General features: G+C 41.8%; 5 protein-coding genes across 9 annotated transcripts; 1 reads left to right on the top strand and 4 right to left on the bottom strand.

Annotated features, from left to right (window-relative positions):
• Positions 1-140165: 140165 nt before the first annotated feature.
• On the top strand, positions 140166-145464 carry LOC109988995 (nucleoside diphosphate kinase A2). Its single transcript, XM_020640597.3, has 5 exons — positions 140166-140313; positions 142255-142387; positions 143888-143989; positions 144767-144879; positions 144996-145464. The coding sequence occupies exons 2-5, from the start codon at positions 142259-142261 to the stop codon at positions 145108-145110; spliced, it is 459 nt and encodes a 152-aa protein (XP_020496253.1). The 5' UTR covers positions 140166-140313; positions 142255-142258; the 3' UTR covers positions 145111-145464.
• Positions 145465-147930: 2466 nt separating this feature from the next.
• Positions 147931-169463, bottom strand: mbtd1 (mbt domain containing 1). 3 transcript variants are annotated; one of them, XM_020638945.3, is made up of 18 exons: positions 169289-169459; positions 168727-168825; positions 165835-166039; positions 165599-165732; positions 165395-165509; positions 165233-165315; positions 165024-165141; positions 164075-164209; positions 163882-163970; positions 162768-163002; positions 162398-162453; positions 161263-161367; positions 161022-161169; positions 160481-160563; positions 159792-160026; positions 158397-158468; positions 156856-157011; positions 147931-155566 (listed from the first exon to the last, which is right to left on the bottom strand). In XM_020638945.3, exons 3-18 carry the CDS (start codon positions 165989-165991, stop codon positions 155448-155450), a joined length of 2040 nt encoding a protein of 679 aa, XP_020494601.1. In that variant the 5' UTR covers positions 165992-166039; positions 168727-168825; positions 169289-169459; the 3' UTR covers positions 147931-155447. The 3 variants fall into 3 exon arrangements, with proteins under 3 accessions (XP_020494601.1, XP_020494593.1, XP_020494609.1); XM_020638937.3 differs by lacking the exon at positions 168727-168825 and having other exon boundaries at positions 169289-169460; XM_020638953.3 differs by lacking the exons at positions 156856-157011; positions 168727-168825 and having other exon boundaries at positions 169289-169463.
• Positions 169464-170209: 746 nt separating this feature from the next.
• tdrkh (tudor and KH domain containing) lies at positions 170210-183247 on the bottom strand. Of its 2 annotated transcripts, XM_065949844.1 has the most exons (14): positions 182000-182062; positions 181730-181871; positions 179313-179476; positions 179093-179184; positions 178766-178967; positions 178287-178426; positions 177887-178205; positions 177274-177440; positions 176811-176986; positions 175873-175937; positions 175630-175781; positions 175410-175520; positions 173730-173784; positions 170210-172432 (listed from the first exon to the last, which is right to left on the bottom strand). In XM_065949844.1, the coding sequence occupies exons 2-14, from the start codon at positions 181792-181794 to the stop codon at positions 172377-172379; spliced, it is 1764 nt and encodes a 587-aa protein (XP_065805916.1). In that variant the 5' UTR covers positions 181795-181871; positions 182000-182062; the 3' UTR covers positions 170210-172376. The 2 variants fall into 2 exon arrangements, with proteins under 2 accessions (XP_065805916.1, XP_065805917.1); XM_065949845.1 differs by lacking the exons at positions 181730-181871; positions 182000-182062 and adding an exon at positions 183184-183247.
• Positions 183248-184263: 1016 nt separating this feature from the next.
• tmem94 (transmembrane protein 94) lies at positions 184264-227600 on the bottom strand. Of its 2 annotated transcripts, XM_065949511.1 has the most exons (32): positions 227483-227600; positions 220905-221313; positions 214632-214751; positions 213463-213590; positions 210846-210982; positions 210083-210288; positions 207670-207821; positions 206451-206553; positions 206279-206365; positions 206038-206154; positions 203933-203989; positions 200628-200732; positions 199891-200064; positions 199502-199723; positions 199100-199412; positions 197854-198027; positions 197571-197673; positions 197258-197466; positions 196393-196574; positions 196051-196183; positions 195311-195426; positions 195051-195150; positions 194761-194869; positions 193819-194008; positions 193632-193709; positions 193459-193544; positions 192550-192631; positions 191599-191762; positions 190472-190566; positions 190289-190382; positions 189990-190160; positions 184264-189674 (listed from the first exon to the last, which is right to left on the bottom strand). In XM_065949511.1, the coding sequence occupies exons 2-32, from the start codon at positions 220926-220928 to the stop codon at positions 189602-189604; spliced, it is 4104 nt and encodes a 1367-aa protein (XP_065805583.1). In that variant the 5' UTR covers positions 220929-221313; positions 227483-227600; the 3' UTR covers positions 184264-189601. The 2 variants fall into 2 exon arrangements, with proteins under 2 accessions (XP_065805583.1, XP_065805584.1); XM_065949512.1 differs by lacking the exon at positions 203933-203989.
• A 6063-nt stretch (positions 227601-233663) lies between these two features.
• Positions 233664-283675, bottom strand: myo15b (myosin XVB). The gene is made up of 67 exons (XM_065949662.1): positions 282761-283675; positions 280687-280863; positions 278662-278726; positions 278513-278576; positions 276766-276875; positions 276568-276642; positions 275202-275295; positions 274953-275056; positions 274779-274842; positions 274096-274209; positions 273838-273999; positions 273650-273763; positions 273501-273559; positions 272504-272627; positions 272332-272427; positions 271329-271460; positions 270153-270278; positions 269981-270058; positions 267951-268099; positions 267284-267329; positions 267062-267186; positions 266040-266154; positions 265793-265968; positions 265087-265184; positions 264463-264476; positions 259339-259386; positions 259195-259252; positions 258971-259095; positions 257779-257874; positions 257454-257689; positions 256670-256839; positions 256511-256583; positions 256193-256375; positions 255746-255855; positions 253628-253695; positions 253287-253371; positions 252837-252869; positions 252617-252682; positions 251071-251174; positions 250733-250954; positions 248758-248830; positions 247963-248091; positions 247705-247867; positions 246700-246790; positions 246341-246611; positions 246100-246212; positions 245620-245679; positions 245335-245410; positions 244525-244643; positions 243588-243703; positions 242634-242775; positions 242426-242537; positions 241441-241741; positions 241271-241334; positions 239828-239900; positions 239651-239727; positions 239465-239541; positions 238646-238776; positions 238434-238528; positions 238254-238331; positions 238054-238150; positions 237785-237933; positions 237565-237695; positions 236172-236305; positions 235951-236084; positions 234859-234999; positions 233664-234191 (listed from the first exon to the last, which is right to left on the bottom strand). The coding sequence occupies exons 1-67, from the start codon at positions 283658-283660 to the stop codon at positions 234102-234104; spliced, it is 8295 nt and encodes a 2764-aa protein (XP_065805734.1). The 5' UTR covers positions 283661-283675; the 3' UTR covers positions 233664-234101.
• Positions 283676-288358: the final 4683 nt, after the last annotated feature.

Below are 288358 nucleotides of genomic sequence, written 5' to 3'. Positions count from 1 at the left end.
CAAACCAAAGAAAAACTGAGACACCTGATGGTAGAGAATAACAGTCCCTCTAATCATGAGATACTCAGCTTGTCCTTGATGGTAGCAGGGAACTGCCATCTATCCAGCCATCCATTTTCTTCTGCTTATCCGAGGTCGGTTCGCGGTGGCAGCAAGTGCAGTAAGCCAGCCCAGACTTCCCTCTCCCCAGCAAAGTTTTCCAGCTCCTCCTGGGGGATCCCGAGGCATTCCCAGACTATTATTTGCATATTCTGGGTCTGCCCGAGGGTCTCCTCCCAGTTGGGCGTGCCCCGGAAAAACTTCTTAAGGGTGGCGTCCAGGAGGCATCCTTAACAGATGCCCAAACCACCTCAACTGGTGCCAATGCCTGAAAATCAAAGCCAAAGAGGTAAATGGAGAAAAGTAGGGAACACTGTGGTCTTTTGCTGAGTGGCTATCGTAGAGAAAAAGAAAAAGGGGATGTAGCCACCACGACAGATGTAGACTACCTTTTGAAGACTCATCCTTGGATGATTTGGCCATTTATTTGGAAACAGAAGTGCACTGCTCGTGGGCGTGAGGGAAGACAAGCTCGCACAGGAAAAGCTCTGCTCTGTTGAAACCTTCTCGCTCGATTCAACCTGACTTTTGACACATTGGATGAAACTGGCACATGTATGATTGGTCACTTTCAACACCATCTTTAAGGCCCACATAATCGGCCTTCTTCAACGCTTATCGACAGCTTTGGTTACATGAGGCCCGCTGTTGGGCCTAATAGTTTTATTTGTAATCATCAATACTTTAATGACAAGAGAGAGTGAGGAAGATGAGGAAACAAGTCCGGCGGGGACGAAGGGGCTATAATTGGCGCTTCTATCGGGGGAAGCCTAGGGATGCCTGGAGCTAGCTGCAAGGCTAACAGAGCTCAACTGCAAACACAACCTCTGACACTATTTCAGATCGCTGCACGGCCATCGTTGCTCTTATTTAAGGAAATGCCACCAAGAAAACATGAAAACGATTTAAAGGATTCATGTTCTAGCATCAGCAGCAGCTCTACACCTGGAAACTGTTGAGGGCGTTTCAGAGCTCAGGACGGTGCTGAACTACATTAATTTTGTTTTGATAACAGACGCTGCCAGCGCAATACAGGCCCTGACCTAATGATAACAGCATTTGAATTTCCTACCACAAACAGGAATTCTGTGTGAAAATGGTTAACTGGCTTCACATTGGAACCAAGACACTTCATCCTCTTGTTAGATACACTGTATAATTTCTATCCAATTCTCAGAGGATAATCATCATCCATCACACAGACAGGCACACTGAAAACAGTCTGTGGAGACATCTCCAACAGGAACATATGGCACGACACTGTTTAGACGAAGCCACCTGACAAACATTGAAGGATTTGTATGTGCATCAACATGCAGCATCACGTTCACACTTCTCTCAGGCTGCCTCACACACACACATCCACAAGGCTGCAGTGGTCAGGCCCTCACAGCTTGCTTCAAAGCCTGAGCCCAAAGCCTCCTGAAAGCACGCCTAGGGCTACTCTGGCTGCAGAAATCCATCCTCATCCCCCGCAGGAAGAAAAAAGCAGACCCACGTTAGCTCTGGAGGAGAGCTGGACTGGCCTGAGATACTCTTAAGATGTGATCCATATCGACCCACTTCGTGGGGGGATGAGGATAAGGTTTCTGTCTGCATCTTAGTGGAAAATTGAATGTCCCACTCCTGAATGGTGAGGACTGAATGATTAATAGGTTAAAACATGATTAATGTAGCATTAATAAATACATGTAGTCTGCTGATATGAAGTTAATGCTAGGGGGGCTTATTAAATAAGGATCTCCAAAATTTCTGATGTTTAAAAATTCAGACAACACTGCATGAACACTGATAATAAAAATCTTTAAAAAGTGTCTTATTTTGTCAACACATTAGTGTTTTTGGAAATATGAGTCTGGTGCTCAGAAAAGAGCACTGTAACAATGTTCCTGTTTTTAAAAAGACATAATCGCTCACTCGTAGTTTCCACAGGATTAGTGTGCGCCATGGTCCATCAGCACCGCAGGGCGGCTGTGGCTCAGTTGGTAGATTCGGTCGTCTCTCAACTGGAAGGTCGAGAGTTCAATCCTCAGCTCCTGCACTAGCATGTCCGATGTGTCCATGGGCAAGACTCTTAACCCCAAATTGCTCCCACTGCTTTGTCTGCGGCGGTGTATGAATGTGTGTGAATGGTGGTTTGTTTACATGACATTAGTGTGATGGCAGACGTAACCAAACTAGTGCTGCTGTTAACGTCACTAACTGGACTTTCTACATGCTTACACTTACACACACACAGATACTCTCACACTATGTTGATGAGGAGAGACGCCTGATTGGACTACGGAGGTCACTGCTGCTTCATACAACTCTCCGACCAAACAATCCTCGCCAGCCACCTCGACAGTTTTGGATGAGACCCGGTCGGACTTGGGGTTGGTGGGACAACTTTGAAAATGAAACGGTCATTGCAGAGGAATGGGGAGAAATGTAGGACATCGTAGTTTACTTGGCGTGCTCATGATAGCCTTAACAGTCTGTTTTTGCGTTTTCATGTGTGCAAAGATGTTTTTGAGAACTGAGCGTGTGTGGACGAGATTCTTTTTTAAACAGAGGAGGAAAACTTCCGGTTTAAAAATGATCCCCGTCTACGTGTGGACTAGGCCGTACAACTCCCACTTCTTCACCCGTCGTGTAGATATTTCAAGAGTTTTGTTTTTGTTTTGTTTTTGTGGACAAATGGAGATTTTATTTTCTGTTTATGACAGAGTTTCGTTTTTTGTGCCTCAGAGACCTTGAAGACTGTTTTCTGCTGCTACCTGTTTAGCTGTAGTTGGTTTGTCTTTGCTGAAGATCTAAAGGTATAACAATGAAAAATAATCAGCACAGTGTCCTTGTTGTTTTCATTCATCTTCAGTGGCTTTTGGTAAAAACTCGGATTTGCTTCTCCAGCACTCCCAATATATTTTTTAAAGGTCACAAAAACTTTTCATTAAAGAGCTTGATTTTCCTGTCAAAAACCATGAGCAGAAACTTAATAAAAAATAACACTATTTAGAATCCCTTTGTCTGACACATGCTGACACAAAGATCGGCACACAATGGACTCAGAGGGAGCGCTCAAACGCAAAGTAGTTTATTGATAAATGGACTTGAGCTTGTATAGTGCTTTTCTAGTCTTCTTACTATTCAAAGCGTTTTACACTGCAGGTCACTCCTACACATCCACACACTGATGGTAGAGGTTATTATGCTAAGTGACCATCAGGACCATTCATACACAGCCAAAGTGTTTTGCCCAAGGACACATCAGCCATGTGGCTGCAGGAGCTGGGGATCAAACCCCTTACCTTCCAGACTGGAGGCGACCGACTCTACCAACTGGGCCACAGCCGACTTATAATGCAGTCCAAGGTTCAGTACACAGTAAGCTAACCAATAGACAAAAATCTAAAGGCAAGGTCAAAAAACAGGCAGAGGTCATACGCACGATGGCTATAAAGAAAACTGATAGGACGAGCAACATGAGGGAAAACACACTAAGAAACTTGATGCTGGAAATTTAAATAAACACAATATACTTGTGCCCTAATATAGGATAAGCGCTCAGTGAGGACACCCCTTGCTCCAGTCATGCACCTATATCATACTGAAAAGTTACATAACCTACCCTATGGCCATTAGTTGCCCAGGCAACCAAACAAGCCACCTTCAACAGACCCAGGCTCTGTACACGCAAGCTCCAGGTAGTAACTAACTACCCCACCACATGGCCCCTCTTAGCCCCCACAAGTCAACTGTGTAGACTGATGGGGAGCAAGAACCAGGACATGTGGGAACCGTCCTTCACCAGTGTTTTGACCATTTAGTCCCCACCTCGTGAAGGCTGGCCAGTTAACTCTATAGCGTCCCAGAGCCACTACCCTCAATTCTAACTCTCACCGCTCACCTCAGCGACACCCAAAGCTTCTAAATCTTACCTACTTCACCACATGGAAAAGCTAGAAAGGCCTCCACACACTGAGGTGTCTTGCAGGAGGAAGGAGCGTCAACTTGCAAACCTGAGAGTGTGCTTTTTAATTTTCAAAGTGTTGACAACTGTTGACAGCTGTCTTACCAGCTAACACAGGAGGCCGTGGCTAACTGTGAGCACAAGAAAGGGAGGGTTTAAATCTGGAGGCCCCTGAAGCCACTGAGCACACCAAGTTTGCAGAAAGCTTCATGGAATATTTGGTTGTTTCCATAAATAATAAATCCATTACTGACGGAGAAAACAGAAGTTGTTTTCCATCTTCTCTATACAATACATTTGGTCTCAGCACATACACAGAGAGGCTCATCATGTCGTAAACCCCTGTAGTTTTTGAAATGCATCTCCGAAGCACAGACGTTTAGATGTTTGCATGTCGTCTCAGCGTGCACAGCTGTCATCACTCTTTCTTAATCATGAACTGGTTTGTTTTCATGTCAGTGTCTAAATGTTAATGCAGCAGACGGCCGACAGAGAGGACATGAATGACGAAGACGGTGCTGTCGAGACACATCTTCAATGAATAAGTCATAATCAGAGAGAATAAACATTGACTGACCCATTACTGTTTAATTGTAAGAGTTCTGAGTCACTGCAGATTGATTTGATTATCTAAGCTCTGACAGATATCTCAAACTGTTATTTCAAAAATGAAAAAATAAAAATCCATGCTGAAAGAAGGATCCATCCATTTTTTAGTTGGATGGTTTTTAGAGTTGTGTACCGAGCTCCACAGGACACCAAGCTGTGGTTGACTTAGGGCGCACTCACACTTATACTGTGTGGCTGTGGCTCTGATGGTAGAGTCTTCTTCTCTTAACCAGAAGGTCGAGGGTTCAATCCCCAGCTCCTGCAGCAGCATGTCCGATGTGTCCTTGGGCAAGACACATAACCCCAAATTGCTCCCACTGCTCATCATCGACGTATGATTGTGTGTGAATGGGATTAGTTACTTCTTAATGGACTCTTTACACAGCAGCCTCTACCATCAGGGTGTTAATGTGTAGGTGTGACCTGCGGTGTAAAAGTGCTTTGAGTAGTCAGAAGACTAGAAAAGTGCTATACAGTGCTATCCATTTACCATTTACTAGGAAAGTTGAACTGACATGTTTATCATTGGTTACTTTCAACACCATCACACCCAGATAACCGGCCTCCTTCAACCTGTATCGACAGCTCTGGTTACACGAGGCCTGCTGTTGAACAGTTTATTCAGTTAATAGTTACATTTAGTTTTTATCATCACTACTTTATTGACCAATGAGAGTGAGGAGGATGAGGACACAAGTCTGGCCTGGACTCCAAGGGACGAGAGAGCTCAGCGGCAATTCTTCCAAATTTAAGTGTTGCCAAAACAAATAATGATCTTTGGAGCCAGCCTCAAGTTTTTGTAACTTCGACCCCCAGAGTTTAACATTTACTCAGCTCGCACATGTTGAATAAGGTGAATTTGAAAAGTTTGCTATGCTGACACACAGCTATCTTATACATTCACAGAGTTGCTTTTTTTTTCTTATTGAATTTGACTTCAGGAGTAATACGACCTACATCAATCACACTTAGTCCACAGTGCTTGCCTATGTAAGGCCTGTTGTTGCTCCTGCTCCCTCTGTGATGGAATCAGATAAAGTCGCCTGAAGATAAATGCTGCATACTGAGACAAAAAAAAAAACTCATATAGAACCCATCTGCTCAAAATCTGTGAGGCCCTGCTCTGGCTTCTCCACAGCTCTGGCAATCGCAGAACCGACTTTGGAAAGGCGAGTGAGCAAAATATCACAGAAAACTCTCTGATGACTCTTTCACCTTACAGATATTTTGGATTCGCTGTGAAACTCGGCTAAACTCTTTAAAATGAATAGAAAGTGACTCAATAGCGATCAGATGCATTAGGGTTCACCTTATTGCAGGCTCAGTAGTGTGAGGTAAGCGTCCAAAACGATCAGTCAACATTAGCATAGAGCAGAGATGTTGACAGATTCTTATTAAACATCTCAGAGTATTTGTCCTGCTGATGTTCCCATAATAAGTTGACTTAGAGGTTTTTTAAAATGAGTCTCTCAGACTCTAGACCGCAGCACCCCTAGGCTTGAGTCCCCAATTATTTCAATTCAATCTGCCCGTATGAAGCAATCAGCAATAAGCTCCACAGCGGCAGCTTGTGTGTGTTTGTCCAGTTTAATTTACTCAGATATCACACGGCTTTAGTCAATAAAAATGTTCTCCGTCCTCACCGCTTCTCCAGGGTTCTTTTTTTATGACAGGATTAAATTGTCCAAGCCACAATTAGGAGAAAGTAATTTCCCTGGTGTGCGTCTCTTTTCACTTCTTCTCCAGCCTACCCCTCAGCCTACACGAGCTAATTCACTCCTTCCACACCCCGTTCACCCGCTAACCGGGGCAAGTGCTAGAAAAAATGACTGTCTTTTTCTATTCCAAAGAGATAAATCTCATTTTGTTGTGCCAGCTGCAACATCCCATCTACTTTGGCCACACAAAGGATAATAGACTCGCGTTTCACGCTCTCTGTGCCAGCCGGCCTTAATGCAGTCGAAGTGATACAAACATCTCAATTGCATGCTTGTACGTTTCAGTTACAGTTTACATTCATTCAGCAGGGTTCACACTCGGGTCTGTGTTTCTCACAGCTGCTGGGTTAAGTTCAGCCGTGCTCATTTTACGCTACATGTGTTTCTCAGAGTAATCCAGCTCTGCACTGCGCTGCAGATCTCTGCCGCCACTCGTCACACCGAGATGTCAGGAGATACAGAAGAGAGATAGAGAACAGTGGACGGACAAGGCCAGCATCCCGTCCTCTGTTTCAGGTCTAACCTGCTCAAGTGAAAGGCCGATGTTTTATTATGTTTGTTTGTTTTTATATCGGGACAGACTTTCTGGGTTCGGCTGTGTGCTGCTGCTAGTGTTTTGGTTCACACAGGAAACTGAACCCTTATATTCAGCTGGTTACAAGACCTGGAACTGGACTAAGAGTTCACCAGGACTCAACTGGAGTAAAGCAAAGCAACGACATGAACCACAGAAAGAACTGTGAAGATGATTTATCTTGTTTGTTTAATTTATTTTTGTTAAAATAAAGGACATTTATACAAGCGGTGCAAGCATTGGCACTAGGGGTGTAACGATTCATCCACTACATCGACGCATCGATTTAAATTCCTACGATCAATAGGTGCTCGGCAGGTTGCCCTTCACGGGGGACAAAGATTCATCTGAAATCTTTGGGGGGGGTTAAGAATCTATTGTATGGATACTGAGACTTTATATATTGTATATAATGAGTGTGGCAAACTTTATATAGATGTATTTTTTCGCACTTTAAGTAAATAAAGTTTAACGTTACTCACATTCACTCTCCTGAAAAAATAAATTAAGTTATCACTGCAATAAAGTTCTTTGTTCATTCATGGTGACTGGCCGATGGTTGTGTCAGATGAATTTAAAAAACATACTCAAGTCTAATCTATTGATTCTGTTTAGTTTGGTAAGCCTATGAGGACATGGTTACCACTTGTAATGTAATGTAAACTTAATTTAACAATGCAAAGAGTAATTTAGTAATGCTGTGCAATACTTTTGTTCTTTTAACAGCATCAGCGTCAGACCCATGGTTCCAAGAACTGCCCTACCTTGGAAAAAGACGACGGGGAAAAACATGTTCTCGAGGCAACAGTGTCCCAACTCTCCTGTCCTGTTCTTTCTCTTCACATTTGTCCTCTCCTCTTAATTTGTGTGCCGTATTAACCGTTCACATGTTTTTTTATCCATAGATGCCATCATGGGGAAATCAGGAGGAAGAAGAGGGAAGCTGTCAGGACCACAGGAAGAGACCACAGGTTGTTATGTCTACAGTTTATTATAGTTTCTTTCTTCAGTTATTCTCATGTTTTATGTCTTATGTTTCCTCTTTACTTTGATGCTTACCCTGTGTCTCGTTTCAGATCCTTCGCTTCCTGCCCTCCCGTCTGTGTCTCCAGCGTCTGGGATCACTTGATGTCTCTCACCTGTGTCTTATTGTCTTCCCTCCCCTTGAGCATTTAGTCTCCATGTTCCCCTCCTTCTTTGTCAGTTCGTCTTTTTCTTTAGTGACTGTGTTCCAGCATTCTTGTGTGTTTTCCTAGTTAGTTTTTACGACCAGTTCCTGAATTTCGACCTGCCTTAGCCTGACGTTTTATATTATATATATTTTGGATTATTGTGTACCGACCTCCTTCTGAATAAACAGACTTTGTATCTGCTCAAGTGTTTGTGGAGTCGTGCATTTTGGGTTCTAAAGATAAAGAGATAAAAGATAAAGATAAACTTTATTGATCCCCGTGGGGGAAATTTGTGCATTACAGCAGCTCCAGAAAACAGGGGACGGGAATATACTTATTAAAAATAAACATAGAAGTTAAAAACAGATCAAACATATTTACATCATTTAAATAAAATTTAAAAAATACAATAATGTAAAATTACACAGTAACTTGTTCTTAAAAAAACACACACAGTGTGTAGCATGAGGTGGTGATGGTTTATGATCCAGTCTGACACAGGTGTGATATTAACAGAAGGTTGTTCTTTTGTTTTACAAAAAAATGAGAAACATGACTATATTTTGAAATGCATTTCTTGTCATATTGCATCTCCAAATGAGTCCAAAAGAAGAAAGCCTTAGATGCATTGTTTGGCAATTTCTTCACCCAAAGGGAAAGAAACGAGAAGAAGTGATGAGATATCGGGCAAAAGATGAGTTGCCTTTGACCGAAAATCCTATGAAGTGGCCCGGCCAAACCTGTGCAGCACCAACACCAACTGGTACTAAATACAGAGCTTGTAAACGTCACTATTGTGGAATTAAATGACTTGAACCGATAACTGATTCGTTTTTAAAAGAACTGCGCCTCATATGTGGCCCTCCCGCCAGCAGGCACTGCTGTGGTGTTGTCCCTTCTGTCTGTGTGTGTCTTGTGTCCCTGCAGGTTGCTGCTGGGCAGTCTTCTACAGCACCTGGGCAGACATAGCCTGCTCCCAGGTGCAGGCTATTTTAAGACCGGGCTGATAACCTCACTCACTCTCATCCATCCTCGGTGTCGCACCATTACCACTGCGCTTGTACTGAATTATGTTTGTTGTTTGTGGATTGTTTGGGGGTAATAAACCTACACCCTTTGTTTGAAAACCGTACTTTTTTTCTGTATTTTGTCAGGCCTTAAGAGCCGTGTCGTGACACATATGCAGATCTCCCCTGCATACAATAAATTAGAGAAGTCGTTAAGACAGCAGGAAGGTCCAAAACATGAACCTAAACACTGACACCGTAGCATCACGGAATCAACACACAAACAAAATCTGATCTAAGTAAAACATACTTTCTTAAACTGTTTGTTAGCTTTGTGATAAAGATGCTAATTAAGCATCATTAGCTGTAGTTAGCTGGTCATGCTAACATTTTATTTAAGGCTACAGAAGTCACACCCTGTGTTAACGTTTTGCTTTCCAAACATTTCCTCAGCGGCTACATTTCTGCCTTTAAAACGAGATGTTTGGAGAGAAGCCTGAGAAATCATTGGACGGGGAGCTGTTTGTGAAGAAACAAAACACATCTGAAGGGATTCCGCTGAGGCACAATTGGAATATTTCAGGCCTTGTAAATGGAGTAAGGAAAAAAAACAATGGATTTCCATTCTCTTAAGTGCTTCTGAATGGTTTGTTGGAGAGGTGGAATTATGGGAAGGCTAAGACAATACTGAAGCTAACATAGATGCCCGGATTACTGAGCCGCTGATTAGTCCCTCAGAGATTTTGCAGGGAGATGGAGAGCACGGAGGAGCTTCTAGATTCCTCCCTGTAAACTCACTAATAATGTTAAGACATGAGAGATGGCCTGAGGCGAAAAGTGCAAGAGTTTTAGTTCAGGGGAGAGCGGGCTAAAGCAGAGAATCTGTTTTCTGGTTTGTTTATATGTGCATATACTCACTGAAATCCATAATTTATTTTAAGAATGAATCCATGGCCGCCTTGGGTAGATTTTAAGATTTGAGTAATGAATAAAAATGTATCATGACTACATCATTAGGTCTTGCTGAGCTGATTTCCAAAAAGGTTGATTCACTTGATCGTTTATGTATATAGAAATTACCATATCTGTTAGAATTGGACTTTAATTATGATGTGAAATCAAATTTGTTAAAATAATAATCTATTAAGGAAAAACAGAGATGTGGTGGAGAAAAGTTAGACAATGGGATGTGGAGGACCACAGTAACAACACAACATGCATGTCTCACAATGTTTAGTTTTAAATAGAAATATTAACAAAGAAGGAAGGGGGGGGGGCAGAACGCTGCAGGGCTGCCAGGTGAGGACTGCTCTCCAGTGTTGGGAAAAGAGAGTCTATGTAAGAGATTTCACAGGCGAACGTAGAGGCTTGAAGCCTTCTCGTGAAATTCTTGGTTTCATATCGGGGAACTATCACAAGGTTTGCAGAACAAGCCATTTAGCGCCCTCTGCAGACTTAACCTGGAATTACTCCAACATGCGTTTACCTCATGATCTGAAACGTTGCCCATGTTTAGTTTGGGCATCCAGCATTGTAACACTATATGTGAGTTTTAAAATGGGGATCAGCAGAATACATCAACTTTAGGACCTGTGTCTTTGAGTGGACTGGTTCCAGAAAGACGTATCACTTGGGATTGAAAATCAAAGTTGAATTATTTAACTGACAAAAGTTACATCATGTCACAAAAAGTTTTCATTTTCTGGCCATGTTGACGGCCCTTGTCGACAAAACGATACGTCTTCTTGCATGTTTATTCCTGCCTTGAGGCTGCATGTGTGGTAATCTTTAAATAAAAAAATATTCCTTATCACTTACTGTCTTACTGACTTCTCATAATGATAAACTCTGCAGGGGAGAAATGCAAACAAAGGCAACAAAGGCTCTTACGTCTGCATCCTGTTTATTGCTTTGAGTCCATAACAGGTGTTTAAAATAACCATCAAGAAATAATCAGTCTCCTCACAGGTAGTTGGCCTACGTATATCATGAAGAGGCATCAGTACAAAAGCAGAAGGCTCAGAATCAGTTTAGTTACCTTCCATCTTTTATAGTTTCCCTCTTGACCAGTTCTTAATCACAGACAACTTTGATCTTATCAAGTAAGTTTGGTGCCGAAACATAACCAAACTTCAAACTTGGTTTAAGCATAGTTACCTGGTAAGGCCAAGGGAACATTACAATATCTACGTCATATAACTTTTTAGTTGCACTTGAAGGTAGCAGCAGTCTTCAAGGTCAAAGAAAAAAGAGCTACCCACTAGTAAACCTTAAAATATGCCATGCAACCACAACAAACATGGTTGTGCAGCCTCCAAATATGCTTCCCATTGTGTCCATGTATTCTGCTATATATGGTATATTTTCACGATTCTTCTACTAAGTCTCTGTAAGGGGATAATTTGATCTCCACAAGATACGAAAGTAACACCTCAGAACCAAGAGCGACCAGTTGGCTAACCAGGACTCTTTATAAGCCGGTGTGAGCTTCACAGGGTAATGATTATATAAGCGATGGGGTTATCTGCTGAGAGCTGTCACACACTTGATGGATGTCTTTTATTTACATCTGAGTGATGAAGAAAAATAGAGACAAGGGTCTTTTCCCTCGACGTGATTGAGCGAGCCAGAAAACCGTAACCTTGGCGCTCCCTCTTTTTTTTTGGTATGGATGTCTATATTCAGCGAGGGTGATGAATTTGCCAGAGCTGCGTAACTCCGGCAGTGAGTGAGATCGTTCATCTGCTGCCATGTAAAATTGCATTGAACCAGGGCAATCCCTCAGTCGAGGCCTGGTACAGAACTTTAATCAAGTTTACTGCCGGGTAGAGTGAGCCGAGCGCGAGGAATTTACATAGTGAGATCGGCTAGGCTCGACAGACAGGACGGTGGTGAACGAGCCTCATAAACATTTTAATCTAGCAGCAGCCATGTTGATTCTGTCACACTTTAGAGCTTGCTTTGAGTGATCCTCACACTATTGAAATGGTTATTGGTTGTGGAGATGCATTACTTCATACGGGCTAAAAAGGCTATTGAGAAGAACCCACACCAGATTGTTACATGTATCACTGTTCCCATATTGAGAGATTGCTGCTCAGAGTTAAGACTCAGAGGCCGACATTATGACGTCCTGCAGTATTTTCAATCACAACGCAACCTCAGATCTAAATTATGATATATGGGGATGTTGAAATTAACTAATACATACGAGACATCCAAATTGGAGAGTCACCAATAAGGCCGGAGATACACTGGCCATGTCATGAACACATTTGTATTTAATGAGTGTGGTGTAAACTACAAACATGGCGACACTCGAGGAGGTAACTGTGGTTAATTCTGAGGTTGGCACTTACATAATATTGACATCAATAATCAATGAAAACATCAGGTCAGCTCGGGTGACTGATGACTCGTAGACAGAACACAACATCAGCACCATCCGAACTCCTTTGTCAAACATTTTCCTCCTTACATGGCTGTAATGGTGCTGGTGTTTCAGATTAACCAGTGATTCTGTCAACCAGCTACTTTAAGCAGAATGTGCTGGTAGATGTTTTTCCAAATGCCTCTTTTTTTCAAAATGAACTCAGATATGTAGTTGTTGAAAATCTAAACAAATGCAATCAACACAGCACGGACACATTTGGTTGAAGGTTACCAGTCTACAGGGTCACTACTTGAACCAAAACACCTCGTTTCATTTGTTTTTCTCGTTGACTTCTCATGTGTTCCAGCTGTGTTGACAGGCATGTTGGTCGCTGTGCAGCGACAACACTTTGTACAGATGTGGATGATTGCACACTTTGGTTTATCTGTCTCCAAAACGTTCTGCTATTATTGTCCCTGCTGCTCATGAGACTCGTCACGTCCCTTCTGTCTCTACGCTGCCCCCTGCTGTCATGTGCATACTACATCTTGCATCGGCACTGCTTTAATTTATGAGGACGTGCACAGCTGACTGTGTGGCAGCCATCAAGCGTGTGGGTATCCATAGTTAAAAGCAAGTTTATCTCCAAGCGTCATTGGTACATATGTCCATTAACAGCTTAGTTTATGCCTGTAACCATCTTATTGTAAGTGACTATATCGTTAGATTAATCACATAAAGGAAAAGGGAAAAATGGTTAGGACTCATTAAGGTCCCTGAAAACTGGATATGAATTACTTTGTTTCCCCCCTAGGAATACCAGGATGTAAACATGTTGATTTCAGCTGTACAAATTGGCTTTTTAAAATGGGTGTGTATGTGACTTCTAAGCATAGACTGTAAACATTAATGGACGAAGTCTGAGTGACATCATTCATCTGTTCCTGGAGGGGGCACTGGAGTCCCATCGATGGCGGGCTCCATGCTGGAAATGCTGTCTCACACTAACTTTCAGTCAACCTAACGACAGGCTGAGAGCTGGAGCTGAGGCAGTTTTTAAGCCTCCTGACAAACCGTTACATCGCGCCCGCCTGTCAATCATGTCAGCTACACGCCTTATTATGAATAACTCCTGTCCTTCATCAATCAAACTGGATGAGTTAACACAAAAATCACACCTGTACAGTGTGTGCCGATTGAGACATGAGACATATTTCATTTTATGAACCAGGATGTAAACATATAAATTTCTCGGGTGTGTATGTGACTTCTTTTGCTTCTGCAGCCAGCCTCAAGCAGGCCCTGGATTTTGCACTTCCGCGATGGCTTAATTTTTCATCACTGGAGGTTGCCGCTTGGTATGAACGCTCTAACTCATACACCTGAACAACAATCCTAATAATCTGCAATTTATTGCGACTGTTATTCTCTCCAAACCTCACCAATCATCAACACTGTTTTTCTCTGTGTGTAAGAATTGAGCAGCTCCTTCAAAGCACAGCAGCCGAGTGATCACGCTGAGGAGTAAAAAACGGGCAGTTTATCACGTGACTCTCAGCCGACCTGATTTCCCTTTCCTGCTCCTTCTTTATACAGCACATCGTCTCCGCCTGTGCTGGGAGGAAGCTGGTCGGACTGCAGAACGCCAAGGAGCATCTTCCTCCCACACAAAGAAAAGTCAGAGGTCAATTTGAAAGAAACAGAGCGGTGGAAAAGCGGAGCTGGTGGTGATTCAAATCCATTCAATTTTACCGTCAATGAAAACATGGTTTGAAAGGTTTGAACACTTTAATGTTGGCTCGGGCAAAAACAAAATTGTTCAGCTGAAATGTGCAGTAACACACTCTGCAATATTGTTATGTCAAGGAGGCGCTAAAAGGGTCAGCAAGTGCCTGTGAGGATTGTTAATTATTCTTTAAATACACTTTTTCCTTACAAGATGACTTGTAACTTGTGACTTGTAGGCATGACTGTCTACAATGAGTGTGATGCGTGAGTCCCGCGGGCTGTGTTGTCTGATGTGTATTTACGTCATGTTTACATTGACAGGAAGGCCGGCTCCTCCCCTTGTGTATAAAAGCTGTTTAAGTAAGGGACTATAGAAAATAAGAATAACATACTCATTGCTTATTTCGATGTCACATTTGCGTTATTAGTTCACGGCCATTCATTTTGACTGTACATGCAATGTGAAGCTAAGCGCTAACTAAAGAGCGCTAACAGTAGCTTGCTAGCACAGCAATTGCAGCTTGAGCAAAGGACAGTTTTTGCACTTGGTGCTTAATTATGGTGCGTTCTAATTTGATAACTGCTTTGTGCAAACGTGGGGGTAGAGGTGTTGGAGGTGTGTCTCTGGAGGAGAGCGGAGTCTTCAGTATGGAGGAGGTGTGGCCAAACAGCAGTTTGTTTTGGTTTCAATGCTGGTGCTCAAGGGCGACATCTACTGGATCAAAAAGTCGCACAGTCTTCCATTGAATATGTTGCATGTTTTGCTGTGCTTGTGGGGGGGGCTGGGGAGGCTGAACTCTTTGAAGGTAATCCTTTGCACAGTGTTTTTATTGGACTCTGAAGCTTCAGTGAGCGACTAGTGATGCTTCAGTGTTCTACTGAACCACTGAGGAGGTCCTTTGTTCTAGCAGCAGTCCAATATTTTAATGAACATGTTTAGTCATGGCTGTAAATGATGTCTTAACGGTATCAATGGTGTGTGTGTGTGTGTGTGTGTGTGTGTGTGTGTGTGTGTGTATGAAATGACCAGTGGGCAAGTTAGTTTTTTTTTTTAAATACATATTGTGCAGTAATTCTGTTTTGTGTCTTGCTAACAGAACTTTTTTTTAGAGAGGAAAGAAGAAGAGTGATCATTGGTGCTATCATAGGTCACTCTTCTGTCTCGGATACTCAGGTGTCAAAGATCCCTCCTCCGTGTCAGATACTCAGGTCAGGCTGAAAATAGCCTCAGAGCGTGCAGTATCTGTGGCTGTAATATCTGTTATATCAACTTGAGTCAAATTTTTAATTTCCAGCTTTTTTTCTTGGCTTTATTTTTTATTAGATTACATTTTCTGTAGATTTTTTTTTATAAAATCTTGGCAGAATTGGACAAAAAACGAAACAACTGACAGAACTGCAGCGACATTTTCTAACTTTTAACAGAAAGAATGTTGAAATATGGTCAGGTGGGACGAGTTTAAAAGTTTTTCACTAATAGTTTAGAATAAAACACTGAGTTCATGATTTGTTTTCTTGTTAAAAACACGATTGCAGATAAAAACAGTGCATAGTCACAAACCCTTATCAGGGAGAGTGACAACAATGAATTATTTGAATTGCTTGAATATCAGTTTTATGTTAAAAGAAATGGTTAAAAATGCTAAAAGAGTGTTGAATAGATGATTCGATTTATTTACTTCTTGTAAAAATTCATATTTAGTGATGTTCTGTGATCTACTGACTGTTCCGAGTTAGATTATCTGGGATTGATTGCTTTTGTCTCTGCCCACACACTAGGAGAATATGCAGTGTTTCCATGCTCAATGCTCTTTATGATGAAAGATAACAGACTAACCCTCTTGATTATTTCTCATTTTTTAAGGGGTGTAACACATGTTGTATCCTGATGTGCACCGATCACACCAGATGTGTGTTTAAGCCACTTTTACATCTCCCACCTGCCCTTCTCAGTTTCTAATTCCAGCTTCTCTCTCGGAGGCCGCCCACTCTGTCCTGGACCTCCTGCGGTCTCTCACGGCCCGCTGGCTTCTCCACAGGAGGAGGTGGGTGGAGGCACTGACCAGGTTTGTGTCGGTACTTGTGTAGAGTAGGAGGCTCGGGAGATGGATGTGCTCGGGAGGTCTGTCGCCTGTGAAACAATGATTTCAGGTCAGTTACATAACAAAGCCGTTTAAACAGATTTTGGGTGGACGGTTTGGGGGAGGCAGGTAATGTGATGATGCAGCCATGTTCATGCTGTGCAGAATGAAATGACCTCCGCCCACGTGGGACGCTGTGACATCTGCATGCGGAGGAATAAACTCAACAGAGAACTGAATTTCACTGAACCTGAAATAACATTTTCCAAAGAGATGGCCTGATACTGACCTGTGGGTAAAAATCCATTATCCTGAATTCTGAATGCTACCTTATGAAAGATTAAAGTCATAAGAGATTATTGCTTTTATATTACTGGAAGAAAGTCGTTATTTGACAGAGAAAAAACCTGTAATTTTACAATAAAAGGTCTTTGTATTTTTAGAAAAAGTCGTTGAATTTTGAAGGGGACTAAAAGAAGAGCAGCCAGCCGCCTGCGCTAAAATGACACCTGAGAGCAAGTTCTTTTTTACATTTTTACACTTGACATGCATTATTACCCACAATCATCTGACAACACCTCCGTCCAATTGGTGGCCTAAAGGCAGAGTCAGTAGAAATGTTTGTTGCAGCTTGCAAGCACCATATTAAAGTTGGGCCCCTCCTCCTGGGCTCTTCACAACCAGTGCAGGACTTCAGGGTTAATGAGAAAAATGTCCCCTTCATATAAAAAATAAGTTCCTTTATTTATTCCCTATTTGTTCATGTATCTCTTCATATACCACATTATGCTACATTTAAAAAAACAGATAATATTGTTACATCCAAAAATTTGAAATTATATAATTTATTTCTAAACTTTGAAGGTCTAAAAAACATTTGATTAAAACATTAAGCAAGAATTACACAACGACATATTCCTTGATGCTAACAATACGTTGTAGTATGCATACTGTATATACTATAACAGTGTAACTATGGAAACATGCCACACACTGCAGGGAGAAACTGTCAGACATGCAAACAGCACCTGAACAAAATGATAAAAAATGCACTGCCGGCAGCATGAAGCCGTAAATACCATCCTTCAGCCCAATGTGATCAGATTTCAAACCGCCAGCTCAGATGAACCGTGCTGACCTGTGATGAGAGGCATCGTGATGCAGGTGCAGCTGAAGGCTCAACTGTGGAGCAGAAAAAAACAGGTCACACAGTGGAAAGCCCGATCCCACTGCGATCTGCAGGCATCTGCTGCTAAACCAGCACACGCACACACACACACACACGCACACACACACAAACTAGAACAGGGGAACCCACACTTGAAGGGTCAGTGGAATCTGACCTCGCACATACTGCATGAGTAGATATTTTCCCAGCATTCCAGATAACTGATATTTGACTTCTGCTGAGACCCTTTTACATTAGCAGCCACTGAAACGTTGTTAGTGATCTTAACACCTATCGTAAAGCGGTGATGAAAATAATAGACAATGATCAATCCAACTGCATCTTGATAAAAGCAGACGACACAGAGTGTCTGTTTTGAACCTTTAAACCCCAAATCAAAGGTCAGTATCAGCTAAGTGACATATCAGTTTAACCCTGCACTCCACAGCGAGCAGACTGTGGCCACAGGAAGTTTTCAGCCGCTGCCCACTCTCCCTCAGGAGCGAAACAGGAGGAGACAGTAATGCTTTACTTCTCAGAGCTGCACACACCGCGACCGAGCACGATAATGGACCCGGGTTACTGATACTAAACGCTGTTATTGACCCGCACCAGGAGGGACAGGCAGAGACAGTACAGAACAGATATTAATTGTTATCCAACAGCTCTTTTGTTCTTTCTTTCTGCAGAAAGAAAAAAGTTTCCAGTTTGATTTGCTGCTGCTGCCGCAACGTCCCTGGAGTACAGCGGGAAACATTTGCTGCTGTTCAGTCATGGCTGACCCCTCACCCATCTGTAACATTTGAATCTCACGCTCTGCTTCAACCACAGACTTTTCCTTTTTGTTTTCACAGCGCCACCTCTCTCCCATTCTCTCCTACTCTCTGCTCTGTCAGCTCCCATCCTGTGATTGAGATTTCACTCTGGCGTGTTTTGACATGCTCTGCAGCCCAAACACTGATTACAGCGTCCTGCAGGACCGCATTAGCCCTGCATGACCAGACACCCCGCTGTTTTAGTGTGTGTGTGTGTGTGTGTGTGTGAACAGCAAGGTGTGTGCGTTCAGGCTATTGTAACTGTAGCCTCCATGATTGCCACTGCTGCCACCACCACACAGCACCAGACAGCAGCCACGGCGTCTACAGCCCAGCAGAGACCTCCTGAGCTTGGTTACTGGCCCTGAGAATGCCCCCTGTGAGGGAGGTAAGCTCCAGGCTTAGGACCACTGCCAGTAGATAATATGTGAGCTAAACATGTGTGTGTGTGTGTGTGTGTGTGTGTGTGACCTGAGGCTATGTATATCACTCACTGGCTGGCTGTACACAATCCATCTCCCTTCTCTGTCGTGGGGGAAAACTTATGTTGATTCCGTTGTTACAGAAGAAGGTGGCAGATCATGTTTCAAGCCCATTGCCCTCCAAACACACACACACACACACACACACATTTACACAAACACACACACACACACACACACACACACACACACATTTACACAAACACACACACACACACACACACACACACACACATTTACACAAACACACTGTATAGAGGAGTCAAGACCAGTATTAAACGTATTTTTGTGAAAATGTGTTCTTGTGCTAATTAAACACAAAATAAATGTGGGTACATTTAAGATAATAGGCCCCGCCCCCTTCTGGACTGGATTTGATTGACTTGCTTTTGAAGCCAGCCCCAAGTTGCCAACTGAGGTACTGCAGTTTGTGTTACTTCCTTGTAAGTAGGTTTATTTACACCGTACAGAAGTTCATTTGATCACCCAACACATTGAAGATTGTCCTGAAAGTAAAACAGAAGCAGCAAAGGACTTTTCAAACCACACTGGATCTGGTGAAAACTACATAAATCAACAGTCTTAATATCTACAATTATTCTCCGGTGATCAACACATTGCTATAAAAAAAAAGAGGAAGTAGCAGCTCTCTTTTCAGAATCAACGCTTCAAATCAAAACAACACACACAACACAAGAATCAAATCAAAGCTTCAGTCTCTTTTTTCATTCCTCTGTCGTTTCTGCCTCCCTCAGCATTTCTTCATGTGCCACTACCACACCCCCAACTAACCCCCCTCCACCTCCACCCCCTGAAGGACCAGAGAGCTCATTCTCTTTGCGCAGAGTTAATAGCTCCCTGTGGGGATTGTGACAATGCAATCAAGCAAGGCAATATGTCTACAGCACCAAGAAAATACCAAAAGAAAATAAAGAAGAGTTGGCGTTCCTTCCCCTTCCACCCGAGCCCTCTCAATGGTTTATTAACTTTCAGAGCCTGCCACTTTGTGAAACAGAAACAGGCCGAGTGGAAAGTGAAGCAATGTTTTTTTTAAGATTCTCAGACCACACAACAAGAGAAGAGGCAGTTCATCTCTTATCGTGGCAAAAGTTCTCATGTTAATCCCCGTGTCCACCTAAAATGACCAACCTTGCCTTTAAGTTGTGCATCAATAGTTTGAGTTTGTTGGCTTTCTTCATGATATTTTCTTTTTATTCATGGTTTTTTACACTGAAGGGCTCAGTGCAGTATTTGACCTCGACTCTTTTAATAGCAGCTTCTTGGAAAATCCGAGGGTGACATTTTCCTTTTTGAATCCATACCACCCGTTGTCCTCATGACTTCCAGAAAGCGGCCACCAAGACACCCGAGAGTTTCACGTGTAAAGGGGAGAATATCCATTTTCGTTTCCGTCTGTTTTTACACCATGAGAGGTGAATAAATACTTTGTGGTGCCAAGACCGAGCAATAACAGAGCCAGAAGTCGCATGGTATCACAGTGTCAGCAGAAGTGTTATCATTCCCTCTGGGGGCTCCTGTCTCTCTTCAATGGCTCTGGCTGGAAATAGGTTCCACACACGAGGCAGAGAAAGCGGGTCTGGTGCCAGCTTTCCTGATAAAAATGACCAGGAAACATGCAGAATCAATGCTAATATGGCTGCTTTAAGGAAGGAGGGATGTGTGAATGTGTGCATACTGTAAAAGGCATCCCCTGCGGCTATTGATTATCCACATACACACATACACTGTACCCTTGTGTAAAACACGTCTGGATGGTTTTAGATCTCAAAGCAATGTGAGTTGCATGTGCAGGCGTGAAGGACAAGTGCTTATATATGCAGAACCAGCCCTGCTCTATATGTGGAGAGACGCAGAGAGCAACGCATTCAGATGCAAATAGGAGGCATGCAACAGTGGAGATGACTATTTCATAGAAGGCTGGGCGCTCTTTCAAACACACCTGTTGTATGAGCATACATAAAGAACACGCACGCTTCCTAGAACCTGTTCTCATGTGAGGATGACAGCCAATCCTTTTTCTTTACTAACCCTGAAGAGCCCCAAGAGTGTCTACCGATCCACAAAATGTGAAATATACCCATCCAGTCCTTTGTTTGTGGTCTGCATAAGTCTTACAACACAGAGAAAAATGCTCTGTTTCAAATGTGCTCTCCTTATGATGTCACAGTGGGATTCTGGTAAAAAAAAAACTTAAAAAAAACTCTCCTCCTTTGGCATCTCCACCCATGGACTCCACCCCCAGCCTAGAACAAAACTTTTGAGCATTTTTATTCTCACTACAGAGGAGTAATGTCTACTGGGAATACTCAGGGGGAGGTCATTGCATTTAAAGAGACACACACACCAAAACTGAGTGTTCTGAGAGAGCTGGTTTATACAGGGTCACAAACCTCCTCTAGTGCTTGATTCATGTTATATTTTGACCAAAACACAGCACAGATGTTTCATGTAGACCACAGGGGACTGTTTGAAGAGGTGGAAAAGGGGTATAATATGTCTTCTTTAATATGCAACATGATACATTTTACAAGAACTTGAATTCCATTTGGATCATGTTTTATTATCTGCATGAATACAACTTCTGGAAAATCTCTTCAAAGTTGCTAAAAAATGTAATACAGAAAATATCTGTAAAAACTCTCTACTTGGCATGATTAATTTAGCATCCTACAGTCTCTGCTGTGGGATTTTAAGCATGGTTAACTTTTGTTGTTGTTGCTGGTGGTGTGTTTACCCACTTTAAGCACTCTGTAATATTTGGGAAAAATTGACCTTGGCTTAGTTTTGAAAAAGTCAACACTGAAAAAAAGGCAAAACTTAACTACTTCTCATTCCCCGTTTGTATGCACTGTTGTTACATATAACCCATTTCATTTCGAACTAATTTTTATATATTTTAAAGCAAATTGAGACACACACCACCAATTTCCACATACACCCGTAATACGTACATGCTGAGGTCCGTCAGCGCCACGTTTTTACTCCATTGGATGGCGCACACCCTGCCCCACTGGATTTGTTTCTGGAACATGAGCGCAGCCCATGATCAGCTGTACACACATCACAGGAGAACTACAAGATCAGGCGGGAATTAAGAGAAAAACGTGCAAACAGCATCTCTCTGAAAAGGATTTGTTGTCCATTCGGTGCTTGTTTTGACGTCATGTTGATAAAGTGATGAAAGAGTCTATGGTCTCAGGGCCCCAACCATAACGTGTGCTCATGACTCAATTTATTATTTTATTTCACAAATCACGGAAAAGGTTAAATGCACCCTTAACTGCACTGCAGAGCAAAAAGTGTCTCTGTGTTTCAGTGCTGTTTGCGCATATTTAAATGAACAACTAGAAAGTGATTCAGAGGGAAAAATGGACCCCATTTTTAAATTCAAACCAGCCTAGTTGCCTCTTATTCATAAACATAGGCTCTAATAGCCACGCACATATAGAGTGAACAAATGACCACGTGCAGAAAGTTGGTGGTAACTGCGCCGCTGTATTTATAATATATGTTAAAGAGTTCGGAAAGTCGGAATGTTGTAACAACAGCACAAAAAAGTGTGGATTCTACAAAGAAGATTAGTGGAAAGTAACTGTTAAAAGTTATATTTTAGCAAAAAGTTAATGTGCAAAACGTGAATTAATAAAAAGTATGTTAACATTTACAAAACATATTTTTCCCCCATGTGATGACGATTCTGACGTCAAGTCGGGAAGTCGGGCACCTAATTATTTTCCAAGTTTCTGAGTTGTTGTTCCAACTTGAGCAGGTGTTCATGTGCATTTTACAACTCGGAAACTCGTTTTTCCAATGTGTCCGACAACACATGAATGCAGCATTAAGCACCTCAATGCTGCAGCGTGTACCCCAGCTGATGGCTCTGTGTTTCTCTTGTTTCATACAGACCATGTGATGTTTCATGGGTTAATCATTTCAGCTTCACTAGAAAAACATTCCTGCTCTGACTTATAGTAAACTAGTATTTACTGAAATAAGATTAAGACTACTCAGAGCTGATCAGTTTGTAGTACTTCATTCAATGACACTAACTCTTTCCTTTGATTTTACTATCATCATTTATGAGGTCTTTCATAGCCACCTCCTATATGCAGAAACAAATAAAACAAACAAATTGGCACGGCCTCCTGAGTGTACCTGGACCCTCGTCTATGAAGCTGCGACATCACAAGAAGTGTTGACACTTTAAGAAACATCGAGGAATGCTTTGCTTAATTACTATTTTGGGCAACAAGTGATGTCTTCCCGGCGTTACAATGCCATCTGGTGCCGGTTCTGATACATTCTCCAGAGGGAGGAGGAGGGGTGGCGCTACTCGCCTCATTAAAAGTGAAATGGTTTATATGCTATTTGTGCAGTAAACTGGCATAGATTACCTTGAAGGTCAACTGGGAGGCTGTGTTTTCTACTGATCCGGGCTACACATACACTCACACAGCACGACACACACATTCCCACACTATGCAAATATTTCACGCTCAGCCAACTATGATGAATCTCTAATAGCTGCAACCTGACCAGACTTTGTCCATCAGCTCTTTGGCAAAGCGGTAATTAAATAAGGTTATTTGTGAAGTTTCTGATTTTTAACTTTGGTTCATATTTTCCAAAAATCAAAATCATTGACTCAACCTTTTGTGCTGCGAACAGCTGACCTGCTGTGAAAGCCTGCACTGCCTAACAGAAACACCTCTCTGTGAAAAGAACCTGCACCGTCAACAGGCCCTCGTCAACTGAACTCCAAATTGATGTCAAAGTCTATTCGTCAGCTGTCAGCCCTTCTGATGCCCCTCTTTGACTCGGGGGTGCTGATGTGAAGAGAGGCCAACAGAGAGAGGAGGACTGACAGGGGACCATGCAGGCAGAGATGATGCTGTTTACACCAACTACACTGCAGACCAACCCGGACAGAAATGTTGAGCTGCCGTTGTGTTAACATGTATTTTATATATGCGCATTAAATCACAGTGAAGTCACAGTTTTCAACCCATTATGTGCTCTGCCAACTGCAAAAACTCATGTTCTGTCACAACAGTGTGTGCTCGGAGACTGAGCACACACACAGAAACACACAAACAAGTACAGTACACAAATATCACCTGAGCCAAACTGTTGTTCTGGGCTGACGTGTGGGGCTAAAGCTAAACTGAAAATAAGATTGACAGTGGACAGTGTACACAAACCCTACATACACTGGACAAGCACACACACACACACACACACACACACACACACACACACACACACACACACACAAACAAACAGAGAGAGAGAGACTGGGCAACTGAATTAAAGCAGCACTCAGCAGTGCAGATTGGCCGACCTGCAGGTGTGCTCCATCAGCCATCCAACAAAATAAAGAGGGAAAAGGTAGAAGCACGATCGGGCCACAGACGCCTCCCTGTGTGTCCAAACACAAATAAACCCCGGCTGCTTTCTACACAAACTGTTTGTCAGAGCTGTGTGAGCTGGGTGTTACACACATGCACACAGTTTGGCCTACACCACCCGTTCAACAAACGACTTTTTGAGTAATTTCTCTTTCCCAGAAAAATGTCTGAATACGATAATGAGAGATTTAGCAGGAGTTGAAGAGTCTCCTGTCATCACCATCATTTGGTATGAGGTGCTGTTTGACATTTGGATCTGCATGGTGGCGCAGTGGTTAATGCTGTAGCCTCACAGCAATGAGTTTCCTGGTTCAAATCCCCATCAGCCTCTCAGTGTGGAGTTTGCATGTTCTCCCTGTGCATGTGTGGGTTCTTTCCGGGTACTCCAGTTTCCTCCCACAGTCCAAAAACATGCTCGTTAGGTTAACTGGTGACTCTAAACTGCCCGTAGGTGTGAATGTGAGTGTGGCTGGTTGTCTGTCTCTATATGTCAGCCCTGTGATTGGCTCGCCCTCGCCCAATGACAGCTGAGATCGGCTCCAGCCCCCTCCGAATGGGAAAAAGAGGTATGGATAATGGATGGATGGATATACTGTACCATGAAGTGCAACTTTCACTTGTTGTGTTGCTGGTTTCTTTTCTTCTCGAACACACTATCACAAGAACAAAGCGATAAACCATATATAGGTTTATAAGATAAGATTATTTTTTAGATAAACGGACCCATTAAAGTTTGACAATAAACTTAAAACAGAACTAAGAGAGAATATCCTTGTCTTGTGATGAACAGAAAGATAACCTTTATAAATGTTTCCCTGGGATCATCAGCTTCATCATGAAGTTTTTACCCACTCCGGGCACTTTCATGTTGAATCCGCTCAGCAGCTGCAGTTGGGCAATTAATGTGAGAAGCTGAGGCAGTTTGACACGGCCATGTGTCGCATGTCTACTGGCTGAATGGGTTTGAAGTGTGACCTCTCATATTCCTTCTCTGCACCTAATTCATCCTGTCATTCCCCGATCCAAGCCTCTCCCCGTTTTCACTCTTTCAAGCTCTCCGTCCTATTCTTTTGAGTTTTTCTTTCACCTTTTCTGTCTTCTACTTTTCGCCCATCAACCACTGCATGTCCTTCTCTCGTGTCCTTCTATACGTGTTTTCGTTTCGCTCTCCATGGCGACTGCTCGCTCCCACTTTTTGTTTGACTTTGTTAAAACAGTATCAGAATGGGTTTCACTTGTCAAAACCCCAACAGTCTATTTCTGCACTGCTTCTGTTTCTCCTACCTTGAGGTCCCCTCGTGATATCTCATGATTACTCACCATCGGACTCTCAAAAAACAGACAGAAGATGTGTTACTTTGAGTCCTGTGCAGGCTTCCTAAAACATAATTAAATGCAGGGGAGAAACTCAAAAGGATTCATGCTTGATACACCACCTAATGCCTCTTTGGAGAAGCCATTTAATGATATTGTTGTCCACAAAAATAAAGCGCTTGTATTCGACCTGGATGAAACTTTAATGAAACCCGCGGAGACGGTTCATTGCAGCCTGAGAAAAGAGGGCACGGTGCAGCAGTGAGTAACAGCAGGTACACCGTTTAGAAAATGAAGAGAAACAGAACAAATCCGTTAATGACATTGCAGGGGCTGAAATTAATTAATTCGGCTCTGCGTCGCTTCAGCATGTGTATGACCTCACCTCAGGCACTAACACTGTCAGCACCACCGATGATTCTCATCAAAGCCTGCAGACAGTGAAATGAATGTCGGAGCTATTTTGCGGTCGAGAAAGTTGCAAAGGATCCTCGTTGATACTATGAAAATATGTTTTATAATGATTCAATGATTATGTATCATGTGAATATTACTGTCCCTCACAAATATATGAAAAGTGGGTTTGTTAAGGGTAAATGGTGAGCATTCATATCTATATAATATCGAATTGCAAAGATGGAAGAGGACTCAATGTTCTTTGTGTCAGTCAGCCAATCTTAGATATTGTCTTCTCTCATAACAACGGTTTATATATACGCATTCTTCTCCGTCCTCGTCCTCTTCCGGTTTCCGCTTTTTAGGTTGAGGATTACAGACTACCGCCGCCTGCTGGCATGGAGAGTTTTTTTCCTCTCAAACATGAGCAGAACATACATGGTGGGGCGTTGGCTGTAGTCTTTGCAGTGTGTTCAAGTGCAACTTTTTGGCCAAGACAAAAGCGTCATGAGGCGACGTGAGGTGATGCCACTAGTTCTTTGCTGTCCGCTTGGTGTGTCAGGGCCTTTAACTTTCCATCTTCCTGCCTGGTGGGAATGATCTGCGTCGCCTCATGACGCTTTTGTCTTGGCCAAAAAGTTCACCTGAACTGTACAGATTCAAGAGTAAAATCTCTAAGATTGAGTCAGTGGCAGCCAAATTGTTGGCAAACCACAAAAACCTATAAATACTAAAATAGTCTCAACTATTTACCGATAGGACAAGGAAGAGAGAGAGGAGTATCCTGGCAGATCATTCCCATCCTCTCTTATGCTAGCTTGAGCCTCTGACCTCAGTTAGGCTCAAGAGAGTGTTTCTGTGTTACCCCGTGTTCTGTGAGCCGTCAGATTCTGTGACATAAGAGATTTTTCACCTCAACATTACATTTGCAAAAGTTATCATTGTATAGTGATAACTGCAGCCAAAGACTGTGACTCCATAATGTTTGGATACAGTCACATATGTTGACGGACCCAAACCAAAGAACTCAACAGACAACACACTTTTTATTGTCAATGTCTGCAACAGCAACTGATCTGGATCTTTTATTCTGAATGTCCCTGTGTGTATACAGACCAAACTTGAGGTATTTATGCAAATAATGGACCACATTGGTGCATGATTCAGACCAGAGCAAACAAACTACTGATATGAAAAGTCTGCAAGATTCAAATTCTTTGTAAAAGCGCCGTTTTTCAAAAAGACCCTGGGACACTTTTTCCTTTTAAACCCCAAATCTATCATAGCCTGTGTTTTATCACAGTTGGTAGAGTTGGTTATCTCTTGATTGCATGTCCGGGGTTTGATCCCCAGCTCCTGCAGCTACATGTCCGATGTGTCCTTGGGCTTCAAACCGCTTACCTTCTCTGGTCCAAACAAATCCAGAGCATTCAGGAGCAGAATCTAAAGTTAGAAGGAGGACATACTGGCTGCTGCAATGTTGTCAGAGAAGCCAGCACTTCAACATAGCATGTTTCCTTAATGTCTGATCATAGAGTAAGGTCACTTTATCATTTCAGTCACTACACATCTTACAGATTGGGCCTTTACCACCTCTGGCGAAGAAAACCAAATACAAAAAGAAATCCCTGGAAAGGTGATGACTTCTTCTGAATGAGGTTTCAGATTTTCGGAGAACGGGTAAATAAGCTGTTGGCAAAGCGTTGGAACAACAGCCCTGTCTGTTTGCTTGAGGACATGATGCCGTGTAATGATCAGGCAGACAGGTATCACAGCACTGACAGCCACAGGAAACGGCTCTGCTCGCTTTTGTTTTCGTTTCATGGGGGCGATTACTCTCCTAACTGCAGCGGGGCGGAGGGGAAAAATAAAGGAAATGTTCGTCTCACTTCAGACGCACCATTGTGAGCGGAGAACAGAGATAAATCCTGTAAGACCACAGTTTCTATTTTATCAACTGGAGGGTTTATTCAAGGAGAACAGCCTGCGGGCCTTATCAATTTTTATGTTGTGGGTCTATGAAGGCAGCAGGTGTGCTTTGAAGGTGATGCTTATCACTCTTGTCATCAGCGTGTCGAGCTGGAGATTTGGATCTTTATTGATCCGAGGCAGGAGAGTCACTTTGGCCTGTCATTCGCTGAGAACTAGGCGACACATCAGCAGTAGTAACATCGACTGTCAGCTTAGTTTCTCCTTCCTGCCGCCATGAAGTGCTCTGAGTTTTAAGATAGTGGATAAGGCTTTTCCTCAAGCTGAGGGTTAGGGTGTGTTCTGAATATGCAAAGACGTCAGTGTAAAAGAAAAATCTACCTGATTCTATTACACGGCAAGAATGATCATTTAGGAAAGTATGAGGTTATTGTTTTCAAATCTTTTTTAATGTACTTAATCTCCACCAGTGGTTAATTTCCTACATTTCCCAGAGGACCTTTCAAAAGCTCCAGTCAGTGTGTTGACACTTTTAAATAGCTCAGCTCTGTGTGTTTCCTCGTCTGACTTCCTGTCCGGGCTGTTACATTCTGTCCAGCTTGATGCGTGCCTGCAGCGTACTCCGTTGAAAATAGACTATTTGAAAGAGAGCAGAGCGTAGTGGCGCTATGGTGGCACGCTCCGGAGACGTGGCGTTGACGGGCCACAGCGCGCAAGGAGTTTGTGGTAATTGGGCGTAACCGTCAGCCCTTCCACCATGTGACGGAAGACAGACAAGCCCGCTCTCTTGTCGCAGTACAACTAGGGAGACATCCTAAACCGAAAAAAAAAGACTTTGTTTGGCCTAAAGGGACAAAGTGGAAAGGAAGTGGAAAGAGAAAGGGAGGGGGGAGCTGAAGGAGGAAGGAGGTGTGTCTGAAGAGAGCATTGTTTTGATCTGAAAATCTGCTCTGGAAGTCACATAGTAAACCTTAAACTATTTCATGACATCTCTTCTCTGAGTGCAGACTTCCTGTCAGCACATTCTGTGGGTCATAAAACGGGAAACATTCTCACTCCCAACCAGTCAAATGCCGCAGCGCGATGAGTGGACATTTGCTTTGTCAACGTCATATCTGGTGACAGTTTTGCACATATAAGCTGTCATGGTCGAGTTAATAAAAGAAAGAAAGCAATGCCTGTTAAGTCTTAAAAAAAAGAAAGTGACGGTGGAACGTCAAAATAATGCATTCATTTTACTTAATGAATCACAATAAAGCGTCCCAAAATGAATGCTCATTCATTGGACTCCGACATCATTCGTCACTGATCACAACCGTCCAGAGTAACGCTGCAACCTTGATGAACACACACACCAAAAATGTCACGGGCTTTTGATTTGAATTTTTTTCACATGTACAAGAGATCAACAACACACACACCCACACACACAGAAACACACAGATGCTGAACAGCCCGAATGAAGTATCCTGTAAAAAGCATATCCTCCATGTTAAAAGAGATGAGTAACAGTTCAGTAGAAGCTGACAGCATCTTTCTTCCACCCAGTAAATCTGCCTCCACACAGACATCCAACCGCTGCAGCAGCTGGAGACCACAGTCAGCTGTCTGTCAGGAGCTGGATTTGAATGAACCTCATCCTGTACTGCTTGTCGACTGTCATCCATGTGGGGTTGGAAATCTTCCTCTGTGGAGCTGAACTGTCTGGCAGTGGAAGTCCTCTCTTGATGTCGGAAGAATGCCAGAAAACAGCCTTTTGTCTTCCTCAGCAGATGTTGTTTTCACTGACACAACAGAGACACAACTTTCAGAGTGGGCTCCGGTTTGAAAGTTACAGTTTCCCAAATAAGACAGCTTATTATTCGCTGCAGTCTGCAAATGTCATACCAGAGGTTCATGAAGCCAGAGCAGAAATGCAGGAAGTGCTGAGGAAATGCAAGAGCGCCAGTTTGAAAGTTTGACATCTGCGAGGAGGCAAAATGGCTGTTAAGCATTTCACCGTTCTCCTCTGACGTCAGGCTCAGGATGGTAACCACATATTCTATCATAAGCGCATACTGCAGTGTGGGACGTTTATAAAGTCTATGAAAGTGTCAAAACTGATTAATTACGTAATAACTTCACAATTACATAGCAATGACAACGATGAGGAAATGCAGAAATCCAGATAAACGTAGAAATCGATATAATTCAATATAAATTACATTTGATGACTTACAAGCGACTGTTTATCAGCAGCTTATGATGCAGTGGTGGACAAAGCACACAGCTTCATCACTTGAGTTCAAAACTAGGATGGGGTAATGTGATCTTATTCCATTACATAGACCTGTTTTTGTTTTTGTTTTAAACAAGCCAATTTCTAGATTCCCTCCTATCCAGTGACTTTGATTTGTTGGATTACTTTTGAACAACTGAGCACGAACCATTGTTCTTTTTTTCACAAACAACTATCGCTGTTTTCACACATGCACTCCTGAAAATATCTACATAATTGCAGATGGCCTGCTCCTGACCTGCCTGTTAATTTAAGCATCTCACAGCATGAGACTAGGGGGCGAGGGATCTCCTGAGGAAGTGGTGGACTAAGCAAAAGCACTTACATGTAATTACGTGCAGAGAGATCATAGCAGTCCCGGGCATATAGGTTGCACTGTGCACCTGTCACAGGATATAAACGTCACTACCCCTACTACTGGACTCCAGGGGAATTCTCCTGATTATATTCTGCTACGTTCTCGCATCAGCCCACTCGGTCTTGCTGCAATAAAAATACCAGGGGTCTGGCAGGAGAAACTCCGAGTACACTCTGAGTGAAATATCCTGCTGTTTGCGTTCACACGTGCAGTGTGCCAGTTTCTCAGGAAATTTGTACAAGTTTGAAAGTCCTACATGACAGTCACATTTTCATCGACATTATGTAGCTTCTATTGTTTTTGATTTTTCACAGTCGTATTGAAATTTTAATAAAAACATATCCTGCAACCCTATCCTGAAATACATGCCTATAGACGTAGTATATGTACACAAAACTTTTTTTAATTTTAATATTGGTGTGTTTGGAAAAAAAGTTAAATCAAGAGGTAAAGAGGAACATGGAAGTGGAGGCCGGGATAGTCAAAGGTAAAGCCCTCCTGATGGTCTTGCTCTTCTAATCGTGTCAAAGATGACGCCTGTTTTATGAATTTACCACACCTTTTATGGTTTTATTTATCAAATAAAAGTGTCTGAAAATGTGTTGTTTTTCCACAGAAAGTGAGATGATGAATGCGGATCTCATTTTATCCATTCCTCACACTCCACCAAAAGGAAGAGGATGGACAGGTGTTACCATGACGACCTCCTCTCATTGAGAGAACAGAGAAAAAAAGGAGTGGCTGGTGAACAGAAGTGCTATAACAGTCTAAAGAAAATCATGATGGACACCACCCTCTTGAAGGACCTGAGTCATAAGACCCTGTTCAAACACACAGGTAATTACATAATATATATATCAGCACTCAGCGACAGACACAATGTCCCGCTGGGAAATGGAAACGAGGACATTATACAGCCCTACAACGACTGAGGGATCTATACTGAGCTGAGCTCTGATGATCTCTATTGGCTCTCCAGGTCCCTTTACGTTGCTGACCACCAGCTGGATTCTTCAGCATTTGGAAATGGTTTAAGTCCGTTGAAAACACACACCCTTGTTTCTGGGGCACTTTGTTGATCCACTTTGTTCTTATCAAGGCAATATATGACAGCGCTAGACACACTCTGTGATCTGACATAAATCATCAAATGTATATTTGGACATTTGTCAAACCTGTGTCACTGGGATTCATTCTCACTATGCGAGTCATAATATAGAAATCAGAACACATTTTAAAATAAATATAGGTTTAAAGGTCACATATTCTCCTCCTCTTCAACCAGTTTAAATAAGTCTCAGAGCTCCTCAAAACATGTGTGTGAATTTTCTAGTTCTAAATCCACTCGGATCCTGTATTTAATCATGCCTATAAACCCCTCTATTTCAGCCCTGCTCAGAACAGGCTGTTTCTGTAGCTGTACCTTTAAATGTAAATGAGCTGTGTCTGACCACGCCCCCTCTCTGGAAGGGCTTGGGTGTACTCGGGCTTTCTCGCTCCATGCCCTATTGTGAGAAGGCAGACTCAGAGGGCAGAACAAACACCTAGCTGTGGGAGTGTCACCCACCTGAGGGGGGGGGTTACTGCCCTTTGTGATGTCATGAAGGGATAATCTCCAAACGGAGAGGATGGACTTTTCTCATAATTGTGGGGTTTGTAGACAGACTAGAGACACATATTAGTGTCAGAACAGCATCGTTTAGTGTATTAAGCATTAAATATGACCTTTAACAGAATCAAGCAATCTTTGAACTTTTTGTCTGTCTGACTTCTTCACGTAGCCTCAGCCAAATGATTTCAGAATAGAAAGATAAAAGGGCATTTGGATTTCATCAGTGTTCCTTAAATGTCAAAATCCAAACTCTAACCTTAAAGTCTTTGAGTGTTTTTCTTCTCCCCTTTCATTAAAGGGGGCTCATACCAGTTACGTCGTCTGATGGATCCTAAAGCTTGGCAGCACGAGAGCAGATAGTTTTGGAAGAATTACAAAATGACAAAGAGCACGTTAAAGCCGGCGTGTAAATGTTGGAAGATAATCCTTTGAGAGTGCTTTTTTTCCACCTTAAACATGAGGATATAAGTCAGTGCACACCATAAAGTCTACCTCTGTTCCTTCTCCCATTTACCGATCATGGCTGTTAAGCTTAATGTGAGCACTTGAGGAAATAGTAGAGGGATCAGTGTCAATAAGTCAACTTCAGGATAGACCTGGAGTTAGGCTGAATGGGTGATACTCTTCTGTGTCTGTGTCTCTGGGTGCTTCTTGTTTTTCACATTCATTGATTACAATCTTTTTAGTTAGTTCTTCGAGACCCCTTGAAAATTCATTATCTGAGCTGTGACACAGACTGAAAGATGATTGGGCCCAAGTTCCCAGAGTATAACCACCCTTAATGAATTGCCCTCTTTGTATTTTGAAACACACAAATAACAACATGCGGATGAGTATGAGGCATGGAATAGTTCTGACCTTTGATGGCACTCTGAGAATCTGGAGGATCACCTACATTATTAAAGTCATCCTGAATATCTGTTCATGACATTTCACATAAAACCACGAGTGTGAACTTTACAGTGCATGGAAGGAAGTATGTATAAGCCAAAGTTAATGGAATTGCTTTGGGTAGATATCAGTGCAAATGTCCTTATTGTGTCGAGGTGTAGAGACTACTTACAGAGGACTATCCTTCTACATATTTGAAAATGTTTTAAAGACAGGTTAGAAAGTCAACCTTTCCAACAAAATATTTGCAGTGTTTGAACTACTTTCGTTTCTGTACAGGTGACAGCAATCATGCACGTTTTAGGTCTACCCTGACCTACCATGAGTTTGTTTATTTGGAATCAGCAGAGGAGAGATTTTCCTCAATCAGGAGTGACACGTTTCACCACTAACCACAACTGCCAGAGGCTCGTACATTCTGGGAGACAAATCCTGAGAGATTCCTTCAGTCTCCACGCTGGGGGTTTGACTCCAGTGTTAGCATGTTAACCAAAACAGAAACCAGCTTTGCAAGAGGTCGCTGCTCTCACACTTAAAACCATCTCACCTTTTCTTTTGTTTCTTTAATGTTTCCACACCTGTGTATTTATATATTCCAAATTATTTCCTCTCTGTCTTTTTCCTTTTATCCATAAACTCAAGGTGATGATTTAACACAAGAAGAAATTCTGCAAAAGAAAATTAACATTTATGTTTGTTTCCATCCACTATAAGGAGTTAGTTTCCAGTCAGGGGTTGGTTTATCAAAACAGAAGAAGATGGTCCAGCATGCTGAGTATCTAACGTTTGTTTCTGCAGCATTAAAGTTGGGCTAAATGTTCAAATTGACCAACTGGCCATCTTCAGCCCATCAAGCTGCGATTGCATGCAGGTGTGTGGCTGGAACATATAAACAGTGGAAGAGTCTCCTCTTCACCTGTCATCAGCTAATTTAATTGTGGTTGTTGCAAAATATTATAATAGAGCCAGCGGACAAGCAGGACATCATTAATGTATTAATCTGTTGCCGGTAGCAACAGAGAGAAATTCTAGTCCCATGCTGAAAGGAGTCCACTCAATTTTTTTCAGGTCTAGTATTTTTTTTATTTTATTTCCTTACCAAGCTAGTATTAGAGTTCACTGAAAACGAAGAATTTGCTGATTCCATGGACTGAATGAAGCATGGACATACTCACAGTGATTCACCCAATGGTTTCTGAAGAGGCAAAATGAAGCAAAACAATGACGATATCATTGGAAATATAGACTCAACTGTACTTCTGACCCACCTAAATACAGACAAAGAGGCGGAGCTGAGGCTTAAAACTTTTAGCCTTAACATAATCTAAAAGTTCAGCCCTGTACAGTTTAATCAACAAAGAAATGAGCTATAGAGACAGACCTGTTTTTTGTACCAGGCTGCTAACATTACTGCATTGGCTTCATTTTTCAACACTTTTCCAGAGTCACTTATTGTCCAATAAGAGAAATGGAAGAAAGATGGCTGCAAGCTTGATACCAGAATTGAGGATTCAAAGCAGCCGTCTACGACTCAATGAGTAGCGTCCGCTTCAAATAATTTCATTTCAAAGTCAGAAAAGTTAAACTGATTCTCCATAAGCTCAGATAGTCCTTATGAGAATGTTTCGAAAGATGAACAGTTGACTTTATGAGAGACAATAAAGTCAGTTACTCCAGTGCATGTAAGTTAGTTTTCTGATTTCCTGTGCGTACACTCTCCCCTGAACTAACCGTTTTTTGGAGGCTTGTAGTAAACACACTGTATGTTTCCAAATCTGATTCAGCACTTGTAAACCTCAGAGGTTCTTTTCCTCATCTATATGTCAATACATGCAACATTACAATCCCATGAAATCATGAGAAACTTTGGGTTTACAAAGTGTTTAACAAGTAAACACGACACAGTCCATCTACACTATGTATTAAATGTATTAAAACTTTTAGCGTAAAAAAAAAGAAGGAGGCAGATTCACCGAGTGTGGATGAGGAGGCTGCAGCAGTAATATGTTATTCTGTTTCAACTCTGGCAGAGTGATATCTCCGTTCAGCCAGCAGACGCCCTCTAACCTTCTCCTCTGAATCAGTAATAAGACACAGCCAGAAAAAGGGGATTTAATGCAGCCAAATCTGACGCAAGCGGCACACAGACCACAACTAAGAGCTGCTGATCAGTCTTGGTTAAGAGAGGACGAGAGGATTACATGACACAGTGGGTAATGCAATACACGCAGCTCTCTGTCTGAAGATCATATACGCAGGAGTGAAAAGTGCTTTTAAGTGGTGTGAGTGATGCTGGTTTGTTCTTTGTGAGATAACAGCGTTCTGTCATAAAATCTCATGCAGGCTGCAGAGGAGTGAAAATAGCATATGGAGTGCACGTCGGGTCACGTATCATCAGGTGTGGACAGTGAAACTCAAGAGCAGGAGATGACAGTGATGTCGATGATGAATGTTCATACAGGGTTACTCCACTGCAAAGGCAATGACGAATCAAGGGCCTCGTTTTATCTCTCGCCCGTGTAGCCCACCTGAAATCGATGAAACCAGACGATGACAGAAGAAAAGTGAGATATGTATAAAATCTTGCATCCATCACGTTTAAAACATACATGTTGCAGGATCTCTTATTGTTCCAATATTTCAGAGGATGACTGCGTGGTGAAAAGATTTGCCATGTGGTGGACACTGAAGCTTCAGTGTTTAGCCAGCTCTGCATCGGTCTGTAAACCTTTCTGCGTTCTAACCTCTCTCCATTTTTCAAAAGCATCTCCAATATTGATCCTAGTTTGAGCACGTTTCTGCTCGTGGAGCTTATTAGAAACATGCAGAGGCTTTTTAGGTCGGGTACAATCACTTCTATCTGAACCAGTTCTCTCACATACAGAGATGTCTGTTGGCTGTTTTCTCTTTAATGTTGGCTTGATTTTCTAGATGCCTGTGCCTGGGTCATCAGACATTTTATTTAATAAAAATGTGCTTATTCTATTTAAAGTTTTGTAAGACTTAATTTCACATAAATACTCACCTGTCCTGTGCAGTGCTCCTTTCACAAACCGGAGGAAAAGTTTTTACCCTGAAGAAAAAGTTTGTCAAACACAATAAATATATAGGCTATATGTCCTCACCAAACTTCTCCTCTCTCTTGCCTGTCTTTGACTGATTGCTGCATGCTCGAGCTCAAGGTTGAGATAATAATAGATCATCTCTGCTCTCTGTCTTCTTTAAGCAGGACAAAACAAGTTTATTCCCACGGGAGATGACTAACAATCTGTCAACATGGGGAAAGCATGTATATCTGCAGCCCTGATCTAGATCAGCAAACACAACACTGCTGGAGACCTGCAGAGCTGCATGAAGCTAGCTCCAGCCCCTCATTATGTGTCATCATCGGAGAAACTCTCAGCCTGTTTTGACACTCGGTTTGAGCAGTGCTGTCATGATCACACTATAACTCATGACATGAACGTGGAGTCATAGCTGCAGGCTTCCTCTGGACAAAATGTTATCAGTTAACACATCATGCCGTCCCAATTTAGGCTGCTGTTAGCGTGTCAGGGTGAGGAATGGGCCGGCTTTAGCATCCCTGTAGGAGTTATTAAGTGGCCCGGCACAGAGCGTCCCAATGCCTGCTTCCCCGGTGACAGATGGAGACACAAAAACACCTCTCTGATACGCGCTTTAATGATGGTCGTCTAAACCTTCACTGTGAGTATGGCCACTGGACATTCTCAATAAAATTTTAAAGGCGCAGTGTAACTACATTTCAAGTCAGTGCACATTGTCCCCCCCCCCCCCCCCCCCCCAAAAAAAAAAAAAAACTGTGACAGACAGTCCTAATCAAATCTCTACCAAGACATTTTAACAAGATGTAATACAGTGGAACTAGAAGAGTCTTAGCAGCGTGGCTCTTTACATGTCAAACTCTATCTGTTGGTCAGCTGGTCCACCTCTTTGATCAAGACTGAAATGTGCCATGTGGGGATGGGGTGCTTTTTTGCCTTCATTGGAAAGGGCGGCTGATGATAGGATAGATCGGGAGGAGAGAGCGGCGGATGACATGCAGCAAAGAGCCCGAGGTCAAATTCGAACCTGTGACTGCTGCGGTGAGGACTACAGCCTCTCTCATGGGGCGTGCATCATGAGGGCGTGCAGCATGGCCATCGGCACCCCACTGGTCAAACTATTCATCTAATGACAAAGCAAAAAAAAAAAAAAAGGATGATACTGGACTCAAAGGGCAACAGGACTAAGCTAAGGAGTTCTTAATAGCAGGATTTATTTTCCCATTTACCTTTTCAAATGCTGAACTAAACAGAAGAGAGAAAGTTTCTTGAGCCACACGCCGAATCACATTATAGAGGCAAAGATAACCAGACATACAACGTTAAAAATGTTCATTTAAATCCAGTGTTCATAACTGGAATGTCTCAGGATAAACTTTTTGGCCTGAACTAGCGTCTGCTTAACCTGTGCTTATTTTTGTTCGTTACTGTGTTGCTTTTTTATTCGACGCACGATTAGATGGACGAGGAACAAGAGAGGAGGGGGCTCTACAAGGCACTGACACTCGCTTCTCACTCAGCAGGGCTCGTCAGCTTGTTTTACAAAGTGGAGACAACGGTGCATTAATAATATTTACACCCGTGATTGAAATGTTGAGATTTGACTTGTGCAGACACCGTAGAAAAATTGTATCCTGCTCACCGAGAGCCTCTGAGTGTTGTGATATGAGTCAACAGCTCGTCAGTACAAAGAACCCCACTTCTCTGTCCACCTTCAAAATAAAAGTACCAGATGTGAAACTGTGTGCGAGGGGAAACTGAAATTCACAGAGCAGAGAATGAAATATTTAATGGATGCAGTTTTGACAAGGGTGTGATCGAGCAGGATGCAAAGCGACATCCAGCGCTCGTGTGCTGTTAGGACACGGTGTAAGAGTACAACACAGGTCGGCTCTTAAGGGTCCCTTGAAACAGGTACTCGATAAGTTTCCTGTAAAAAAAACAAAAAAACATAGAACTATGGGAAGATATTAATTGGTGGATATTCCTCACCACCCAAAAGGGAAACATTATTTCTTTATATATTTGGGTTTCATGATTTGCTGCCTCTGCATATTCAGATTAGAACATCATCGACATCTTTGTTTTATTAACGTTGAACCAGTGTCTCGTGCATTTAGCAGCTAACCTCTAAAATTATTGAAAATTGAAATCAGAAATGTAAGCAGTTACATTAGAACATCTTGAGAAAAACTACATCTTGTTCACATTTTTAAAAAATACACAAAATGAATTCTTGGTATTTCATTTTCTTTCATTCAACTTAACATTCAATTGACAAATCGTTTCAGAGTAACTTATAATAACCTTTCGGTGGGTTCATTCATGCACGGCCTGCTCCGACCTCCACCTCAGCGGCGAAGAAATGTGGATGACAGGAACGCGAGGAATACAAAGGAGAAATCCTTCCTGCATATTATCCCATATGCTCTTTTTGTAAAGTGTCTCGATGAATTGGCGCTGTACAAATAATGATTGATTGATCGATTCATGACCAAACATAATGATAACTCTGATTTCTCTCTTTGCATCGTTAACCACAGTAATCTAAACTGTCAGATAAACGTTGTGAAATGTGCTGCAGTAGAAGTAGAAAGTGGTGTTAGGACATAACACTCAAGTACCTCACAAGTGCACTTCAGTATAGAACTTAAATACATGATAACACTTAATGCTTCATCAGATTTCACTTTCACTTCACCTCATAGAAACTCTTCACTCTGCTGTCTCAGTACATTTGGACCGTCTTTTTTTGCTGCTCACACAACAAACTGGACAAACCTTCACTTCAGCTGCCCCCTCTCTCCCCGAGGAGGTCACAGTTTCTCTCCACTCAGACATGACAGATCACTGAGGTAACCTCTGTGTGTTTGGGTCTGTCAGACCGTCGCGAAAGTGAACTGTGGCGGCATAATGGCACCATCTCTCCCCCCCTCCTCTTCCTCCATCATCACCTACCGGCAGCAGCCAGGACTTCCTCTGGGAGCCGCAGAGAGCGAGAGAGAGAGAGAGAGAGAGAGAGAGAGAGAGATGACAGAGGAGTGATAATGATGTGAAAAAGCGCCCTGACCTTGGGATGATTGGGATCATCGTTGTGAGGGCCTCGTCTAACGGGGCTGCAGGTGGGCTAAACCTCACATCAGCTTTTTATTCAGAGAACTCGCATCGTGTCAGAGGAGGAACATGCCTCAGTGAGCTCAGAGGCCGCCATTGTTTTCCTACAGAGAGGAACAAGACGTGTAAACTCTGCTGGGTATTTTCATTACCACAGCAGGGCGCCTTTTTTCTCTATTCCTGTCCACTCAAAATAACCGTCTCATGGAGGGTGTTTCATGACAAGAGGAGAGACTCACCTCTCTGATGGAGTCGAAAAGGAAAATAAAATAATGTAACTTTGCCCCGACAGGAATCAGTCAACAAAAGGAATCGGACGATGTGACGTGGCGCAAGGTGGCGCCGACGTAGGGCGCCGTCACAAGAGCTCCCCTGTGTGTGCCGTATTGTTTGTTTATTGTGCTAAATGTATCTCTGTTTGAGAGAATCGCCGCTGTTGGATATACCCGTGAGGATGGCCGGGCCCTTCAGAGAGACCGTAAAGCGACTCGCGGCATCACCGGAGATGCCGGTGAGGTTACTATGCATCCCACACCTCAGCGCTGGATATGAAAGCTCACACCCTGACGCAGTGATTATAGCAGTGGGAGATTTCAATCACTGTCTTCTTAAATCAGTCCTCCCTAGTTACCACCAGCATGTGAAACACCCTACAAGAGGGAAAAAAAAACTTTAGACCACTGTTACAGCAACATGGTAGAATGATTGGCTTCAGCCTGCCATCTCTAGACGAGATTTATAGTGCTATACTCCTGTCATGTGCCCTCAGCATCATCACACAAGTCTTTTTGTTTCTCTTCCCTCAGGCAGACGGTATCGCTCTATTAAATGCACTTCATCCCGTCATGCACATAGTGTCTTCCCTTGCGCTGTGTGCAGCCTGAGCAAACTTGTATGATTCACTGGTATGTTTCTCATGTGGCCTTACTGCCTCTGTTTTTATTTAGTCTTCCTTTTTATTTATATTTATATTCATATTGCCTGTTTTTTAAACTCACTGTCCTGTGTCCGTGTCCAATTGTACTGTCTACATCTTGTAAATGTTTTCCAATGTGGTTTTCATGCTACAAATGGAAATAAACTGAACTGAACTGAACAAAGACAAAGATTGCTCTGAGTAAAGTCAAAAAAGATGCTTAAAGTCAAAAAGGAAGGCTGCATGCGCGGTCAAGATAGAAGAAAAAGGAATGAGCCTGTGTCAACTTTTTACACATCTGACAATATCTGGACTACAGGAAGTTACTGATTATCTATTACTTATGGTTCTTCTAATAAATGTTTTGAGGGAGTATGAATCATGAATGATGCGATGTAAATTGATTTTTATTAATGAAGTACATATTTTTGGGTTATTTATTACATAATGCTCCATATCATGACACAATGTGGGTGTTGTTCAAGCGGAAACCTCTGGAACCACAACCCCTGGTCATGAAAAATGAAGCCAATGCGGAAGTGCAAAATCCTGCAGTTCATCGAGTGTCCACTAGAGGCTGGCTCCAGGAACACCTGAAGTCACATACACACCACATTAAAAAAAGCCTGTTTTTACAGTTTAAATAAACATGTTTACAGTCTGGTACAAAAAACGAAACATGTCTGATTAGTTATTGTCATCATGGGCACGAACTGTACGGGGGGTGTTTTAAAAAAAAAAAAAAAAAAATCCATAGTTAGGCGTGTATTGACAGGTGGGCGTGATGTAACAGTTTGTCAGGAGGTTTGAAACCTGCCTCAGCTCTCGGCCTGTCATTAGGTTGATTGAAAGTTAGTCTGATTTCCAACATGTATCACAGGATCACAGGATTTCCAGCATGTATCACTACATTGTCGAGTTATTACAGTATTTTGTTTTACAAATTTTAACTTATTAGATATGTGCGTGCTCAATATTTTGCTGTAAATGGAGCTTTAGGTCAAATTAAACGACAGACAAAATGACATATTACTTTGATTCCTCGCTAAAAAAGCTTGAAACAAATACAGGATGATCACATATTCCATACTCAAATCATTAGTATTGATTATTTCATACCCTAAATGTTTCCATCCAAAGCCTGTTTCCTTTCTCCGTGCCTTGGAGCTCCACTGTCGTCTAAAATGCTCCTTACAAAAAGACCCTCGTGATTCTTTAACCCCTCCTCACTGCGCCGACACTTCCATTCCCCCTGCACCACCACCACTCCCTTTCTCACCGAGGTAATAAACGGAGGAACTGCGGAGGCCACGGTGAGCTAGCGAGGAGGGGCAGGGGGGGGGCAGCCCCCAAAGGCCCAGCAGGATCACAGGAGTCATTACCCAGTGTCACTATCGATCCGCCTGCTGCTGCTCTCACACATCATTGAGAGGTGTCACAATTTTATTACCCACGCTCTCTGTCATCCTGTCTCTCTGCTGCCTCGTATGTGTTCACAGAATGTGTATAACAGGGCATTAAATAATATATATTCATTGATTTATATATCGACACCCCTTGTCTGTGTCTCCCAGGTGCACAATTAACCTCCAGCAGCAGCCTCGACCTCAGGCTCACAACATGAAGCATGTTGAGGTGATGGAACAGGCGTCACCGAACAACATGTGAGGCTGTTCTTTTATGTAACGTACCTCGTGACCGCTGCACTCAATCACATCACCTGTTCAAATGATCTTCTTTGAAGTGTTTGCTTGCACTGCCTCTGTGCTGTAATGTGCGTTCTGTTTTTATCCTTAAATGCACGAGGCACTGCTTCCCAGTTAGAGAAACAAAGACGTCGATGGTGTCCTAGTCAGAATATGCAGAAGAAGGGCAGCAACATCCTGAAACCCAAATATATTAAGAATGAATGTTTCACCTTTGGGTGCTGAATTTTCTTCTGCTTCTTGAGCGAGTAGACAGGAAGTGATGTGATTTTTGTGCAAAGCATAAAGCTATCATTCTAACTGCAGCGTGAATTGTGGATGGGTTAAGCAGAAGATTAGGATCTAAAGCTCCGGGGTGTCGTAACACTGATCCGCTCATGTAATGGCTGCTGCGGGCTCAGTCCTCTCACTGTTGAACGAGGACACCTGCTGGCACTCAGTTCACCTCCGATATTACTTTACCCTCACATCTCTGCTTCCTCACCTTCCCCCTTAAACCCCCCCATCTCCGTTTTCTTGATGGATGTCTCTTGAACTGCTGTGTTCTCCTCTGAAAGCCGTGTGTCGCAGGAGATTACAGTGACTGGTAGAGAGGATTTAGCGTCAGAGCCCCCATCAGAGCACCTCCCCGTCTCTCTAACTCTCTATTTGAGCCAATGAAAACACATTGATAAGGCTCAGACTGGATGTTTTCAGACCTTTCTCAGGTTCATCCAGGTGGCGTGAGACAACAGAACCCTCCATGGAAATGGCGTCCATACATCCCAATCTATATAAAAACGTGTTTCTCTCTACTCGTCTCCAGCCTTGTCATCACATCTGAGTCAATGTGGTATCTGTTTATATTCTCCTGGGACTGTTAGTAGTCCATCTGTATCTCTCTTTGTCCTATTTGTAGATGTTCCATCTCTATTTGAAGTTGTTGAATATCTGTTATTTTATGTCTGTCTGTAGCTGATCTGTCTATGATGTATTTGTGTTTAAGAGTTTAATCATGATTCTATGAAGATCAGAACTTAATGCATTCCCCTTCTTGTGCTGTTTTGTTCCTATAGGCACACCGTAGCTTAGCCACCTCACAGACAGCAGTGTCTCTCTGTAGTCATGGTGATGGCAAAGAACGACACCACTGCATCCTTAAATGTCTCATTTCACTTTTTTCTTTTAACTCACACTCACGGCTCAGCTGACGAGTCCAAAGTAAACTCCATCTTCCATCAAAACTTTTACTTTTTCACCGTCCTCTTCAGCAGATTTATTTACTTTTAGATCCGTAACAAGTTTATTTTTCCATGTTGCAACCTTCGGTCTACCAGAAGGTCCTTCTTTTCTTTCACAATAAAAGCAGATTTGTATCCACACAGGATATACAGTACCCTTAGCTGAAGACAGAACTGCAAAATAAAAGCATAAAAACAACTTTTTTGAAATGCAAAATAGTGTAGTTTGAAACGTGTTATTAAAATAAAATTTTCTTGATTAACTCTTTAATTTCATTGTTTAATCGCGATTAAAATATTTTATCATTTGACAGCCCGCTTGTAAGTGTTTCTCTTTGTAAACATTCCCTGTCTGTTTGTAGTCCCTCTGTGTCAGTTTGTAGTCCGTCTGTATCAGTTTGTAGTCCGTCTGTATCAGTTTGTAGTCCATCTGTATCAGTTTGTAGTCCCTCTGTGTCAGTTTGTAGTCCGTCTGTATCAGTTTGTAGTCGCTCTGTGTCTGTTTGTAGTCCCTCTGTGTCTGTTTGTAGTCCATCTGTATCAGTTTGTAGTCCCTCTGTGTCAGTTTGTAGTCCGTCTGTATCAGTTTGTAGTCGCTCTGTGTCTGTTTGTAGTCGCTCTGTGTCTGTTTGTAGTCCGTCTGTATCAGTTTGTAGTCCGTCTGTGTCAGTTTGTAGTCCCTCTGTATCAGTTTGTAGTCCCTCTGTGTCAGTTTGTAGTCCGTCTGTATCAGTTTGTAGTCCCTCTGTATCAGTTTGTAGTCCCTCTGTATCAGTTTGTAGTCCCTCTGTATCAGTTTGTAGTCCCTCTGTATCAGTTTGTAGTCCCTCTGTATCAGTTTGTAGTCCCTCTGTGTCAGTAGTCATGTGTGTATTCAGAGTTGTTCTAATGTCTGTTCGTAGCTGAGGTTTTTGTCAATTTTCCTCTGTGTTTGTGTGTGTTGTGTGCAGGTAAACTAATGAGGGAGTATTTCCACTGGCGTTATGGTATGCATTTCTCATCCCTGACAAGGCTCAGAACCGGGTACCATGGTGATGGCAGCTCCAGTGGCAGCAGCCGCTCATTCGTCAGCAATCTGGCTTTTCTCTGTGCCAGTTGGTTCTAAAAGCACCTCCTTCATCACGGGTTATTATTTCCCTTTCACTGCTACTTGAAATGGCAACTCGTTGGTTTGAAAGCCTCAGTGACAGTCCAATCCTTCACAAGGCTCATATCGGTACTTTGCATAATGTTAAAATCAGCACTGTTGAAGCAGTCGTCCTTTATTTCCTCCGGTCAAAACACTCAATTCTTTACTTCTTCCATTTTTTTTTTACTGTTGGCAGACAGTGAGAACGTTTTCATTGAGAGTATGTCAGCATGCTTTGGTCTGCAGTGCACACTGAAGGCTCCCTAATGGGCCATTCATGTCTACACCTAAATCAGTGGTTCTCAAACTTTTTAGACTGCGTACCACCTCCGGAAATATTTGGCTCTCCAAGTACCACCATTATGGTTAAAATACACTGTAGGCCTATTTCTACACACATTTTACGCAGGAGGTTATTTATTATTGACTGTTGGCAGCCACACTATAGGACTACTAAGGGCTACCGCTAGAACTGACACTTTAACGCCACACAACACTGACATTTGCCCAAATCCCCCAAAAAGTGCAGAACAATAAAAATATACCAACAACCTGTTTGAGAATATTTAATCGCCAGTGTTTCCCACTGATAGACGATACCTGGGCCCAAGTATATTTCAAACCTCTTCTTATTTAATTTTTCATTGATTCATAAAATTGCTGCGTGCCTGAGAGAGCAAGAGGGAGCAGGGGAGAGAGAGAGAGAGAGAGTGTGAGAGTGCAGGCGTGCGCTCCGCAGGCTCCGTGCAAACAGAGCCTCTGTATTATAAGTCTCTGCATTCAAAATCCCTCTCGACTCCTGAGGAGTGTCAACACTAGAACCACCAAGACCATGTGACGGATTTTTATTGGGTTTTTATAATACAAATAACTCTTTTTAAATAAAAACTACAAGCCTCTCATTAATGGCAGTTGAAAATTATACATTTCCCTGGATTATTTTTGCGCGTCGTTTTAATTTTTATTAGTTATTGTTTCTATTTATAGACTTCATATATATGCACAGGAATTTAACAAAGAGCGACAGATAGATAGGATATACAGATAGCTAGATAGAGACCGTAGACGGATACATGCTCATTCTTGAGCCGGCAAAGGAACAGAGAGAGGAACACCTGCGTGTCAAGGCCAGTCTGACGTCGGTGCCCACTGAACCACAGCATCCACAAGAGCTGAGAAGGAGGCAGTGTCAGACAAACACGCACTGCAAGAAAAATATGACCATTGTCTCCTGCAAGGGGTGCAGGCGCCCTGTGAGTGGGGAGTGCACAGTAAAGGTTGAACACTTTTGCTGCAGGTTTGTGCATTACGTGCCGCGGCGCTGTCCAAGGTGCCGATTGTTCATTTGTTCATCTGTTTGTTTGTTCGCCGCTACATCTGTTATGAATTTCTGCAGTTTTTTTTTCTAGGCTATATATTTTGTCATGCCCATAGATAGCCGTGTTGTTGTTGTAGTTGTTGTTGTTTTTGGCGTGCGTTTGGTCAATGATTTCCTCTATATCAGGGAAACAAACCCAGTTGCAGACAGGAGGAGGAGCATCAGTGTTTATCTCTTTATTTGCAGTGTTTTTATTAAAATGCATAGCCTAATATATCCAGCAGTATAATAGACTAAAAGTTATGTATGTTGCATTTTTGTAGAACGTGTTTTAGCAACGGGAGACGTGGAGCAGCAGTAAAAAACGGCGCACTAAAAAAGCCGACAGATATTGTAAATTGACATGCGACATTTAAAAGGTAACCAATCCTGCCTTATGCTGATAGTCTATTTGGTTTGTAGATAAAAGTAAGTTGAATTTAACTTCATCAAAAAAAATGCATTATTTGTGTGCTTCTGAGCACAAACTATTTCATTTGCATATGCCGTCTGAAAGACGGCTGCGGCGCTTGGAGGGGAGACTAGAATGTTGGTGGTCCTAGTGTTAAGACAGCAAAATAGAGCAGAATCACATCAGCTTCAGAGCAAGAGAGAGAGAGAGAGAGAGAGAATGAGAGAGGGTGAGCGACTGTCCGTACATGCATCAAAAAGTGAAGCTCCTCCTGGCTCCGTTATGTACAGCTGCTTGCTGCCGATTGTGCTGAACTCCAATAAATAACAGAATATCTGTTAATGTAGACCTACAGCTGCTTGCTGTTGTGTCAGTACTGAACTACAACTTTTCAAAACACAAGGCGTACTCCTGTTGTTGTTTACGTCTGTGCGTGCGCGAGCAAAAATTGAGCAGATTAAAGTCGTTTGTTGCAAAAACTAGATTAATTTAGAGGGGAAAACACATTTGATATAAATACAACCCAGTAGATACAAGACAGATAAAAGAAGAGTATGTCAAACATTTTTTTTTAAAATGTCGTTTTATGCTGAATGTTTTTTTTTTTTTATATTGTGGAGATTTCTTTGCGTACCACCACGGGGACCACCGGTGGTACGCTTACCATAGTTTGAGAACCACTGACCTAAATGATAAACTAACCAACAATCCTTCATGGATGGACGACAATCTGCCTTCGCTTTTGTCCTTTTCATCGGCTTTGTAGAAGAAGAAACCAGGCAATCCTTTCAGGCAGCTGTAAAGGTCAGTTCAGGATACAAAAATCACGACGCAAAATGTATTCTATGCAAAACATATATAAAAAGTATCACTGTATCACTGTATTTGAGTTTTAAAATTGCATCAGAGAAATGGGTCAATTTTTACAATTTAAGGACAAAACTGAGCTGTTACCATCAGTTAAGACAAGTTAGGTAAGTACCTTGCTCACTCTTTGACCTGCGAGTGTGAGAGTAACCACACTGTGATGCCGAACAATTTAAGAGGCGTTTCAGCGTCCTTTTTTTTCATTTGTCTTACACACATCTTTACTTGTTTCTTACCAAACAACCTTTTTTTGATTGCCCATGTAACTGCTCAAATGCAGCCTTCTTCTTTTAATTTAATTCTTGGTCTTAAAAAAGCTACTGAGACGTGTCTCTGAAGCACCAAATGCTCCGCTCTCTGCCTGCTGCTCATTCACTGAAAACAGCTGCCTGCTGCTGCTGCTGCTGCCGGAGAAGATCAATGAGAGCTGTAAGACCGAACCAAAAGAACAGTTTGCAGCCACCCTGTTATCAGCAGGAATGATGACGCTGGATGGCAAGAACAGGATGCAACATGAAATCAATGTGACCAGATTCTAAAACCATATTAATATCAAACAGATCTAAAAGTAAAATTGACAATACATTAAGGAACTTTATAATGATTGTTTCGACTTAGAGAACTGGTTATGTGTTTACTGTGTTGACTGTGAAGTGTTTTATATTTACATGGACTTGCGATAACGTGATTTTATAAACTACCCCCCCTCTCATATTGTGTAGTGATTTTAATAAGTCCGCCTAACAGTATTTATGAAGGCAGCTTATGCATGATGGGAAATTATCTAAAGAAGAATCTAGTTGTAGTCTTTCTGTCTGTCTGACCCTGCAAGATCCCCAGGCTCTGGGAAAACAAAATCAGAGTAAACTCTGTGAGATTCGTCGTGTGCAGACTGCTATGAAAATCATCGGTGTTAACAAAAACAAAACATCTCTCTAACAACATAAATCTGAGCCGACCCACATTCTTCACTCAGAGTTTCAGCTTTAACCCCATGGGAGAAAGGCTGAACCGCTGTAAACATTCATTTGTGTCGGTGTGCATTAATGTGCAGTAATGAGGTAATGTAGGATGTGCCAAGGGGCCATGCAATATGTCTATATTTGACCTCTGCAGGAAGGTGTTCTTATGTGGAATTGATACATGTTTTGTATGATCTCTATTTATGTACTTGTGATAATGAACACAGATGGACCCACAATACAGACACAAAACAGTTCTTGATTAAAGTTAGAAAGTTGTTTATTGTGAGTCTGTTGGATACTGGCTGGAGGGTCCGAGGTATGAGAGCTAGTTTCTGGCGTCTTGTTGTTCAATATATCCGGTCTCAGAGTCACTGATGAAACAGAGATGAGGTCGTGGAGATGGGTGTGGAATTCTGAAGATTGAGGGATGGAAATCTGGACACAGGCAAAGACAAAATTAACAAAGTGAATCTTCAGTTTAAAAAAATATGATAAAAGGGCCCCTAAAAGTTGAGCTACCCCTACCCGAGGTAGTACAAAGCATAACCATATTTTTTCATAACTTGAACATGTCTAGTTTATGAAACAGATGGTTGTATAAAAATATTTGACTGCAAAATAACTTTTTTTTTGGATGTTTTATACATCTTACCAAAAAACAAAAATAGGTAAAATTAGGGCTTCTCTGAAAGGGACAGCTCTAGCCTTATCACATGTATCTCTGGAAATCAGAATCAGAATTTAACCAAATTTGGACACAGATAGTTATTAGTTACAATTAAGCAAAGTTTTTATCAATACCATTTTAAATTTTTGAATTTTTCACACTTAAACATACATGTAGTTTAGGGGGAAATTGAAAATTAAAACAAAAATTCAAAAGGTATGCATATCAAAGTCTGTCATTTTTTAAGTAAGTACATAAAACATTAAAATATGTCATTTTTATCTTCTTTAGACTGTTATCACAACATAAAAGCAAGTTATTTGACTTTTCACTTGACACTATGCTGTCACCAGCCCCTAACAGGAAAGTAGTGCAGTCAGGATTTCAGAGCGACCTGGTACAATGGGGCCCTATGGATGTGTATGTGGGAGGAGGTGGCCAAAAACAATTGGTTAAGACTTAACAACAAGACACAATATAATTGTATTCTGTAATATATATATATAATTAAACATTTTATAGTTATTCCTAATACATTTTGTCTGATATTTTCTGTCTTACATATGATTTATATGATGAGACTCAGAGTTAACTTGCTGCCTTCAGTTATATTGTCACCTATGACATTGTTTCTATTTCATTCTAAAAAATTAAAGCATTGTCTTGCCATCAGTTGTGAAATATTAATAAACTAAAAAACAGTATTGATATATATAACCTTGAGTTCTTAGAAATTAAATATACTTCATATAGTCTATGTGTATATTGGCCATACAGCCTGTTGTAGTTTTTTTTTATGTATTTCAGTCATAAAGATGGCGTGTAGTCACCATATCTCCTGCTTTTAAGATGAACCCTAGTTACTCCAGAGGATACACTGGATGAAGGGATGGTTTTTATAATACCCTAAGTATGATAAAGTGTTAAAAAAAGCTACAATAGCTATTTTTGTTGACAGATTTATCAGGCAACCAATGGAGCTGGGATACAAAACAATGTGTTTACAGACTTGATTGGTGGCAAGGTGTGTGGATCCACACCCAGCTCCAGGTGAACACACACAGGACAAACAAGAAAACACACGCAGGGAGGGGGAAAAAAGAGAAAATAGACTAGGATCCTCACAGTACTTTTAAATTATCTGTAACTGCAGGACAGAGTCCAACACACATTTCCCTTTGGGGACAATGAAGTAAATCCACATTGTCTTTAGATGAGAGAGGGTGTCCGACCTGAGTCTTTTAGAAGACTTCTTAAAGTTTTTTGTTTAGTGGAGGGAAGGCATAAAGTCAATGAAAAATGGACTTGAGCTTGTTTAGTTATTTTCTAGTCTTCTGACTAATCAAAGCACGTTTGCAACGCAGGTCACACCTACACATTCACACACTGATGGTAGAGTCTGCTGTGTAAAGTGTCCATCAGTATGAACATTCATACATATTCATAATCCGTTGATGAAGCAGCGGTAGCAACTTGGGGTTAAGTGTCTTGCCCAAGGACCGACGGGCATGTGGCTGCAGGAGCTGGAGATCGAACCCCCAACTTTCTGGTTTAGAGACGACCAACTCTACAAGCTGAGCCACAGCCACCCACAAAGTGTCTTGACATACACACAAAATTACTGCAACACTTGCCATTTATTTGTATATTTTTTTAGCTTTAAGTTAAAAGGACTCCGACCAAACACCGGATCAGACCCTCCACTGTCCCAAACATTATGTATTCCAAACAAGTATTTGCAACGCTGTATTCCTGGGAGAAGTCATTACTGACTCTCAGAGAGTTAGTGTACTTGCAGTTTCTACGACTGGAGGGTGTTCACATGGCCCCTGGCTTCTCTCATCCCCAGAAAATCCAAAACACAAAACACTCTGGATCAACAGTCTGAGGAGACAAAGCACGCTGGCACTCACAGAGCAGACGGAATGAAACACGCAGCGCTTGAAATGCGTGTTTCCATTTTGGAAGGCAAAAATTGTTAAAGTGCATTTAAGGCAAAGAAAAGACGATGTCACTGAACATCTGTCAGAGGATGTCATGGTCGGAGAATTGTACCGAAACAGAGACGAGGAACTATGGGATACATTTCTGCAGCGAGTATGGAATTAGACTCGAAAGAGCACTTGATTATAATCAGATTTGTCTTCCTTTTCATTCGCTCTCTCTCTGCAGCATGTCGAGGTTCAAGGCCAGAATGAGAGAAAAGACTCCAAGCTGAACGCTCTGTAAACCTCTCTCTCTCTCCTTTCTGTTACATAAGCTTTATTTTCATTTGAAAGAGAGGCATGAAACTGTGCCTTACATTCCACCCTCGCCTCAACCGTCATATCGCTCTTCTTTTTATACGATATACCCGCAGAACGGGCACATAGGCGTCAACAGGAGTATAAAAACTGTCTATCACGGTGAATGTTAGCGCAGTGACAGTGCGTTAATGAGTCCCGATATATCTTCTGTAGAATAATAACATGAGGCTTTAAATAACAGACAGGAGAGCTGATACGTGGTTAATCCAGCAAATCAAAGTCCAGAGAAATCAAAGTGCAAAAAAATCACAAGAACCAAAGGGCTGCAAGATCCTCCTGATCATTTGTTTGAAACACACCTGACACATGCCTCATGAGACTGTCAGCATCGACCATATAGGCTGTCTTACAGCAGTTCTTACAGACGATTTTTATTATAATCGTTGGATGTGGAGCAATTTTCTCATGACGGGAGGAAGCAGGAAGTCATGAGAGGTATAGCATTTGAGCGGTTAAGGATGTCAGTCAACCAATGCAGAACAGCAGAGTAAGTCCTGTGTGAAAGAAAAACTACGACTTAATAAACCAAATGTTTGAAACATCACAACAAAACCTACATGAAGTAACTTACATATAAGAACAGCAAACTTATTATCTGTGCTGCCTCTGACAAGAGCTGCAAAACTGTCTTTCTGTGTTTTTATAGCAGTGACAGTAGAGATGTCTGTAGACAGAGAGGATGAAGAAGTTAGTGTTACTCGAAATCGGTCTTGTTCTCAAGACCAATTTGGAGACTACTTTTGAAGGTCTTGTCTCGGAATCAAACGCATTTTTACTCGGTCTTGTCTCGGCACTCGGACTGGGCGGATTTTAAATCAAGACCGATCAAGACCACCACTGAGAGGCTATTTTTCCACGTCATTACTGTGATTCAAAGGAAAACGCCCCCTTCTAAGAAGAAAAAATAACTTCAATTTATTTGTAGTTTGATTTTTATCCCCTGGTGACGGCCGAAACTTTCCTGAGTGATAAGTGATTGATACGCCCCCCTTGCACACAAGATTTTAAAATGTTTCCAACCTGTAACCAGAGTTTTGATTTATTTTTCATGCTATGTTCCTGCAAACATGTGCACCTGAGAACCTGTTGTCCATTTAGACTAAGATAATCCATATTGAAGAAACTCAAACTCAAATAAAAACAGGTTGTCAGTAAAAACCAGGGTGTCTTCATCGACACACACTGATAAAGATCTATTTCTTTTAGAAAACTGCAGCTTGACTTCAGTATGCGGTTATATTTTCCTAACACAGAGGTTTCTCTTTTGCGCTCTGGTGCTTCAACAGGGAACGATGCATGTTATTCCAAACATTTTTTCACCACTTTTTTTCAGACAAAAACCCCAGCGTGTCTGCAGAAAGTCATCAAAGTTTTTGAACTGAGATACTCCTGCTGCAATGAAAACACAAACCTACCTCGCTTCTATCCAGCAGCGGCAGACTCTAACACATCGCTACGGTGTATCTGTGGGAACCTGCAGAAGAACACGTCCTAGTGAACGTTCTTAATTTGTCCTCTGCTAATGTGTGATCTACCGACTGGCATTGTCAGCTCAATCAAGCAGCTATAATCCACACAAACTCGTCACCTGCAGGGAGGGCGGGCGCTGCCAGGTTCCTTGAGACTGTGTCATACAACAGCCTGATAGGTGTGTGTGCAGCTGGGCTGAGAGAAGTGTGCCTGCTGTTCTATTAACAAACTCATTTACATAATGTGGTGAAAACAGGAAAACAACAGTTAATTGTCACAAAGTGAGGCAGGGTGTGAGTGTATTTACAAATGGACAGCAGGGAAACAACATTCCTAATGAAATGGTAACAGCACTTATTCTGAGCAACGCTTAAACCTGTTGCACTATTTCAATTTGTTTAAGTGCATGTGTGTGTGTTCATTTTGTATTTTAGTTTCGGTGGCAACTAAGTCAAACTTTCTGCCTATCCTTGTGGATTTATCACAAGCCCAGCTCCTTTTTGATCAGCAGAAAAACAGCCCACAGCCTGACAGCAGGGGGGACCAAACCGAGCAAACTCCGCTCAGAGGCAACATGTGCAAAGATCTGCACCAGCCCTTCAGGCCTATGTGCAATCTTAAAGGAATAGTTCAGATTTTTTTGAAGTATAGGCTCATATGAGACACTTTGATTGTGAGTATATCAATAATGAGTAGACTGTGTACAGTTAACACAGTCCCTGTTGTGAAAAATCTGGCTAAAAAACCAAAGCAGAAGCTAGTCTATGAAGTGCTGTGAGTGAACTTTTCCATCTAGTAATACAATTACCTCAGGGACAATGGTGAATATATGCATTCCCTCGTCTGACTTCCTGACACGGTTGATCTTCTCTCTTCAGCTTGACGAATGCTTGGGCTCAGTTGAAAATAAACTCTGAATCCCTGAAAACAGAGATCATCCCTGCATCTGACTCTTATCCTAAATGTTGAATGTTGAAACTTTCGCCCCATAAACTCGTATTTTGTTTTCTAAAGTCAATGTTTTGTAAATCTCTAATCTCCACATAGTCCGTCAGCGCCCCTGTTTTGCTTCTTCTGACAGTGTGCACCCCGCCCCACTGCGTCCCTTTCCGGGGCATTAGCGCAGCCACGAGCAGCTGCACACATGGGTTCACTATCACAGGAGAACTACCAGATCACAAGGGAATAGAGAACATGCAAACATCATCACCTCAACAGGTTCTCCCAGACTGACATCATTCATGATGAAAGTGAGCTAACTTGAAGAGAACATCAGGAAGGTTTTATTTCAAGTTCTTTAAAATGAACAAATTAAATATAGTCATTTGGGTCCGATATGGAACCAAGATCATATAATAACTGAAGAAGGTGAATTTTTTATTTGTTTTTGCCACAACAGGCAGTAATGACAATGCAGCAAAGCCTGAATGAAAACCTGATCCTCCCCCTGTGTCAGTCCCGCTGTGTTTCACTGTGGTCTAATGCATTCAGAGATATCACTCCAAAATTGTTTGGGGGGTCACTGGGAGTCGGGGTATGAGCCTCACAGATTGGAGAGATTGCCAGACTCCAGCAGACTGTGAAATGGAATATGCTGTGTGTGTGTGTGTATGTGTGTGTTTGTGTCTCTTTTTGTATTAGCACCAGTGCAGGAATGTATTGTATTGGACACCCTCACAGTCTGCTGAGGGACGCGCTGACCGCCCGGACCTGTCGCCAAGTCTGTCAAACACGGTGGCAGCCATTTTGTAAAACAGCGCTCTGTGAACCCTTTATTTAGTCCTCAGTAGGGATGAGTTTTGAAAGTGGACACTTGTTTGCTCTAGTCTAACTGTATCATTTGTATTTGAGGGATGTTTTATAGTGAAATGTGTGTTTCCATATGTGGATCCAAAACCGCCTTTGAAATTTGTCAGCGGCTGTCACGCCGATATTCTGTCTTGATCAGTTTCAGAGGAAGGAGGCTGAGGGACGCTGTCCAATATGGGTTACCCACAATCCCCGCACACTCGGCCCATTAGCGCCACAGTTTCGCTCTGTTGGATGGTGCACGCCCTGCCCCACTGGATCCGTTTCTGAGCCATGAGCAGCTGTTCACGCATCACAGGAAGCTACAAGAGCACGCGGGAATAAAGAGAAACACATGCAGACAACATGTTGCTTTGTCTTTCTGAGGATGATTTTGGGGCGGCTGTGGCTCAGTTGGTAGGGTCTTCGTCGAGGGTTCAATCCCCAGCTCCTGCCGCAACAGTCCGATGTATCCTTGTGTCCTTAACCCCCGAATTGCTCCTGCTGCTTCGTTGGTGGTGTATGAATGCGTATGTATGGGATTAGTTAACTCTGATGGTCTCACTAAATAGGTAACGCTACCATCAGTGTGTGAATGTGTAGATGTGACCTGCAGTGTAAAAGCACTTTGAGTAGTCAGAAGACTAGAAAAGAAATATACAAGCTCAAGTCCATTTACCATTTGTTGTTCATTCGGTGCCTGTTTTTACGTCATGTTGTTGATTAAGAGATGGAAAATACCATCAGGAGTCCATATGTTGTGTTTTATTTTGAAACTGACTGGATGCTCTGTGTGTTTCATTGTGTGACTTCCTGTCCGGGTTGTCATTCTATTCTGTCCAGTTTGATGCGTGTGTCGCAGCGTATTTGAAACGGAGCAGAGCGTAGTGGCGCGCTCTGGAGACGGACGTTGGACTTTTCCACAGCGAGCGCCGTCCAATGATTGAGGTTGGGTGTAAGACTCGTAAAGTAGCTATCCTCCCTTATCACAATTAAGGATATTCTCAGATAACTGGCTTATTAAATGAACATATTTAATAAACAGATTTTGCACTTCCGCATTGGCTTCATTTTTAAGATCGGAGGTTGTCGCTTGTCTGCAAATCTTGTTATAGTTCCCAGTTATGAAAGAAAGAATTTCACAAGACTGCTTCAAGTTTAAGCGTAAGATCTTGAAACCTCTTTTATAGGCTCTCTTTTCCCAGCAGCAGTCCTCCTCTGGAAGCCCTGCAGCGTTCTGCCCCACAGATGGTTTCCAGAGAGCTGGCCAATCAGGAGAAAGAGGGCACGTGAGGAGGGGGGCCTTAAAGAGGCAGAGGCTGAAATGAGGTGGAATGAGGCCACTAGTAGATTATATTTAGCTGCTAATCATGCAAAGCTGCTCTGAAGGTTTCACTGACTGACAACATGAAAGGTGGACATGAGGAGAATATGGGATCTTTAAACTTAGTCCAGTATCTTTTGTCCCTACATGTCTGTTCAACGGAGACGAACACAAGTAATGAATGGATCTGCTGACTTCAATTCATTCAGCCCTCCTGAGGTGAATCCCCCTCACATGGGGTTTAAAGTTCAGTTGCAGAAGATCATGCTTCTCTGTGTGCAGGCAGGAAGGGTGTTAACACTCCCAGAGGGAGCCTTCAATTACCGTCTGCACTGACAGGGAACAGCAGCCGCATAGCATGTGGCCGATGCTGATTGAAAAGGTGCAGCTGTCAATTGATTTCATTCTAAATGAGAAAGAAAGAGATGCAACACATGCACAAGACAATGCATGTATTTGAATGATGTATTCAGTGTCCTTCTTGTTGATGTTATATGTGGTATTAGAAACAAATAAACCAGATTTTCAATTTTTTTTTTTTAAATGTCAAAAATGACTTTTGATGTTTCTTTCTGCAGATTGTTACGTTGGCAAACCAATTGCTTTGCTGGACAGGTCCCCTCGACTCCAGTCCAGTTTGAAGTTTTATAATATTATAGATTCTTCTGAGCTAAGCCACTTCAGCAGAACTCTAAGGGCCTGATTCATTAAGATCCCATTTAAAGAGTACAAAATTGTGTGTTCGTTCCAACAAATTGCAGATTTGGTTGGTGGGCATTTTGCAGGTTATCAACTAAGAATAATTGAGTAAATGATAACAGGTGCAAAGCGTGTGGAGGTGGTAGTATTTAAAGTAGGATTTTGTGTGTTTTACTGTTTTATGTCACGGAGAGTTTTGACGGAAAGGAGACAGATCGCAAGTGCAAAATGAAATTCAGTCCCATGGAATTAGATATATTAGTGGAGGAGGCGATTAAACATCGTTCTGAGCTACAGCAAAGAAACCTAAATATTACCAAAAGAAATGCGATATGGGAGAAGATACCCGAGAGGGTCAATGCCGTTGTTAAAATGAGGAGAACAGCAGAAGAAATTAAGAGAAGATGACAAGACACAAGGCGTAGAACAAGAGAAAGATGGTGTTTATTAAAACCTCGGCAAATAAAATAAAATGATGGCTTTGCTGGAAAGGCGATATGTCTGAATTATTTTAGCCTCCGTCATTCCAAACATGTTTATACGTGTGGAAAAAACACACCTTCTTTCATTTTGCCCGTGTCTGTCTTGCCATCCGTGCGTAGCACTGGGCTCCTGGTGTTAAATACAGACACCGTCACAATCGCCACAATATTTTTCAGGCTTGGTAAATCGCAATGCGTGTATTATATTAACTTATTTGAATTTTCTCCTCCCGGTATTTTGCGCGCTCAGGTAGAGACGCCCCATATTGCATATTCATTAAGGCAAACGTACTAAATGGTCAATGCGTGTTGTTTTGCTCCTATGAAAGACACAATCCTCACTGCGCCCCGTTAGTAGATCAGATAGCACTTTTTCTGAGGGTGGTATCAAGTTTGCACACGTTTTAAGACACGCAAACCTTTAGTATATCAGGCTCTATGCATCAAAATAAATCAAATGCATGAGTTATACAAAAAAGAGGCCCATCGTACAGTTTGTGCCACACAAGGGATTCTAATGTGGGTGTTAAAGGAACTTTTGGGGCTTTTGAAGCCTGCCTCAAATGGACACTTAACAGCAGTTCAGAAGATAATTTATCATTTTACACTACAGGTCACACGTACCCATTCTCACTACATTCACAGATGGATGGCAGAGGCTGCTAGAGTGTCCATCAGTACTAACTAATCCATTCACATTCACACACCGCTGACGCAGTGCGGGAGCAATTTGGGGATCAGTGTCCTGTCTCAGGTCACTTCAACATGTGACTGCAAGAGCTGCGGATTGAACCCCCGACCTTCTGGTTGAGTAAAGTATTGAACGTTATCTTTACCTTTTCTTACTGTGACGTCGGCATTTGGACAAATAGGGTCACACACATAGAAAGTAAGAATGCTGTCTCTTGATGTGGAAGATATTTTTTGAAAATTTAGAGGCTTGAGAGGAGAGAGAAGGTAACAGCAGAAAAATCATGTTTCAACACCAGAATTATTGATTCTATCAGGGGAAATCTGTACCATACAAGCGGGCCCCCTCCTGCCCATGCACACACACTCACGAGCACACACTCACAAACACACACACACACACACACAACTATTCAATTTGCATTCTGTGGGCTGTAAGGCTGTAAGGAGAGCTGCAGGGCTCTGTGTTCAGCTCCCTCGGGTTTCTTTGTAATCTCTTTCTTCCAGCCTTCTTTACTCCCTCCTGTACCAGCTCTCTCTCTCTCTCTCACACTCACACACACACACTCACACACACACACACACACACACACACACACACACACACACACACACACACACACACACACACACACACATACACACACACACATACAGCCAAGCATGCATACATACACACATTCCGTCAAGCAAGTATGCACACAAGCCCCACCGTGGTACCAGTCTCTTTGATTGCCCTCCAGTTCTCTGATGAATAATTTAGCTCCAAATACATTCTGACACAGTGACACCCAGATAAAGTCAGAGAGGGAGGAGGAAGAAAGAAAATAAGAAATCAGGGCACATACTTTAACAAGACAGATATGGGTGTGAAGTATGGGGTAAGGGGTATCTTGATATACTGCAAAAGTGTTAGTTTTAGGTTAGAGGAGACGGAAATGGGACAGGGATGCAGGCTTCTCTGACATAATTAGAGTGGTGAGAGGAAGCAGATAATAAGGGGAGTTAAAGTTTTATACTAAACCTAAAACTAAACCCAGTAGGCTGAGCTGCAGCTATGAAAAGTTTGTAGCTTCTGTAGCAAACTAGGACTCACAGTTGTTACAGTAAACTCAATCATGGCCTAAAGTCAAATGCAAAACAACTACAAACAAAACACTTCTCAAACTACGTTTCCAGCATGTCCCCCTTTTCACATATTGCCCCATTTGTTCAGATTGTTCCACAATAATCTATTAAGGATGCATATTTTGTATGTGTGTTGAATAAATATGCATTTTATTCACCACTGTATTTAGTATTTATTACTCCTGGCTGCTTTTTGCAATGAGGCGTAAATATTTTTAAGTGTGCCCTGACAGCAATTCATCCTGCTGCGTAGATTTGTAAAACATCAGATTCTCACCTCTGTTGGTATGCATATGTACGTAGACAAACCACTTGGCTTTAGTGCTTTGAACAGTACTGTAGAGGCTGATGAGTCTGAACAAATTTATATACAGTATGCGTTGTGATGCTTAAGATGTTGTTTTGCTGGTAATGACACATTACAGCCAATAGGATGTTAGAATAGTGTCCCTTGTGTCAGTTGTCTTCAAACCGACACCATGCAAATAGAAAACAATGCAACTGTTTAGCACTGCATGAAAACTTTAACCAAACTATATTGCTGGTTTTATTTAAAGTTTTGATGCATGGTTTGATGCTTTTAGACATAAAGATTTAAAGTTCCAGTACGTACTCTTTAAAGATGGAGTCTGTCGCTTTTTCCTGAAAAAATACAATACAGACTAAAGTAGGGTCGCTCAGTCATCACTTCTGGGCCTCCATACATGTGTGGTGGTGACTGCGTCTGCAGAGACCCTGTTCACTGACTGGATTTTACTGTTCTGGTTTGTTCTGGTTGACTCGGGACGTTTCTGGGCGGAGAGCTGGTGTGTTTCCTCCAGCCAATGACAGCCAGGCAGGTGAGTTTAGGAGTGGATACAATTCAGGGATTTGGTGAATAGGACGGACGTGGACGTAGTGGAAAAGAAGAGAAAATATAATCACAGTGACGCGAAACGCCAAGCAGATGAAGTTTGTTCTAATACGAGGGTGAACCCTGTGTTGTCTTTTACCCGTGGACGTGGAGTTGGTCTGCTTCCTGTTGGACAGGCAGGTGACAAACACCGGCGGTTAGCTTGTGCTAGCATGCGGTAGCTTACAGTGTAGCTACAAGCAGTAAACGTACACACCACGTCCTGCAGTGAGTGTGCACTGAGCCCAGGAGGAGGGGTCCAGTTTGCTAAAACAAGCAATGCTACTGACTCTACCTTTACACTGTTGTTTTAGATTTTTAAAACGATAAGGTTAAGATACTGAGAAGCTAGCAGACCTCGGAGTAGCTAGAGCCACCCATAACTGGATCCCGGGCAACCTGATGGACACATAGACCACATGTGGTGATGACTGGAAACAAAATGCTTTACTCCTGCACTGTTCCTTTAAGACTTTTACAGTGAGGACCTTAAGAAGCGGACTGCTGGTTTGAAATCATGTTAGAGCTGTCTGATTCCCATCCATCATCAGTAAGCATCAGCTCATAAATGTAAGCTACAGGCCACGCTCAAAGCTGTTAGAGCAGCACCATTACCACAGAGTCCATTGATTACGCAGTAATAATGCCGCCTGATGGCCTGTGGGCATGTGTAAATCTCCGAGCAGAGGAGCATTCTTTGATGGCTGACCCATAACTCAGGGGGCCGGCAGGGAGGGGAGAAGTGTGTCCTGCTATAAAACCTGAGGATGTTAAAAGCCGGACTGAAATGATGTTAGCTGGGACGGGCCTGTGTCGCCTCATATTTGCTCCTACAACATTTCAACACAGCTTCTCATCAAATATATCTGATTCATGTAGATCATAATCATCTTAGGTCAATAGCTGTGCTAATGTCCAGTGTCAGAAAGTTAAGAACTATAACATGATGCCAAGATGTGTGAAACCAAAGGCAGTCGACTAAAAGAGCTGGAGAGTCTCTTTTCTTCTTCTGTGTATTTTGAGGAAACATCAACATTATGCCTTTCGTGGACTTAACATGAAATGCGTTGGAGGGGATTTCCATTCTGTACCATTTTTGTGTTTGTACACAGAGATTGGCAGAATGTTAGCTAGCTGTAGCTGCCGCTCAATTCACATCAAAAAGTTACGCCTTCCCCTATTATTTTAATTGATCTTTAGTTAATGACAAAAAAGTCCCTACACAGGATAACATTAAAGCCATGTCAGCCTGTTTCAAGGCTGCCACCTGAAGCAAAACACTGCCCCCAAGAAGAGCTCTGATTTAAATGTGATTTAAAAGATTAAAATGTATTCAATGAGGTGAAATAATTTGATATTCTCACTTAAAACATACTTCATATTTTTGGGAAAATAAACTTGTTTGTTTAGTTTGTTTTTGTCATTTTCATGCGCTTAAATATCTACATAAGAATAAAGTTTAAATCACTTTCTTGTAAGGAGGAGTTGTGTGTTGGAGCTCCAGACGTTCTTCTGTTCAGAGTCTCCACATGTAGCTCTCGTTGTCAAATACAGTCGAGTGTTTCATTTTGATATTTGTACTTCATGACAGTATCAAACCTGACAAGACTGACATGACTCTGCATGCTGCATGCTGTCTAAAAAAAAATAAAACAAAGGAGTTGTTTGTTATGCTTTTATCTCTGTTTATGTAAAAGTAAAAAGGGAGACGCCTTTTCACTTGCACATGCACGTTTAAGAAAGATCAATTTGCTTTTCATTTCATTTCACTTATTATATAGGGAATATTAAAAATAACATAACAAAAGTGGCAATTAAACAGGCCTGAGTTATCCCCCGGGGGTTTAACTGAAATTAACACATATCAGTTAAATCAATGATTGCAAGTTTGTCCATTCACCTCCAAACCGCCAGAGGTTGTGGATTCCAATCCAATCTCGGCTCTTTGCTGCATGTCATCCCTGACTCTCCTCTCCTGATGTTTCCTGTCTCTCTTCAGCTCTACTATCAATCAAGGCAAAGATGGCCCTAAAAAACACTTTAAAAACAACTTATTCCCTCTCAAGTGTTTCTGTGTAAGTGGCTGTAAAGTGTTTTTTGTCATCTTTTGGCTGATTTTCCATTTGGGTGTAGACGTTACAATCACACTGACTCCTCTCGTTTATTCAAGGACAAGACTCCTGCTGTGTTTGTTTCATCTCTGCAGCTTCTTCGTCTTCTTCTTCCTTTGATTATTTGTTCTGTGTTTTAGTCTCAGCTCTGTGTTCTTAAAGCTGGTGAGAAGAATCAGCAGTCGGCGGTGCTTTTTAAGTGCTTAAACACTGGCTGAGTTTGCACTTTGAGACCTTCTTAACTTGTACAAATTTAAAGCATGAGCTTCCAGTCTGGTAGATAAGCCTAACTTCAGCGAGGTCAGGAAGCTATCGCTTTGATTTATGTGGACGCTCAAGCTGCTCCGGATACTTTGTGTAGGAGTAAATAAAAGTTCAGCCTAACTATATGAAAACCTGTACATGAGGTCAACAATTAGACACAAAATGAAGAAAAATATCTGCAGAACATAATTCATTTACATCTCATTTACATAAATCACATATTCGTAATTATCTTACAGTACTTCTTTTGCACATTTAAGCAGATTTACTCCAAAACAAGGAGGAAACAGCCGAATACGAAGTCAGTAACACCATACAGACAGTCATTTATCTAAAATGTTGGAAGTTATCTGGTCTGTACCTCACTGAAATCTTTTCCAGCTGAACTTGGGAGACTTTGTTTCTGTAGGCTGACTTAGTTCGTCTTAACTGGCTTATTGTTGCTAACTGCGAACCAAACTTAGTAATAAGGAATGGTTGTTTTAAAGGGGACATATTATGAAAAATCCACTGTGACAGTGGTTTTGAACATATATTTGGGTAACCTGAGTGTCTACAGACCCACAAAATGTGAAATAAACCCATCCAGTCCTTTGTTTGTGGTCTGCATAAGTCTTACAACACAAAGGAAAATGCTCCGTTTCAAAGGTGCTCTCCTTGTGATGTCACAGTGGGAGTCTGGTAAAAAAAAATCCCCTCCCCTGATATCTCCACCCATGGACTCCACCTCCAGCCTAGAACAAAACTTGTATGCCATTTTAATTCTCACTAGTGAAGGAGTGATGTCTACGGGGAAAACTCAGGGGGGGGTTCATTGCATTTAAAGAGACACACACACCAAAACAGAACGTTTTGAGAGAGCTCGTTTATACAGGGTCACAAACCTCCTCTGGTGCTTGATTCATGTTATATTTTGACCAAAGCACAGCACAGATGTTTTATTTAGACCACAGGAGACTGTTTGAAAAGGTGGAGAAGGGGTATAATATGTCCTCTTAAAAAGTATAATATGCAACATTTTAAAGAAGAATGTGTGACTTTTTGATCCAGTAGATGTCGCCCTTGAGCACCAGCATGACACCTCCTCCGTACTGAAGCCTCCGCTCTCCTCCAGCGACACACCCAAAACCTAAAAACCTTTAGTTTACATTGAGATAAGTTGTTATCACGTTGTTCAGTCCTGATTCCGCTGTAGGGGAAAGTAGCCTTTTCTTTTGGTTAATTATTTTCTCCTGTTTTTCTCTTAGGCAGTAAGGCAAGATGCCGTAATTTCCTGTTCTTTACTTTATTTGAGCTAAGGTAGTTTGGGTTTTGACTTAGATGTTATGTTTATTATTTTGGCAGGTGCTCTCCCTGAAGTTTAAGTAACTTTGTGTTTATTGTAGACTGAATTTGGGAGTTAGGAAGGAGAGGATCACTTTGGTGCTACGGCTGGTTGTAACAGTCCGCACATCCAAAGAAAAAATGTACACAGCTGCTGCATCAAAAATCTAACTAAATTTAAGAATTAAAGAAACGCTCCCAGCAGCTTGAATTTCAAAAACCACGGTTTGATCTCACAGACTTTCTTCAGGCATCTTCAAGTCAACATCACAAAGCAAGACGAGCAATATTAAGGCACAAACACATTCATGATAAAGGTGATCGTGACCTGCTTGACTGAGAGTCAACCAGCTCTGTGTTCAGGCAGGATTAGGGTAATGTGGCTGTAAGGTTGGACTTAGGATCCAGGAGATTTTTCTATTTTCTTGTCCTTGCGGTGTGTCTCCTTTTGAAACGGACAAATTTTACTCTTGACTGATAAATCAACAAACCATTTCTATTATTATTCCTCATCACTTCCTTAAATCTGCATTAGCAAGAATGGAAAACCAGTCAATGTGCACATTCATCCTGAAAACAAACATGGGCGGTCATCCAAACACAGAAACAACAACTGAAGCATTCACAGAATTAACAAATAAGAAATCAACGAGCTGAATTAGATTCATCAGATTTATAGTAATTGAAACCGAGTTATGGAAATTATCAAAGAAAAGTCATTTCAAACATCCTCAAGCGTTAGCTCACATGATATATTATTTCCATATTCAGTTGAAAGTGTCCTGACTCAGGCCCCTCCCCTCAGAGAAACAGCATCTGGCTGCTGTATCATTTTCCTTTCCCTTCATCTCATTTGTGCATTCTGTTTAATTGTCTCTGTTTATGTTCTGCAGGCTGTTGCCTTTTTTCTTTTAAATTCGGCCCCACACTCCTCTGCCTTTGTTCCCATCAACTTGTTCCATCAGATGGAAAAGCATCCCTCCATCCCTCCCTCCGTCTCTCATCCTCCTTCCTCTCACGCTCTCTGAAAACAAATTGTATTTTATAAATGTTAATTAGCATGCCATGGTCTGGGGGATAAGAGTAATGGTGAACATGGGGGCGCTGCTGCAGAAGAATTCATTACCATCCAAGACACCTGCTAGATTATAAACAAGCAGCAAACACTGATAATGCTGCTGTTTGCCCGTCTCCTAATGGACGAGTTTACAAAGGACTTTTAGAGCAAAAGGGAAGGAGACCGATCACAAAGAGAAAAGTTTATATGCACAATATTTTCACAGTATTTTAACATCACTCTCTGGTTGAACTGTTGATAAAATTAGCTGTGTAATGTTTTCTCGCCAAATGGCGACTATAGAAGAGTCAATTTGTAATAGTGAGCAGGACTTCAACTTTAAAGAGTGTCTTTTATTCTTTGTTGACTGTTTAACATTGGATTTTTCTTAATTCAATAAAGTATTAAAGGAAGAATGTGTGACTTTTTGATCCAGTATGTCACAGTTGAGCACCAGAATAAAACCAAAAAAACTTCTGTTTGGCCACACTCTCCTCCAGAGACACACCTCCATTTAGCACCATTAATCACAAGTGGCGGATGAAATTGTCCTTTGCTCAAGCTGCAATCACCTGTGTCCTGCATTGTTGTGTTAGCATGCTAATGTTAGCGCTCTTTGGTTAGCTTGTAGCTTCATTGACACTGAATGTCAATGAGCCCAAAACTTGAAAACCAATGTGGAAATGCCAAAACTTGCTGTTCCTCGAGTGGCCAGGTGAGGCTGTCTCCAAAAGTGAGTCAAGTCAATCCCCATAGAGCCCTTTGTTTTAATGTCCAAGTTTACTGTCACGCATTTTATATTTATACACAAAGGAGGACCCTAGTGCAGACTGAAATTTATTCAGTTAAACAAAAAGGCAAAAACAAAAAGTTTACTCTTACACAGTCCGGGTACAAAATCCAACAAAAAGTCCAAAAAGGAGCCAAGAGGAAAACCCACAGAACAAATAAAGGACTTCCAAATGAACCGAGTCCAGTAGTGATGGGAATCCTGGCTCTGTTTAGTGATCCAGATCATTTGTCTCAGCTCAGTAAATATACAGACACCTGGTTGTATTTTCCATCACTTCATAAACTTCAATCAATCAATCATTATTTGTATCACGCCAATTCATAACAACTGTTATCGAGACGCTTTACAAAAGAGCATGTGGGATAATATGAAGGCAGGAGTTCTCCTTTGTATTCCTCACGTTCCTGTTGTCCACACTTCCCTGCCGCTGAGATGGAGGTTTAGGGGGGTTAGCCTCTACCATCGACACAGTCCGATGGTGGAGGCCGGGGCGTCATGGACCAAAATAACAACAAATCAACCTCAGAAACACAAAGCAACATGTGCTTTACACGTTTTTCTCTTTATTACCGCGTGCTCGTGTAGTTCTCCTGTGGTGTGTGTACAGCTGCGCTCACGCTCCAGAAAAGGACCAGTGGTGGCGCGGTCTTACAGAGCTGGTGACCGAATGATGCGTGTGCGGATTATGTGGAAATTGGCAGTTACTTTTCTTGGTATGTAAAGCAGTAATGGCAGTAGTCTGGTTACGCAAGAAGTTTCTCTTAAAAGTTAAAAATATCCAACACTGAGCTTGAACACCTCCTGACAGTCCAAAGTTTGTCTGCAAGCAGTTAAACATCCACACTCCCTCGAGTCCAAGACAGACCTGAGCAAGTTACTGAACTTCAACCCGCTGACACCAAGGGGCAAAAGAGATCCCCCGACTGGGCTGACTCATGTACATCTCTCTGTATGTCATCGCTCATGTCGTGTACCAAGTGCACCACAGTTTTATCCAGAAACTTTAAGAGAACCTTCGAGGTTTTAATCAGTCTGGCCTGGATTCTCCTCCCTGTTTCAGCCCCACAGCAAATCTATTTTTACATTTACATTTTGCTTGGTGCGACTTTAACCGATATGTAGATCTCCCAGAGCAAACCATTAAACCTCCTCAGCTCATAAATATGATTATAAACTTAAAGTTCACCCTGTTTTGCATTTACTTCATACCATTTTTAGTGCCGTGCACTGTGTGGATTAACCGGAGGTCTCCTAATCCAGGTGTTAATCCATCAAATAGTTTTCATCCTGCTGTGCTTCCAGTTCATTAAAAGGAAAACGTTCCTCTCCCGTCTGTTTTCGAGGTCATTAGTCAGCTGAATATTTTTACAAAATCTACGAGTAAATCATAAACACATGAGATGAGTTCATCACACTAATGTGCTAATGAGAAAGCATCGTGTGAAAGGCTTCGGCTATTCCTCTGGGGGAGAAATAACTGTGAAACTTTTTCTTCATGCGTATTTATTAAAATAACCTTCAAATTCTCACAATAAACCCCGACATATAAAACATGAAGGTTCATGTGCAGCCTGTCTTCACAATCTTCGGCTGGCCTACTTTTTAACACACACATATGTACACACTTTTTCTTGATTTTTAACATCTGCTATCCTGATTGAAGCAGAAACACAAGGAAGAAGAAAGTGATGATAAATAAGATAGAGAGGCCTGGAGGATAAAGGCAAAACAGCAAACGAATGAGTGAAGGAATAAATGAAAAAAAAAAGGCGGCCAGGGCCTCTCATCAATATTTCATTTGGACTGAAAACAAAAGAGGGAAGGGGTTGGGCGCTTTGGAGACTGTGCTGAATTCAGCAGGAACATAAAACGTGCCAAGCAAAAAGTCAATATCAGCCAGCGGTGGCGAGCAGCTCCTCCAAATGACACCCTGTGAGTTGGGAGCGGTGGCAGGGATCGGCGGGTCGTCAGCACCAGTTAATACCAGCCGACTCTGTCCAAACACACAATCCACGCACACACATTCACACGCACTCTGTAGCACCTCAATGAAACTATTCGCTGCAGATAAAACACCCACCGCCAACCTTCCAATCTCAAATTTGTGAAACATCTGTAAACCAGACTCGGAGGATCATTGGAGCGCTGCCATGTTTGATCTCTTCGCTGCAGGCGGCGCCGTGTACCACGGATGTGATTCATTCATCTAAATGGGTGTTACAATCTATTTTAGTCGACTCTTTAGACACATTATCGATCGCTTTATCAAACACATGACATCTACCATATTCTCCCTGCCTGCGCATTACGCATCCGTCTCCCTCTGAGGTGAGAGATTATGTTCTCCTGTGTTTAGGCAGCTTTGCTGAAGCTTCTTCCTCTGATACACGAGGCCGCGGACGCTCTGTAACCTTCAACCATTGTGGGTTTTCAATGTCATGGAAACACTTTCACATTGCTACATTGCTGTCTTAACCTCTTACTCCATTTATTTTCTTATAGTAAAAGAATAAATCTATCCTTCCTTGTGTATGTGTCAAACTGAGAATATCTTATTCTGTCTGTTCTAAAAAGTAATTTGCAATTGAAGATCATTTCCATGAACACACACTTTGGTTTATTTTAATCAATCCACCATATGTTGTCCTGCCAGAAGAAAACCAGAGCAACAAACAGATATTTTTTACTTCTGAATAAAGCTTGAATAAAGCCCTGAGAAGTTGCATTATTGCCTCCTGTTTGATTTCTTAACAGATCATCATAGCAGCTGTTTTAAAGCATCTTTAATAACATTACAGATGTATGTATTGGTAAGTTTGGGGCGGCAGTAGCTAAGACCGTAGGGACTTGGGTATGGAACTGGAGGGTCGCCAGTTCAAGTCCTCATGTGGACCACAGGTCCTGTTTGTGGATGTGTGTATTTCGGGCCTATGTGTGTGACAAGCATGTCCTTCTTTTTTCTAACAAGGATTACGTAATCCCGCTCACTTTAATCCTGGCTTTTCAAAAAACACAGGACGGACCATGATTGCTGATGGGTTTCGAGTTCCACTGAGCCCTGATGATGCCTTCAGCACCATGGAAAGATTATCCTTCTACCTTCAAGACTTCAGCATGCAGCACAGAGTCTGTCAACAGCCCCCCCCCCCCCCCCTCAGAACCTTGGACAGTGTTTTGTCAGAGTCTCTGATTTGCTGGATTTCAGCACCTTGAACAGCGCCATAGTCCAACGGCTGCCTTCCTCACAACGACCAGACTCTGGGCCTTTTCTGAAACAGGACCTTCCACACTCACACTCTGTCTTGGAGTGAACCACATCATTTGTAGTCAGACTCACCTCTGAATGAAGCTCCCTCTGTTCAGGTGTAGGGATCAGATCCAGCTGCAATCTTCTGGACTTCCCCTCTCTGTGTTGGAAAAAGGAACTTCTTGTAACAATGCTTTTATGCCCCACACATAATAACATGCTACATAAATGAATGTAAAGCAGACCCATTAAAATCACTCGGCATTATGAGAACCCCCCTCCCCTTTCCCCCCTAGCTTCATTGGTTGCACTTTGATAAACACTTTATTGTTTTCCACACTGATGCGTGACACTGCTCAGTTATTAAAACCATCCCTGTAAATATGAAACACTTCAAAATCTAATCAACATGTTGTGTTTTTTTAGACTCTAAAAAAGCAAATAAAATGTGAGCTTTAAGCCTGTAACATCTCACTGATACTATTAACAATGATCTTCTTGAAAGCTGTTTACTTTTTTAAGGGTGATTACAGTGGCCGGTAGGGGTCAAACGCTCAGCAACTGATGAAACGACATACATTTAGAAAAATGCGCAGCATATATAGTATATAGTATATAGTATAATATCTCCGCGTTTCAGTAACATTGAAGTTATCCTGTGTCTTTCAACGATACAACTTCCCTATCTAAATAACTTTCTGATCCTAGCTGTCTCTATTATTCTCTCCCGTAAATAAACCGAAATGAACAGTTCCACAGCGCCCCTACAGGCCTGGAGCACTTCCGTTTAAGGCTGAACTTGCAGCGTTTCTGTGTTTGCTGTTGTTTTCTGGTTGTGTGTGTTTTGACTTTAGTTTCATTTCTGTACTTGCAGCGGGTTTGATGCTTATGCAGTTGTTTTGCCTATTTGCAGCGCGTTTGTTTCTTTTGCAGCATGTTTCAGCCTTTGCATTTGTTGTGGTAGTTTGCATTTGCTTTTGAATGTGCAGCATTTCTATACGTGCTGCGCGTTTTTCTATATGTATGTCGAGTCATCAGTTGCTGAGCGTTTGACCCCTACCAGCCACCGTAGGTAATAACACAGAATTTGCACTTACAGAGTATCTTCAAAGATTTACTTTTACACAGTTTTACAAAGTTCCCCTCGGTGCAGAAAGCTGTAAGACAGTTCCATCAGTTCAATGCAGTGTGATGTACAGAGCGATGAAAGAATGGAACTCCCTCCCTTATTCTGTTAAACAACACAACAATATTTGTATAGTTTTAAAATTAGGAGGAGTTTCAGTCATTGCTTTTCTTTGGAGTAGGGTCTCATTAGCATCTATAGCAATTTATTTTAGATCTTGATGGATTCAGTCTGAGCTGTTATATGTGTAGGTATGTATGTGTATATATGTCATATTTATACTGTATATATATATATTTATTTATGGCGTGCAGTTTAGTAAATTCATATATTGAATGAAACTTTGAATATGTATGCCATGTTTGTTTTGCTGATACTTCACTTGGCTGAGGCTGAGTCTGTGCAGGAAGTCAGCAGCTGATACAAACCAGCATGAGGCGTATACATGCCACAGTATCAAGTTTTCTTTTGGAAGTTTCCAGGAAGCAAAATCTGGTTTCTCAAAACTGGGATAATGTCTTATCCCAGTTTCTGAAATCAGGATATGATGTTTTGATGCACAAACAAAAAGAATGGGATACTTAAAGATAAAGATCGAAGCCAGGATACTCAAGTCCATGAAAAGACACTCAATGATTCAGTGAGCAGGGTGTCTGCTGATAAGCTTCATTCATCAAATTTGACTAAACCTGAAAGCAAACCAGAATAAATCCGCAGTTCAATGTAATTCAACAGGCTTACACACAACTCCATCTGTGTTTCCACATGAACCTACTATTGCAGTGTAGTGGTGGAAGTGTGAGCTGCTGTGCACTGACCTCTGTGGGCTTCAGACGCAGGAATCTCTTTCACAGCAATAATTACCAACAGAGAAACCGCTCTGAATGTCAAGACTCAGACAAAAATCGAATATTCATGGCGGCAGCTGCACTTTCATTGCATTATAATTGCGTTCCAATAAACTGCTCTGTAGAAACATTGTCATTCCTGCCATTTTTATATAATCTGTAGACCTCTGAGTTGTAATGAATTATCATTATCAGTCCTGACACAGGTTCCTTCCTATCTGCTGCCACTCTTCCCTCCATGTGTGCATTGAATAAATAGTCAGGGATTATCAGCTCACTTGTAGTCCACCCACACTTTCTGTTTGAAACGAGCCACACTTTGTGTTGGCATTTCTCCTTCATCTAGTTCCAGCTGATAATGCAAAGCCAATTAAATGGCTGCAAATTGTTGCTTTGGGGAAATCACAAGGACGCAATAAGGCGTGCATTTCATTTAAAGGTGCAATGGAGTTGCAAAGGCTGTGTTTATTAAATGCAGAAATGCAAAGAGAATGATCTCTTGATGATTTGTTTGAAATCATCACTCCAGGTGTGTGTGCCCTGATTTTGTAAAGCCTCGGTGGAAATATAAGCGAGGCAATCTTTGACACAATCTGGTAACTCCTTCCACCTTTCAGGAAGTTTGGACGGCATGGTTAAATACTTTGGAACATTTCCCTCAATACCAACAAGCATCGGGCCTTCAGCAGACAAAGTAGACCAAGTGTCAAATATCTTACATAAAACTTTCAACACTCTTTTCTAGATTTCTACAGTAGTTCTTGAAATCGGTCTTGGTCTTAAGACCAATTTGACTCTGTCACAGACTGGGAGGCATCTGGATTTTAAATCAAGACCGGTCAAGACCACCACTGATAGGCTATTTTTCCATGTTGCTGCTGTGATTTGAAGGTAAACACCTCTTTCTAAAAGAACAAATAACTTCATTCATAATTTGATTTGTATCCCCGGTTACGGCCTCAACCTTCCCGATCTAAGTGAGTGACACGCCCCAAGCACACAAGATGAGGATTTTTCATTGATATTTACTGTCTTGGTCTTGTCTTGGTCTTGCAGCACTCCGGTCTCGGGTATGTCTTGGTCTTGGTCAATGAAAAATCATCATCTTGTGTACAGCAGGTGTGTCACTCACTTAGACCGGGGGATAAAAATCTAATTATGAATGGAAGTTAGTTCTTTTAGAAAGAGGCGTTTTCCTTCTAATCACAGTAATGATGTGAAATAATAACCTATCAGCACTGGTCTTGATTTAAAATCCTGAGTCCACCCAGTCTGAGAACGAGACAAGATCACGTAAAAATGCTTTCTATGCCGAGATGAGATCTTCAAAAAGTGGTCTTGAGACCAAGACGATGATGATTGTAACGTAACTGTTTTATTGATTTTGAATGCAAAAAGTCTCCCCCTGCTGGTCATTAGAAAGAGTGCAGGTTAAAAACACTTTTACAATTAGAGGCTTCTTCCTCTTTTCTTCTTCTCTAACAATCAATAACATGTCCCAGTGGATGTTTCCATAAGTGTAACACAGCACACGAGGTGGAGTGAGGGTATGAACTGACTTTTCTAAAAAAACAATGTTCTGCAGCCGCATGGAGCTGAATTAACCTAAAGGTTAGGTTAATGTAATTTCCTGCTCAGCTGAGGGAATAGTGAGCTGTCACTGGCCCTCTGGAGGCACGAGGTTCGAAGGTTAGGAAGAGATTAACACTCGTGTTTATAGCCGAGCTCAACGTTCAAATAGCTGAAGGCTGGATTGAAGGCGCAAAGGGAAATCTACTAATGAGTCACACACACACACACACACACACACACACACACACACACACACACACACACACACACACACACACACAACACACAGGAACAAGCTGAACCATGCACATAACGTCCTGTGAGGCTGCTAGATTGAAATTAGTTTCCTTGAACGTACAACGTGAAGAGCCAATGGAGATTAAAGTGAACTATAGACTAAATTAATCACAGTGACTTCCTACTTAAGTTTCATCATTAGTGATTACATAACCAATAAATTAATTCCATCAAAATGACAAATAACAATAGGGGGCGCGTCTCATGTACAGAGGCTTGTGTCCTCCAAGCGGACCACAGAGCCTTTATTAGAAACATGCAGAGGCTTTTTAGGTCGGGTACAATCACTTCTATCTGAACCACTTCTCTTGCCCGCTTCCATCACTGCAACACCTGTTGGTTTGACCTGATAACTGCTCTCATATCTGGCAAACCGAGGGGCGTCCAAAACGGCCGTGTGGGGGTGCCTTAAAACCGTCTACCTTCTCTGGTCCAAACAAATCCAGAGCATTCAGGAGCAGAATCTAAAGTTAGAAGGAGGACATACTGGCTGCTGCATTGTTGTCAGAGATGCCAGCACTTCAACATAGCATGTTTCCTTAATGTCTGATCATAGAGTAAGGTCACTTTATCATTTCATTCACTAAACATCTTATTGATTGGACTTTAATGTTTTGAAAAACGTTGTCTCATTTAAGAATTCAGTCAAAGTACATGAGACTAATTTTTTAGTGTCAGTATTTGCACAGAGAACACTTTTTAAACTTTGAAAAACAAACCTCACTTTGTCCTTGGCAATGTGAAACTTGTTAGAAGTATAACTTACATATTATTCACTCAAATTAACGGCTTCTGGTCTCATTTTCCTTCTCTAACTTGAGATGATTGACATTCTCCGCTCGCCTCCCACTCTGCACAGTTTCAGTACATAATGATATGATTGATGTGTGTGGAAGAGAACAGAATGGTAATAGAACACCGATCAGTCAGACGCTGTCACTCATGCAGAGGTTGACTAAAATAAGAATGAGTGGGCAGACGCTGACTCTGAAGTTGGTCTCATATGCTGATTAAACAATGGTTAATTGGCGGTCAGCTGACAGCTTAGTCCATACATACTTACAAGACTTTAATAGACTCAAGTCAGATGCACTTTACCATTCAGCTGACTCTGTGCATGTCATGTTTTGTATTATCTGCTGTGATGGGGCATTAGAGTTAACTGGGTTAGCACGATTACGGAAAGTTGGACAGCTTTGTCTCCACATCCTCCTGTTGCCCAAAAGTGAAGCCGAAGTAAACCAAATTATGTGTGAAACTAAACCACATGAATAGTTGTTTGGTGTAACCCAGAACTTTCAACAGATACACATGCGTTGCGTGTCAGCTCCGCTCCATTACGGCTCCATGCTCAGACAGCTAGAGTGAAGAGACAAAGGAGTTACCACGGTAACCAGGGGGTAAGCAGGGGCTGTATGTGGAGGCTGCACTGTTGAATCCCCATCAGGGTCCTTCTTTGTGGAGTTTGTATGTTTTCCCTGTGCATGCGTGGGTCTCCTTTCACAGTCCAAAGACATGCTAGTTAGGTTAATTGGTGACTCTAACTTGAGCTTATCGGTCTTAATTTGCTGTGATTTGTTAAGACCATGAAAAACATGACTGTACACTAGAGGATGGTTGTTTGTGTGAAAATAAATCTCAGTGTCGTTTTCAAATGTGATATAAATCGAGATCTGTTCTTAACCCGACCACGTGCAGTGAATTAAAAGTTGTCGTTGATTGATTAAACACGAGGGGAAAAGTGTACAGTGCAAATCATCCTTATTGGCGTTAATGCTTCTCCTCTACATTTCATCTGACATGGATCACAAAGTTTCTCTTCATATAAAGAAGCGTATTCACATTTTAAGGCCACAGAGGATTTCTCCACAGTTCTTCTCTGCTCCGCGAGCCTTTCAGCACTCTCCTGCTCGTTGATTGGTTTATAGCTCTCCTCTTTAGTGTTGCTGCTGTCATCAGCCATGAGTAGGTCAACCTTGAGATGATGAGAGCGACGGTAAACAACCGTAAGCTACCTGCACAGCTCCTGAAAACAGACAGAGAAGTCCCACGACTGACTGAAACACACCAGACAGACAGACAGACACAGAGAGAGACAGACAGACAGACAGACAGACAGACAGACAGACAGAAAGACAGACAGACAGACAGACAGACAGACAGAAAGACAGACAGACAGACAGACAGAAAGACAGACAGACAGACAGACAGACAGACAGACAGACAGACAGACAGATAGACACACAGACACACAGACAGACAGAAAGACAGAAAGACAGACAGACACACAGACAGACACACACACAGACAGACACACAGACAGACACACAGACAGACGGATATACAGACAGACAGACAGACAGACACACAGACAGACACACAGACAGACAGAAAGACAGACAGATATACATACACACAGACACACAGACAGACACACAGACAGACACACAGACACACAGACACACAGACAGACACACAGACAGACAGAAAGACAGACAGACACACAGATAGACGGATATACAGACAGACAGACAGACAGACAGACAGATATACAGACAGAAAGACAGACACAGAGACAGACAGACAGACAGACAGACAGACAGACAGACAGACAGACAGACACACAGACAGAAACACAGACAGAAAGACAGACAGACAGAAAGACAGACAGACAGACAGACAGACAGACACAGAGAGAGAGACAGATATACAGACAGAAAAACAGAAAAACACGCAGAGAGACAGATATACAGACAGACAGACAGACACAGACAGATAGACACACAGACACACAGACACACACATTCACAGACAGACAGACAGACAGACACAGAGAGAGACAGACAGACACAGACACACAGACAGACAGACAGATATACAGACAGACAGACAGAAAAGTGAAAATGTCTTCATTACTTCTTGATTTTTCTGTTTCCTCTATTATTACCAACCTCCTTTGTTTGAAAAGCTTAGATTTAAAATATCGACACTACATCGGATGACTTATTACTTGTGGAGCCTGACTATTGAAGCCTCGGCTCAGTTTATTCAGTTTCATGAATCAGGAAAGATCCTCTTTCTCCTCTCTTGTACATGGATAATACAACGTAGCCACGGGGGGCTTATTGATACATATTGTGTGTTTGCAGAACCGAGGCAAGAGAAATGAAAGAATAGGATGGAAAAGAAAAATCAAGCTGCATGTTCTTTATTTTCTGTTTCTTTGACATCAGGCAGACGCTGAAAAAGGAAGCGCCAAAGTCCTCATTCATAAATGTGAAGGGAATTAGATTATGCGCTGCATTTTCAGGAAGTTACTGATGATGAAGAGGCAAGTAACGCACAATGAGGAAATGTTGTTTTCTGGAGTCAATAAATTCCTGATAATGGACACTTTATCACAATTATTTCAGGTTTTTTTTATCATGCATGTTACAGGGGCGGCTGTGGGTCAGTTGGTATAGTCGGTCATCTGCGAACTAGAAGGTCAGAGGTTCGATTCCTAACTCCTGCAGCCACATGTCCAATATGTCTTTGGGCAAGAAGCTTAACCCCTAGTTGCTCCTGCTGCTTCATCAGCAGTGTACGAATGAGATTAGATACTTTTGATGACTTTACACAGCAGCCTCTACCATCAGTGTGTGAATGTGTAGGTGTGACCTGCTGTGTAAAAGCACTTTGAGTAGAAGACTAGAAAAGCGCTCTTCAAGCTCAAGTCCATTTACCATTAAAAAAATGACTGTTTTTCAGGAGTGTAAAAGGCCCAGGACTTGCTGGGTCATTCCTTGTGTCCCTTAAGGGGTAGCTCTGGTTTCAAGTCCAACCTGTGGATCCTTTCCCACATGTCAGTCCCCACTCTCCTCTCTCCCTGATTTCCTACTCTATCCACCATCCTATTAAATAAAGGCTAAAAACCGCCCTCCCCTACTAGCTTATCATCTTTCTGTGGTCTAAACAGCAGGTCCATGCAGAGTAAATGCTTTGTGTAGTAGACCTTGAAGGCACAGTATGTAAATTCCACCACCAAGGGGCTCTCAATCAAAACAATAACAAAAGATGACGTTGAGGCTGTCAGGGAATCATGGGAGTTATAATCCCCCCCACCCCCCACCCCAATAGAAACAAACTCTGAGTTGACCGTAGTCAAGACGACCGGGTGAAACCGACCTGATGAAGAGATGATCTTTACTGAAAGCTAATGTATCCAAGTATAATTTACATGAGGTTTTTATCACAGCAGCACATAACAGCAACAGCGTGGCAGCTTTCAGCAGCAGCTCATGCTTCTTGAAGCCGTTATATCCATTGTTTCCACGGCAACGTTTAACATGTTGTGTCTGTCATGGCAGCCGCCCCCACTACAAGACAAGTCCTGTTCCAACTATAAAACGAAGGATTTCTCTGGCTTTGATAACTTTTGGAAATATTTGATGTAATGTAAGTACTCAACCAAAAAATATGGCATTGGTTTAGTAAAAAAAAAAAAAAAAAAGATATTTTGGTCTAAAAATTCTGTATTAAAGCTTTAAAAGAAGCAGATAGTGAGAGCAAACGATGCAACATTTTTGGATCTATGAGCCATCACAATCACTTCTTTGTGATTCATGAACTTAGTGTTTGAAAGAACTTATCAGTTTCTCTCTCTTCACGAGCATCCCCACTTATAGCCATGTTATACTCGTATCTTCTTATCATATTCTCCAAAGTCTAAAAAAACATTGAATCACTCATCGTAATAAGATGTTAGCTTGTTGATGAGTTGTTTCAGATGTTGACTGAGGCTTTGACTGCATCTCTTTTGTTATGATAATGCATGGAAGAAATGGTAAAAAGCAGGTGTATTAATGTAGAATGATGATGAAAACACAGATTCACCTTCTAAGAAGTTGTCCACTGTCTGTAATTTATGATGGCCTGCAGCCAATCAGATCTGAGCATCCAGCCAAAACCACATTACGAGTAAAAAGAGTAAAGAGTGTGAATGCAGGAGGTGTTTTTTTTACTGATTTGTGCCCTTGTTGGCTGTTTGCAGATCCGAGAAAAGCTGCAGGGATATTTAGAGTATGACTGTTTTCAGGTAAAAGAGGCATTTAGACTGTTTAGAATGCAGCACCAGCAATTGTTGGATGTCCGTGTGCAGCGGCCTTGCTTTTCAACGGCGCTGACAGCCCGAGGACACAAAGGAGCTCGGTGGAAAATGAACTCATGCCACTTAGTCACTGTAGAGAAGGGAAAAAAAAACTCACACCTACGAGCAGAGCTCTGAAGTGTACAGGTTTGCTAACGCTGCTCTTCAACATGCATGAAATGACACCTGGCTTTAAAACAGTATAACATGTACAGAAGAGAGGAAGAGGTACACAGAGAGAATGTACGATGAAAGAACACATGTACGTGCTGACATGAAATATGTGGGAGTACGTATATTCCCGCCTATGAAACACAGCGGGGTGAGAGAAGAAGGAGCAGGAGGAGAGGAGGTACATGTTTCTGCGCTCTCACATCTTTAACGACGGCACCGGAGCTTCTACTTCAACCCTCTTTTATACAATAAGTGACCTTCTACTGTTACGTTCACTATTGTGTCCCGAGGTGATGGCAGGTGTTCAGTTTCGCCCTCCATTTCTCATCCATTATATTTGTCTTCATTTTAGCGGTGTAGAAAATGTACATTTGTTTAGAAAGTTAAGATTTGGATCATCTGCTGTGGCTGTGTTAACCCTGACCCCCACTAAAAGATTTTAAACATCTGAACAGATGTTAAAAATGACCCCACATGGGGCGGCTGTGTCTCAGTTGGTAGAGTCGTAGAGAAGTCCACTGGAAGGTCGAGGGTTCGATCCCCAGCTGGGCAACATGTCGGATGTGTCCTTGACACTAAACCCTCCCACTACTTCGTTGGCAGCGTATGAATGGACAAGTTACTTCTGATGGTCTCACTTCACAGCACCATCAGTGTGTGAATGGATAGGTGTGACATGTGGTGTGAAAGTGCTTTGAGTAGTAAGAAGACTAGAAGAGAAATATACAAGCTCAAGTCCATTTACTATTTATTGTTCCCAAGGTACATGGAGAGCAACGATATGACCAAAACAGTACACCACACACAAACAGATCCATTCACCAACAACAACCGCCTTGACTCCAAGAACTGGAAATCTCAAGCAGCAACCTCAGGTTTTAACAACTTGAGCTAAGGGGGAGGTGCAAAATCCTGCAGTTCAGGGAGGGGCCGCTTCAGGCTAGCTGCATAAAAAGTGACTTACACAACCCATTAATAAAAGACTGTTTTTGCAGCAGAAAGGAACATTTTCATTTACACCCTGGTTCAAAACAGGATACATCTCAAAGCTCATGTCTCGATCGGCACACACTGGGTGAATTTTGGATATCTCATCCATTATTTGTGAAGGATGTAGGGAGGCTTAAAACCCGCCTCAGCTCCAGCTCTCAGCCTGTGGTTAGTTTGACTGAAAGTTAGGGTGAGACAGGATTTCCAGCACGGAGACCACCATCGATGGGACTCTAAAGCTCCCTGCAGAAGCAGACGGGTGACGTCACACAGGCTTTTTCCATTAATATTTACAGTCAACAGCAAACACAGGTTCTTTAACAGAACGTTTTAATTACGATAGCTTTGTCAGTTGCCCAAACTTCACAAGCATCCTTCTTGTTAGCCTTTATTTAGGTAATTATTGTGATGTGGTGTCGAAGTCAGGTGTGGTAGTAGGGGTGAGTCCTCTTTGGTCAGGAGCACAGCAAAGACATATGGAAGTGTGATATAGTTTAACAAGTTTTTAAGTAACTTTTAATGCAATACTCTAAATTAGGACTTAATTTAATTGGACTTCTGTCATTTCTGGCTGTAGCTCTTAGAATTCACAGTCTAATGGAGGGCTTGTTGCTTTAATTACTCTGAACATCCATCACTGTCTGCTTTCAATCTGCCACCAAACAGGACGGAAACAGACGACAATAAAACACTTTGGGCTGAAAGAGATTATTAGAGCTGACTCATGCAGTATAATGAGTAAAACTGTAATTAATGACAAAGAGACAGAGCCTCGCTGTGGCACCACTGTGACTTTGTAGCTGTCCGGCTGGCTATCAGCTGCGCGGCGACAAGACTGTGGCGAGCCGGAGGATACAGCAGGCAGAGCGAGGGTGAAGAGGTGCCTGCACCCAGAGGAGAAGGAACTGCCACGGGAGCCGACCATGCAGAACTGACATCTCCTCCTCCTCACTGCTCCGTAACCTCCAACATACTGCATGTCAACCCTTTTTTTCTTGCATCACAACCCAAAGCTGACCTCATCCATCAAACTACAAATGGTATAAAATAGACACATATTAACCCAGAGGAACTCCAGGAGGATAAAACTTTATAAACAGAAGCTTGAGTGTAGCAGGATTCAGTAAGTGAGGTATACAGTATTCTTCATCAGAAAGAAACTTCAGACAATAAAACCTTATTTTGGAGAAAGATGCAACAATGTTGGAACCTAACATACATTTGCTCAATCTGTCATTAGCAGGACAACAACAATAGGACCCAAGTGCAGACAAAGACTGCAGATCATAAACTATTTTAAAATATGTTTTCACTGCAGTGCTGTAGTGGAGCTCCGCTGTCTCTACACTTTTCTACTTTTACCTACAACACAACAAGCCTGTTGTAAAATAGTTGAACCATTGTTTGATTTTAGAGCTCTGACAGGCTGGATGAGTAAACAGTGCAAGACTCCATCAGGATGCGGTCACCACCACCACCAGGGTTTAGAATCATTGCACATTTGTCTTTTCCTTCATTGTTCAGTAAATAATTGTAAACTCTCATTAAGTCTCTCCTGATTGAAATACTGTTATCAAACATAAACAGAGGGGTCACTGTCTCACACCGGCTCAAACTTGCAGCTACGTTTTCTCATCAGAAAATGATGAACAAGGAGCTCTTTTATAATACATGTGAGGTTCTGGGGGATTCCTCTAAGTGCATGTGCATGTTGCATTGTCAGAAGCCTTGAAACAAGAGTGGAAGGACGTGTTCTCGGATACTCGCTGCAGGTAAAAAGGTTGTTTCCTGTGTCGTGTGCAATCCCTCAGGATGTCAGTGAAGTGGTCCCTGCAGAGCGGAGCAACGATGAATTCTAAATCTACGACGACACTGCTTATTAATGGCTTCTTGAATGTTTTTCCTTTTGAATAAATCACAAAGTTCATTTTAAACTTTATCATGACAGCGACTTCTTGCTCTCACATCCTTAATGGTTTCCTTTCGTGCAGGCCAATATGACAATTACAAGGCTGACTGTGAAACTGAAGCCTCCAATTTTCATATAATTGGTCAACCATTATGATATATAATTTCTGTGCAGGATTCATATAGCTCTATCAAGAAAAAAAACAGGGCTCATAATATAGACTAGAAGAAGAATGGGAGAAGTGTAAGAGTGGCGCCACAGGCAGCGTTTTATTTCAGGTTTCAAGGTCTAACATACGTTATTAATAGATTCAGATCCTGCTTCCATTCAACACATTTCTGAATTCAAGCCTGTAGTGAGACTTGTTTGCTGCTGCTGAACCTGGAGAGGAGATTACAATTTTCTGAAGACATGCTCGCAGCGGGTCATTGCCTCGAGGGGGCCGTACATGGAAACAGACTAAATGCACAAACAAGCAATTATTTTCTAAATGACTGGCCTCCACAAGTGAAATGTAGAAGAAAACAATATCCTCAGAAATTTGTTGTCTGGCAATTACTCATTTGAATCTTTGTAAACTTTGTTTCCCTTCGAATGGAGGAAAATGTAGCTCATGCAGCGCCATTATTTTGACACCAGAGAGAAAGGTTTTATTTGCAGTCATCAGTTGTAAGTCTGTCTCTGTTATAATTCAAAGTCTTTAGTCATCTCATTTCATCATCTTCATCATCATATCATTTTTTTTTAACACTCCCATTGTGTGTTTGTAACAAGCAGCAAACTCTGGTGTTAAAAAATGAAGCAAATGAGGAAAAAGAAATGCTTCAAAAAATGAGGAATCCACGTAATGTTCCATTTTTCTAAACACATTTTTTGGAAGCAGAGATGAATATTTTACAACCTGGTTCAAACAGTTTTGTTTCTCTAGCTCGTTTTTTTTATTGGTAAAACTTTTAAAACGTATCCATGTTGGTTACATTAAGGCTATGGATTATTAAAGGAGACATATTGTGAAAAATCCACTTGTACAGTGGTTTTGAACATATATTTGGGTAACCTGAGTGTCTACTGACACACAACATGTGAAATAAAACCATCCAGTCCTTTGTTTGTGGTCTGCATAAGTCTTACAACACAGAGAAAAATGCTCTGTTTCTAATGTGCTGTCCTTGTGATGTCACAGTGGGATTCTGGTAAAAAAAAAATCCCCTCCCCTCCCCTGATATCTCCACCCATGGACTCCACCCCCAGCCTCACTCACTAGTGAAGGAGTGATGTCTACGGGGAAAACTCGGGGGGGGTTCATTGCATTTAAAGAGACACACACACCAAAACGGAGCGTTCTGAGAGAGCTGGTTTATACAGGGTCACAAACCTCCTCTGGTGCTTGATTCATGTTATATTTTGACCAAAGCACAGCACAGATGTTTTATTTAGACAACAGGGGACTGTTTGAAAAGTTGGAAAGGGGGTATAATATGTTCACTTTAATACATTTACAGTATTAGGGGCGTGGCTAGTCTGACATGTGGGTGTGTTGTACCTGTGGGTGTGTTGTATCGGTTCCCATAGGATCTGTGTGCACATTGTTCCGTCTCCATCCAACAGCTTGCGCCCTACCTCCACTGGGTCCGTTTCTGAAGCGTAAGCACAGTGGAGCGCAGCCATGAGCTGTACTCACGGGTTCACAAGATCACAGGAGAACGTAGATCAACTAGGAATAAATGATGGGAGACACGATCGGGAGCCTGTGTATTGTATTTTATTCTGAAATTGGCCCGATGCTCTTTGCATACCCTTGTCTGACTTCCTGTAGGGGTTGACCTGCTCTGTTCAGCTTGAGGCATACTTGGCATGTATTTGGAGCTGAGGAGAGTAGAGTGGTGCTTCTGGCAAACACCAGAAACGGATCACGGTGTGTGCAGTGGCAACGCAAGCATTGACTAGACAATAATTGAATTGAATTGACAATCAACTTCGGAGTGCACCGCGCAGCACGGATGGAACGCGGCGCACACGGATCCTGTTGAAACTGCCAGATAGGTACATCTAAGCTCCACCTCTTGGTCTGTTACTAGATTGAGTGAAAGTTAGGTGAAGTCAGCTTTTCCAATATGGCGACCGCTATCATTGGACTTTAAAACGCTTCTTCATCTTGAGTTGTGTCTGACCACGCCCCCTCTCTGGAAGGGCTTGGGTGTCTTGGGCTTTCTCGCTCCATGTCCTATTGTTTACGGTGAGAAGGCAGACTCAAAGGGCAGAACAAACACCTAGCTGTGGGAGTGTCACCTACCTGAGGGAAGGGTTACTGCCCTTTGTGATGTCATGAAGGGAAAATCTCCAAACGGCCTGTTTGAGCACACATTTTCTGAAAAGTGGAGCAGGCAAAAGACGGATGGACTTTTCTCATTATTGGGGGGTTTTAAGACAGACTAAGACACATATTAGTGTTAGAAAAACATCAGATTCCATACTTTAGGTTTTTTTGTATCTTTCATTTGTTGTCTGTTTGTTACTGTGTTGTGTTTTATTACAAGCTCCTAACTTATCAACCCTAGAAAGATTTTAAAGGTCTATGATGGGGTTTATGCCTGCAGTTTCATTTCATTTCATGTAAACTTCATGAAGCGTAAATTATTTCGACTTTGAGTAAAAATGAGGATTGATAAAAAGGTAAAACAGGAATTGTATAGGGTCTACAAAGAGTAGAAATAAACTCAACTTTTTTAAAATAATCTGTATTAAATGTGAAGCACACTCATTAGGGTGGCACCATGAATCGCTATTTTGTTGTTATGACGATATGAGCCATTGCAATGTAGGCACCACCTGAATCCTGTACAAATACTTCCCCTCAGTGTGCAGTTTCTTTCAATGGCCCTATAATTATTTGTTTAAATTGTGCTTTTTTTATGAATCTTGACGTCTTGTACATGAGTTTAAGCTCAATGATGTTGTACACTCTAATATGAAATAAACAAATGTATTTGCAGATTTGTGTCCTCCAGAAACTTTCGGCGATGCCCTCTCCATGTGAAATCTGCCCGCCCCCCCTCTCCATGTTGGTGTAACTCGGGGAGAAGCTGCCTCCCTATAGCCTCATGAAACACTCGCCTCGGGCCGTTTGTCAAACTTCTCCCACTTCAAAGTCTCTCGGCATCCACCAGAGATGGCTGGGGATTTGGCATCAATTTTAGATCATAAAGTGGAAGAGAGAGCGAGGAGGAGAGAGGATAAAATCTCAACAAAGAACCACCAAGTGCCAGCATGTTATCATTGCCGATAAAGCCTGTGGGCTCCAGTTGAACCGGGGTTAAAAGATTGGATTGGATTGGCCCGGGCAGAACACTTCAAGGTGATTGTGATCAACCCAACAGCTCAGAACATCAGTGGAATCAAAAGCAGCGAGTTTAAGTTCTGTGTTTCAGGATGGAGGAAGAACAGATCCTCCAGACAGCGCTCTGTGGATTTCTTTTAACCAGCAAAAGAGACATCACCTCAAAAAACACCAGCCAGTAACTCAGTGGATTTACACATCAAGCAAGCAGCGAGCCAGAGATGAAAAGGGCTGTAACTCTAAATTAACTCTAATCACACGACCATGAAGTGATCTCCAGAATCAGCCAGACGTGTGGCCTAAAGTCAGCTCAACATATCTAACCCTAATATAATAAATGTGCTAAGCATTTACATGAAGCTGGTTACCAACTCCATAAATGAACCCAGAGTGTCCATGAGCATGTTCACATAAGAAGTGTATGACCAATCACAAACAGGAACGGGTTTCCCGTCAGCAGATAGACATGTATTACAAACTTAGAGCAAACTATGATATCAGATAAGAATGGCAAGGCAGGTCTATTTATAGAGCAACACATGATGCAAAAATAAGATATTAAAATACAAATATGTATATATTCGAGATGATGTCACACTGCAATGTAACGCCCAACTGGCAGGCGAGAAAGGCGTCCGTGTGCTGCTGGTCTCAGCTGTCAGCTGTTTTAACTAGTTTTATTTTTTAAATCAAAGAACGTTGTTCAGTAAGATGCTCTGACCGAGGAGTAGAGGAGGCTGGGTTGTATAGAGAATCCCATCTAAGAAAGAAAAAACTGAAAGTGGAGGAGATTTTGGATTAATGCTGCCAATTTCCACATAGTTTGTGAGCGCCAGTCGTCAGTGTGAAGGTCCTGTGGCCTGTTAGGTTGTGCCATCTCTTTTCTTGTGTTGCTATACAAACCATAAAAACTGCCGCCTTAGAGAGTCTGTTTAGAGAGACTTTCTGCATGCGCCTTGTTTGGTTACTTTGTCTGCCTTCTCCATCCAACACATACACGATACACTTTTCACACTCCCACTCACTTACACTATTGACTCTACTGACATTCAAACTTCATTTCTTTTGCAATTTAATTCATATTTTTGTAAATAAAATCATTTTAATTAAGTGTTATTTCAGTGTCTCTCCCTTTATTTGCCATGGCCTTTGAGCCGGTCATGACATCAGTAACGAGCACTACAGCCTCTTTCACTGCCACTCTAGTCAATGCATTGCCAATATGGCTCAGACTGGACGCCTCAAGATTTTAAATCAAGACCGGTCAAGAATACCAACGATCGTTTATTTGTCCAGGTCATCACTGAGATTAGAAGAAAAACATCTCTTTCTTAAAGAACAAATCACTTTAACTCATTTGTAGTTTGATTTTTATGGTGTTACAGTCTAAGTGAGAGACACGCCTGCTGCACACAAGATGAAGATTTTTTTAGAGATATTTAAGGTTATGTCCTCGAGTGGATGGAGCAAAACCAAGGCAGAGATGGAAGGCTGTGCACACGGATCAACCGCCAGTCAGAGGCAGGACTTATGTTCTCACCAGCTTTTTGAGCTGTGTTACATCTACTGTACATATTAGCTTATGGGGCATTTCAATGTAGCAAATCTTATTTGTGCTGATTTGTAGTTCAACTCTTTGATCAGCATCTTTCTTTCTGAAATAATTTAGCATGGAAGATATACAGTATGTTTTTTTAAACTGTGTTGGGTAATATTTAATATAAGGAAACTTAAACTCAGGAACATAACATCTGTGTGGTATTAGATGTTATAGAAGAGTGGAGACCGAAATGATAACTCACGCAAACCCCTGCACACCCCCCAAGAAAAGTGTGGACACGGCAAAATTCAACTACATATTGAACGATGAGCTAGATCGCATCTAGAGATTAGGCATAAAGGATACCTGCTGCATCTTATTCTGGAGTTTTCGCTTTTTTGAGTTGTGGGTGAAAAAGGATTTCAAAGTGAACCCTTAATGTGTGTTTCTTTCAGCTCTCTTTCTCCTTTAATTGAATTAGTCAGGTCAAATGTCTTTGAATGTGTTGAAAGTTGTCGATTCTGTGCAGTGCGCTGTGTGTGTGACATTAAGAAAACGCCTCAGTAAGAAATTATGTCGGCAATCAATGCGGCTCGGTTCCCCGGTCGAGCTCCGAAGGCCCACATCAGAGTCGTGTTTTTCTCTGGAGCTTGACCTCTGAACTCGCTCAACTGAATATTGATCACGCGCACACACGGCTGACGATAACTTCTCAAACAATTTCTCCGCTCACACACACACCACCAACAACACACACACACACATACAAATTGAATTTCCCTCCATCCTTATCAAAATACAAACTTGCTGCAGGCAATCTGGGGCTCAGGCTGAATATGATCGAAAGCAAATAATAGAAAAAAACATTCATATTTGTAGACTTGATCATTTTGGTGAATGAATCATGCAGCTGCTGGCCTTCTCATGTTGGTATTGCCATATCAGTCAGAGTCAGGTTTAGTCTATTTTATGGTAATTACCATCATTATTGCTCACTTTAGGAAGAACACACACACATACAGCCTCAAACACACACACACACACACACACACACACACACACACACACACACACACACCCTCAGGGAGAAGGGGAGAGGAGTAAATATTCCTCTATATCCACATGTGCATTGACATTTTCCAATATCTCTCGTCACAATGCAGGCCATATTCTCGTTATTTGTTTTCAGCACTCTAATTTTTTTCTATCAGATTTCAAGCTGACATTATTACAGCTCTCTTTGGTTCTTGTATCACATTTGAGCAAGATGAGATACTTCTGTCAGAGACCCACAGTTTATACAAGAAGACAGGAGAGAGAGGAGGCCTGTATGTTTATGTATTTTGTTTCTTAGGGACTGTGTGGAAATGACTGAGGGAGGGAGGGAGCATATAAAATGCCGTACATAAAAAGGTAGCTCCCTGGCATTGTGTTCCTTATTCTTTTTTGGACGCTCCACTTAACCAAACATAGAAGAAGCCTGTTGAATGAACTGCGCTGCACCAGGCTACCTGTGTGCTCTCTTCTTTGCAATCACGAGCAACATCTTCCACAAGCTAAAACTAGCGGGTTAGTTAGGCAGGCACATTAGAGAAAGGTCGTTTAAAGAGGACATATTATACCCCCTTCCCACATTCTCAAACAGTCCCCTGTGGTCTAAATGAAACATCTGTGCTTTGGTCAACATATAACATGAATCAAGCACCAGAGGAGGTTTGTGACCCTGTATAAACCAGCTCTCTCAGAACGCTCTGTTTTGGTGTGTGTGTCTCTTTAAAAGTAATGAAAAAACTAAAGTTAGTCCAATGATGTCATAAAAAACAATGCCTATGAACAAAGGCTGCAGAGCCTGTATGAAGCTACAGCAGGAACTCTGCAGGGCTAGATAGAACAGAAACACATCTACATGTTTTTAAATGAATGAATCACTGTGTAAAAATATGCCTGATGAACACAAAAAGAGGACACACAACTAAATCATAATTAAAAAAAAAAAAGTGGTGCAGAAAACCTTCAAATTGTGCATAGATATTGATCAAATCGAGGGAAAGACGTTTCTGGTGCTAAAGATGTTCTGGGTGAGACCTCCAGACACCAGACAAAGATGTTTTTCAAATAGACTAAACTTATTAGTACAAAATGTGCATTTAAAAACATTATACAGGGAAATAAGTTTGGTTGAACTTGTCAGTAACTTACAAATTTGTCTAAAGATCAGTATGAAAAAGATTGTGATAAAATCGTGGTGTTTGCCAAAAAAATATTTTATTTATAGTTTCCCCATATCGCCCACTTCTACAGCGAGGGATGAAAATGATTCATTATACTTCCTAAAACTCTCCTGGACTTGTCCTGCACCAGTGAGGGAAGAGAGAGAGCATGCCTGTGTGTATGGGTTGAGTAGCTCTGGCATTTTTCCAGTTGGAGACTTTGAGAATCCAGCTCACTGTTGCTGGTTTCTCACAAGCTCATTACCCATAACTTTAACATTACCGTTAATTAACATTAGCTCATTAACTGTTGAGTTTCAACACATTATGTAACTTTATTCTTGAGTGTGAAAACATGTATTATAGGCAACAAGTGTTTGCTCTTCTGTTAAGCCACAATCCTGAGACATTCTCTCTCTCTCTCACACAAACACACACAAATATGTATTCATAATCCTTCTTCTTCCCTTTTAACTCTGGTGCCAGGCCTATTCATCATACATCCCCCCCATAAGCCCTCGCTCTTCTTTCCCGTCCCACCACCACCCCTCTCACCACAGCTCTTCGTACCCCCCCAGCTTCCCGTCCTCTCAGCTGCTGTGTCATCAGCTGTTCATCACATTGAAAGCCGCCTTGCAGCAACAGCAGCAGACTGCGGAGATGCACGACTGCACCAACAGCTCCCGCTGCCACCGCCGCTTCCGGCAAACACACAGCAGCAACGATCCTGTGGCAGGGTGTGTGTGTGTGTGTGTGTGTGTGTGTGTGTGTGTGTGTGTGTGTGTGTGTGTGGGGGGGGGGGGGGGGGGGGGGGGGGACTGTGGCTGCTGGCCATTTCACACTGAGACTGACTCTGATCCCTGCGTGTACTCTACATGAATGCATCATATACATGGTTGTATTCCTTGTTATTTTTTGGTTCTTCCAGCTGAATACATTCCAGGAATTATCCCATCACTTCAAGCTCCTTTTGTCGAATTGATCCAGAAACATGATTTGGAGCAATCTAAACAGATACTGTTCATTGTTTATTAAAGAGAATATAACAGCATGCATAGAGGTTCATTATTCTCCATCACCAGTTGATTTAATTGTGATTCCACAAATAGCTCCAACTCTGAGCCTATTTTAGCACAGTTGATATGTAGAAGTGTCTTGAGGCGGATTAGAGCAGCGATTGGCAGCCAAAACGAAGTGTGCAGGGTTGCAGTGTGGAAGAACTTGAAAAGTTCAAAGATCAGATGCAGATGTTGGACGGTGCATGGAGGATCATCAGGCAGGAGCTGCAGTATTCCCCTGCTGAAGAGGACAAAAGCATGGAAAGGCACCTGCACTGCATCCTGGGAGACTAAATAAGTAAGTTTATTATTATTATTAAGGTGAGTAAGGTGATACAGGAGCAATGTAGTACATGGACGTAGTGTCAGTGACATCAACCATCAGTTTCTGAAGAGGCGTTATGAAGGCCAACAAGACGGTCGTCATATTGGCAACACTGACTCTACTTAACTTTAGGTCGCCTAGCAACAGGCAAAGAGGTGGAGCTGAGGCAAACAGTTTCACCTCACGCTCCATCCTACCCTCAGTCGTGAACAAGACCCCGAGATACTTGAACTCCTTCACCTGGGGCAATGACTCACTCCCCACCCGGAGAGAGCAATCCACTGTTTTCCGACAGAGAACCATGGCCTCGGACTTGGAGGTGCTAACCCTCATCCCAGCCGCTTCGCACTCGGCTGCAAACCATCCCAATGCCTGCTGGAGATTCCAGCATGAGGACGCCAACAAAACCACGTCATCTGCAAAAAGCAGAGACGAGATTTTGAGTTCCCCAAACTGGAATCTCTCCTCCCCCCGGCTGCTCCTTGAGATCCTGTCCATGAAGATCGCAAACAGGACCGGTGACAAGGGGCAACCCTGGCGGAGGCCAATACACAACTGGAACGTATCTGACTTTGTGCCGGATGGCTCGTACCAACGGCCCGGGACCCCAAATTCTCGCAGTATCCCCCACATGATCCCCCGAGGGACACGGTCAAAAGCCTTCTCCAAATCTACAAAACATATGTAGACTGGATGTGCAAATTCCCATGCCCCCCCCCCCCCCAAGAAGCCTTGCGAGGGTAAAGAGCTGGTCCACTGTCCCACGGCCGGGACGGAATCCACATTGTTCCTCCTGTATCCGAGGTTCGACAATCGGCCTCCTTTCCAGCACTCTAGAGTAATTATCGAGGTATCACACTTCTCAGCCTTCCGGGGAAGGAAGGCTGAGAAGTGTGATACCTCGATAATTGGAGCACACCCTCCGGTCCCCCTTTGTGTAAATGGGAACCACCACACCAGTCTACCACTCCACAGGCACTGTCCCAGATTTCCACGTGACATTGAAGAGGCGTGTCAGCCAAGACAGCCCAATAATGTTCAGAGCCTTTAGCATCTCTGGGCGAATCTCATCCACACCTGGCGCCTTGCCACTGAGGAGCTTTCTGATGTTTATTCCTGCTGTCAAAATAGGCGCTTAACATGGGTATTAATGAGACATCCCAGGCTTCTGATGCCAGCCTCAAGTGGACAATTTTGGAAGTGCAGTTTTTTGCACTTACGCATTGGCTCAACTGTTCAGCACCGGAGTTTGCTGCTCAGCTTGTTTTAGGAGTTTCAGAGTTCTGTTTAACTGACCATTAAACTCGCAGGAGATGCAAGATGTGATGAAAAGTATTTTTTACATAATATATAAATATTGTCATGAATAATTACTGTTTAAAAATCATATGAAGTTAGAATTAGAATACAAAAAAATCCAGTTTAACCAGGTAAGCGCTGTAGCACAGAGTCCATTTTGTACACTGCATGCACACATAAATCTTAAAGATCCTCCTCCTCTGATCTCCTGTCCAACTCCCTCCATCATGTCAAATGTACCCACACACTGATAAAGTGTGTGTGTGTGTGTGGGGGGGGGGACTCCAGGCCCTTCCAATCCCTTTAATCACTGAGGACGTATATTTGCATAGAGCACTTAATTCTGGCGGGATCCTGGATGACTCAGTTCCTCTCCGGTTAGACTAACCTTTCCTGTTCTGGGATGAATGTGGATAAATGGACGAGGTGGAGAAGCTAATCTGCTGCTATCAGTCCTCACACCGGCTGAGCTGCATGTCAAGGCTGCTGGTAATTGTGCTGCGAGGGTCCCGTCTCTTTCACCTGTGAGGTCCTGAGAGAAGCTTTAAAGGTCATGAAAGTGAATGGAAATGAGATTCAGACACTTAGACTTGTAAGCATGGAAACAACTGCCAGAACACCACCCATCATGTTTTACTTCATTTAGGAATGATTGCAGGGTTTCCAGGTTTAGCCCGGTGGTTAAATCTAACTATAGGCCTCAAAGCGGCGGCCCCAGTAAATCTCCCACCCTCCGCAATTTACTGCATGTCATCTACGCCACTCTCTCATCCCTGTTTCCCACTCCATCCACTCTCCTGTCCTTTCAATAAAGACATGGAAAGCTCAAATAGTAATCATTCAAATAAAAGAGACAGATTCCCAAAGTTTAGCCATTACTATGCCAACAAGATGCAGAAAGAACTCTTCATGCATTCATGTGAAATACACTGTACACAAGTACAGTATTGCTCTGACACGTCTTTCAGAGTCTATCAATAAAGTGCAACTCTTTATTCTCCATAAAACCATTCTTTTGTTCTTTAAAGTTGAAGATCACCTTCACCTGCACACCTTCACATTATTAAAGTGTCTTTAATAATTCTACTTGTTTCAAGGCTTTTGATTGTTTGGGACCAGCTTTTATAGGTAAGTTTGTTTTTGTTAATCTTTCAAGGCTTCTTAGATCCTCTGCAGCCAAATTTTTAAATACTAACTTTCACAAAAATAAGCGCATCAAAAGCTCAGGCTGTTGTTAGGCCTCGTGTCCACCTAGCGTTTTGTCCGGGCAGAAGAGAACTGGCCTTGAACTTGCACATATTTTTTATATGTTTTCTTGTTTCTCATATATTCATCTTCTGGTTCACCGCTCGTTCGATTTTCATTTGATTGCTTTTATTGCGCAGTATTTGCACTTGTTTTAATTTGCTGTTTTGATTTATTCTCATAATTCTTCATCTCACTGTAAAGCACTTTGAGCTACTCGCCCTGTATAAAGGATCCTATATGAATAAAGTTTTATTATAATTATCAAGTGATTTTTATTGGTTTAAAAGGCTCCTCTCCAGTGCACATGTGCTTGTGTTTGTTTGTCAATAAATGTGCATTATCACCTGTTAATGACCGGCGCTCTGTCTGTATAAGAGGGCCAATAACATCACTAACCAGTATCATCCCGCCGTCCTCGCACCATATTACCATCCATCACCATAACAACAGATGCTCACAAACACAACGATAAACAGCAGCTGTGGAGGGGAAGCAGAGGGGGCTCTTACTTTTATTTATTTCCTGCGTCTCCCCTGGCGACGGGGTAATGGTATCCTCTGACAGGGTGTGCACTTAGCCCGCCACACCAAATAAGAAAGACAAGGAATTGCAGCCTTCCATCTAATTGACTCAAGCCAATTCATTAGATTAATTCATTTCGGGCAACAAATTGCTTGGAGGGTTGCTTAAACCTCTCAACAATCACCAGTGTTGACTCGGGGAGCTCGGAGGGTTTGTGAGGCGCATCCTGGTTAAACTAAAACAAATATACACAAAGAAAATGGAAGAGCAGCTTTGAATAACAAGGGTCAGAGTTACGCACACTGACAGATGCTCAACACGCTGTAATCCTGCTGAATGGAGGTACAGGCGCTGTTAAGAATTCAAGGTTGCGATTTAAAAGTACAAAGTGTTAACATTTCCAAGACAGAGAGCTGCTGAGACTAAATTTTATTTTGTTATGCTGATGTTCATTTTTGAAGGAACGGACAGGTATCAGAGTCACAAGCTGCTTTGTGATTATTAAGACTTGTGAGTGTCATGTAAAGCTCTGTGTCTTATGCTTTTAATTTCTACTTGTATTATTGACTCCCTCTCACCTTAGTATTTAGTTTGTGGGTGCATCTGAATTGCAAAGTGCCGACACAATCTGTCAGTAGACAGTCCCTTCTCTCTGTGCTGTATCCTGTTAGGACATACTGTTCAGTAGGCCGATATTTCTTCCTACTTCGTCTGAATCATTCAGTGTGGAAGTGGCGTCATTAGCCCACTTCATCGTTTGTTCTGTGAAAGAAGTGTCTATTGGTTTGTATCCTGGAACAAATACTTTCAAGCCTTTCTGTACATCAGCCAATATCAGCAGATAATATCAGGAAACCAATCAATCTAATGTGGCTCTAATGCTTTCCCTCTGCATCTTTGACAACACAATGTTCTCTTTTCTTATTTCCAGTCAGTTTTTTCATGATTAGAAAAGCTTTCAAAGAACCACAGAATCAATCTCAGCTGTTCCATAAATGAACAGTCTAACTTGGTTGAAAGAGTCTGTTTATTGTGCCCTTATGGTTGAGAGAGATGAGGTTGGATTTCACCAAAACATTCAATTGTTTCAGTTTATCTTTTATTACTGCTTCAAGAGTTGGCATTTGACGGTGACTATTCTGCTATTTGGACTTTTTAATAATGGAGGTCAGTGTGGGGCCAGGCGTAGAAACAGCAGCGGAGGCTTAGAATACAAATAAACACCTTCAAGTCAGAGTCAGGTCACTTCATTTCTATTCTCCACCTGCTGCCGCTGTTTTCCCCTTTGAATATCTCAACAGTGCTCAATTGAATCTATCAAAAAGGCTTAAATTGCTTTTTTCTTGTCATCATGCCCTTTTCAGTGTTTTATTTAAACCTCTCAGTGCGAGCGAGGGAAACCGGTGAAACGTGTGTGCTCACTGCTAATGTCATCGGGGAAAGCAGTCTACATTTTGATGCTTATTTAGCTTTGACAGTTCTATTTAAGATTATCTACAAACTGTTCACACAAAGAGGAACAGTCAAATCTACATCTCTGTTCTACAAATGAATTTAGAAATCAGTCGGAGGCGTTTAGGTTTGTAATCATCCGTGAAAGTACTGACTCCCTGAAAGTCAACGACACAAAGATTTAATTAGAAAACACAATTTATGGGCTTTTCTCTGCCTCTGCACTTGACACACACACACACACACACACACAAACACATACACGTACACAAACTATCTGTTTCACTCCAGACACACACAGAGGGCTTAGTTTTAATTAAAGGAACACTTTTACCAATTTTTAGACTTATTTGTATAATATTAAACAGGACTATGGGTCCATTACATCTACAAATGTGTTCCTAAAACTAATCCTGCTGCGAAAATAAGCATCAAGAAACTGCATCAAAAATACAACCTGCTTGGTCGAGGTGATGAGGGAATCTTGAATTTGAATTCCATACTTGGATTGAAAGTTGATTGCAAGTTGAAAAACTTCTAACAAATCTTAACTTTATGTCTGTGTGATACAGCGAGCTTTACAGCTAAGAAATCGCAAATGACTTTTTTTTCTCCTGCAATTTCTCTGAGAGCTGATGCTGCTTTCCCGTAAGTTTCTCTGAATGGAACAAGGAAGCAATCTCTCTTGAGAGAAATACCCCCCCCCCCCCCCCCCCCAGACTGTGCAATGATGGATTGTGTCTCTCAGATTGACAAGAACGTCTGTCAGCGGGGTAGTTGATGGAATTTTGATGGAGCTTGTGACTGAATAGTAAAAAGTACGCTGAATTATATTCCTCACAGCGTGATATATGCAGTAAACAACAGCCTGGGTTAGTCAGACATTGCATAGAAATGATAAACCTCTGTAGTTTTCAGAGTGCACGTCGTGTGTAGCTGTATTCTAAAATGTCAAATTATTAAAAAAGACTTTCAGAAGTTGTTTTCTGAAGGTTGAGCCGGCGAGTGGGGCCTCGGGGTCAACAGTTAAACTCATCAGACCGGCACGAAGAGGTAAGCTCAGAGAGGTAAGAAAATGTATATCACTAAATATAGAGATGTTGTGCAAAATGAGGCAATTGATGCTCCAACTCGCCTGCAGAGAGGAGCTGCAAGAGGCCAGCTGCAGAGATTTTACTGCGAAACACTAAAATGTAAATGAACAACAAACCACTACGAGGAGGAAAAAATGCTTAAAAAAGAAATCATTCAAATGAGCTCCATGAAAGCACATGAGATGCTGCAAAAAAGGAAACATTCCCACTCAGCTATGCATAGATAGCTGTGAATAATTAATATTCATGAAAAAATAGGGTGCTATTAAAACAGATGGTTTGGAGCTGATGCCCATGATTTTCTGCTGGGAGTGTAAAAAATATTTTCTGTTTTCATTACCGTGTCCAATCTAATGAGTGATTGCACCGCATTCTGGGGTGGATATACTCTAAATACAATTTCACATCAGAAACTTGTGACACGTGAAGCTGTGGCTCCTGCAGGAGGAATCACTCCCTGGCTAGGAGAAACCACCTTTTCAATAATTCATCAAAAAAAGACCTCACGATTTGAATTAAAAGTTGATTTCTACCCCTCTTGTTCTATTCTATGCATTTCCAAGAAGGTATCGACTACCATGAGGCCATCTCTTTATCTGAAAAACAACCAATTAGGATCCAAAGTTTCATGGATGAGTCTGAGTGATAGGAAGACATATGTTTTCAGAGCTAGATGATGATGGTCAGTCTGTTAGATCTGAGAGCACATGTGATTTCAGTGTTTAAAAGACAGAAACTAGCTTTTTTATGAAGCAAGACAAAGATGTAACCCTCCAGTACATACTATCATACCAAGATCTCATATAGTTATTATGTGGTCATTTTAGTACATTACAGTGGTGCATGGTTCTCGGGAGTTTGCCATTTTCACAGATGGATCTTAGTTCATTAGCTTGATGCTAACACATAATGGTGATTGCCATTAATTGGCCAACAGGCTTATTATAAATCATGTTAAAGGCTGAATATGTGACATTTGACACATAAATGTAGTCGAAATCAAGTATATCCTCTGAAAATAACTGACTACAATGACTGTCTACAATGAGTGTGACGCGCAAGTCCCGCTGTCTGTGATGTTTTCCGAGCCGTATCTAGGCCTATATTGCGTTTACATTGACGGGATGGCCGGCTGGCTCCTCCCCTTGCGTATAAAAAGTGTTTAATTCAGGGACTAGAGAAAAAAAGAATAACATACTGTAATCACTGCTTATTTGAAGCTATGGGGCAAGCTAAAGAGCGCTAGCATTAGCATGCTAACACAACAATGCAGCGCAAGTTGTTTCATGCTGGTGCTCAAGGGGGACATCTATTGGATCAAAGTAGCATATTCTTCCTTTAATATTATCTTAGGAAACATTCTGTTTAACTTAAGTAAAATAGATAGTTTAAGAGATGCTAATAGTTTCTTAACATCTCTGCAGTCTGTAACACTACAGTTGTGTTATTGGTCACTCAGTTAGCTAAAGGGCAGGGGTGATGGTTGAGCATCTGTAGTTCAGTCAGACAACTCACGTTTACATCATTTAAATATCGCAGCAGAACATAGTTTGTGTTTGGCATCTAGGCTCCAACCTCATCAGTCCTCACAGATTTTATTTACATGCAGAAATTTGAGGAGTGATGAGATGATCAGTGGCGATTCTAGAGTTGGTTGGGGCTCAAGGCAAAAATGTATTGGGGGCCCCTTTAAACACATTTATATATCCAGTGTCCTGATGCGCTTCCTCTTTCTTTTTTCACTCCAAGACAAAAAAAAAACCCTCTTGATTTTCCTTCAGTGCTTTTCATTGAAGAGTAATACATGAGATGTTAAGCAGGGCAAGGAGAGTGAGGACTGTCAGATGGGGCCCCGTTAGGAAGGTTTCCTACTGACAAATTTGCACATTTTGAGCTACCAATTTTAGCTTTCAGACTACTGGCGCAAGTTTGCACGGATGATGGTGGTAAGGCTTTCTTCAAGGTAGCCTGGTCCAACGTGCTCAGAGGTATGGGCGGCGCCTTCGTGCTGGTGTTGTCTGATGAGCCGAAGAAAGTCCTCTAAATTGTGATTTAGTCACATCACTGTCCAATTTGGCTGAATGTAATAACCTTCCTGGCAACTGCTCGGGGCCTGCTTTGCCTGTTGACAAGTAACGCCTCTGCACAAAATGGTTTGATCTGTTGTTATTAGTCATCATGTGTGGGGTGTCTAGCATTTTAAACATCTGTTTAGATGACAGAAACATCTGTTTTGTGTGGACCAGGCTGTATTGACACACTGTAGTGTGTATTGTGCTGATATTTTCAAATCCTGTTTTGTGTGCGTGACTGAAACTAGAGATCAGAATATCTGAGAAGTTCCTTCTTATATGTGTGCTACAAGTTAGGATTATAAAACTCCTGTTGTCTGAGAGAAATCAGCACTTTTCATTGTTGTACACCTGAACATTTGATTGCATACCTGCTGCTCTTTCTGTCCTTGTTATTTTAAGGAAAACTTGATGCAAACTTACACAGCACAATGCTTTTGTTCTGAAAGGTAATGACAACATACGCTACAGTTCTCGGCTCCTGAATAGAAAGGAGTTTCACTGCACTCATGTAAAATTATAAAAATAAACAATCTCACTGCAGCCCACACAACCCATTTATTAACATGACTGCAAGCAAACTGTAGGCTGTACAACCTCAAATATGCAAATCCACTATTCATGCAGTTGCCGAGCACAACTAATAGTATTCATTATGTATGAAGACAGTAATGTAGTTATGAGTTTGCAATGCTTTAGGAGAAAAATACTCACTTGTGCATTGAACGATGTGCAACAATAAGATATGGGCAGGGTGTGTGAGTGTGTTTATGTGTGTGAAAGGGGGGGGGGGGGTTGAAAATGGTCAATCAAGCTTGATATGTTGGTGTCCATGCCGTGACCCGCTGAGATTTACAACATTACCTTTCCACAGCCAAACGCTGCATTAGTATCCGGGCAGGTTGCCTGTCACTCCTCTGTGACAGGCAACCTGCAGGGAGGCTCCATGAAGCTTACAGAAGCCCGGTGTATGTGTGTGGGTGTGTGTGCATGTGTGTATCAGCTCTTCCTGTCTGTTTGAGTCACGCCGCTAAGCTAACACACACACATAACCAGCATCAGTTTAAAGCCTACAAGGACACCGGCGGCCCTAATGCTGTTGTCAGTCTAACAAATGCCTCCGTCAGTCTGCGTGTGTGTGTTCAGGAGGAATAACCGCCTCTCCGCTCAAACACGAGCGTCACAGATTAGTGTGAAGACGGGCTGACAAGACTGTGTTTAAAGAGAGAGAGAGAGAGGTGGAGAAACAGTGTGTACTTTTCAATCCATCCTCCAGATAACTCTTGTTCTAAAAATGAGAACACTTATATCTGATAAGGCTGAAGAGAAGTGAGTGACTCACAGTTATCACTCTGTTGAATAACTGATCTGTGCAGCAAATACAAAGGAAGAGATATTTTTATACAGATTTTACTATATAACTATAAATCCCACTTCATGACACATAACTTACAAAGCCCTTTGTTTTTCTCGCTTTTTCTTTTGGCACAGAAACACCAAAAAAAAAACAAATAAGCTGCAAAATGGAATTTATCTTTTGCATACGATGGAAAAGACAAATTTGTACAGTCTGTTGTTCAACATACTACACACATATAGCTCAGGAATTGAACTGGCACCTCTCCAGTAGTGATGGGAATTCCGGTTCTTTTTAGTGAGCCAGATCATTTGGCATACTCTCCAGCTACCAGACCAATTTCCAGAATTGGTCCACACCAGGACATGAAGTGGCAACCCTCCGGTTCCAATACCTAAGTCCCTACAGACTGATTTAATGCCGTCCCCATAAGAGATCGATCTTAGCTGACATGTGGTTCTTAATTTCAGAGCTTCTCCCTGAATGGCCCATCACAGCAGGTAACAGACAAAGAAGGTTTGAAATATCAGCAGACGGTCAGTCTGTGATTGCTACTCCTCAGTAGAACGCTGTGTTTTGATCTATGTTATATTATTGTAGCGATAGTGTGCATGAAGTCTTGCAGCAGTTGCAGGATTAAATGTCAACCCTCCCTGTTTGCTCGTTGTGAATTTTTCTTAGTATTTCCTGCTTCATTGAACCAGATCACCCAACTTCACACAGAAAATGTACTGTGGTAACTGGAAAGAGAAATTTCAGGGAATCTTCAGGAGGTTTGTTTGTGTGAAAGCCCTTTTAGATTCAATCTCTAGTCTGAAAGTTTTATGCCGCTCAATGCATGTGTGAAGAAGAAAATGTTTGTCCAACAAAGAGCTCTCTCACTGCAGTCCTTCCAGCACTGTGTGCTGCACATATAGCAGAGCATCACAGCTGATCTGAAGTTTGTTCAAACAAGAGTTGGTTGAAAATACAAAATAATTGTTTAAGCAGTCCAACTGAGTTGTGCTCTTCACGATGCACTGGTTGCCTAATCTGCCGCCTCGGATGACAAACTAACAAGTGACGCAGCAGATTTGTTGTCATTAAAGAGTCAGACATCCGGACAAATACCCTTAACCTTATTTATAACTACAAGTGAAAAACCCAAAACACTGTCGGGTTGATGTTTTGAACAGTGACTTTCTGCATTGGACGGCTCAGTCTGCTAGTGACCTCCTTGTTCATGCAAACGTCATATAATTAGTCTACTGATATGCCTGATAGGTAACACAAACATGCAAAAGGTCAAGCTGATATATTGATGAATATTTTTAGCACCCTCCTCTGGATCAGGAGGTGAAAAATCTACTGCAAGCTACTACTGTGTGCGCAGTGAATTAAAACATATCCCCATGTTTGCAAGGATGTTTTAATATAGTCTTTTTCAAAAATTATCTGTAATTTTCACCTCTACTCTAACACCCAAATGTTTCCGAGAAGACCTCTGCTTGGTAACCAAGCATCCCCTCTGTTCGCCTGGTGTGAAATGTGTGTCATAAGGTGAGACAGGTAAGGAAGAGTACGAGGAGTGAAGTGCACAAAAACTGACATATACAGTATCATCAACAGCTGCGTCTATTTCAGGTTGAGTCAAAATGGAGGGCAGTGATTCACAGTCAATGCATTTTTTTTCTCCAGAGTAAGCACAAAGTAAGAAGGTAACCATGATAATGTTCCAGACAAAAACAAAAGAACACGACTGAAGACGCTGCATACACACATCTCCCTTATAAAAGAGAAACAATGGCTGCAGGTGGAAGGTGATCAGTATGAAGGGAGGGGCCTCCTCTGGAATTAAGTCCATCCATACCACTTGAGGATTACAGCGTGTTTGCCTTATTTCCTTTACAAACATCAGGAGGAACACCCTGTCAGACACTGAGGAGCGACGCACGAAGCTTGGCGAGAGATCCAATTATACTTTGACCAACTAAAGACAAAGGTCACACAACTGCAATTAGACATTTAGACCAACACGAGGAAGAGATTTAACCCCAGCTTTATCCATGTAATTAGTTAAATCCTTAGCTAATGGCTGTCAGGCTTTTAAAGCATGAAATCAGATTTAAGACGGCAACAAGGTGGAGGAGAAAAGCATGATTGAATGAATAAAAATACTTCATGGTTCCCGATGAGGCACACAGTCAGACTCGGCTCTGATCGGCTGCCTTATATTACACACTGTGAGACGATATGGTGAGTAATTGAACTTAATCACGGTCCTTCCTCTCTACATGTACTTTTTCCACAACTAGTGGCTATTCAAAGCGCTTTCACACCGCAGGTCACATCTTGATGGCAGTGAGACCATAAGAAGTAACTAATCCATTCATACACAATCATAAGACGCAGACAAAGCAGCGGGAACAATTCAGGGTTAAGTGTCTTGCCCAAGTATACAATGTGAATGTGAATGTGTAGGTGTGACCTGCAGTGTAAAAGTGCTTTGAGTAGTCAGAAGACTAGAAAAGAAATATACAAGCTCAAGTCCATTTAACATGAACCATCTTATAATTTGAGTTTCATTGTTTTAAAACACTCAAACTAATTTCCTGCAGCATGAAATAATTTAAATTACGGCATTGCAAAGCACTCTGGGACTTGTATGTCTAATTGCAACAATGCGATCACTGTGTTTGCTGATCTATTGTTCTATTGTTGTATTTTATCATGTGGGTGTCTTTCTTTCTGTCTTTAGGAGCAGCATTGTTGAGTCATATCTAGCCTCGCCGGAGGATATAAGATTCAGCAGACAGCTCGTCTTCAGAGACCTACATATCATATTTAAAGTGAGCTTTCCTCCTTCATACACCTTTAGGCTCATATATTTCCTGTAAAGAGAATCAGGGGCATTGCAAGACTCTGATTAGAATATATGTGAATACCTCCTGTCATTTCAGGACTCTTCTTATTTAATTACATTGTGGTTTCCTCAAACTTACAGACTGACACAGAATATTGAAACTGCAGGCTTTAAATCAAAATGTGCTGAAGGATGTGATAAATGCAGGTGTCACACTGAACTAAATGATATACCCAAATGCAAGACTCCAAGACACAAGACAAAGTTTAGTTCTTTTAATCAGGCATGATTCATCACATGGGGGCAAAATATGTTTTGTTAATGTTAACATACTTTTTATTAATTCACGTATTGCATATCAACTCTTTTCTCGAATGTCACGTTAAAATTAACATTTCGCTTCTTCATAGCATCAACGCTGTTTTTTGTGCTGTCAAAACAAAAAAAGACGGACCTGAAATGAGGCACAGGGAGACACATGGAGGACAAGGTCTGTGACAAATCAGGAAGCACAGAGTGTGGATCATATCATATATTAAATCACATGTTATTAGTGTTCAAGCTTCTATGCTAGATATGATGTCTTCACTATGGAGTTAGATCAGTCTCAATATTCACAAATGCACACAGAAGGATTCACAAATGTATTTCAATGCACACACAATTATATAAACGTTTTATCAGACATTATTCTCCATTAGTAGGCTACCTATACCAATGGTGAGCGACAGCGGTGTGAAAATGGTCTTCTTGTATCATAACAACAGACTACCGCCGCCTGCTGGCAGGGAGAGTCATTTCCTCTCACCAAGCGCAGAACGTACGTGGTGGTTGGCCGTCGGCTGTAGTCTTTGCGGTGTGTTCTAGTGGCTTTTTTGGCCAAGACGTGAGGCAATGCCACAGACGGTACTTTGTCGCCACTAGTTCTTTGCTGTCTGCTTGGTGTGTCGGGGCATTAAAGGCCCAATCTGTGAGATATCTAGTGAATGAAATGATTGTGGGTGTCTTAAGAGGCAGGACATGATGTGAAAAGGACAACAGGAAAATGATGGATGATGCAACAGCGCCCAACGCTACAATGACAGTCTTTATGCCCTTTATATCAGTGATAGATGTAATTGAACATTTTATATTAACAAATGAGTGTCAAAGAACATACAGTAGTTTCAAGCAAAAAGAGTATGAAGCGGTTTAAGTGCGAGCGCAATGATCTCACAATGCCACAAACCAATTTGCGCGAGATTGACGTCATAACCCGTTAAAATCGTTTGACTTCACATGGAAATTTTTATAAGGGGGCATGATAGGGAAACATGCAGGTGAAGTTGGGGTGAAACAAATCGGCTGTTTGCATTCACACATGCAGCTCACCATGAAGATGTAATTTGTGCATGTGTAAGAGACCGTAAGAGGGTTCAATTTAGCATGAATCCATCGCATGGTCCATATTCGTCTGAACAGTGAGGATTAGAGTCATGACACGAATAAGTGAGAACTGTGCACACAGCCAGTGAAAAGTAAAAGCGTTTAAATGGAAAAGGTTGGTTAAACTTTGTGCTGTTTGAGTTCTGAACCCGCAGAGACACCGAGCTGCCCTTCATTATTTAGAGCGCGCAGCCTGTGAACACTTAGAAGTACAGCGGCGGCGTGAGGTTTGATTCAAGTCCCCTCGCCCTGTCTCCCTACCACTGAAGTATCATTAATTATCGGCACAGACGTTTCCTTAGGCATTCCAGGCACAGCATGTGTTGCTTCAAACACAGGCCCCTCACATCAATTCCACCACTAAGTTGGCTTTCTGAGGAGTTATCAAAGATCTGCGGTTCGCTTTGGGTTATTGTGCCCTCGCGGAGTCTCTTCCTGCTGCATTGGCAGTCGTTGCAGCTCTCCAGCACCTTCTTCTCCTCTCTACATCTCCTCTCCTCTCCACCCTCGCTCTCTCTTTGCTCTTCCCCTATAGCGCTCTTTCACAGCACACAGCAACTCTCCTCTTTGTCTTTGTCTCCCTCTCTCTTTTTTTTTTTGCTTCCCAGGAGCTTTTCATTCACCCCGGGCACGACTGCTGGTCCTCTTCTGAGTGTATCACACTCTTCTGCAGCAAACATCCTGCACCCTGCCTCCAGACCTTCACCCATGTTTCTCTACATGTTCAACTGGGCCTGCTTTCTTTAATCATCAGTGTTTTTCTTTTGCTGCGCTCATCTCTTTCATGGTATCCTAAATTGTTTTCTTTAAAGCGGTATTTTTCTTCATCGCATCATGGATTTATTTTGAGATGTCTTTTGTGTATCGTGCTTGCAATAAATGTGGATTTGTGGATTTAAAAATCAAGGCTGCTTTTGACTACTTGTAATTGATGAGCAGAGTATTATTGTCGTCACTTGAGGGTATGTTCCTCTTTTGCCCTCTGATTTGGATGAGGTCGTGATGAAGATTGGGGTTGCTGTAGGGCAAGATTTGGGAATGATCCTCCTGAAGCCAAAGGGCATTCTGCTGCTGAAAAACAAGAGTTGATTTGGTAGATAACTACAGCATGTCTCAAAAGGATAGTTTGAAATGGGGTTGTTATGAGGTACTTCTGGATTCAAACTTACTTTAAGCTTTAAAAAGACCAATCTATAGACAAATCTTTATCCTTTTGGGTGTACATAAATAACATGAATAAATTGTTAAAGAAAATTTGTATCTTTGAGCAAACAATCTGCTTGACAATCTGCTGTGCCAGCCAGCGTTTAGATTTCCAGAATTCCTTGAATTCATCAGAAATGATCAATTGGACCTCAATTCAATAAACAAACTTTTTAAAAGTTGTTTTCTTCTCCTCTTGAGGACAGACCTGACAAAGCTTGACTTTTTACTCATGACAAATCTGCAACATAAAGTTACTTCAGCAAACGTAAGACACGTCAATGCAGCGGTTAGAGTTAGGGTTCCAAACCTTGGGGTCCCGAACACATGTGTGGTCGCATGGAATTCAAATTGGGTCGCCTGAAAATTAAATCAATTGATTATTAAAAAATATGATGCATATTAAAATATAGTGAACACAGGCTTCTGTGGGCCAATGTCAGAATAAGAAACTGGCAGAGACTCTGTCTGTCTATTATCCATTGTGCAGAAATGTCCTCCCACCCTTTCTTTCTCTATCCACAATAATATACATGAAAAAGCCTCACGAGCCAAAAAAAAGGTTGGGAACCACTGCGTTAATGTGAGAAAATCACAAGAAAATCAGATTATTTGAGGCTCATTCTGCTGAAGTAAACCTCTGTGTAACCTACTATTTACAGTTCAATACCTGTTTTGTTTTGTTTTAAGTTGTCCACCACCATGACTGCGATGAGGGTACCAAACCCATCTCAAATCTAGAAGAAGCACAAGAGAGAAGGTTCACATCGAGGGGATGTTGAGGTTTTTTTTGTTTGTAACTCCTGTATAGTCCATGTTACCCTCCTACTCAGAGCTTTGAGTCCATCTGAGATGACTCCAGCCCGGTCATTATTCCATATTATTCTGTATTAATCCCATCTTAAAGGGGACATATTATGAAGAAATCCTGTTTTACAGTGTTTGTGAATATGTGTTTCATTTAGACCATTAACTTTACACCTAAGACCAACCTGTCATTTATCATGATAGACACACCAGTGGTTCTGAACGCCCAATAACTCGTGATGTATATGAATATTTCAACTTTGCACATATACTGTAAGAGATTTAACAGTGTGAATGTGAAATGATCCCAGCTCCAGGACCCACTCTAACATAACAACGTTAATGCAAAGTGACACTCGTGTAAATAGATTTCACAAAAAGTCCCTGTTGGTTGTTGACTAGCTTTCAAGCACCGCTGTTGTTGTGAAATAATCACAGAGCTCATAAATAGTTAAGGAAGGGGAAGAGAAGTTAAACTATTATTAGTATTATTAGAGAGGAGAAGATGTTGCATTACATCGAGCTCCCTTTAGGAAACAAACAGAACAAAACAAGAAGCCTGCTGTGCACTTTGTGACTGTAAATAGGAGATGGGAGTCTCGTCTTTTTAATTGGTTAACAACGTCATTGACCTGTTTTTAACACCTTCATAAAGGTCAAAGTTATCGAAGATTAATTTACAGAATGCCTTAAACCCTTTACATGAATGATGCAGACCTTATTGTAAATGATTGTTCAAGTGTCAGGATTCATGATTTTCTCTCAATGCAATGTTAATCATTCACTTTATAACCATCGCTTTCACAACCACCATCATGAAGACTATCACTGTCTACTACAGTCGCTATACTTATACGTTAAATTGGTAAAAGCCACCATCTATTGTTTTTTTAACTTCGACGAGTTGTTTCGTTTGAAGTCGGAGGTGACAGTATACAATGGAGCAGCTTGAGCGGAACAAAGTGTTATCCAACATCAAGTTATCTAAACAGTAAGCCTTCTGTCTCGGTCAAAAGTCTCATTTTAACTTAAAGACAGAATGTATTGGGGCGCGCTGGTGGCGCAGTGGTTAGGGCGCACGTCCCATGTGTTGAGGCTCTCGTCTCAACACTCTGCTGTTTGGAGACACCTCCGTCATACTGAATCCTCCGCTCCCCTACAGAGACACCCCTCTCTCTTCGCGTTTGGCACCATAATTAACATACACACCACAGCCAAAAAAAACGTTTGTGACGGCATAAATTAACATGTTTACAGCCTGGTACAAAAACAATATAGGTCTGATTAGTTATTGTCATCACTGGCACACACTCTACGGGGAGTGAATTCATTTAAACGGCTCCATTTTGATTTTGAAAACGAAACGAAGTTAGGCGTGTAGCTGACAGGGTTGACAGGTGGGCGCGGTGTAAAGGTTCATCTGGAGGCTTAAAACCCGCATCAGCTCCAGATCTCAGTCTGTCGTTAGGTTGACTGAAGGTTACAGTGAGACAGCATATACAGCATGGAGGCTGCTGCAGATGAGCCCTCCTGAGCCTCCTGCAGGAACAGATGGGTGTTGCACTCAGGTTTCGTCCATTTATATTTACAGCCTATGGGGCTGACTCACATTTACAGCCAGCCCCAAGTGGCCACTTAAGGAACTACAGTTGTTTGAACTACATCAGTCACAATGGTCATCATCATCATTATGGCACATCTTAATTATCTTCCTGTTTATCTTCATTATCACAATCATTTGTTGTCATCATCATCATCAACTGATTCTATGATCATGTGTCATCATCATCATTATGAACACTCAGCATCATCGGCACCAAAGACATCCTCATCATAATCATTCATGTTTCAGACCTTCTTTTTTTTTACATTCTGGTAGTGCGGGTCACAAGGGACCATGTGGTGAAGTTGGTAAGATATAGAAGCTCTGCATGTAGGTATCGTTGGTGATGAGAATATGTTTTGGTTGTTGTGGCAACTAAATCCATAGGGTAGGTTATGTAACATATCAGTAGGATTATAGGGGCATGACTGGAGCAACAGGTGTCTTCACTGAGCACCTAGCCTTTCATTAGGGCATGAGTACCTTGTGTTTATTTTAAGTTAAATTCATTCACTAATATTTTCAACTTCATCATCCTCATCCTCGGTCGACATCATCATTGTTTTCATCATCACATTCGTTTCTATCACCTTTATTGCCTCTACAATCATCAATTAATTTCGTCATCTTTTATCATTGTTGTTTGATTTCATTACCAACCACAACATGTTTTGTTTTATGCAAGATTTTCATATTTACAATTCTTCATTATTTACAACCATCTTCATCATTGCATCGTCATCGTCATCCTCATTATCAGGACTGTCAGATCTTTTAAAAAACTGTTCCCTGTTTTCTCTCGGTTTGACTTTTGATTTGATTTGTTGAACAAAAAGCCTCTGCAGAGAAAACACATCGATGTTCTGTCTGTCCAGTAAACTTTTCTCTTCACTTCTTTAACTCCACTTTTTGACTTTCCGCTCAACTTGTAAGATTTTCACTCTCTCTCTGGAGAAGCTCCAAACAAACACTTGTTTAGAGAAATAAACTCCTCTTTTCTTTGTGTGTGTTTACCATATAATACACATGATTCACCTGTTGTGTCATGATCCTGAGCCCCTCAGGCCACCGCTGCCTGTATGTTTGTGTGTAACAGAGAGTTTTGGGGCTGTGAATCAGGCTGCTGTAGCTCTGGATCCAGGCTCTGTGTTCCGAGGCCGTCATGAATAAGTGATAACAAGGTAACACAGGAGAGCGCTCTCTGGGACTTGGCTGTATTACAATGCAATGAAAGAAAATCAGGTCAGGCCCCGGTTGCCTCTGTTGTGTTAGAGACTCCGGGTCAGAGCGGGGGAGACGGTGAGGTAGAAAGGAGGAGTGAGGAGGGAGATGGAGATGGAGATGGGTTGAACACAAACAAAACATCCCAAACAGACAAAACCCTCCCTCTGCTGAGGGAGAAAACTTGGTGATTACTTTGTGCTCGAACTTTACAGCAACAACTGCAGAAGGCAGCAACAAGAAGCATATGTTTAACCTAAAGACGAAGGTCTGAGTTTTACAGGAAGTGCACTACTATCAGGATAAAGCATTCAGTTTGGCCAGTGTGTGGAGAAGCCAGCCAGAGCAATGAGGAAAAAAACAACAAAGAAGATCTGTGAGATAGAAACGTTGCTTTTGCACTTACAGTTGCTGGGAGCTTTTAATACAGCGGGCAGATCGTTTTTTGATTCTTGCAAAATAAACTGTCATTTCTTGGTTCATTACATCCCCTGAGGAGCACCTGTTCATCTGTTGCTGGTTTAAAAGAAATATATCTTCACTTAGGAAAGGTTCAATGTCCAGAGGGTTGATTATTATTTTACTGCCGAGCAAAAAACTGCACCTTCCCTGTCTCTCTTGAATAGATTTTCAAAGTGAATTTGTATGGTGGCTGGGAGGTGTCAGGCAAATGCATTTACAAAAAATGCATTGCAACACGAGCTGCAACACGAATGCAGAACATTTGTGTAGCGGCTCCTTTGCATTCCTGTTGCGGCTCTTTTTTATTTGCGTTTTGGAGTTTGCAAAGCATTTTTGTAAATGCATTTGCTTGACACCTCCCAGCCACCGTAAATTTGCCTTTTTAGCTAAAGCCACAGCTCATTTACATTAGCCAGACAATAAAACACTGTATCTATCTATCTCTCTGCTTACTGTTGAGCTGCAGATAAACTTGCATCATGTGCACATGATGGCTGCCTTGCGTCCCCTGCGACTGTTCAGAGGGCTTACTGTGCATGTCTGCAAGATGCAGTATGCACATGAACAGTAGGGGGCAGTGTAGAGGCAGAGCGGATGTGACAGAGTCAACACAGCAGGAAAGGAATCGATGGCAGAAAGCTTAGAAGACATTTATGCACATTAATACAGAGTGTCAATGTCACCACACAGCGACAAACGCGCATTGTTGAAACAGCCGGCTACAGATACATCCCTTAGCGTTAAGTGTCTCTCTCAAGAACACATCGGACATGTTGCTGCTGGAGCTAAGATCGAACCCCCCACCTTCCGGTTGACAGACGACCGCCTCTACCACTGAGCTACAGCCACCCTTGTTTGTTAACTCCTTGCCCCTGCTGTTCTGCCCAGGTGCACATTCTACCTTCAGTGAGGCTGCACCTGCACATCACAGCAGTATGCATTTTAACATTAATGTATAAAAGTGCTCTATTCACATCATTCATCCTTCTTGCTGAGAGCAAACAGCCTTAAAAAGCACCATATTTTAATAATATTTTGTGTGACAAATTGAATGCCTTGACATCGCATTGTTGTGTGCAACACATTTAACCTACCACTGCAGTATAATTTAGGAAAAACAACAGCCTCTTGCAGTCATTAAAATGGGTTTTCTGTTTCCGCGTGTGACACCAGAATATGAATGAGTGCACAGCAGAGGTCCGGAGAGGGAAGATGCTACAGTACCCCGCTGCATTTTTATCTTCTGACAGAAAAGTTTCAAACAGGCATCAAAAAGAAAAAGTGTTCTCATCTTCTCGACTTCTTAGTGAAGTACAACTTAAATCTGTTCTAATGAGGGGCTGAGGATATTTGAATTCCCCTCTTTTCCATTGAAAGACACAACAATTAATATTTAACTAAATATAAAATTGTAATGTGACAGAGGTTGCTCAAAGTAACAAACTGTCAGAGAATTATCACTTCACTGCACTTCCTCTCAGCTTCGTCTAGCCCTGCAGGCTCTTTGAGGTCATTGTTACAGTTCTCCAACCTAAAAACTCCACATTCATAAACTGGAAGCAGCAGCAGGCATGAGAAAACTCTTAAAAACAACAACTGTACACCTCCGCCCCAGCACCTAACAGCTCACCGATTCAGTTAGACATTGGCTCGTGAAGAGTGAGAAGCTTCGAGCAGTTAAAGAGACAGTGTCTTAGTCTATCGTCAAAGTCAGGAAAGAAAAATGCCAGCTGACAATTTTAAAATGTCACATCTATCCCATTTCTTTAAACTACGTCTACACAAACACTAGACGGGAAAGAAATGGGAAATGACAGGAGGAACTGAAGATCTTTGTCAAGGATATTTAGTAAAATTCAGAAACTGCCCTCCCAAAATACAACTGAACAAAACATCTGTGCAGCACATTAAGGCCTGTCAGTAAGTTCTTAGTAAGTGTAAACGTCTTGTGGCTGTAATTCTTAAAGGGAGCACAGGGTCAGGTGACAAAGTATAAAAACAGTAGCGTCGGTTTTGAGTGGCAGTCAGAGATGTTGTATGATGGATGATACAGCATAGTGATCATCGCTACCATCAGTGTGTGAGAGGGTGTGATTGGGTGGGTGTGACATGTGGTGTACAAGCGCTTTGAGTAGTTAGAAGACTAGAAAAGCACGATATAAGCTCACATCCATTTACCATTTAGTTCCATCCAGGGCACCAGAAATTAAATCCTGGGTGAAACTTAATGTCCATTTTGACTGTTGCATGCACAACATCTCTGTAGCCTTGGTCACATTTGCACAAACTTAAAAGGTAGAGTTAGTAACATTCTAACAATATAAATAAATACTTTCTGTGTTACTTTACAGCGTTAAGGCATAATGCACTCGCTTTTCTATTGAGCCTTATTTTAAAAGTGCAAGCTGAGTGTGTGTCTCTTTAACACATCTTTAAGTCAGAGACACCAGAAACCTTCTGCACCATAAATAATTGATGGTCTAAAAAATGTCACCTCCCATCTCACTGTGTGTACTCATCTCCCCGACAGAGAGAGCGCGGTGTGGGAATGAAAGAGGAACTCAGGCTGAGATGAGTTTACACGCAGAGAATAGAAAACTGTAGATGAGTTCTGAGAAATAAAGTCTTTATTTCAATCTGACCTTCTTCTTCTCTGCATCTCAATAAAAATCTCAGAGCACACCTGAGCTCATTCAAGGGCAGACGAGACTCTGGTTTAAAAAGAGAGGGGGTGGAGGGGGGGGAATCACTAAATCTCCGCTCCTGCCGTTCCCTTGAAGTCTGAAGCTTTGGACAAAAAGATACTTTCAACAGTCGCTCTAACAAAGGAGGGATCACTTGCCTCTCACTGTATGAAGATGCATGTCTCACTGTTGGCTGCTGCCGTAATTGTTCCAGGTGTAGAGAGAGAGAGAGACTCCAATCAATGAGCCAGAGGACTGACAAACAGAGCGTGGAAGAGGAGAATACTGGATCATTTCCTTTTTGCTCTTTTGTACAAAACTGAGCTTTAAAGACACAGGAAAGTTTCATTTCAAATTTAATGTAGGATGTTAATTTGGAAAACGATTATTGAAACGTTTAATTTACGCTAAATTGGGTTTCCGGACATGTCCAGGGTAGGAGAACACAGCGCCTCCTGTACTTTAGAGCTTTATAAGTTTAGCGCTTATAAAGTTAAAATTTGAATTCACTGTGCCCACCTCTGCTTTTACATAAAAACATTAAAGTCTCAGTAAGACCATCAGTATGAAATAAACCTCAGTATCTTTATCAATATGTCTTCGTAACTTCTAGATGACCTCAATTCTTAAAACTTTCCATTTATTTCTTTAGACTATTTCTCAAGACATTATGGGCGTGGTCGATCGCATTATGAGTGACATCTGCCTCGTTTTTCAAAATGTAGGGGACATCCAGCTCAATGCAGCTCTTAACACTTTGAGACAGTCGCATGACGCAGGTGGGTGACACTCCCACAGATAGGTGTTTGTTCTGTCCTCTGAGTCTGCCTTCTCACTGTAAACAATAGGACATGGAGCGAGAAAGCCCGAGACACCCAAACCCTTCCAGAGAGGGGGCGTGGTCAGACAGAGCTCATTTACGTTTAAAGGTACAGACACAGAAACAGCCTGTTCTGAGCAGGGCTGAAATAGAGGGGTTTATGGGCATGATCAAATACAGGATCAGAGTGGATTTAGAACAAGGAACTTCACACTAATGTTTTGAGGAGCTCTGAGACTTATTTACACTGGTTGAAGAGGATGAGGATTTGTGACCTTTAATTATTTTCCATATTTAACAGTTAGCTTACTAGCAAATAAACTTGCCTTATTTGCCTAGCAAATAATCTGGCCTTGCCTTACTCATGCAATGTTAGCTGAGATGCAGCTAATTGTTTTCAATACAATCTTCAAACTCATCATGTGATGACCTCAACCACAGTCGTCACTCAACATCTGCAGCTATTAATAATCAAACACAGCCGTCAGTCGTCACCAGAGGCCATCAGTGTTTGGCTTGCAGTGATGCTAACGCTGGATATAAATGGTCAAACAGCTGCTGTGTTACCTTTCCGATGACTGGATGACAGAATTTATTGATATCAGAGCAGAACCACGCCCAGTCCAAACATAATATCAGTACCGTTCACAGAAAGCATACTGTATAGGAACAATCATTTAAATGTGGTAACATTAAATTGGTATCCCAAGAATATATAACACTTTAAAGATGCTTACAGTTATGTACTGCATTTAAGTCCCTAAATGACAAAGCCAGATGCCTTCAATCTATTTAGGTGTCTATTGGCTTTAACTGAACACTAGCCAAGACCAGTTTTTCCTTTCAAACTGAGTCCTCGTGCACAGTCAGACGAGATCTGATCGACATATTCAAACACCCTGTCACAGTAAGTCATATTTACTCCTCAGAGTGTCTTTAACCATCACGAATCATCTACTGTAAATCTGAGAGAGAAAAAACCTTCAGTGCACCAAAGATCTCTGTCCAAACCAACACTGCCACCTGTGGTTTGACTTGTGCTATTACATGACATGCATATCATGTAAATAACACTGTAATACCTTTAGTCCCACAGTGTAAAGGATTGCCATGTTGCACATTTTATAATGACAACCTTATAAGTCATTATTCCCCTTATTAACATTTTGATCAGAGATGATCACAGGCTTCAGGACTCTCAATGCACCGCTGCCTCATGGGAGTTTTGGAGGCTGCATGTGTGTAAGTCAGAGAGGTGGTGGGGGGGTCAGTCAGAGTGCAGTGGGGGTCCCTGTGCACGCTCTGCAGCTGCATGCAAACATTGCACATCGCAGTATGCACATGAATAAAAGAGCAGCCTGACAGGAAATTAACAAACAATAGGGACCCGCTGGAACTGCATCATTACATATTCATCTGAGGCGACTTCACACTCCTGTCTGATTCCATCACTCGATTTCTTTTAGCACCTCACCATATATATATATGTATACTTTATACCCACTGCTGAAGTCTGTCCAGGTCAACCAAACACACGCTTGTTGAGGAATAGAAGAGAGCAGGCGGCTTGGGAAACAGAAAACAGACATGAAACAGAAAAGAGAAGAAGACGAGGAGAGAAAGTGTGAAAAAGAGAGAGAGAGAGAGAACAGCAGAGTTAGTCAAGCTCTACAGGAATTATTGAGGAGCGTCTGTCGGTTCTTGCTTTCTAAATAATGGATGAGATCCTCCAATAAGATAAAACCAAAAATTCAGCGCCGTTACAAGGACATAGACTGCCGTGAATACTAACTACTACACTGCGCTTTCATTTGGTTTACTGTGTGATCATTCGGGCCCCCTCCTCGCCGTGCAAGTGCCAGCCGCTCATAGAGTTGTGTGCATCATCACCTGCCTGGTATAAGGGATCTCCTGCACCCTAATGAGCCGGCTGCTGCACCCGCTGTCACATAATAACAAGGTGCTTTCACTCCTCAGATTTCTCTATTCTCATATTCCATACTGATCTCATATTCTCCCCTTGATAAGCCACCTCCTGTTTACTTATTTATACAGAGAGCATAAGGAATACACGGGGATCTGTCAGGATTATAGATTCTGTCCGGTGTTGTCATTTCTCAAGCCCGCTGAAGACTTGTTACTGCAGCAGGTTTTTGTTGTTCTGGGCCTAAACAACCTCATCTCACAGAAAAACAACCCTGACATTACATGATGGCCACATTTGAAAAATAAAAAAGCAATGCAAAGTGCACATGGAACATGAAAAAAGCTTTTCTAACGTGGTGGCTGTTGTGGAACCATTGCAAATTACAATGTTTAGAACTAGTTTGGTTTAACCAGGGCTGCTGCTGCTCAGTTGGTAGAGTCAATCGTCTCTCAACTGGAAGGTCTTAGCCCCAAGTTGCCTCCTCTGCATGGTGGCATATGAATGTTTATGAATGGGATTAGTTACTGGGGAAGCCCATCTACTCGAGAGCCCGGCTTTTACTGCCGGGACACGACCTCCTGACTGAAGGATGTTTAACTACCTTTCTACATTCAGTAAAATATTTCGATACACTTTTCACACATGCACAAATTCAAAAGAATTTCTACACATTTGTGAACGCAAACAGCTGAATTTTTCAACCTGTCTTTCCCGGTCTTTTTCCTGCCAGCCCCCTTTCAGCAAGAAGTCAAAGTGAGCTGTTGTGTGAATGTAGCAGAAAATATTCTTGAAAATTCAACGAGAGCGAGCAACAAGTTTGACGCAATCATATCAAGCAAATGCTGTACAACATGCAGGTTTGATCTGTGTGCAAAACAGTTTCATCATTCACTTTTCTGCCCTTCAATATGTTCTTCTGCACTCTTTTGTTTGTTCTGTAAAAACCTCAGATGGCAAAAAAGAATCAACATTACCTTTTGATATGTCCACGCTCTTCGGATAAGTTCTTCAAGAACTCACATGGGGTTTGTCTTTTATTCTTACCCTCATTCTTTTCTTATTACCACAGCATCAGACTTTCTGCAAAATGTATTTGTCCATTAATAAAGGACCCTCGTTGACTTTCTTTGTCATTTTCTTCTGTTGCAGTCTGCTGGTAGTTTTCTTTAAATACTAATGCATTATATTTTTCTGTTAGTAATTTCAGTAGAAAATTCATACAAGCATCATCCACACTTTTTTTGCAAGTTAGACAGTGTAGAAGAGTTGGCATTTTTGCAGTTTTTTCTGAGTACTTTAAACTTTATGACTTAGCACATCTTTGTTTTGGAGTCCCTAAAGAATCAAGCTAAGAAGGTTCATATGTTTCCAAATTGTGTTACTTGCAAGTATATCTATTAGTGGGGGTACAAAGAAAATAAACAAAACAAATGATTTGGGTGTGTATGCCCCTGCATACAAGTCAGTGTTTCAGTTAGGCCAGCCCAGTTAAAAAAAGTCTGGACATGACCCTGTTCTGTTGGGATTATATTTAACTTTTCAGCTTTTGATATCTTTAACTTGTTCTGCAACTTGTTAAATGTTCAGTGGTGGCGCAGTGGTTAGTGTGTGCGCCCCATGTATGAAGGCTGTCGTCTCAAGCGGGCGGGCCCGGGTTCACATTCCACCTGTGGCTTCCTTCCCGCATGTCATTCCCCTCTCTCTCACCCTGATTTCTGATATCCACTGTCCTATCTATCCATTAAAGGCATAAAAAGCCCAAAATTAAATCTTAAAAAGAAAAAAAAAAAAAATGTTCAGTGACTGAATCCTCTGTAACCAATCACTTGTTCACACGAGTTTTACATTCACAGAGTGTTCGACTGCTGTTTGCCCTACAGCTTCAGTCTGAGACTGTAGATCATGTAAAGCTTCAGTGTTTAAGATATGATGATGAGAGAAGAGATGTAGTCTGAGCAGTACAGAGAATCCACATCAAGAGGAAGACGTGAGCAGCATTTCAGTTTCATTTCAGTGTCAGTCTGTTCAATCCACGACATCTCTGACCTCTATTCTGCAGATTCCATCCTCAGAGGAAGCCGTGTGCTTTATCAAAGAAGCATATGACATGCACGTGATGCAATGATGCACATTTCATCAAAAACATAAAGTGAGTTTGTTTCAGTGTTTTTTGAAGGGAGCCATCTGTCTTATAAAAAGGGCTTAATTAAGCAGCGTACAAAGAAGCAACGGGCAGAAAGTGCCTTCACCGGCCTGTTCAGTCTGCTCTGACTAACCAAATCAAACAACGATGAAACAGCACCCTTAATCAACTGTTCCTTAAAACAACACAAATATCACATGTTTGTGGATATGTCCTGAGAGCGAACCGTTACCTTGCCCAATCTTGTCTGAAGTGTCTCCAGATCCAGTTGCAGAACATGGCTTTCAAACAAAGAAATCCACAATGAGGCACAAATGAGGGGCGTCTCAGTGTCAGGTCAAGCAAGACGCCACTGGTCAGGCTCTTAAAGGCTGAGCAGGCAGGTGCTCTCCTTTGACTGGTTAATTGATTATTAGCATCTGTGCACCAACCAGAGGCTGCACAAGTGGATGGTAGCATCAGCATCATGTTGACTTAGAATGCAAACTTCACTTCTTGGCACAGACTTAAAGGCAGTGTTGGTCATTTTCTCCAGATCCACTTTTTCAGATTTTGGTTGAAATTGTCTTTAGGTCCTGACAGAAATTGTTAACTCAAGTGCTCTGAAAAAGGAACCAAGAAAATCTGTCATCTGTATCAGTTTGTAATCCTGTTAAAACTTTGACCAATGTCTGCCACGAGGTACCAATCTGATGAACCAATCGCCTTCCTGTCTCCCTGCTCGTTCTCTACCTCATGCGTGCTCTAGCCCACACTCAAAGCATGAGCTGAGGTCCGCTTCTGGAGCAACAGCGCTCATGTATATAAGTGAGGGGCGTGGCTTTAGAGGGCGCACAGAGGGGAGGGGGTGGCTGTAGACGGAGCACTGAGGGAATGCTACTTTCAAAATCATACTAGTTTTCGAAAACCCTGCCTTTAATGTGTGTATCAAACAGCCTTTTGGCTCATTTTTAACATTATTTTTTACAAAATGCAATGACATGAAATGCTTATCAAGCTTGCTATATTGTGCTATACTTTGTTAGTGTAGCGTTAAGCTGTTATCTGTACACTCAATAGACTTAATTAAATATACCTTTAAGTGTTGGTAAGCAGGAACACAGAGACGACCTCTGCTGTGGGTCTTTAATGCCCGTCTCGTAGCGTAGCGTAGCATGATACACCCGTCTCATCTCCATCTTACATACTTCACTTTGTTCAGATGAAATGTCCTCATTTCAAAGGTTATGAAAAATAATGTAACAAAAATGAATCTCAGCTCCATCTTGCAATAGCATAGTGAGTGGCCTGAGAATGTGTTTGAATTGATTTAGTTATATGGGCGCCTTATATCATCCTCATCAGTGTAACAATGAGTATAAGTGGCATGAAGTGTTAAGCTTTGAGTTGTGAGGAAACTGGAAAAAGTGCTGCAGCTATTTATCATTGTCCAAAACTCTGACGGCTGTCAGCGTTAACGAGTTAATTACGCAACTAAGGTCTGTATGCTTTTTTGTCCCTTGAGGCGCACTGTAGGTAAACCAAAGCAGCAACTCCATGTAATCACAAGAACGACCATGTTGCGTCTTTAGACGTCTCATTTCACTTTTTTTTTAAAAACTCCCACACAGCGCATTTGAGAGTCAAAAGTATTATCCAGCTTATGACATCATACATTTCACTTTTCACATTTTTATAACTCTCTGTTTAACTCTCTGTATTAGGCAGATCAATCTTTATTTGACCCTTGACCTACAGACATTTCTGGAATTTATTTAAAAATAAAAGCACACAGAATCTGTACACTTCTCCAACTTTCACATTGCTCTACCAAAACTCCATAGTGAACCTTTAATTAATCAAATTTCAAACATTAGGTTTTTAATATGTGGGCTGCATGGTGGTGCAGTGGTTAGTGCTGTCCCCTCACAGTGAGGAGGTTCCTGTTTTGAATCTCCCTCGGACAGGAGCCTCTCTGTGTGGAGTTTGCATGTTCTCATGTTCTCAGGTTCTCTCCAGGTACTCCGGCTTCCTCCCACAGTCCAAAGACATGCTCGTTAGGTTAACTGGAGACTCTAAATTGTCCATAGGAGTGAATGTGAGTGTGGCTGGTTGTCTGTCTCTATATGTTCGTGCTGTGATTGGCTGGAGAACAGTCCAGGGTGTAACCCCGCCTCTCGCCCAATGACAGCCGGGATCAGCTCCAGCTCCACAAATGTTACAGCGGTAAAGATAATGGATGAATGGAGGTTGTTAACATTGTTAACAGTAATTAATCATGATTTTAAAAATATATTGTCTGACTTCTCTTTATGAAACATGTAAATGTATTTACTGACAGAGAAGTCAATGATTTAAAAACATTTAAATGGAACATAGGAAATGACCTTCAAATCGAGAATCTGATTGATTTGTGTTTTTTTAGAACTGTGACAGGAAAAATGTTTTATCCTCCTCTACATCGGTTTTTACAGGACACTGTTTACAGCTCAGCATCAGTCAACCCATCATCCTGCTGTATCAGGGAATCACAGCCAATAATAGAAGTGTCACAGCTACACGCACACACACACACAATTTTCCACACTGATTCAAGGTCACACAGCTCCCTCTGCACCGGTTTAAAATTCTGTTTTTCTCTCATTTATTTTCTGTATCCCCGGTGAAAACAGATTTAGCAGCACGGCATCATGGGAATCAGGGGAGACAGGACCCCATCAGTGTCATGTAAATAGATTCTGATGATCAGCAACCAGGCCAAGAAAAGCACCGACTGACAAGTTAGTGCATTACAGCCCTGTGGATACTGAAAAACCATGATTTAACAAGCAGATCTGATTCCTTTAGACAATTTAAGACACTGATTGACTTCAAACACTTCAGGAAAGACAGAAAAAAATCATGTTTGTAATGTGAAGGGAGATTAAAGTAAACTGTCTGATTAGTAACCAAAGAACTGCTTACAGAAATTTTGGAGGAGGGAGGAGGCTCCACGTGCAGAAATCCAAAATATTTGATTAACCAATAAAAAATCCATCAAAAGTCCAAAAATCAAAAGAGAAACAACAAGGAGCCACCAGGAAAACCCTGGAATCACTGGGGGATGAGACGGTACACAGGCGCACTGCAGGTTAGACAGGTGAAGTTATGAATGAAACACAGAGACTAAAAACACACAGGGGTAATCAGACACAGGTGAGGACACTGAGGACAGTCACAATGGGGGGGGAAACAGACAAAAGGATGATGTGAGAAAAGACAAGAAACACAGGGGACAAGAACTACAAAATGAAACAGGAAACACCAAAAGATTGAGATATGGTGATATTTTATGAGATGTTTGTCCCTGGTTGTCTTTGATGGAGGATGTCTAGGAACTTTATCTCCATATAAAGTCCTGGAGTTGTATTATTTAGCAGTAAATGTCACAGCCAGTCTACAAAATACACAGCTGAAGGTGAAACATCGCTCCTGAAATGACCTGTCAGTCATTCTGTGTTTTTTTCTTTTAGGATCTGATAAAAAAGGGGACTGGGATAAGGTTGGACTGAACGTGCAGCTTTCTCAAGCAAAACTTTTAAGGTGCAAGTTGGGGGTTCAAATAAAGCATATTTGGATCCATAAAATGACATTACTCATAATGTGCCAGTGAAGTGAAAACCTGACTCCTCATCAAAACTAAAAAAAGAGATCACATAGCTTCCCTTCATTGGCTTCCAATACATTTTAGAATTGATTTATATATAAAGCACACTCTGGACTTGCACTGAAGTACATATCTGATATCCTTACCCATTACATACCGGTCCCAACCGCAGGTTCTTAGGCAAGGCTCTGCTCGCCATTCCACAATCAAGGCTGAGGACCAAAGGTGACCAGGCCTTCTTTATGTAAGTCTTACAAATGCTCCTCATGTTCAACTTTCATGTTGTCAGTCTGTGAAAACTCTGCATGATTTAAAAAACAAAACGGTTTGTTTAGCCCCCCCCCCCCCCCCCCTCTCCACGTACCAACTGTCTTCTGATTGGCCAGCTCTCTGGAAACCTTTCGGGTTGGGCAGAACGCTACTGACTGAGCCCAGGTGAACCTCATGTGTCCTGACATACTTGCTTTTGTTCTAGGAATTTTACTACATAGTCCTTAAAGTTCCTGACACACCAAAGAGATCGTCGGCTGTCGCTCCTAATTGGACCATCGGTGAGTGATCGTCAACTTAGTTTTTGCGGTGTGTCCGGCTCCGTTGCTACCCATCAGCTTTTTTTTGCCTGATTCGACATGTTGAATCGGCGTCTGTGAGAAAAAAATCTCTCTGATTGGCTGTTTGGAGGTTTCATTTCTCTCCAGCTCTCATCACAGGTTCAGGAAAGACCCTTGAGCATGCCGCTGTAGTATCCATGCTTTCACCCATTAGTGCGGTTTCTCCTTATTTGTCTCCTCCGCCTCTTCTTTTCTTTTTCCACTAAAAGACCAAGGGCTGACAACGCCAGCGCCATTTTCAACTTTTTATCAGACATTATTCTCCATTAGTAGGCTCCATACGAGTGGTGACCAACAGCGGTGTGAAAATGGTCTTCTCGTATCATAACAATGGACTACTGCCGAGAGTTATTTCCTCTCTGCCATGTGTTCGAGTGAAACTTTTTGGCCAAGACGTGAGGCCCTGAAGAAATGTACTATAATAATAAAAACGCAGATAAAAACTCACATAGAAGAATCTGTAAACCGTCTATTTTAGAGGATTTTCTATGTTTACAAGCTCTGTAAATGTGTGTTATTTTCCTGAAGAGTTATTAACCAGGAGGACATCAACCACCTGCTGCACATCACCCGTTACACATTTCCCTCGCTCGCTGTTTCCTTCAAAGAAAACTGGACTCCAGGGCTTCAGAGCCTAATTATACTTCTCAGGTGTTGATGAAGAGGTTTGTTCCTCTCTTTAGGTGACAGCTAAGGACAGGACGACTCTACCTCACTACCCACACAGACTGATATCTCTATAAGAGCACCTATCTCTGTGTCACTTTATTACTCTCTGACTGTCACACACACACACACACACACACACACACACACACACACACACACACACACACACACACACACACACACACACACACACACACACACACACACACACACACACACACACAAACACGATATCCCTGATACTCTCTGATGTTTCTGCACAGTTATCTCAGTCCGACGCTTCACTCTGACAGCACACAGTGAGATACATCAGAGGTGAAAATCTCTCCATCGTTGATCTTTGTCAAAGAAACAGGCAGGATGTGATGTCACTATCTCCGTTGGAGACATGTGGAGAGGCTGACAGGTTGAGATGAACACGTTTAGACGAGAGCATGCGGAGTGAGTAAGAAGAACAGGCCTTGTTAACGCTTCACAGCTGTGGAAGTGTTTTGGGGGACATGTCTCTGACTGTAACTCGTCACTGTTGACTTTTTCACCTCTGTTACAGTCAGCGACATGACCCCCAAAACACTTCCACACCTTGTCAGCATCACTGCAGATTTGTGAAGCATTATAATTATATAATAATCTGAAATAGAAATGACAACAAGAAGGTGAAATACATTTAAAATATGATCACATTATTCACATTCTCTCCTTTTTCAGTTAAACACAGGGGAGACTTCTGTTTCTTTTGGTTGATCAGATGTTTTTTACTGGTGGAAAAAAGATCTTTCTTTCATTATTTCTCTAATCATACGGAGGCCCTTAAGCATTGTACCTATACACTGGCTGTTTTAGAAACCAAGAGGTGCTGATTGTCAATATGCACGACAGGTGACTTCTAAGAGCCCGAGGCCAACCACTGGCATATTGGTGATGAACACTGCTCGGAGGGGCCCCAGGTAATTTTTGCCTGGGGACCCAATGGAGTGTAGAATCGCCAGTCGAAACCGCCACTATAATAGTAGTACGTACTGATTTGGCCAAAATGCACTATTTGAACAAATGCAAAATCCGCAGTATGCCAAAAAAAACCCGGATGTAATTCTGATTCAGGAAAAATTTTCAATCTGCATCAGACCATTCTTCTTTACGTACTGCTTCAAAGCACATATTGACAGATATCCAGCAGATGGCAGTAATGCAGGGCTTATGGAGGCCAACCACCATGAAAACCAACGGAAGAAGAAAAATGATGGACAGCAACGACCATCGTAACAGGAGAAATAATCACAATCAGACCAAACTACACAACGATAGCATCGATTATCTTTTTGGATACTCAAAACCATGAACATATAAAGAATTACTTGTCAGCTTCTTTGAGTGGATGCTACATTTTACAGCACAGCTGTTGTTTACTTCCTCATTCCAAGACCACAAACCAGCTTAGGTTTGGCATACTGCAAAATAACCACTGACTGGAGGTCATATTACATACTACTGTCCAGTGTAGTATGAAATACATACTGCAAACTGCATTTCCTAGAAGTAGGGGGTTTCGAAAAAAAGAGAATTTTGAGCGACAAACACTTCATGTCCTGCATTCTGGTGAATTTTTATACAACAATTTGTGCCTTTTCTGAATTAATTTATGGCGGAAATTTCTTTACAATGTATAGGAAATTATAATTATTTTTGAATTACTATTAATTGTTCAACTGTATTGTTCATAACCTTCTGCATATTCAAAACATTACAGGTGTTTTGGGATGTTTTCTTAGGAATTATGTACATCTCAAATCAACTCTATTAGAGAATGACACCTTGTTATAGCCTTAGTGTCCAAAATGTAAAACTACATAAAAGCCGTTCTTATGGCTGACTAATCTTTCACTCACTGAAGATCCATTATTTTGTAAAAACCCAATGTAATTACGAGGAGGCAGGAAAACTTGTCGGACATTTCTCGCCTCCACGTCGTCCATTCATTACTGATAATTGGACACCTCGTCGGGCATTAACTCGTATAGTTTGTGGTGTCACCTAAATACAGTTAATGGGACACTAATGCAAACGGGGGACTATTTTCCTCAGGTGATTTACACTTTGTTTCGTGAAATATCTTCTAATATCTTCTTCCTCCTTTCTTTTCTTGCCCAACATCCTCGTACACGTGTCGCACACCAGCAGTATCGACCTCCCTCTCATCAACACTGGCAAAGCCTTCAAGCGAAACAACTTCGACAGCCTACAGGAAGCTAAGCCAATCAAAAAACAGACCTGTCTCAAAGTCGTAGTGGGAAAGGATTTAACCCTTTCTGTGCCGCATGAGGTGCCTTTTTTTTCCTTCAACCTTAACATTGGTGTGGACATTTCAGCCATTGTTTGAGATTGGTATGGACACGTCCATACGCAATTCTACGCCTATGTCCTCTACCATTTTCTCACAAATGTTAAAATAGTAGAAAATCTTGAAGATGAGAGCCTCTCTAGACACAGATGAAAGTTAATGCTGTTGATAGTGTTACACCTCAGCAGCCCTATGTAGCTAACAACAAACCACACATTGACCCAATAAAACACTTTAAACACCTTAACCAAGTCAAAGTCTAGGGATTGACAAACCACAACAGACAATCCCTGACTGACTCTAAATGCCTCTCCCCTGAAACCAGCACTGGGATTTTAAGCTCTGAGGCCAGGTGCGCCTCGTTGTGCAATTAGTAGCTTCACCTGGGCTGGAGACAGCAGAGAGAGAGAAACATACAGCCGTAACAGATGGTTACAGATGGATTATTATTTCAAATTCAATCTAAAACATTGTTTTTAGGAACCTTTATTAGAAATGTCTACTGCACTTATTTTAGTGATAATATGTCACTGATATTTTTCAAATAAAGATTTTATAATAATCTTTAGTACCACCTGCAGTGCTCCAAAGTACCCTAGAGGTCAATAGCATAAAGTTCATTTGAAAAGGACTGAGAGAGAGAGAGAGAGAGAGAGAGAGATAGAGAGATATCTCTCTCTCTCTCTCTCTCTCTCTCTCTCTCTCTCTCTCTCTCTCTCTCTCTCTCTCTCTATATATATATATATATATATATATACACACACACACTTCATTAATCCCCATGGTTAAATTCTGGTGTAACACTCTGTTATTGAACTTCATGCTTCTCACACATAGGCCTGAAATACACACAAACAGATACCTGTGGACATGCATTAATGGAGACATGTCAGAGTGGTAAACAGGTAAACTGCTAAACATGGGACGGGCCAGAGATGTTCGGGGTTCTGTACCTTACTCAGGAAGTGAGCTGGCACCTCTCCAGCCACCTGACCAACTTCCATACTTTGAACCATAATGGCGACCCTCCAGTCCCCAGCTCAAGTCCCCACAGACTGAGCTACTGCTGCCCTTTTTATATGCAGTTGTTTTAAATAGTTTTGACTCAGTTTTAATGGTGGAGCAGCTGTCAGGAGAAAGAGAATGCCTCATTGCTCACAGCATGAAACATGTATTTATTAGTAACATGTTTTGCGGGTCCTGCATATTTATGTGTAGCACTGATGTGTGTCATAGCCTCATATTCCAAACATGAACTATCTATGTATATGTATGTATCCACATGAACCTCTCCACACAGAAACTCATTCCCCTCTCACTTCTCCTCCTCTCTCTGCAGACTCAGCTGCAAGACGTCCAGCCTCCCCACTTTGCAGGTGCCAAATAACATCTTAAGTGGTTACAGCAGCACGGGGAGCAGCTGACGTGTGGATCGCCACATATAAAAGGCGTTTATGAGACAACTTAACAACTTCATCCTTCTACCTATACTGTACTAAACTCTCCATCCACCTCCTGGCTTCCGCTGGAGTACAGGGGCGGCCACTAGACTGCAGATAGCTATTAGTGCCCAGCGAGGAGCCCTGTGGTGTTCCGGGGGCCGGTAATGGCCCACTTTGAAGCATGGTGGGAGCTTGTCAGAGGGGCCTAATGAAGACAAAGGCAGGGTTTGTGAAGTACGGAGGCATGGACGAGAGAAGGCTAATGCTCCATTAATGGAAACCTCTGCTGTCCTTGACAAATCGTAGGTTCAACACAGAGGGCGTGTTAGTGCGGGGATGCATATGCACACAACACATACAGCACTCTACACATGTGTTTTACATAAGGTTCTCAGAGGTTGGATATACATAAGGTTCAAAGTGTGCAGCATCAACACATAACTTTTACTGTGCAAATATGGTGTGTTTTTCCCTGAGGTGTTATTTCTTTCAAATACATAAATCATGTTACAACCAGATACGAAGTTAAGAAGTAACGAGAGGACATTAAACGTTTACGGCTGTCTGGAAAGGCCCTCCACATTCTGGTCAATTAAAGGATGCCAAATGGATTTCTCTGGTTGCTCACCTTCTTTTATGAATAGTGAAGTGAGAGTAGCACCAGGAAAATTGATATCAAGGGACACCCAAAAGGAAGATCACTGGCTCTGCTTCTTGCTCCACTTACACAGCCGGCCTTATTCTAATGCAGCTGTAACCCTCTGTACAGTGGAATGGGTTGTAATCTGCAGCGGCAGCAAAGTGCTCCTAAAGATCTAGGGGATGCCTAATCAATACTTAAAGATGGAGATGGTGCTGTATAGTGAAGCATATATCAGCTAAGGAGGTAGATGTTTTTATAAGGAGATGGTTTGAATGGGAAAAAGGGCTTGAAAATGAAAACGATATTTATTTTCTCCGTGTTAAAAATAAGCGTGTGAAAGCTTTGAATCTTATTTGTTGAATGTTTTCTTGGCTTTTATCAGAACAGTGCCCGTTCAGAATGTGCTGAAGGTGAGAACATGGCTCAATGCAGTCAACTGGTTGGCATGATGGCTAACGCCTTGCAGTGGCGATTCTAGAGTCTGTTGGGGCCCTATAGGCAAAAATCATTTGGGCGCCCCATCAACCAGCGTTCATCACCATCATGTATGCCAGTGTCTCCTCTTCCTGTTTCTTTTTTCTCTGCTATAGATGGATACCTCCTCCTCCTCATTTTTATTTGTTGACTTTCATTGACACACTTCGGTTTTTACAGCAATAATACATGCAACGTGTAACAGGGCAACAAGAGTGCTGTCAGATGGGGCCCCCTTAGGGAGGTTTCCTACGGTCATTCCAAAATTTGCACATTTTGGGGCAGTGCTTCGGTTTAAGTTTGTTAGTCCTCAGGGCGCCCCCTACTGGTCTGGGGCTCCAAGCAGTTGCCTGCCTTGCCTGTTGACAAGCAGCGCCTCTGACACCTGGCATCGCTAACGTTAAACAACAGCTAAGCAAACATTAATCACACAGAATGACATCACATGCCTGGTACAGAGTGACGTTAGCTACCTAACTAAGTCGCACAACATCGGCCATATGAATTCATCCTGGCCGAGTGATTTTATGCAACTTTAGTTAACGACGGTTAGCTAACATGTAATAGTCAAACGGAAAGGGGGAGCGTATTTACTACTGAAGACAGCCTCCAATTAGCAAAACGAAGCAGCAAAGTTATGTTGCAATGTCGAGTGTGTCCCGTCTAGTCCACTCAGCGATCTACATAACAATGCCTTGGCCGAGTCTCCTTCTGTGTGTGCGCCGTGTGTGTTGGTTCCGCTCGTCATGTGTTAAATGTTATAGCAACTGTCACGATTGTCAGAAAACGAGTAGAGGTGGACCCAAGGGTAGAATTAACTAACTATTTATTTTAACAAAAAGGCAAACAAAAACTCCCTTCAGAAAGTACAACAAAAAACACAGGGATCAAAAACAGGGCGCCACAGAGGAGCACGAGCAAAAACAGACATGCCAACGAACGACATAAAAACAACATACAACATTGAACTGACCCAGAAGGGAAGAAACACTGAGACTAAATAGACAAGGTGTAATCAGACACAGGTGAGACTAACGACACAGGTGAAGATAATCAGGGCAACCAACACTGGAGGAAAACACACAGAGGAAGGAATGAACACAAGATAAGAAACACTGAGGACAACTACAAAATAAATACATGAAACACCGAAGACACACAGAACTCAAAAATGAACAAAACACACTAGAACATGAAGACACACTAAACACTGAAAAACAAAACTAAAAAAGACCAAATCATGACAGCAACAATATGAGCTCATCTTCTTTGCCCCCTCCTTTGTTCAAAAATAATCTACAATTCTACAATTCACTTAGCAGACGCTTTTATCCAAAGCGACGTACATCAGAGAGTAAGAACAACACAAGCAAGGATCTAGAAAAAAGGGAACAATGTCAGTAAGAGCAAATGATCAGCTTTGAGTCTGATTGGACACACAGGTGCTGACAGGCATTACACAGTGGCAAAGCACAACATTGACGGCAGTTCATGAGAGCTCTAATCAGTATAGAAACCATCTTATAAGTCGTTGTTATCAAACAAAAACCATCGTTACCATCATCTATAATATTACCATCATCATCATCATCATCATTAAGGTCGTAGGTATTCATAAAGAGCTGGGTCTTAACCTTTTTCTTAAAGGTGCAAAGGGACTCTACAGATCGAATGGAGTTTGAAAGTTCGTTCCAAAGTCACCTGGAGAAGTCATCTGGTCGAAACATTATGATTGTGATGAAATAAAACTTTTTGGCATTTGAGGAAATGTGTGGTCACATCTCCTTCCTCAGTCTGCTGTTTTTGCACGGCCTTGCACCTACGTGATGTGGTTTAACAACCTCCTTTTTCTAAGTTTGTTTGCAATTGCAAATCTGGTAATACGAGATAAATTAATCGACATCTTGAGGAAACAACCAGAACTTACTTTTGATCACTGGAAAATGGAGCAAATTAATGTATGCAGGCATGTCCACTTAAGGCTTCCATAGAAACCAGCATTAGCGAGAAAGTATTAATAGATGAAAAGCTACTCCCACCAAAACACGCCCTTGTACTCTATTCTACATTTTATATGTCCAGAAAAACTTTAAGGATCAAAAGATAAGAGTAACAAAAACTACCAACGACTTTTTTTAATGAAAAATCTTCATAAATATCTTAATATATTATCTTACTTACTTTGTCTATTTATGTTTCATATTTATATTTACTTTTTATTTTTATTAATATTATAGTTTTGTGTTTTTTGATCCTTTAACCACTTGTTTCTATTTCTTTTATTGCTCTTACCTTCTTATTGTTGTTATCTTTTTATTTTCTTCAGCTCTTTTAGTTTCTTACATATTTTAAAATCTTTGGTCCTCTTGGTCTCAGCTCGTGTTGTTGGGTTCTTGTGTTGCCTGGGTTCTTATGATGGTTCTTGTGACGGTCGGGTTATATATGTCTGTAGGGTATTGTGCACTTTGGGTTCTTTTCTGTTGAATTGTATTTAATTATTTTTAGTATTTTGCATTTGTTATGTTCTTGCTGTTGTTAATGTTCTTCTGTGTTTAGTTTGCTTTGTTCTTGTTCGTCAAAGCACTTTGTAAACCTGTGTTTTTAAAAGGTGCTATTAAATAAAGTTATTATTATATTATTATATAAATATGAGAAAAATTTACCCAGAATAAAAAATAATAATAATTCTGCATTACATTACAGCGACAAAGGGTCCATATATAGAGATGTAAGTTTCATCATTGTTTGGGTGGACTGACCCTTTAAGAAAAGAAGTGACTTTGAAAAGTGGGTCTCTGTCTGTAATTGCTCAGCTATTCCCCACTGTGTAAAAAAAGTAGTGATAGGCAGTCTGGGATGGGAAGAGGCATTGCTACTAATAGCAGAGCATTGATTTTCACTGCCATCCCACACATCATTCAGTGGGGATGCACAGAAAATAGCTGCACTCACTGGCTGACACACACACACACACACACACACACACACACACACACACACACATGAACACACAGGAAAAACAAACTACTGCTCCACCTTCATCCAATCCCCTCCTGTAGGGGCACAGAGCGGAGGGGTGATGGAGGGCGGCTGTAAAAGACTTCAGACCATTAGCTTCATTGATACCTGCCAAAAGGGTGAGCAGGAAGGTGTGTGTGTTGGGAGGGGTGGGGGGGGGGTGCAGGTGTGTGTGTGTGTGTGTGTGCTGACAGTACAAGCAGAATGTCACAACAACATTATAAAGATGTTGCAAGTAAGCATGAGGCGCCGCGAGCTGACAGGCTGGCATCCCTCACCCTGTCCTCGCCTCTGCACGGGCGCGTCACAGCCAATAACCCCCACCACTCCGTCACTGCAGCAGCAACACAGCGGAGAGCAGGGGACCTGCATCCAACACGGGGAGGGAGTTACTAAATACACGTTTTTTAATCACCGTCCTTTTAGGGTGCATTCACACCTGAGCTGTAAGGTCCATTTGAAATGAGCTCTGGTGCACTTTGTGGGATAGTTCGTTTGGTTTGGGGAGGTGTGAATGCTGAACCGGTCCAAACCAAACAAAGGAAGTGAACTAAAAAGGCAGTGCATTGTGGGTTGAATTTGTCTGGATATTTCAGAGTACACAGCAAATCTGCTAACGTTAGCGTTGCTAACAACACCAGCCTTCATTCCTCCTTGCAGTTTAACGTCCACATGCCTGTTTTAAATGTGGTTACACATCGCTCCGGGAAGATATTCTAGTTAAGCCTGACACAGCCGATATAACTTTATCTCCATTTTATAGATCAAAATACTGACAAACTGTGCCGCGCTACGAGATGCCATTCTGCGACTGTCCTGTTGTTCACTTCCTGGTCATAGTGCAGCATTAGGCTGGATGGCAGCAGCCAGTGTCCTGAGCTACAGCCCAAACTAGTTGCAGGTGGCTATAGTACACAACATTTGACATGCTTTGGTGCGCTTGAAAAAGTGCAGCGTCAAACCAAACCAAATGAAAAAGTGAAACTGTTACAACGTCAGCCCTGAATCCCACAGAGTCCATCTGACTTCATGTGGAAGAGAGATCACAATTTGCAAGAACAACATCATAACTGATTCAGGGTTCGATTTGCATTACCTCCTCTAATTTAAATGCAATCTCAGAGGACCCTTTTGCATCCTCTGACCATAATACATAGACGGCCAGTGTTAGCATTAAGAAACTTCCAGCCAAGACTTCCACTTCCTCTGCGCTGCATTGTTCACTTCCTGCAGTTAGCACCGAGATGTGACTGTCTGGTCTTTCTACAGAACTGATTTCTTAGTCCTTTTAAAAACAGTGTTCATAGTTTTGGCCTCCTGTGATTCCTCATGTGGCTGTCTTGCTCCTTTTTGTATCCACTCGCCCATTTTGTGTCTCTGTTGTTCCTTCGTTGAGTTTACATTCCTTTGATGTTACTTTGAATGTTTCTATTTGTGGTTGGTTTGCATATTTTTGTTGAGATTTTGCGTTTCTTTCTGATGTTTTGAGTCCTTTTTGCTCATTGTGTGTGTCTTCATCACTTTCTTTGGGTTTCTATGCAGATGTTTTGTGCCTTGTTGTGGTCATGTTATGTTTTGTCTTTTTGTGGCTGTTTCACTTCAATCTAGTCTGTTTGTGTCTCCATGTGATCTTGTTAGGTTTCATTTTCAAATGTTTAGCATCTCCTTTTTGTTTTTGTGACATTTGGAGCCTTTTTTTTAATCCCTTTTTGTGTGTTCATTTGTTAAAGACAAGGATGTATTACGGCCTTCTTTGGTTCCCTTCACAGCTGTTTTTCTCCACTTTGCTCTCATTTGCATCTCTTGGTCACTTTGATTCTCTCTGTAGTCTCTTTCATATCCTCCTCTCATCTATCTGCTGTTATTTTGATTTTTCTCTTAATCATTTGCTTCCCCTGTGGTTGGTTTGTGGAGAGTTTGAGTTTCTTTCTGGTTGTTATGTGTCTTTAGGCTTTCTGAAGTTATGTTTGTCATTGTGGTCATTATTTGTACTGTTTTACATCTTTCAGCGTTTCAGTGTGTGTCTATTTGTGTTCTCTTTAGGTTTGATTGGAGATAGTTTGCATCTCATTTGTAAGTTTTGTATATTTAGAGACCTTTTTGCATCCCTTTCTAAGTGATTTTGTTTCTTTTTGAAGCCAGTGTGTGTATAGTCGGGATTTCTGACAACCTCTGGTCTTGAAAAATGAAACCAATGCTGAAGTGCGAAATCCTGCAGTTCATCAAGTGTCCACTTGAGGCTGGCTCCAGGAACCCCGGAAGCCACATACACAAAAAAGCTGTTTCTACAGAAGAAATAAACATGTTTACAGCCTGGTACAAAAAAAACAAATAGCTCCAGCTCTCAGCCGGTCATTAGGTTGACTGAGAGTTGAGGGTGAGACAGCATTTCTAGCATAGCGGCCAATGAGCCTCCTCATCCCCCTGCCGTAACAGATGTCTGACGTCACTCAGGCTTCATCTATTTATATTTACAGTCTATTGTTTCTTATGTTTTCTTTGCATTTTTTGTTGTTGTTTTGTGTCAGTTGCACAACCCTGTGCCCACTTGTCTAACATTTTTGGTCACTCTGTATCTCTATTTTCTGTCTTTCTTGTCAGTTTGTGGTTTCTTAATATTTTGTGCAGTTTTCAGGCTTTTCTGTTGTTGTTTTTTTCCTTTGAGTCTCTTTCTTTCAGCCCTTTGAGCGGTCCTTCTTTTGCTTCAAACACACAAAAACACATGGACACACACTGCCTTCACCTTGAGGAGATATCTTTGGCTGAGTGCAGAATTCCAGCAACAAATACAACTTTGTTGCTGAAGCGAAAAGGCTGATTTCACAATAGATCTGTTACATGAAATCTGGGAGAATCGGAGAGAAATACACCTGTTTTACACGTGTCAGCGTTTGGTGCATCTTTGGAAATGTTCAGAGTGAGCATCATGTGAGTAGTAGTAGAAAAATGGCAATTTGTTCCACACCATCAGGACTTGTTTCCTGAAATTCCACCTGCAGCAGCTCATCAGAGGCAGGAGAAGAAGAAGCTATCACCTCTGCCTTACGAGGCTCCGGCTGCACGTCTCCCTGGATGTCGATTCACTTTCAAAGGAAGTGCGACGAAAATTCATTTCAAGGTGGATCTGTCGCTGTAACGATTGGTTAGCAGAACACAAGCCAGTGAATGTGCTGAAAGCTCCTCATTTCACTCTGACGAGAGGAGGAAGGAGCTCCCTGGCATGCTGCCACACTGCCCCCTAGTGGTGAAAGATTAGAATTTAAATTGATGCTGGTGTAAATCATCAGCTGATTTGCCTGTTAAAGGGTGTGGCAGTAATTTTATTTATTACTTATTGGTAATTTAAACGATAATTTGTGCCAATCTTTTGTTCTGATTTTTATTTGCCATCAGGCAGACTTACAATCTGCTGTTTTAATTTGTAAAATAATGTAATATAATTATTGATTAATATGACAATAACATTTACTGGAACTTTAAGCTCCTGTGAAGATATTTTGGCCATTCATGACAGACTGAAATGAATACTGACGCCTCTCAATCGGGTTAGGGTAGAAAAGACAATAGGTGTTTTACCAACAGTTCTGGGGACTTTTTCAAAGAGGAACTATCTGCAGATATATTTTCATGGACCAGTCACCGTGAACAGTCACTCAGAGTCCCTCTCGTGCTGGGAGAGTACCTGCTCTCAAGCAGGAACTAAAACAGTTCCTCTAAATGGGATTCTGGGAACTAGTTCATAGATCCTGCCGGGCAGAATCAATAAACAAAATAAAAAAATAATAAATTTAAATAATAAATAATAAAATAAATGTTTTTTCAGTATTAAGGACAGTATGCTGTCATAAAAACACAGAAAGTAAGGAAAGGAAAATGGAAAGGGTCAAATGCAAAGCTTGAGTTGAAATAAATACAGATTACAGAAACATAAATACAGAAAAGATATAAAGTATTTACTCTGTTCAGATTTGTCCTTTTTATTAATGACCTGATAATCCTGACATGACCCCATAATCTGAAACCAACATCTTAAAGTAATCCATGCTGTTCATTAACGCTGTGGTTGATACTGGCGGTTGGTTTATTATGGCGTTATCATCGGGAGCAAAGAGCAGCATTACAATAAATGATGCTAAAGCAGGCGGTGGTTTGGGATTGGCTGCTGTTTGGGCATGAGGAGTGTGGCAGCTTCGTGAAAATACACATATCATTACTTTTAGTAAGAGAATATTTAAGGAATGTTACTGTACTCTATCTTACAGGGTGTTTCCTCTTTTTCTCTGGTGTTCTCTTTGACGTTCACGTGTAATGTTGGCACCATACATATTTGTATTGGTCGTTAACAGGGCGGTTAGATATGTGGTAGGGTCGGCAGTGTTGCACTACCTTTAGCTTGCATGTAAGGAGCCTGCAGGTCTTAGTGTCTTTTTGGCAAGATGTAACAACCCAATTGCACATTGCACACCCATTGCTCCCTCTCCTCATATTCTCTCTAGGCTCAGTTTGCAGAGCTGCAGCTTGCACTTTTCAATCCTGACAGAAATAGTTAGAGTGCAAAACACAGTTCAGCCCCATTTTAAGCGACAGGACGAGGCTTGTTCCATGTTCTTTTAAATTATGGATTCATAAAATTCTGTGTTTCATATAGGAGGGTTCTTGCCCTTTTGAATACAGACAGCTCTTATACTGCTACGGTCGGAGTCAATGGGCTGTGGCGTAAAATGTTCTCATCACAGCCTCGACCTCAAAACAATGCATGTTATACTCCGGTTATGATTCTCAGCCGTGTAATAATCCCCTGTGAGCAGACGGAGGCTGCAGAGATCTACAGGCTTCATAAACCTGACTCCAGATAAAAATTGCACTTTTCTATCTCTGTGACGGTGCACTCTGGTGTGACTCTGCACCCTGAAAAGCACAGTGATAGATAAGGCAGGTAGGTGTGGAGATGTGCATAGCAGCGGGTGTGTGTTCGTGTGTGTGTGTGCAACCTCATTCAGACACCCATCTTCAGAGGTGCAGGGAAGATTTACAGGAACACTGCCACTAAAAAGCTCCTGCATGACACCTGAAATCTCTCATTTGCCTCTGTGCAGGAGCAATTTCAGGTAATAAAGCCACCTTTTTGCCTGCAAGGATTTTTTTGTCAACACCATTTTACATCTGAGGCAATTCTGCAAAACAGCCCTCAAAGGCTGAGAGCTGCCTCTAAAAGCAAAATAATGAGCCTGCATTACTATCCATCACAGCACAAACACATTCCTGCTTCTCTGTTTCTGCGAGTGATGTGCTCGGCCCTCTGTGTTCAGCATGAGAAAGAGCACATCACAAAACCACGAGGCGATGCCAATTAGCCACATCCTCAGCATGCCGCATCTGCACGCCCTGCAGGAGGCCTTCATACTGAGACAGCACAACAACACACACACTGCTTTGAGGAGGAGTGGTGTAAACTGCACTTAACCATCAATAGTTTCATCCTCCAGAATCACACAGTGAGAGAGAGGGAGAGAGAGAGGGGAGAAAAGGCAGTTTAATCCTGGCCTTAAGCTCTGGTAAAAATAGGACTGGGAGTAGAACGCAGGAGATTAGGCCCAAGGATTAACTCACCATTTGTTTTCTAACAGCATCCGGTGCAGGAGGAGCTCCTCTCCTCTCCTCTCCTCTCCTCTCCTCTCCTCTCCTCTCCTCTCCTCTCCTCTCCTCTCCTCTCCTCTCCTCTCCTCTCCTCTCCACTCCACTCCTCTCCTCTCCTCTCCTCTCCTCTCCTCTCCTCTCCTCTCCTCTCCTCTTTCCACTCTAGGAAGGTAAATAGCCAATTAAACTACAAGAGGGGCCAGGAAACAGGATTGGAAAGGGGAAGATAGGACAGGAAGAGGAAGTGAGAGTGGAGGAAATGTAATTAATTTAATCTTTTTAATCAGTAAGGAATTTAATTTCCTAGTCTGAGCTGATGACCAAACACGAGTATTATGATTATCTTGAGCTTCCAATCAGGGACATGTAAGGTTGTCATAATTTGATCCTCCGATACTTTTAGATACCATCGTTTTCAAACAACACCATCTCCATTATTTAAAACGATCAAGAGTATCAAAGTACCGAGAGTCTTCTTTTTTATACCGCCAGTAAAATGAAGAGGAATGAATCCATCAAAGAGTAGCAGGCAAACTCCTGCAAATTGTCCAAACTGTACAGAAACATTGACAAGGTCAACAAAAAAGGTTTCATTGTTTTTGTGCATTTACAGTAAGATGGTGTGCAGGAGTATCCCTGTAATTTTTGATTACTGAAAAAAAGAAATTACTCAACATTGGGTGCCTAGGACTTCTATTTTTGTTGCTGTGGTATCGGAACAGGTATCCATATCGTTTGATTTTTAATGGACTCGTATAAAAGTTTAAAATTCAGGTATCGTGACAACCATTGTTCCTTTTGTAACTTCGCTCTGGCTGAGAATGTATTGAACCAGTTCTCATGTAGATCATTTTATGTGATCTGAAGACAATCTTAAAAGATTTATTTTGGGATTTTATGCCTTTATGTGGAGATAGGACAGTGGATAGAGTCAGAAAACGTGTGGTTTTAATTAGATAGATAGATACTTTATTGATCCCGAGGGAAATTCAAAGCATGCAGTAGCAGGTTACATGACATGAAACATTTGTTACAAATTAACCACAAAACTGACACCGCCCCTCCCATACATATATATTAACCCTTTTCTTTTTTTTAAAGAATACCCCTAGATGAATCAAACTTAAACCTGTGCAATTAAAAATAGACTTATACAAGAAATGTACATAACCTGTGCAGGGATAAAAATATTTAATTTCTTTATAACCGTGCATTCTTTTTTTTTAAGGTTTATTTTTGTGCTTCTTATGCCTTTATTTTAGAGACAGGAGAGTGGATGGAGTCAGAAACCAGGGAGAGAGAGAGAGAGTGGGGAACAACATGCGGGCCACAGGTTGATGTTTAGTATCACTGTAGTCATTGTTGCGTTCAAGTTACAAAACTGAAATGGACTTTGATTTTATTTTGAACTTACACATCTTAACAGTTTTGAGCCAATTTCATCTCTTGGTGGCTTTTTTCTATCGTGTCTGTTGAAGAGAAAAATGTCCTTTCATGTGCGATGCAGTGGCTGGTTCAGATGAGTTTTATTTCTCTGTGCAGTGGGGAGAGACGGTCTCAGGGAGCTGCAGAAGAAAACCCTCTCTCTCACTTGAGTGAGCTCGAGTCAAGATTATAAACTCAGGGATACAGGAAGCAAAGGGCTAAACAAAAGGTCGATGCTAATTCTATGAAAGCAACGAGGTGCAATTTGCAAACATCAAAGGGCAATGCATAAACACGAAATGAGGTACATTCTGAGGCGTCAACTAACAACATAGTTAACAATATGCTCAAACAGAAGGTCACTACAGCCTTAAATAACCCCTAACTGATGAGAAGAAAGAAAGGACATACAGTCGGATTCACACGTGTTCTGAAACAACGCTGTTCAGATAACTCTGACTTACAGTAGCTATTACAATTAAAAAATTTTAACCACTGTAATCAACACATTACACGGTATATCTACATACATACAGCTAACCCCTATGGAAGGTTAAAATTCAGGTATCAGGATGACCATTGTTCCCTGCGTAACTTTTGGTTTGGCTGACAATGCACTGAACCAAAATGCATGTTGATCATGTCATTTAATCTGGAGACAATTTTAAAAGATTTTTTTTTCTAGCTTTTTCTGCCTTTAGTTGGAGACAGGACAGCGGATAGCGTCAGAAACCGCAGAGAGAGAGAGAGAGGGGAGTGACAGGTCGGATTCAAACCCTGGGCCGCCTCTGAGGACATTTTTACAAAATAGAAATATCAATCCGAATTTGGAAAAACTGCATGCATAAACACATCTATATATTTAACCCTGTGCAGTAGTTTGTGCAAATGCATGTCTGTATAAAACCCGGTGCAATAGGGCGATTCAAATCACAGCAGCACTTTAAAATGACAGGCTCTGGGGCAAATGTGCAATTACTTCATAATCCGGCACTTTACCTCACGCAGCAGCACTTTTACTCTGAAGGTCACTTCATTATCCTGGTTTGTTTTGAACAACATCGCATGGCCACGTTTGATGCTTGTATAAATGTGTCTATGTGAACTGCTGTTGTTTGGTTTTACTTGTCTTTGTAGTGTTATGTAAAAAAAAATGATACGTGTGTACCACAAACCTGCAAAGGATGGAAGCTAGCCTAAAGCTATAGAACAGCTTATTTACATGTTAATGTTCATTAATGTGTACCGTCCCTATTTTAAATAAAATAAAAATAAAGAATAACTGACTTTATTCTGTTTCCACGTCATGACAGTAAAGTTCTGAGTCCAGAGGACATTTCTTATCAAGTACAGATACTTGTGTGTGAAAAGGTCTCCGGTAAAAGAATAAGTTCTGACTCAGCTTTTTTTACTGAAGTGAAAAATGATGAGTGCAGGTTCTGAAATGTCCTTAAAGTAAAGTAAAGTGTCCCTCTGAAGGACTTTTCCACTTCCCCCACCCCCCCCTGCCTATCCGTCATGGTTTCAGCAGATGGGTTCAAACTGGTCCTGATGCTGGGAGAGCTGTGTGGAACGATGGCAATGAAACACTCGATAATTTCACTGTTCAAATCTGTGAGTTACAAGTTTAAAAAGGTGATAGAAATATAAATGTTTCAAGTGAAGTTCCTAAACTTAAAAACTGTATTGATACTCTCTCCTGAAGTCAGAGTGAACCACAGGCAGCAGAGCCCTGAAGCCCTCGACGTGGAGGACAAAGTGTCTCCCTGCATCTCTGACTGCTGCCTCAGCATCCATTAAAGCCGGCAGCAGACAGCCAATGAGGCAATGGGTGAAAACTTAATGTTTCACAGCAGATTCAATTTCAGAGGGAGATTTAGTTTAGGCCGACATATCTCATTTTATGATACTGAACGAGAAACGTCCGTTCACCGACATCGAGCGAAGTGAATGAGGTGGAAATACTAACACTTTAGGTAAGACATACAGTCCTCTATGGTTGTAATATCAGAGCTCTTTTTCCATTAATGTTATGTAAAGCTCCATGACTGTATGATATATGTACATTACTTATGGTATAAAAGCTCTAATCTGCAGATTTAAATCTATAAGTCTTCTTAAAAGCTTCTTTTAAAGGCAGATATGGGAGTGTGATTTAAGAACATAGGCACATGCAATTTTTTTCACGTGTGCAAACCACCATGGCGTGATCTTATCTAATGTTTAGAGGCGTTGCTTGTCAACAGGCAAAGTAGGTGACTGCTTGGGGCCTCAGGCCAGCAGCGGGGCCCCAAGCAGTCACCTATTGCCTAAAGGGCCTGACATCGGCAGTCAGTAGTTGGACCGTCTCTGAGCAATTGTCAAACTAGTTTTTGCGGAGGGCAAACGTTGCCCGTCAGCTCCTGTCGGCCTTTTTTTTGCCAATTCGACATGTTGAATCAATGTCAGCGGTCAGTGAGAGGAATCTCTCTGACTGGCTGTTGGGAGGTTTCATTTTTATCCAGCTCTCAGGTTCAGGAAAGCCCCTTGAGCATGCCTCTGTAGTATCCCATTAGTGCGGTTTCTCCTTATTTGTCAGCTTTTTCCACTAAAAGACCAAGGACTGACAACGCCAGCGCCATTTTCAACTTTTTATCAGACATTATTCTCCATTAGTAGGCTACCTATTGCACCATTTTCACACCGACAGCGGTGTGAGAATGGTCTTCTCGTATAATAACAACAGACTACCGCCCCCTGCTGGCATGGAGAGTTATTTCCCCTCACACATGAACAGAACGTACGTGGTGGTTGGCCGTCGGCTGTAGTCTTTGCGCTGTGTTCAAGTGCAACTTTTTGGTCAAGACGTGAGGCGAGGCCACAGTTGGTCCTCGTCACCACTAGTTCTTTGCCGTCGGCTTGGTGTGTCAGGGCCTTAAGGGGGCCCAATTTACCAGCACGCCATCTCAGTAACAATATATAAACTTCATAACCAGAGAAACAACACCAGAATAAAAACATGGTCTCTGCGAATGCCATAGTTTACCGTGTCAGATAACTTATAATGTAACGATGATAAAGAGTGTTGGAGGGGCCCCCTGTGAATCTTTTTTCCTAGGGCCCCAACAGACTCTAGAATCCCAACTGGTTGTTCCTTTATGTAGACCAGCCTGGTAGTTTACTATGAGGTGAAGGTGAAACACACCAGTTTATATTCTTATCATAATACAGCTTAATATTTATTTTCAGTTTTGACTGACAAATGAATTGAAGTCTTTATTTTCAAACATGTACTCCCCCTGCCAGATTTAATTGTATCATTACCCCTCCCTCTATCAAAGAATAGTTTTTGAATATCTAAAAAAGTAAAAAAGGAAGTTCTGATTATCTGGAGCTGTGCTTACCATAAAACTTGAATAAATAGCCCTGGCTTTTATTCAGATCAGGCTATAAAATGACTCTGCCTTAAATGGGAAAGACGTCAATACAAGACGACGGGCCTTTAATGATTTTTCAACAACGCTCGTGCATAGCAAAAATGGGTAAGACTATGTATGTCTTTGTATGTCCGCCCCTCTCTGTCAACCTGCTGCACTGTGCGGGAGACCCCGGTTAATATAAAAACTAATGAGTTGTGTGCTGGCCTATGGAGCTATGGAAACATATCATAGCGTCAAAATTCCCTTTAAGGGATGGAAAGACACTTTTGTTTTTGTCATTTCAAAATGTATTCCCATCTTTGGAGACAGAGCAAGCTGCAGAGTCGTCCTCACAGGGGTGTGTCCAGACTTTTTGGACTGGGGAGGCCGACCTGGGGCGCTGACTTTTGTGGACACACACACGCAAATACATTTTATTGTTTTTACCATTTGTATCCAAACTAATGATATTTACTTATTAACACAATGTGGCGACATGTAAATCTTCTTAATTTGATTCTTTAGAGACTCAAAAAAAAGATGTGCAAAGTCACAATTTAAAGAACTTATTATTGCATGCAAACTTTTAACGCCATACAACTTGCAAAAATACATTTATTGGCAATTGCAGGTTAGAAAGTTAGTTAGTTAGTGTGCACGAGTTTTTGCTTGTATTTAATTACAACTGAAAGTACACACAAAAAATGTACTACCTTAACGAATAAAGAAAAATACCAACAGCCTGTTGAAAACAACCATTAAAGTTCATCTTAACTTAAATCCCGTCTCTGATTAGGCCAATCATAGATTTGAATTTTGGAGAGGCAAACCAGATTTTGAGGTGGCCCGTGCCACCCCTGGACCATTCCTCAGACACACCCCTGCGGATGTCCCTCCTGTCACTCCTGTCCTCCTTACTGTTGTTCCTCAAACTATTTCAACACTAAATTCACTGTGGCCTCTAATTAAGATCTGCCTCCATTGGTCAAAACATGCAGCAACAGGAGGATAGTAAAATGGACCGGGCCTTAAATTGGGATGGGCTTTTATTTTAAGTTTTATGGTAATGTTAAACGTGAGTTAGAAAACCTTTTTCTGTCTGACTATTATTAATTGTCTTGATCGAGCCACTGATGGCTGCATGTTGCTGTTTTCTGCAGTTGGGATTCAAAGTCATTGTGACAAGTATGCCTTTTTGTAACGGTATAACAAGACCCAAAAATGTCATTTTTATGTTTAAAATTATTTTCTTTTTTTAAAACATTTTCCCCAAGAGGGAAAATATGTGAAAGTAAGATTTTAAAATATAATTTTCAGACAAAGTAGTCATTTAAAAGTGTGTTTACCACTTGTTTAGAATTTTGATACTGTTGTAGCTTTTTGGTAATTTTGAACAATTAAAAGAAGCGTGTACCTCTAGAACCTTTGTGTTATGACAGGAAACAACACTAAAGGCTATTATCTATTTCTTTTACAGAACCAACTCTACTACAGATCAACAGGGACAGCTGTGAAAGAAAATCATTTTTTATTACTTTACACCTATACATTTCCTGTTAAGACATGCATCTGCTGTGAATAAGGTGAATGAATCCCCCTTTGATGGCATCATAACCAAGACTTTTTTTTATTGATATTGGTGTGCATTAATCTCTACTTCTAAATCATGTATCAGTGTTATTTTCACCTGTATTCAGAAAAGGAAAAGAACGCGACCAGCAAAATAGGTTTTCTTCAATTCAAACGAAAAATATGTAGGCCTAATGCAAAACAAAAATATAGTAGGCTATAAATAATTAGAAAAAGATAAAGATAAAGAATTAACGATAACGACAACAGGATTTTTTTTTACATTCAGTAGTTTCATTTAAAATCAAATATAACATTTAAATTATATTTCACTTTTTAGTGCCTTTAAATCGTATTTATTCGTTTGGAAAGAGTCGTTCAAAGCACCGGCTGGTCACCGGTTGCCAGATCCCGCGAGAGAAAAGACTCTGAAACAGTCGTTCTCGCGAGAGTGTCCTGCTGAGGCAGAGAAACGTTTACGCCGATTATCCTTGTTTGTCCGCATAACAAATTAATTTTAATTAATTAATTTTATGTAATCGGTAAAAAAAATTTTTTAAAAATACAATGTTCCATTCGCTGATGGAAGGATGGGTAAATTGATCAGATTATGTGCTGTTCTCCCAAAGAATGATCTCTGATCTCGTGTTTCGTGTATTTTTGGCCCTTGTGAGTTGCCGTCGCTCCAGGCCCCGCCTACGTGTATAAAAGGCGGATGCGCGGAATCAGGCGGTCTTCTCCCACGTCAACCGGAGTACCTGCTGCGTAACACTCTACCGGAGCTTCATTATCACGGTACTGTGAGCGTTTCATTTCTCTTAAGATCCCAATTACTCTAGTGTGCCTGTAGTAAGGCTTCTTATTGCTCCTCCTTTTCACAAAGGGAATTTATAAAGATAATCCTCACTTGTATTTTCACAGTATTCACTCATGTGTGGTGCCCATTGTCAAACTTCCGGGTAATGCATAATCTCAAGAATCGTGTTTTTTTTTTTTGTTTAATATGAATTTCTTTGAGACGTTCACATGTTGAGGGTCCAGTGTCGGTGTGTTCGGCGTTTTCCGACCCGCCGCTGCCTCGTCCCGTGTGTTGCATTCAAGTGCTTCTCCGCCCCGCTGGAACAAAAGAGCATGTGGCGGTGTGTGAAGGCCCGGGCCTGCAGTTCTCCTCCTCACAGCCCCGCAGAGCACACACTGTTCCCCTCTGCTGCCCTCAGCGCAAATTAATTTAACCGTGTGCAGTATCCAGTAATGAGATGTTTGTCTCCAGAGGATGAAACTCTTCTCCTGGGCTGGATGTGACTCTGACTTGGCTTCCTGTCAGAGAGAGAGAGAGACTCGGTGACATCAGAGCAATCAAAGTCTTCTTTAGTCCTCTTTGTGCACGTGGCGACAGACGCCCTTCAGGAAGCAAACTACTTTATATTGAACTGTTACACTTATCATTACTATGGATGTGCATTTAAATGTAATGCAGTCGTACCTTTTACCTAATGCAAAGTGTAACGTGTCAGGTTTATAGTCTATTAGCTCTTTAAAATATCAGTATTGGGAGAATTCTCTTATGTTATGTGGGGAGCAATTGAAAAGTGGACAAATTGGCAAGGAAGTTGTCCCTTGACATGGTAGACTCTGGTTTTGAAAATGTGTCAAAATATGAGAAATGGTTTAATTCCCTAGAAACTGACTGTCAGCTGGGACAACTCTTGGAAGTGCAACATCACTGAACTTGGCGCATCAGCCTGTTTGATGACTGCAGCAGTAGGGCGGCTGCTACATCAGCCTGCCGCTCTGCTGAATGAATCACACAAAGTGCTTACTACACCGCAGGTCACTCCTCCCAGTTCACACCCTGAAGGCAGAGGATTCTTTTGTAAAGCATCTAATCCATTCCTAAACATTTGCACTATTTGGTGTCAGTTGTCAGACGCGAATGATGTTCCTGCGTCTGCAGGGATTGAACCCATGACCCTCCGAAAGAGAGATGGACTCTCCCGCTAATCCACAGCCACTTCAAAGCATTACCTCGTCTGTCCAGTGAGCCTATTGCCTCCTTCCAGCCTCTCACACAGGTTGTGTTCTTGTTTGGGAGTCACATTAGATAATTGTCTGAGGTGCTGGCATGAGGAGTTGGTATCAGGATTATGTGCTTGAGATCTAAGCTTCAGTGATGGGTCGTCCAACATCAACGACGTCTTGCTGTACAGAACAATGACGGAACTAAATGTACAGCTGCAATGGTGAACTGTTAACACTGACTTCTTGTAGAAACAATAAAAGAAAACAGACCTTCTGGAAATGTTGTTTAAATAAATAATACAAGGAGCTTCGCATTTAAGCTGCTGGAACAAATTGTTTTTAAAATGTTGTCGACAGAAAGATCCCTTCAGTTCTTTTAGCTTCAGACTTGTAATGACACCTGAGCAGGGAGTAATGACTTTGTTTGACAAGGCTGTGTGAGGTTGAAGATCTTTGCCGTGTGGGCGGGACTGCATGTCAAAGTCACAGCAATCCAGTTTCAGCACTCTGATTCACACTAACCCGGGCTAGTGTCGTCTATGTTTGTCTCTGTGCTATGGGGTCGGTGCCCTCTGCACCGGCCGGCACCACATCTGCTAAAAGTGCCACATGCATCAAAAAGGAGTAAGCGCCTTTTCTTTTTTCTTTTTTTTTAAGTACAGGTTTTTTCTCCTGCAGCTTGTCCATTTGTTTCATGTTGTCTCTTTTCTGTTTTAGAATCATGGCCGAGCTGAAGGAACGCACATTCATTGCCATCAAGCCCGATGGCGTGCAGAGGGGCATCATCGGCGAGGTCATCAAGAGGTTTGAGATGAAAGGCTTCAAACTGGTCGGCATGAAGATGCTCCAGGTAAATTTAAAAAATATATATATTGTATTTTGCATTGACGTGAATGATCTGCTTTCGTAATATCGAGTTAATTTTAACCACGCTCAATTTCTAAACACGAGCATGTGAGAGCAGAGTGAGCGTTAAGACCTCGGGTGAGCTGATTAGCCCGCTTGTCTATTCCTGACTGCCGTACAACAGATTACCTCAGAGACACCAGGTCCCTGATCCTCTAACATCTGATCTGGGACTGAGTCGGGATGCTTCTTAACTTCACCATGAAGTCTGCTTCAATTCTGAACATGCATAATGCAAGTGTTCATGTCATGTAATGCCCAGGCTGTGGGTTTCAATACAAGGAAATGTCCAGCAGACTTGGGTGGTATCAAATTCTTCATACTGTCTTGCTGTTTTACCGGGGTATGTGGTATATGATGGAATTTGTAAAGCGAAACATTCACAGTTGATAACCTGGTTGCCGACTTATGTTTTGCTTCAGCTTAGTTTGGAAGGTCTCAAAAAGAAGCAGAAGTTTGAACTGTCTACAATTTCTATTGTGTTCAGTAACGTCATGCATCAGGATTTCTAAACACCCAGATATACTTTAATACTGTGGTACCGCCCAAGCCTAATGTCCAGTTGCAGGTAACTGGTGGGAGGTCAAACAACACCTGTGTATAAGTGGTGCAGCAGGAAGTGAAACTTAAGTGCAAGCCAGGTATCTGCACAGCATCCGTGACTAATTATTAAATACTACAAGTTACATTTTCAGATGAACTCTCCCAAGAGAATGACCAACATGTCTCGTTGCTCTGTTGTCATTGGAACAGAAGTGTTGTAGGATGTGAGCGTTGACTTGTTTGTGTGCGGCCTCACTGTTGGGAGGTTTGTGCTTCTTGACCCTGAGTGGGATCTGTTCACCATGTGACCAGGTGTGTTGTAAGGTTGTCGTGTCAGATGTGATGGGTTGTGCAGGCAGGGTCTTTCAGAGGATAAGCCTGGAAGATTATTATGTACACCATGATGGGGGGGGGGGGGGGGGGGGTACTTCAGTACACTTTCTACAGCCTGAGAGGTGTTTGTGTACATGAGTAGGACTGGACTAAACGCTGTTTGTTTGCACTTAGCGACATTGGTTCCTCTTTTGTAGATACTTGCTGGTGTTGAACTGATGTACTTCGCTTTGGATAAAAGTGTCTGATAAATGAAGAAATGTACCTTGTATTTTTATTTTTTAAGATTTAGGACTTGTCATATCTGTAAAATAAGGTTGTGTATAGCTGTGATCATTAGGACTAATTGTATATCTGAAGATTTTCAAATGATCGTGTGCTGTCTTCAGGCTAATCGTACAAAAGTCAGAACAGCAGGGCTTTAGTTCATCCTTGAGCTGAGTTTGTTCTCTTACTACAAAAGTTCAGACGTTGAAGATTCCCATGACATTAAATCATAGTCCCGTCATGTATGTGAAACTAGGCCTGGTGAGTAACTGACCTCTTGACTTGTCCCTCTGTGCTGCAGGCTTCTGAGGACCACCTGATGCAGCACTACATCGACCTGAAGGACAGGCCATTCTTCCCCACTCTCATCAACTACATGAGCTCCGGTCCAGTTGTTGCCATGGTAAGAGTGAATACAAAACGGACTGTGTGGTGTGCCAGCTGCAGCAGAAACCCTTAAGCTCTGATTAAAAACAGTAATGGAAACTTAAACCTGCTCTGCTGCTGTTTTGGAAAATAATGCCCCCAATTTTATCCGGTTCAGAAACATGTGAAAGGCATGGTACTTGTATAACGGAGATCCTGCCCTCAATATTGAGTCTAAACAACATTTTGGAATAGACACCTTTTCTTTTTCTTTTTTAAACTGGACATTATTGATGCAAATACCCAGTGGTATGTTGTGTAATGCCAGCAGACAGCGCAACAATCTGAGCGTGTTGGTAGCAAGAACTTTGGATGATTCCTACAGAAAGCAACCCTTTAGTTAACACGTTTGAAGCTTTTGGTTGAACCAGAGACAAACATTATGACCTTTGAATCCTCTGATCTAACAGATTGTAACATGGAAGCTGTGATCTACAAAAGAATAGTTGTTAATTTCAACCGCTAACGTCATCATTGCAGCAGTAGTTGAACTGAAATTGCTGATTTGGTGGCGGATTTTAAGAGCAATGCGAAGATTGCTTAAAATCATCCGATAAAGGCTGTTAAAACTGGGATACTGCATCACCCAGCACACTAGAGCTGCTGCCAGATTCACCTCTGAAGTTTGAAATAAAGTGATTAGGAACCCAGAATGTAAGGGTTCAATTCAGCTGTTTTTTCTAAAGACAACATGACGGTACTGATGTAGCCACTGGATTAATCTCCCATGATCCCTCTCTCTTGTGTACTCCAGGTGTGGGAAGGCAAGGGTGCAGTCAAGACAGGCAGAGTGATGCTGGGTGAGACCAACCCCGCTGACTCCAAGCCTGGAACCATCAGAGGAGACTTCTGCATTGATGTCAGCAAGTGAGTGCACCGTTTGACCTCCAATGAAGTGGAGGAAAAAAAGAAGCCCATTAGAGGTTACCAAGATGTCAATGATTCATTCTTTACCTGACTTTGTGCCCCATTCTCCTTCACAGGAACATCATCCACGGCAGCGACTCAGTGGATAGTGCCAACAAGGAGATTTCCCTGTGGTTCAAGGATGACGAGCTGGTCAGCTACACAAGCTGTGCCTTCAGCTGGCTCTACTAAAACCTCTCAGCCCTGCAGCGCCCCCACACTCATCGGGGGACCAGTGACACTCTTGCCTCAGATTTCCTGTTTCTCTTTTTTTGCCCGTAGCCTAGAGGCCAGCAGAACTCATGTGTGAAGTTCTTCCTGTCCCACAGTGCTCATGTTTCCATTCCACTCATCGTCATACTGTACTTGGATGTGGTCTCTTAAGGTCCAGATCTCTAGTCCGGATTCATTCCTGATCTCAAGGCATTCCTTTAGAAACATTCCTCCATCTCATCGACGTACAGTTAATGACTTGAAAGGGCCTTTGACTGTCGGGTTTTGTTAAACGGTGAATATGCTTTCCAATAAAACTGCACACAACACAAACTGTCTCTTCATTCATTGCTCAGATTTCACTCGGCGCTAATGTGCACATGATCCTTTGATGGAAGGATTAGTTAATGTAGCCACACAGGATTGGAGGGAAACCATAATCTGACCTTCAGAGGTTTGCTCAGATCTTTGTGCTCGTCATGTAACATTTGAAGCTCTAAAAAAAAAAAAGCATCTGCCGTCTACTTTTGCTCAGATGGTCTCATTTCACACATGGGAAGAACTGTCAGGTTTTGAAAAGTGTTTTTTTTTTTTTTTTTTTTTAAATAGGTGACAAGTGAAATAATTTTGAAGACTGAGACTCCCACCGTCTCATTGTGCTGACAAATTAATTTGATCGTACAGTGTTGTAGTTTTATCCTCCTGACCGACCAGTCACATTCAAGTCTGCAGAGATTTTATTTCAACGGTTATTCAAAAACAATGCAGGAAGCTCTTAAGTCAAAGTAGCAGAAGAACAGTTGGCTGGCAGCACATTGACTCGTTAGTCTGTGTGTCCCATGTATGGATGTTGGTCCTCCAAATGGGCAATGCGGTTTCAATTCTGACCTGTTGCTCTGTTCCTGCACATCATTCTCTCTCCCTGATTTGTGACTATCCACAGGCTTCAGTAAAAGCCCAAAAATAAGCCTTTAAACAATGTTTTGCAGTGCTTAAAGTATCAGAGTACTGAGTGACCTGTTTTAGTGTAATTAAAGTTGTAACATTGAAATGTGTCCAGGAAAACACCAATATGTGGAGTGACATGGATGTCTTGTGTTAATTGTTAATGTCATGTGAATTCATAAACTACCAGCTCTGATTGGCTGACTGCATGGGACACACCTAAACACCAGAGGGTGTACCCACAAAGCTTGAGTACTAAAGGTGCATTCATGTTTTCCGTTGTGTAAAATGCACATGAACACCTGCTGAAGTCGGAACAACATGGGGGGGCAATACACATTTTGTTAATGGTAACATAGTTTTTATTAATTAATGTATTGCACATCAACTTTTTGCTCAAATATCACTTTCAACAGTAACAAACACTGATCTTCTTCGTAGCGTCAACGCTTGTTTGTGCTGCTGTTACAACATTCAGACTTTCCCAACTGAAATCACATGAACACACTGAAGTCGGAAGAACGACATTCCCAACTCAGAAACGTGGAATAACCGAGCAGCTCCTACTGACCAAATTCTTCAAATCATGTTTTCTAAGAAATTCCCCTCAAAGTGAAGACTACATTCTGTCAAAGATGAAAGTTGTTCACTTAACGAGGAGGAAAAACTGAGCGGAGTGAGGATGACTTTTATGAGCTTTAAGAGTTTCTCAGGCAGAGGAAGACTGAGAGAAAGGTGAGCATACAAACAATGACAGCTCTGACCGCCTCGTATTAATATCAATTAGATTAAATAACAAAATGAGTTCTTATGATTGTTGATAAATGAGAAAATATAAGTGTTAACCAAGGAAGGAGTCTTACTCAGAGAACTTAAGGGCGAACGGACAGACGGGGTCTTTATTGAGAATATTCTTATTGAATCATAGGCTGAACAGACAAAAAATATTGATGCACATGTTTCAGTCCATCTTGGACACATTGACATGACAGCATCACACAGTTGCTGCAGATTTCTCTGCTGCACATCCATGAGACAAATCTCCCGTTCCACCACATCCCGAAGGAGCTCTGTTGGATTGAGATCTGGTGACTGTGGAGGCCGTTTGAGTACAGTGAACTCATTGTCATGTTCAAGAAACCAGTTTGAGATGATATGAGCTTTGTGACATGGTGTGTTACCCAGCTGGAAGTAGTCATCAGAAGATGCTGGACGGGTTGTGCGCTCAGAGATGCTCGTCTACATATCTCGGTTGTAACGAGGGGTTGTTTGAGTAACTGTTGCCTTTCTATCAGCTCGAATCAGTCTGACCATTCTCCTCTGACCTCTGACCTCTGACCTCCGGCATCAACAAGGCATTTTCTCCCAGAGACATTTTCTCTTTTTCCGACCATGCTCTGTAAACCCTTGAGATGGTTGTGTGTGGAAATCCCAGTAGATTAGCCGTTGCTGAAATACTCAGAGCAGCCCGTCTGGCACCAACAACCATGCCACATTCAAAGTCACTTAAATCAACTTTTTTCCTCATTCTGGTGCTCGGTTTGAACTTCAGCAGATTGTCTACTTGGCTTTATTCATTGAGTTGCTGCCATATGATAGGCTGATTAGATATTTGCAATAACAAGCGGCTGAACAGCTGTACCTAATAAAGTGGCCTGTGTGTGTATTATATGAATATATTTCTATGAATGGTAAATGGACTTAGTCTCGTATAGTTTGATTACTGCACCTCAAAGTGTACTCATAATTGCCACAAGAGCAGACGCTCTTCTTCAGGGCGTAACAGGGAGTTTTCATTACTGCTGCCAGGATAAGAGGATGTCTGCCTGTGTTCAAACAAGAACTCAACGGATCTCCAGTGTTTGAAGTCATAAGCCTTTTTATTCAGTGTAAAAGTCAGATCTTACAAAAAAATCACCAGATAAACTTTCACAGCCATGCGGAAACAGTTTGCAATGCTTGTAAACAAAGAAGCCGTTCATTACAACCGATATAATAATCCAAACATTTGGCTTTATTTACAAAGTCTATCAAAGCTTGATCACAGCACAAATTTACCATATGAAAGGAAACTGGTATACACTATCAAAAAGATGTACAAACTTTAAACTGCAATCTAATAATGTACCTCAGGGGGTCAGTGTTAATATCAATAGATTTATAACTATTAACATAGATTTTTTTTTTCATTTGTATCCAAAATAAATTTTTTCACAACAACCCTTTCCACTCACAATTATTTTCAGACGATAGCAAACCCGATACATTTAGTCATCATTTTTATCAAATATATATAGCACCACGATATATTGGTTTAATATAATGAGGGGGATATCACATACAAAAGACCCGTGTTAGTATCCAAGAACACAAAAAAGAAAAGAAACAAGACTCCAGCCTGCTCCTCATCACCGCGAGCAGGAAAAAACCCTGACCAGGTGTAACCTCAAACAGGTACCCTCTATGGAAGCCCGCTCACCAACATGCTCACGCGGCAGACATTTTAACTTTAAATACGCGCTCAGGGTGAGACGCTCAAACGGTGTTTCAATGCCGTACTGCTCCAGGATGCTAATTGTGTTAGCGTAGGTCATCTAACAACTGGTCAAATCTCCCTAATCGCCTTTGGCTAAAGGGTTTGACATCACATTTCTATACGCTTATGCTCGCATTTAGCAACTTTCTAGAAAATGGTAGTGTTAGCTAGGAACTATGTTTATGCTAATCTGATGCATTAAAACTATGTTGTTATTTTTGCTCGAAATATCGCTGTATGCTCCTTCAAATGTTCACTATTCCTATTTTCCTGTTGCTAATCAGTTGCTGAAAGAGGTTAAATTATATAAAAAGGTCAGATTCTCTACATTTATAAGACTCACAACCTTTCAACACAGAACGAGGAGCTCAAATTATGTTTTAATGTCGTAGCGCTGAGAGTGATGTTTGGAGAAAAATGGCCACTATGTGAATACAATCCTTTACCGCCAAATGTTTTAAAAACATGATAAAAAAAAGAACAGCGAGTTTATGAGACAGAAGTCAATATGAGGACTCATCGCGTCAGAATTCTGACTTGAGCCACATATTTTGATAAAGCACTTTATGGTCTGGATTAAGCGTGAGTATTATGATTTATCATGCATTTTAATGTTTTTTTTTCTGTCATGGCGGTAGCGTTGTAGTCAAGACCAAACTAACTGAGACCAAGACAGACCCAAGACCAGAATGCTTCGAGATCGAGACAAGTCATAGACATTTAGGGATTGAGACCGAGTCAAGACCAAGGCAGGGCCAGACCGAGACAAGTCCAAGACCATGTGTAAAGCGGGCGTGTCACTCACTTAGACCGTAACACCGGGAAGGTTGCGGCTGTAAACGGGGGAAAAATCGAATTCTCAATGAACCAGAGTTAATTGTTCTTTTAGAAAGGGTTGTTGACATTCTAATGACTGGTGGTTTTGACCTGTCAGATTTAGAATCTGGAGTCCGCCAAGTCTGAGACCGACACAAGACCAATCAAATGCTTTCGATTTCCGAGACAAGACCGAGACTTTTAAAAAGTGGTCTTGAAACAGGTCTTTAGACCAAGACTGATTACAAATACTTCAACACTTCATGGCAGACGTGGGCTTCCATACATTCCCCGATCACAGTGGAGGAGGAAAAACAAAAGACAGGCTGGAGAACAATGACGTTTACAACAAAAATAACAAACCACAAGCTCGGCACGACATCAGCACAACGCGTTCTGTTCTACATGCAATCTGTTGATCAGTGCACCCGATCCCAAATCGATCAATCTGCAGAGACTGACGCCCAAACTCTTTAAATACTCAGCTACCCGTGGATGGAGTGAAACTTGTTCCACTTTTTGATGATTTGGGGATCAAGGTGAAACAAGAAAGTTAAATATCTACAAGGAAAAGTGAGAAACACAAGATCCAAAACAGTGTTGATTGTGCATTTGATTCTTTTTTTATGGTTTATCTCGAGGAGGGTTAGCAGCAGTTAGTCCATAAAACAGTCTTTTTGTTTGTACTAAGTTATTAATGCAGTTTGGTCATGAAAATCTTTTAATGCTTCTTTTCTGCCTTTCAACATCAGAGGAACCAAAAGTCCCACGACAGATCCCTAACCTGACACCCGATCTGTTTCTAATGATTGTGACACTTTTATTGCTCGTTTGGTCTTCGAAGCTTTCTGCGGAGCTTTTATCAAATCTGATCAGGAGACGAATAAAATGACAAAAACAGGTCGGAAACTATCTCAACACCCCGTTAGGAAACAAGAGGAACACAGAAAGTTGGCAAAAGCTAAATTCAAACACCACAAAAAAACAAACATGTTTTTTTAGACATCATTCAAATATAGAATTTAACATTAAGACAGATTTGAAAAAGCGACAACAAATCATGAAAGGGGAAAGTCAGATAAGAACTGGATAATATGGAAGCAAAGAAGTGCCCTTGTGGTGAGAGTCTGAAACGCACTCGAAGACTTAATAATAAATGTCATCACAACGAAAACCTCATCTTGAACTTTTTTCTTTAAGAAAACTAGAAAATAACGTTTCAAATTGAATTAACGAGGTTACCCTGATGTCCTTATGTAGGTTTTTTATTTTAAAAGATTTGATGTTGAGATTTTTTTGATTGGGCTCTAATCCTTAAAATAATGAAATAATCCTGGAAATAAATGACTTAAGTCTTTTTCCAAAACCAGATGGTGTTTGAGTGTGGGAAAATTTAACAGAAGTTTAACTGTGTATGTGTTGTTAGAGATGACAATGAGTGTGCAAGATTTAAACTGAACTAACCAGATAGGCTTTTAAGGACGAGGATTACGTCCACTTCATTTCCATGTAAACACAGCTCTGACAACAACACAGCCAGCGGGACTCGAGCTTCTCACTCACTATAGACAGTCATGACTCAGAGACACATTTACACAGGATAGACTTGATTTCTGATATATTTATGTATAAAATGTTCCACACTCTTCCTCCCTGAAAATGTGATCATACTTATAAGTCAGTATTTTAGCGTCAAATATTTATTTATGATTTGAAATAATAGTTTTCAGTTACTGACTCTCGTAACTGAGGCCCTTGTTTGCTTCCATACGGACGATGCACACAAATGAAGACTTCACCTTCGAGCATTTCAAACCCAGCTGATTCAGATTTGTAGTCACAAAGTTTTACATCCAAAAATAAAGAAGAAGAAAAGAAAACACAAACTTCCTGAGAATTGAATCATGAACCTTACTGGCAGAAAGAGAAATGATGGATCTTTTTATTTTTTTTATACCGGCACTGAGAAGTTTTGAATGCGCTCTGCACTTCTGTATATGAACCCTTACTCACAAACACAATCACAGTTATACAATAGCATTTTGTTAAATTATCTCATATGTTAATTATATTAATGTAGTGATCATGACATTTGAGGGTGCTATAAGTTTCGTATTTAACATAGCAAAATAATATGGGCTCTATATTATTATTGCATCACTCAAATTAGAAGACTACCTCGTGTGCTGTTGGGTGTTTGGTGTCTAGTCTTTTTTTTAAATCATTTTCATTTGCATATGCTAACACACTGCCATAGTCTATTACGTCACACTTGTGTTTTAGCTGAGCGTGGCTAGCATCAGGAGGTAGTAGATAAACAGCTGCAACCAATCTATCTGTAAAGAGAATGAGAGGAGTCTCGTCTGACTTACTGACGACTCACCATGTGTTCGTCCATCAGAGTCATGAGGAATATATATATTTATAGAAGTATAGAATCTGTGTATTTATGCCACTTTCTTTAGATCCTGTGGTCTGGTTTAAAATGCTGTCCTGGGAGAGACTCTGTGAAAAGCAGTGCATTGTTCCCGTGTTATTCTGTGGCTCAGGTGAATCGTCGACTAGCTTGCATACATATGGCTCCAACATGAGAACGATAAGAGGGGAAAAAAAAACACTTTGCATATGACCCGAATACAATATTCAATAAATTCTTCTTTTTTTTTTTCTTGACAACGAAGTTGTTTGATGAGGAGACCGTTTCACCAAAGCTTTTTTTTTCTTTTTCTTTCAATAAAACACAAATTCAGACGTCTGACCTTTAAACAACACCAAAGTTGGTGACCACACGCGCTGATTGTACGGAAGCTCGAGAGGGCCACACTTAATATGTGCAACTGGATTAAAATGTGTCATTTTTAAGAAGCAATTATTCAATGTGTTCATTTTAGTAATGCATCAAAAAAACAATATAAAAATGATTTAATCTACAAACTGAGAATCGTATTTCTCAGATTTTTACAACATTTTGATCGTTATGTTTACACTAAGGATCAGGCATCTGAAAAAAGAATGACTTGTCCTACATTTCCAGAAAAGTCTCCTTTTTTTTTTTTTTTAGATGTTAAGAATAGACTAACAATAAAGTTTAAATCAAAGGAGGAAAAATTTTTTTAACTCCAAGTTTAGATTTTACAAAAACACTTCAATTCAATTTTGGAAATGTTGTGAACAAAGTTTTAAGTTCTGTCTGAAATTTGAGAATGCTTAAGAAATGTTTAGAATAAGGTTTAATTTATTTCAAGATGCGGTTAAACTTCAAAAAACAGCCCAGGCTCTTTTTTTTACATCAGTCTATAAAATGACTTTGGGACAGGCGCCAGTACGAGGCGGGCCTTTATTTTCTTTTTTTACGACTTCAAAAGTTTCTTGACTTTCTGAAAATGTAAAACAATTAAATCTAAGTTTTCCTGATGCATTACCCAAATAAAACATGAAAACAAATATATATAAGATCATTCTGAAAAGTAATAATTAACTCCAGTTGCACAAAGATTGAGTCTGGTTATCGCGGCGGCACACTCCACACTCCGTATAACTCGACGGTTTGAACTTCTGTCTTCATCAACCAGCGGTCCAGAGCACAACACCAACCAATGAACCGCTGCTGGAGTGACACTTGATGCGAGTCAAGCATCCAGCAGCGCTCACAACATCTGAACCACACGAGGTCAACGCTGCTGCTCACGTTACCTTCCTACGTCCAAACGTTTCTGCTTCTACTCCGTGTTGAACGGCGAGACAGTGGGAGTAAACGTGTGTCAGTAAGGTGCGGTCTCTTTTATATTCCGCTGCTCATTTTCAGTCACACTTTCAGTTTGTTTCTCATCTTTCAAACTTTGAAATGGATAAAAATAATTTCATCTCCACAGCGACATAATTTCTGCTCGACATTACAGCACACAGAGCCCCATGTTTTTATTCTAAAGTTTATCTTAAACCTCCAAGACTTTTAGTTCAAACATGAAGAAAGCTTTCCTCTGGATGTTCACTGACTCGAGCTTTAAGTGCTACTGTGGGACTGAGGATTACTGTGACAGGTCCACACGGAGCCATCCAACACTGATGCATCATTCAAATAAACATGTGCTCTCTTCACCCAGCTTTTCCTCCAGTAAATAATATAAAAGTGTGGCAGGGAATAGAGTCACAGTTTTGGAGGTGGACGTAAACAAAAACTGAACGACACAGATAATCCTGTAAATACAATACAAACAGTGCTAATAAGAAGGAATGTTTAAGTAAATGTTTCTGTTGTTAAATAAGATCGTTACATAAGGACGAGTTCGACCAAATATCCTCAGGAGGCATGGTCACGGTTAAAGCTGCGACAAAATGTTCAAAATAATTACTGAGAAGTGAAACTTAGCTCCACATGGAGAGGAAACAGATTTCAAAAAATGTCACCTACCAGCTACGTTCAACAAAAACAACTGACGCTCCTACAGGAAGCAGAAGCAGCTTTAAAGTGGAATCTTTTAGGCTCTATGCTTTGTTCAGACCAAACGTGAAGAGAATATTGACCCAAACATTCATTTACGTAGACGTGACCTTTGTGGAAATCTGATCAGATCCAGATGTTATGAAAAACTTTTTTTTATGGGCTCCACTTTTGGCACAGAGACACTACCTACGGAGCCCCTGAGGGGACAAAAAAAACCAAAGAAACAAGTAAGAGAGGTGCACCAGAAAGTATCTCGTGAGCATGAGAAATTATTGCATGCACGAGAAAATATGCCGTGAGCAAGTTCTCGTGCACCCGTGCAACTTTTGTGAGCACATGAAACTTCTTTCCTGCCCACAGGATAGTTTCTGGTGAGTGCCAGTTGTTTTGTTTTTTTTGTCCTCTTAGGGCCTCTGTGACTTTTACATCAATTTGCATTCTTTAAAATATGTTACATGTAATTGAACCTTGCAAAAATTGCTGTAAGGCAGCGCCTTTCTGTCTCTCTCTCTCTCTCTCCCCCCCCTCCCTCTCTCTCTCTAAATCACCTGAAAGCATTTCTAAAAAGTTCTGAACATTCGCCTTGAATCAGACTTTGGTTGTGTAATGTTTGGAGCAGAAATGAACGCCGCCGAGGACGTCTTCAAAGTGTGAGAAACAAACAAACAGAGAGAAACATGAAGACGGTTCCTGCTGAGCAGCGTTGAACTCGTCTGTCGCTTTAAATCATTAATATCTATACTCTGTCATTCTTTATGAATAAGCCTTCACATACTATATCAATATAATCACTTTTATGAAACAACGCACATTAACTTTCCCACGCAGCCACCAAATATGTAAATGCAAAATAAGTACATTAATAAAAAATAAAAATGAAATCAAGGGGGTGGGGGGATATTTCAAGTACTATAAACAAAGTAAAAGTCCAGCTGGCAAAAATGTTCAGAAGAAAATAATCAAAATGTACAGAGCTGTTCCTCTTCCTGCCAGCCTCTCCGCGCTCCTCAGGCCGTTCAGTGGCTGACTCTCTGACCTGAAGACAAACAAAAACAAGAAGAAGAAAAAAGAAAGACATGGAAAGACCTGGCTCAATAAATGGTTCTCACAGTTTCTACAGGTCTCTGTGTGTGGCCCAGATAGCAGGACCCCCATTTTTGTAGAAAAAAGGTTGTGTTTTTTAATCCAATCAAAAATTATCGGATTTCAGACCGGAGAGGAGAAGAATCACGATGCATCACCCGAGGATGAAATCGCCCAAACGGTGTGAGACCCAGGCCCGACCCTGGGTGCATCCCAACCCCTCCATCAGACACATGTTGTGAGTGATCATGTGCACAAACAGCTACAAGGTTGGAAAACTGGGGGATACGCCTTCACGATGTTTCAGAATCATAAAAACTCCCCCCTTTTCTGCAGCGTGGGGCTCTCTTGACTCCACAGAAGGCCCGTCCGCGTTGTTGGTCTGAGTGTGATTCGAGGCTTGTTTAACTCTCCGCGTTCCTGATCCTGGCTGGGGGGGGGGGGGGTGTGTCCTGTCCCAGGTCGCCCTGCTCCGTCCTGGTTGGTGTGTCCTCAGGGCTCCTGTTTGATGTAGTAGCTGCCTGAGCCGTTGCTCTCCTGGTCCGAGGTGCCCTGTGAGAAGGTGAATTCGTCCACCTCGGCCGCCTCCTCTTTCATCCGTAGAAGAGACTCTACAGAGCGGGACAGTGACACAAGAGAGAGAGAGAGAGAGAGAGAGAGAGAGAGAGAGAGAGAGAGAGAGAGAGAGAGAGAGAGAGAGAGAGAGAGAGAGAGAGAGAGAGAGAGAGAGAGCAGCAGCACAGATGAGCCAGTTGTGTTCATGCACCTGCACGTAATATGAAGCAGGAGGCTTTGTCCAGGTGATGGAGGGTCATTTGTTCTTTTTACACCTAAGCCGTTCTTGACACAGGTACAAAAAGTTTGGGAATGGCTGAACAGGCTGAAATAGCAACGCTAATCCCTGCAGGCAAATGCTCTCAATGTACAGGTCCAATCTGTAAGATATCTACTGAACTACATGACCAAATTACCTTACTACATCAGACATTAAGGAAATATGCTGTTTAAGTGCTGGCTTCTCTTATTATTTTATCCATCCAAGAGATCAACCATCGATTACTCGATGATCGATTAATAAGACGGTCTGCCCTCTCCTCCTGTGTCTGTCTGCGTGTACAGAGATACGCACGCAGGGACATGCTGAGGAAGGCTATGTCCAAACTGTGACTAGTATAGAAAGTAGACCTCTGTAGGGATCCTTCTGGTTTTTGTTTTTACAGACCATAGCCCTTTAAATAATACAATAACGTCGAATCAAAGTTCTGACATCACTGTCTTTGTAGTTTCACATTGCATCCACTTCAGCGTGATACTGGTGTCCCTAATGTGTGGTATCACATAGGGAAACAGCGCTGCGGAAGTGGGAGAGGCCCTGCATGTAGGCACACAGCAGCACACACAGCGCTAGTCCGACCTGCCATCTTAGTCCTTACACAAAGCCACCGTGAGAATAACAATCTGTCAGAAACTAAACAAGAACTTTTAAAGTTTTGTTTTTTTTAAAGTTGAATTTTTCCTGCAGGAATTTTGTTGCAGCTATTCTAAACTTTTTGTACCTTTCGATTTGAAAAAGGTTAAACAAATATATAGTCCTGGTTTAAGATGACTGGGATTTCCCTTCAATATGAACTTTACAAGAGTTTAAAGCATCAAGAAAACTGCTTCAATAAAATATAATAAACATGCTGCGAGAAGAAGAAACGCAAGAAGTGCAGATTCCTGCAGCGTTGAATGACCAGACGTTTGCTGACGTGAGGAACACAGATATGAACACAGAAGAACATGCAGCAGCATCAGCAGCGTCCACAGTGAGGCCCTGAGAGCCGGACTCAGAGGACCCCCTCCTGCGAGTCCGAGGAGACTCTGCGCTGTGCTGGTTCAATCGTTAGTGAGATGTTACCTGATTTGTGGGTTTGGTGGAGGTGGGTTCGGGGTCGGGGCCGAGTGGGCCCCTGGGCAGGGTAAGGGGGCGGACTCTGCTCTTCGTCCCCTGAGAAGCTGCTCCTCCTCCTGCCTGCCTGACTGAAGGGACGTCGACCAACCGGAATCTTCCTTTCTAAACACCAAGCCAGACTCGGGTAAGCTACCAGGGGCGTTTTACACACATGGGTTCAATTCAATTCAGCTGGAAAAGTGTTCTGGATGTTTGCAGTTTGTGTTCGGAAGGAAAGTTAAAAAAAAAAAAAAAACGGCGAGAACTTAAGGTGAAAATGACCCTCTGAAAAAGCTCCCGGCACGCCGTCAGCAGACCACCAGACCCACGTGAGCAGCTGCACTGTTCACCACCAAGATCACGCCGTGAGCAGCATAAACACATGTAAAGAAGTGTATGACTGCCGATATTAAAGTGGTTTAATATCATTTAAAGTCTCTTTTGGATAGCCATCTTTACATGACAGACATGGAAGAACCAGAGAGATAATGGTAACGAGCTTTTTTTTAGGTTTATTTTTGGGCTTTTAAAGCCTTCATTTCAGAAATAGGAGAGAGAGAGAGAGAGAGAGAGAGAGAGAGAGAGAGAGAGAGAGAGAGAGAGAGAGAGAGAGAGAGAGAGAGAGAGAGAGGCCCACAGCATGTCCCCATGCCCACTTGGAGGCCTGTAGACAATGTACATGGAGAGCATGCACTAACCGCTAGGCTACTGGTGCCTGATAACATCCTTTTTTGATATAAAGAATTTGGGTGGATTTGGCTCAGTGGTAGAGCCGTTCATCTCTCAACCGAAAAGGTCGGGGGTTCGATCCCCCACTCCTGCAGCCACACGTCCCATGTGTCCCTGGGCAAGATGTATGAATGCCATGGTAAAGGACTTGAGCTTGTATAGTTATTTTCTGGTCTTCTGACTACTCAAAGCACTTTTACACTGCAGGTCACACAGGTCTGCATGTTGACGAGGCTTGATTTCATCTTAGTTCAAAAAGTTTACTCTTTCTGCGACCATATCGGGAATCTTTGAATTTGTCCCCTTAAAATATTGACCTTGGCCGATCAATCAGGCTCCAGTACTCGTCAAGCATAATGTAAAAGCAAATCATGATACATTTTTTCATTTAGATTCTTTAATATTGGCAGCTTCAGACTTCCATATGAGCTGTTTTCTTTTGGTAAAATGTATCCATTTAGCCTCAGCATCCATGTTTGTGATCGGAGAAAGGACGCACACCAGACCCTCGAGTATCTCAAACACTGAAACTACATTTCACAAACTGCATTTCAAAGGCTTCGTTTTAACAAGTGCCCACAAAAAAAAGAGAGAGGAAAAGACACCCCTGAGAGGTCAGCTGAAAACTCCCCGCTGACACTAAACAGATGAGAGAGCAGCAGAGCCTCCACAACCAGTGAAACCATTGACAGTGAGAGGAGCAGGAAAAAAAAGAAAAGAAAGGACAGTGAAGAGAGGAATGGAGAACAATAATAAGTCACCGTTAAAGGATCACTCACTTTTCTTTTGGCCTTTGTACTGCTGAGCCTTTTTCTTCTGCTTGGGTACAGACTGAGGCATTTCTCTGTTACCTGAACGAAGCCAGAAGACAAGAAGTGGAGACGTTAGGGGACAAAACCAGGAACAAACCAAGAGAACAAACTGTTATCACACACATAGAAGATGGATATATTACTATACTGCTGCACTGAATCAGATATGTAGGATCAGAATGAACTCTGATAAGGCCTGACTAAGAGCACTGGATCCTCTCCGTCCACAGTGATCACACTTTGGTTGTTGATGTTTATCTGTTTTTAAATCGCTACATGGCTCAGCACAATATTTCTCAGAACTTTGCAGCCCGTCAAGATCACTATCTGCCGGCCAGTTGATTTTAACGGCTCCAAACGCTAGGCTGAGGACCAGAGGAGACTGAGCTTTTTCAGCTATTTCAGCTATTCTCAGCTATTCTCTTCATTTTTAATTGTGAAGGAAAGAAGGAAATAAAGTAAGGAAGAAAGTTTAAAAAAAAAAAAAGGAAGGAAGGGAGAAAGGAAAGAAGGAAGAGATGTATATGAATTGTCCATCTGCTAACTGATCTCAAACCTGCTCAAAGTTAAGTTGTGTATTTATTTATTTAGTACTTGCTCTGATTATTTTTAACACTCTGTTTAATAAACTCTGTTTAATTATATTCAGAAGGTTTGTGAACGTTTACACGACGTCAACTCTTAAAAAGTTAAGAAAGAAAGAAAATAGGTAGTGTGGTGGAATTTTTGTACTTATTTAGATTTGGATGTACAGACATCATTTTGTTTATTCACTGCTCCTGACGTCAGGCAGAGCTGACAGAGTGTTCACTCATATCTGAAATGTCTGGTGAAGGTCTGACAGATTTGGTTTGGCAAGACGCAAGTTCATATGTGTGCCGATAAGTCATTCTCCTCATGAGTATTCATCTTATAAACTTTCTTCAACTTAAGCCATCTGAGTCTCCTGAATCATTCTTGTGTGAAGTCAAGTCTTACAAATTTCCTCAACAGGTAGGAAGGCAGAATGAAAGGAAGGAAGGGAGTTAGGGAAGAAGGTAGGAAGGGAGGGAGGGGCGTAAATGTCACGGCTAAGACATGTCGACAAAACTCCAAAATATAATATAATTATTATATAATTATGACAATTATTTTTACCAGTTTAAAAAAATAATCTGAAAGCAAAAATCAAAGAAAACTTAATTTTTCTGTCTGGAAATCCCCCCCACACACTCTGCTAAGGAGAAGTCCTTAGGTAAAACTGATCCCTTTGATTAGCGCTTCACTCGAACACAAGACTCAAAGAAAAGAACAGATTCTGCTATCTAGCCTTATGTCAGCTCTAATCTGTTATTTTTTGAGTGTAGGTGTGTCCTCACTCACTCTGTGAGGCGGGCGGTTGGAGCTGGTAGCCCGTCAGCTGACACCAGCCCACTGGGTACAGGTCAGGTGACTCGCAGTCCACCCACTGGTCGTACTCGTCCTCCCAGCCGTCAAAATGGATCCTCAGTAACCGGTGCACAATCCTTGTCACCGTGGCAACACACACCAGCCGCGGCTCCATCAGATCCACGGCCTCCAGCTTCATACCCTGCCGGAAACCGTGATTGGGAACCTCCTACAAAAGATGCAGGGCAGCGAAGAGGAAGAAAAAATAATGTTACTCATTAACAAGCAAGACAAAGAGAAATGATATCTAGAATGGGAGACATTAATCAGTTTTTAAACCAAATGAATCAGACAGAGGGAAAGAAACAGTAGGCAATATGATAAAGAGATGCTGCCAAAATAACAAAAATAAGAGCATTGGTGTCACTAAAAGGTGCACAACTTTATTTTCCTGTAGCTTTAAACTCCACAATAGTGGGACTTAAGAAAGGTCAAGAAGGAGCAGATAAAAGACTAAATCACAACAATACAATGTGAGTGGCGGTGTCATATTTTATATGCATGATGCAAACCCATCTGTGACTTGTAAGATGTGGAGGTGTGAAACCATTTAGTGGTCATTGATAACCTAAAACACTCTGGTTTCTTAAAACAAATCATCAGGGAGAGTCGATGAATCCCACCTTGTTGAAGAGCTTGACAGGAGCAGCGATTGATCCCATCTCTCTGAGGTAGTCGAACCATTTAAATGGCAGTTTAGTGTACCCTGAGGAACGGAGAGCACAACATTCATTAACCAATCAAAGCTGCATTTAAATGGCACCTTTCAGACTCATTCAAGAGACCCTTTGAGGGCTCTCTGATTAGTCCAATGACCCCAACAGCAACAGTTTCTGGGCTACCACAGGTTAGACAAACTTTTGCCTGGACCAATTCTTTTCAACTTACAAGCACAAAACATTTTTTAATGTTAGTAAAATACAAAAATATTATAAAAGAGTTTAAAAAATATGCTTTATATTAAAAACAAAATTGGCAGGAGAAGTGTGAAAAGAATTTCAGCTGGCTGAGTTCACACATGCAGCTCACTCCGAAAACTTCAGGAGTTTCGTTCCTTATTCTGTTTAGTTTGTTTTATTCAAGCATGTGCTTTTCTCTAAGGAAGCCGAGGCCCATTCGCTTTTCTCAAGGACTAAAAGTAAGACAGATATGAGCGTGCATTACCTCTAGGGGGCGTGAGTTCAATGTTGTTGATTTCACAGAAGCCGACAGGGAAGATGGAGGGGGAGGTGCTGTGGTAGCAGAACCAGTCTGATCCATCCACCGCCTCCGACCCGTCGATCCCGATCATGAGGTACCCGTCTGCCAACACCTGCAGAGACAACAGTATTCATCCATACGTTTTTTTTTTTAACGTGAGATTAAATCTGCATGATAAATAAAGTGACATCAAAGACGCACTCACCTTTCTTACAGTGGCTACACATATAGCTGAGAGGTTGAGGGGGTCGATGGCTTCTAGCTTCATCCCATCTTTGAACCAATCCCCGCTCTGGTCCACATCTTTCACCTGATCAACACAGACAGGTGGACAAAGAGCTGAAGACTATTTAAATGTGGCATTAAAGAGGACATATTATCCCGCTTCTCCACCTTTTCAAACAGTCCCCCTGTGGTCTAAATGAAACATGTGTGCTGTGCCCTGGTCAAAATAAAACATGAATCAAGCACCAGAGGAGGTTTGTGACCCTGTATGAACCAGCACTCTCAGAACGCTCCGTTTTGGTGTGTGTGTTTCTTTAAATGCAATGAGCACCCCGAGTTTTCCTGGTAGACATCACTCACCTTCACTAGCGAGAATAAAAAAAGGCGGACATGCGTAACAGTTTTCAAAAACACTGTAGAAGTGGATTTTTCATAATATGTCCCCTTTAAATCAGAACACCTTCATGGTCACGACATGGGTTAGGGATTGTTTTGAACTTTGACATGAGGGAAGCCGGCTGCTGTGTTAACTATTAAAACAGAAGCCAATATTTTGCTGTGCATTAAGCGGGGTTCACACTACAATCGGGCCGATTTTGGGACTACTTCCCCACTTCCGACCAGAGTTAGCAAAGGCCCGATTATCGGATGGACTCTAGTTGTTGGTTAATTAATTGGTTAGGGTGTGGTGTGCCGAGTCGGTCATCATGTTGATCTCCACACGCTATAAGAACTGAACTGTTAAATCTGGCATGATTTGTCATCGTGTGTGGGGTCTCCCACATTTTCAAAATCATTGAAGATTTTAAAAATCTTAAATTTTAGCGTGTTCAAGGCCTTAAAAGAGCATGTTCAATTTAAGATCATTTTTGTAAGTTAAAAAAAAGAAATGCACAAAATCCATAATGATGCAAATTCTCTTTTTTATGTTGACTCTGTAATAAACTTTGCACCACCTGAAATATTACCTGTTATGGGTCTGAGCATACCTCTAAAGGGAGCATTAAAAAACCACATTGACCTCAGTCTAAGAAGGATAACTTTGCGATCCACACATGCACATCAGGATTCTTTGTTTAGTGAGGCGGGCGTAGAAAATGTGTGTTTTGCGTTACCTTTTGGAAGACCTGTGCAGGAGCATCAGCCTGACCCTCAATCTTCTTGGTTACATCTAAAATAAAATGAAATAGCAGACCAAAATTAGTAAAAGCATAGCAAAAAGTATACATGATGTTTCAGCAATCAATCAATCTTTATTTGTATAGCAGCATTTAGCAAAATTACAGTGGCAAAAAAAAAACATCCTTTAAGAGGCCAACTTTTAAATATTTCCTTGTTATTCAACATGGCTCATACCTGTTACATACAATCCCACAAATAGCAAAAGGGACAAACTGTACATATGTCACTGAAGCTAAAAAATAAATAAATAAGAATTTACCACCTTCATTGCTTAAACCTCTCCAACTCGCTGTATTCACTCACCGGATCGTTTGAAGCGATGTCCGATGCTTCTCGACCAGCCAATGTTGTGGATGAGGGGGCTGAACATGTGGCACCAGAAGTCATCCGATTGGTCCTGGCTCTCCTCGTATACAAGCCTGAGGCGACCTCCGATTACCTGCTCCACCAGCGCCACCCGTGTCCGGCACAGGTAGTTCTTATCCACCACCTCCACGCGCATCAGCTTCTTAAAGGGAAACTGCATGTTTTCATGTACCTGTGGTGGACAATAACACACCAGATAAACGAAAGCACATGCAGCTGTCAGTTTATTTGTGTATTTGTGTTTAACACAACAACAACACAGCCATAGTGAGCAACCAGTAAAGGCAACAAAGTCAAACTATAACTCGCCAGTGAGAGACACAGCAGTAGAACACCAACTGAAGCAAAAAATGTTTTCTTTTTGAAAAGAAAGTTTGGTGACGTCGTACGCAGCAATCAGTAGTTTCTGGTTTCAAAAAAGCATCAGACCCTTTAAAGGTGCAATATGTACCTCTGACACCTAGTGTTCAAAATGGGTACTGCAGTCTAAATTCAAAACATTGTAGAGAGCTGTCTCCTCCCGTCCCCTCCTCTCTAGAGTCGATGCTCACGCAAATTGCCATGTGGTGGACTCTGAAGCTTCAGTGTTTAGCCAGCTCTGCATCGGTCTGTAAACCTTTCTGTGTTCTAACCTCTCTCCATTTTTCAAAAGCATCTCCAATATTGATCCTAGTTTGAGCACGTTTCTGCTCGTGGAGCTTATTAGAAACATGCAGAGGCTTTTTAGGTCGGGTACAATCACTTCTATCTGAATCAGTTCTCTTGCCCGCTTCCATCGCTGCAACACCTGCTGGTTTGACCTGATAACTGCTCTCATATCTTGCAAACCGAGGGGCGTCCAAAACGGCCATGCGGGGGCGCCTTAAAACCGCCTACCTTCTCTGGTCCAAACAAATCCAATCCATAGTCCAAAAGTAAGTTTGATAGTCAACACTGAGCACTTTTGTCAAATCAAGAAGCTAACCGCTAACAGATGGAGCAGAGCTTTAATTTCGGCCCTGACCATCAAAACCAGTACCATCAGGTTTACAAAGGGATTTGAGTGTTTCACCTTGGAATTAAAGTCAGGCGGCAGTGTTTTAGCTCCAGTGAGACGCTTCACAAGAAAAGCTTTCCAGTTTGAGTACTTATGCTGTATGCCTGTCAGAGAGAATACAGAAATTACTTCAACAGTTCAAAACATCCAAGAACAGAAGTTGTAGAAACATTTTTTTTTTTAAAAACGAGTCATGCACAAGGCTCACTTTTGGGAGGTACGAGGGGTTTGCCACTCGACGCACACCATCCCACCGGGTGCACCTCGGGGATGCAGAGATTAGACCAGAAGTCTTTACTGGTGTCGTTATCAAAGCCCTCATACCGCAGGAGAGCCTTAAACCCTGCACAAACATCACAGAGTTTCACATTAAACATTTAACATCTTTCTGTTAAAAAAAAGACAAGAAACAAAAGTCTTCAAAGCAGCCTCCATTCAAAGGCGGCATGCTCACTTGTTCTAATCTTAGATGTTTGCTCAGATGTCATGAAACTGAAGATGTCGATAATGGTCGGGCTCAACTTTTGGAGAACAGACATGTTGCACATATACAGTTTTTAGAACAACTGTACAAACATCTGCTTTTTATTTTCGTGTAAAAACCAGAGTCTCTTCAGTGATTGCTCAAGATAAAATATTTAAACACCAAGAAAAATCAGAGACTCAAGGTTTTCTTTCAAACAGTGTGATGAGATACTCCAATTTTTACCCTTAACAATTGTTAATATCCATTATCTGTACTGCTTTTCCCGTTCGGGGTCGCAGGGGAGCTGGAGTGATCGCAGCTGTCAGGTAGAGGCGGCGTTACTGGACTGGTCGCCATCAATCACAGGGCTGACTTATAGAGACAGACAACCAGCCACACTACGGCCAATTTAGAGTCTCCAGTTAACCTAACGAGCATGTCTTTGGACTGTGGGAGGAAGCCGGACTACACAGAGGGAACCCACACATGCACGGGGAGAACATGCAAACGCCACACAGAGAGGCTCCTGTCAGACGGGGATTCAAACCAGGAACCTCCTCGCTGTGAGGCAACAGCGCTAACCACTGTGCATCCCAATTCTCTAAAATATAAGTCAAAACATCTGCATACAAAGAGGATAAATATTGAATTCAAACATCGTCCCATGAACCATCTCCTGACGTAGTCTTACCTGCTAGCTTAATGATTTCTGCTATCCAGTACACCTTAGTGGAGAGGCTGGTGTCGGAGTTGAGCACTTCAATCCTCACTCCTTCCGCTATGCCGCCCCAGCACGTCCCCATCGGGGCCTGAAGCAGAGCACAGGAAGCCGGGAAGTTATTCAGGGAAAGAAGCAACACATGTGTGCTCGCTGCCGGCTCAACTCCAGTTGTTACGTACGTGTTTGAAGCAGCTGACTGGAGCGCCAACGGTGTTATTGCTACAGATGTACCGCCCCCAGTCAAAGATCTCAGCAGGGACCACTGACAAGGATGACAAACAGGGTCAAGATGGCGTACTGTTACCATATAAACCACTACTAGTGCTTTTTGTGCAACTTACCAGCTTTCGATTTGGCCTGGTTCTGTTGACTCGCCTGGTACTGGGCGTAAGCTGCCAACTTCGCCACAAGAGGCTGTTTCTGTAAGACTTTCGCCTTTTTTGTTGGTGGTTTGCCCTTAAAGAAAAACAAAGCAGACGATATATGTGTAAAATATTTTTTGCATTGATGAAATATTTGTTGCATTAGCTTTGTACTGCACTTACCTGGAGTCTTGCCAGAATGCTAGCTTTTTTGGAATTTGAGGAATAACTCCTCGAGCAGGACACACTGCAGAAGCGCTTGGTTTTTGAATAAAAAGCATCTCGTACTCCGACCATCCCACACATCTCACACGTGGCTGTGAAAAAGAGATGGCAAAACAGACAAATATAATCTCCTCAAATCATCACTGGGGTAATATCCTTGAAAAGCGCAGGAGGCATAATTTGCAGGTACTGACCCATTCCAGCCTTGCCGTCAGGGTAGGTGTAGACCTGACCATTGTTCTTAATGATGGGCAGGCTGGCAGGGATGGAGGGCACCACCTCATCTTCACTGTCATCTGAGCTGGAGCTGCTGGTGGACTCCTCGCTGCAGCTGTCGTAGCCATCAAACATCCCGAACGAGTCTCTCCGCTTACGCTCTGAACGTGGGGTTCGTTCAGCCTTTATAAACAACAACAACAAAAACATGACATCAGAATAGGACTGAATGAAAGGCTGTGAAGCAGGGACTAACAACTACCTTCCCTAAATATATTTTATATCTGAAAAACAGAACACCCCCACAAACTTGGGGTTAAGAGTCTTGCCCAAGGCCACAGCGGACATGTTGCCTCAGGAGACAGGGATCGAACCCTTGACCATCCAGTTGAGAGACGACCAACTGAGTCACAGCCAGCAGTAGCATCAGTGGTCAAAAGGATGTAATTATTATCATGCAGCTATTTGGTTGATTATTTAACACAAATATATTTACATTTTAGAGCCAGATGTTGTCACTTTTTTCTTCTTCTTCTACAAGTTAACCGTAACTATCAGACTTATTCATTGGCTGAATCACATCACATACCAATATAAGTCTATATGTTATATTTTTTTCCTTATATTTTGATTATGAAAACATTCTTACAGAACAGATAATACAGGAAAAGAAAGCTTTGGATCATTTTAGGTCATCCAGCAGAGCATGCCTGAAGTCCATAGTTTACAAAACGCAGAGTTTGCAGCTCGTGTGTCAGAAAGAATGACAGCTGAGCAGATAAAGGTCAATGAAACAACTCTCTGAGTTTGAAGAAGAGCTGTGCAATTAATCGAGTTTAAGAAGGTAGACATAAATAACAATTGTTGTTCAGTGACTGACTGAATAAATGAATAAACAGTTATAGTGTTGTGACTCCATTCATCCATTTTCTTCTGCTTATTCAACATTTAGTAAGGACTAAAGTAGTAAGAAGCTATAACACAGCAGAGCGCCGAATGAACAACTTAAATAGAAGATAACAAAATATATAAAAAGCAATTATAAAATATATAATAGAATAATAAAAACACAAAATATGCTGAAGCTGGAGAAGCTGTGCAGTTGTGCAGATATGTGCATGATTTCAGTGAAAATCTCCTCACAGCGTCCAGGGTAAAAATCCAAACTGATCTGCTTTCCCTTCAGAAATGATCGCCCAGGACTTGTGCTCACGCTCAAACAGTGTGCATAGGATCATGAGAGATGAGAGGAGGATATTAACATGACTAGATGTTAGGACTGGGCGATATACCCAGTTTTTAAGATCTATGGATATAATATAATAATATATATAATAAAATAATGTTAAATGTGTCTTCTGTGTTTATGAGCAACTGTAGCAAACAAATTTCCCCCTGGGATTAATAATTCTGATTCTGATTCTGTAGAGCTGCCAGGTCACCCTAATTCTCATCTCACTGTCTGTCCCTCTTCACCCTGCTCCTCCTTCTCTTTTCTCTCCCTCTGAGTGGAATTTAAAAAAAAAAAAAAGCTTGAAAAACACAAAGCTGTGTCAAGATATATATCAAGTATCACGATTCAGCTAAACAATATCCAGATATGAGATTTGATCTTGAAGTACAACATCAAGATCGATCATTGTATTAACAGGTATAGTATGTGGGTATTCCAGCTCTATAACACTCACAGAAAAAGGACACTTTTTTTTGCAAGGATTGCAACAGACAATCAGGTCTGCAGAAAAAATCATGGGGGCTGACCTCCCACTCCAGGGTCAGGAAACAGCAGCAGGTAGCATCACTGCAGACCCCTCACACACCGGTCACAAACTGTTCAAACTGCTCCCCTCCAGGAGGCGGTACAGATCACTGTACGCCAAAACAACCCGACCACAAGAACAGCTGTCACTCTGATGAACAATCCCTGTGAAATAACGCTGTAATAACTCGATCCATCTGTGGTCAAAGTGCGTTTGTTCACTCCATCATCTTCATCTGAAGCTGTACAGTCACCTCAAACTGGAGCATTTAGTTTAGCTTGGAAGATTTTAAACCAGGGTAACGGATCATTTAACGCCTGTGGGCGCATGTGTTTCTTTGCTTAACGCTTCTGATTTGCTGATTGATGTGATATTTGATCATTGTCGGACTTTTGTTCTCTGTGTGAAACTTTAACATCGAAACACACACTCAACTCAACATGCACTGACCCTCCCACCCTCATCTCACACACACACACACACACACACACACACACACACACACACACACACACACACACACACAGCATCATCCCTCCTCTCACACTGTCCTACTTCTCCTGTAATAATCAACAGTGCAATATTATTACATACTGTGCAACTTTTTTTTTTACCTGTCCTGAACTATTTATACACTTTCTACCTGAGCATAAACATACATAAACATGTTTTTTTTTTTACACTGAATGGTCTTGGTAAGGACTCTGGCGAGACTCTTAAAAAAAAAAAAAGAGCTTGTATGTCAATGAGATTTTTTTCCTGGTCAAATTAAATGAATCAAACAACACGCCCCCCTGTGGATGTAAATAAGAATACTTAACCCCCTTTTCTTTAAAGTCAAACACATATTTTTGTAAATGTTGTTATCCTCCTCATCTGACATTCACCTATGCACCCTGCCTTCAGGTAAACACAGTAAAAACCATCAGATCTACCTAATGTAAATCAACCCACCTGCACCTAATGACATAATAAGGTACAGATTTTCATTTCAGCATCTTTAACACTGATCACCGCTGCACTACTATCTTACATATTAGTTTGCGTATTGGTAACATTTACTTTGCACAGTCTGATCAAACTTAAACTTCCTTGTATTTGTAAACATACCTGACAAATACAAGCTGATTTTCTGTCCACTTCCTCCTCAGAGCATCACAGGTGACATGCTAACTGGCTGCGCTAACAAACATTAAGTCTGCAACACTGCTGCAAGAAAAACAAAAAACAAACTGGACCTCAGGAAAAAAAAACACTGTGCAAAAATGATACATGTACAAAATAGAAAAAAGCAAGCCTTTACGTGCGCGTCAATAAAAGGGCGGCCTTATTAGATATAGCCCCCCCCCAAGGCTAGCTAGCGGTAGCAAAGCTAGCTAGCGTTAGCAATGCTAGCTAGCGGAAACCAGTTTTTCCTGTTTTTGATTCACAAAGGCTTCTTATTTCCTTCAGCTACTCAGCAACCGTGCACCTACACATATGTGGGGGAAATGTTGGGGATGTAATTGTAAATACAATGTTGATTCTTGCAGAGACAGAGCTGTGTGATATTTGTTGCTGGCTGTCCCACTAGCTGAACATCATAGATAACAACAAAGGAGGAGCGCTAGCCGAAGCAAATCCTCTGTAATCGGAAAAACTCGCGGCCCTAAAACATCTCAAATACACTCACCAGATCCCTTGTGTCTTCCATTAGCCCTTCATATATATCACTGTCTCGTTAACGACGCTGCCAAATGCAAATAAAAAAAAAAAACCTAACGCTGGGGGATAACTGTGCCTTTTAAAAAAAATACCAAAAGTCTAAATGAATACTACCAAGCAGGATATCAACAAATTACTCTGCTGCGTCTGCGCATGCGCTAGCGTAACCTACTTTCATGTGATTGGTCGATCAAAAATGGAGGTCATCGACCCACACAGAAACAAAACAGTGGACTCTGCAGTGAAGATGAATGAATGGTAATTCACCTGCTTTTATACAACAGCTGAGTTTCTTTAAAAAAAAAAAGAGGTTTAATTTCTGAAGTGAGACTCTTGTTTGTGTCATGTCCAGTGTCTCAAACATTTTGGGTCAACATAAAAAGTTATTTATCGCTCAGAATTAATGTCATTCAGTCTTTTAATACATATTAGCAGTCTCTATGCAGTGGTTTAGTGCAGGGTATACCTTAGTATATGTTTCAGTCTCCATAGGGTATACTAGGCCTGCAGGATATGAGAAAAATATGCAGTGTGCTTTACATGTTTTCTCTCCCCCCCCTTCTCTCTATTGCTTCTTTCACTTCTTGTATCCTTTCTTTGGTATTTCATACAGTTTTGTAATGTATTTGCTGGTTGTAGTCTGATGTGTGTCTATTGATGTCTTAGTATTTTGCTGTCTTTATCTGTTTTTTGTTTTTTTTTACTGTATTTTGGAGTTGTTGTCCTGACCTTGTCTGTTTGTTTTTTTGTGCCTCATTTGTTATGCATATATCACCAGTTTGTCACTCTATTGCACCTAATACAAAAAAAAAGAAGCTGTTAATGTTTTTTTCTTTGCGATTAAAACATTGCTGTTATCCATTTGAAAAAAGGACACTGAGGATTCCTGTGACATAAAATAAATCCTTTATTATATATAGTGCAGTCTGTTACACCTCTGAAGACAAACTACCACTTTCTTTTGTCCTTCGCTAAAGACACAGTAGATGCCACATTTGAATACTGAACACAGTCAATAATACTGTATGGTTTCTCTTCCAAAATAGAACAACTTGTGTAGCCTAATATATAAGCAATCTTAATATACATATATGTAGAGAAATAAACTCGAACTTTTGAGCTCACCAGCTGCCTCCTGGTTCCACTGATAGACATCACAGTGCTTTTCAAAATCAAAGTAATACTGGCATTTTTTTTTTTGTTCCTCTCTTCCTCTCTTCATTTCTTTAACACAAAATAAAACACATGAGCAAAGCTGCAGGAGGTCCAACTGAAAAGCAAAAAGGCAAAACGTAACATTTAATTTTGTGCTGATGAAACAATAAAGTGAATATGGCTGGAAGCTTTGCGCCCGCTTTTCAAGTCGGTGCGGCTTCATGATGAGGATCTATGTGGTTGAGTTTTGGGTCAGACAAGGAAAAGGCCCCCTTCGTCTCATTTGGACTGATGCCGAGGAGTGGGATGGTTCAGTGCTAGAAGAGGACAGGTTCACAAACATTAGGTTCATAAATATATACCATAAGACTTCAGATAAAAGCCCATCCCAATTTAAGGCCCACTCCCCTTTAGTAGCCCGATGTAGTTGCATGTTTTCACAAATAAATTCAGCTCTCAATTCGAGGCCACGACGCATACAGTGTGGATTTGTTAGTAGATTTAAAAATATGGAGGAAAAGCAGCAAGACACAAAAAAGGAAGCAGCTCAGTCTGGAGGGACTTGAGTTGGGCACCAGAGGGTCGCCAGTTCAAGTCCCGGTATGGTAAATGGACTTGAGCTTCAGTAGCGATTTTCTAGTTTTCTGACTACTCAAAGCACTTTTACACCGCAGGTCACAGCTACACATTCACACACTGATGGTAGAGGCTGCTGAGTAAAGAGTCCATCAGAAATAACTAATCCCATTCTCACACTTGGGCCCCGTGTCCACCGAGTGTTTTTCCGGGCAGGAAAGTGCTGGCTGTACGCTCGGGAGTGTCTGCATGAAGCATTAATTCGCTGAGAAGAAAAGCGCTGCACGTTTGTCCTGTCTCTATGACAACAGTGTGTTGACAACGCCAGCTGTATGACCGACACTGCTCTGTCAACAGCGCCTTTCTGAAAGGTTGAAAGATTTTCAACTTGAGCGCTCAGAGCGGCCGCACAAAAACCACAGAGCGCTTGTAAAAAAAGATGCTTGGCGCTGATAACAATGTGATTGGGCGGACGCTTTCTGCTGCGAACACTCTCTACCCATTGAAAACAACTGAAAAAAGTTGCTGGTGCTGAGAAAGACATGCTAGGTGGACACACGGCCTTGTACGCCGCCGACAAAGCAGCGGGAGGAATTCAGGGTTAAGTGTCTTGCCCAAGGACAAATTGGACATGTGGCTGCTGGAGCTGGGGATCGAACCCTCAACCTTCCGACTGACGCTACCAACTGAGCCACAGCCGCCCCATGGATGGAAGTTGGTCTGGTAGCTGGAGAGGTGCCAGGGCACTTTCAGAATACTGCCACGGTGCCCTTGAGCAAGGCACTGAACCCCCAACAACTCTGGCGTGCTCCCTGTGTAGCAGTCCCACTCTGACATCTCTCCACTAATGCATGAACACAGGTCCTGTTTGTGCATGTGTGTGAGAAGCATGTCTCTCAATAACGGAGTGTACAGCAGAATCCCCCTCAGGGATTATAAAGTATGTACAATCAAAATAATCAAATTAAATTAAAGATGAACTTTAACATCTCTCCAAGTTAGACAGAATGATGCTTCTATTCGTAGCAGCCGTGCAGCAGGTTGGCATACTGTCTTCAAAAGATGAATCTAATTCTTGATTTGTAATTTATTGTTAATTGTTTCCTAATTGAATGCGGTGTTAATATTCTTTCTGGTGTAAATTAAACATTTTATCGTTCCCATCACAAGTTATGTTTGAAGCCTGTCCCTAATAAAGGACGGGTCATAGAGTTAAGTAAATAAAAGCCCGGGCTACCATTAGAAGTTTTACGGTATTTAAGAGAAATGTCAGTCTGTTAAAGAGACAGGAAACAATACCTTGATATTTATTTACGTCTTTGGTCTCAGAGCAGCTCGTCTTCTGCGCCATCATCGACACTCCCTGAGATCGAGGCAGCTTCTGAGGTGTTCAAAAGAAAAACACAAAAATCGTTCTATCAACAAGTGAAACATTATCCAGCTTGTTATTTCATTTACAGCAGCAAAGATCCAGTAATCCACGGCCACCGGGGAGGAATCAGGAGTAACCCTGGATTATAATAATCCCAGATCATGTGTGTGAGAGGAACTCGTGCCTTCTAATGCTTTCACTTCTTGCAGAAATCATCCAAAGAAAGTGAAGTAAAGGGAGATTCTCATATGTTTAAACCTGAGCATATATATAATTTATGTTCAGATTTGCAAGTCCACTTAAAGTTCTTGTTTTTGCGAGACCCCCCCCTCGGTTTAGTAACATCAGGTGTGAGATCATGTGTTGACATTGACCATTTACATGTTTCCAGCTGATGCTGCTCTCTGTCATCAGGAAATTATATCACTGCTGCAGCTGCAACTGTCAGCAGGAGCACTGCTTTTATTCAAAACAAATCACATTGTTATCCTTTTTTCTACTCTGTGCTAAATCTCCTCCATGTACTCATTGCAGTGACTGGAGTGTAGGAGCAGACCGATGTGGAGGTTGTGGCTCCTCCTCCATGCTTCTAGTCTGACAGGAGGAAAAACTCTCTGTGGTTTTATTTAAACTTGTTTCTTTCGGTTTCTCCTTCATAGCTTCTTGTTTCTAAGAGGGTGCTGCCTCCACTTGTCTCATCACTGGTTAACTCGTAGAGGATAAAGACGCTCGACAAACAGGGCGTGAGGAGAGAAATCGAGGTTGTGGGTTTGGCTCTGGATCATCAGAACAAGTGCAGTTGAAGGATGTGGGTTTGTTTCACTGATGACTGTACACTGTGAATCATTTCTGCTGGGCTCGAGCGAGCAAAGCTATGAGTCAACTTGAGAAGCGGACAGATTGCACAATATGAAGATAAGATGCAGAACATACAGATGACGCTTCTTCACTCTTCACGCCTTCAATCAACCCCACCCAAAGGATAAATGGACTTCAGCTTGTATAGCGCTTTTCTAGTCTTTTGACCCTGCAGGTCACACACTGATGTTAGAGGCTGCGATGTAAAGTTACCATCACAAATAGCTAATTCCATTCACACACATTAATACGCCAGTGACTTGCCCAAGGACACATTGGACCTGTGGCTGCAGGAGCCGGAGATTAGACCACTGACCTTCAGGTTGAGAGACAACCGACTCTACCAACTGAGCCACAGCCGCCCCAACAGGAGGGGAGAACAGACACATATGTTAAAAACACCAATCTGCATTTACTGAGTCCCTTCCTGTCACTTTGCTGTTCTCACCTGATAAACTGATACAGGAGAGGCTGAGCTCCGATGACGCTCCGATAACGTCGTCCTACAGGAAGACAAGAAATGAAAATGTGTTTAGAAGTTGTGATTTTTAGACATGCTGTTAGAAAATCCAGCAAGCCACATTGTATTTGTAATGACAATATGATTAAATATTTAAAGAACTGTATCTTCTGTTTCTATATTTTAACTGCAGGGATCATAATGAACGTTAGTTGAAGTTAAACTGAAGTTTAATCTTTTTCTCAGGTGTTAAAAAAACAAAAAAAGAGGAAACACACTTTCTAACAAAGTCATCAACCTCCGATTTCCCTGCACTCCTTCTAACTCATGTTTCAAAGCCTCATCCGTTGAAAAAAGCAGTTGAACGTCAAGATGTTTTATCGTGCTGTGCAGACATCTTGGAACTTAGATTTCACGTTGTTTATGACCTAAAAGCACAACGACCGCCTTATCTCAGCATGCAGCTTGGACTACACGTTTACAACAACCATATTTTCTACAGGTACGGCTTGTTTTTCTGCTCAATGAATAACCTCGTAAGATTATATTTGTAGTAGGCATTGCAGCACGGTGTGTTTCCAAACTGAAATATCTCAAAATTACAAGATTTACATGTATGACATATTCAATCATTCATGATCCTAAGAGGATGAATCTTCCTGACTTGTATTCTTTAGTGAAGCATCCCAACTACTCATGGAAGATTACCATGAGATCTTTTTTATACATTAAAGGAGCAATATGTAACTCTGACACCTAGTGTTCAAAATGGGTACTGCAGTCCAAATTCTAGAGAACTGTCTCCCCCCGCCCCCTCCTCTCTAGAGTCCATGTTCACGCAGGTTTCCATGTGGTGGACTCTGAAGCTTCAGTGTTTATCCAGCTCTGCATCGGTCTGTAAACCTTTGTGTTTTAACCTCTCTCCATTTTTCAAAAGCATCTCCAATATTGATCCTAGTTTGAGCACGTTTCTGCTCGTGGAGCTTATTAGAAACATGCAGAGGCTTTTTAGGTCGGGTACAATCACTTCTATCTGAACCACTTCTCTTGCCCGCTTCCATCGCTGCAACACCTGTTGGTTTGACCTGATAACTGGTTTCATGTCTGGCAAACCGAGGGCCATTGTTTAATCCTTAATTTACATCGTTTTGTTCAATATTTTAGTTTATGAGAAAACACCAACCTAACTTCAGACATTCCTGTCATCCTCAGCTCTACTTGTGTGGCAAGTGGCAAATTAAAAAAAAAAGATGCAAGATGCTTAAATAATAGAAAATGAATCAACTGTCAGTATATACACAATAGAATACCAAACAAAAAAGGTGAAAGAATAAATGTAAACAGTCCAGAAACCCATTTATATTCAATTTGAATTGACAGAAATCAGAAAAAGAATGGAAATCTGGAAACAGACTGTTTGGGGATTTTACTTCACCTGAGAGTTAAATGAATGCAAAACGTGTTAACCTATCATTTCTGTTGAATGACTTATGTTGGAATTCACTGGATATATAAGAAACCTTTGAGAGACTCTTATTTTACATGAATCAAATGTTGTTAAAAGGGAATTTAAAACAGTATATTTAAATCGAGTCAAAAGTTTTACTTGAAACATTTTTGTGTCTGCAGTGTTAACAAGGCCAATCAAATATTCAGTGTGTGACTCACCAACATCCTCTGCAGACAGCCGAGGTTTTCACCCTCAGTCCTCCCATTCACCACTTCCTGGAAGCTGACGGCATGGCCCCGCCGTATGAGCTCCTCACCGATATCTACAGTCTGAGACAGACGAGTGTTTCAACAAGCTGTTACGACGTGTGCAAGGAAACAGCAGGCAGCAGAAGAAACAAACAAAACGGATAAGAAAAGAAATAAAAATTTAGCAGACCTTGCCCTCACTGCTGTCATAGAGCTTGACGCTGGGCCATGACGAGATGTCAGAGTGGGAGTAGCTGCACAGTTTGGCCTGCAGGGGTCTCCAGGAGGCACAGTATGTCAGCTGATCAAAGTCATCCAGAGCTTCCTCAGTCCACACCTCAGCTGAGGAAAAAAATAGAATAATAAATCAATTCCCATTCCAATATTATGCCTCTTATTCCACGTGATATGTTTATTAAAATGAGTGGTTTACCTTTTGGTCTCACTCCTGCTAAGTTGCACTCAATAGCTTGGAAAGGCAAGCTGAGGAAGTCACTCCTGAAATGTTAATGCAGCAGAAGCAAAGCTGTTAACAACTTAGCAAGACCATCTCTAATTGATGCAACAAAGATGCAATGATATGCACAGTACACATGCTGCAGTACAGCCGATCAGAAGGCCTACAGTAGTTTCTGAACAAGCTCCCTCGACTCTGAACAAACACATATGTTATTTCTGACAAGAGGGGATTCAGAGGAGTACATGGGCCTCAGAATGATCTTCTACAATTAGTTCAGGCTAGGGTAGGAAACTTTTGCAGATGCATTTTTGCAGTATTTGTTCAAGTTATCTTTGCAATCAGACAGCAATCAAAGATTCTCTGGTATCGGAGGATGTCAATGCCCTTTTAAGAGTCGGTGTTCTGACGAGGGAAGCAGATGCAGAAAGGACTGGCGAGCTAGCCAGGTGTAGTCAGGAAGACTGGAATCATCGCTGAAGTGTTACCGTCTGAGGACAAGCCGAATTATGAATTTAAAAGGACAGGAAACGTTTCATTGAGGGGTGTGTTACTATTTTTTGTCAAATATTTCCCAGAATGCTGTTGTGTACTTCACATGCAAGCAGAGGACTGCTTGAGAGAAAATGTCAAATGTTCATCATTATTCTCGACAGAAATGTCATTGTAATCCTCTAGATAGATTTGATCACCCAGCCTTGATGAGAGGTTGCAGTTTGTTAACTTTATAATCAAAGGCTGATTATAAAAGGCAGAGGATTTCAGTAAACCTTTTGATTTAAACTAACATACTTTACTTAGAAACGGTATAATTGTGAGGCGCAGAGCCAACCAAAGCACAAATCAAATGAAGGCCAGCAGTTCTTTCTCTGTGGGACATGTTTGACTGGCGTGTAGGAAATCTTCTCTCTCACCTCATCCTGCAGAGGCTCTCTCTGGGCAGCTCCCCGTTGTCCCCAAAGTCAACATAGTAAAGGTCCACAAGGCCAGAGCTGAGTACTCCCAGCACCTTCGCCCTGTTCCATGTGACATGATCTCTGTAAGGAGCCGCCACAATGTCCCCGACAACAACAGTCTCCACCCTCTGCTCCTGGACAACAAAAACACAGGGACAGTTACACCCAGGAGGTCACTTGGTACAGTCCAAGTGAGCTTTTGTCTCAAATTTGACTGAATCTTTCAAACTTTCCTTCCACTGTATCCAAATGTTGCTAGGTGATTGCTCATCGTGTATCAATGTTGGTTCTCTTTAAATAATAGAACAACAAGTACAGACTAGACGCGAGCATTTCGTTACAGCAAAACTCTGCGTGACTTGGCACTTATCAGAAATTGATTTGCCCGAGTCGATGGAATATTATGTAATGTGAACCTTACGGTGTGGTTTCCGCTGCTGTAGAAGCGGTTCATTTCCTCGATCAGTTTGTCCAGCTGCAGGGAGCGAACCCCGAGAATCTGAATCCAGAAGTGGTTCGGGTTCTCATAAGCAGAAACATAAACCTCAAGGTGTTCATCTGGCTGGAAGCTCAGGTCCGGACTGGGAACTGAACAACACACACAGGGATAAACGTCACAATGTTTGTCATGTAGAGCCCTTTGCACACATTCACTCCGTACTGTGTGAAGTCTTCCCTGACAGATGAGGGTGTTGGGGTGGTCTTAGGATGCAAGGCAAGAAGTAAAACCAAAGGTTATAAACATCATCCTCCACTTCTCATTCAGAGTACAGTACATTTTTCTGAAATCATGCTTCTTTCACACATCGGTTCACCCTGACGTCTTGCAGAAATGTTACTAGGGGCTGTCAAGAAAATCTGTGTGACGTCGCTGTGAAAAAATGGTCTGTTTGTGTTCACGCATGCAGCTAACTCCGGGACATTTTGGGACATTTTGAGGAGTTTTGTGCATGTGTAAAAAGGGGCTTAAAATACAACCCATTTAAGTGCAGATTGAAATTTGAGTGTTGCTGTGTGGATGTTTTGATTCTTACTCTCAAACTTGGAAACTTCAGAGGGAGACTGTATGGACACACTCTCCTCCTGCTCAGTCGCTGTGTCTGTGATCTGCAGCTCCTCCATCTTTTCAAGAATCTCTTCTCGATCTCGGGCGGTCCCATTCGCATGAAAGAGTCCATTTTTCTCTGTTTGCGAGTAGGGAACGTTGTTGTTCAAGCTCACAGGTGCTTCAGTCTCTGGAGCCTCTGGTTTCTGGTTCACAGAAGTGTGGCCACGTTTCTTTCGCTGGGCAGATGATTGTGAGATCTTCAACCTCACAATCATGTCCTCTTTGACCTTTTCTAGAATCATCTCCTGCACCAAATCACAAAGTAGGAGTTATAGATTGTTTTCTGGGCTGAACATGTTCAATCCATAGAAGTGAAATGTACTCACTTTGGCCTGTTTCAGTTCCTGTCTGGTCCCCGTGATCGTCATGTGGCCCTTTGCTAACGGGCCGTGTGTCTTCTCTTTGGAACAAGTCATCTTAACCCCCGTGGTCCTGGTGATCAGTTTCAAACTCTCTCCTCCGCGCCCTGCATCACAAAACACACACAGTAGCGCACACAACACAAGACTGTCAAGAAAGGTGGATCATTTTGTCCAGATGTCAACACTTAAATGTCTTGTTTGTCCATAAACCAAAACAGTTTTCTGTCATAGAGTAGGACAGATAATAGAAAATATTCTCACTTAAGAAGCTGAAATCAGATTTTCTTTTTAACCTGTTTTCCTCAAAATATTACTGAAAAATGATCAATCAAATACTTCAGAATTCAATCAATCTATGTGGCTCAATAATGTTGGCAGAAAAAAAAAAAGATACTGAGGCATCTAAAAATGATGAAATCGATTTGCACCCTCGTTTAAGTTACCTATGATGCGTCCAAAGGCTGTCTGAGGAACCTCAACAGTCTCGGTCACTGGTTCACATTCAGTGACCAGGTTCTCCAGGACACAGCGGGCCAGCAGGACCTGTTCTTTGGAGCCCTGCAGCATGAAGCACACAGCTGTCTTACATCCTGTCTCCCCTGAGTCTGACAGAACCCTCACATGAGCTCCGGACTTATGGGTCACCTGAGGAGAAGACAGAAAGCAGGAGAGCAGAGACGAGTTTTCACCCCTGTACATATTTCAGAAGTCATTAAAAAATGACTGAGCTGCAAAACGTTTTTTTTTTTTTCTGGTTCTGAACTACTCACCATCTCCAAAAACTTTGCCTGGTATCTGGAAATGTTCCGATAAACTTCTACTGGAAGTGTCATCTTGGATACCTCGGTGTCGGGCCCCTCACCTGTTCATGAAACAACAGAAACAACACTCAGCCACACAGAAAAAGTCATGAGAGTAAAGAGACACTCCTTCAATTTGTGATGTGTTCTTGAAGAAATGTCATTTTAGTTTTCATCAGTAGATACTCACTGTGGCAGCTGCTGCTGTTTACATGGCGGTAGACGATGTAGCCCACTGTGGCTCCGACAGAGAGCCCCGCAGCCAGAGCCACCATCTTACCCGAGCTCAGGCTGCTCATGTGACCCGCCCTAACTGCGTCCATGACACGCTGTGCACCCAGTGGGAGACTCCACCTAAACACAAACATGACACAGGTCACCTTCCACTGGTAATATTAGGTATGTGTTTCCAAACGTCCAGAAACGTGAAAGGTATCTCTGGAACCTCAAACCTGGGCTTCATTTTTACAGATTCTGGGGTCTAAATAACTACTAGCTACAAGACGTTGTGGAATAGCTTCAGTATATTGCTTAAGTCAGCAGTTAGGAAACATGATCCCTGCAGGCTAATGCAACCACACAGTTCTTAATTTTTCCACTGATGGGCTCAGAGTGTAAGTGTCTGACAGAAAGTAAATGGACTTGAGCTTGTAAATTTATTTTCTAGTTTTCTGACTACTCAAAACACTTTTAGCCTCTACCATCTACCACTCAGCAGATGGTAGAGGCTGCTGAGTAAAGAGTCCATCAGTATTAACTCATCCATTCATACACTGCTGAGCAGCGGGAGCAACTTGGGGTTAAGTGTCTTGCTCAAGGACACATCGGACATGTGGCTGAAGGAGCTGGGGATTGAACCCCAGACCTTCCAACTGAGAGACGGCCGACTCTACCAACTGAGCCACAGCTTAGGTTAAGGATCTTAACGGTCAGTTACAGATGTTATGATTTTACTTAACAAGAAAAAGCAGTTACATGGCTTTCTTCAGGCCACCAGGCATCATTGACAAAAACAGTCATTTTACCTTACAGAACACAGGAGTAGCTTGTATACCGCAGCCTCATTAAGCTAGTTTTTCTTTGTGACCACACTGCCATATTCTGTGAGGTAAAATTAAAGGACCAATCTGTAAGATATCTTCCGAATAAAATGATAAAGTGACCTTACTATATGATCAGACATTAAGGAAACATGCTATGTCTAAGTTCTGGCTTCTCTGACAACAATGCAGCAGCCAGTATGTCCTCCTTCTAACTTTAGATTCTGCTCCTGAATGCTCTGGATTTGTTTGGACCAGAGAAGGTATCTGAAGCTATAATGTGTCCACCTGTCAGTCAACTCATCCTCGCCACTGATTATGCACATTTGTGAACAATTCTTAGGCTTTATAAAAAAAGGATGAGTTATAGTACAGTATTTACCAATAAAGGCAGGAGTTATTGATACCACATTTCATTTTCAGAACCAGGCTGTAAACATATTACTTCTGGTGTAAAAATTATTATTTTAATATGGTCTCTATTCTCTAATGGGGATTGTTTGGCTTTTGCAGCCAGCCTCAAGTGGACACTCAAGGAACTGCAGTTTTCTGAACATCCTGAACACAAAGCTCTAAGCTGAAGTTATCTACTGGAGCAATTCCAAAACTTTTTTGTAACTAGTTATTTACACCAAAACACAAGTTAAAATGTGGCCCAAGTTCAAGAATACCTCAGAAGTCAGTAAAGTCTTCTCATGTATGAAATGTAATCACAACAAAACATGAGTAATAAGTATTAATAGGGCTAGCTAATGTCAGGTAGTATCCTCAGTGCTGTGTTGTTCTTGTTAGGCAGCTGAAGTCATGCAGCAAAGAACTCAAAGCATAAGCCAGCCTGGATTCAAAACAGCGGATCATTTGTTCTCAAACATTTCACTTTCATTATCCACCTTACAGATAAATTCGATTATTTTTAATGTAGAAATCCAACTGATTATTTCTCCCAGGGACAGAAAAAAGAAGGTGCTTGTTATTCATTCCTTACCATTTAGTCTTGCAACACCAGGTTTAAAAATATCACAAATGTTTTGTTTTGTGTTTGTAATCCCCTCAAAAGGACCCCCTGAGGTTTGGAGATCCCATTTTGAAAAACACTGTGCAAGATCATCCCAATGTAGCCTTTTCATGATGTCAGACTACATCACTTGGCAAAACATGAGTCTGCAAAAACGTGCAAAAGCAGTCACATTCAAAGAAAATAGCTCCCTAAATGATGAAACATTTAGTGTAGTACACACACACTCACACATAGCACTGCACTTCTTATGAATGCACCAAGCCAAACTGCAGCAGCACCGACCCTGACTGCAGCAACTAATGCACTGAACGCTGCTGTTGCGCACATTGAATACAATTTACTGTAGTTGGGCGACCTCCAGACTTTCCTTTTATCACTGAACACTCTCATCCAATTCTTTCTGAGGCGTTTGAGGTCACACTGCCAAAACAACAGCTCACACACACAAACAGAATGAATGCACTGGAGGTAAGCCAACAGTGAAGAGTATTTGGGACCAGGCAGGACCCCGAGGAGCACGCAGCACCACCATGCAGATGCGCATCTCACTGGGAGAAGAGGGCTCTGGGGCTGTAGTTGAGAAACACATGGGAATTGGACACTCCAACGTCCATCTCGGAGGAATCGTGAAAATAAGACACAAATCTTCACCGATCCCGCACTGTTTTTGTTTACATCCAAGTTCAAACTACTGACAAGACAGGTAGAGGGGGAGGAAAGTTCAGCATTTCAAGTCACTACATGGGAGCAACTCAGTCACATTGCATTTTCATGTCAAATTGTGAGGAGAATGCATGAGATAGATTATGTCGGACTTACTTGCTTATGTAGTTTGTTTTTACTGATGCAGGAATACGCAAAACATAATTGTGCAAAACACACCTACATTAAAACAAGAAACAGATCACTTTAATTTAATTTGACAAAATTGGGAAGTAGCTGGAAACTGCGTTTAGTTTGGTAGTTATAGATCAGAGGCGCTGCTTGTCAACAGGCAAGGCAGGCAACTGCTTGGGGCCCCAGACCAGTAGGGGGCCCCTGAGGGCTCACAAACTTTTAACCACAGCAATGACACACACAAAATATGCAAATTTTGCGATGACAGTCGGAAACCTCCCTGAGGGGCCCCATCTGACAGTACTCACTCTCCTTGCATGCATTATTGGTGTGAAAACCAAAGCTTTTCAATTAAAGTCAACTAAAAAAATGAAAAAGAATTATCCATCTATAGGAGAGAAAACAGAAACAGGAAAAAGAGGAGGAGGAGTAAGCAGGACACTGGCAGACATAATGGTGAGAAATGCAGGTTGTAGGGCCCCAATAGACACTAGAATCGCCAGTGTTACAAATTAATTCTCCTTATTACAAATTGTGGTACTTATTGTTTCTGAGGGCACATATCAACACCCAAACCAAAGACTTCACTGGTAATGTCAAGTTTATTTATAGACAATACAAATCGCTTGACAGTGAATATATCCACACCGAATAGAAGAGATTACCTATTTACACCCAAAATGTGATCAGTCAAATCAAAGCAAAAAGTTATATTAGAGTGTGAGCACATTACTCTTAAATGTGGAGATTTTCAAATGGAGTTTGGCGCAGGGTCGCGTCACGACACCAAAGAAAACACACACAAAAAAAAATGTCTGGTTTAATAACCTTGGCTTTCCCCTACACTCTACGGCATCCTAAAGTACAACAATTATCTTAGAAAAAAAAGCCAGTTTAAACAGTGTGCCCTTCAAATGGCCAGAATTGATTTTTACAATTTTTCCGACGAGTTGTCAAAACGACCGCAAACACACTTTCTCCCCCTGGGCTAGCGAAGCTAACATAAGCTAGCTGCTGGCTGACACATGCAGGCAAGTCAAACCGTAGCAGAAAACTAAACGTCTTAAACACGCGCAAATACACAGTACATCCTGAATTTTAACATTTTTAAAGTATGAAATAATTATAAATGAACATGTCAAGACATGTTCATGTGTGACACTTACAGACCCCTCGCCCTCTTTCGAATCGACCCTGACTGCAACAACTGTCAAGTTACCTCGAGTACCGCTAAAATGTACCGGAAGTTACCTTTTCATTCGCTGTTAAAAATCAAAAATCTGTATAAATTACACATAAGAGTAAGAAACAGCAGTTTTATTATGAGAAATAAACAAATTGCTACCGTAAACGTGCATTTTAAAATGAATGAACCACAATATTTGAACAAAAGTCACATAAAATATTTTACTTTGAAGGGTCAACCGGAAACTGTATTTTATGTGTTTACTTTATATTTATGGCAGGTCAGATGCTCAGTAAGCAACTTCATTGAATCGAGTTAGGGACACGTGGGGGCGTCTGCTGCTGGGAATGATAAATTCACTCATACAGGTGTTTCTTGCAGGTTTATCAGAGTGAATAATGAGATTTTTAATAGCGGTTAATGACAAAATATGTTGCTGTAACTTTTTAAAATAGATAAACACGTCTTAATACAACAGAAAAATGTGTTAAAAGAATATATATTTATATAAATATATAAGTAGATAAAAATGAATTGTAGGGATAGTACAGTATCTGTCTAGCCCCTAAGTCCCCACAATACATTGTACTATGTATAACTGAATGTGACTAAAAAGTTTGAATTTGAAAACGTCTCATTGCTCTCTATTGGAAAAACAAAGAGCTGTCATCCTGTCTTGCACTGGAGTAATTAACATAATGTAGTCTTTAACATGAGCTCAGTGACTTTTACAAAATCTGGGGCCTTTTTTTTGGTAAATGGACTTGAGCTTGTATAGCACTTTTTTTTGGCTATTATAACCATGTTGTACAAATGGATGATGCAAATGCATGTCATTCCCCACTCTCTCTCTCTCTCTCTCTCTCTCTCTCTCTCTCTCTCTGTGTTATGGGACACTGAATTGATGATGAAAAGAGAGGCACTGTTGAATGAGGTAAGTGACAAACAGGACATTTTTGCAGTTTTTCTGTGGATAACATCATATTGTATTTTCTAACTCTGGAATTCCACCACGTTTTGATTTATTGTTTTCAACTATAAACTCACAACAACGACCTCGTGAATAAAAGAGCATTTTTTATTAAGATGACAATCAATACAGAAACAAATTTTTTCAAAAGTTCTGAACATAGACACTTTAAAAAATACAAAATATACATTTATGTATCTTGTGAACTATCGTCCATCAGTCTCACCCTTACCCGACATTTTCACTGAGGGCAGGGGGGATCTTAGCCCCCCCCCCCCCCCCCCCCACGTGTGTCGTGATAATGTTAGCATCAACTCTGCAGGTTTAACCCCAGGCCTGGTATCACACAGTACGACGTCCATGCTTTATGAGACCATTTGTGTTTGAAGCTACCGATGTACATGTACAATGATCGAGACGGAGCATTCACTGGGTCGTATTCATGCAGCATAGTCGATGTTTGTCATGACGTTTAAACACGTTTAAACCGGGCAAGCTAAAACATTTTACAAACATTTTCCTGCATCGTGGTGTTTGTCTTTGAGCCATCTTCAGTAGTTTCATGCTGACTGTTTCGTCAAACAACATGTGATTAAGAGAATTATGGTGCCATAAAACCAGAGAACCACACTGTGCTTCCACCCTACCCTTCTTGTACGTCTTCACATACATCACCACTTAAAATGAACGACTGAAAAACAGGTGCAGATACACAAGTGAGCACAGGTAGAACAGGGCTGTAGCCAGAATATCAAACAAACGGAGGTCATGAGTCAGTGCCCCCCTCCCCAACTCCCAAAAAACAAACAAACAAAAAAACACAAAACGATAAAAAAATAAAGTCTGTAAAATGTTATTTGAAGTTTCCTTGTGTTATGACCGTTCATGGGTTTTGGCTGTAAATCTTGGGTTTCAAAAATCCTTCAAAAGTAACTTCAATTGTTCGGAAATACAGAGTTAAGAACTGTCCATATATCGATTTTTGGCCACAAAGCAGAAAAATAGAAATGTAATGTCCTAAAATCAGCTAGAAAACATCACAGTTTGTGTCATAGTTGTTCACTCTTGTGACTCCTCGTTGTTACAGAGGGGAGATTTACCCCTGATGCCATGTTTGACTCCCTTACGTCAGATTTGAAAAACATATTTTTTTCCATGATGGGTCTAAATGGCCAACAGTTATCTAAGTTTAAGAATTCCTCCAACTGATCGCTCCAGCAGTCAGCAGCAAACAGGCCGTAGTTGCTGCAGTTTCCTTGGGGACAAATTGCTCAGTTGAGGTATCCATACATGCATCCATCCATTATCTATACCGCTTCTACCCGTTAGGGACACAGCGGGCTGGAGCTGATCCCAGCTGTCATTAGGTGAAAGGCAGAGTTTCACTCACCAGTCAATCACAGGGCAGACATATAGAGAGACAACCAGCCACACTCACATTCACACCTACGGACTTTTTGGAGTCACCAGTTAACCTAACGAGCATGTCTTTGGACTGTGGGAGGAAGCCGGAGGGAGACCGCACATGCACAGGGAGAACATGGAAACTCCTCACAGAGAGGCTCCTGTCAGAGGAGACAGTGCTTACCACTGCATCACCGTGCAGCCCCCCCTCAGCTGAAGTATGTCCACTAAAAATGTCTGATTTTGTCACTGACAGGCTGAGACTGTTATTCTGAGTGTGAGCGATCATTACAGAAAGGAGAAAGAGCTTTTTGGTTAGAATCAAACTACAGACCGTGTTAAACTGCTCTCTTTAAGGTCACCAGACCTCATGGTGACCCACATGCTGCTGTGACCACCTCGCTCTTTAAGATGTATTGAATCTGAACCAAACATCCCATAATAACGAACACATTAAGGAGGATCAACTCAAACTTCTGCTTTGGTTCAATAGAGGTTGGCGGCTTTGAAACAGAGTGATGTAACAGCTGTTTCTTTCACTAAAAGGTCTACCGATGTAGAGATCCTTTCTGTAAGTTTGTCAGACTCTTAAAACAACAACCTGAGCCCGTCAGCGACAAAAACCTTTAGTGGATGTACGCTGCAGCTCTTACAGCCTGTTTCACTGAAGAAATCTACCGGAGCAATCTGCAAACTTTCCTGTATCTATTCATCTTAAAAAATAAAACTTAAAAATATAAAACTAATAGGAATTTAAAAAAAAATAGAAATAGAAGAATGAGCCTTTAGGACTACAAGTGGACATGAATCAAGGCCAGTTTAGAAACAGATCTCAGAGCCGCCAGGGTTCCTGAAACCCGACGATCACCGAGTCTCTTCGCGGTCTTTGATTGAGCGACATTTTTGTAGTTTTCTTATTTCTATTATCCTGTATCACAAGAAGACTGGCTGCACACTGGACAATTTTAAGCCTGATTATTCTACTGCTCCCAATCCAGTCAGAGCCTTATCGATCTCGAATTGCAAACATGAAACGTGTTTGACGTTTACATTTCCAGATCGGGCTGCTTCCCGACGGAATCCCTGCAAGAGCCAAAGAGCGAGCAGACCGGGAAGCGTCCCCAACCGGTTGTTGTGACTTCAACGGCTCACAAACATAAGTCAGCAAACATAAACACAACTTTACCCCTGGGCCAAGTGGAATATTGTAAATAAAAAAAAGCATCTTATGGAAATACGGCAACAACACGAGTGATGTCGATCTTCCTCCATATTTTTTTATTTTTTTAATCAAGTTTGATCACTAAGTGTCTGTGAGATCTCACGTCTGTGGAACCGTTTCTATAAACGACAAGTGTGTGTTCTCACAGTCTGGCAGGATTATTCAGTGAGTGTGGATTATGTTGATAATGAGGAGAAACAGTCCTCATGTCTGCAGTACTCCACATTTTTTTAAATCTGTAAATTAAAATTCAGATTTGAAAATCGTCTCGTGTGTCGCCGGCCTAGGTTTGTTTTTTTTTTGTTTTTTTTTTACACAGGAAACATCTGTGACATTTACTAAATAAATGCCGACTTAATTTCCACTTGAATTTGAACAATAGAAAAGTTTTACAGTATTTATATTTTTAGATCAGTATTCCTGTACAGGCTGCAGGAGTGTTCACTTGGCAGTTGGATCTCGTGGCTGACTTTGACTGTTTCATATTTGTTGACGTAAAAGCTCTAAAGTGTGAATAACCAGTTACTGCCACCGTCCCCGTTGCATACAGTAAACATAAGAAACATCACGTGCATGTGAAATACCGACGGCACCACACAGAAGGCTGGTTTGATTGAAAACTAAAGAGATGCAGACCTCTGATGCTGCACACGAATCTGCAGGAGACAGATTTATGGAGGAATCTGAATCTCGGGAACATGCTGGTCAGCAGGTCAAATATAAAGTCTGGGGTAATTTACAAAAGAAATCTCTACTAATAAAAAAAATAACCAGTATCCTGAGCTCCTGTCTGCTTCAGTGTGAGAGCTGACACAGGCAGACAGGAAGAAGAGGAAGAAGGCAACTGAATGATATGAAGCACCTTTCAGAAGTCTCAGGCGTGTCAGCACACCGATGAAAAACAGGATCGTATATTCAGAACGTCCATCGCTTCCGACGGACTCGCTCTGATCGCTGCACAACTGGCTGTGTGAGTTCATGTAGCATGCTGGCACATTCTTCAGTTCGACTGATGTCAAATATACAGTGTCGATTCACAAGAGGAGAAAACACAACAAGTTCCACTGAATCCTCGTTGCGTTACAGCAGGTCTGACCTCGGCACGGAGCAACAAAGAGAACACCTGCTGCTAAATATCGTACAATAACACAAAAGTATGTCGAACAGGCGACCACCGTGAAGATGAAAATGTGGCTCAACAACAACAGGAGGGTGAAATAGAGCGGACAGGAACGTCTTCATTACTTTTTTTTTCAGAGGTAGTGTTTCATCCTATTCTGGAGAATTCAAGTCTCGTGTGGAGCCGCAGTGTGTTCAATAAAAGCAGTGTGAAGAAGAAGTGAATCACATGAATACAGTTATGACACATAAACACATGAAGGGAATCGTTGATATCTTTAAAAAAAGAAAATCTAAACTCAGCTGACTTTTCTTTTTGTCTATGCTGTCAAATTTGAGTTTCTATGGGCATTATTTTCATGTCGTTATAGAAATGTCCTCTTGTGGGGTCGTAACATCCTTACAGTTTTACAGCCCTTGTCTGCCGTTTCTAACACAAAACCAAAGCAGTTCAGTGTTTACAGCGCTTAGTGTCCAAAGCCGAAGTCGCAGTGCTCTCAGTTTAACTTTCAGATCAGTGCCACGCCCATAAATGTCGATTCTCCCTCAACAAAATAGCTTCCAAGAAAGTTAGCACTAAGTTAGCCGCTCCTCTCAACATTGTCCTGTTAACACTCCTGCACAGTAAAGAACCACAACGTTTAACCCCTACTTGTACCCCTTGTACCCCTTGTTGGCCAGAAAGGTGTTGAGTAAGCGTTATTATTAAAAACACTTGACACGATCTGATTTCAAATAAATTTGGAAAAGCCGAGCAGGAGTAGTGTGCAGGATTTCTTCTGAATGATATAGTTTGATGCCCTCTGCACCTTCAGTGCTTCATGACATGGTTTGATGTGTGAACACCTCCTCTAAAAGAGGAATAAATATAAAATTTGTTTCTGTGTGCTGTGGTAATAAACATCATCAGCTTCTTTAGGGCTGATAACTTGATGTTTTTGTGCTTAGCTAACATTAGCTAACAGGCTAGCTGCAGATGATGAGATCATATTGTAAGAGGCAGGGAGAATGTGATTGGCAGGAGGATGAGGAAAAAGGCCGACTGTTGACAACACCACAGTCACTTGTGATTATTTCATCAACGATTTCACAGCTTCTCCTTACATGTATGTATTTGACGTGATGTATTCATGAGATGTATTATCTTGAAGTTGGTTATTTCACGTCGAACACTTTGCAGCTCCACGGTTACAGACTCCCCTGTCTTCACTCCCCCAGCAGGCGGACTGACACTGGATGTGAAACTGAATAAGTGCAGCGCTGGTTGAAATCATACAACATAGTTCAGTGTGTCTCAGAAGATGAAATAAAAAGATCTTCACATCCTGTCAGAGTGAAGAAATGGAGAACAGACGGAAAAGTGATGAAGCACGAACCGCTTCAGGAAACATTCCTCATGCCTTTAAAACTAAAACCAGACAATAAATAGTTGCCTTTTTTTTGGCTCTTTTCTGTTCAATGGAAATGAATGCTTTGGAAGTCTCTTTTTTTCCTGCCCTTCATTTTGACATCGGAGATTTTAACCTCCGTGTCATAAATCCCCGGCCGTCACATTCTCATGATTTCTGCTCCACTCGATGGCCGCGCTGCTTGTTGGGTTTAAGAGATAACAGGAGGGCTCTGCGTCTCCCGGGTTTCCAGAGCTCACTGAGAGTACTTTTCACCAGCGTGGGCTCGCACCCATCAGAACGGAGAGTTCATCCCCAGCTTCGTTTCAAACTGCAGCTTCTGTCTCTTCTGGTAGCGAACTCGCACTCTGAAACGGACAGAGGAGAAAAGAATGAGAGGTCATGATCCACACAGGGCTTCAATCTGCTGCGTCTGCTCTGCACACGACGAGAGAAAACCCAAAGACTGCTCTGATCTCTAAATAATCCTCAGTAATCTACACTGGCCCCCGGCTTCTTTTCCTGCTGGATAGATCTGAATCTGAACCGCTTAAGACGGCTGAGCTTAGTTCAACACTTTTAGCGAGCAGTCTGAAAACAGCTGATGTTTCTCCTTTGGTCTGTGTTTGTCTCACTCCTCAGTACATCATAACTTTGCCTTTTTAGGTGATTTGGTTTCTTACCGTATCTCGTGTAGCTTCACCACTTCATTGACCACCACCACCAGCAGCGGGGACACAGAGACCAGCAGCCAGGCCGGCAGGGGGATGTCACTCAGGTTAAAATCGAGGGAGCCATTCCTGTTGCGCCATAACTGGTAATCCACCGTGGCCTGGACGACCTGGGAGAGCAGACTGGAGGAGAAACATGATGATGGTGCTTAAAAACGTAGAATAATTACAGAGACTCAAAAAGGCCAGGCGAGCGTTAACTCTTCTCTTTGAGCCGACAAAAGCAGCAGGGACTGAATCTGAAGACTTACACCACAGGTACAGTGAGAGACCACCAGGTGTTGCTGAAGGGATTCTTTCTCCACAGAGGCTGAGAGCGGTGCACGTAGCTGAGTGAGATCACCACTGAGAAAAGAAGCAGTCAAAGGAAAGTGATTTTAATCATCCTAAGAAATATGAGTGGGTGTTTCTGCCTTCATCGTGTGGTCTCATACCTGTGTGTAAGGCGAGGAATCCTGCCATCACCTTCTGGGTGAGAAGCAGACCGTTTGACAGCTCGTGGAACCACTGAGGAGCTGTCTCTGAAGAACTGCAGAAACACAAGAAAACAAATTATCAGTTTGATCAACATATCTGTATTTCACTAATATGTGTCATCAATCCAAATGTGACTTAAGGAAGCTGTGCACATGAAATCTACTTCTTTATTCTCCTTATCAGTGACATAGAAACAGAAAGACGGGACAGTTAAGCTGTGTTCAGATCAAAAGCAAACTCAAAGGATGTAGGAAAAAGACTTTGCTGCTGTACTTTTCAACTTAGAAAAAACCTTTGCACATGTATTTCATAAGACAGGTGTGATGTGTCCTCCAAAGCTTAAAGGTAAACTCCAGGACACTGTTTAACTTGCAAACATTTATTAGCAACGTTTCAATATTAGACCTTCAACAGTTTGTAATAACTGGCCCGGACATCTTGAACAGGAAGTGGCTACATGCTGAGCTGGGTGGGTGTAGATGGAGCACTGAGGGAACGCTAAATCATGCTAATTTTCGAAGAATTACCAACCCTGCCTTTAACATGTGGATTCATAATAGTCCAGACAGAAAAATTGTGTTAACAAACTGTTTGCCTGATGATTACTGAAACAATGCCAATACATGTTTGTTTGTAAGTTAGACAGTGTGCCGGAGTTTACCTTTAAGCTGATGCTCTATTAGAATAACAGATAATTAAGAAGTAGAAATAAAACCTTAGTTGTTATTGTATCAGGATACAACTAAAACAAGAGTGCCACTCCTGTTTGGCGAGTATTTAAAGTAAAAATCCAAACAAAGAACATCAAACTGCAGAGCTGCTGAACATCAAACTGCAGAGCTGCTGCACTCATGCACGCCGTCATCTTTCTCTCACGGATCTACGCTCTGTCCAAATTATGGACATGAAACAAAGGAAGTGACTGTGAATGAAGTTTGAATGAAGATGCGATCTTACCTTTGCATGTGAGAAGATAAGGGAATACAAACTCTGAGCGCATCTACATCTCTTCACATCTTTCATTGAGTCTGTAAAGAATCACGCAGTGCCATGAGCCTGAACACACCATTAGAGACAGACCCACCTCTCTGTGAGAATATGAAGGCAGTTGGCAGTAGTGTTGTCAGCGAGGGTGAGGTTGCTGCTTCTGAGGCACACCTCCTGCAGAGTGAACCCAAAGGCCAACAGGTAGGCACACACCGTCAGGCCGAACTTCAACAGGAAACAGCCGAGGAAGTAGTTCTGGGTCTGTTCAGGGAAGGTCAAGTAGTCAGACTCTTTGATATTAGAGGGTTTGAAATAAAAACTCCAACTGCCAATCTTTCCTTTGATGAAGGAGAAGATGTTAAACTGGTGTGTCCTACATGCATACAGCACTCTGAGGCCCCGACTCGACCTAGCGCTTTTTTCTGAGCACCCGTGTCTTTTTTCAGTTGTTTTCAATGAGTGGAGAGGGTTCGCAGCAGAAAGCGTCCGCCTGGAGAAAAAGCGCAGCGCCCAGCGTCTTTTCTTCCGAGCAAATTGAATGCTTTCAAAATCTTTCAATTTTTCAGATAAAGCAATGTTGACATCACCGGCGCTCTTTTACAAGTGTATAATATGCCCTGTTAGGGGTTAGTTTAGCCGCCTATAGATCGTGTCTTGTACCCTCATCCTCCTCGCTCCATGTCGGATTGTGAAATAAACGATCTCAAATATAAAACATGCAGTAAAATCTAACAGAGCCGTGTCTGTCATACAGCGGCCGTTGTCAACAGACTGTTGTCATAGAGACAGGACGGACGTGCAGCGCTTTTCTTCGCAAAGCACAAACACTTCATGCAAACACTCCCGAGTGTACAGCCAGCGCTTTTCTGCCCGGAAAAAAAAAAAAAGCTAAGTGGACGCGGGGCCTAAACAGAGCGTTACTTTAAACATGAATAAAGCCGACGTAAAAACGACTGCAGCCCTTTCAACATTTAACATCCAACATGATCTTCACCTCATGTGACACGTGAAATGTCTGATTTGAAAAGACTGTAGCTTATATTCGTACCTTCCTTGGAATTGCATCAAGGTTCTTCCCCGTGGCGACCGTCATGACTGAACTGTCCGATGGCTTCCCCAGAAGTGACACACTGTCGACACAACACAAACACACTATCAGTATAAACTCTGCAAAACACAACAAAAAGTATCTTTTTTTTTTTTTTCATTTAACTCTGAGCTGGAAAAGCTCCAAAGCATGATGAACCTGATGAATCCTCCTGATGTTGTTCACACATGCACCTCACAGCAGGAGACTACATGGTCAGATGGGATGGGAGTGGGGGGGGTCTCCTGATGCAAGACGTTACGTAAAAAGAACAACGTGGAAGTGGCACGAGTCTGCTATATGGCGCTATAATTTGAATGTTTCCCTTCATATCAATGCTAAGTGTAGTTCAACAGAATCTTAACATTAACTTAAGAGTGGAGAAGAACATCCTGGAGAACAGGAAACATAATGCAGCAGGTTCATGAGAGCACGGAGATGGTAGAGGTGGCGTGCAGACAGTCTATGGTCATCCATTGATCGCAGCGATTAAACGTCACCACCCCCTCCCACTCGCTCCAGGTGAATTCTCCTGATTATATCCTGCTGAGTTCTCACATCAGCTCACTCAAATACAAGACAAACTCCAGATAAAGAGGGACTGTTGCATTCACACACGAGCTCCCTCCGTTAACTTCAGACGTTAATCAGGAAGTTTGTGCAGGTGTGAACGAGGCTTTAACGATGCTTTTGTGTGTGTCTAATTATTTCCCCAAACCCGTCCAAAAGGTCGTACTACTGTACGGCTAAGTTGGTGCCAAACACTTGCGATTTTTTTGTGAAATACATTTTAAAGAAATACAAGCCTTCAGTAGGAGAAGGTTGAATTTCCCAGTAATATATAGTCAGCGTGTGCATGTGTGTGTGTACCTCAGCAGTGGGCAGCTGAAGCAGGACAGCCACAGGATGTCCGTGGTGTTCAAAGGAGGGGGAAGCTGAGCGAGGCAGGCTAAAAACTGACGACAAAACACCAGGAAACTTGTTGTTAATATCTTCATGTTGCTGAAAAACAAACAAACTAAAGAGTGTGTATACTCTCTCACCTGGATGATGACCAGACTGAGCTGACACTGCAGCAGGAAAAGGAAGCACTTGCGAATGCCGTAGGTTGTGTGTCGTGCCTGAAACAAATTCCCTGGTTAAAAAGTGTGAAAAAAGTGTGTGTGTGTGTCTGTCTGATGGTGTGTGTGTGTGTGTGTGTGTGTGTGTGTGTGTGTGTGTGTGTCTAACCTGCTCTATGAGCTTGACCATGCTGACGCTCTCTCCTTGGTGAAGGGTGACAGAACAGCCCAGACTGTTGAGCTGACCGGAGAGCCTCAGAGGAGTCAGACCTTCGACCTCACCGTTAAATCCTCCCCCGGTGGCGTAACCGAACGTCTCCCACGAACACTGAGACGGGTACAGAGGGTCCAGAGCGATGCTGTGGAGGGAGGAGGTAAAGAGTTCATACACAGACCAATCATCAAAGACACTCTGATTTGGAGAATATGTCAGAACTCTCCAAGTGATTTTACTCATATTTCTAACCCTATTTTTGAATATTCAGCAAAGTCTACAATGGTCAGTTTCTGAGCAGCTGTGTCGCTCTTTTAGTACCTTCTGATTTCACTTTGTGGAGTTTGCACTCCGACTAGCTACAGTACAGACCCTCGTCCCTCATGTCATGCTGCCCTCCTCCGCTGGCCACTCATAGATTTTAATTGAGTCTTTCGATCAAACCAGCGCTGCATAAGCTGATTTACTGAACCGTATACAACTGTTTGCTTTAAATTAATGATTCTGACCTCATGACGGAGAAAGGATAGTTTAAAAAAGTGGCGATGCCAGCCTTGTCAGCGTCGCTATGTTTCCCAGCATGGCTTGGAATACACAATGATCAGAGTGAATTTGCGTCATGTTGCGTGCAATGTGTGATGGCGAGGGTTGCACTCAAGGTAATGACTGTGCGTGCCTCAGTTTTTAACACAGGTAAATTGGTCACACCGGTATAAAGGACACAGCCAACTTTCTAGATGAAAATAAAAATGTATCTAAAGTGCATCTTGTGTCCAATAAAAAAAAGCTTGTTTCCCCCCATGAAAAAATGTACCCTACCTTACAATCAAGGACCACTGCACTGTTTCAACCCTAATATCAAGAACATTTACTTAGAAATGCAAAAAAAACACTGACCTGACGTCGCTCTGCAGAAACAGGCGGCTGTTGCGGAAATTGGCAGAGCTCCCCAGACAGCATGTGACCTCCCTGTTCTCCTGCATGATCTTCATCATCTCACACATGGCTGGGAGGAATCCAAACACCATCCATGTCAATATATACGGTGATGCAAACACTCAGTATTTCTAAGACACAGGGTCATATTTGTGTAACATCGACAGTCCTTATTTGTAATTTATTTGGTATTTACCTCCAGGAGGATCAAAGTTTAATCACAGAGTATTAAGCTTGTGAAGAGGACTCACTGTCGGGGGTGCAGTCCGTGAAGAGTGGCACCAAAAGAGGCACATTATCAATGTTCTTCAAATGAGGACGAACCTGGTGGATACCACGAGGTAGTTTGGCCTGAGGAGGAGCAGGGACAGAAAAGACATTTAAATCTCAGAATATAATCATGACTACATGAAAATCAGATATTCTGAAATCTTTGAGACAGATTGTCTGACTTGTGCATTATTCTATCGTATGGAGGCTGATTGAGCATTTTACTGGTTTTAATTCTTACCCTGTTACAATCCTCCAGAAAGCTGGGCACGTCGCTGTCTGTGGGCTGGAAACTGGCGAGGTCAGAGTGAGCCTCCTCCTCAGGCAGCAGCGGACCTTCTGCTTCATCCCGAGAATCTAAGTTACATGTGAATGGAGATGTTCAAAAAGTCAGAAATTACATATTTCACACGTAGTGTGTTTTTAACTTTCCAACTTATAGGTCTTTTCATGCGCCATTTCTAAGAGTTTTCCCATCATACAAAAGCTCACAATAACCACGTTTTGATTGACCCTGGATTAGAACCGGATTAAAGTGATATCAAATGACCTCTTATTAGTCTTAATAGAGCCACACACATAATTACACAACTTAAAGTCAGGGTTGGTCATTTTCTCCAGATCCACTTTCTAAGATTCTGGTTGAAATTGTCTTTAGGTCCTGACAGAAATTAATAACTCTTGTGCTCTGAAAAAGGAACAAAGAAAATCCATCATCTGTAGCAGTTTGTAAGCCTGTAAACACTTCAACCGAGGGGTGGGGGTGGGTGTAGAAAGAGCACTGAGGGAATGCTAGATTCAAAATCATGCTAGTTTTTTTTCAAACATGACCAACCCTGCCTCTGAAAAAAACTGGATAAACACAAGCAGCCTCCCTTTCTCTGATCAGGTCACATGACCAGGGCAGGGGGGAAATAAGTTCTGTAGCAGAGTCATGCATTGCATCATCAATGTACATTTCTACAGACACAGGTGTGGTACCTTGGTTCAGGTCTTCATGCAGGGAGCCCTGACTGGGGCTGGACGGCGCTCCATCACAGGGACTGTCTCCGTTTGGAGTCAAAGAGATGTGACAGTTCCAGCCTGTCTCCAAACCCATCTTCTCTGCAAAAACCTGCACACACACAAAACTAGTCATTTAAAAACTTCTCACACTCTTACTAATGTGACGTTTACAGCTGGTAACAATTTCCAAAAAAAAACAGATGTGCTGTTTATTCAAAACGGTGTATCTCGTTTTATACTTCTATCTTCACTTTCATTTCCTTTGTTTATTTCTCTTAAAGCATGATACAGATTCTATGAATGTGTGTGTGTGTTCACCTTGCTGCGGAGTTCATCCTCCATGGAGAAGTAAACAAAGCGGATACAAGCAGTGACTAGAGCATCGATGAGACGGACTGTGTCCAGCCTCGCCTGGAACTGGGACGACACCATCCCCATGAAGATCTGCCCGCTGAGGGCCTGAACGCAGTCCTCACGCTCCACACCTTCACCGATGCCCTCTGCAGAGATGACAGGTAAGACAATATAAAGGAACATATATAAAAGTCGTATTGTTGATATATTATTACTTAAAGGAGCAATCTGTAAGATCCGTATGTCCTCCTTCTAAGTTTAGATTCTGGTCCTGAATGCTCTGGATTTGTTTGGACCAAAATGACAAAAAAAAAAAGGTACAATATGTTTTGGATTTGGTCCAGTAGATTGGGATGCGGTGGCTGGTACATAATCCTTTAGAACAAACGCACGTGATCAAAATAAGTCAATTAAAAAGAGGTTTTATAAGTATCTAACAACACAGAAGATCCTCACAGAGATAGACCTTTCCATTAAAGAGAAAGATGCTTTTCTAAAAACCAGGCACAGCTGCCACATTGCTTTCTTAAAAGCCAACAGACTGATGTGTAAAAATGTAGAATTTGGACTTTGCAGAGTAAAGCAGTGGTTGTTGCTCTACAGCAGTCTACGGTCTACTGCTACCTCCATCGGTTGTTTTTGTGTTTTTGTGTGACTCTGGTGTTTTAAGATGTACGTTTTGATCCAGACCAAAACTTTTATATCACACAATAACCCAAAGAAAGAAACAAACAATGGAGGTAGCAGTAACCAAGATCTTTAAACTTCAAGATGTCAATTAAAAGTAAAAAAGCAGGAATACTGTTTCAAAGTATGGAGTTCCTCGTACCGTCGGAGCTCCAGCTGTTCCTGCAGGAGTTGTGTTTGATGGGGGTGGTGGAGGGCAGCTCCACTCCAGAGAAGAGGAAGGGACCAGGAGCCAGCTCCACACACTTCCCATCCAGCTGGTTGGACAATGACACCTGCATGGGCTTGTAGGCAAAGGCTGAGCAGTAACCTGACAGACAGGCACGCTGGTAGAAATCCAGAACCTTCTTCCTGTAACAGGAAAGAGATAATAAGAGTTACACATGGAAAGACCGCCAGACGTGTGGATGAAATGATAAACAACAAAGTGAAGATTAGAGGGACAGATACGGCACCTGTCTGAGCCTGAGAGGGGATAGATATCAGTTCCATCCCAGAAATCAGTGCAGGACTCCAGGATGAGGTCGGCCGAGCCATGAGACAGCATCTGGACGTTATCTACAGCAGAATGGTCAGAGGTCACGACAGGAAGAGTGAGAAACATCACATCTAAATGATCTCAATCTAAAACCTACTCAGCTATTATGGCACCGGAAGACAAGGGCAAAGAAAGATGACAAACACAACCAAACACAAAAACATAGAAGAGGAAAAGAGTTGAACTGTGTGTGAACTCACTGGAGGAAGAGTCTCGTACAAACAGGGAGATAAGGTGAGAGATGGGAGGCTGGCGTTTGGTGAAGTAGTGAAGACGGCGTGAGGTGAACTCCTTTGTTTTCTCTCCAGACGGCAGCTGGTAGAGAGCCAAGTGGTTCTCCTGTTTGAACAGCTCCCTCGCACCAGGAGTGAACCCTGATACACACAGAGCAAACACAAGTCATTTTCACATGTCATTTCATCAGATGAATAAAAGAAAAATGTAAGTCCAGTTTGGATTAATGATATTTTTGAAAATGCTAATCCTTTGCCTAAATCTTAAGGCCCTGACACACCAAGCAGACGGCAAAGAACTAGTGGCGACGAAGGCCGCCTGTGCCGTCGCGGCCAAAAAATTGAACTAGAACACACGGCAAAGACTACAGCCGACGGCCAACCACCACGTACGTTCTGTGAATGCGTGAGAGGAAATAACTCTCCATGCCAGCAGGTGGCGGTAGTCTGTTGTTATGATACAAGAAGATCATTTTGACACCGCTGTCGCTCACCTCTCGTATTATAGGTAGCCTACTAATGGAGAATAATGTCTGCTAAAAAGTTGAAAATAGCGCTAGGCGTTGTCAGCCCTTGTTCTTTTAGTGGAAAAAGAAAAGAAGAGGCAGAGGAGACAAATAAGAAGAAACCGCACTAATGGGTGAAAGCATGGATACTACAGCGTCATGCTCAAGGGGCTTTCCTGAACCTGTGAGGAGAGCTGGAGAGAAATGAAACCTCCCAACAGCCAATCAGAGAGATTCCTCTCACCGACCGCCAACGCTGATTCAACATTTCAAATCAGCCAAAAGGAGGCCGACAGGGACCGACGTGTAACGACGAAGCCGGACACGCTGCAAAAACTGGAGCGACTCCTTGGTGTGCCAGGGTCTTTACATCAGTCTAATCCATTTTGGATTAACTCAGTTGCCTGTGTTGAGTAAGTCAAAAGAAATGATGTTGAAGTCGCCCCTCTTTGCTCTCAACATTACGTTAATTTTACATCAAGCAAAGATGGAGCAAGAGAAGCAAACAGCAGAAGTTTGTGAGTTGGCTGACAGTGCACTGACATTTACTCTGGGAAAGGACTTCTGGCTCAAACAGAATCATATCTAAAGTCCAGACACTGGCTCTTATTTAAAAAAAAATGTGGCAAACCAGGCTTCGGTATATGTAAGCACCATAAACAAAATGGAGTGATAAGTAGCCTTATAAAACCCTGTTTCACGCTCACCTATGAGCCTTGAGAGCTCACAGAGCCCCCAGGGGACGCAGACCGGCAGCACAGAGCCGTGGCTCTCCTGCAGAGCCAGGTTGGACAGGTGGTCGGAGAAGCGACAGAGCTGCTGGGTGACGCTGGCATTGCAAAGGTTAAGCATGATGTTGAGGCCCAGCGGCTTCAGAGAGGGCAGGTGGCACTGCCAGGAGAGGTCGTCAAACTGGATGCTGTTTGGGTTCTGCTGGTCCTGAGACAGACTCAGCATTTCGAGGTGGTAGTCACACACAAAGTCATCGGCCTCGGCCTCAGGGCAGCCCACGGCAAAGTCCTGGAGACGGATCGGACAGAGAGGAGGTCAAATAAAACTTTCAGAACTGTTCTTGAATACACTTGAAAAGAGCTAGTTCCACTTCATACCTGTGTGGGGTCATCCTCTCCTCCCTCGGTGTCACGGCTGAAGCTCACATTGGATCCAGAGTGGTGTTTTGTGCGAGTGTTTGCAGGCTGGCTGGATCGCACTAGACGGAGATTGTCAGACGATCGGTTGATGTCATGTGATGTCTCATTTGGCTCTGGCCCCTCCCCCAGCTGGGGGATAGACTCCGAGGGTAGAAAGAGCAGAGCCTCCCCCTCCTGGGCCTATACGGTGGGCATGAAGAGTGAGTAGTGGATATAACAATCTGCTTTATCACTGGTGTTGGTTTTCTGTTTGGTGCAGTTGTTTTAGTTAAAAATAACATTGCCCATAATTTTCTGCATTAACTGAACAAACCCTGCAGCAACGGAAAACGCCTGAACTCACACACCTCGTCCCTGTCGTCATCCGTCTCCATCCTGCAGTAGGAGTTTACAGACAGATCGTCTCTGAGGTCGTCCTGGCTGTTGTGAGGCGGCTCCACGCGTCCGCTGAAGAACAAAACGGTCTCTGGACTGGGGTTTGGCCAGGACAGGATCCCCTGCTTGTCCACACAACACAGCACCTACACACACACAAAACAAAGTTTCAAGAGTGACCCATAAACATGCACAAACAACTCCAAGGATGTTTCCCAAGTCGATGGATCCTGGATGTTAATCTACTGTTTTAACCTTCCTTTGAATTATTTATTTATGAAAACAATCCTGCTAATTACTTTTGCCGTATCAGTCCAAAACTGATTCACAGTCACTGTAGAAAAGATTTGTTTCTTTCCAGGCCGAAAACTCACCTTAGTATCTGTAAAATTTGGCACCCCTCCTCATATCAGAACTGAACCAAGGGGGGAGACAGCTCTCTCCAATGTTTTGAATTTGGACTGCAGTACCCATTTTAAACACTAGGTGTCAGAGTTACATATTGCTCCTTTAACTTATTGTTTTCTTTTAATTTCTGTCATGTTGTGCTGCTAAATTGATTTTTCTATTTATATATACACATCATTTTATTTTATGACACTACACTTGCAACCTTTCACTCAAAGCACTTTCTCTTCTAACTGTAAATGTATTCTTTTTCAATAAAGTTGGGTGAGAAATAAATCTCCTTATTCATTGTAATACTCACAGTAACAGATCCCAGAGTGTGTAAAAGGCTGGAGGTGTAAGAGAGTGTCTGAGACTCTCCCTTCAGGACGCCCACCAGGTGTCTCCACACACAACGCAGCATCTCCTGCACACACACACACACACACACACACACACACACACACACACACACACACACAAACACACAATAACAAACAATTAGAATAAATCAGACAACTGTTTTTACCTTCCTACCACAGGGTGCAGACATGCCTTCATCCATGGAAATTATTTGAATAAATTGACAAAATATCAACCATGAAGTTTTAAAACAATCAATTTGGAAAGTTAACTTGAGCAGCAGCACCGCCTTTAGAGCCAAAGAATCAGCTACTAAAATGGAAAAGCCTTAATCAGCTCTGTGATTGGACTACAAACAGAGACAAGGACAAAGCTTCTATTCTACAATACGAGGAGGCGAAGCCAAGAGCAAGCTGCAGCAAACTGTCTGTGTGCTGTCCAAAACAACATCCAACAACCTGCCCTTCCTCTTCTCCTCTCTTCTAACATCCTGAAACCTTTCAGGTCCACTGAGAAACAACAACAGGGTTTAAACTCAAAGATACTGTCTGTTTCACACTGCCCATGTTTGAGGAGTAAATATGGATACACAGAAATCCCTAGAAGAAGGTTAGAAAAAGAAAATAAAAAAATAACAAGCAGAGAATTTAAACTATGAATTAATTCCAGATATGTCAGATATTTCACACACTAAAATGTTTTAATTTTCTGATTTAGATACTAACATTTTTTTAATTTTCTGATTTAGACACTAAAATGTTTAAAAAGATCTGATGTTAGAGGACATGTCTGTTTAATTCTAGCTTGGATTTATTTTGATATATCTTCAGAGCACAGTGATGATTACAGAAAAACAAGCTGGTGATCCCTTACACTGCTCTCTTAATGGACACATTTCCACATATAATGGTAGTATTTATGTTTGCCAAGATACCAGCATTTTAGACTTTGATATCAGAGACAGTATTAGTAGTCAATACCTTGATACTGGTTAATAAGAGTCCTTATGGTATGACATTTTCTGGGCCAACACATATAACGATATTGGGCAGAGAAAAAATGTGGAGAGATCTTTGAAATCTGCAGAGAAAGATGCATATACAAGTACACATTCATGGCATTGATCCCTCAAATGCAGTTTTAAAACACTTGTGGGAGAGATTTGGAAGAAAAGATCTTCACTCAACCTAAAAGTAACTGAGCATGAACGAGCATCACCACTCGACACTCTGCAGTGTGATGATGCTCGCTGTAATCCATATAGCACCCTCTGCTGGTGACAGTGAACTGCTAGTGTAACACAATGAAACTCAAATTAAATGATATTTGACTGATGAATAAATCGAGTAATATCAGTATATATCTGCAATAAAATAGCCGATACTGATAGTCACTGGATAAGTTAATATCGGCCGATATTATCGGCGGGCCGATTAATTGGTCGGGCTCATTTTTTTACACAACATATTTTAGAATAATACAATCACTGTGTCTGATTCTCGTTATCCTTTGTTTCAGTAATGACTAGTGCTGAGTGATTCTGTTAACTGTAATCATTTAGACTAATATTGCAGTTTCAATAGGATTTGCCATATTTTAGGGAATCAACATTTTTGCATCAATATTCTCATTTCACTATAGAACATTAAAATGATGATAATGTGATTCTCTGCGGGGTTTTCTTTGTACCAAAGATATTTTATACTTACATCTGTGTATTCATTTTAAACCAGAACATCTCTGCAGCTCAATATTCAAATCTAAATGGTATTTTTAAAAACATTTCACCTCTGGCGATTTGAAAACTGCAGTAGTAGGCGTAATTCCTCTGCACTAATTTAAGAGAATTTAAGGGTGTTATATTTTAGGATAATTGCTTCAGGAGGAAAATAAGGATATTGCTGCATGAATATTTGTATATCTCTGAAGACCATTACACTGTTCTGCTTGCTTGAATGCAGTCTTGCCCTTCATGTACATGCGTCAGGCGAAGAGGAAAATATGAACTAGCTTAAATTATCTACAGCAGTACAAAACACTGTAACATTCCTCAAGCATAAGACAAACACATCCTCAAACAGTGTAAAAAAAGTTTCACACAATACTCCTAGGAGTATGAGTATTGTAACAGGGGCGCACCCGATGTACAGAGGCTGTAGTCCTCCAAGCGGGCAAGTCGGACCTGTCGCCCCTTTCCAGCATGTCATTCCCCACTCTCTCTCTCTCTCACTGATTTCAATCTCTACCCACCTCCTGTCTCTAACTAAAGGCATAAAAAGCCCCAAAATAAACCTGAAAAATGGGTAAAGATTCAATTTTGTTCAAAGCACAGACATCTTTAATTCTTGCATCTTAAAACAGCAGATAATCAAAAATCTGAATTTAAATCAACCAGGTAAAAAAAATCTGAATTTCAAAAGGAAGTAAGCAAAGGACTCAAGGAGAGAAAACCATAAAAGATCAACAGCATAGGGCCGTGTCGGAGCTGATTTCCAGTCATGCAGAGCAGGCAGACAAGCAGGAGTGGAAGGTCAGGCACAGATTCAGGTGAAGGTCCCTCTCAGGATCATGTGTTCCCTTTATTTAACATTTAATATGTATTCATCTGGAGCAGAGCCAAAGCCAGAGACAAAACACTGATGGTTTCAGAAAGAATCTTAAAGTGCTTCAGCCTTGGATTAATGGAGAACAATGATTGGGTTTGGTCAGGAAATGTGAGAGGTTTGTAGGAACATAACTTGAATCCATGATGTGAGGAAATAATCTTAAAGAGACATGATTGGCTGTCTGGATTACATGTCGAAGACGACAGGAGGCATCGGAGAGCGTACACTTACATCCAGAGGTGGTCGGTCAAGATGTGTCGACTGAAAATCCACAGAAGAAGAGTGACCAAAAGCAAAGAGTTGAAGGAGAGATAAAAACATGTCGTGCAGGATGAAAAGATGAAAAAAGTGCTTGTATGGACGGAAAAGAGAAACAAAAAGGAGTGAAGATGTGTAGAATCAGAAGGATGGTCTGATTGAAAGATGTTGGTAAAGATTTCCATGATGACGATGAAGAAATCAAAAGATGTAGTGGATATTGGATTGCGGTGGAAGTGAAAGTGAAAGTGTAGCGATAGCTGTGCACAAAGGGTTCCAGAGAGGGAGTTGCAAAAGGGCGAGGACAGCTAGCGAGTGAAGACAGGCGGGTTCGGGTGGAGTTGGGAGCCAAGCGAGTGGAGGAGGGGGAGGGGGAGAGCGAGACAGTGAGAAGTTATACCTGGGAGGAAACCACTTCGGTGTAGCTGCTTAGTGTGTCCTCAGAGAACTTAGCAAGCTGGGGCGAGAGAAGAGTCTCGTTAAAACACAGAGGGAGGCCCTCGCTGTGTCTCCTCTGTGAGAGAGAGAGTGCGTGTGTGTGTGTGTGTGTGTGTGTGTCTGTGTGTGTCTGTGTGTGTCTGTGTGTGTGTGTCTGTGTGTCTGTTTGTGTGTGTGTGTGTGTGTGTGTGTGTGTGTGTGTGTGTGTGTGTGTGTGTGTGTGTGTGTGTGTGTGTGTGTGTGTGTGTGTGTGTGTGTCTGTGTCTGTGTCTGTGTCTGTGTGTGTGTGCTGATGTAAGTTTGAGTGTTGGGGTTAGGCTGATATGGGTTTATAGATTACTATAGCTACTGAAGTTTTTGGGTTGAGCTGCATGTGTGAACGCAAAGGTCTCCCAGAGAGAAAAAGGCATAAACTGTCTTCCTGCATTTCAATTTATATCGTGTTCAGCGAAGTCTACGACGTGAAGTTTCTTTGCAGCTGTGTCGCTCTTTTAGTACCTTCTGTTTTCACTTTGTGGAGTAAGCACTCCTACTAGCTACAGTACGGTAGTTGAGCTCTCAGCCTGCAGTGAACACAAAGTTTCACCTGGACTTGATCAGGGGTTTCTCCTGCCAGCCCTCCAGATAGGCATTCTCCAAGAAGAGAATTCACCTCAAGCTAGTGGGAAAGGGTGGTGACGAAGATTGTACAGCAGACTCTGTTGCTTTGTCCGCCACTACCTCGCCATTCTTTTTACATCATGACTTGCCTCAGAGACCACCCTGCTCCAGTGTGACAGAGATAGTCTCCTGCTGTGAGGTGCATGTGTAAACAAACCAGATCAGGAGGATTTCAGGGGCATTGTATTGTCTGTTATCAGGTCAGAGCATCCCCACTTGCCTGTCAATTCTGTGATGAAAATCAGGAAATGAAGAGTCTATTTTTATCCTGAGTCGTCTTTGGTTCACAGACGGAGCTGAGTTCCAGCCTTGGTGACGATGAAACAGTTGGTGAACTTGCACCGCAGATTTAAGCCTTTCTGTAGACCAACTGTATGGCCTTGATTAATCTATCAGGGGAATGATGCTCGAGCTTAGGGCTGCACCATATATTGTTTAACCATCAACTTTGTTTTATGCACATGTGCAATAGACACATTACAGGACTTGAAATGTTAAGGCCCTGACACACTTATCAGACGGCAAAGAATTAGTGGCGACGAAGGCCGACTGTGGCGTCGTCTCACGTCTTGGCCAAAAAGTTTTACTAGAACACACAACAAAGACTCCAGCTGACAGCCAACCACCGCGTACGTTCTGCACGAGTGAGGAAAAATAACTCTCGATGCCAGCAGGTGGCGGTAGTCTGTTGTTATGATACGAGAAGACCATTTTCACACCGCTGTCGCTCACCTCTCGTATTATAGGTAGCCTACTAATGGAGAATAATGTCTGATAAAAAGTTGAAAACGCTGGCGTTGTCAGCCCTTGGTCTTTTAGTGGAAAAAGCTGACAAATAAGGAGAAACCGCACTAATGGGTGAAAGCATGGATACTACAGCAGCATGCTCAAGGGGCTTTCCTGAACCTGTGACGAGAGCTGGAGAGAAATGAAACCTCCAAACAGCCAATCAGAGATTCAACATGTCAAATCGGGCCAAAAGAAAAAGGCAGATGGTAGCAACGGAGCCGGATACACCGCAAAAACTAGGGCGACGACCGCTCACCAACTAGGACCGACGGCCGACGATCTCCTTGGTGTGTCAGGAACTTTAAGCCAATTTACTGAAATTCTAGAAAAGATTGTAAGCATAAATTGGATGCAGATATCTGTTTATAGAGATAAACAAATCCCTGTCAGACTTCATTCACTTTTAGATGATAATATGACAGCAGGAGTACTCAGCTGTTAATGTGGAATAAAACCAAGAAATCAGTCTAACCCCATGTTAGAGTGTATGTGTCTGTGGATGTTAGTTTACACATAGATCACAATCCTCAGGCTCAGTCACTTTCTGTCTTTCAGTGCACATCACAAAGTTAGAACTGCATCTGCATTAGTACGAGCGTGTGTGAGTGTGTGCCTCACCAGACCAGCTGGTGATGCTCGGCTGAACTCAGCCAGGACCCTCGCCTCTCCAAAGGCGTTCAGCAGCACCCACATGACGGGGAAGAGAAGGGGCAAGACGGGCAGAACACCCATCACCTGCAGGTATAACAGAGAAAGTTAATGTTTAAATGATATAATGAGGATTTTGTGAGAAGCTCGTTGAGATGTTTAGATTCTTCCACTCTGGTCTACACATGTACAGTTCTTAAAAAGGTTGTACCTGAAGTTGAAAGAAATTGAAGCAGGCTGGGGTGAGGCTGGGAGCGTCACAAAAAAAGCGGACAGTGTTCACTAGCAGGAACGCCACCTGAAGAGAGAGATCATGAAGATACCGGTGAGGCAAAGGGGTGCACTTAACACCTTGTTTGTTTTTAGTGGAGTTAACTGCTCACCAGCACGACGGGACAGACAAGCTTAGTGATCACAGACTGCACTGTAAACCTCTCATTATCCAGCACTGTGATTGGTCGAGCTAATGCCAACTCCAAACTGTTCCTGTTGAAAAAAAACAAATTTGTTATAGATAAGTAGAACACCTTATTTTCTCCATTTTCCTCCCAAGCAGCTGATAACCCCCAAGTATTACTGCTAAGAAGAGGTGACCCCATACAGCCGGGTACTCGACGAGTTGGATCATTCCATTCCAGCCACATGGGGGTTTTTAATGTCTAACTTTATATATATTTTAATACAGATCTAAAAATCTTATCCAGCTTTAAATCGCTCTCCTTAGTGTGTGCATGGAAGTATTGATTAAATCAGCATTATCCATGTTTAGAGAATTTCATTGGATACAAGAAATGTCAGTCATCGGCATAGTAGTGTGCAATTCACTTTCAGACGGGGGTGGCAGCAGACCGTGGGTACGAATCCGACCTCTGCCCTTTGATATTTTTCATATCACACTCCCTCCCAGCACTTCCTGTCTCTCTTCAGCTGTTCTAACAAAAAATGGCCCAAAAATATATCTTAAAAAAAAAAAAAAAAAAGGTCAACGAAACAGCGGAGGTAAATTTCAAGCGATCCGTGGATCGTTATGGATCTAAGGTGTTTAAATCTTTCACTGGAGTCGAATAGTCGGGGACTCATTTTCGGTGGATTATAATGATCAGGAGACTTCAGTTAATCTTCAAATGCTAAGTTAAAAGTTGTAGTTAGTTTGTCAGTGGTCTGACTGATGTGTGGATTGTGGAGGCTGTGGTGGTTGAATCTGCTCACACTGGGCCGTCAGTGTCTGCTGTGTGTAATTTCATTTTAGGGTCACATTAATGCAGACTGATGAGTGAAATAAAGGATGGATCAAGTCCTACCTTAGAATCAATTGTTATTTCAAGTCTAGGAGACAAACACTTTAATGACGTGGTTAATGTCTTTAATGAGAATATGGATAAAGGAGCGCAAAAACAACAACAACAAAAAGCACCAATCAGTCGGCGATGGGCAACACATGACCAATCATGTTCAACTATGTAAATCCTTAGTCGGGACAGGCCTAGAAAAGAGACATTCAAAGATGCAGCAGTGTTTTCCATCACTGTGACTACAGGGAGGCACTGAGGAGGCTTATCTACGGCGACCCCAAAGGGACAAACTATCTCCCAACACCCCTACCTGACTATGTCCAGTACCGGGGTCCGGACCACTCTGAAGAGCCGGTGCTGCTGGGGGCTCTGTGGTGACCTCTTATCATTGGCTCGTGGGGAAGGAGGAGGGGAGAATGGGGGGAATAAATCTCCTGGCTCCAACACGATGTGCTCATCATCCTGAGGAGGGAAAAACAAGATGAAAATCATACAGTCACTAAAAGCTGCCAGCTGTGTGCAGGAAATGTGGCTCAAATGGGCCACACTGCTCCGACTGTTTTCACCGTTTAAACAAACAATTTGCATTTTTATAATTTAGGTTTTTGGGAAGATCTGGAAACTGGTAACACCTCCGGTATGACTCTAAATAAAGGCATTAAAAGTCCAAAAATTATCCTTTAAAAATAAATAAATAAATACTCTTAACAAGCAATAATTGTGATGGTGGCTCTGAAGTCTGAGTGACTGCGTTTGATCCAGAAACCAGTCTTTAACGGCATCCACAGATTTCACTCTTATTAATCTACAACAAAATGACTCTTTATTGTTTTTATGAATAAATGAATACAACACTGTAGTAGGGAACTGCTGAAAATAAAGAGACTACTGCGTCCACACCTATAAGTGGCCTGCAGGGACTCGTCTGATCTGAGCTGTAGGATGATATCAAGGACAAACAAGTGGAGTGCATGTATGTAATACGTGTGCTGAGCTTGCTGGGTTGTTTACATGTCTAAAAATAGAAGCACATGTACATGAGCAATGAGCAACATTTGGCTCCAGCGATCTGCTGAACCATGGCCCCCTTTTTTCTTAGAATTAAAGAAATCATTTCAGACATCATCATCTCTCATCCACTTCAGTATAAATCCATGTTCTGCCCACACAATGAGGTCTGTCTCTTACGTAATCAGCAAACGTCAATGCAGCTACATAACAAAGAGCACCTCCTGCTGCAGACTTTATGACATCCCTGCGTTATGACAGCAGTCAAACATTTAGCTCATCCTGCAGTTTACACTTGAATAAAAATCAGATCAAGATTCAGTTCGTCACTAATATACTCTCAGCAGCATACATTGGAGCAAAAGGCCGTTCTCCTGAAGTCAGGCACATTTAAAAAAAACAGAGACACATGAAGAAGAAGACGACGCATGACAGAAACAGGACGAACAGTTGTCTTGACTGTGATTGCAGATGCTGTGATTGTGTAACATCCTGCAAACAGTGCGTCAGCTGGTAAACAAACCCAAAAGTGAAACTAGAACAAGGGCGACATCGGGTGGGAACTGTAGAGCACCAAAACGCAGAACTACATTTGGTCAGTCATCCTTCTCAGTAAGAGGAATACATTAACCATCTGAAAGTAAAAAAAAACTGACAGAGTTCAAGGTTTTTAAGACACAACTAAAACAATGGCTAAAACTGAAACAAGTCTGAGAGCATCGACTGTTTCCTCTTATAATCCTCATTTTACTGTTTTAATCCTTGAAGCCAGGGAAAGGCACAGGGGATGCAAATTAGCCACGGCTAGAAACCTGTACATACGGCATTTACTTTTTATTTTATACATATGGAGCACGGACGGAGCGGCAGTAGCTCAACATGTAGGGACTTGGGCTGGAAACCGGAGAGGCGCCTGTTCAAGTCCCGGATGTGGATTATGACTGTAAATTGGTCTGGTAGCTGGAGAGGTGCCAGTTCACTTCCTGAGCACTGCTGAGGTGCCCTTTAGCAATGCACCGAACCCCCCTCACCAGCTCAGGAGCGCTCGCTGTGGGCAGCCCCCTCACTCTGACATCTCTCCATTAATTCATGTCCATAGGATCCTGTTTGTGCGTGTGTGTGTGTGTGTGTGTTTCAGCCTCTGTGTGTGTGGCATGTTCAACAACAGAGTCGCAGGACTAATAGTGTATATCTTCTTCTACTTCATTGCATGTGTCCCTGTTAAAAAAAAACGAATAAAACATTAGTACGGCATAGCTCTGGGTTTGGTGCTTCCTTTCTGTCTGTGCAGCTTTTTTCACAGATTGTTTTTTTCTGGCTTTGAACTTGCTTTTGGAAGAATATTTTTCTGTCAGTATTCCTATCTGAGCATATCTGCCTGCCAGTCTGTCCCCTGTCGCAGGCTGTGAGTGCGTATCACAAGTGTTGGATCAGTAACAAAAATATTAGCTCTGTAACAATACCAGTTCTGTCATTTGGTACCTTTATATATTCCTAACTAACATCTCGAGCAAATTACAGATAACTTTCATGTCAAATTTACTGATAAATAATTTTGAGATTGGACAGTGGATAGACAAATAATCACATTCTGACAAACAGTCATGCCAGCAAACATCACCAAATGTTACCTGAACGTGACCCCCTGTCCAAACTCAGCTACACCCCCATCCCGCACCTCTCCGTCTACTGTGAATATGTCCCTGCAGACTCACCTTGATGCCTCTGAGGGATGCAAAAGCCTCTTGTCCAGGCCTCAGAGCGATGATGTCTCCCTCCACCAGCAGACTGACCGGCAGGTTGACCAGCTGGGAGTCTCTGTAGGTCCAGTGAAGCGACCATGATGGCGATGTTGGTGTGTACAGATCAGGGTACAGAGACGGAGACCACCGTGCTTCACCCACACAGCCAGTCAGATAGTCTGAAGGAACACAACACAGAAGGCTGTGGGTGCCGTTACGAAATAAGGCAATATGGACTGACCAGATAAAAGATTATCAGTGTCTTCTGTTTTGTTTTTCCATCTGCTGTATAACCCATATGGTTTGTTTTTGTACATATATGTATTTTGATATGATTGAAATGAATAAAGCAACTCTGAAATAAAGCTCAAGTTACAATCTATGTGTACTCCCGCAAGATTTGAATCTTGTTGCAGCTTTGCTTTGACTTCCTTCGTGATTTCTTCAGCTATGTAATTTGCCTTTGGTCTTACTACAGTTATAATCACTAAAACATTAGCTCAATCACTTAGCACAGTTGACACATGATGTATAATTTGAAGAATTGATCAAACCTTCTTTTTTTTTTCTTTAAATACAAGTGCATTTCGACACGCTCCAATGGTAGGTATTACAACAATAAATGCATCAAAGAGGATGGTAGGAGGTAAACAAAGACGATCTTGTACAGAAAGAGCAAATGATATAATTCCTATGAATATATATTTGCACTGATGAGTCACAAAGTCTGACTCACCACCGAGCTGTGTGATGATTGCCTTCAGGCGCCGGACCATCTCGCTCCTCTTCAGCCTCTCCTGACGTCCGACCAGCAGCAGGTTGAGCAGGAAGAGGAGCAGGAGGGCTGCAGCGTTCACCAGCTCGATACCAGAACTGTGGACGAGAAACAGATGAATCAAAGTGAAAACTCAGAAATTCAGTCTTCAACATGTCCAGCACAGTCAGAGGGAAATATTATTCATATGTCTTGCCCAGGTCTTTGATAGCTTGTTGTAAAAATAAGCTTAGAGTTTGGGACATTGTGCATAATTATATAAAAAAAAAAAAGAGTAAACGGTCTAGAACAGTCCAGGCAAGTGCCATGCAGCCAGGACATGGACAGCTGGTGTTTATGTAGCTGATGATTAATTACAATTTCTCACTTTTTCTGTCAATAAAAAACTGGGGCGCAGATGGCCTAGTGATTAGGTCGCACCCCATGTACGGAGGCTGTAGTCCTCCAAGCAGGTGGCCCGTGTTTGAGTCCGACCTGTTGCTCCTCTCTCTCTCTCTCTCTCTCTCTCTCTCTCTCTCTCTCTCTCTCTCTCTCTCTCTCTCTCTCTCTCTCTCTCTCTCTCTCTCTCTCTCTCTCTCTCTCTCTCTCTCTCTCTCTCTCTCTCTCTCTCTCTCTCTCTCTCTCTCTCTCTCTCTCTCTCTCTCTCTCTCTCTCTCTCTCTCTCTCTCTCTCTCTCTCTCTCTCTCTCTCTCTCAATATTTCATAGAACAAATCTAATTGGTTGAAAAATACCTGAAATTTGGGATGCGATTTTTCATGAAAGGTTGGTGGTGGGTCCTGAGACTTGAGAACCACTGATCTAGAAAATGTCAGGAGTTCATGTTCATGTTCTTGTGTGCTTTTCTGTCATTTCAGCAAAATAAATGTTTGTTCAACATTTATTGACTCCACTTGCAACATGATCCAAAGTCTCAGGCACCATTGTTTGAAGTGAACAAAAGATCCTGAACAGGGTCCCCACTGAAATCTCAGAGCCAGCAGGTATTCATTTGAGATCTTATCTCACACTTTAGCTCTTATTTATGAACTTTATTTTTGCCTGGGATTATCTTTAGTCCTTTTCAGACTGTTTTTTTTTTTTTTCACAGAAGTGATGTAACTAAGCTGAGCCGTCATCACGTCTTTATACATTCATATTGATTCTGCAATGGTGTAATACTGGTGTCTCAGTCTGCAACATTCACGTTGCATTTTGGCGAGCTCCACATACACACACAGTCAGACATGCACACACACACAGCGCTGCGCTGATACTGCCTCGACTCTTCGACAGATTTACACAAGTTGTGCATTAACATCAGCATGCAAATATTTTACCTTTCAGATTGAGCCCTGAATACATAAACCATGTTCACACCATCGTAGCGCCAACTAGTGGTCAGCTACACCTAGAATAGTTGGTGTCCATTTGAAGTTGTTTTTTGCTACGAAATCTGTGCAGTACGGCAGCTCGACAGCCGAGGAAAGAGAGAAGAACAAGACATGAAGTGCCTGTTTGAGAATATTTTGGATTGAAGAGACAGTTAGCAGTTACTGTGCGACTCGTTCAGAGTAGCAGGAAGACTACATGAGCGCAGCTAGTGATTTTCCTCACGTTGTAATCAGTCGAGTATGAGATACCCCCAATTCCACGGTTTTGTTCCGTCGGACAGCGCGCGGCCATCCCCGCTGGATGCGTTTCTGAAACGTGAGCGCACCCATGAGCAGCTGTATACACATCACAGGAGAACTACAGGATCCCGCGGGAATAAAGAGAAACACGCAAACAACAGGTTGCTTTGTCTTTCTGAGGATGACTTGTTGATAAAGTGATGAAAAATACGATCGCAAGTCCATATGTTGCGTTTTAGTTTGAAATTTGTTTCCTTGTCTGACTTCCTGTCCGGGTTGTCATATCCTGTCTAGCATGACGCATGCTTGCAGCGTACTCCGGTGAAAATAGACTCGCAGAGTATTTCATTTAATTTCAAACCTTTATTTAAGCCTTGAAAATCATTGAGGTTTCCATCATTTACAATGATGTCGAGATACAGATAAAAAAAACTAAAACAAAGGGGGACAAATAAAACAATAGACAGGTCAGGATCATTGTCTTAATCTTAAGAAAAACAAAAGTGTCAATCTTGAAACAGTGTTGTAAATTGTTCCACGCCTTGTTATCACAATGATTGGCATGAGTGGCAGCTAAGTACGGCGTAGTGCGTGGCGCTGACTGACCGCTGTGCGCACGGAGTATGTGTGCATTGGGGGTTACATGGTACTGAATTGCGTGAACACTCTACAGACACATAACTTTAACTCAGACATGAACTTGTTTGACATATAAATAATTTATTTTTTAAAGCAAAGTGCTTTAACTTTTAGATGATGGAGCTTCAGACATGACGGAGGCATGTAAATAATCATGTTTAAGCGATTAAATCAGATCTCGCTGCAGCTTTAAGAAAAACAGAAACTAAGACACGTCTCATGTTTATCAACCAAAACATCCCGTTTTAAATCAAAAAGTATTTCTGACTGCAGAGAGATGTTGCACAAACAGTGCTAAAGATGTTCCACAACAGGATGGTGCACCTACCTGCCCTTTGGCTGGCTGCCATGGCAACAGAAGAGTCCCAGCACCACCAGAAGAGTGAGGGCAGCTCCCGGCCAATGGAGACAGGAGTGCCGGTTGCCATGGTAAAGAAAGCTATTTAGCCACTGTTCCTATGAAAACATGAGAGAAAAACAACAAGGCGTAATGAACAGTGTGTTATGTAAGCGCTCCGACATGTGACGGTTTATTTAAAGAATGATCAACAAGCCATGCTGCTATTAGTGGAGGGGATCAAGGCTGCGTGAACATCCAGCTTTCTGTGCATCGATCAGACGTCCTCTCCAGGATGTGATGAAGACAACACCCTTATTGTGCTAGTCCTCATTTACTAACTCAGGTTTAGGGTTTGGTTTAAAATAAATATTAGTTTTAGGTCAGGGGACATGATTAAATTTGGGATTTACGTTACATAAAGGCTCAGCGATTAGACGACCTTTGTGATTGTGATAAAAATTCAAGATGATGGGGCGCCTGTTGCCTATTGGTTAGTGGGTGCACCAATGTACGGAGGCTTAAGTCCGGGCGGCCACAGGTTCAAATCCCACCTATGCACGGCCTGCTCCGACCTCCACCTCAGCAGACAGGAAGTGTGGACAACCGGAACGTGAGGAATACAAAGGAGAAATCCTTCCTGCATGTTATCCCATGTGCTCTTTTTGTAAAGTGTCTCGAGATAACACTTGTTAGGAATTTCCTCTTTTAGGACTTGGTCACTTAAACAGATTTAAACAACGGACGTCTACAAAGTCCAAAGTTCACGACAGCTAGGCTTGCCGCCTAATAATGACAGCTGGAAACCATGAGAGAAACATTGATTCTAATGTGAAACTGATTTATTGATTGTTTTGATCTCGGTGGATTATTCGACTCCCTGTTATCGTTTTGTGAAAGAAGAACACTGTAGGGGTTCTTAACTAAAGATAACTGAGCAGTGTAAGCAGCTCCTCTTGATGTGCTGTGTTTACTGAAGTTGTTTGCTGCTTCTTTACCTTGTGTCCACGTATCTGTACTCAGGAAGTAAAAAAAATGTATACTGTATATGTAAAACGAATACTGATCATGACTGAAAAATGTAATGTGATCACATTTGTTTCCATATCACACAGCCCTACAGTACATAAGGACTAGTGATATAAACGTGTAATGTGTACCTGTGCAGAGGCTCGTCGGCGTCCAGTCCTCTGGTGCTGCTCCAGCAGGCTGTTGAGCTGGTCCCGCAGCTTGGCCAGAGCCTGACCTGTCGACAGACCCAGTGCCACAGCATTCTCCTCCTGAAACAACACGGAGAACAACTATTAGATACTCCTGGTGACTCTTGACCCCCCCAAAAAGGGGTGCGTTGCAACCATCATTTTTCATGCTCTCCTAAAGAAAAGGGGGGGGGGGTCTCAGGAGGCAGGGCATGACATTGAAAGGACGATGCGGAAATGGCCGACAAAGCCACAGCGTCAAACTTTCAAAACTTTGATGACAGTTTGTGCCTTGATTTAAATGTACTAAAGCAGAAATGACATCATTTAGACCTATATCTTGATTTTTGTCTCGATCACATGTCTCGGCAACTCAGAGAGAACTGCACTGTAACAATCAGGAAGTCTTTAGTTTGGCTTAAGAATATTAACCTAAGTCTGACAGACTGTATCACTGACTTCTCTCAGTTATAATCAGCTATACAGTACATTAATCTGGTCATTTATATCACTTTTTTTCATCATGTATATCATAATGCTGAATGTTAGCATCCTCATCATAATCCTCTAGCCCAGTTTCTTCATAGCAGAAATTATAAAATGTTTGGTAGATTTAAAGAAGGTGGTGCTAATTAAAATGCATCTCTATCCAGATCTTTTCCACAATGTTTTCAGAAACACAAAACATCAATCTGAGCTTGTTGGTGGCAAAAACAAATGGTAAATGGACTTGAGCTTGTAAAAGCGCTTTGAGTAGCAGGTCACACCTACACATTCACACACTGATGGTAGAGTCTGCTGTGTGAAGAGTCCATCAGAAGTAACTTATCCCATAAAATACACATTCATACGCCACCGACAAAGCAGCGGGAGCATCTTGGGGTTAAGTGTCTTGCCCAAGGACACATCGGACATGTGGCTGCAGGAGCTGGGGATCGAACCCTCGACCTTCTGGTTGAGATACGACCAACTCTACCAACTGAGCCATAGCCGCCCCTACAAGTGGAAAAACAAGCACTTCTAGTGGACACTTTGATCAGGAACATTAGCGTCAAATGATTACATAACGTGTCAGATATAACGGCCTATTTGGGTTGCCAGCCCAGCCGACAATCCACCACAGCAGCTCCAAACTTTTTCTATAGATTAGTAATAAAGACTGCAAAAGAGAAAAATACGGCCAAAGTTTAAGAAAGAAATTGCATTCGCCTTTGAACAAAATAGCTGCTTTCAATGAAAGGAAGTTGTTGATAATGAGGAAAGGGGAGACAGAGTCGTATCTAATACTGATGGGAAAGTAACCTTTCCCACTCTCTGTGTCACTATTCGGATGTGTGTGTCAGCAAAAGGCCGGCTGCGGATGCACAAATATGAAAACGCACACACACACGGTTCAGCTTTCAAGCTCTACATCCCACAGAGACATCTATAAATATCTCTCTGCTTTCCCAGAGAAAGAAAGTCTCAACAAAAAAAAAAATCCTCCAGAGGCTTAGAGCAAGCAGAGACAGGAGCTCATACAGCCCGAGGAGAGCAGACCAGACCTGCAACCTGGAAGATTAACCTCACAACAAACCCTCCAAATCCAGAGCTTTATACGATCATGCAAACACAACTGCTGATACAAAAAAGATAAATCTAACGAGAGCATATCAGAAAGTATATTTGACTGTGTTCTGACAGAAATAAGCAAGAGACAACTTACATTGCTCTTCTTCCTGAAGCAGATCCCCTGCTCTCTCATCGTCAACACCATGATGACCCTGCCCTGCTTCTGTTTTTACACCGTGCCAAGCTAGAAGGGCATCGACTGCTTAATGACGAATGTTACATTTCAGAAACCAGCTCCAAGATGTGAATTAGGTCCTAACTGGAGAGAGAGCCTGCTCATGCCTACAGTCGGGAGAGAGCCTGAGATGCTGCAGAACCTCACCCAAAATTTCCCTCGTCACTGGGCTGCAGACAACGCGGGCCCAGCGTCAGTGCACGCTGCCAGCTGGACCTCAATTCAAAAACACAAAGTGTGTCTGCCTCTCTGGCACGGGCCGAGACTCATTCAGTTCAACTCAGCTCAGCAGCTGGCTCGCACACTGAGCAACAAACCCAGAATACAGAGGGAGAGGAGGGAGGGGGGCTGATAGAGGCCAGGGGTGGTGGAGGGCTAAAGAGGGGCTCTTTTGATGAGAGGAACAATGCCAACCTGGCCTGAATAAACCTGGCTGGGCTTTTTTCTACTCCTGCTAGCTTAGCATGTTTTGCAGTGATTGAGGTTTTGCAAAAGCAAAACTAGAGAGAGAGAATTGGTCGTGAAGATGTTGAAAAACGGTTAAGAGGATCAGCTAGTTCTGTTGAAACCACAATTAATATACTACAAGGTAATATTGGTATTAATACAACAAAGCAAAGACATTTTCAAAGGTGTAATATGTAGAATATTTACACTACAATATCTAAATTCATAAAAAAATTAACTAAACCTATGTTATATACTTTTTTGTTTTGTTGAGCACTTACATTACCTATAATGTTTACATCAGTTATCAAAGCCAGAGAAGTCCCTAGTTTTATAGATGTAACATTGATGACCCAAAAGACGATTTTTGCGTCATCGGAGGCTCCTTTTCAGGAAAGAAGTGTAGAGCTTTCCCGTCTCAGGGGAAAATGAGGGCGGGATGCACGGCCATTCAAAAATACTATCAGGTTTCTAATGATACAAAGCTTAATGCAAATGGGTGAAGTGTCCCTGCACAATTTCAAGGCTGTGTCGTTCACAATTACATTGTTTATGTAAAAAAACATAAACACTGAGAATTATTTTACAGTCACTTTATTGTGAGCGAACAATGCCTTTCGCCTGAAGGTTCCTCAGGTTCTCCCAGCATATTTCTTGTATTTATAGCGACTGTTCTTGCAACCAAGCGACACCTGAGTTTTGTTGTGCACGGGGTACCCTGTTGGTCATGTACATTGTTTGTGTGTATACAGCGCTGTGTGTGTTTATACATAAACTCCTGCCGTGTGCTTACGCTCCATGCCTCTAGCGCTTCCCCAACACCTTAATGTAATGAATCATCACAGTGGGGGAACCAATATGACGCCATTAAGGATGCAATGTGTAAGTACAAGGGCGTAATGATGGTGGAACTTCGTTACAGCGCTGTTATGGAACCACAATCAGTACTGTGTTATGTAATTTCAAATGTTTAACGTGAACTAAACTCTCCTCTTCCTTAAAGACTTTCTTCATATACATCTCTTTGGAACGAGGGCAGCTACATGCGTCTGTACAGTTATGAGTTAATGATTATATAACAGAAAACAGCACATAGGTGGAAACACTGAGCCCGAAGAGGAAGAAAGCTTTCCTTTAAACCGGTTGAGCAATCAGTTACTGGCAGCAATATTTGCTCTCCTACGAGCCCAAGCAGTGCCAGGTTGTGAAATGTCTCTCCTACACATCTATCTTTAACTGAAGAGGTTTGATCTTTTGACCCTTCAGAAGTTCACCTGAAATCACTGAATAGTATTCAGGACAGTTAGAGTTCATGTTAGAGAGTGAGTATGTGGGTTTATATGAATGAAGAATGGTTAAGTGTTGAAAAATAACAAGGAGGGGAAGCTTCTAAATGTTTTACTTTGTCAATCAGTGAGATGTGTAGTGAGTGAAATAATAAAGTGCCCTTACTATATGATCAGTCATTAAGAAAACATGCTATGTTGAAGTGCTGGCTTCTCTGACAACAATGCAGCAGCCAGTATGTCCTCCTTCTAACTTCAGATTCTGCTCCTGAATGCTCTGGATTTGTTTGGACCAGAGAAGGTAGGCGGTTTTAAGGCACCCCCACACGGCCGTTTTGGACGCCCCTCGGTTTGCCAGATATGAGACCAGTTATCAGGTCAAACCAACAGGTGTTGCAGCGATGGAAGCGGGCAAGAGAAGTGGTTCAGATAGAAGTGATTGTACCCGACCTAAAAAGCCTCTGCATGTTTCTAATAAGCTCCACGAGCAGAAACGTGCTCAAACTAGGATCAATATTGGAGATGCTTTTGAAAAATGGAGAGAGGTTAGAACGCAGAAAGGTTTACAGACCGATGCAGAGCTGGCTAAACACTGAAGCTTCATTGTCCACCACATGGCAACCTGCGTGAGCATCGACTCTAGAGAGGAGGGGGTGGGGGGAGACAGCTCTCTACAATGTTTAGAATTTGTAGAGAGCATTTTAAACACTATGTGTCAGACACACACACACACACACACACACACACACACACACACACACACACACACACACACACACACACACACACACACACACACACACACACACACACACACACACACACACACACACACACACACACACACACACACACACACACCTTAATGAAACACAGCTGCTGGCTCTCCCCCGCCTCTTTCTGTTTACCTCCCGCTGCCCGGTCGACTTTTTTTATCTGCTGCTGCTGTGTTTAATTGTCCTGTAAAAAATGAACTCACATTTTGAGTTTGTTCTCCTGCAGCTCCATGTTCTTAAGCAATGGTTAACTATATTTTTAAGATGCTGCAGGGTTGGTGATGTTGGCGCTTTAAAGACATATGAGGGACACAGCAGTATCCTGCTTTTTCCAAATGGTTTAGAATAAATGTTAACAACTCTAGCTACTTGCTTAAAGGTCACATATTAAGCAAAATATACTTTACCATGTTTCTCTAACACTAATATGTGTCTCTAGTCTGTCTACAAACCCCCAATGATGAGAAAAGTCCATCCTCTCCGTCTTTTTCCTGCTCCACTTTTCAGAAAATGTGTGCTCAAACAGTCCGTTTGGACATTTTCCCTTCATGACATCACAAAGGGCAGTAGCCCCTCCCCCAGGTGGGTGACACTCCCACAGCTAGGTGTTTGTTCTGCCCTCTGAGTCTGCCTTCTCACTGTAAACAATAGGGCATGGAGCGAGAAAGACAGAAAACCTTTTCACACGAACAGAAATCTCCTGAAAAACTCTGGAGATTTGGCTACCCGGAGGCTTTAGGCTATATGTGAACGCAAACAGCCGCATTTTTCACGCAGACTTTACCCAGAGTTTCTCCGTCCAGACCCGTCGTATTTTTTCCACAGAAAGTCAGAGCGAGCTGATGTCTGAACACGGTTTCAACTGGAGCCAATAGAAAGAGAAAGACGTTTATATACAGTGACTGCCTAAAGTGTCTGCACGCGACCTCTACGATCTCCGTGCACGTAATTAAACGGCTGCATTATGTTTTCTGTTCGTCAGTATGTTGTTCTCCTCTCTTTTGTGGATGTTGTTATTCCATTGGATTACACATAGCATTGATATTAAGGCAAATATTCTCATTATAATGTCGTGTAGCGGACTCTGTTGCTTCGGCCGCTACTTCCACGTTGTTTATTTACGTCACGTCATACCTCGGGAAATCCCCCGAGCCCCCTCCCCTCTGACAGGGATAGTCCCCCGCTGTGACATGGGCTAATGGCTAGATACACCCAAGTCCTTCCAGAGAGGGGCCTGGTCAGACACAGCTCATTTACATTTAAAGGTACAGACACAGAAACAGCCTGTTCTGAGCAGGGCTGAAATAGAGAGGTTTATAGGCATGATCAAATACAGGATCAGAGTGGATTTAGAACAAGAAACTTCACAGACATGTTTTGAGGAGCTCTGAGACTTATTTAAACTGGTTAAGTTAATAAGCATCACGCTTGAAGGTCTCTAATACAAGATATTTAAGACCTCTAATGAGGAAAAAAGGCTTTTTTTTAAAGACTTTTAATGAGCTTAAATTTTATGGATAAATGTAAAAGAACTTTTAAGGAGCCGAATGAAACATGTTTATCCTTCCAACACTGTCATTTATGTTTTATCTATTTTTGATAGTTGATGTGCATTATCGATGGGAAAATGTCACCACATTCAGGTGTACCTGGCATACAAAAAAAAAGTGAAATGTCCCTGGCAGTGACAGAATCAATCAGCATCGTGCAAACTCGCTGGGTAAGAGCTTGAATGTAACAGATGTTCTAATTGAACTTCAACCTTATCTTTGTACAGCACCAAAAACACATGCTAGGAGTTGTTGCATCATAGCTACTAGCTAAGCACTACCCTCAGGAAAGTGTATTCGCAGGGGTCCCATCTGCTCCGTAAACAACTTCCCACCTCAGGGACATTAAGGCAGAAAAAGCAGATGCTGAACTAAGCAATCAAACTCACCTGCTTCTTATCCTGCTGCTGCATGGCAACTGCAACCTCTCCACATGCTCTGCTCCTTAACCAGCCAATGCCGCCTGGCAGAGCCCTGTCACTGCCGCTCTGCGATGTCCAAATCTGGTCAGCACACACTTGAGGCCCTCGGCTGGATCCCTCTCAGCCAGCTGCCTGAAGAAACTGCAGCTCACGTGGGTCGAGTTTGGACGGCGGAAGATGGAGAAGGCAGGTGGGTGTAGCCTTGGTCCCCAGCCTGGCAACACCTCCCGCCCCACCTCCTCTGCCAGTGTGACAGACGGCACGCCAACACCTACAGGGTCCAGCACAGGGAAGCAGGGAGCCGAGGGTTTCTGGGCCGTGGGCGTTGAGGTTTAACTGTAGCTCAGGTGTGTCTTCACAATGTTCATGTGGAGGTCTGTGGAGATATGACCGATTACATAAATCAATCAAAAAGCAACTGGAGCAATTCTACATTGACCTACAATACAGTATTCTATAAAAAGGAAGGTCAGTTTTAGTTAAGACAATGGTTGATTTATAATTATGGTGGATGACTAAGGGAAGATGTGCTGCAACAGCACAATAGTTTTTAATAAGGACAAACCATATTCAACTTCAACAATGATTCCCATCTAAACACAATAATGGAAAAGTGCTGCAAATGACAGTACAAATACGTATACAAATAAACAAGCTTTATGTTTATAACTTATGCAGAGTAAAAAATATTCACCCAGGAAAAACTGCAAGAGAAGAATTATGCATATCAATTTAATCTTCTAGGGGAGCATTAAGTTTATCGCGCATCATGACAGGGAAACCAGGCCAAATTTGATGAATTTTCCACTTACCAGACTACAAAACAGCCAGTGTAGCTGCGTTTAGCTGGTAAGCTTTGCAGCTGGCTGTGCAATAAGCTTAATTTGCCTATTCTGGGAGCTCTGAGCATCTCTAGGGTGTTGGGGTAAACACCAACACTCACACAGCACTTACTTCTGGGAAAGACATGGCAGGGATTTGAGAGGAGCGAGGGCGGGTTTAAACCACAACCCCTGTTGTACTATTTTACCAGTTGTCCCCAACATCTTCTGTTGGACTCTGACCCCCAATGCACACATACTCCGTGCTCGCCGCGGTCCGTCAGCGCCGCACACTACACCGTACTTAGCTGCCACTCTAGTCAATCATAGTGTTCACACAGGGCGCGCTGCAGCCCGTCTCCAGAGCGTGCCACCAACAGCACTGCGCTCTGCTCTGTTTCAAATACGCAGCGAGTCTATTTTTCTATGAAGTACGCTGCAGGCACGCATCAAGCTGGACAGAATATGACAGCCCGGACAGGAAGTCAGACAAGGAAACACACAGAGCATCCAGTTAATATCAAAATAAAACACAATATACGGACGCAAGATCGTATGTTTCATCACTTTATCAAGATGACGTCAAAACAGGCTCCGAATGAACAACAATTCATCTTCAGAAAGACAAAGCAACATGTTGTTTGCATGTTTTTCTCTTTATTCCGGCAAAGTTCTCCTGTGATGTGTCATGGGTTCGCTCCGCTGCGCTGATGTTCCAGAAAAAGATCCAGCATGAATGGGTGCACGTCGTCCTACGGCGCTGACAGACCGCAGCATGATATGTTTGAATTGGGGGTGAGGTTGGGTTCAACCTTTCACTTTTACCGTTCATGTATTTCTTTGTTCTTCAGAGCATGTTGCAGCACTTTTCTGTTCTGGCTTTATAAATAGGCTTCGTTCATGATTTTTTTTTGCCATCTAATGATCTCTTTGGCTGTTGTAGCTTGTTTCAAGTCAAATTTTATCCTGGTTGAAAGATTTTACAATCAACATATCAGCTCAACCCGCTCAGTCAAAAGTTTTAACACTATTAGTCTGAATGGTGTCGGGTCAACTGCAAAAGCAGCGAGATGTTTGTTAAACAGCTCTATTGAAAAGCAGGCCGTGGCCTTGACTCTACTGACACCAGGCTCAACACTCGCTCTGACCACATAAGCAGCTTCCTTTGGCACAGAAAACCAATGAACTCCAGAGTCAGCAGTCTACATTCGTAAAGAGTTGAAAGAGCTCAGCCAAACAGAGGAGACAACAGGCAGACCGACTGAAGGGTGAGAGGGTGCACCGACTGCAGAGTAAGACTGTTCTAGTAAGATTAAACCCAGAGACGGTCCTGTTGGGGTCACCAGAGAGCGTGTTGGTAACACAAGCAAAGTCAAGACGGACAGAAAAGGGCAACGTTTGAAGAAGCCCAGTACTGTGTGCAAAATATTCACAGGGATACAATTTGACTTTGTGCAATCGCATCCTAACATGATTTTTTTAACAGTTTTGAAGGTAGGAATAGAAAAGGTGTAGTGAGGGAGGAATTCTAGTATCTGTCAACTTGTGTACCATGTTTATTAGAGGTGAGAATCGCAGGGTAATTTAGGATACAATAGGATAAGCGATATGTGGGCCACAATAACCATAACATCATGATACAGAGAATGTGTGAAAAGTGATATACTGCGAAACAATCATATAATGACACATCATGATATCTTTTTTTGCTGAAGAATATAAAGTACCCCCAAAAAGGTAACGTAATGGATTGATGGATTTATTTACTGCAGACTTTTTCACATGTGCACTTCTGAAAATATCTACATCTGGTCTAGTTGTTCACATAACCACAATACTGGTCAGACGGGGATGATGCAAGACATGACGTACAGAGAACGACACAGAACTGCCAGACCAAGCAACAGAGATCAGAGGAGAATATCCGGAGCAGTCCTCCTGATATCATCTGGATATTTTCAGGAGTGCTGATGTGAAAAATGTTCAAGTCAACTTTATTAACATGCAGCTCAATGCGTTACGGAAAATAACCTTTAGCCTTCAGACTTTGTTTGTGACTCAGAGATCTGCTTAATCTGATTTTGGCAGAGGTTTCTGTTGGGGCCGATTACTATCCTCGCTTTGCCTCACTCTTTACCTGAGAGGTTCTATCACCGTGAACTGTGAGGTGGCAAACTAGGTGAAACCACACCTTACAACACACACTTACACTGCCATCCCTGTTTAGAACTGGCACTCCAGTGCAGCTGAGACACGTTTCTAAAACAGGTTACATTACTACTAGCAAGGTAAGCTTAATGAGCTAATCCTCGTCAGGCAAGCTGAACGACTTTCGCTGGATTTGTCTCCCCACCTCATGGACTTTAAAATAACACTGGCACTGCAGAAGTAAACGGGTATTAAGAGACTGCCTTTAACTTCGATTACGTTTTCTATTCTTACTTATCATTCCTAGTCTTTAACTGGTGATACAACACGTGTAGAAGTGCATGCAAGTGAGATTTATCGTGGTTGTGTATCTTGAGTTGAGGACCTTACAAGACTTTTTTTTTTACACAGGGTTAGATCTTGATAACTAAAAATAAGCAGGTGCAACAATTGAAGGTTAAAGGTTGTCTGATGTAATCTGAAAAAAAAGGAAACTTCACCTCATTCAAAATATCTTGAGGATTAGCAAGCTGACAACTGCTGGATTTAGACTTTCACCCTCTACACTGCACGTTTAAAATCAAGAAGATGGAAGACCTAAACTCATGAACCATGACGGGACTTTAATTTGATAGTTTAAGCCTTAAAAGGGTAGGACTTTTTAAAGATGTAAAACACGATACAGGAAAAAAAAACTCTCTAACCTCTCCAACTATCCCACCATGACTGATAGTATCAAAAAGTACAGAAGCTTTACAGCCACATATTTAACAGACAGCTAATTCCTGACAGCCTTTCTGTCATGTTGGGTTTCTCTGCTCATGTTTCGTCTTTCTGCTTTACAACAAGCCCTAAAGGTTCAGTCTGGTTGTAGCATAAAGAATTATTTTGAGTGAGGGGAAATCAGCCTCCCCTCCTTGTTTTCAAAACATGGAGGTTAAAGTTACAATATGTAGATTCCACCGCCAGACAAGACACGTCCCGTTTACAACTCTAAAATGACGCATTTCTCTTGGTTTGATAACTGTCGGAGATATTTGAGGTAATGTGAGTACTCAACAAAACAATATATATAAGATAGGTTTAGTCAATTCTTAATTAACTTTTTATATTTTAATGTAAACATGGTCATAAAATTTGACATTGTACGTTTAAAAGACATGTTTCAGCATACACTGTTAAACACACATCTCACGTTTCTTAAGATTTGGGGACCTTTTATTGAGTATATTAAGAAGGAGAGAAGTCAAACTGTGGGAACTGCTTGCGTTGTACTGTATCTTCAACTGTTCTGTATTTAGATGCTTTGAATCCTGGCCTTGACCCTCCCTCCGTAGCCTTGACTTATCTTGGTCTCCTGGACTCTACCCCTGACCATCAATACACTTACTGGTATATATGGGTAGGCCTGGGCGATAAAACGATAATTATCACAATATAATTTTTGTCAATATAAATATTGAAAAAGTTTGATAGATTTAAACCTAGATAGATAGATAGATAGATAGATAGATACTTTATTGATCCCGAGGCAAACTCACACTGCAATCAACTCCTGAACACTTGATTCGTTTCTTTACCTCTTTTTTTTTTTTTAAGATGGCAGTGTGACCTTTTTTAGTGTCGCTGTTTTGTTTGTCTTTTGTCGGTATTTCTGAAGAACAGAAGCTTTAAAAAAAGAACTCCAGATCTTTAGTCAAATTTTAACCAAAGCTGCATTGAGCTAAAGAGAAGAGTCGGTGGTAAAATTAAATCCACAGACCAGCAAAAACTGACGCTCCTCAAGTTCTTTTGGCTCAAAAATCAATTAGTAACTTAAAAGTGAATGTGTCTGACAATCAGACTGAGAGCAAACAGGGTGACCCCGGCTTCATTGCACAAATACACACGTTACCGATATATTTGTGCATTTTAGACAGTGTGCAGGAAGTTGCTTTGCAAATTAACCACCCAAAGGGACACATTTAGTAAACCTCCCAATGTATTTATTTAGAATAACTTTTACACTGTTGTAAACTGGAGGGCTGCTAGCTTTAACAAGACGCGTTTGACTGGATATAAAGGTGCTAAATTTGTCTCTGAAATAAGTTCTTTTTTTTTTTAGTTATTTTGAAATACAGGGGCAACATTTGACCTCTTTCTTCCTTTAATCACTGCACAAGTGAAGTGATAACACACCTTCTTTGGGATGTTCTTTTGGTCAGACCTTTAAAAATGAGCTTGATGTGTTTTTTAAGAAATTAAGATCAAATTCTATTGGGGTTTTTTTTGTGCCTCCCAAAAGGAGTGTATTTGCAAGGGCTGTCAAATCACTTAATTTTAATAGATAGTTGCAATTAATCGCAAATTTTATTATTTTGCATTTAAAAATAGAAATTGTCTGGCTTTTTTATTGCATTTTAGTACTGTTCTAAGCCAAGAGTACTTTACTTGCTGTTTAAATTTAAACCTGCTTTTATTTTGAAATAAAGTAAGGACCTTCTGGTAGTTTGAAGGTTACGACATTGACTTATTAACCACAGAAAAAGGAACAAACTACGGATCAAAAACTGAAAACAGCTCAAAGGAAGGGTAACAAAGGTCAATGTGTGATGTCATAAGGTGGATATTACTTTGGACTCGCCAGCTGAGCTGTCCAAGAGTTTGTGAAAGTTAAATGAGACATTCACTGAGACTACAGGGAGACACTGAGGACGACTATCTACGGGGAGACTAAAGTGACAAAATAGCATGAGATTAATCCCATTAAAAAATGTAATGCAATAATTTCAGACTTTAATTAATCGCGATTAACTAGGTGATGCTGACAACCCTCGTTTTTACACTAAAATTCAATTTAGGCTACACCCCAGCAATTTTGCCAAACACTAACCCCACTTTAGTGTCTTCTCATCCTCCCTAAAAGCTCCACATAGAAACAATAAAATACTGCAAAAACTCGTTATTTTATTCGTTTATATTTATATCAATTTTTTCAGTCATGTGTGGACTTTTTCTGCTGTTGGAGTAAGTTTTAATTATTTGAATAAAGTTTTTTTTTTTTTTTAAACGTAAATCTTGACGTTGCGTTCACTGTCTCGAAAAAAAAAATCTGAAACTATCCAATGTTTAATCGTAAAATGCTTTATAACCATTTTCATCTATAAAAACAGATGTTCTTAATTGAACGTAGCAAGAATACAACTATTACAGAGCTTGTATGTCATTATTAACATGTCAGCTGCTGCCAAATTGCCAGTTAATTTCGATAAGTTGTTGATTTAATTGGCGAAGACTTACAAAGACAGGCATAACGTAACCTTAAGGGTCGATAGTGACAGCTGCCATAGCCTGCTGCAACGCTTTGGCATTGGCAAAATATCCTGAGCAATGTTTTTCCGAGATAAAAGAAATAATGCTGACATAATTTAATGCAAAGGAGTTGATTTAAAGAGTAGCTTGCATCGCTGCTAGCAATTGACGTCCCTTCCCTTCCTTAGATGTCAAAGGCAGATGCTAATAAAAAATAGAGCCCTCGACCTAACTGGACCTTCAACCCCACAACACGTTGATGACAGCAATACTCCGAAAACTCACCTCTGGTCAAATTCAGGTCTTTGTTATTAAAATCCTCCTTAAATTGATGATTTTCCCTCGAGTGCAAACGTACTTCTGGTCGGACACTGTACCGCAGCAGCCATGTTGTTAGGGAGCGTTCTGGCTTGGATGAGGGCGTGTTGTGATTGGACGGCGTCAGAGTACTCTGTCCTGTGATTGGCTAAGATTAGAGTAGGCGGTCCTAAAAATGTGTACGCTTGCTTATGGTTTTATTTTGAAATAAGAAACCTGTAATCTTAACTGCAGAGAGTGGCTGCTTAACCAAGAAGCCCACTTTCACTCAGAGGCGAGTCTAGAGTCTGTTGGGGCCCTTGGAAAAAATTAATTGGGGGCCCCTCCAACCAGCATTTATCACTTGTTTCCCAACACTTACTTGTCTTCCTCTTTCTCTCTTTATTCAATCCCTGATCGATAACTCCTCTTCATTTTCCTTTGGTGACATTCATTGACAAATGTTGATTTTCAAATTAAAAATGCATTCCACGCTTAGCAGGGCGAGAGGGAGCGCTGTCAGATTGGGCCCCCCAAAATTTGCACATTTTGAGCCACTGATGTGGTTTAAAGTTTGACAGCCCTTGGCCCCAAGCAGTTGCCTGCCTTGCCTGTTGACAAGCAGTGCCTCTGCTTTCACTGAAAAATGTTCTTATAATAGCTGTTAAGGGAATGCCTTTATGATAATATGATAATGATTAAAAATATGCACAATGCTCTTAACAAACACGCTGTCACTTCCTTAAAGTAAGGAGCAATGCTGCACTGTCTCATTGGTAGGCTGCTGATCTGTTTTTGGGGCAGTTAGAAGTGCTTGAAAATAATGATGAGTGGTATGTTATATTGATCCAAGAAGAATCTAAGAAATGCATTCAAATTGATGCATAAATTATTGGGATTAATGAAAGTGCCAAAGCAATAGGTATCATGATAGATTGCATATAAAGTAAAAGGATGCCACAGCTGATGCATTTTTAACAGTGCATTCATTGTGACGACTGTTTTAATTTTTTTTGTGAGCTCTTCAGGGTGACCCAGCGGGTGCAGACTCAGTGTGTTGGGCTACAGTGGTTTTTAAAGAGAGGGGCAGACTTCTTATGACTGTGTCGTGTTTACGTAAGGGTAGAAGTTGGTTAAGTTCCCCTTTAATGTCTTAGCTGGTGAAAGAGTCTATAAGTGATTTTGACATTGCATCATAGAAAGAAACTGTTCCCAGATTACAATCACCCTATTTATCGCTGACTTATAAATAGCATGTTAAATATTTTATGCATTTTGACATTGATCTTCCCAACAGCTCATAAAAACTGAAAACTAAACAACCAACTAGGTCGTAGCTTATATTTTTGAACCTTTTATAAAAACAAGTCTTACAAGGGTTTCATTTCTAATGTTTAATAAAATTACATCTCGATTCCAGGACTGCTTCTACTGTAAAGTACGGTGGCTGGGAGGTGTCAGGCAAATGCATTTACAAAAACCCTTTGCAAACTCCACAACACAAATGCAAAAGAGCCACAATGAAAGTTGTGTCACATAATATGAAAATATAAAAAAACATTGGACAATATTTATCATTTAAAAAAATCACATAGCGACAGTTATCATACTTCGTCGTGTCCGTCTTTGGAAAAACAGTCCGTCAGAAACATGTTCATGTGTCCGTCTATAATAACGGACACACTCCTTGTGTTGTGGAGTTTGCAAAGCGTTTTTGTAAATGCATTCCCCTGACACCTCCCAGCCACCGTAGAAAAGTCTTGCACTTTTGCAAAGTGTCTAAATGAAGAGCTCGTTTGCAAAAGCAGATAGCTCTGTTTTTATACATTTTCATCAACTTTTTTTTATTGTTTATTTCAGGTAATATCACTCAGACTGACAGTTGTACAGCTTTGACCCAGTTCCCCGTAGGCTGCCTGACATGTACAAAGCATCACTGGTTAGGAGCGCTGCGTGGGTCCTCAGCAAACATGCGCTCTTTGGGGAGGGGGGAATGAAACCATGGCTAGATGTGGCAAGACATGAATTAATAACAGAGTGCCTTGGATACATTTTTGTGTTTGCCTTCTTTACTATTCAGAGGAGTTTTTCATAAACTCATCTAGCCTATTGTTTTCCCCATAAAGGCTGTTGGGTTTTTGCACCGGAACAGATTTTAGATCAGAGAACAGGTGTTTTTAAAGTGGTAATCAAAACTCTCTGGGCTTTTCTCCCATGATCTGTTTTTTGCTAATTAACTCTTCAAATGCTTCTTCTTCCCACAGACTTTAAACTCAGCACAAATCTGCAGTCAGAAAAAGGTTAAGGTAATAAGTTAATGTGTGCTAGACCAGCAGAGCTCAGTTAGTAAGTTCTTTCCTTTATTCTGACAGAAAGTTAAAATGTACAAGACTGTAACCCTAACAATAACTCTACAGTCAGCGTGTAGGAATGAGCAGCTGACAGGAGCTTGTGTCGTTGTGTCACTGCAGACTGAGGAACCAGAGAGAAAAACAGAAAACTAAACAGTGGTTTCTATGAATGTATGTGTGGATTAATTGATTCAGAAAATGTGATCATAATGTCTCTGACTCCGCCCACACTAAGTGACACAAGGTATTCCTCGTGTTTCTGGAAACACTGGCGCGAACGTCTCTTTTTGTATTTTAATTAGAGACTAATTGTGAACTGTAGTGATTTTATCCCTTTTATTGTTGTCCTGTAATTATATTTCTTGTGTTTTTTTTATGATGACATAACAGAAGCGTATTATATTCATGTGGTGATTATTTTTTTGTGCCTGGTTTCCTGTTACGAGATAAAGATCTCGTTATTAAGAGATGAAGATCTCATTATTACGAGAAAAGCATTAGGATGGTGGCAATGAGGAGGTGCAGGTTTGTTCATGGGAGTGCACAGTACACCAGCGGCAGCTCATTACAACATTTCGGTATAAACGCCGTGGCAGGCGATTCCGTTGTATCGCCTGCGTTGAGTTGTATTTCATGGGGTTAAAGTATTTTCAGTAAATGCCTGATCGTAAAGACACCACGTAGCCAGCTTGAATGCATTTCATATGCATGACTTTAAATCTGTGAAGCATACCATATCTATTTAACTGATCCTGGAGGAAGAACGCAATGTCAAATAGGTCAGAGTGTTCTTTCCGTCTGAACAACCTTAACGCCTTCAGATGCCTGAGCAAGATGAAAATAAAACACAATCAAATCAATGACCTTGGTCATCGTTGCCTTTTGATCTTCCTCCCTCCTCTGCCTCCCACAATGCAAACTTCATTAACCCTCTAGTATCTTTTTCTTGTTATAATGAAATCTTTATGTCGTAATAACACCTGGCAAAAAAAAAAAATCCCCACAATTGCAATACGCTTCCGTATGATATGAACCTTATGGTCTGAAATAAAGTAATTTAGCACCCTTATGATGCATAACTTCAATACTGACATGATCGTCGTTACTTGCGACCCACCACCTCCCTATCACACCTCAGACGATATCTTCAGTCTTTTCCGTCAAAGCCAGTTCAATCAGCTTTTTCATTCCGTCAGCCTCAGATGACATCATCAGCCCTCTTCCCGTCAACCAAAGTCTTCACAGTTCGATCAGCTCTCTTCCTCCCATCGGGGATAGATCTTTGTTGCTGCTCAGTGCAGACATCTTTGATTACCCTCTGTCTCTGTAGAGTTCAAGCGCCAAAGATTCTCTGACAATGACGACATCACTTATGTAAAATGAATATTAACTTGTCTCCCCATTGTATTGAGGTCCAAAAATCTTGCATCTTACAACGACCTGCTTGTCTGGTAGTCTCGACCGTACACACAAACAGGCCTCGCTCTGCTCTAACTTTCTGGCTGCGTCACTGCAGACGGCTCTGTGTCAGGAGGATCTGAGGTCAGGTTGCTTCTGTGTATAAATCAATAGCTGTCAGCCCCGGCTGGGCCTGCTTACACACTCTCCAAAGATGACTGTTCCTCATAGCGGGGCTCTAATGTGAGTCATGGTGGTGGGAGCCAATGTAACATGGCCAGGGCCTGTAGGCAGAACGCAATGCACCGTTTTCTGGAACACTATGCCCAGTATGCAGTCAAGTGCTGAAATGTTTACAAAATGCCTGTAGCATGCTAAAAACTTGACATTTATGAATCAAAAATACGTATTTAAACTTCTTATGCTGACCAGAGAGGAAGAACTCAGTATTGTCACCTTTCCTCACGCTGTGTTTCTTGGAGTTAATCCTGCACAGAAAAGCCAGAAATGAAATACCTTGCATTTTATTTCACAGAATCAGCAGAATCAGAAGATAAAAACCCGGCATTTCTTAGCTGCACTTTAGAATATGCAATCAGTCTGAAACTAAACATGATGCTGCCGTTTTCTCATTGGTCCTAATGATTCTGTCTGCATCCAATTTTATCATCATCTCATTTCTTTTCTATTTAAATGCTTACACACGCCTAGCTTTTACAGCTTAACAATGTTGGTAGTGCATCCCACTGCACATTAGGTTTTAGCTTTTCTTCTGTTGTTTGCTAGCACAAGAAAGTGATGGAAATATTTGGAGAGCCATGCAATGTTTCCTCTTGGTTCTGGAGGGACCTACTTTTGCTCTGTTTCCATTCTTAATAAGTTTGAAATATATTTTTTCTATGCAACCCACTTGAAGCTTACTTAATTCTTTAAAATTCACAAAATATAAAATATTGTTTGAAAAAAATCACTAAATTTGACATTGAGAAACTCAAATCCAACCTGTTTATACATCAGCAAGGCAGCATAAAAGCAACATAATGCAAAAGTATGAAGTGCAAAGTATGCTCCAACTAAAAGCTTAAATCAGTTTTGAGACCATGGATGCTATGTAATTGCCAAACTTTCATACTCTTTATATTGCCAAAATACACCAGCTCCGGTGTTGAAAAATTAAGCCGATGTAAGCGGAAGTGCAAAATCCTGCAGTTCCTAGAGTGTCCACTAGAGGCTGGCTGCAGAAGCACAGGAAGTCACATACACACCCATTCTAAAAAGCTTTTTTTTTTTTTACGGAGATTTACATGTTTACAGCCTAGTTCAAAAAACAAATACGTCTGATTAGTTCATGTCTCGATTGGCACACACTGTACGGGGGATGGATTTTTTGATGACTCATCTGTTTGATTTTATGAAGGATAAGAGTTATTTACAATAAGGCATGTAGCTGACATGATTGACAGGCGGGCACTATGTAACGGTTTGTCAGGAGGTTTAAAACCCGCCTTAGCTCCAGCTCTCAGCCTGTCGTTAGGTTGACTAAAAATTAAGCTGAGACAGCATTTCCAGCATTGAGACCGCCATTGATAGGACTCCAGCGCCCCCTCCAGGAACAGATGAGTGATGTCACTCAGGCATCGGCTATTAATATATAGTCAATGGTTCTTCTACATCTGGTTAGATTTGTTAAACGTGAGCTAACATGCTTTTTTGGCAAATCTGACGTAGTCGATTGCGAAGTATGAAAGTTTTCTAATGAGTAGATTGTTTCTGTACTTTACATAGTTCTTTATGTAGTGGTAGGGCAGCTATGATGAAATAAAAGGTATGCATTTTCAAACGTTGGGCCACGCTTGTTCTGCATCTTTGTTTGGACTCTCCTGCTTTCCCTCTCTTAAGCTTCTTACATCAATATCCCGTTTGGTCCCTTCATCCTGCCTAAATGTTTGTACTTAACATACCGGGCTCGGACATGTAACTGGAGCAGTCTGCCTTCTTGTCATGTTTGAGATGTCCAACAGAAGATGCTTTACCTCCCTACCTTCCCAGATAGTTGAATTCAAATAACTGTTAATCAAATGTTACAAGAACTCAAAAAGACTAAATTAATCACTGATTCAAAAAATAAAATCACAGCATTGTTCTTTTCAATTATTTTCTGTCTCTATAGCTAATCATAGGGAGGCATGTGAGAGTGATTACAAATCCTCAAAGGAATGTTGTCTGCCATCAAGCTTTGGTGGATTCAAGCTGGCCCCTGAGACACATGGGGGGGGGTGATGTTTCTGACCTTGTCGTTTATTCTTAATGTTCTGATAGCATTTGTTGTTGTTGTTGTTGTTGTTGTTGTTTATTTTCTAACTTCATGTCAGTACTATAAAAAATAAATAGGTGAAATAAAAAAAACAAGAGATTGTATGAACAGTCATTTTTCTTTTATACTTATAAATTACCCACTTATATTCCATGACATCATTGAAAAATCACTTGCACTAGCATTACTTAAATTAACAATGAAGATCTTTAAACATTATGCGGTGAATCACTTTGATCCTTACTGCCTCTAATTAAGTTTCTTTAATCATCTGCAAGTTTTCAACATAACATGAGAAAATATATCTGCGTTATTGATGTGCATTCACGGTCATAATCATTCCATGTCATTAAATCATGATGTGAGGATACGCAAACAAAGATACATTAATAAAATGGTTCACAAAAACAGGAAAGTGTTCAACTGAATCTCCTCTCGACTCTGTGTGACTGTGAGTCTGAAATGTGTGAGTCTGAAATGTGTGAGTCTGAAATGTGTGAGTCTGAAATGTGTGAGTCTGAAATGTTTGTGTGTAAGTGTGTGTCTACAGGCGATTTGAAATGGAGCTGCTGACTGACGACGGTTGGATAATTTCTTCCATTATCAGAGCAAGGATTTTGCACAGCTCCTTAGCCTGCAGGACACAAAAAATAAAGTCTGAGAATATATCACAAATGTTTTGGATTATTGCATATCATATATTTTACAGTTCACAAATGTATTCCTGTTTGAAGATGTCATCATATCATTGTATGCAGAAATCCAACAGCAGATAGCACCTTAAAGTAACTACTGTTTATTTATGGCAGAGGCGTTTAGTGTCTTGCCCAAGGACATATTGGACATGTTGCTGCAGGAGCTGGGGATCAAACCCCCGACCTTCTGGTTGAGAGACAACAGACTTTTCCAACTGAGCCACAGACGCCCTTTTAAAATGCTCCCTGATTCACACACATTGCACATTACATGCAGTGGTGATTCAAGAGTCTGCCGGGGCCCTGGGCAAAAGTTAATTAGGGGGCCCTCCCACCAGCGTTCAGCAGGGCAACCAGAGTGAATGTTGTCAGATGGGGCCCCATTAGGCAGGTTTCCTACTGTCATTGCAAAATTTGCACATTTTGGGCCGCTGCTGTGGTTCAAAGTTTGTCTGCCCTCTGGGGCCTCCTTACTGGTCCGGCGCCCCAAGTAGTTGCCTGCCTTGCCTGTTGACAAGCAGCGCCTCTGACTACAGGTTATGAAAATCATGGCGCATCACAGACTACAGGATTTTACTAAGCTTGTCGTGGAGTGAGAGGCGTTACCTGTTTGAGATGAATGGTGACTTTTTGGAGACGGACTGGCTTTCCATAATGGATGTCCACAGTCGGCATTTTGCTAAGTTTCTTTTGGCGGACGGTGCTCATGGACTGAATTTCTGCCAGAAGAATCTGAAACACCACCTCCTGCAGAAGAAAATAGAACAAATGTTGGCAACCAGTGTCGCACACTTACATAATCTATTATAGTCTCATAACATCACAAAATAATCCCCACAGAGATAAAAAAAAAACAAAAAAACACTTTGTGTAAGGGTCAGAGGGTTTTGAACTACAAACAAACATTGTACTTCACACTTCAAATTTAGAATAGAATAGAAAGCCTTTATTGTCATTTCTTCACCTTAAAGTGCACAGACATTCAGACATCCAGAGCTACAAATAACTTGCATCCAAGCAAGAGGGACTGTAAATGGTAAACGAACTTGAGTAGCGCTTTTCTAGTCTTCTGACTACTTAAAGCGCTTCTACACCACATGTCACACCTACACATTCACACACTGATGGTGGATGCTGCTGAGTAAACAGACCATCAGAAGTAACTAATCACATTCATACACATTCATACTCCACCAATGAAGCAGCTGGAGCAACTTGGGGTTAAGTGTCTTGCCCAAGGACACATTGGACATGTAGCTGCATGAGCTGGGGATTAAACCCTTGACCTTCTGGTGGAGAGACGACGACTCTATCAACTGAGCCACAACCGCCCCAAAAATCACCTACCTTCTCTGGTCCAAACAAATCCAGAGTATTCAGGAGCAGAATCTAAAGTTAGAAGGAGGACATACTGGCTGCTGCATTGTTGTCAACAGTCAGCACTTCAACATAGCATGTTTCCTTCATGTCTGATCATATAGTAAGGTCACTTTATCATTTCATTCAGAAGATATTTTGCAGATTGGACCTTTAAGGTTGAATATTATTAACATGGTAAAATGTTTGACCCTGGATGATAGTGCTCTGTCACTCATGTATTATTGAAAATAATGGTTTTATTCAAACATTCTGATTGATTGAATAACATATTTTCTCCATTCAACGTGGATACAATCGATTCAGGAGCGCTGCATGTACCTGTGTTTTTGGGTGAAGAAACAGCACCCCCTCCTGGCTGATGCTGACCAAGCATGGAGACGGACAGCCTCGCTGGCTCACCTTCTTGGCCAAGAAAACGTTGGAGCCAAACAGAGGCAGGGTGCTGAGTACCTCTGAAAGGAACCCGATTAAGATCATCATTAAATCATTGTCTGTTCTAGAGGAGAGGAGAGGAGAGGAGAGGAGAGAGTAGTACCCACCAATGAATTGTATTTTGGCGTCTTGTGGTTGAAGGGACTGCTTGGCAGCTATCTGGTGTTCGCAGCTGAAGAGGATCTCCTCCACTCTAGACTCGAGCCCATCCTGTTTCGGCAGGTAATCCTTAATCTCCTCCCTTGCAGAGAAATACAATCACTCATATTTAGTTCAGCCTGTTAATCAGTTCAGTAAAAGGTTAAACAGGGAAATACATATTTATTGAAGAGTCAAATGCTGATTTAAACATCCATCTGATCATTATCTATGCCACATTTCCAGTTAAGGATTGCAGGGGGGCTCTATTTAGTGTCTCCAGTTAACCTAACCTGCATGTCTTTGGACTGTGGGAGGAAGCTGGAACACCTGGAGAGAACCCACGGGGAGAACATGCAAACTCCAACAGAAAGGCTCCTGTCTGATGGGGATTTGAACTAAAAACCTTCTCGCTGTGAGGCCACACCACTAACCACTGCATCCTTTTGCAGACCGGATTTAAACAGTTTAGTGTAACTTACTTTTCCTCTTATCTTCTCAAAATCTCAGCCTGTCAATAGCTAAATCAAACTCTTTCATTTGGACTTACTTTGATCAAGTTTATTCCCTGCTGTGATTACATTCACAGCTGCTACTTCAAACTATCTGAAGTAGCAAATACAAAACTATACACCTCAGAAGAAATTTGTATCATCTCAAAGGTTTTCAAAGTTTTCAAAACTTTGACACCACATGTTTTAAAAGGAGCATAAAACATAAAGTTAGACAGATGTCATAAATTCAGGATGGACTTGTTTATTTGTGGCAACAAAACGAGTGTTTATGTAACGTGTCTGTAAAACAAACCACAATCCAACTGATGAGGAAAGGAGTTGGACCAAAATGTTTACTGTAATGGATGTACCAGCTAACAGCTAGCCACATTTAGCCTGACCATCAAGTTTGTTCACTCGCATTTGAAGATTACACGTTTTGATAGTCAAGACTCTGGTTGTTGGTGAATTAATCGGTTAGTGTGTGGTATGCTGAGTTGGTCGTCTCGTTGCACACCACACACTATAAGAACTGAAATGTTAATCATCTTGTCGTCATGTGTGGAATCTCTCACATATCCAAAATCCTTTAGGATTTAAAAATGTGTGTAGTGTGTGCCAGGCCTTAGTAGATAAAACCAAGAAATTATCCAATATGTGGTACCTGAAACTTCTATTTTGTTTCTGTTGTATTGAAACAAGTACTTGAGTTTGATTTTGCTAGATTCATGCCACAGTTTAAAAATCTGGTATAGTGACAACCCTATTCCTCTATCTCTGAGGGTTATGTTTGTGTGTTGTTTCTCTGTCTTTAACAGCCAAGTTTCCTAAATGGATCAGTTTTTGAATAACGTCTTCTTTGTCTCACATTGAAGGCGGGTCCATCAGTCCCTGAGCCAGATGCTGCAGCGCTGACAGCTCTGCCACCTGCTGGACAGAAGGGGAACCATCTGCAGCAAGAGGAAGCATCAGCAGCCCACTCATGAAGTCACCCAAGAGCTGCACACAAACACAGAACATACAACAGTTTAATAAATACTCCACCAGTGGTACTACTTCTCCTAATGTTTGTGAACTGGTGTGGTCACCTGCTTGTAGTGAAAGTCTGCATAGATATCATTGGCGAAGGTCAGGGGGCTCCTCCACATCACTCTCCTCAGAGATAAAGAGATGGAGCCGTCGTCCAGCACATAGTCGAACACATACTCCTCAGCATGGATCGGACGCACCATCCCATCTGAGGAGGAGCAGGGAAGCGAGGAATCAGACTTAATTGTCCATATGCACACCAGTTCATGAAGCAACAGTTCATAACTCAAGTCTACCTGTGATTTGTGAATCAGGTAGAAACATTTACCTGGAAGTCTGTTGGCGAAGATGGCGAACTCTTTGATTTCTGCCTGATCTGAGATTCCAATTTCTTTGCAGAAATCTGTCACCACATCTACTGCCAACTAGAGGAAGAAAAGGAAATTATAACCAAGCAGACAATGACTTAAACAAAAACAGCGCCGGCTTCTTTCACATTCTTGATTAGTTGGTAGAAATAAATCTTACATTGAAGCTGCGAATCCTCGTGGGGTATTTCGCTCCTCCGGGCAGCTCGATGGAAACGCAACGAGAAGTTTTACCAGACTGCAGAAAGTCAACACACACTCAGAGTGAGAACAGAAGTAAACAGACATTGAATACATTTAACGTATGAAATACAAGTCGACTGTGAGTAGGTTAACTTGCCATGATTGCCTCCATCTCTTCATGTGAGGGGATGTTCCGGCGACCACCGAAATTGAGAGAGCGCTGAAGGCTATCAAGACACACAGACGCCAGCTCTGAGGGTAAATGTAAGGTTATAGAAAAGTGTGTTCACGGACAGAAACGTCCAAAATAATTGTCCGATATTCTTAAAGTTTTTAAAGACATTCTTCATTGTGTAGTGTTTCTTCTACCTTGGTACGGGTGTTCGTAGTCCTGAGAGATGACTTGCAGGTGTTGTGTGACGTACGGCTGCAGAGTACCAGAGCAGGGGAAGAACCCGGTCACCAGGTTGAGCATCCGCCAGCCAAGAGTACAGGTCGACCTGTGGAGACGATGCACAAGAATCGGATAAAGGTAGTCTACAAAAATTGTATAATTTTGGAGTCAATAGACATTTTTTCCTTTTTTAAAATGTTTTGGGTTTATGATCTCTGCCTGCTTCTGATATTATTTTTACTAAATGATTTATTCATATAAAAATCATTTAATTGTACTAAAAGCAACATTATGGAGGAATTCTCTTGGTGCAGTTGGGCGCCCACCAAAGTTCTCTGTTGAGGTTAAGTGTCTTGCCCAAGGACAGATCCAAGCTGGGGATCAAACCCCCAACCTTCTAGTTAGGAGATGACCCACTTTACCAACTGAGCCATAGCCGCCCCAAAAACATGCATCCTGTTTCTCTACAGAGTAGTGCAGTTTTAGAGACGGGCTAACTGGTTTCTTTTTAACTGAAGGCTTCTGTGTGAACTAGTGCAGTAAAGTTCTCAGGAGAGAACTGTGGCCTGCTGCCAAAGTGACGCAGTACTGAAAAAAGGGGACTGGGGCACTCTGTGAAGATGGGAGGACAGCATTAAAAGTTATTAGATCAACTGTAAAACTTCTTATATATTAAGATGGAAACGTTAAATTGTGATGCTCCAGATTCCATTATTTTCTGTTATTACAGGAAAAGCACGTATTTAATACACAGAATGTATTGAAAATGTTGTGAAAAAGTGTCAGACACTCACTTGGTTGGGTTGTTTGTGATTTGTTTGATGACCTGACAGTAGATTTCATCTCTCAGCAGCTCCTTCTCTTTCCCTAACTGGACAGAACAGAGAAACTCTTCTTTAAATAGCATCAAAACCGGAGATGAACTGAAACCTAAAAAATCTATTCAGTCTGTTAGAGACGCTGTTTGAGCGAGCACTGACCAGCAGGATGTGGTTCAGACAGTCAGACTCTGTTTTTTTCTTCTTCAAAGGCATGTCACCCATGAACTGCATCAGGTCTGCAGAGACAGATGAATGTGAGTATGACGGAGTAACAGAGTCACAGAGTCACAGTGGTTCAAAGTTTGTGCTAGAATGGTTAGTTTGGTTTGCTCTTACGTGTGAAGCTCTGCACAGACAGGTCGTTGATCTCTGGATCATTGTAGAGGATCAGGGACTCAGTTATGGGGGCCTGGATGAGAAACACAATGAGGTTAGTTTGTTTAATTTCTACAGGAAAGTTTCAGTTACATCAAGATCTCCTGAAAAACAGATCTAAGGGTAACATACGTATTTACATAACTTATCAAAAATGTAATAATCGGGTAAAATAGTTAACTTAGATCTATGCAAATGATGGTATACATCTTAGTAACAGTCCAGTAAATAAAACACAGGCATGCTGGAGCTCCCTGAATGACAGTGTTGATCTTAAACCTTTTCATATCATATAGTTATTGCCATAATTATACACAATACACAAGAAATGATGGGTCTTATAAATCTGCATTGAGCAAATCAATGACTAGATGCAGCATCATTTTCTCTGCTAAACAGAAATAAGACAGACATAATAATTGTCTTTAGGCCACGGGAACAAAAGTCAAGAGTCCGCTTTACCACAAGTCCCTCTCTCTTACAGCTAAGAGTCAAGCAAGAACTCATTACTTCTTCTGCTTTTAGCAATTTTAAAAACATTGCTAAGGTCAGAGGAATAAGGCTTGTGTCTTTATTTCCAGCAGGTTAGATTACTGCAGTGGTTTGTTCAAAGTTCTCTCAAAAGTTGTTCAGCGACTTCATCATATTAAATATGGCAAAAACTATGAAATCAGACCACATTAAACTAATTCTTAAACCTTTGCAATGGCGACTCAGAGAATCAATTTCAAAATGTTTTTGTTCTCTCAGGAAATACATCTCTGACATGCTTGTGACATATGAACCATCGAGGATCCTGAGAATATCTGGGGCTGGCCCTCTGGCCGTTCTCAGAAACAAAACAAGGTTAAGCTGTGCGTAGTTTTTAAAGTTTTAGTTGTTGTTTTTGGATTACGGGATACTTGACAGGGGCGAGAGCCTAAAGCGCCAGAAAAAGTCAAACTTATATTCAAATTCAAAGTATAAATTACCACTACCATCCACTATAGATAAACAGGTCACAACATCAGGATGGCCTTAAGGGGGGCTTTGGCATTAGGATGGATGGTTGGATGGATGGTTGGATGGATGGACTGATTGACAGATAGATGCATGGATGGACTGATGGATGAATGGATAAATGGAGGGATGGATGGATGGGTTGTTAAATGAATATGGATGGATGGGTGAATATAGGTGGATGGATGGATGGATGAATGGATTGATGGATTGATGGATGGATGGATGGATGGATGGATGGAGGAATGGATTGATGGATTGATGGATGGATGAATGGATATAGATGGACAGTTAGATGCATGATGGCGGGATGGAGGGATGGATGTCAATGGATGAATGGTTGCTTTGAATAAAAGCATCTTCTAAGTGAATTGTAGAATTGTTTGAGGGATTTCACTGTCTTACCTCTGTGTGTTGAATGGCCTGTGAAAAACCCCTCCCACTGTCTGGCAGACCGTTTGTCCCAGCTCTGAAATAAACGAATAATGGACGCACATAATAAGCCAATGACATTCATGAGTACAACTAAAACCATCTAAACATAATAAACAACAGTTAGAATTCACCCATCATACCTGAAGTACTTCATTGCAAACTCAGCAGTGGGAGAGAGGAGCTCATGGTCTGATCCCTGGATGGAGCCCCGGAGCGAGGCCTCTCTGCTGGGCTGCTCTGGTTCAGTGCTGCCTGTCTGTCTGAAGATGGGACCTGAGGGCGGGCCGTTAGTTGACCTCACAGGTCTGTTGTTCCTCATGCTTTTCCTCAGGTCATCTCTTTTGATCAGGTGAAGGTTATGGTAGTCGGGGGCTGCAGACGGCTGGGTGAGATCCTCAGAGAAAAGACCAGAGCGTCCTGCCAACATGCCGAAACACCAGCCTGCAGGAACATAAACGAAAAAATCGATTTGATGTAGCACACCATAACCGACCTTCTGCAGGAAACTGAGCGGTTGTTTTCTGCACAAACCTCTTAAAAATGATCTAAATTGAGTCCTACTGTAGAGCATTACAGTTGTTGCAGGTTGCAACGCTATTTTCACACAGTGCCAGAAAACATGAGCGGGATCAAAGTCAAGTTCCCTACACAGTTTCCATCAAGACTGTGGGACAATAGAAGGTCTTGTTTTGAAAAGAGCAACAATGAAGCAGCCAGTAAGTCCTCCTTCTAACTTTAGATTCTGGTCCTGAATGCTCTGGATTTGTTTGGACCAGAGAAGGTAGGCGGTTTTAAGGCACCCCCACACGGCCGTTTTGGACGCACCTCTGTTTGCCAGATATGAGACCAGTTATCAGGTCAAACCAACAGGTGTTGCCTCGATGGAAGCGGGCAAGAGAACTGGTTCAGATAGAAGTGATTGTACCCGACCTAAAAAGCCTCTGCATGTTTCTAATAAGCTCCACGAGCAGAAACGTGCTCAAACTAGGATCAATATTGGAGATGCTTTTGAAAAATGGAGAGAGGTTAGAACACAGAAAGATTCACAGACTGATGCAGAGTCTACAAATCAACAAAATATCAGTAAATCAGTCTGAGAATCTTGCATCTGGATATTTATTGTACCTTGCTGAAGTCTTTCCATTGGCTGCAGTTTGATGATGTCACCTCTGTTGAAGCTGAGCAGACTTTTATCATCAGTCACAAAACTCTTCAGAGCGACCACATGGCCTGAGTCCTTCAGAGCACAGAGAAAGATTCACATGAGAAAAAGATGCTCCGAAACCATCAAAGGAGAGAAGAAGTTTGGTTATCAAATATTGAGTAGGAATACCCTGATGACTTCTTGGAGGAAGAGTTGGATCATGGCTGTGATCTGAGGAGCTTTGGACGACTGCAGCACTAAGTTTTCACTCTTCAGCTCCAGCTGCACTCGGTCTGTTCCCTGCAGGTCGACTGACAGCAGCTCTGCAAAACTGTGCAAATGCAGAACTGAGTTCATATTTATTTGAATTAAATATGAAGGTTGGGGGTTTTAAGATCGTCATCCCATCACTGCTCAAATTTCTGCATGTATATTAAAACTGTGAGGAGTGATTAGGTCGATAAATACAGTACTTTAATACAAACGTGAGTTGTCTGCCTGAACAAGCAATGTGGTGACAAGCAGTGGATATTCTTGATTCTAGTGGGGACCCTTGGCAAAAATTGATAGCTACCTTGAAAACACCTTTGAACATTGATCTCTACTGAAAAGGAGCACATGTTTAAATGAGTAGAATGTAAAATATAAAGCAATAAAAAGTCATAAACTCTGTCTTACTTTATTTTTCCTCTTCCTTTCTTTACTACCAGATGGATCATTCCTTTTCTATCATTCGCTGACAAACTTTTAAGTCTTTAACTTTTAATTCAGCAGCAGAATGACAAATGGGGCCTCCATAGGGAGGTTCCCTACTGTCATTGCAAACTTTGCACATTTTGAGCCACTGCTGTGGTTTAGAGTTTGTTTGCCTTCAGGGGCTTCCTTGCCCAGAGGCCCAAAGATGTGGCCTGCCTGCCCTGTTGACACGCGACACTTCTTGTGACAAGCTGTTCAGTAAACTGGCGTCTTATGATTGGAGCGTTTGAGCAGTTATCTTGTTATCTCATTTAAATATTCTCGAAACAGAATTAAAAAACTCAACATTAGCAGCTATGAAACTTAAATCAGTGTGGAGACATAAATGAAACTGAGGAGTGACTGAGGTATTTGTGAAAAGTTAGTGTTGTGAAGCCTCACGCTCACCTGTAGCTCCTGAGCTGATGGAGGTGTTTGGGGTTGATGCCTGAAGCTCTGACCACCTTCAGGAGACGAATGCCACGATGAGACACACCCAGCACCTGAGCATCCCCACTGCCCAACTGCCACAACAAAAGAGCAAGATACGATACAGGTGAACAGAAAACACAATGCAGCTGTTTGATTACGTGCACAGAGATGCATGAATACAAATATGGTTGTGGACTGATCACAAGGAATAAAGACAGTGCCGACTTCGTTCTAGACTTCATTAAGACCCCAGGCAAAAATTAACTTTGGGTCCCTCAAACCGGCGTCCATCACCGTTATGTCTGCCAGTGTCCCGATTCTCCTCTACCTCTTTCTTTCTCTTTCTGTTTCCACTCCCCAACAGATAATTCTTCTTCATTTTCCTTTGGTGACTTTTATTTACAAACTTTGATTTCCGCAGAAATAATGCACGTAGAGTGAATGGTGTCGGATTGAACCCCCTTAGGGAGGTTTCTTACTGTCATTGCTAAATTTGCTTATTTTGAGCCACTGCCGTGGTTTAAAGTTCGTCAACCCTCAGGGGCCACCACACTGGCCTGGGGCCCCAAGCAGTTGCCTGCCTTGCCTGGTGACAAGCACTAAAAGACACAGGAGTAGCAATGGTTTTTTTGAGTTCAAAATAATGCTTCCTGTGATTATATATTAAAAACATAAGATCTGCACTAAAAGGCCCAATAGAGTTAAAGTAATGATAAAAAATAAAAAATAAACTTTCTAATCAACTTGAATAAGATTGACACTTTGTGGAAATACAAAGTTTTTACAGAGATGAAAAAAGTATTAAAAAATATTACTCTTAAAGCTTAAAAACGTTGGTGTATCATTTATGTCTGTGCTTCAGCTGCCACATCACTGAATTCTCACATTATCCTGAACATGTTTGCGTGCTCACCCTCGCAGGGAACAGGCGGGTGAAGTAGTTTCCCCAGTTGTCTCGAGCAGCGATGACGATCCTCTTCTTCATGTGTTCGTTCTCGATGGTGCTGATAGTTGTTCCCACATTGAAGTTTGCTTGGATGAAAAAAGATGTGATTCAATGTTATTCATGTAGCAAACTGTCTGTTATGAATCAAAATAGGACTCAGCAGAATCCTCTTCAGGGTCATTTCTGGGCACTGCCCTATAACTTAATGTTTGGGTGTACTGTTGACAGGTGAGGTAGTATGAAGTCGTGTTGCTGTACTCAACATAGATCTTGGTCTGAAGACCGGTTTAGAGACCACTGTTTGAAGGTCTCCGACTGGGGGGGCTTTGGATTTTAAATCAAGACCTGTCAAGACTATCACTGCCATTTTCTTCACATCTTTACAATGATTAGATGAAAACAGCCCTTTCTAAAACAACGTACAACTTTAATTCAATTGTAGTTTGATCACACAAAGTCTTCTTTCATCATTTACTACTTGTTCATTTTTGCACATCTGACACTCATAAAAAGGAAATGTCTCTCAGCAAGCTTGATGAAAGTCTTACAGCTTGTTAAGTCATCTTTACTTGTAAGATTCAATTTGAAAACCTACATTCATAAAGCATAGACTGTAAAAAGAAGTCTATTAACAAATAGATAAACTGACACCAGAGGGGTTCCTACATCTTCATGTTTGAAGCATAGAGCCACTGACTAAGCTGTTGAGCGATTATTGAACTAACATTGAACCAAATGTCTCCCTTACGTCTACGATAGTTTATCAAAAACTCTCACCCAGCAGGTCCTTCATCTTCTTCCTCTCCTCTCTGCTGATCCTCTCACAGCTGTCAGAGTAAGTGTCCCTCATGATCTGCAAAGTGTCACACATAGAGACTGAGACGGGTTTGATTTGAATGTGCAGACAAAGAAGGCTCGCACACTGCAAAAATGTATTTGTCTTTGTTTTAGTTAATTATTTGCTCGACTCTGCACCTGCCCTGATAAAGGATACAAACTCGTTCCTGTGTCATACTGAAGTTAATCAGGTTGAAAAAGATGACACTTGTATCAAATACTAACCTGTTCACACAGCAGATTGAGGATGTAGGGCCGGTTGAACATCTCTTTGGGATAAAACACCTAAAATGACCAAAAGAAAAAGATACTTGTGGTTAGAAAAGAGGACTGGACATTTCCAGTTTAAATTTCATGTGCAGTAAAAAGCATTATTAACGAATACATTGTGTCACTATGAACACAGCTGTAATTTATTCTGTGTTACAGTCACATGGAAAGTTTCCAAAATACATTAAAATAAAGCCTTTATGTAATTTCAAGAGGATTTTCGGAAGAGTAGTCAGCCTCCTGTACGGAGGCTGAGGAAGTATTCAGTTATTTGTGACACCTTTCCTAAAGTATAACGTCACAAGTTGCTTCACATTTCGCCTGTTAGTGCAGGCGGCTGACTGCTCTTCTGATATTACCCTTATTAAAACTCTTCCTCCTCTCCTTTTTGCCTAAAACTCTTGTGTAGAGTTTATGTTTGTGTGCTTGTCTTACTTCTTTTCTCAGGAAAAGTTTTGACGGCACGTTGGAGTGAGACAAGTGAACACCAGGAGAGAACGGGTGGAGCTGTGAGCGAACGCCGTCCTCATCTGCTAACTCTTCTGAATCTAATAAACACAAAAAGGTCTCCGACATCAGATCACCTTGGATACATACATGCTCACAGCATTTAAAAGATTAATAATCCTTTGTTAGTCTTATACAACGTCTTTAGAACATGAGGCAGGACACCCACAGAGAGACGGTGCAACCATGGGCGGGGGCTCCGGGATGTTCTGGAGGACAGGCGCCGGCTGTTGAGGAGGAGGAGGAGGAGACTGCGGGGGTGGAGAATCAGGTGGAGAAGGTGGAGAATGCTGGTTGTCCTGAGAGCGGAACATGTCCTGCAGGGAGCGCTGCTTCTGCCTCATGGTGTCGGAGATGACGCGGGGGCCGCTGTTGGAGGGAGGAGGGGAATGATTGCGCCGAGGAGGTTTGGCGAGTGGTGGAGGAGGCTTCCACTGTTTCTAAGAGAAAAAATAAGAGGAAAACATAACATTAGCCTTTAACCAGAAAAATGATTTTTATTAAATCTTTATTTGCAGTTCTGCTGACCGTCTGTTGCTGCACTGGTGCTTTGTTTTTCAGTTTGTCCAGAGCTTCTTGTTTGGGGTCACTTTTCTTCACAAAATGTCGTGCAGAAGTTCTGTAGAATCATAAACAGAACAAAAGTTATTATGTCTATGAATGAAGCAAATTCAATCGTGTTGCTCCTAATTCGAAGAGTCCAAACTCCATTGACAAAAGCAATCATCGCCCTCCGCAGAACTCGAGATCTGCTGGTCTACCGCTGCGTCTGACTTTGAGTAGCTTAGTGTTCGGATCATACGTTTGGATCAGGCTTAATATTTATGAGAAAAATGAACCAGTCCCAGGAGATGTAGAACAGCAACTCATTTGATCTGTAAGGAAAAATAACTCTTTATGGTCAGTCGTCTGATGGTTTTGGCTTCGCTTAAAGGGAGAATGTGCGCCTTTTTGATCTCGTAGATGTCGCCGTTGAGCCCCAGCATGAAACCAAAACAAACTGCTTGTTTGCCATACTAAAAGCCTCCACTCTCCTCCAGCGTTTCCATGAAGAGGAAGAAATGGGCGGCTGTGGCTCAGTTGGTAGAGTCGGTCGTCTCTCAACCGGAAGGTCGGGAGCTCCATCCCCAGCTCCTGCAGCCACATGTCTGATATGTCCTTGGGAAAGACACTTAACCCCGAGTTGTGTATGTGTATGAATGGGATTAGTCACTTTACACAGCAGCCTCTACCATCAGTGTGTGAATGTGTAGCTGTGACCTGTGGTGTAAAAGCACTTTGAGTAGTCAGAAGACTAGAAAATAAATATGCAAGCTGAAGTCCATTTAACAGTCACCTCAGTTTACCTGCATAGCAATCCCAGAAGAAATACAAACGTCTATTTATCGCAAAATTGCTCAGACAATAAATGATTCATACCATGGTTTCACATTTGGGAGGGTGTAAAGGTCCAGTGAGATTTGAGATAAAAGGAAACATAGTTCCGAAATGGGTGTGCGTGTAGTCGTCACATGGAGCAGCGCTTTAACTGACCTGACAGGCTCGAAGGGTTTGGGTTCTGGAGCGGGTCTGCTGTTGTACAGTTTGATGATTTCTCGGATTCTGGAGGTGGGCTCCGGCTGAGGCGGAGAGGAAGGGGGGGGTGTTGGTTTCGGGGGATTTGCTTGTCTGGCAGGGGGAGAGCGAGGACGCCTCACTGTGAAAAATCAAAGCTTTGATTAATTTACGATTGTGTTTTCATTATGAGCAGACTAGACAACATATGATCTCTGACTTTTTTTTATTTCTCACCCTCAGGTTTCGGTGCTGTGGGTGGGGGTGAAGGGTGAGGTGATGGGGGGGAGTGTTTCTGCTGTCTGGGTGGACTGTAGCGGGCCGGTTGAGATTTTGGAGTTCTGGATTTACTGGGAGGCTTAGAACCTGGAGGACAGGAGAGTAACGTTGTCATAACACTTCAAAAACACTCAGTCACAAAGTCAAAACTCAAACATGGTTCAGAGAGTCTCAGCAGCAGATCTGATATTTGGTTAATACGGAAAAATAAAAGGATTGACAGCAGTGGTGTAGTGATCTGGTACAAAAAGGGGCGGCATATTGCTGACAAAAATTAGGACCCATGACTGAAAGAGGCTCTAAATATTAAAACTAGTTTAGTTCAAGTTCCCTTGAAATAAAGAAAATACATATCCTGGTTTTAATCCAGCGTTTATCTGTTTAATATTTATCTGCCAAATATATTTTAATGAAGAGTTTTTAAGTATTTTTACATTAAATTACTGTATTTTCTCTTCCTGTAAAACTCTTCGAGGGTGTCGCTATAGCTTTAACTTTAAACCCGCTACTACCTTAAACACAATGTTTTAAGACAGGTAAGATGACCCTTCTTAAATTTTCGAGTTAAAAAAAGGAAGCTAATTAATATAAATAAATATTGGATTCAACTGAACCAGTCCCGTCTGTCACAGAGGTAGGAGTGAAGGTGTTTTACTCTCTGCCTGTCCTTCCCACTTTGAAGGCTTTTTTAAAAGTCTAACAGCGCGTTAAAAAAAAGATTCATTATATCACCTGCGTCTCCGATCTACTCACCAATCTTCTGGAAGTATTCCCTCTTGTCTCTGAAAGACTGACAGTCCTCTGGGTCTGGCATGTCCACTTCTCTCTTCGGCTGTGAAGGAAATATTACAATTATGAACAAATCTCATAAACCGATCAGAACCACATGCAGATCTTCTGTAATAAGAGTGATGAGCTATCTGTTTTTGAGCTATGTGTTTATAACTCATATGAGCCTCTCTTTTCACATGTGGATTGATGTTTGCTCTCATTGTTTTTCATTTATTAATACTACAGTGGAGGCAGATAAATGTTTGCAGCACTGGAGTCCAAACTTGCCTCCCCGAGGGAACAATTCATAGCTCTAAGTCACGTGACCTGCAGGAAGCTTGGAGGGCAACAAGAGTTTGGAAAAGTATGGACAACCATTGAACACTGTGGAGCTGCAAAACAGGCTCATGAATCTGTTTAAAACGACGCATGTTTACATCCCCTGACCACCACAGAAAAACAGATGTATGAAGATGGACTGCAGGTTTTAAGGAACTTTCAACCATTACACAGCATACGGGACTCTACCTCAATCACTCATAACGGTCCTTGGCAGAACTTCACTTCAGTGATGTTTACATTTATCTAGTGAAACTTAAAGTAAACAAAAGTACCGACAACTTAACAAGTTTTTGATGTGGCTGGGTCCATTATGTTACCAAATAGTGTGACTCAGGAGGAAAAGGATCTCTAATTGATCATAATTTTTTGTAGGTAAAAAAACCTAAAGCAAACAAAGAGTAGTCAACTCCTGGCGGGCTGTGTCTGCTCCAAAGACACTTTACAATTTCAAAATGGACAGACAATTACACCCATTGATGTCGGCTCTGCTCATCAGTTTTTATATTGTTTGCATTTATCACTGTAAGCAAATGAGGCGCAACTGTGGCTTGAAAATAATATAATGATGTACTGGAGTTACTGTAGGCGTTTATCAAGACAGTTCAGGAGAAGGAGCACTTTAATCCTCCTGAACTATGACCTGCTCATCCACCCAAACTGTTTCTGAGGATCCGTCAATTCTGCCTGTGGTCTGCCGTACCAGAGTCAGAAAAAAAGTGGACCGAGATCAAGCTTTGCAATCGATCTTGGTACGGTTGTTTGGTCTGCACCAGGATCTGATTCATGACTGTGACCAGATGAGGACACTGAGGTCTGGACTTTGGTTATTTAAAAAAAAAAAAACAAGAGAGCAAAAATGGTTACCATCCATCTATGAAGCACTAGATGGCTTTAACTTTGAAAATAGTCATACAGAAATGCCACAAAGATAATTTGCTTTTCAAATAGGAAGTAAGTGGGTTGTCTGGCGTATGGGTTGCATTTGAAGGCATGAATTTGGAATGTCCTGAAATACCTTGAAGAAGGAAACATTAGGAGAAAAAAATGTGGACCTCACTATTTTCTAAACCCTTGTTACGACCTTGCTTTGATTGACAACTTTCACACCAGCAGAAACAGACTGCACTAACTGTTAAACCAAGTTGGTTTAAACTAAACAGGTTAGGTGTTTGTTCAAACAAAATCAGCAAACCAGATAAATGAACAGGCGACTCATCCAAGTGTCTTTTAATTCAATCAAATATGAATAAGACTTTCAGTCTCTGGGTGTAGCGACTTGTTAAATCAAACTTAGCCTGCTTCATCATCTATTGTACTTTATGAAATGAACATTATGCTGTATGGAAGAAGACTAAAAATGTACTTTTTGACTTTCGTCTTTTTGCACTCAGTAGAGTCATATCCTGGAGGCGACTAGAAACATAACGAAGTGTAGGTCGTCTACGTTGGCGTGTTCTTTTAGAGTCGGGACCAAAAGGCACTCCTTATATACGTACGGTCTATGAGCTAAACATACATGAAGTGAACAGACAGCTGGTAGACATTTAACAAAGAATGTACTGAAAAAAAAGATATGGCTGTTTAAAAAATATCAGCTATTCAAAAAAAGACCTACCTCTGGCTCTGGCTGCCTTTGGCTGCGTTGACGAACAGGAGCTTTGGATCGGACAGGTGGGGGCGGTGAGGGAGATTGAGAGGACGATGAGCGTTGCCTTGGCCTCCGCTCTGATGGACGTCTGCGCAGCTTCTCCTGCTCCTCCTTCTTCTTCTGCTTCCTCTGCTGCTCCTGCGTCTGCTGCTGGGACAGAGTCATCGCCTGCATGGTCATCTGCTGCGCCTGAGGAGAAACAAGAAGAGGAGCGACAGGATGGTAACGACTTAGATGGGAGGAAGGAGAAGGCGGAAGTTAAGACAGAGAGACAAGATGAGTATAGTAGGTGTGTGTTTCCTTACCATGAGGGAGGCCTGCTGGTTGATGAGAGCTTGCTGTGTTGCAGCCATCTGCATGGGGTCAGCGACAGGAGCGGCCGCCATCGGAGTCTGAGGCATCATCATAGCTGTGCCAATAAAAAGTATCTTTCAGCAACTACTCAGCTTAAATCAAATCTATAACACACTCTGTGTTACTCACAAATAAATGTTTTCTGATTTGCAAAACCCCTATTCAGTGTGCAAAATTCACATCACTGTGACTGTCACAAAGTGACCCTCCCTCTGTACCGCCTTCTGAGGTAGCAACAGAGGTTGGTTGGTAACAGGCTGGACAGCAGCGAGACGGGATCCAAGGGGCCAGCTGGGGAAAACAAGCGCTGTGTATGTGCATGTCGAGTGTGTGTGTGTGGAGCTCTTGATGGCCCTGTGAATTCATTGACTGAGACACAAATATCATGCAGACCTTGTGAAATCAATAAGCATGTGAAAAGATGTGACGACGCAGAGAGGCACTCTGAAACGGGCTAAGGACAAAAAAAAAAACAAAAAAAAAACGTGTCATGACAAAGTGCCAGTTCATTCTTTAAATGGATCCTTGTGGCTCTTCCAGTGATAACACATTTTTTTGATTGACACCTAGATGTTGATTGTTGTCGTTTTGGTGGCTCCACTTGGAGCACAGACTTTGTGGGTTCCAGTCTTCAACACCTCACCTCACGCTATGCTCTCACACACACCCACATGACCACTGATGATACAGACAGAAGACGCCTCATAACTACTGCTGTAAGCATATTTAATTCATTTTGTGATAAACTATTTCTTTACTCCTGAATCCTCCCGTCTTTTGTCATGACCCACGAGCCGGGTTATGACTCCAGGACTCTTTACACATGAGCTTTTGCTTTGCCTTTTTTTCGTCATTAAATTGATCTTAAAATCTGCTTTTGGTTCCTCGACACTTTGTGATGATGCTGAAGGTGAGATACTGTAAGCAAACAAAGCAGTTTTGGGTTTCAATGCCTTGCTTGAGGCAGTGCCAAAGAGTTGAACTAGAAACATAGCAGCGTACCAGTCCAGTTTGTATAGATGTGGGCCGGCTGTGTGTTAGCGCTAACCTATTAACATTTACACAGGAAGAAATACCACAGAGACATCCACACCTGAGCCAGTTACCTCATATTTATCAGATCTCTTAAATCCTTATACCCTTTATTTATATGTATTTGTTGAGCTTTTCATGTCTTTATTACAGATAGGACAGTGGATAGAGTCAGACATCAGTGAGAGAGAGAGTGGGGAATGACATGCAGCAAGGGCCTCTTGCTTTGTAGACTGCAGCAAGTGAACCAACCACTAGTTCACTGGGGCCCAATTCCTCACACCCTCTCTCTGCTGGTCATCCCTCGGGCTCAGCAGAACTCAGGGTTGACCACGCTTTTCAGTTGCAGGACCCTGACAAAGTCCTCCTTCTTACATCTACATGGTGTTTAATAAGCTCTCCATCAAGTCGCCTGCTCTGCATTTATCGTATTCAATGAACAAAAGGTGTGTATGGGGAGATTACCTGGCATGGCTGGCATGGCTGTTGGCATCATGGGAGTTGCACCATAGGTGGGCACTGAAGGCATTCCTGTGGAGAGCCAAAAACACAAAGATGAGAAAACTTGAAGACTGTCACTTATTTACTTTCTTATTTGATAAAAAAAAAAAAAAAAAAAAAAAGGTCCGATGCTTCTAAAAGTTTCAGAAAATTCTGTGGACATAAAAGGAATGTCTGTGCTTACCCATGGGATAACTTGGCATCGTCATTGGTACACCTGAAATCACAAAGTTCACTTCTCACTACAGTCTCTACAGCAACATAAATATTTAAGTGCAAAATAAGAAAGATAAAATCATCTCAGACAAAACGACATTTACAGTTTTAAGGTAATATATACGCTCAGCTTGATCACAATCTTGAAGACGACTTTTAACAGTATATACTAGAACACACTCTATTTATCGAGTGTTAAAGACGATTATAATGATGTAATGTGCGGGGTCTGGCTCGGTGTCGATCGCAGCTCCTTGAGTCCACATGTTGAAGGATATGATCGTTACTGACGGGCGGTTGGACACTTGTCGTAGCAGCCTCCGCCATCAGTGAGTGAATGTGTGTGTGAAAGGGTTAATGCAACATGTGGTGTGAAAGGGCTTTGAGTAGTTGGAAGACTCCTGAGCATTTTTCTTACCAGCTCCGTACATGCCGCTGTACATGGGTCCAATCCCTCCTCTTCCTCTCATCCTGCGGTGCAGCATGGCTACTCTATCCATGTCCTACACACACACACACACACACACACACACACACACACACACACACACACACACACAATTACAATCACAAACAAACGGAGTGCTGTAACTGGAAAGGTGACTTCACACACTCAGTAATAAGATACAACGAGAGACACACAATCCACCAGAGACCTCTGAGCATGCTCAACCACCCCATGAGATAAAACTTTAATGCATCAAAGAGCGTTGCTGCTTTTACTCTGACATGATTTTTAAAAAGACAAACGTCACTGACTGGAGGTCCTTGGTCCAGCACAGGGTCGAACAAGTCGTCGACATAGGCCTCCATTTGTCGACCACGGCCTGCAAACAGGAGAACAGAAAAACCTTACAATTCACATCACCACCGCTCCGCTCTGAGAGCACTGTGTCATCATCAGGAGACTGTTAATGAGAAGCGGAGGAGGCCGATTGGGTTTAAAGCAAAGTCATTGCAGTACAGGTAGTCCACAAAGACTCCACAAAGCGCTGGGTGACTTGACGTGGCAATGCTTCATGTCTTTAGTTGGGACAATTCAAAGTCACTCGATAACATTTGAGCCTGAGTTCCCAACAGTCTCAGTTACATGATGTCAGCCAGTGTTTGAGCACAACCTCTGGGAACTCAATCAAGTAAAAGTTCACTCTAAGTGACCGACAGACCAGCTGTTGAGATGCACCAAGGAGAAGTTTTTGATTTGTGGTTTTATTATTCATAGCTTTCACGTGGGCAGGAAAGGCTTTCCACCACTGAACGCTATGGAGATTTGATGTCTAAGGTGCTACCTACGTGTTTTAATCAGCTTTATTAACTAAAACAGAATTGAGTCGTTGTTCAATTGTATGCTCGAGCTGATGAGCAGACAAGCCCGGGTTGTGCTTCTGCAGTATCCGATGTGAGAAAGAAAACCCAGAGAGGAGAGGATTGTGGATTATTGCTCTTATTTGCCTGCTGTCCCTTTAGGGAACAAAGAACAGCCTTCTCCTCATCCTGACATTAAACATTGTGTTAACTTAAATATTTCTGCCTTTAAATAACATTACTGCCCCAGAACACTGACTGACAGTAGCCATGGTACTTACGATAGCTAATGTTCGCACTCATTTATGCTTTGATGATGAATTTCTTGCCCTTCACTTCTGCAACCGCAGCATTATTGACCCAGACACATTGTAAATACGTAAAGCTTCTTTTGTAGAATTTCATCCTTGCGGCAATGTAGGGGGAGAATTCTTCACTTTGTTCATGTAAACATTGCAGAAGTGACTTTCTGGCGAGGACTTTGCTGTTTTTAATGATTGAAATATCGAATTGAAGGAAACAGTTTAAGAGTGGCAGGAGCCCAAAACTTGCAGTTTATCTTGATCTCTGTTTTTTTGAGTTGGTCAGGTATATTGCAAATATGCAATGTTTTGAAGTGATGAGAAATGAAAAAGCACGTGCTGTAGCTCCACAGAGTGTTCAAAGGTGGCTCCTACCCCTCTCCTCCAGTCACGTAAACAACAAAATAAAAAAACAACACAAACTCTTGGGTTGGCTTTCACCCTCTTTGAGGCGCTTTAAGGAGCAGCTTGAGATGTAGAGTGACGTGGACTTTGGTCTGCTTTCTGTTGGACAGGTTTGTGCTAGCTTGCTAAATTATCAGCTTTTCCATTACAACATATGTAATATTGTCAGGTAGCTTTCAGTGTAGGTACAAGCAGTAAACGTGCACGCTAATTCCTGCTATTAACCAATGTTAATAACTTAACGTTTCAGGTCGGGCATGGAAACGTGCCGTGCAGGTGGTTGCTGAGCTGGGTGAGTGTGTTTACTCAGGCAGTACTTCTCAAATAGGGGGCTTAATGAGGTGTCGGGGTTATGAGTTAACCCAAACTCAAACTCAAAATGAGTTAATAAACTGAACTTGGTAATTGTTTGAAGTTGTTGCAGATGTTATCTCAGCTCATTTTATTCATCTATTTTGACAATCAGGTGATTGTATGCAGAATGCTGGTGCCAGCAACTCGTACAGTTGTTTGTACAGATAAATAAATGAATATTATCAGGTTCTCAATAGTATTTCAGTTCAGGGGGGGGCGTGAAAACATTTCTGAAATAATTGAGAACCACTGGTTTACTGTCAGACGCAGTGGGCGTATGCTTCTGGTGGCGATGAGCAACGAACATTGCCACGGACTCTACCTTTAAAGGTATTATGATTATGGAAATGTTTCTGCTGCTGGATATGGGTGGGTGTGATTGGCAGTTAAATAATGTGTCAGATGCACCTGAGATTTAGGCGTCAGGAGGAGGAAGTGAAAGGAGGTGTCAGCTGCGGTTTGAGGAACAGATATGGACTCTTTTTGGAGCACGGAACAACACAACACCTACCTTCTTGTGGATAATCACTGGCCCAGAGGTTTCCCTCGTATGGAGGCAGGCCAGGAGCTTGCATGAGAGGTGCTGGTGGAATGAAGTCATCCAGATCTGTAGATGGCATCCTGGATTTAAAAAGAGACAGAGAGATGCTCACTGTGTTAGCAAATACTAATCCAGGATCTCTGTCACTGGTGATAAATTACAGATTTATAACTAATATTAATTAAATATCCCTGTACCTCTCCACTGTGTGTAAACAGGTATTGACTATTTTGTACATGTGTATTCTTGATTTTATTATATTCTGTAAACAATTAGGATTAAAATGCCAGTTTTATTCAATTTCTTATTATTTTTCACTTATCTATCTAATTCTAGTAAGAGCTGCTTTTAACTTGCTCTGCATACAGCTGCTCAGGCAGATAAATAAACATTTAAGACACTTGTCTACTTCTTTACCTGTCCCCGTGGCTGCTGAACAGGTAGTCAGAGTTCGAAGAGGTGGGAGTCCCAGGTGGCGGCAGAACTTCAGCTTCAGCTCCGGCCAGAAGATCCATGACAAAGTCCGAACCGGCCAGGTCTGACCAGCCGTCGTCGGTCAGGAGAGACACCGACCAGCCTTGCCCCGCCTCCGACACGCCTCTGAGACACATTAACACGTGGAGAGGAATGAAAACTACAGCATGAAGCTTGAGAAACAGGAAAATATGGACATGTAGCAAAAATTCATGAGTCAATAAAAGTTAAGAGACTTGATATTCAGGAGCGGAGAAGTACCTGAAGTGAAGGAGCCATGAGGCCAGCTGCTCTCCTGTGGTCCAGGACTCCACTTCAGTTGTCAGCTGTTCATCTATGAACACATTCAAAGGTTTATGCCTGCTGATATTTTTTACGCTGGAGTCATTGACAGTTTCATGATGGGTTGATTTGTGTCACCGTTGAATGTGTGTACATCCAGCATCATGGCACCCTTCCTTTGGTTGCTGGTCCACTCCAGCTCAGTTGGGGGGTAAGTCCGGGCAGTGGGAGCGGGGAGCTGCAGAGATGTCAGCAGTTTGTGTTGGCACAGTGAGCGGTACTCCCTTGGACCGTGATCAGACACGTACCTGCACAGGAAATACTGCAGACTGAGTCTCTTTCAGGGATAAAGGGCACAGTTTACCTTCTTTTAAAAGTTTTTTTTTTTAAAATAAATCTTAACATGGTGGGGCATGACAACTGAAGGAATGCCAGACAAGAAAAAAGTTAGAGTAAAGCTTTACAGCCTTGTAAATCTGAAGGCTAGCACAGTAGCAAACTATTTTCCATTTCTAAAGACGCATTTAAAGAATATAATCAGCCGCTCATCTCATATTTCTGGCAGAGACCAATCATTTGGTTTTGAGTATGTTGAGTAAGTGGAGTGAAATTATTTAAAAGAAAGGCAGATACTCCAGAGTCACTGGAAGAGGAAAAACTCACTCTCTTATGAAGGATGGGCTCTATTAGCAGCTGTTGCACCAGCTAGATCTATATTTGCTTGTGTGGGGCCCTTTTACTGCTCTGCTATCTGCCTGTAACTGTAATTTAGTCATTTGATTTATTTTAAAATCAGTTTGTTTGTGTTCACACATGCAGCTCTTCGGGAGGTTTCAGGAGTTTTGTTTAAGTGTGAACAAGGCTTATGAATTTATGCAGTTCCGTGTTAGTTAAGAAAGTTTAACCAAATCGTTGCACCTACTTGAGCAGGGGTTTGTCCAGTGTTGGTGACGGGGTGAAGGCACTGAGGCAGCAGGTGAGCAGCAGCCAGCCCCTCAGACCGCCCTGATCCTCCTGCAGGCCCCACGTGTAGTAGGCCAGCTGGGCCAGGATCTCGTCCCTCAAGGCCGGCCTGCTCTGTCCCTTCTCCACAATGTAGTTACCCAGCATCTGTTCCTGCCATCTGCTGAGGTCGGACTCACCTGTAAACCGCAAGATCTGAGGAGAAACGGGAAAAACATTCACTGCATGTGCTAAACCAACGAGAATAAAAAAAAAACTCAATGGAATCAATCAGTGTCATCTACCAGTTTGTAAATCTCCAGGGCAGTTCTGGCATCTTCGGGTTCCAGAGCGGTGAGGGGTCTCTGGAGGGGGTGTCCCTTAGGCTGGCACCACGTGTCCTACAACATGAGGAAACTCTCAAAGATTAGAAATAAAATCCCTTCCCTTTGACTCTCTGCTAGTGTCTTCAGCCGATTCTTTGCAAACTGTAAGCATGTGGAGCATAAACGTGTATCCAGCTGTTACCATGACGACTATAGGCCGTGGTTAAAAGGCCACTTTGGAGAGGGTCACTTATGACATGCTAATTCAGATATGTTTGTAAGGTTACAAACTGATAAAGCGTCAACTCTTGGCATAAGATAGATTTTTTTTATTTATTTATATCAAACCTGAGACAAAACTTGGATTAGATGATTTTCTGCAGCTGGTAAAGCTGCTAAACACGAGACAACGATGACACCAATAACGATACAGGCTAATGCATGGTCACTCTCTCTTTTATCCCGTCATCATCCGCCGTTTTATCAAACAGTACAGAGACGAGCTAACAGTCTTCTTTTTATAACTGAAGGATGCTGTGTGACCTATAGTGCCTTAAAGCCGTACACACTTCCCGGGAGATGCCAAAGTTACATGCTGCAGTAAACAGGCGATCAGGCAGTGTTGTGGACCATGAGAGAGAGGCCATTCTCGCTGTTATTGTGCTATTAAATTGATTTTTTAAAACTACTGTTTAAAGGTGGAAAAGTTACATAGTGTTGCTTTAACAATATAGACAGAAAATATGTCAAATAAAAAGGACCATTGTTTAAAAATACCAGAATTACCCTTGAAAAAGTTAGACTTAAAATGAGAGTCACAACAGAAAGACTATCAAGTTTTCTTCTTATCTCAACAACAAATTTGTTCTTTTATTTGGGTGGCTATTGGTCGAGTTGGTCGTCTCTCAACCGGAAGGTCGGGGGTTCGATCCCCAGCTCCTGCAGCAACATGTCTGATTTGTCTTTGGGCAAGACACCGCAAGCTGCTCCCGCTGCTTTGGCGGCGGCACATGAATGTGTATGAATTGGATTAGTTACTTCTGATTCATTTTACAGTTCACTTATCAGTAAGTGAATGTGTAGGTTGTGACCTGCGGTGATATAATAATGTACAGTGTAACAAACCAGGACTTGATTAAAAGTTAAAGTGTGTATTTGTTCTTGTGCTCACCTTGAGTATGGACTTGGCATAGCGAGAGAACGGGTATCTGTTTATATCCCGAGGCAGAGTGAGCCTGTGTTCTGCCTTCACCTGTGGAGGTCCCACCACTGTGACTCCTGACCTGGGCTGCCTCCCTGCTGGACAGAGACGGAACAACAATCACAAACATGACGACGCGGTGAAACAGCGTTGTGCACGTTGATTTCTCTTAATGTGTTTGTTATGAAGCTGACCTGCTGCACTGTGAAGTCTGGCTGACAGCTCAGCGGGGATCTCCAACATCCCCACATCCTGACAGGAAAAACAAGATGAAGAGATCGTTTTAAAAAAATCCTCTTTTGATGAAACAGAAACAGAAAGCTCTTTTACGCCCTTACCATTCCTGGAGAAACAGATTTTTTCTTTGTCACCGCCTTTACTTTGTTCTTCTCATGAAATTCCTGAAATTAACACACACAAAGAAACAGTTTGTCAGTCTTGTGCTTCTCCTCAGGTGAGTTCGGCCTCTTATCCATGTTCATGAACAACACTCTATCACCTGCCAAAGCAATGTGTTCAATCTGACCTATTCTTAGACACATATCCAGTTTTATACTCCGGTAACACCCACTGTCCAGAAGCCCCACCTTGTTCATTACAACAGTTCCAAGAGTCCAAAGATTTTTTTTTATCAGGACGTTTACAGCTTCCAGAGGGGCGGAAACTCCCTGCTTAAGGGCAGCAGCACTCAAATATGATAACATCAATGTTCACCATAACATGTGAGTATGTTTGTCAATAAGTACACAACTAGTATAAATGTTTTCCATAATCTGTTGTTTGATCAGCTTAATATGATGGCCGACAGGTGCAAGCTCTGAGCAAAGACTGAAACTACTTACATTGACAAAAACGTGCAGCAAATTAAAGGAGCATCATATAACTCGGACTCCTAGTGTTTAAAATGGGTACTGCAGGGCAAATTCAAAACATTGTAGAGAGCTGTCTCCCCCCGTCACCTCCTCTCTAGAGTCGATGCTCACGCAGGTTGCCATGTGGTGGACACTGAAGCTTCAGTGTTTATCCAGCTCTGCATCTGTCTGTAAACCTTTCTGCGTTCTAACCTCTCTCCATTTTTCAAAAGCATCTCCAATATTGAGCCTAGTTTGAGCTCGTTTCTGCTCGTGGAGCTTATTAGAAACATGCAGAGGCTTTTTAGGTCGGGTACAATCACTTCTATCTGAACCAGTTCTCTTGCCCGCTTCCATCACTGCAACACCTGTTGGTTTGACCTGATAACTGGAATCATATCTGGCAAACCGAAGGGCGTCCAAAACGGCTGTGTGGGGGTGCCTTAAAACCGCCTACCTTCTCTGGTCCAAACAAATCCAGAGCATTCAGGAGCAGAATCTAAAGTTAGAAGGAGGACATACTGGCTGCTGCATTGTTGTCAGAGAAGCCAGTACTTGTTTACATGTTTCCTTAAAGTCTGATCGCATAGTAAGGTCACTTTATTATTTCACTCACTACACATCTTACTGATTAGACCTTTAAATATTGCTGCAAATTCAGAATCAAATGCAATAGCTGAAATGCAGCCCATATTAAACAAACATGCCGCAAAAAGCTGAAAGAACTCCATTACCATTAAATGTACTGCAAATACAAAAACACAAACAGAAACAACAATGTAAATCGTTTCAGCCTTTGCCAGGCACTTGCACTTGTCAGCCACCATTGATTCAACATGGGTGTGCACACATATTTATGCAGCAAATACTTTTCTTTTATATAGTTCTTGCCCTACTTCAATAATCAAAGCTATCAAAAAAGTCAAGAGAATGGATCTCTACATTTGCACAGGCAGCCAAACCCTGCTCCACCTTCACATGTGAGGATTTTTGATGACCGACTGTGCAAAAGCAAACAATGTGTCACAGATCGAATCACATTAAAACACACCCTCATACTCATAATCGCTCTTCAATTCTACTCAGTTTAATATTATTTTATGATTTAAGGCAGTTTTTAAACTTTTGAAGAACACTTCCCCTAAAAATGGTCACGTTTATCGTAATTAAAAACTTTCTGTGACTCAAATCTCCTGACTTCAGTGTTGGTTTCAGAGCATTTTCCATCAGAGCACAAATAGCAGAGGTTTAAAAATTATTTATATATGTTTGGACATTTAGAAATTAAAGAGAAACTTTATATTTGGGGTTGTTGAACCATCTCTTGGAAAACTTTCAAGTCCCTTCAGTCCAAACTTGCTTTAAGATTCTGCTGTCTCTTTCCTTTTCCCGAACATTGGATGCCCTAAGATCCTCTGGCTCTTCTCTTTCAGTTCAGGAACCAGAACGGCCCCTCAGATCCTGCGTGTCCTCTCTTTCAGTTTATGAATCAGGACCCCCCTCAAATCCTCCGGCTCTGAATTAAAGTCATTTGTTCTTTTAGAAAGAGGCATTTTCCTTCTAATCACTGTCATGACGTGGGGAGTCCGCCCAGTCTGAGACCGAGACAAGACCAAGTAAATATGCCTTCGATTCAGAGACCAGACAGAGACATATCAAAAGTGGTCTCGAGACCATTTCCAGTACTACTACAAGCAATTTTTCAATTTAAAAGACAACAACAGCAAAGCAGCATTATTGTCACACATTCAGACATGTTCAGGTCATGACCTAAGTCGTACATTATTCAAAAGGGGTCTTTTTACAGAAATTCATACTTTGCATGGTAGTCAGAGCAGACAGCCAAACGGAGGTAAAGGAAGTTTAAAGCAGTTAGAATGAGTGGAGCAAACCCCACATGGGGGAGGGGTTACTGTCCTTTGTGATGTCATGAAGGAAAAATCTCCCATCGCACACATTTTCTGAAAAGTGGAGCAGGAAAAAGACGGAGAGGATGGACTTTTCTCATAATCAGGTTTTTTTTTTAGACAGACTAGGGACACATATTAGTGTTAGAGAAACATGGTGAAGTACATTTTGAATTATGTGTGACCTTCAATAAGTTAATCTTTGAATTTTGTCCACGATAACTATAAAAAAAATAATATATATTATATATATATAATATATAATGCCGTTTGTGTTTTGTTCACTCTTGATGTTTTAAAACTATAAAGGTTTGTGCTGATTTTTCAGCTACTTTAGAACAAGCTGCATGTTTAAGCAGGCTCCCACGGTCCCCAGAGGATGAATAACTTGTCTTTTGTAACCCCCTGATTTTGATAATTTTGATGATATTAAATATGTAATGATCTACTTCAAACTCAAGAGAATATGCCAGTGATTTATTACTCAACTTTAAAAGATGAAAAAGGATGGTCTATATCTAAGAAGCAGAAGCAGAGGTATCCACATGTTTAGTCACTTTTCTCTGAAAACCATAATCAAGCTCGATATCTTATCTCAGACTCTCTGACAGGTTAATGACAACACCTTCAAAACTCCACCTACACAGAATACAATCCAGGATAACTGACATCACCATGACATCACTGGGATGTTACACAACTGTCAACAACATAACTGTAGAAAACACAAATTTGAATTTAAAGTAAATATTGTGCTTCAAATTTAAAGTGTGTTTGTTTTGTACAGAGACATTGTGCACCAATTGATAGACTCTCCAGGTCACCCCATTATTTAAAGCAACAATACGTAGGAATTTGGTTGGGTGCTGTTCGGCGCCCACTGAAGGTATCTAAGTGCAACTGCACTGTCGTAAGACACACAGAGCTGTTTTGCCTCCCCGTCTTAGACAACATGCATTTGCATACAAGCAGAGGGTGGAGAAGTCGGCAAAGACGCGTAATGAGAAACTTAACAATCATGTCGACTGACAAGCTTCAGTTTTATTACTGCATTTTAGGCAGATCTGACTCTGCTAATGTCTACAGCCCGTTGTTTACAAACTGTTAGCATGTGGAGTATGTGTTCATCCAATCATCTGTTACCATGACGTCCATCTAACTTGGGTTAGACGACTTTCTTCAGTAAAGCTGCGAAACATGAGACAACGATGACTGTGATAACGACACAGCCTAACGTTCAGTCTCAATCTGTTCTGAAAAATTCTCGCGCTGTCACTCTCTCTCTTTCTCTTCTTAGCTTCATCCGTCACCGTCCTCCTCTTCCTCTTAGCCTCAGCCATTTTATCAAATTGTTCTTATTTGAATCGACTTTTATTGTATTAAGGTTTCGTTATCCTAGTTTATATTCATAAATCTTGGAATTAAATTATTTGTTATTTCAGGCAAACAGTGATTTTGAATCAGATCCATAATAAAGATATATTTTAGGTTAAACACCATGAATTCAATTTAGGTAGAAGAGGCTGCCCTACTGATTTAAGTTTTGGTCACATATGTATCATTAAGCCCAAATCTTCTAACCTGGTTTTATTTTCTGCCACATCTTGTTACCTTACATTTCATATTGTGAGCTACAGGTTATGATGAGTCCAACCCGACTGTAACAGCTGACACAGGCAGCATATGAGCAGCTGTTCATAGTCCAAGCTATAAAATAATAACACAACATACTCAAGACAGTAGCACAATTGCAGCTAAAGGATCAACAGAAAATAACAAAAGAGCCATCAGTTATGTTTTCAGCTACGGTGAGAAAGATGAGCTCAAACAGCAGACACAGCAGCTTAAAGGAGTCTGTTTACACTGTTTTGAAACCTTATAAAGACTTTTACACTCGCCGGGTCCCCGCTATATTTTACTGAGTATCATAACAAGTAGAGTTGAAGCAGATCTGATGAATAAGGTCAAAAGAAAAAGTAGCAGCGTACCTGTGAGAGCAGCGTACCTGTGAGAGCAGCGTACCTGTGAGAGCAGTGTACCTGTGAGAGCAGCGTACCTGTGAGAGCAGCGTACCTGTGAGAGGTTTCAGGAGGCGGAAGAAGAGATGCAATGCTGCTTCAAATTTCACTCAGAGGTTGAAGTCCAAGACTGGGGAGTAGGCAGGGTGTGTGTGTGTGTGTGTGTGTGTGTGTGTGTGTGTGTGTGTGTGTGTGTGTGTGTGTGTGTGTGTGTGTGTGTGTGTGTGTGTGTGTTTGCCCAAGTGTCATGATTACAAGATAAGAAAGGCAGTTAAAGGGAAGAGATGTGATTTTATGAGGCTGTAATATTGTTCAGGAAGTTTGTTGTCGATGCTGAAATATTTGCGAGAAATAACACACCCAGTGGATCTTAAAGCGGCTCTTATTTATCAGTTATTAATTAACCTCTACATGCTTTATAATACTGAGTTAATATTGTATTACAGGATTGCTGCGAAACATTCCAGGCTCTGCATAATTCTTCAGTTTTTTTGGACCTTCTTGGCTTTTATCACCACCATCAGACTGTGTCGTCCCCACAACCACCACCGTCCTCACTCATGCGGCAAGGGAAGTGTGGACAACAGGAATGCGAGGAATACAAAGGAGAAATCATTCCTGTATATTATCCCATCTCCCCCTTTCCCATTTGTCTTTTGTTACATAACAACGAGTAAGGTCTTTACCCGATCTTTTGTGTCTTTGAGATAACACTTGTTATGAGGCGCTATACAAATAATGAGCCAAAGAGCCAAAGTCGTATTCGACCCCAAGTCTACTGCGACAAGGACCACAGCCTCTGTACACGGGGGCACACGGTGTAACCGCTGGGCTATCCAGCGTCCCTGTGGATTTCTTTTCAATGTTGCATTCCTGGTCAGGATTTAAAAGACAGTTTGTATCATGAAGAGGAAAAAGAGCTCCAGCAACACTTGTAGTATGAAGATTAACTTGATGAACTTTAGTTAAGGCCACAAGATGAAACGCGTCGGTCTAATGAAGTTGATAAAGGTGAAAATAGAAAGTGTTGCTCTTCAAGCCTTTCACTCTCCGTGCACGTTGGTATACAGTTGGAGAAGTTGTGCCAAAAAAAACAGACTCTGCATCTTGAGAGTTTGTATCAAAAAAGGAAAATTCCTGACCCCGAACATAAATGATCAGTCTTCATCACTAAAAGGGCTTGCCTATACTGTGTCTGTTATCTCTCATATGATGTTGTGTTCAGCTGCTGCTACAAGTGCACATTCAGATTTATAGCACAATAAAATCAGCGCCACTGACTCGGCAGGCTCGCTCGCTCTCATTCATACCTACCTTCCTCCAATGGCGTCTCTTGATAGTGTCCCTGGTGATCATCATCACCGCCCAGAACTGAGTGAAGGACTGCCTCAGACGCTTGTAGTACTTCCTAAAAGAAGACAGGGGGCAGCAACACACAAACACAAACACCCCGTGTTAGTGTATATCTGTGACCTCACCTCTATTTCTGCTCACTATCTGCTTCATACTTTATACTGCAGCGTCATTTTAATGTTCCTCTCCTCTCTGCTCCTTTTGCTCTTTGTACCTGGCCTGATGTTCCTCTCCTCTCTGCTCTTTTTGCTCTCTGTACCTGGCCTGATGTTCCTCTCCTCTCTGCTCTTTTTGCTCTTTGTACCTGGCCTGATGTTCCTCTCCTCTCTGCTCTTTTTGCTCTCTGTACCTGGCCTGATGTTCCTCTCCTCTCTGCTCTTTTTGCTCTCTGTACCTGGCCTGATGTTCCTCTCCTCTCTGCTCTTTTTGCTCTCTGTACCTGGCCTGATGTTCCTCTCCTCTCTGCTCTTTTTGCTCTCTGTACCTGGCCTGATGTTCCTCTCCTCTCTGCTCTTTTTGCTCTCTGTACCTGGCCTGATGCCCTCTCCTCTTTGCTCTTTTTGCTCTCTGTACCTGGCCTGATGTTCCTCTCCTCTTTGCTCTTTTTGCTCTCTGTACCTGGCCTGATGTTCCTCTCCTCTCTGCTCTTTTTGCTCTCTGTACCTGGCCTGATGTCCTCTGATGTGGCTCTGGATGACGATAGCTTTCTGTTTGAAGAACTTGAAGTTCCTCCTGCAGATGAAGCCTCTGATGTTCCTCTGGATGGTGATGGCAGCCCAGGTCTGTGTGCTGCTCCACTTCTCTTCCAGCTGCTGGAACAGAAGCTCCTTCAGGAACACCTGACACAGGTACACACACATGTAACCAATCATGTTGATATTTACAAAATCATGAAAAGACAGTGAGACACCTTTGTGAGTCCCATCTGGTAGTGTCCGTCCTCTGCACCAACCGAGTCCAGGAGAGCGACCGTCTGCTCTCTGTCTGACACTTCATCGACCCGCTGTGGCAGGAGAACGCCATATCTGTGAATAAAAACAAACATTTTCCAGCTACTCAGGGGGTTCTTAACCAAAGCATCTTTTTTTTTTAGTGTAAACAGAGGAGAGAAGGAATTGTGGGTCATAAACCTTGCATGTCTCATAATGACCACGAAAAACCAAATAAAATGACCTTCTTTGTGCCCTATAAAGATAGCTTAACCACTCTGTACATTAAATGGACTTGAGCTTGTAGCTTTTCCAGTCTTCTGACTACTCAAACACCGCAGGTCACACCTACACATTCCATGTAAAGTGTCCATCAGTATTAACTAATCCATTCATACACATTCATACGCCACCAACGAAGCAGCGGGAGCAACCTGGGATTAAGTATCTTGCCCAAGGACGCATCAGACTCCTGACCCCTGACCCTCCAGTTGAGCATTAAATGTTAATAGGACAAACAATAATTTTTTTCAGGAGAAGGCTTTCAGGATAACGAGATAAATAGATACAGAATTCAAAAATCACTACATGCTTTTGAAATACAATGCAGTTTTAAGAGCACCACTCACACACAAAATAATGTATGGACACAAATACATTGTATGACTCGCTCTGACCATATGATCAGTTTTTTCTTCTCGAGTTGCTAGTCCGACTCTAAACAACTCAAAAAACAAAGTATTTGCCCAGATATTCTCTATCCGTCATCCAAATGAACACAGACAAAATCAAAAGCCCCCCCACAGTGTCCAATCCTTTCTAGAGGCTTAATTATCATCAGGCTACATAGCAAATTGGTTTTGAAAGATTAACTTCACCTGCCATGGATCAGTACTGAACACCTCTCAACAACGCAGCAACAGGTGAAAAGGATGAGGGTTTGGAGGGGGTTAAAGTGCAAGAGGCATGCGAAACACGGTACAGGCTCAGTATGTTTCAGCACCTCTCTACAAAGTACGAGTACTGTATGCGGGTGGGGAATCCCTCTTTCCTGATGTGGATGGTCTCCAGCATCCCAGCATGCCTCAGCTGGGCCGACATGTAGTCTACGTCAAAGAGCCCAGGGAGCTGGAAGAGGACACGAGAGATACAGTGCGTGGTTCAACATTGGGATCTGATGTAAGGAGACTAATTATCAACAGTGCTAACTGTTATCTGGGGTTACCTTGACATAGTTTGGCTTCAGACAACGAATAAAAGTGGTTTTGCATCTGAGGGTTGAAGGAAAATGTATTAGCACAAGTGATTTATCAAGAAAGTGTAACTTTAAAACCTTTAGATGGAAAAAAGCTTCTTAGAGCTGAAATAACATATCTTAAGAGATCCAAAGACAGATGAGGAAATGTAACTTGTGTGTTCTGTAAGGTAAATTTACTGTTTTTGTCAATGGACTGGAGAGAGAGCGATATAACAGCACTTCCTGGTTAAAAAGAGATATTCTTAACAGAAAGATGAAGGGGGATAAATAAGCATTCTTTGTGGATGCACTTTGACCGGGTACATTTTTTCTCAAGGGATTATGTTGCAGCCATAATGGACAAACTTTCCGGCGGGGAGATTCCATAAATGGTTCAAAAGGGATAATATAAATAGAAAATATAAAAAATGGGCCTCATCTTCAATATTCCCTCACTGATGATTTATGGAAAGAATCTTGAACAACTTTGACAGATGGCATATTTCGTTCCACGACGTTTACTGAAACCTTACTCTCCACAAACACAACACCCCAGTGAGATTTGAAATGTATTCAGTGAAACGCTTTTCCTCATGTTGGCTTTCACGCTGATTTGCAGCTTTGGTTACAGTCAGTCTGGGCTGTATGTTGGTACCTCTCCAGACGAGTGGTGAGTTCAGACAGGGACTGAAGGAAGTGTGAGGCAGCTGTAGACGGTTGCTGTCGGAGGCCTTTCCCTCTCCAGCCGAGCTCTCTCTGCTGAATGTAACCATCCTGAACCTTCCTGAACAGCTCCGACACCATCTGAAAGACACGACACTTTTTTTTATCAGTAAACAAAATGATCTATGAACTATAGACCTCAGGAACTTATTCATAGTTCTAGGAAATGTTGGAACCCTGCCCCAGCCTCTAGGGGCAGTGCTCAGTTTGGTTTGGTCATTAAATAAATCTGATTGATTCAAAAATATCGACTAGACTGTAATGGACAAAGCTTGAGTGACATCACCCATCTGTTGGGGTCTCGATGCTGGAAATGCTGTCTCAACCTAACTTGCAGTCACCCTGACCACAGGCTGAGAGCTGGAGCCTAAGCAGGTTTTAAGCCTCCTGACAAACCGTTACACCGTGCCCTCCTGTCAATCAGGTCAGCTACACGCCTTATTGTGAATAACTCTTATTCTTCATCAAATCAAAACGGATTAGTTACAAAAAAACCCGTACAGTGTGTGTCGATCGAAACATGAGCTAATCAGACTTATTTCGTTTTTGAACCGGGCTGTAAACATGTTAATTTATGCTGTAAAAACTGGCTTTTTTGAATGGGTGACTTCCTGTGCTTCTGCAGACAGCCTCAAGCGGACAATACACGAACTGCAGGTTTTAGAACTTTTGTGATGGCTTCATTTTTTAACAGCGGAGGTGGCCACTTGGTTCAGACCAGTTGAGAACCACTGGTATAGAGCAGTGGTTCTCAACTGGTCTAGCCTAAGGACCCACCACCAACTCCTTCATGAAAATTGTGACCCAAATTTCTTGATATTTGTTCAACCAATCAGATTAATTAAATGAAAAATAATACAGTTCAGACCTCAGATTGGACAAAATCAATTCAATTTACAGTCACATGTTCGCGGCCCACTGAAAACACTTTTGGGTCCCGACCCACCAGTTGAGAACCACTGGTTTAGAGGAACCGTTATGGCTCTTGCTTCGGAGTAGGTACTCTCCCAGCACCATGGAGCTGTGAAGGCAGACAGTGTGAAGTTCTCAGGAAACTCCCTAGTGGATATTTCCTCTTCAAAAAGTCCCCAGAACAGTTTTGTCCGAAAACTCCTCATGATTTCTGTTTGGAGTAACTTTTGTTATTTTTTCTGTCCAACACCAAAATGATGCGTCAAAGACATGATATAAAGAATTTGCTATGAGAACTACACAACAATATTTTTTTGTTATACTGTAGGTGAGTGCAATATAAATGCTTTATGAGAATGCTCAGCAATCTGACAATAAAGAAAAATAAGCAATTGAAAATTTACTTACAGAGTTCAGAAGGTAATCCTTCATGGATTCAAATTTTACTCGAGTTAATCACCTTTGTTCACGTCCAATTGTCTTTTATAATGTATTGGTTTTACTCAGTTTATCTTATTTACACTTTACGTATTCACATTTGAATCCGAGTCTTATATTTTTTATTTCATCATCGATCCCTCCACCTTGGTTGGCTGTTTACCTTTCTTGTGTCTTGTTAGTCTGATTGTTTTTTCAGTTACCTATGAACCAATCGGAGCGTTTTATGCTTTGTGACTATTATGTGATCAAACTATCTTGTTCAAGGCATGTCTGTAAGCATTTTGGCAATTGAGGAGACCTATTTCTGTAATTTTTAAAGTTAAATGTTTTCCCATTCTTGCTTAATGTTGGATTTCAGTTGCTCAGCTGTTCTTATGTATTTTGTCATGTTTACATTTCACAACATTTTGGTAATTGGTGACAAGTCGAGAATGCAGGCGGGCCAGTTTATCACTCAGACTTTCACATTTCACAACTTCTCCAGTCTTTTTTTACCCTATCCAAACTTTTTTTTAACTGTGGCTGTAGTGGAAATTTTGTTTTGCTATACATTTTAATCAGGCTTATATCAGCAGAAGCCTAATATGGATCCTATACCAGCTGGTTCACCTTTAACCGACTCCTGGCAAAAAGCTCCAACACTTCTGTCCTGAACTGGTCGTGGTTCTTATTCAGGAAATTATGAACCTAGAAGAGAGATTTTTTTTTACATATATATGTTGGTGCTGCACAGGCTGCTGTGTTGAATCTGCTTTAAAAATCAGTGTGCAGTGCTTGATACCTGATAAGTGACAGCTCCAGCGTAATGATAGATAGTAAAGACTGGCAGTGGGTTCTTGGGCTTGGCATAGAAGGGGCTGTTCCCATGGTGATAGTGGCACTTCTGGAGGAAAGTGTGGTCTGTGGCCTAATAAAATGAAACACCAAAACAGTACCAAAAACACATTGTTTTAGTTAGCTTTTGAATATATTACACTCCTCCATACTGATTCAGATTTAGTACAAAATGTAAGTCCTGTGTTAAAACATCTCAGAATAAATGTTAAAATGCTGGTTAATCAATTGCTTTCAACATTTTGAAACAAGCCATACTTAACAGGCAGGTATCCATACATTTTGTTTTACTCTGATTTCCCTCTCCCGCTCTCGAGATCTTGAGAAATTAACTTGTTAATCCAGTGTTCTTCGCCATAGATAAGATAAAGTTAACTTGTTATCTCGAAAAAAAAGATTAAAATAAAAAGTATGGATGTATTTCCACTAAGGGCTTCTTTACATACTTTGATAAAAGGAAATAAATATTTTTAAATATAGTGTATTTACTGTGCGTTTCATTTTGTTTAATAAAATATATCGAATGTGAGAAAAAAATAGAATTTCCTGCAAGACATAGTTGCTTTCCCCTATTGGCCATTCTTTAAATCATGCTTTGTTAGTTATGCCTGAAACCCACTTTTAATATTTTTTTATCTTAAGCCAAAGAGAGCAGCAGTTGTGTGATGTGTTAAAGTCCATACTCCTTACTGCCCCTAGAGGCTGGGACAGGGACTTGATTCATTAATGCCTTTAGTTGAGACAGAGTAGGAAATTTGGGAGAGAGAGTGGGGAATGACATGTGGAATAGGACCTGAGGGTCAGAGTTAGACCTGGGGCAACCACTTCTAAACTGTAACCTCTGCACACAGGGCGCACAACCAATTTTTAGGCTAATGTTTTGGAAGTCCTCTCCCAGCTGCCTTAAAGAAAAACTATATTTAGAGTTTGAATTTCGGATAAGACCTTAAAAGCTACATTGATTTCCTTTATCTTTATTTTTGAGATCACTAGAACAATAGAATAATATGAAGAGCAATGGACTGCTGCGTCTGACTGCTCCGCCATCTTGACATTAGGGCCACTAGTGTATCCCTGATGGTCAGGTTACATATAGTATAGAGGTGTATATGTGTGTTTGTACCTGGGGGAGGCAGGTCTGGTCGTCCAGTATTCGTAGGATGCCGTGTGGTCTGGAGGAGATCAGGTCCAGGCAGGAGTGGAAGTTTTTGAGTGGCATTGGGTACCACTGGATCTGTTCTGCACTGTACTCCTCCTAAAATACACACAAACATAAAATAAGATTATAGACTACACTCGGTGTCAGCATAAAGGGATATCTTGCAGGTGCTAGAGAGCTCAACAGTGGGGTTTCTGAAGTAAAAATCCCATTCATTTATTTCACAGTGGATTTGATCTTTAACCATAACATCATAACCACACAAGGTAGACTTACCACAAACTACCTGAATTTGAGTATATATATATACATATATATATATATATATATATATATATATATATATATGCTCCTGTGAAAGGCCTTGAAAAGCATGGATTAATCGAACTACACTACCCACAATCCGAGTGTATCACAGTGACATCTCTGATTGGTGGAGCCTGCTGTTATTCATGGAAATGTTAACCGACTCCACAAATTTCAGCTGTCTGGTGATATCGCTGACATTTAATTGACGTTCAACCCACTATACAGTATACACACAAACTACAATACATCAAAACATTATAAAGTAGAAATTAGGTCCATGTACATTCAGAAAAAAGCATGCTAAACCATCGTTTGTTTGGTCTCATTGGAATCGCAATGGATTGTGGGATGTCAAGTTCCTGCCCTCCCGGAAAAAAACAAATATGTACACAGTCTTGTACCTTTGCCTTTTTCTACGTTTTTTCAATTTGATTTTTTTCTGCACTGAAACCAAAGTTTTTTCGTCAAGAGTAGCTGGTTGTCTTGGTTCTCGGTTCCATTAAAAATATTATGAAGATTTTCTGAAATGTCAATGGAGGATTTGAATGGGGAAATTTAGTTACGGAACCAGAGAAAACTGACAAAGTGGACGGTCACTGTTGAGCTCTCTGTGATTGGGGTCATCTGACATTTTTAAATCGAGTTCATGACCACTGACCTGCTCCTGTGAGATCACTGCTTTGTTGACAAAGTGCTGCAGCTGCTCATTGGCAAAGTTGATACACAGCTGCTCAAAACTGTTCACTGCAAGATCCTAAGAAAGACAAGGATAGTGGGAAAGTACATCCAACAAGCAAGTCGTTACATCTCAGTCTGGACTGAATACCAACCTCAAACCCGTAGATGTCGACTATTCCCACTGTGCTGTCCATCTCTGTGGGACTCAGCCAGTCATTGATCTGCTCGAGCAACCAGTCAAACAGCACTGAATATAAGGCTTTGGCAATAGCATCTCTGCAAAGACGACAAGGAGGAGAGAATGAATATGTACAGTTCAATAAAAAAATATCAAGATTATTTCCGGGCATAACATCTATTGCCATAGAGAGTAGTGCTCAGCCTGTGAAAAGTTACAGAGAATAAAGTATAAAATAAAGGCTTATGTCACCATAATCTGTTTGACAAAGAACCATCAATATCAAACAATAAATATTTAATTTAGAGAAACTGTGAGGATTTCAGGTTAATGGGATTTTGGTGTTCCGTTAAACAAAGAGTGTAGTGAAATCCTCTTTAAAGCAACGGTAATCCTAATCCTTTAAAGTCTGTATAATGGTCGGGTTGATCCAATCCAGTTTTTTTTTTCTATTGGAGGTATCCCATGTTCTTCCAGCTGGCACAACCAGAACATCACGAGTTAATAACATAGTTCCTCTATGCCTGGAAACTCTGAGGGATCACAGACGAGCAAGAGGAAGATTTTGGAAAATTACATATGGTCTGCCTTCCTTCAGCTGCTTCATACACTTCAAACATAACATAACACAAGGGACCAATGATAAATGTCAGAAAATGGGTTGATGAACACATTTAACATTTTTTAAGGGTTTTTGGGGGTCTTTTTGGCCTTTTAATTTACAGGATCGAGTAAGAGAGACAGGAAATAAGGGGGAGAGAGAGTGGGGGACGATATGACCAAACAGTGTCAGGATTGGGTGTAACAAGAACCAATATGACAAGGACAATTGTCTCTGTACAAGGGATGCCTGCACCAACTAAACTAAACTGGTGCCCTACGAAAAAAACAATGCACAAAATTCAAATTTTGGTTTGAGAGACTAATTGACTGCATCCCGCTCCCACAAAGGTTAGAGAAAATTGTCTTACCTAGATTCTATGGCACTTTCCACAGACAGAGGGCAGTAGATCCTGTCATAAGTTGTCTCCTGTTGACAAAAAAAGATGCAAATGTTTGCACATTTGAATATATATAATACCAACTAAGAGGCATGACAGGTGCATTACAGGCCACTTACTGTTACTCTGTGGGTGATGACAGTCTGTAGGGCCTCTGAGGAAATCTGCAACAAGGAGCCAACCCTCCTTGCCTCGGCCTCACTGAAGACACGAGCCACCTCAAACGATTCGCTCTGATGCACAAACAACAACTGAGGTATGATATCAATGTCAGATTGAATTCCCACTACTACTGCTGTACACACACCTCATAGGAGCTGAAGCACATGTTGCCGAGCTGCAGGATAGAAGAGAGTATGGCCCAGACAGTAGAGATATGGTCGGCATGCAGACCGATGGTCTCAAAGCACTGAACCAAAAGCTGGAAGTCCTGCTTGTCCTGCTTCCCCTTCAATTCACAAGCACCACCCTAGAGAAGGAAAGAGAACAAATACAGTTTTTAAACTTATAATGAATAAAAAACAGACATTGAGAATATTTCTGTGTTCACTGATGTATGCTGTACTTGGTTCAGGTAGTAATAGGTCTCGGCTCCTTGCAGGTAGAGCTCCTGTTTGTCGTAGTCATTCAGACCTGCCAGCAGCTCATAAAACACATGGTAGTTCCTCTCTTCATTGGCCTAAGAGAAACATTTGCAGGAAAATCTAATTAGTTCATGACTGCATAAGAGCCCAAATTGAGCCAGACAGGTCTGAATAAAAACAAGTCAGAATATCAATCACATTAGCAATGATTTGAAACGAGTCTTGGGGAACATCTGATTTCAAAGAAGCATAGGAGGCTCTATTAAAAAAAGAGTAGCTTGGTGCAGCAAAAAAAAAATACATGAATGTGAACTAGTTTTTTGGGCTGTGGACGTCATTCAAATTTTAAAATGATGTACTATGAGCATGCACCAGTTTTTAAACTAAGTAAACTGAACTTTGAGCTAGCTCTTTTAAAGTGTGATCTTTCACAACACTGTAAACCAAAGTGGATGACACTCCAACCAACGAACAACACATTTCCATCCCCACATTTGAAATGCTAACCCTTCTTATCAATAATTTTCAAAGAGGCCAAACCACTCAACCAGGAAAGGTGCTTGAGACATCTTTCTACAATCAATCCCATGCAATCAGGTGATCTTTTAGACTAATTTGGACTCCACAATGTCTGGAGACAGCATACCTCACTCAGTGTTCTCACCTGAAAGACAACCCTGGACTTCTCAAGGAGGTACTTCGACAAAGACGTCCCAACAACAACCCCACTGTCAACCAAGATGAGAGAGTCAACCAATAAACCAGCTGTCACCAATCTCATCAGAGGGAGCATCAAGGAATAACATTTTCTAAAAAGGGTAACACATAGTGGACTCACTGGAGAATGTGGATATGGAGGTACTTGCCAAAGCGGCTGGAGTTGTCGTTGAGGATGGTCTTGGCATTCCCAAAACTCTCCAGGATTGGAAAGACTTCCATAGGCTGGAAAAGGTGGAGAAAGAAAGAAGTGAATCAAAGATGAAAAGAAAAGGAGGACTAGAAAGTACATGTCTCTCACACTAAATTATTCATCAAACCTTTAAGAACATGAAGGACTGTGTTTGTTTGTGTTTCCTCAATGAGTTACCTGTCTCAGGTTGTCATTTATTCCCTGATACATGGAGCTTAGATAGTGGACAATCAGCTTGGTAGCTTCAGTTTTCCCTGAACCACTCTGGCCACTAAACGGGAAATTAGAAAAATACCTTATTATGACAAAAAACATTTGAGTGTGGACTTTTAAAGACTTGATAAGATGATGTAGAGGTGACAGCCCCCCTTGTCATTATGAACCAGGGATGATTTGGTCTGGGTAGGAGCCTTATCGCCAGGTCACCAAGCTTTTAACATGTAGAATGACTTTAAAGTCTACTTTGATGAGCAGATTGGTGATACTATTTAAAGCCTCCTTAAGACTGTGAGAATTTTGCAATCTCATAATTTTATTCAAGCCACATTGTGTGACACATATGTCATAGTGTTGGGTACGACATGCATGTACACTGTGCGATCAGGTACCTAGTGAATCGTAAGCTGCGAGGCAAGTCATTAATGTCATCAGTGTGCATCAAACTGATTGAGCTGAGGTTGCCATGGCCGTCAGTAGAAAGCCAGCTCTTGCCATAGTGGCGTTCATGTGGGTAGAAAAATTAAGAAAAAGAGAAGGAATAGAAAAATGTGGACATGGTCATGGCGAGGGAAAAGAGACCTACTTGGGACATCCGTGCTGCAAGGAGAGCTTAAGATAAGTCACAATATTGTTAGGATAAACTTCCGACAACTTTGCCATCTGAATGGTCTGATTAGTGCGTAATTTCATGCTGCAGTTCCAATGGTTGGTAGTTGTCCGATGAAGGCAGCCTTGTACACGGCTCAGGTTTGGTCTGCAGAGCGTCACCCACTGTCCACCCTTACCCTTTAATGTCCAAGCATCGACCCTGTCACCTTGCAACCTCAACAACTGCAATCGAATTAGCTAACATACTTTACGTCACTTAACTTATTATTTAAAGATAATTAGAAAATATGAAACTATTTTTAAAATAAGTATTGGTAGCTATTTGATTGAGTTAAAACCAATAACATTTATTCAAGTGTATTATTTAGCTGATTTTGATTCCGCCAGCTTGTTTATATTGGAGCGCAATGAATCTTGGGATATATTGGGCAGTGGAGGATGCACTTTAGGGATTCTTTGTTGGTCAGGGAAAGAAGGACGAACTTTTCGGCCACAATGGACAGAGCTTTGACACATTGCTGTGACATAACCAGTCTTCAAATGTGCTCTCTGAAGGAGGAAGACCCTGAATTGGGAAATAGCTTGGGCCTATGCTGAAGTTCCATTTTAGTGGAAATGGTAAAACACTTGAACTGCCTATAGGAACCATATTTATTGATCTTAAACTAAATACAATTCATTCAACTACTGAGAAAAAGTGGGATTATTTGAGTACCTGATGATAATGCATTGCTCCTCAGTTGAGGCTTGAGACTGACAGAAAGCGACGTCAGCTATGGCATATACGTGCCTGAAGACAAAACAGAACCACATTGTAGTGATGAAAACATTAGGGGAGTAGATTTCTGAGGAGACTGAAACCTTCGATTGTAATAAAAGTTAGCAGGATATTGAACAGCATGTGTTTTCTCACGGGGGGTTTCTCTGCGGCTCTCTGCCCTGGTATTTCAGTCTCAGCTCCTCTGTGTAAATGTTGAGCGGCTTGAAGGGGTTAATGGACAGCAACATGTTTCCAATGTAAGTCTGAAAAACAATACAACGACAGCCAAAAACAGAATGAACAGCTTTTAGCAAAGGTAACAGGTATTGCTGGTTGTCAGTGATAATGCACTAAAACTAATCTGTAATTATATTTTTCTTATTTTTAACCTTAATAGAAATTTGAATCATATTCTCATGGCGACCATGTTACCATGCTGTTAGCTCAGGTTCAGATGCCTAATTGGTGTTGATTTGTCTTACTGGTATGCTCCTGGTTTAAGTTATATGAACCTTTGAAATCTGTGCAACTGTTTTGATTAATGACAAAGTACACAGATAATGGAAATTATAAATCTGAGCATAATTGGCCAAATTATGACTTCATAGAACACATTAAATTACCCGTTAGCTAGCGCTAATGTTAGCATTCAGCCACTTCCTGGTTAACGTTTACATTTGAGAATCACGGATACAAATAGATATTAACGCTCATTTAGAGGGAAATTATTTGAGCACTTGGTTAAACTAGCGTAACATTAACTGTGCCTTCAAGCTCCACTGTCACATTGCTGTATTATCATGCAGTGTATAAAACGTAATTTTCTTTTCAATGTTTGTACAAGCAATTTGATCATTTGATTAACTAACTTCTTTAGCAGTGTTAACTTTAATGTTACGATTTTGTTTTTTGTTTTGCACACCAAAAATACACAGTTTACAGTGCGTAAGGACAGATGCTGGAGGTCTTACATTTAACAAGATAAATGTGCGCTCAATTTATAAAGAGGTTGTGCAAAATAGAAAGTGTGCTTGGGTTTAGAAAAAAACATCCCTATTTCACCTCCAAAGCTCCAAAGGAAAGAGTCTCAGAGGGGGGAATAAAAAGTTTGAATTTATAGAGGTACAAATATCCACTGGGAAGTGTTTCATTTTTAAAAAAAAAATATTTCTGAATCAGCATATTGAGAAAATAAAATCCCTGATGTATCATATATGATACGAAACAAAAAGACATGCAATGTTTCAATTCAAGTCAAACAACATTCATTTGTTGAAGAAAGCCATGAAGAAAACAAGATGAAGGTATCAACATGGCGAGAGCCAGAGCGAGAACTTTAACACAGTTCATGTTGTGTCAGCTGAAGGAGTCAAACATAAAGATGTACATGGACGCAAACAAAATGTGTAACACTGCATGAAGACAACTGATGGGATATTCCCTTCTGACAAGAAATAAGACAAATACATTTAATACGCTTGTTCATTTGTTTAGTGGTTGCATGGTATGTGACGTAATAGAATATACTTGGCAAAGGACAGTAGTCCAATCAAAAGGCCTTATCGAGCTTTAACCTCAGCTTGAATGAACTGTGCATGTAAAATTACTAACTGGTGATAGAATAAAATGTGTCTGTATTAACTAAGGGTAATTTGCATTTAAGGTAGGTAAGGTGAGGTAAGTTAGCTTGTTAGCCTCAGTGCTAAAGAGTTACATTGGCCAAGCTTACTCTTCCCTTCCCCCCTGCAGAATTGGTGTGTTTGATGCATGCATCTCGTTTCTGAAGATAGAAGATAAAAATGCCAGTTCCAAGATGGAATATTTTCAACCAAATAACAGAAAGTTTTTACCTGCTTTTAAATTCTTTAGATTATAGGGTGCAGTCAGTGATGAAACTTACATAAATACAGTCACGCTGGAACCTCTTCTTCAGATTCAGAAGCACAGAGCTCTCACAGACTTGTCTGAAAAAAACAAGAAAACAGGTTGAAAAAGAACATATTTATACTGTCCTTCATGTAGTGTTTGAGTGTTTGTGTGTGGACTCACTCCAGCTGAGATAGATCGTCCACTTCGTCCACCTCTACAGCCCTCTGGCCCCCAGAAATCACCACCTGAAAAACATGAGTAGAACAAAAGTAAAAAATAAGGCTCGTCACCCTCCAGTCAGACAGGACCTCGAACCTCAGACAACTGAACCCTTACCTTCTCTATAAACATTCTTCTGCTTTGACTAACGATGATTACATTAGTTATTAGTCTCCTCGAGAGCCCTTCATGGTTTAAGATGTGTTTTGTTTCTGCACTTACCTGCTGCTAATGTTCCCCTCCACTCATAACCTTTTCACAAGTGACCAATCCAGTTGCAGCTGTGGAGCCGTGTGATAGCTGATATACTGCAATCTCATACCAGTGCGCTGTGCTGTGTTGTATGCTCTATTATCAGTACAGACGAGGAAATAAATAAACCAGCAGCAAGTCTTTTATGTCCTTTTGTCTTGTGTGCACAGAGGCAATAAGTGATGGGGCACAGCTGATAAACTGACACTCTGAGCCTTTGCCTTTACACCACCGATGTTTCTGTTGAACTTCAGGTAATGTTCTTCCCTTTGGTGTTGATGTGGTTCATGGAAAATGCAACCTCATAAAGAGGGTGTCATTCTCTCTGTCCATTTTGACAATGTTTCCATTTGTAATGGTATGTTTATTTTACAGAAATGAGGGTCTAGAGAACTATCCATGCATCCATTATCAATACCGCTTGTCCCGTCTGGGGTGGCGATTTGGTTGGAGCCGATCCATGAGAGGCGGGGTGCACTCTTTACTGGTCGCCAGTCAATCACAGGGACATGTAGAGACAAATAAACTTAAATTCACACCTGCTACAGGCAACTTTAAAATTCACTAATTAACCTTATGAGAACACCTAAGGTCTGTGGAGGGAAGCCAGAGGGAACCCACACATGCACAGGAAGAACATGCAAACTCCTCACAGAGTCACTGTACGACAGGGGATTTGATCAAGGAACCTTCTTGCTGGGAATTAAGGAGACAGAAAGTTAATTAACATAGATCCTGTCCAATCCTGTTGGCATGTCTGAAGATTTTAATAATTTACGAGGATACGCTTTTGTACCTCCTGGAAATGTTCACCACAGCACGGTGTAACTTCAACCAACTATCAAGATATTTCATACAGTCTGACACCCTGAAGCCGGCTGTTTGTGCCGCTACGCGTTGGTTGCTACCCAGCTTTTCAATGACCTACAATGTTTTTAACATTGCCATGATGAAAAATCCAATTTAATAAAACCGTGTAGAATTTCCATGGTGTGCACTATAGAGAACCTTCACAACACTTTGGTTGAACTTCCAAGCACTCCAGACTCCCAGACTTTTTTATATTTCATATATTTCATTTCATTTCATATATTTCATAGGTTTAGGAGCACAATTAAAGGATAAAAGTTGAATAAGCTGTCCAAATTTCAGGTTATCTTTAAGTGAAGACTGAAATCCGCTGTGTTAACACCAATGTGCCAGCCTGCAGGAGCACCTGCCTCTTAAATGGAGTAATGACAGTGATTGGTTTGATTCATGTTACGCAAAATAATCGGCCAATGTATAATCAAGCGACTTAATGCATCTCTTTGCGCCCTGCGCCCCACTTTGCATCACGATTGTAGGCTGTGTAAGAAGCTAAATGTATTCAGACACATCCCAAATCCCTTTGAGTCACTTCATAGCAGTTTGGTTTGCTTTAGAATAGACCACAGAGATTTTTGATATATAATAATCTAATTGGGTCCATTTGTTATTTCTTCATTTTCCCAAGAGCATAAACTAATGGTTGTATAGGTAGGTTGCATGGAAACGTGAGTGAAGGAAAAAATTAGCTCAGGCAAAGATATGTTCGCTTAAGACGTGAAAGATTTGTGATTAATGAAAGACTTTATGACTTGCATTTATAATTGTTGGATTCAAAGATGAGTATTGTTCTTCTTTTGTCCTCCCAGCGAGTATAGCTAACTGGCCTTTGGACATTTGGTCTTTTTCTTAATAGCATATCAGTACCTGAGTGCTGGTTAGTCGACTCTCCAGCATGTCCTGGGTGGGGTCCTCTGATTCCCAGGGGCCCCTGCCATTGTCTGCAGGAACAGTCCTGGCCTGGCCCTCATCATCGTAGACCGTCCACTTGGTTAGCTTCTCCACCGTCTGGTGGGGCAACAAGTTCTCAGCACGCAGCCAATCCTGAACCACGTAGAAAAGATTGATAACTGAACATAAAGAAAACAATCCACCACACTGATTCAGCGAAAGTTTGTCTCTATAGAAACATTAAAGAGACTCGCTCTATCGACCATATTCACACGGTGGCCATCATCCTGCGTCTTCATGCTCAGGGTGGAAGTTTGAGCAGTTACTGGTGAAGTCTGTGTGAAAAAGGCTTAAAGGCCGAGAAACCCTACTTGTGTACCAGCACTTTCCTTCCAAAGAATTTGACAAATGGGTTGATGAATTTGAAAAAAAAAAAGAAGATTCAAATAAAGTGTAAACAAGTGGATTGAGGCTTATTTCTACGTTGTTTAAGGTAAGACCAGCATCTGTCCGTGACTGAGAACCTTGTATTTCTGTCAGGCTAAGGTGAACTTAAAATGAACAGTAAGATCAATGTAAGTGCTGCTAAAGTCAACTAATAATATAACCATATAGCACAGCACTGTCGGTCCTTAAAGCTTGGTGCTGGTAATGGAAGGAAAATAAAAATATAATACATTTGCTTTGAAGGTGTTGAAAGGACATTATTGTTTCCTGAATTGTTGATTTAACATACAAATAGTAGTGGAGCTTTAAGCGAGAGCTGCAAAGCTAACGTTAAGTTGTATGCTTAAATACTTCCTGTAAGTTTTATTCAGGCTTATATGAACGTGTTCAAGACGAGCGTTGGATAAATACACAACATCCTATGGAAGCCCCAATTGGACATGTATTAATTCAGTCAATTAAATGGCACTTTCTGTGATATCGAGTTAATTTCAGCCGTTTTCTCGAGATCTCCAGAAATCAAATCATCATGGTTAAACCAACTTTGTTATGCTAAAATAATGAGATAAATAAAGGGAGATCTTGAGGAAACAACTGAAACTTCTAGCTATCACAGGAAAACTGAGTAAAATATATTGTATGGATGCATGACCGCTCAGGGCTTTTTAAATATTGCATCCATTATTCTCATATTTAAAAGTTAACTAGGAAGAAGTTGAATGCTAACGCTCTGCTCTGATGGTTCTCATTGGGTTATGAATTATGGTTTTTAACTCAAAATGTGGCCTGATCTTCACCCCAAAATTTTCCGTGTCCATTGGCAGTTGCTTATCAATCGAGAAACGGTTAAATTAAGACTTGTCAGATTCTAGACGTTTATATGCTTTACATCCTGGAAGAAGCAGGGAGTACACAACGTTTCAAAAAACACTGGGACGCCTTCTAAAACTGTAAATCATTCAAACCCATTTTTTTATGTTCATTTTAACAAGACAACAAATCAGATTTGGAAACTGAGAATTGTCATTGTTTTCAGAAAATGATATGCCAAATTTAAATTTGATGACAGCAGTGTTCTAGTTTATGCACCGGTTGCTGTATTTTGTGTCACTTCTAAATGTTTCAGTATGAAACAGTACATTTTGCTATTTCCATTTCCATCTATATTAAAAAGGGAATAATCTTCGGAAAAGGTAAATTCTGGTTGGTGTTTTTTTTTTTCCGTGGGGGGGGGGGGGGGGTTTTGAAAAAAAAAAAAAAAAGAGAATAGAAAAGACCAAGTACTTTAAGTTTTCTGTTTTCTCAACACTAGAGGTATACTGATTTACACAAGTCTATCACAAGTCAAGACAGCAACTGTTTGGAAATCGAGGAGATTAGTTTACCTAACTTTGAGAGTTGAATAGTCCCATTCTTGCTTAATGAACTATTGAAGCATCCAAACTTATTTGGAAATGTGGTTGTAATAGATGACTGTGATTTATCAGGAAAATGGCCGCTTTATGACTATAGCCTATTAGCCTTCCTCTCAGACATGTTGAAGTGACACAATGCCATTTTATAATTGATTTTGATTTTAAGTCTATGAAAATGTCACACAAACCTGAGGGTCGCCACTCATCCGTGGGTTCCCAGCCCAGTGCACCTCTGGTTGGGTGATACCATATGTACCCCCCTCACCCATGAGCTGGGCAACTTCCCTGTCTGCCTCTTCTTCATACAAGGACCGGACACCTGCCACCCCTGTACCTGCACCCCCATTTGAAAAGGGCTGAGTGGTAGTCCTCGGTATCCCAGGTGCAGCCTCTGTCACTGGTTCTTGTCTTTTTGCTCGATTCCATTCTCCACCTAATGTTCCCCCTGATAAGGATATCTTGGACAGGTTCATCTGGGAGGGGTCCAGTTTCATTCTGGCAGCCTGTAGAACACTGACTCCATCTTGATTTCCAAGGACTGATGGCCTGTTTCTATCCTCAGTGTTGGAGGATTCTTCCAGTGCAGCGCTGGTTCCTGGGCTCCTCCCTGTTACTTCTCCACCTGTGATTAAACCTCCAGGTAAGGGCTTCTTAATGGACTTCAATAGGCTGAGATCTGGTTTGACAGGAAGCACGAGCCTGGCGCCTGGTTTCGGGGGTTTGGGCTGTGACGTAGCATGTTCTCCGGTAGTATTTGATGGTGTAGACGCAGTCTCAGACACCTCGGCTGTGTCTGCCTTGCCCAGTTTGTTCATCCTCGGCAGAACCACAGCATATTTGGCCTCTACCTCCTTCTCCCCAGCTTGGTCTGCTTCTTTGCCTCCATCCCCTGCTTTGCCCCTATTTTTCTTGCCGGCAAGGCTGGTTTTGCTGGCAACTCTCATCGCCACGCGGTGTTTGAGGATGCTGCTCTTTGATTTTCTGGGACCTTGTTTCTGTGTTAACCGACGGAGTGATAGCCAGCGTGATACACTGATTGCTCGTGTCCAAGCAGACAGCTTCTTCCTCAAGTTTAACCCCCGCGGCATGTTCTTATGAAGCCAACCAGACATCCTGTTTAGACTGCTCATGCCTTTTCTTTGTGCTATCAAGCGTTCCTTGATTTTGCTCGACTCACCTTCAATCCCCTCACTCTCTGGTGTTTCCTCGCCTGACAGCTTGTTTGCTTTTTCTTGGGGAGACATCGTCTTTACCTTCCCCAACAGCAAGCTCTGTGGTCGCCCTTTGATGGCGCTACCAGAGCTCTGCTGCTCCTCCGTCTCCAGAAATGCTTTGAGATCCTTCCCTTTGTTTTTGAGAAGCAGGATTCTGTTTTGGCCTTTGAGTGCTTTAGTCAGAGTTAGTTGAGCCGTATCCTCTTCCTCATCTTGATCAGCTTCTTCAGGAGTCTCTTCCTCTGCTGTGTCAGGCCTTTGTTGTGGTTGAACTTCCTCTGCGGCAGAACTGGGTTTTTCCTCCTTCTTCTGCTTCTTTTTGTTCTTTTTTTCTTCCTTGGCTTTCTGTTTGGCTTCCTTTTCTAGCCTCTGCTTCTCTGCTTTGGCCCTCTGCTTCTCAGCCTTCTCTGCCTGCTTGTCTGCTTTGGTTTTTTTAAACATCTTGCACTTCGGCTCTTGCACAGGTTTCGTGGGACGTTGAGTCCGATTAACTTGCCGGCTGGTACGCCTTCCAGATGTAACCTCCTGGGTTACCTCTTCATCTTCACTCCCATCACTACTTATTGCCTTGGTTTTCTTAACCTTCTTCTTTTTTTCCTCTTCCTCTTCTTCACCGGATTCAACCTCTGATTCGTTCCCAGATTTGGCGTCCTCAGAAAGCTCTTGTCTGTCGGATTCCTCGTTTGCCGTCTGCTCTGTATCTCTTTGGGTATCTGACGCCGCGGCTTCTTCCTCACTGCTCTCCTCACTCCCCTGCGTCTCTGCTGACTCTTTGTTACCACCCGTCTCATCCTCCTTCTCATCGTTACAAGTGTCGTCTTCCGTCACCTCCTCTGAGCTTCCTGCATCACTCTCCTCCTTCTCCACCTCCTCCTCACTGTCTGTCACTTTGTCACTTTTCTTTATGTCCTGCTTGTTGTTGTTTCTCTTCCCTTGTGTTGTTTGTGATGCTTTTGGTTGAGGTTTGGGCTTGTTAGTCTTGTTTATGCCTCTTGTGAAATGACCATCTTTTTCTTGTTTGGATGATCTACCATTAGCAGGTGTTCTGTTTCTTAATGTGCCCCCCATTTCTTTCTGCAAACAATTCTGTTGTGTCTCTTTCCTTTTAGTTTTATCAGCTTTATTACTTCTTCTACTCTTCACTTCATTTGCCCCGTTTTTCTCCTCCACTGTCAGTGCATCCCCTCCACTTTTTCTTCTTCCATTAGGAACTTTAGAGGAAGGCTCAGAAACTTTGGAACCCTTTTGTCCATCATTTTTCTGTTGACTTCCTTTTTTCGCTTCCCCTGCCTTCCTCTTTGTGGCATTTGTTCTACCTTGGGACTTGACCGGTGACATGGCAATCAATTCTTCACTGAAATTACCTAGAAAATGTGAAATACATTAAAAAAACGTCTTTATTACAAGATGGTATTGACGTGCAGATTTAGAAGTAGAGGGTTAAAGATTTAAACCAATAATGAACAAACCAACTAGACATCGATTAGCATTTTAAATAGAATTTAGGACTGCTAGCTGAGTGACACGTCAGTCACAGTCATTGAAACCAGGTCCTCGGGTCGATCCATCAGCATTTAGACCAGGTTTCACACTAAGTCCCCGATCCTTGTACTGCGGCTAAACACACCCAGGTCAGACCTAGTTTATACTCAACTGACCTTTTTTTTCTTTCTGACTGCTAGGCTAACTTTGAGCTTCTATCAACTTCACAAAAATCAATGTAGTGAAAGAACAAACAGAGGAAAACTAATTGCAAAGTGGCAAAGAATCTTTTCAATGCAGGATGAAATGACTCTCCTTTTTCCTTTCTGAAAAGCAAACAGCAGCTCGTATCTGCAGGTCAGATCTAACCTGCAGTGAAAGGCTATCTTTAGATCCGCCTAAATGTCGTTGTATAGCCTGCACACCCTGGGGGTAGAGCAGTCAGAGCTCTTTCAATGAAATATAGCTTACCAGGCTTCTCAGGTGAAACCCAGGCATGGCTGGGGGGCTGCAAAGTGCTCCAGCTTGTCCTCAAGAGCTGATGTCACAAATACAAACATTCACCCATGTTCAGGAGGAGTCAAACCAATATCCCACCCACTAACATTATATGGCATACGGCCACATGTGTGCTACATGCGTATACACACAATGCCCCCCCCCCCCCAGTCCAAAAAGGTGAGCTGGCGTGCACCGACCCGCACACACACACAAACACAAAGTGCCTTCTGAATAATACAGCTCTGCCTGGCAGGTCATGCAGATCTGCTGCCGTTAATGTGGCCAGCTGGTGAATGGTCAGGACGAAAGGTGAGAGGTGCTGCTGGGAACGATCAACAATAGGTGCTGATGGAGGAGAGAGGGCGAGAAAGAGAGAGGAGAGGTGAGGAGAGAGAAAGGGAGTTTATAACTTGAGAGAAAGAATCCGTCAGTGTGTGCTGGAATTTTGAAGCCGTCACATTTTTAACTGTCAATCTGTCAGAGCAGACCAGCTGTACTCAGACATCCACACATTGTTTCTTATTGAAACCCTGATATTTTAAAGTCTGATCTAAATAGTTTCCTCCCATGTTAAAGATTTAGAAAAAAGTCAAAGAAATTTGTCAGTAATAATTTATTTCAAGCTCCTTTGAGAGTGTTTAGCTGGTTATGGCAAAGACTAAAATCAACACTGAATAATCTTTATGACCTAAACGGGATCATCCGGAATAAACTTAACTACATTTGTTTTTTTACCTCAAAGATTTATTTTTGGGACTTTATTTTGACAGGACAGTGAATATGAGAGTTGGGAATAGGGGAGAGAGAGATGACATGGACTGAAATGGTAAATGGACTTGAGCTTGTATATCTATTTTCTAGTCTTCTGACTACTCAAAGCGCTTTCACACAGCAGGTCACACCTACACATTCACACACTGGTAGAGGCTGCTGTGTAGTGAGACCCTCAGAAGTAACTAATCCCATTCATACACATTCATATGCCGCCGACAAAGCAGCAGGAGCAATTTTGGGTTTAGTGTCTTGCCCAAGGACACATCGGACATGTTGCTGCAGGAGCTGGAGATCGAACCCTCGCCTTTCCAAGCAACGACTCTACCAACTGAGCCACAGCCGCCCACTATATATCCACTTTTTCAGACACCACTACACCACTGGTTATAACCTAGTCGTCAGTTCAGATGTTTTTTTTGTCGTCACATTTTAAAATATGTCTTACTATCGCTCAGTAATCCTCTAATAAACTCAAACCACAACGAATGAATACCTGCATTGCTGCCTGAATGTTCGGGCTGTTTTTGTCATTAAGCAAAATAGGACTTTTCAGACTTGAGTTGTAACCGCTCTACAAAAGCTCCAGGTGTCCAGGTCCAATTTTCTAGCTCATTAAACGCCATCAGGTTGCAAATGACGGACTCATCTTGCAGGGTCATCCTCTAACAGCGCAGCTACTGTGAGCTGGCCTGGTCTCAGCCTGTAGGTCCTCAGAGAGCTCAGGTTGCAGAAAAGCCTCCGTAGCTCAAGGCAATTAGTGGACAAAGCGCCTCATTCTATTATAGATGATCAAAACTCTTGGCTGTGCTTGTATGACAACTGATCCCTCTTTTATCCACTTTGCCAGAGACGACTCCTAAAGACAAAGATTATAGCTGGGCTCCTGGAAGAATACAGAAAGTGATTATATATCTGAACTTGTTTTTTCAGATTGGCCAAAATGATGGGTTAGAAGTTCATGTGTTTGGTCTTTTTTAGGGTTTTGGTTAAACATAAAACATAAAATATGTATTATGTGGAAAATCAAGCTGAAAACCTCCAGGGGCTGAAAAGCAAAGCTGTCACACGTGCCAACAAACTGCAGTTCCTCAAAAAGCCACTGGAGGATCACTCCATCCATCCAAAATCTATAATTGTTTTTTCATTAGTTGGGGTTTGGCTCCTTTTATTGTTAGTTGGTGCTGCTACCTGAGTTAATTCAAAATCACAGGACAAATCAAAGTCTCTCTATGACTAGTTCAGGAGTGCCATTAGCATGGTAGTGACAGAAAGGGAAGCCCTGAAGAGGTAGGGGCTGAAAAAACTATGGAGGGACTCTCAAATCACTTTTCACATCATATTCTTCAAGCTTCTCACAAAATATAAGGATATATTTTGATTGTCAATAACAGATTGTCGTTTACATGAAGTCTTGTCAAATATAATTAGATTTGACTACATGATTACATTGTTATCCACTATAGAAAAGGACATCCTTTCCGACACCAAATGGAAGTTCTGATATTAACCAAATAATCAGTCTTATGCTTTGCAGTGGCTTTTTGCCCTAAGACTGTGAGCTTTACAGTAAATAAAATTATTAGCAGGTATCTGTGTCCTGACTTGTTATCTTGATCAGTGTTTCTCTTCTGTTAATTTCTTTGTGTTGTCACTTCCATGGGAGTCAAGATTGTTAAAGACTTGAAGAAGCCTCTTTGTTTCGTTCATCCGCCAGGTGAGTTTGCCAAATCCCACGAGCTCATTTTACCTTCTTTTTTTTAAGTCTGAGTGAGAAGAATCCACCACAATAGAATCTAATTAGCCTAAAATGCCTAT

The sequence above is a fragment of the Labrus bergylta genome, chromosome 21, assembly GCF_963930695.1.
Source record: "Labrus bergylta chromosome 21, fLabBer1.1, whole genome shotgun sequence".
Classification (NCBI taxonomy): Eukaryota; Metazoa; Chordata; class Actinopteri; order Labriformes; family Labridae; genus Labrus; species Labrus bergylta.
Note: the sequence above shows the minus strand (reverse complement) of the source record. Positions and strands in the feature narration are given on the sequence as shown.

What these genes read in the sequence shown, in the direction of transcription:
- LOC109988995 (XM_020640597.3), top strand. Translation starts at nt 142,259, where the DNA reads ATGGCCGAGCTGAAGGAACGCACATTCATTGCCATCAAGCCCGATGGC. An exon ending in CCGGTCCAGTTGTTGCCATG is followed by an intron (nt 143,990 to 144,766) that starts GTAAGAGTGAAT and finishes TGTGTACTCCAG; the next exon opens with GTGTGGGAAGGCAAGGGTGC. An exon ending in TTCTGCATTGATGTCAGCAA is followed by an intron (nt 144,880 to 144,995) that starts GTGAGTGCACCG and finishes TCTCCTTCACAG; the next exon opens with GAACATCATCCACGGCAGCG.
- mbtd1 (XM_020638937.3), bottom strand. Translation starts at nt 169,309, where the DNA reads ATGGAAGACACAAGGGATCTG. An exon ending in AGAAATCATTAAGCTAGCAG is followed by an intron (nt 164,210 to 165,023) that starts GTAAGACTACGT and finishes ATGTTTGTGCAG; the next exon opens with GGTTTAAGGCTCTCCTGCGG. An exon ending in CTGTCAAGCTCTTCAACAAG is followed by an intron (nt 160,027 to 160,480) that starts GTGGGATTCATC and finishes CATCTTTTGTAG; the next exon opens with GAGGTTCCCAATCACGGTTT.
- tdrkh (XM_065949844.1), bottom strand. Translation starts at nt 181,794, where the DNA reads ATGGACGTTGGAGTGTCCAATTCCCATGTGTTTCTCAACTACAGCCCC. An exon ending in AGGCAAAGTTTTTGGAGATG is followed by an intron (nt 178,968 to 179,092) that starts GTGAGTAGTTCA and finishes TCTTCTCCTCAG; the next exon opens with GTGACCCATAAGTCCGGAGC. An exon ending in GAGAGCCTCTGCAGGATGAG is followed by an intron (nt 175,938 to 176,810) that starts GTGAGAGAGAAG and finishes TTAACATTTCAG; the next exon opens with GAGTGACTTCCTCAGCTTGC.
- tmem94 (XM_065949511.1), bottom strand. Translation starts at nt 220,928, where the DNA reads ATGCAGCAGCAGGATAAGAAGCAG. An exon ending in GAGCATCACCAGCTGGTCTG is followed by an intron (nt 203,990 to 206,037) that starts GTGAGGCACACA and finishes CTCTCGCCCCAG; the next exon opens with CTTGCTAAGTTCTCTGAGGA. An exon ending in TGTACGAGACTCTTCCTCCA is followed by an intron (nt 197,674 to 197,853) that starts GTGAGTTCACAC and finishes ATTCTGCTGTAG; the next exon opens with ATAACGTCCAGATGCTGTCT.
- myo15b (XM_065949662.1), bottom strand. Translation starts at nt 283,660, where the DNA reads ATGCCGCGGGGGTTAAACTTGAGGAAGAAGCTGTCTGCTTGGACACGA. An exon ending in TGCTGGACCAAGGACCTCCA is followed by an intron (nt 253,372 to 253,627) that starts GTCAGTGACGTT and finishes GTGTGTGTGTAG; the next exon opens with GACATGGATAGAGTAGCCAT. An exon ending in GTCTGAACCACATCCTGCTG is followed by an intron (nt 239,542 to 239,650) that starts GTCAGTGCTCGC and finishes TGTTCTGTCCAG; the next exon opens with TTAGGGAAAGAGAAGGAGCT.